Source organism: Lemur catta, chromosome 4, assembly GCF_020740605.2.
Source record: "Lemur catta isolate mLemCat1 chromosome 4, mLemCat1.pri, whole genome shotgun sequence".
NCBI classification, from domain to species: Eukaryota; Metazoa; Chordata; class Mammalia; order Primates; family Lemuridae; genus Lemur; species Lemur catta.
Genome location: NC_059131.1, coordinates 71,760,969 through 72,049,326, shown reverse-complemented (window position 1 = coordinate 72,049,326; position 288,358 = coordinate 71,760,969). Strand labels below are relative to the sequence as shown.

At 39.4% G+C, this 288,358-nt stretch overlaps 2 protein-coding genes and 1 non-coding gene across 6 annotated transcripts in view; 2 read left to right on the top strand and 1 right to left on the bottom strand.

The window, feature by feature from the left end:
- Positions 1 to 52,871: 52,871 nt before the first annotated feature.
- On the top strand, positions 52,872 to 259,761 carry TMEM131 (transmembrane protein 131). Of its 4 annotated transcripts, none has more exons than XM_045550172.1 (41): positions 52,872 to 53,336; positions 110,258 to 110,319; positions 129,067 to 129,107; positions 137,790 to 137,858; positions 165,295 to 165,418; positions 179,083 to 179,199; positions 181,130 to 181,252; positions 185,299 to 185,379; positions 187,905 to 188,055; positions 188,160 to 188,216; positions 189,161 to 189,222; positions 194,707 to 194,815; positions 200,729 to 200,837; positions 201,662 to 201,815; positions 201,918 to 202,088; positions 203,113 to 203,223; positions 203,317 to 203,451; positions 204,592 to 204,696; positions 205,987 to 206,073; positions 210,091 to 210,243; positions 210,350 to 210,425; positions 210,608 to 210,725; positions 212,726 to 212,864; positions 212,982 to 213,091; positions 213,555 to 213,621; positions 218,227 to 218,378; positions 218,723 to 218,865; positions 219,293 to 219,479; positions 220,487 to 220,672; positions 221,475 to 221,633; positions 222,034 to 222,632; positions 241,069 to 241,244; positions 244,203 to 244,330; positions 249,955 to 250,079; positions 250,280 to 250,429; positions 254,086 to 254,248; positions 255,472 to 255,593; positions 255,698 to 255,794; positions 256,626 to 256,723; positions 257,270 to 257,430; positions 258,702 to 259,761. In XM_045550172.1, the coding sequence occupies exons 1-41, from the start codon at positions 53,150 to 53,152 to the stop codon at positions 258,984 to 258,986; spliced, it is 5,649 nt and encodes a 1,882-aa protein (XP_045406128.1). In that variant the 5' UTR covers positions 52,872 to 53,149; the 3' UTR covers positions 258,987 to 259,761. The 4 variants fall into 4 exon arrangements, with proteins under 4 accessions (XP_045406128.1, XP_045406130.1, XP_045406129.1 ...); XM_045550174.1 differs by having other exon boundaries at positions 52,892 to 53,336; positions 205,987 to 206,019; XM_045550173.1 differs by having other exon boundaries at positions 52,892 to 53,336; positions 257,273 to 257,430.
- On the top strand, positions 121,755 to 121,816 carry LOC123637613. Its single transcript, XR_006734967.1, has one exon. It is a non-coding gene; the product is annotated as a U7 small nuclear RNA (small nuclear RNA).
- A 14,559-nt stretch (positions 259,762 to 274,320) lies between the features above and the next one.
- Positions 274,321 to 288,358, bottom strand: part of LOC123637224 (tyrosine-protein kinase ZAP-70) — a 24,952-nt gene continuing 10,914 nt past the window's right edge. The window contains exons 2-13 of the mRNA XM_045550171.1: positions 288,022 to 288,358; positions 287,248 to 287,408; positions 280,604 to 280,742; positions 280,418 to 280,499; positions 280,292 to 280,338; positions 280,071 to 280,122; positions 278,970 to 279,162; positions 278,259 to 278,465; positions 276,400 to 276,592; positions 276,170 to 276,310; positions 275,967 to 276,079; positions 274,321 to 274,810 (exon numbers count right to left, since the gene is read on the bottom strand). The exon at positions 288,022 to 288,358 is cut by the window's right edge and continues 114 nt beyond it. Of these exons, the coding sequence (XP_045406127.1) occupies positions 274,687 to 274,810; positions 275,967 to 276,079; positions 276,170 to 276,310; positions 276,400 to 276,592; positions 278,259 to 278,465; positions 278,970 to 279,162; positions 280,071 to 280,122; positions 280,292 to 280,338; positions 280,418 to 280,499; positions 280,604 to 280,742; positions 287,248 to 287,408; positions 288,022 to 288,358 (1,789 nt within the window). The 3' untranslated portion in view covers positions 274,321 to 274,686. The remainder of the gene's footprint in view (positions 274,811 to 275,966; positions 276,080 to 276,169; positions 276,311 to 276,399; positions 276,593 to 278,258; positions 278,466 to 278,969; positions 279,163 to 280,070; positions 280,123 to 280,291; positions 280,339 to 280,417; positions 280,500 to 280,603; positions 280,743 to 287,247; positions 287,409 to 288,021) is intronic.

Here is a 288,358-nt window from a genome sequence, read left to right as displayed (position 1 = left end):
TGGCTCATGCCTGTACTCCTAGCACTCTGGGAGGCCAAGGTGGGTGGATCGCTCGAGGTCAGGAGTTCGAGACCAGCCTGAGCGAGACCCCGTCTCTACTAAAAATAGAAAGAAATTATCTGGCCAACTAAAAATATACATAGAAAAAATTAGCTGGGCATGATAGCACATGCCTGTAGTCCCAGCTACTCGGGAGGCTGAGGCAGGAGGATCGCTTAAGCCCAGGAGTTTGAGGTTGCTGTGAGCTAGGCTGACACCACGGCACTCACTCTAGCCAGGGCAACAAAGCGAGACTCTGTTTCAAAAAAAAAAAAAAAAAAGAATGACAATCTACTAAAGCCATGGAAGATTAACTCAGATTACATTATCACATAATCTCTCTGAAGACCTTGCAGAGTCTCAAGCAAAAGGTACCCTAAACAGGTGTGTTCTGATTTAAGCAGGGGAATCAGGAGAACTTGAACCATGGCCACTGCCTGGGGATGCAGTTCAGGTAGAACAACACTGAACAAAGGCGCCAGGCAGCAGGGGAAAGGCGCGTGCCATGAGGGGGAGGAAAGCTTATGAAGAAAAGGAAGAAGGAGACCTGGAAGAGAAACCTCATTGAGTCAAAATATTGCAGATGCCTGTTGCTGCCCACAGAAATGGCTTAGGGAGCATGGGTATGAAGGCTTTTTCTCTTAGTTTTAGGCACTTGGCTTGTTGCCAGATACCCGAAAATAATAAAACTATAAATTTATTTTTTTTAATTTTTAATAATTATGGGTACATGATAATTGTATATATTTATAGGGTACATGTGATCTTTTGATACAGGCATACAATGTAAATTAACCAAATCAGGGTAATTGAGGTATCCATCACCTCAGGCATTTATTATTTCTTATATTAAGAACATTCTAATTCCACTCTTTTAGTTATTTCAAAGTATACCCTAACTTATTGTTTATTACAATCACTTTGTTGTGCTATCAAATATTGTTCATTCTATCTAACTAACTATATATTTTTCACCCATTAACCAACTCACTTTATCCCCCCCTCCACGCTACACTTCTTAGCCTCTGGTAACAATCATTCTACTTTCTGTCTCCATAAGATCAATTGTTTTCCATATTTAGCTCCCATTTATTAGTGAGAACATGTGAAATTTGTCTTTCTGTGCTTAGCTTATTTCACTTAAAGTAATATTCTCCAGTTCCATCCATGTTGTTGCAAGTGGCAGGATTTCATTCATTTTTATGGCTATATAATATTACATTGTAATATTTCTTTATCCACAATGTCTTTATCCATTCATCAGTTGATGGACAACTAGGTTGATTCCAACAGGTTGGCTATTGTGAATAGTGCTGCAATAAATATGGGAGTGCAGATATCATTTTGATACACTGAATTCCCTTCTTTTGAATATATACCTAGCAGTAGGATTACTGGGTAGTTCTATTTTTAGTTTTTTGAGAACTCTCCATACTGTTCTCTATAGGGGTTGCACTAATTTACATTCCCACTGACAGTGTACAAGGGTTCCCCTTTCTCCACATCCTCTTCAGCATTCGTTATTGTCTGTCTTTTTGATAAAAAACCATTTTAACTAGGGTGAGATAGTAACTCATGTAGTTTTGATTTGTATTTCTCTGATAACTAATGATATTGAGCATTTTTTTCATATACCTGTTGGCCATTTGTATGTCTTCCTTTGAAAAATGTCTATTCAGATCCTCTGCTCATTATTAATTAGATTATTTGATTTTTTCCTATCGAGTTGTTGGAGTTACTTACATATTCTAGTTATTAATATTAATCCCTTGTCAGATGGGTAGTTTGCAAATTTTTCTCCCATTCTGCGGGTTGTCCCTTCCCTTTGTTGATTGTTTCCTTTGCTGTGAAGAAGCTTTTTAGCTTGATGGGATCCCATTTGTCCAATTTTGCTTTGGTTGCCTGTGCTTTGGGGGTATTACTCAAGAAGTCCTTGCAAAGCCCAATGTCCTGAAGCATTTACCCAATGTTTTCTTTTAGTAGTTTCATAGTTTCAGGTCTTAGAGTTAAATCTTTAATGCATTTTTATTTGATTTTTGTATATGGTGAGATAGGGGTCTAGCTTCATTCTTCTGCATATGGATATCCAGTTTTTCCAGCACCATTTATTGTAGAGACTGTCCTTTCTCCATTGTATGTTCTTGGCACCTTTGTCCAAGACAAATTCACTGTAGATGTGTGGATTTATTTCTGGGTTCTCTATTCTGTTCCACTGAGACCAATGTGTCTGCTTTTATGGCAGTACCATGATGTTTTGGTTACCACAGCTCTGTAGTATAATTTGTGATTCCTCCAGTTCTTTTTGCTCAGGAAGGCTTTGGCTATTTTAGGTCTTTTGTGGTTCCATTTAAATTTTAGGATTATTTTTCTATTTCTGTGAAGAATGTCATTTGTATGTTGATGAGGATTGCATTGAATCTGTAGATTGCTTTGGGTAGTATGGACATTTTAATAATATTGCCTCTTCCAACCCAAGAGCATGGAATATCTTTCCTTTTTTTTTTTTTTTTTGTTCTCTTCATTTTCTTTCATCAGTGATTTACAGTTTTCATTATATAGCTCTTTCATTTCTTTGGGTAAATTTATTCCTATGTATTTTGTTTTATTTATAGCTATTGTAAATGGGATTACTTTCTTGGTTTCCTTTTCACATTGTTTGCTCTTGGCATATAGAAGTGCTACTGATTTTTGTATGTTGATTTTGTATCCTGCAACTTTATTGAATTTGTTTTTCAGTCCTAATAGTTTTTTTGTGGAGTTTTTAGGTTTCTGTAGATTTAAGAGTATATCATCTGCAAACAAGGATAATTTGACTTCCTGTCCAATTTGGATGATTTTATTTCTTTCTCTTATCTGATTGCTCTAGCTAAAACTTCCAGTACTATGTTGAATAACAGTGGTGAAAGTGGGCATCCTCCTCCTGTTCCAGATCTTAGAGGAAAGGCCTTCAGTTTTTCCCCATTCAGTATGGCACTGGCTGTGGGTTTGTCATATATGGGTTTTATCATGCTGAGTTAAGTTCCTTCCACACCCAATTTTTTGCGAGTTTTTATCATGAAAGCATGTTGAATTTTGTTGAATGTTTTCTCAGCATCAATTGAAATAATCATATGGTTTTTGTCCTTTATTCTGTTGATATGATGTACCACATTGATTGAGTTACATATATTGAACCAACCTTGCATTGTGGGATAAATCCCACTTGATCATGATGAATAATCTTTGTAATGTATTGTTGAATTCAGCTTGCTAGTGTTTTGTTGAGGAGTTTTGCATCCATGTTCATCAAAAAGGCCTGTAGTTTTCTCTTTTTGCTGTGACTTTGTCTGGTTTTGATATCAGGGTGATATAGGTGAAACTCATAGAATGAGTTTAGGAGTATTCTTTCCCCCTTGATTTTTTGGAATAGTTTAAGTAGGATTGGTATTTGTTTTTCTTTTAATACTTGGTATACTTCAGCAGTGAAGCCATCAGGTCCCTGGGCTTCTCTTTCATGGGAGACTGTTTATTATTGATTCTAACTCGTTACTTTTTATTGGTTTATTCAGGTTTTGGATTTCTTCTGGTTCAATCTTGGTAGGTTGTATGCGACTAGAAATTTATCCACTTCTAGATTTTCCACTTTGGAAGCATATAGTGGCTCATAGTAGCCTCTATTTCAATTTCTGCAGTATCAGTTGTAATGTCTCCTTTTTCATCTCGGGTTTTATTTACTTGGGTCTTCTCTCTTTTTTTTTCTTAGTCTGGCTAAAGGTTTGTCTATTTTGTTTATCTTTTAAAAAAAACAACTTTTAATTTCATTGTTCTTTTGTATGTTTTTGTTTTGGTTTCATTTATTTCTGTTCTAATATTTATATCTTTTCTTCTACTAATTTAGGGTTATATTTGCACTTGTTTTTCTAGTTCTTTGAGATGAATTGTTAGGTTGTTTGAAGCTTTTCTACTTTTTTGATGTAGGCACTTATTGCTATAAACCTTCCTCTTATTACTGCTTTTGTTATATCCCATAGGTTTGGATATGTTGCGCTTTCATTTTCATTTGTTTTGAGAAATTTTTTAATTTCCTTCTTAATCTCTTCATTGACCTACTTGTCATTACGGAGCATATGGTTTAATTTCCATGTGTTTGTATAGTTTCCAGTTTCCCTCTTGTTATTGATTTCTAGTTTTATTCCATTGTGGTCAGAGAAGATATCTGATATGATTTCAATTTTTGTGAATTTTTAAAGACTTGTTTTGTGGCCTAATATATGGTCTATCCTTGAGAATGATCCATGAGCTGAAGAGAAAAACATGTATTCTGCAGCTATTGGATGAAATGTTCTGTAAACATCTATTAAGTCCATTTTCTTTATAGCACAGATTAAGTCCAGTGTTTCTTTGATGATTTTCTGTCTGGATGATCTGTCCAGTGCTGAAAGTGAAGTGTTGAGGTCTCCAGTGATTATTGTATTGGGTTTATCTCTCTCTTTACCTCTGATATTTACTTTATATGTCTGGGTGCTCCAGTGTTGGATGCATATACATTTAGAACTGTTATATCCTCTTGCTGAATTGACTCCTTCCTCATTTTATTTCCTTTCATTTCACCTTCTTTGTCTCTTTTTACAGTTTTTATCTTGAAATCTATTTATGTGATAGAAGTATAGCTGCTCCTACTTTTTTTTTGATTTACGTTTCCATGGCGTATCATTTTTAATCCCTTTATTTTCAGCCTATATGTATCTTTATAGATGAAATGAGTTTCTTGTAGATAACATATAGTTGAGTCTTTTTTTTTTAATGCACTCAGCCACTATGTCTTTTGATTGGAAAGTCCATTCACATTCAATGTTATTATTGATAGCTAAGAACTTATTACTGCCATGTTGTTATTTGATTTCTTGCTTTTTTGTGGTCCTCTCTTTCTTTCTCCCTTTCTTCCTATCTTCCTCTGTTAAAAGTGATTTTCTCTGGTAGTGTGTTTTAATTTCTTGCTTTATATTTTTTGTGTATCTGTTTTTTCATTTGAGGTTAACTGTGAGGCTTACAAAAAATATCTTATAACCAATTATTTTAAATATATGACAACTCTGGTTACAAAGAAGCAAATAAGCAAGCAAAAAGAAGTCTACCTTTTAAGTTCTTCCTCCTCACACACTTTTTAACTTTTTATTGTGTCCATCTATATCTTTTTATATTATCTATCTCTCAAAAAGTTGTAGCTATTTTTGATAGGTTTGTCTTGTAGTCTTCCTACTCAAGATATAAATGGTTTATACACCACAATTACAGCAATAGAGTATTCTGTATTTGTGTCCTTACTGTTACCAGTAGGTTCTATACCTTCAGATGATTTCTTATTGTTCACTAACATCTTTTTCTTTCAGATTGAAGAACTCCTTTTAGTATTTCACGTAGGACAGTCTGGCGTTGATAAAAATCCCTTAGTTTTTGTCTGGGAAGGTCTTTATTTCTCCTTCATGTTTGAAGGATATGTTTGCAAGATATGATATTGTAGGTTTAAAGTTCTGTCCCCCCACACCCCTCACTTTAGCACTTTGAATATATCATGCCACTCTCTCCTGGCCTGTAATGTTTCCACTGAGAAGTCTGCTGACAGATGTATTGGAGCTCCTTTACATGTCATTTTTTTTCTTTATCCTTGCTTCCCTTAGGACCTTTTCTTTATCCATGACCTTTGGGAGCTTGATGATTAAATGCCTTGAGGTAATCTTGTTTGGGTTAAATCTGCTTGGTGTTCTGTAACCTTCTTCTTCCTGAATATTGATATTTTTCCCCAGGTTTGGAAAGTTCTCCATCATTATTTTTTTAATAAAATTTCTACCCCAAACTCTCTCTCTACCTTCTCTCTAAGCCCCATAACTCTTAGATTTGCCTTTTAGAGGCTATTTTTTGGATCTTGTACACATGCTTCATTTTTTTTCTTTTTTCTTTGCTGGCTGTATATTTTTGAATAGCCTGTCTTCAAGCTCACAAATTCTTTCTTCTGCTTGATCTATTCTGCTGTTGAGAGATTCTGATGCATTTGTCAATTGAATTTTCAGCTCCAGAATTTCTGCTTTTTTATTATTATTATTTTAATCACTCTGTTACATTTCTCTGATAAGTTTCTGAACTCCTCTGTGTTGTCTTGAAGTTCATTGAGCTTCTTCAGGACAGTTATTTTGAATTCTTGGCTGAAAGGTCACATATCTCCATCATTCTAGGATTTGTCACCAGTACCTTATTTAGTTCGTTTGGTGAGGTCATGTTTTCCTGGATGTTCTTGATGCTTGTGGATGTTTGTCAATGTCTGGACATTGAAGAGTTAGGTATTTATTTTAATCTTCGCAGTCTGGGCTTGTTTGAACCCATCCTTTCTAAGAAGGCTTTCCAGATATTCAAAGGGAATTGAGTGTTGTGATCTAAGTCTTTGGTCATTACAGCCATATCAGCACTGGGGGTGCCCTAGCCCAGTAATACTGTGATTCTTGCAGACCCCTGGTGGCACCACCTTGATGGACTAGGGTAAGATGTGGGAGAACTCCTTGGATTACCAGGCAAAGTCTCTTCACTCTCTTCCCTCACTCTCTGTGAGAGAATGTTTGCATTGGGGGAGGAGTGATGTCAGCATTCCTTCATGGCTACCAGCACCGGGTCATACCTGAAGTCAGCCCAGTCTGACACAAAGCTGTGGTGACTGTTGCCTGGCTACCTCTGATATTTATTCAAAGCCCAAGGGCTCTTCAGTCAGCAGGTGGTGAATCCTGCCAGGACAGAGTTCTTCAGGGCAGCAAGTTTCCTTCTGGCCCAGGGTGGGTCCAGAAATGCCATCCAGGTACTAAGGCCTGGAGTCAGTAGTCAAAAGAGTCTGCTTCATACTTTATTTTACTGTGGCTGAGCTTGTTCCCAAATTGCAAGACAAAGTCCTCTGGACTCTTCTCTTTCCTTTCCCCAAGTGGAAGAAGACACTCCCTGAGCTGTACCGCCTGGAGTTGGGGGAGTAGGTGACATAGGCACTGGCTTGGTTGCCACAATTGGTGTCTCACTGGGTCATATGCACCCCAGGTCCACTGGCTCCCAGCCAGCACAGCCACAGGAATTGCCCAAGGACTGCAACGTTTGTGGCCTGACTGCCTTACAAATTTATTCCAGGCTCCAGGCCACTTTTTGTCAGCCAGAGGTGGAGGTAGCCAGAACTCAGGTTTCAGGGTGGAGGATTTCCGGGCTGGTCTAAATGCTCCCTCTGTGGGCACCAGCAGAATTCTGTCCTGTGCTGTATTCCCCTGTGACAGGACAGCTCTGAGTTCCAGTGCAAAGTCCTGCAATCACTTCACTGTCCTTCCCTAAGGCACATAAATTCTCTCTCTGCTCATTGTGCTGATGCAGCACTACAGGGACGGCGGGGTGGGGAGCATAGGCGATGCAAGATTGTCTTTTCATCCCTCTTCAGTGCCTCTTTCCTTGATATAATGTTTAAACCGGGTATTGTGTTCACTCACCTGATCTTTGGTTCTTCTGAAAGTGTTTCCTTGCATGGATAGTTGTTGAATTTAGTGTTTATGCAGAAGAATGATTGCTGAAAGTTTCTATTAGGCATCTTGCTCCAGACCCACCCCCCATAAATTTAAATATATGTTTTCTTCTTATTTTATTTGACCCTCACAACATCTCTGAAAAGCAGCTGTTTACACATCTATTCTATAGAGGAGGAGAATTCGATTCACAAAGATTAAGTGAGCTTTCCAAAGAGCAAGTAGGAGAGGTAGCATCAAGCCCCCTTCTTTCCAGAGGATTATGCTGCTGTTCACCCCAGGGGCTCCTGGCCCATTTGGGTGCAAATCTTACCAGCAGGAGGTTGGACAGAAATAATAAAATATAAATAGCCCTCAGGGCCAGCTACATAGGTCTGCAACCAGCCAGCCCCCCAGGGCCACACGCTCAGCAGGGGGCTGGTGCTAGGGGTTAGTGTTCTGCAGTTACCATGTTGAAATTCTTAATAATTTGTCCTTTGAATCTGTGCTTGGTGAGTAAAGACCAGTGGAACGTGCTCCAGGGTCTTGGAATCTCAGCTCACGTGTGGTCCCGCCCTCTCCTGCCTCTCCGCCTACCGGAGCTCAGTTGCCCACTCCCCACCCCCACAGCCACCCAGCAGCCACTGCTGCAGCTTCCACCCCTGCTGCGGCCCCTGCGTGTCCCATACCTGCAGGAGCACAACATTAAATGGCACATTTTAAAAACAGTTTATCAGGTCAAGAAAGAGAAAGAGAGAGAGAGACTGCCAAAGAAGAGAAAAAAGCCTTTTCACTGCTTAATAAACAAAAGAATCCACATTTTCATCTTGCAGTGGGCCCTGGAAATTACACAACCAGCTTTGATAGCAATGACCCAATATATAGTGTCTGGAAAAGCAACAGGCAGGGGCCAAGGAGCCTGTGAGCAACTTGTTGACTGACTTAACACAACCTTGACATTCCCAAAATTGAAAGATCTGTCTTTAATACCGAAAGTGGCAATCCAAGAACACCTGTCCTGTCCCACTGCAGTCCTGTGGGCTAATCCACAGCTCAGAACCTAGCAAACCAACTATCAACTCCCTCAAAAGAGCAAAAGCTAACCTCTCCTGCAAAGGAGCTTATCTTGCTTACACATACTCTTAGACTGTGATATTTTATATATAAATAAATTATACTTCTTTTTTTCATTCCTAAATTTCATCAGTAGACTACTGGGGAGGTATATACAAAGTAAGTCATGAGCTCTTGCCTTAATTTTGGGCTCCAACGGAAGCATGGAGAGGGAGATTCAGGGTGTCCTCCACCTCCCTGCCAGACTGTTACCCTTGATTACTGCTTGTTTCTGGGTATGTGTCAGCCTTTTAGATAAAATACAACTGCTGCCCAAAGTGGGGCTAAGTTTTGTTCCAAGCCTACCATGAGCATGTGTGTGTTCTCTCCACTTATTTGTGTTGCCCTGGGGAGATTCAGCCCTTTTCTTGTCACTGCTCCCAGCAACAGCTGACAGGCAGGACAAGGCTCCCGGGCAGCTGGCAGGAACAGAGGCTAGGTACTTGAGTTCTGTCTAGCAGCACCCTGGGCACAGAAGAGAAGCAGGTGGGCCAGGGCAGGGGCGGCTGGGGTGAGGGACTCTGCTGCCCTGTGACTGGGGAGCTCAGGGCACCACTGAAGGACAACCTCAGGTTTCCTGATGTCCTGTCCACTTGGGGTCCACAGAGGAGCATAGACTGCATTTGCAAAAAGAAATACAGTGCAGAGGAAGAGCCTGCCTGTGTGGGAGTCCCTGAGAGGCGGGGTGAGGTCACACCCAAAGAAAGTGAAGCCTATGGAGTCCGAAGTCTTGCACTGGGTCCCTGGCAAATGAGCTCTGCCTGCTTAAACTACTGGCTTAGCCCAACTGGGACTGACAGCAAATGGGCATGAGGGATTTTGCTGGGGTGATGGAAATATTCTAAAATTGGATTGTGATGGTGGATGCACAGCTCTGTACATTTACTATGTTAAGAAATCATACACTTAAAACAGGTGAATCTTATGGTACATAAATTATACCTCAATAAAGCTCTTTAAAGAAAAACCAGAAAAAAAGAGAGAAAATATAAATGTATGTGCACTTTTTCTTTGAGAGTTTCTGTCTATTCAGATCCTAGCTCCAGACTGCAATTACATTCTTGCTTCTAAATCAATTTTACTGAATTATAATCCACATATAATTAAATGTGTAGTTTGATGAGTTTTTAAAAGTGTAGACATCTGTATAACCACTGTCACAATCATGATATAAAACATTTTCATTCCCCCAAAAAGTTTCTTCTAGCCCCTCTGTAGTCAGTCCTCTCCCAGCCACAGCCCCAGGCCACCATGGATCTGTTTTTTCTCACTATAGATTAGTTTAGACTCTTCTAGAATTTCATATAAATATACTCTTTTGTGTCTGGCTCAGCATAATGTTTTTGAGATTCAGTCTGTATCCCTCTTTAAAAAGAAAACAACTTGTGTTGATGGTTTCTCCAAAGTGAAAAAGCCATCTCTATTCTAAAAACAAGTTTTCCAAATTAGAAAACAGCTTTCCTTCATTGACTAAGGCTCCTGGCTGAAAATATTTTTTCTTAATGATGAATTTGGAAAAGGATCCAAACTCATTATTAAGAATGAGTTATCATTATTAATATTAATAAGTTATCATTAATAATTTTGCTTATAATTTAGGATGAATTTTTATATTACTCACGTTAAATTTTAAAAAAGCGCACACAGAGGAAGGGCTTAGGTAGGAGGGAAAGAAACAAGCTGAGACCAAAGTGTTTTGAACAACACCTACCCAAAGATGTCACATAGGTAAAGTTTATAAACCAGGTAGGTAATTCCTTAGGAAAGGCAGGATATTTAATCCTTTGGCATGTAGTAGACACTGAAGTAATTGTTGAAAGATTGAATGAATTTGAAAATGTTTATAAAACTTACAGGAACAGACAACTTCTCTCCAAATTGCCTAAATTACTACATGAAGCAGTCGGTGTGACATCTACCCTTAGTCATGGGCAAGTTTTGTTCACAAGATAGCAAGCAGTTGCTTTGAAAATGCAGAGTGACTTTTTTAAATAAGTAAACTAACCAGAACAAAATGGGGGTGTTAGCAGACATAGGAGGAGTATGCTAAGTCGAAAGTGAGGCCTGGGAGCCATTATTGAAGGTAAACAGTGGATCTCAAATGGTTTAATCCACCTGGGGAAGGGGCCGAGACAGGGAGAATTAGCAGAAGAGGGCTACACGCTGGGGCGCACAGGCCTTCATCTTTGCCTTCCACCAGATGAAAAAATTGTTCCACTGATACTTTCCAAAGAGGTGAGTGTTTCTCCACACTGTTCCTTTTACAGCACACCCCACCTCCAGAAGTTCCCAAGAATGTGCTTCTCGAAGTCTATTCCCATAACTGTCACATGAACAGACATCTGAAGCTTCTGCTTGGACTTTCCTGTCCCTACCATTCTAACTGTGTCATTTCTCAAGTCTTTCAACATTTCAGCTTAAAAGAGTACCTGGGAATCTAAATATGCTCATTTCTTTGTATTCCTTGTTCCCTGTTTGACACAACTTTCATCAGGGACCATCTTCCTTTTCACAGTCTGGCCACTGTCTTCGATTGACTTCAGGTCACCCAGACCCCCCTGCCTCCTTCTTCCTCTTCCTGCAACAGCTTGGGGACACCCACCCCGCTGGCTCAATCCTGTTGGCAGCAGGGGTGGAAAAGTTCTGCACCTACCTGAGTTTGCACAGGCATTTTCTACCCACAGAGCCTTCACTCAGCCCCGGGCCTGCCCCTGCCCCTCTTCAAGTGTATGGACTGAATTTTGTCCCCCCCAAAAAACTTTGTTGAAGTTCTAGTACTGCATAATGTGGCTTTATTTGAAAATAGTGTCATGGCAGATCTGATTAGTGAAAGTGAGGTCATACTGGAATAGGGTGGGCTCCTAATCCAGGATGACTGGAGCCCTTACAAGAAGATGGCCACGTGAAGACAGACGCAGGGAGAACACCATGCGTGACTAAGGCAGGGAAAGGAGCAATGCAGCTGCAAGCCAAGGAACAGCAAGGATGCCAGCAACCACTAGAAGCTAAGAAGAGGCAACGAGGGATCCCCTACAGCCTTCAGAGGGGGCACGGCCCTGCCAACACCTGGATCTCAGACCTCCTGCCTCCAGGACTGTGAAACGATTAATTTCTACTTGAAGCCAACAGTTTGTGGTGCTTTGTCACAGAAGCATGAGGAAACAAATACACTGGGTGTGGTGGTTAACTTTAGTTGTCAACTTGACTCAATTAAGGAATACCTAGAGAACTGGTAAAGCATTATTTTGGGATGTGTCTGTGAGGATGTTTCCAGAGAAGAGTGGCAGAAAGTCAATGGACCAAGTGGGAAAGATCTGGCCTCATTATGAGTAGGCAACATCCTATTGGCCGGGGCCCCAGATAGAACAAAAAGGCAGAGGAAAGATGATATCCATTGTCTCTCCTGGAGCTGGGACACCCTTCTTCTCTTGCCCTGGGATATCAGAACTCCAGACCCTGCAGCCTTTGGACTCCAGGACTTACACCTGTGGCTCCCCAGCTTCTGAGGCTCTTAGCTTTGAACTGAGAGTTACACTATTAGCTTCCCTGGTTCTGACGTGTGGACTTGGACTGAGCCATGGTACTGGCATCCCAGGGTCTCCAGCTTGCAGTCTGACATGAAACTTCTCAGCCTCTAGGATTGCATAAGCCAATTCCCCTAATAAATCCCCACCTCTTCCCCTCTCTAATCCTCTCTCTCCCTGTCTCTCTTTCTCTCTCTCCCCCCCCCCCCTCAGTGGTTCTGTCTCCCTACAGAACCCTCACTAATACACTGGGTGACTCTCATTTGCACTTGACTCTCATCTCCTCCAAGAATCCAGTCAAGATTAGGAGCCATTCCTCCAAAGTCCTATTCTATCCTGTGTTTAACTCCCTGGTGAAATTTGATTTCTTAAATAACCTTTTTTTTCCCCCTGGTGTTCCTCCCAAGCAAATTATCAGCCCTGATATGGTCAGGGATATGATGGGATAAAAGAAAAAATTACTGGCAAGGTTCTTCCCAAAGTGACTTAAAACAACAAGTATTTCTTATTTCACACCTTCAGTGAGGCAAGAATTTGAGAGTCACTCAGCGAGGTGATTCCAGTTCAGAATTTCTCACTTAGATATAGTCACAATGTCATCCAGGGATGCAGGCGTCTGAAGTCTTGAATTCCAAAGCCTGGGTCCCCAGGGGAACATGGAGCACTGAAGCATAGATGTTATGTTTGGGAGACGTGAGGTTTGAGGAACAAAGCTCACCCCCTAACCCAGCTAGATTAGAAAATTTTTCTCCCAGGTGTGGAGGGGAAGAATTAAGAGGGGAGGAGACGAGAGCAGAGGATTGGAGGGTTTCCCAGAGAGAGGCTACAACTGGCTTCCCTGGAAGAGTCCTGGCAATAAGTAGAGACCCCAGAGCTGTTCTAAGTACTTTATAAGCATTTAATCCTCACAAATTCCTATAAGTGTCGTTATTTGCAAATGAGGGAATTGAGGTTTAGAGAGGTTAAACAACTTGCACAAAGACACTCCCCAGGTAAGCAGGTGTGGTACCAGGCTCCAAGATGACCTCCAGTGAGCCCTGCCCCTGGCATCCATGCCCTTTGGTAACCCAGCCCCCCACATGGAATCAGAGTAGGCCCGTGAGACCAGGAGAATATGGCAAAAGCGGTGGTATACTGTTTCTGAGGCTAGGCCTTAAACAACATGTGGCTACTGCTTTCTGTGTCTTGGATTGCTTGTTTGGGTAGAAGTTGGCTGCCATGTCACGAGGATGCTCGAGCATTCTATAAAGTCACATGATGAGGAACCGAAGTCCCTGCCAATAGCCAAGAAGGTAAACGTGTTGGATGTGACTCCTCCAACCTCAGTCAAGACTTGAGGTGACTACAGCTTCAGCTGACACCTTGACTGCAATCACATGAGAATTCTGAACTGGAAGCACCCAGCTAAGCCAATCCTAAATTCCTGCCTCAGTGAAAGTAAAATAATAAATACTTTTTAAGTCACTTGTGGTAACAGGTTATATAGCAATAGATGACTAGCACAGCAGGGTTCAGACAGAAGCTCGTCCGACCCCTAGGTCATGTCATCAATCTCTTCACAGACTCTTCTGTCTTCTAGACTTTCTCTAATCAATAATAAATGGAGAATACATTAATATTAAAAATAAAAACACAAATGCTATTAGATGCTCAGGCAGATGTTTAAAGGAAAGAAGAAATTCTAGCAACCACAGAAGGCAAGCATGGCAGGAATGGAGGGCACAGTTGGAGCAGAAAAGCACTCAACCCACATACTTCAGTGAGTACAAACTCTGGGCCTGGCGTGGGGCAGGAATGAGCTCGGCACTGGTGACACATAGACATACAAAAATGGCCTGGAAAAGGGCAAAATGTTTTACAAGTTGTCTCTTTAATTCCCCTACCACGCACACACTCTTTTTGGGAATTAAAAACCTGCATTCCTGTCCAAAGCCAGTGATTAGAGGGGCGGGGAAGTGTCCTTTGTTCTTTGTACCATAGGAGATGGCGCAACAGAATTGCCCGGGCAGATGTCACAAGATTGTCTTCGCTGGAGATGAGGTTGATCAGGGCCATCAACCTAAAGTTTAACAGCAATAGCTCCAAGCTGAAAACTCCTTTTAAGAGCTCTGTATTTCTGCTTATAGGGAGGACTATAGTACTTTAAGATGAGAGTCTCCTATCCTCCTCATTTGCCAGCACATTAATAAACTTCTCTTTTGTTTCCTCAAACTACTTGTCCACGTTCTTCAATGCAGCCTTGGGGACAAGCGTCAAACTTTTGATAACAAAAAGGCCCAGTGCCTGGCCTCAGGGAGCCTGCAGATGAGCAGGAGAGAGTCTCCCTTTCCCGATGTGACTGGTGGTTGAGTATAAGTTGGGGAGAATCAGGAGAGGAGGCTGGGGAGTCCTAGAGGCACAGCAGGGGGTATACTTTTAAAAATGTCCATAAGCAGTTCTAATGGGAGACATTTAGGTCCTTTTCATTCTGAAAGCATCAAGCTAGCAATCTTGAGAGACAGCAGTGACCAGCCTAGCTACAGGTGAGCAGCACCCTGAGGTGTGGCCACTGCTAGGGCATACTGGGAGGTGTCCAAGTCACCTTAAGGTGCCTGAATTCAAACAGCATTGAGTAAGTACCTTCTGAGCTCTTCTGTGTGCAAGGCACCATGCTGGGCATTGTAGACTCCACCCTCAAGGAGACAAGAGTGAGACAAGCACACAAAGAATTAAAATCCAAGAAAAATATTCAGTGTCCATGAGGTTGATGATATAACCCAATGGCTAAAGCCTTGCTGGCAGTGCTCAGTGGGCAGTGGGGGATTGTGGCCTGGAGTGAAGGGCTCTAGAAATTGAGAACTTGTTGACTGATTTGTCACTACAGTAGTGTCAAGGGAATATATTATATATACATTTATAGCCAGAAGCTGGAACAACCAAGACGTAGTTAGGGACAACAGCGGGCCAGAATCTGAAAGTTCCAGGTCAAAGCAAGAAATGGACAGGAGCAATATCGGAAGTCCAACTGAGCATGAAAATTCAGATTGGACAGAGGGAACCAGGAAAGCAGGAGTTTGAATGCAGGTTTGGGAGACCATTTCTTGCGAGCAGAGTGGTGAGCTCAGGGATCAGAGTAACAGTCCTTGCCTCCCTTGGGAGTAGCACCTGGTCTGAAAACATTGTGAAAAATGAGGTGCCAGAGGGAGAAAACAAGTTCCCCTGTGGTTGGGGAATGAGTAAAGGCCTGTGGGACTGTGAAGGATACCCAGGATTTTGATCAGCAAAGTCGGCCATCTAGAAAGAGAAGGATTCCAGGTGGAGAAGCAGAACGAGCAATGCACAGGTACAGGAACGTGCTTGTGAACAGCTCACCCCAGTCACACATCATAGGGGATGAGAGGAGAGGATGCTACCAAATCATAGAAGGAAGGGGATTTGACTGAGCATTTAACCCAAATCCTTCAGTTTAGTTTTGGCTTCACAGGGTGGAGGGCTTTGAAGGCCAGGCTGTAGCATTTAAGCATTGTTCTGTACACAACGAGAACATAATGGGTGTGTCAAAAAGTTGAGGGCAGACCTCATTTCTAAGTTAAAGAATTCAACAGAAAATGAAGTGTTACATGCTATTGAATGCTATTTTTCTCCCAAATTGGACTATTTGCTATTCAACTCCTAAACCCGTTGTAAAATTTAAGCGTTTGAAAAAGGTGATTCTGCTCCACGGATGGAAGGTGAGCGCCACGCTGCTCCGTGCTCTGTCTGCGTGTGTCTGTCCGCTTCACGATCACCTTCCTCGCCAGACTACCGGACTCTATCCATTCTGCAGTTCCAGCTCAAATAGCATATGCCATTTTTTCACATTTTTACATTTCCACTTCTGGGAAACATCTTCAATTTATGTCAAATGATGCTCATCAGAAGTCAGGCAGAGAAGTGCACTGTGATGGGAATGGCATTGCCTGCACATATGCAAGTTCAGCCATGTGACAGAATCTGATGATTTGATTGTCCCTTCCATTGAGTTATTTGCATCAGTAGCACCATGCAAGATTGAATATAAACTTGAAATCAGTTCCCTAATCATGGCTTAAAATGATTCTTAAAAGATATGTGATGCAGAACAAAAACTAAAAATAATGCTGTATGCAAAAGACTCTGAGGGTAAATCTTCTGGTTTTAAAATGTAGCATAAAGAGGGAAATTTCCCTGTTCTCTGAGAAATCACTCAAAAGCAAGGAGGAGAATAAGAAACAGGAACAAAACTCTATCTTAAAAGACGTTAAGAGACCTCTGTAACCCTGAACCAAAATAAATGAGGAAGGGCTTCCAAATGCAGTGAAGGTCAACTAGGCCTGTGGGAAGATAACGAGAGAGGATATCCACAGTTGGAAACATCAGTCAAAGCCAGGAAACCTAGTTCCTCAAAGTAAATGACACACCCTGAGTAACAACACCAAAATCCCTTTTTGGAACAATAGGAATGGTGTACAGGTTTATGGCCGGAGAGCCCCTAGACTGGTTAAATCCAAAGTCTTGACAAGTAAGAACAGCAGGACTGAATGAAAAAGGACACCGACAAGCTATGTTTGCATTCTGATGGTGAGGAAATATGGTGTGAACAGTCCCGCCATGCTTAATGCATCTTCGAATATAATGAGTACATTATATTCAAAGATACAGTAACATTTCTCATTGGCTTTGAACAGAAATTATGGAAGCCCAAAGAAATGCATTGTCATATTTCATGTACTGAAAGAATGCAACTGTCAACCTGAAATTCTCTGCCCAGGGAAAATATCATTCAAAAATACAGAGATTAGCCTGGCACAGTGGCTCACACCTGTTACCCCAGGACATTGGGAGGCCAAGGCCAGAGGATTGCTTGAGGCCAGAAGTTCAAGACCATTCTAGACAACATGCAGAGACTCTGTCTCTACAAAATAAAAATAAAAATATTATCTGGGTGTGGTGGCATGAGCCTATAGTCCTAGCTACTGGGAGGCTGAGACAGGAGGATCACTTTAGCCCTGGAGTTCCTCATTATACCACTATACTCCAGCCTGGGCGACAGAGCAAGACCCTGTTTTTAAAAAAAAAATGCACACCCAAAATAAAGTGGTCAAGAAGGTCACAAATTTTTAAAAATGGGCAAAGGCCAACCAGGCAAAGGTAGACAGACAGAAAGCAAGTGCATATTGTTATCATAAACAAGTCAAAAATTCAGAGCAAAAATCATTTAGAAACTAAAGAAATGTACTTTGTTAGAGTAAAATTGTGCAATTCACAAACTTGTGAAAATCTGTGACTCAAATAATGTAATGAATGCCTCAAACTGACTCATTCAGCACAACTTCCAACAACTTCTGGCACAAAAAAAAGGTGGAAACCATGTGACGTAAGTTCCTTAAATCAGACCTACCAACGGGCGAATTGGAAAACAAAGGTGAGCCACATGAGACCAACAACTAGCTTGAGGATGGGACCACTGGAAAGCAGTGGGGAAGGCATTTGGCTCTTCCGGGACAGCTATGGTGGAGATGTTACTGTCAGGTCCCCAGCATTTTACATACCAAGTGGCAGATGACAGCAGCTGAGTGGTTTGGGGCAGGGGTGTAGCTGGGCGAGCTCCTACCTGTCTTCCACTAATCCACCAGTGTGTTTCAGAAGCAGGTAACTTGTCTTCCAGTTTTCACAGGTCCACAGAGGGAGAGGAGTTTTGTCTCAGGATGGATCATACCCACAGCCTCACCCGTACTTGATTTAGATAATTTAGATGAAATTTGGGACTTTTCGATGAGATTTTGGACTTAGAGTTGATACTGGAATGGGTTAAGACTTTGGAGATGTTAAGATGGGGTGAATGTAATTTGCACATGAGATAAACACAAATTTGGGGGCACCAGAGGACAAACTATACCAGGTTGAATAGTGTCCTCCCAAAATTTGTGTTCACCTGGGACCTCAGAATGTGTCCTCATTTGGAAATAGCATCTTTGTAGATGTAATTAGTTAAATTAAGATGAGAACTGTCAAAGAAAAACCTAGGGCACAATAGAAGTTTAAAGAGTTTATTTGAGTAAGAAGCAGTACACAAATTGGGGCAGCTGCAGACTAGAAGTGGTTCAGCTGAAGGAACGCAAGAGGGAGGCTTTTGTAGGACCGGCACAGAAGTGGGGCAAAGAAAGCATTTGGTTCATTACAATTATACAGTTCCTTTATTTGGTCTATCCTGTTGGAAAGTCCCTAGTTGCAGAATTACAAGTTTGTTGGATGCTTCTGATTGGTTGAGTTTAATTTCTGTTTTTCTTTAATAATGGCATTTATGAGAAATAGCTCAAGTTAAACTTTGCTTATGTTTACAATTCAAGCAAGACAGAGGTCACTTATGAGGCCTAACTGGTTTTGACGGCTCAGAGATTCTTCAGGCCTGGTCTCCATTTTAGTTTACTTTCATAGGTCGTACTGGATTAGGGTGGGTCCTAATCCAATGACTGGTGGCCTTATGGGAAGAGAAAACAGAGTCATAGAGACAGAAACACAAGGGGAAAGGCCACATGAAGATGGTGGCAGAAACTGGAGATGCAGCTGCAAGCCAAGGAACACCAAGAACTGCTGGAGTCCCAGAAGCTAGGATAGAGGCAAGGAGGGACTCGCCCTAGAGCCCTCAGAAGGAGCATGGCCCTACTGACACCTTGACATAGACTTGAAGCCCCCAGAACTGTTAGAGATAAATTTCTGTGGTTATAAGCCACCTAGTTTGTGTTAATTTTTTACAGGACCCCCCCTAGGAAGCTAAAACAGTGGCCCACTAATTTTTTTCTATACATACATATCCTTTAACATATGCATATGTAAAATTAGTGAGTGTTCTCACTGTTTTTAGATCGTCAGCATCTTCCTATGTGATTAAGCCAGTCCTGCAGCAGCATACTGAAAGGCCACACAGTGTGCCTTTCTATGAACCCAGCAGAATTCATTTAACCTTTTATCCACAGCTGGACATTAGTATGCCTCTTATTTTCCCCATCGAGCATTTCTTTTAAAGTTCGCCTGACCGTGTATAAGAGTAGCAGAGGATAGTGTTTGGATCTAAGAATTTAGAGCCAGACTGGGTTCAAATCTTGACTAGCTGTCTAAGCATGAGCGAGTCATATATGTAAGCTCTCTGTGCTTATGCTTCTCTCTGTGTAAGATGACAACAATATCTGTGCCCTCCTCACGGGGCTGTTGTGAGGATTGCCTGATTACATAAAAAACCCTTAGCACAGCTGGTGCCGGCAACACAGCACACACTATATCGGTTATGATTGTTCTTCGCTTCACACGGACTCTCTCTTGTGAGGATGAGAAAGTTCCTAGGGGCAGAAAATGTGTTGTACACCTTTAATATCCTTAAATTCTGAGGAGACTATATAACCTACTTCTCCTGAGATGAAACCACTGTCCCAAGGAGTAAGAATGATACTGTTCAGTGGAAATGCCACCTGGGAAGGGCAGCAGGCAGGTGGCCAAACTCTTCTCCAGATTCTCAAAGAGTTATATTCACACAGCTCCTACAGGCTGGGAGTGCAATGAACAAACACCAAGAGCACCCTGGGGGCACTGGTTATGGGACCCTCTCAGCACAGTACTGTCCAGTAGAAATGATAGAAATGTGGTGATAGAAATGTTCTATATCTACATTTTCCAATATGGTGGTCGCCAACCACATGTAACTATTTAGCACTTGAAATGTGGCTAGTGGGACTGAGGAACTGAATTGCTAATTTAATGTAAATTTAACTTTAAATAGGCACAGGTGGCTACACATTATGGCAGCTCTCAGAGATCCTAATTATGGGTCTTCCATTCTGCTGTAGTGATACCCCACAGGTGCTTCCTTTCTACCAGGTAGTAACATTTCTTGAGCAATTACTATGGGTAAAGTTCTGAGCTAGATGCTGGTGGTAGTAAACGATGAAGCGGCCACGGTCCCTGCCTTCTAGCTCGTGGCCTCGAGAGATAGCACGAAACAGACAACTGGAATGCCACAGGTGAGTGCAATGACCAGGGGAGCCCAGGATTCGGGACAGCACACGGAGAGCTACAGTCCTGTCTGTTGCTCCGAGATGGCCTCTTGGAAGGGCAGAGGTGTGAGGCTGAGTGGGCAACAGTAATGAAGGCTGGGAAGGCCAAGTGGCGGGGGCAGCATCCTGTGGTTGTCAGGCAACACTGGGGTGCACAGGCTGCCCTTGTGCTGCTATTTAATTAAGCCACCAAACTGTGGCAGAGAATTGCCATTCATTTAATTTATTTTTATTCCTGATTTTATCCCAAAAGAAGTTGAGGAGGATTGTGAGAACAAACACACAATGCAACAGATAAAAATAGAGAGCCCTTAGAGTGAAAGGAAGGCGAGAATAACAAGTAAGAGGAACCCAGAGGGCTCCTGGGTGGTCTCCAACCCTGGTGAACTGTCAGATGCATTTATTCACATGAAAGAGCCCCCTGCCTGCTGTGCCATCTGGGACCCCGAGGCACTTGACACCACAGCAGCAGTCCCGGGAGGGCGCCCAAAGATGGAGGCCATTTGAGAAAGGCAGTACCATGGAGCCCTTCCTGTTCCATAAGTGCAGGAGAACATTTAACTGAACCTGTGACCTAGCACTCAGTTATGGTGTTCCCCCAAAAAGCTATGTTGAAGTCCTAGCCCCCAGTAACTCAGACTGTAACCTTCTTTGGAAACGGGCTGTGCAGATGTAATCAAGTTAAAATGAGGTCATTAGGGTGGGCCCTAATACAACATGACTGATGTCCCTATAAAAAGAGAAAATTTGGACACAGACAGACACACACAGAAGGAGGAGGGCCACATGAAGACAGAAGATTGGAGTGATGCATTTATAAGTCACAGAATGCCAAAGTCTGCCAGTAAACTAGCAGAAGCTAGGAAGAGACAAAGCATCTTTCCCCTACAGGTTCTAGGGGAAGGATGGCCCTGCCAACACCTTGATTTTATACTTTTAGACTCACGAAGCATGAGGCAATACATTTGTGTTGTTCTAAGCCACCTGGTTTGTGGTATTTTGTTACAGCAGCCTGAGGAGACTCACCCTCACACAGAACGTACTGCTTGGCAGGCTGTTGGAATGAGAAGCAGCTTTGGCAAGGGGGAGCCCATGAGGTCGGGGGCTGAGATTCTCAGGGGAGTTGGAAATCAGACAGCACACGGTGTGGGTGGGAGGAGGAGCACTTCGGTGACAGTGATTATTTCTGACTCTAAAAACACTTCTTCACCATTAATTTCATTATTATTGCAGTACAAGGAATGAGAGCAGAACATACACACACAAAAATTTCAGTTCACACACAGTCTTAGAAAGACTTCCCATTTCCTAATCAGTGCTCTGTTTTTGTTTTTTGCCTTTTTTTTTCAGTTTCTAAAGTCTTTGACTAACCATTTTCCTACAGTCTGTAATAGTTTACAATACAAATAGCCAATTATAACTAATATGCTCCTTTCATTTCATGTCAGAGTTATAGCCAATGTTACTTGTCACACCTGACAGAGTTTAAATGTGCCCCTAGATGACTAAAGTCACTGAAAATGAAAAACAATACAAAAGAATCATTTAAAAAATATAAAGCAGGGCCAGTAAGGCCAACTAGTCAGTTCGCCTTAGTGTACAGCAAAGCTCCAATATCCACTGTGGATTTTTTTATTTCTAAAATTTGGTTTAATAACAGTATCCCCATGTAAGTTAGTCTTTTATTTTTAAATAATTTCCTGTGCTTCAGTTTCCTTATTTGCAAAGGAGTAATAACAATAACACTACCCCACAGGGTTGTTGAGGGCTTGTTAACTTGGAACCACGCCTGGTACATGGTTAGTGCTCCAGGGTGTTAGGTTTGAAAGTTCTTCCAGGCTCAGGCTCTGCCCTCAAAAACTCACACTCAAATTTGGGATACCAGCCCGTGAGTACAATATTAGTGGTAGGTTTCTTGTAGATACTCCTTAACCAGTTTAGAAATTTCCCCTCTCTTTCTAGTTTGCTGTGAGATTTTAGCAAGAATGGGTATTGGATTTTTTTCAAAAGCTTTTCTTTCATCACTCGACATGATCATATGATTTTCCTGTTTGAGCCTGTTATATGGTGTATTTCATTTATTGACTTTTGAAATCTGAATGAGATTTATATACTTGAAATAAATCCCACTTGGTCCTATTACGTAATTATTTTTATATATTGCTGGATTTGATTTGCTAATATTTTACAAAAGATTTTTCTAAGTTCTTGAGAGATATTGTCTGTGGTTTTCTTTCTTATATTGCCTTTGTCTGATTTTGATATTATGATACAGCTGATTTTATAAAATAAGTTGAAAATATTCCCTCCTCTTCTATTTTCATTGTATGAAAAATGCAATATATTGTATAAAATTGATGCTAACTCTTATGTAAATGTTTAGTAGAATTCTCCAGTAAAACCATCTGTACCTGGAGTTCTTCGGAGAGCATTTAAAATTATGAATTCAACTAATAAGAATAGGGTGCACCCTATATACTGTGTATATATGTTCACCATAAGCCATGTATAAGAATAGCAGTGCTATTTGGAATGACCCCAAATTGGAAACAACCTTAATGCTTATCAATATTAGAATGAATTGTGATATTATGTATTCATTTAATGGAATATTACATGGCAGTGAAAGTGAATAAACTACTGAATAACAATATGAAAAATAAATAAATTATGAATTCAGTTTCTTTAATTATTATAAGACCATGAAGGTTATCTGTTGCGTGTATTGAGTTTTAGAAGTTCATGCTTTACACGGAAACAGTCCATTACTTCCAAGTTGTTGAATGTATGAGCATTAAGTTGTTTCTAATATGCTTTTATTATGCTTTTAATGACTTCAGAATCTGTAGTGATATCCCGTGTCATTCCTGATAATTGTGATTTGCATATCCTTCTTATCTTTGTCAATCTTGCTAGAGGATTATCAATTTTATTTATTTATTTTTAACAATCAGATTTTTGTATTATTGATTTTATGTTTTCTTGTTTTCAATCTCATTGATTTTTTATTGAGATACAATTTACATACCATAAAGGTCATCCTTGTAAAGTGTACAATTCAGTAGTTTTTGCTATATTCACAAAGTGTATGCATTTCACCACTATCTAATTCCAGAACATTTCATCACCTGAACAAGAAACCCCCTACACATTAGCCATCACTCTCCATCCACTTCTTCTCCAGTCCTTGACAACTACTAATCTACTTTTGTTTCTGTAGATTTGCCCATTGTGGACATTTCATGCAAATAGAATTGTACAATGTGTGGCCATTGTGTTTGGGTTATTTTACTTAATATGATGTTTTCATTGTCACAGCATATTCCAGTATTATAGTATGATTTCTTCATTCCTTTTTGTAGCTGAATAATGCATTCCATTGTATGAATATACCACATTTTATTTATCCATTCATCGGTTGATTGAAATTTGGGGTGTTCTCACTTATTTGCCATTATGAATAAATGCTTCTATGAACATTTATGTGCACATTTTTGTGTGGACATATTAAAAGATTTGTTTTCAATTCTCTTGGGTGTATACCTCTGAGTAGACTCACTGGGTCATATGATAACTATGTTCAAGTATTTAAGGAACTACCAAATTGTTTTTCATAGTGGCTGATCATTCTAAATTCTCATCAGCAATATAAAGGTTCTAATTTCTCCACATCCTCTCCAATATTTGTTGTTGTTTGTCTTTTTTATGATTATTATTATTTATTTATTTTTTTTTTTGAGACAGAGTCTCACTTTGTTGCCCAGGCTAGAGTGAGTGCCATGGCATCAGCCTAGCTCACAGCAACCTCAGACTCCTGGGCTTAAGCGATCCTACTGCCTCAGCCTCCCGAGTAGCTGGGACTACAGGCATGCGCCACCATGCCCGGCTAATTTTTTTTCTATATATATTTTTAGTTGTCCAGATAATTTTTATTTCTAATTTTAGTAGAGACGGGGTCTCGCTCAGGCTGGTCTCGAACTCTTGACCTTGAGCGATCCACCCGCCTCGGCCTCCCAGAAGGCTAGGATTACAGGCGTGAGCCACCGCACCTGGCCTATTATTATTATTATAGCCATTCCAATGGGAGTGAGACCAATATTTCATTGTACTCTTGATTTTCACTTCCCTGATAACTAATGATGTTGAGCATATTTTCACATATTTGTTGGCCATTTTTACATCTTCTTTTGGAAAATGTCTTTTCAAACCATTTGACTATATTTAAATTGAGTTATTTGTCTTTTATTGTTGAATTGTAATAATTCTTTATACCTTCTGGACACTAGAACCTTATCAGATATATGATTTACAAAAATCTTCTCCCATTCTATGGGTTGTCTCTTCACTTTCTTGATAATATCTTTTAAAAAGAATAGTTTTTAATTTTGATTAAAATTAAAATTTATTTGTTTATTTTTTGGTTGCTTGTGCTATTAGAGTCATGGCTAAGAAAACATTGTCTAATCCAAGGTCATAAAGATTCACCTCTATTTTTTAGAGTTTTACCTGTTATAGTTATGTCTTTGATTTATTTTGAATTATTTTTTATATAGAGTGTGAGGTAGATGTCCAGCTTCAATATATCTGCATGTGGATACATAGTTCCCTAGAGTCATTTGTTGAAAGGACTCTTTTTCTCCCCAATATTAATTCTTATAATAAGCTTGTCAGTCAGTTCAGAGAAACCAGCTAGGATTTCAATAGGGATTGCATTTATTCTATAAATCAAGTTGGAGAGTATTGCCATCTTAACAATATTTAATTTTCTAATCCATAAACACATATTTCCTTTCATTTATTTCGATCTTCATTAATTTCTTCAACTCCAGTAACAATTTTTGTCTAAATCTATTTGTTACTATTATAGCTACTCCAGCTCACTTCTGGTTACTGTTTTCATGGTATATATTTATTGTATTACTTTCAACCTATTTGTATCTCTGAATTTAATGTGTGCCTTATAGAGAGCATATAGTTGGATCATTTTAAAATCCATTTTGCAAATCTCTGTCTTTTAGCTGAATTTTTAATCCATTTACATTTAATGTAATTACTCTTATAGTAGGATATACACATACCATTTTGCCATTTGTTTGTTTTTTTGTTTTTTGTTTTTGTTTGTTTGTTTGTTTGTTTGTTTGTTTGTTTGAGACAGAGTCTCACTTTGTTGCCTGGGCTAGAGTGAGTGCCGTGGCGTCAGCCTAGCTCACAGCAACCTCAAACTCCTGGGCTCGAGCGATCCTCCTGCCTCAGCCTCCCGAGTAGCTGGGACTACAGGCATGCGCCACCAAGCCCGGCTAATTTTTTCTATATACATTTTTAGTAGTCCAGATAATTTTTATTTCTATTTTTAGTAGAGACGGGGTCTCACTCTTGCTCAGGCTGGTCTCGAACTCCTGAGCTCAAGCAATCCACCCACCTCGGCCTCCCAGAGTGCTGGGATTACAGGCGTGAGCCACCGCACCCAGCCTGCCATTTGTTTTTGATATGCCTTCTACTTTGTTGTTCCTCTATTTCTCTATTACTACATTCTTCTGTGTTAAATTTATTGTGCACTGCTTCAATTTCCTTAACTATATTTTGGGGAGTTATTTTCTTAGTGGTTGATCTTGGGATTACAATTGGCATCTTAATTTATAACAGTCAAATTGTATTGATATCAACTTAACTTCAATAGAATTCAAAACCTTTGTATATAGGTCTGTTCCCTCCCCTTCCTTTGTGCTGTGTCATGTGAATTATATCTTTATATATTGTGTACCTATTAATGCAGTTTTGTGATTATTCTTAATGCAATTGTCTTTTAAATAAGATAGGAGTAAAAAGTGTTACAAACAGAAATATATAAATATTATCTTCGATATGTACCTTTGTAGTTGCCTTTACTGGAAATCTTTATTTCTTCAAGTTACTGCCTATTGTTTTTTTATTTCAGTCTGAAGGACCTCCTTTAGTATTTCTTATGGGGTGGGTTTGCTAGCTATGACTTTTCCCAGTTTTATTTATCTGAGAATGTCTTAATTTTGCCTTCTCTTTTGAAAGATAGTTTGCCAGAAGTAGAACTCCTTGTTGACAGTGATTTTCTTTCAGCAATTTGAATATTTTATTCTACTGCCTTCTTTTTATTTATTTATTTATTATCATTATTATTTTTGGGGGGGGGAGACAGAGTCTCGCTCTGTTGCCTGGGCTAGAGTACTGTGGCATAAGCCTAGCTCACAGCAACCTCAAACTCCTGGGCTCAGGTGATCCTCCCACCTTGGCCTCCCAGAGTGGTAGGATTATAGATGTGAACCACCGCACCCAGCCTCTACAACCTTCTGGCTTCAAGGTTTCAGATGAGGAATCAGCTGTTAATCTTAGTATGTATTATGAATTTCTTCTGTCTTGCTTTTTTTAAGATTCACTTTTTGTCTTTGGCTATCCACAGTTTGATTGTGTTTCTAGGTGTGCATCTTGTTTAGTTTATCTCACTTGAAGTATGTTGAGTTTCCTGGATGTATAATTAATGTTTTTCATCAAATTTGTGAAGTTTTGAGCTATGATTTTGTAAAATATTATTTCTTCCCCTTTCTCTCTTCGTCTTCTGGGACTCTAGAAGACTGTAAATTTTTGTTTTCATTCCTTTTTCTTATTCCTCAGACTGGATAATCTCAATTGATCTGTCTTCAGGATCACTGACTCTGATTCTGCTTGCTGAAATCATGGTGAATTTTCATTTCAATTATTGTACTTTTCTGTTTGGTTCTTTTATAGTTCTTTGAACATATTTAGAATAACTGACTTAAAGTCTTTAGCAATTCCAACATCAGGGCTTTCTGAAGAATAATTTCTATTAAATACTTTTTTCCCTTATGTGTGGGCCATACATTTTAGTTTCTTTGAATGACTTGTAATTTTTTGTTGAAAACTGGAAATTTTAAATCATATTATGTGGAAACTCTGGAAATCAGAATCTCCTCCCTCCCCAGGGTTTATTATTGTTGCTATTTTTTGCTGTCATTGTTTATTTAGCAGCTTCTCTGAATTAATTCTGTCAAGTCTATATTCTTTGTTATGTATACCCACTGAAATTCTACCTGTTTAGCTTAATGGTTAGGTAATAATTGGACAGATTTCTTTAAACATCTGGACCAATACTTCTTCAAGTCTTTGAGGATGGGCTCAATGTGCATATATTGGGACAAGTATACCACTCAGCCAGGCAGTTTACAACTCTGTCTTAGCCTTCACTTCTTATTTGTGCAGTCTCAAGATTACCCTGAGGTGAGACTTAGGGCTTTCTCAGTTCTTTCCTGAGCATGTGCATAGCCTTATGCATGTATTTTGAGATTCCTAGGCATATGTCATGGCTTTTCAAAGCTAACTATGGACATTTCATTTCCTGTATTTTCGTTTTAAACTTTTTGGTTAGCCTATTATCTGCTCCTATTAGTGTCTACCACATCAGGCAGAAGTGAAGTTAAGCAATTCCATCTATTATATCTTTGACAAATGACCGCACAGGCAAGGCTTTTCACACTGCACAAGCTCCAAGTCAGTTTCCATAAAGACAGCCTTGCAGAGAACTACAAGATAGGTCAAATAATGACAGTTCTCTAGGAATGAGACTTGGAAGGAGCTCTAACCCTGTTCTGAAGCCACTGGGAACTGCCAGGCTGTTAGTTTTCACCTTAACTGTGGGCAGTTGGCCTTCAAGGCTACCACAGAACTGGGGAAGGAGGAGGAATAGGCCAAGTCAAAATGCCAGAAAACTCACTGTTCTTACCTGAATTCAGCCTTTTTTATCGAATCAGTACTCCTGGATTGCTGAAAGTCTTCAGTTAATTTCCAGAATTCTGAAAAATGTTGATGCTGAAAAGTTTGCCACTTTTCTCATTGCTTTTATGTAAGAGCAAGAGTTTTGCAGACTCCTATTCTGCTATTTTTGCTGATATTACTTAATTTCATTGATTTCTGGTCTCATTATTATTTCTTTTCTTGGTACTGGTTTAGATGCATTCCACAAATATTGATATGTTGTATCTTATTTTCATTCAGTTACATGTATTTTCCCCTTTGGGACTCCCTCTTTAACCCAAAGATAATTTAGAATTCTGTTGTTTTACATCCAAGTGTTCAGAGATTTTCCTATTGACTTTCTATTATTGATTCCTATCTTGACTCCATTATCTCTAAGGAACTTTGCATGATTTTAAGGCTTTTAAATGTCTCGAGGTTTGATTAATGGCCCAAGATATGAATGATTTTTCTTTGTGAATATTTCATGGATACTTAAAAAGAATGCATATTATTCTGTTGTTGATTCATATATTATCAAATGTCAATTAGATTTTGTTGGATGGTGGTAGTATTCAAATATTCTATGTATTTTCTGATTTTTTGTCAAATAGTTCTATCGGTTGCTGAGAGTGAGATGTTGACATTCACAAGTATATTTGTGGATTTGTCCATAATATTTGTCTACTACATATACATATATATACACATACACATGTAACTTATCATAGTCTACTATTAATGCTGTTTTGCCACGTTAAGTGGTAAATTGTTAAATGGAAGCATTTAAGATATATTACAAGTTTTGCAATCCTGTTTTGAAATTTAATCCTTTTTTAATACATCAGAAACCTCAAAAATGGAAGTGCCTTCATGCTTTAAAAAAAAAGGCTTAAAGAATGGAAATGCCTGAGGGCCTTTCTTGAACTTTAATAAGCTGTGGGAATTAGAACCAATATTCCTCAAGATGCTGATCCCAATGGCTTGGAATATGTCCACCATCACCACAGTTTGTCCTTCTAGAATACTGAGCAAATGGAACAGTCCTGGGTGAGAATTAGTACCAGAAAAGATATAATTAAACAGCACTTGCTTCTTTGGCCCCAGATTTCCTTCAAAGGGTGCCCTTTGGCTTTATGAGAGCTCCAGTACATAGAGGGATTGGTTTCTTTGCAGGTTTTCGTTGGACAATATCTTCCTGCAAGGGTCTATAGTTTTTTGCTCGTTTTATGTGAACACAAACACAAGAGGCTTTCTTCTCTACACACATTTTCCATATTCCAGAGAAAACCTGTACATCACAAACCTTTCAGGTAATGGAGGCTATTTTTGACTCTGAATGCTATGTTTTCTGTTTAAGAACAAGAATAATATGTTTTTCTGAAGGCACAGGCTGTGTAATAGCATTGTCTCAGGGTGTTACATTTCCTTGTTTTATTTTTATATATTCTTCTGTCTGGACTTTTATTGAAATTAATCTGTTGGGGAAAGATGATTGAGCCCAGGAAACTTCACCTAGCTGAACAGGATAATTTCCCCACTGTTACATAAAGAAACCTACATGTGCTTTTGCATTGATGGTTTTCGTTCATAAGAGTCGATAAAACCATTCAGTTTTTTTCAATATATTTGCAGTTTTGAATGCCTTTTTTCAATCTTTATCATTCTGAATCATCTCACAAAAATTAAATTTAGATAAATTTTTTATAATTCATATGAGTTATTCAACTTAATTTATCAAGCACCTACAAAGTACCAGGTACTCTTATAGGTGACTGGGATACAGCAGTGAACAAAATGGACAAAGATTCTTGTTCTTCCAGTGGGAGAGAAAAATAAGTGAAGAGATATATATCGGGCAGTGGTAAATGCTATGAAGAAATGAGGCAGTGAAAGGCAAGAGAGAGACAAGGGGTAGGACCCTACACAGGTGAGGGAGGGAGGGAGCCATGTAGATATGGGAGGGAGAGCATCCTGGGAAGAGGAGCTAGCAGACACAAGTCCCTTTCATGGGAGTGTGCCTGTCATGTTCATGAGATATCATCAAGAAGGCTAGAACAGTTGAATGGCCATGACAGAGGGAGAGGGATAGAAGGAGGGGAACAGGGGAGATATCCAGGGTTCAAATCAATAAACGGTTTCTAGGCCATGGAAAGGACTTTGAATTTTACTCTAAGTGTGAGGAGAAACCAGTTTGAGCCAAGGGCATGACATGAGCTTACATTTTAGAGGGTCATTTTGGTTTCCCTCTGAAAAATAGACTGAAGGTGACAAGAAGGAAGCAGAGACCAATTTGGAAGCTACTGCATTAGTGCAGGTGAAAGATGATGGTCATTTGATTTAACTGGTATGTTGAGGTGGTGAGAAGTGGCCAGATCCTGAATATATTTCGAGGGTAGAGCAACATGGTTTTCCAATGTATCGAATGTGAGATGTGAGGGAAAGAAAATAGTCAAGGGTAACACTAACATCAGGAGTTTAGCCTGAGAAGCTATGAATAGAATGGTGAGGTTGCCATTTTCTGAAATCAGAAAGATCAGGGAAAGAGCAGGTTTGGAAATAAGTCTTTGAAAATTAAGATTTTTGTTTTAGGCAGGTTAAGTTATGAGACCTATTGTAGATCAAAATAGAATTATAAAGCAAGCTACTGGAATACATGATTTCTTATTACTGAAAATTGGGCTAAAATTAAACTTATGTTGATATTTCTCAAAGTATGTTTTGGATGGTGCTGGTTTCATGTGCTGTTTAATAGTATTATATTGGATTTCCATTTTTGACCATGACTGGTATCAGAGCAACTCTCTCTCCATAAACAACTATAAAACTGAACGAAATACAGTGGAGCTGTTTTGTGTGCAGTGAACAGCGGGCAGCACAAGACTGTAATACCTGAAAGGAGAGAAATTTACAAGGTGAGCCCCACGATTGTCCAGATCTCTTCCTGACCACAGCAGAAAGCTGGAGTCCAAGCAGAGCACTGTGGTCTATGTAAGCTGGAGAGGCAGAAATAATAGTTTGGGGCAGCCAAACCAGCTGGAGTCTGTGGTGGGACATAGCAGAGGAGGGAGCAATGCAAAAAGGGTCCCCAGAAGTCCATGTAGGGAATCCCTGCGAAGCCATTGAGGGATGGGCTTTCCAGGCATGGGGAAAGACCTCTCATGACTTACCAAACAGCAATTGCTATGGTGTTGAGAGTGGAACAGAGACATTAGAGGCTGAACAGTACTTGACAACACTGAAGTCCAGCCCTGCCAGAGTGGAGAGATCTTGTTTATGCTTCGTTAATATCCCTGGCATCCAGCTGAGGCCCTGGAAAGCCTGCACCTTAGGAGTAAGGACCAACCCTGGAGTAATCTCTACTCTAAACTCACCCTGACAAAGTCTACAGCCAAAGGCCATCAAGGTCCACATGAGATAAAGAGTTTGGAGAATGAGTCCTGCCAAGTTGGAAGGGCTTGGGAAGCATCTTGAACTTTCCACATATCTATACCAACCAAGTATGAAACTAAGCCTACATAAATTCACATTGATCAGTCATTAATGATAATCCTGCTGAAACAGGAATAAACACTCTTCATAGAAAGAACAGAAAACAATGTTCTCTAAAACGTACTTTCACAACGTCCAATAAACAATCAAAAACTGCTATACATATAAAGGAATAGGATAACATAATTAATAGTAATTAATTTTTAAAATGCCATCAGTTGAAACCAAGCCTAAGATGAACTAGAATTTAGAATTAGCAAAAAGGACTTTAAAGCAGTTGTCAAATCTATGCTTAAAGAATTAGAGCAAAATGCAGTCTTAGTGAGTGCACAGGGAGGGAATCTCATTAGAGAAATGAAAACTATAAATTCTTGAAATGAAAAGTCAAAGGGTCATTTGGGAGTAAAGAAAAAAATTATTCTGTGAACAATTAAATGGGAAACATGTTTCAAATTTTTAAATAGGTTGGTTTACTACAGTACTTCTTAAAGCCTTTAATATGCTTCCATGCATGATGAATCTCTAAAAGTGATTATAGGATACAATGGTTTCCACACACATTTGACAACAGAACTCAACTCACCCAGGAACAGTAGTCCACAGAACATATTTGAGAATTACCCTTGGACTTTATGCTTGGATCTCTTCTAGCTGTGCTCATTCTCTGACCAGCCATGAACTCCTATATCTTCACTCTCTTGGACACTATTTCCTCTGCTTTGAACCCTTCATACTCCCACATCTATCTGAGTAACTATTCATCCTTCAAAATGTATCTTAACTATCCCCTTCTTTCTGAAGCCTTCCCCAGCTCCCTCTCGTAGAACCGGCCACTCCATCTCCTGAGATTCTCTAGCACTCTGTAGAAGCACTTCGTAGTGAATCATCATTTGTCATGCTGCATTATAATTATATGTTTACACTGTTCTCCTTGTGACCTCCTTGTGGGGACTGTCACCTCCTCAAGGGCAGTGGCCAATCTGATTCATCTAGATTACCTCAACACCCAATATAAGGCCAGGGATTAGCAGCATTGTAACTATTTGTTGAGTGAGCAATGTCTTACTTCAGAAGATGACAACCAGTGGAAAGCAATGACCAAGATGACATGTGCTCCAATTTTTAGTAGCATAAAGGCAAGTCATTATAATCCTCTGAGGCATAGTATTTCAAGATGATTAGGAATGCAAGCTCTGGGGCCAGCCTGCCAGGGTTCATATCTATACTGTATCACTTGCTATCTGTTTTGTCTGGGGCAACTTATTTAACCTCATTTAACCTCAGAGTCTGCATCTGGGAGGTGAGGATAGTAGTGTCCTTTACATCAGAGGGTGAGTGAGGACCAAATGAGATCCTTCATGTAATGTAGTGCTTTCTACGAAAGCACTCAGTGAGTGAGCAGTGGCTGTTTATCTTACATTTTCATGCTTGTCATCTGTCTGCCGCCACCTCCCCTCCTAAGCACCAGTTAGTTATCAGTAAGCTTCCCTCTGGCTTCCTTACCCCACAGGCTGACCGTTACTACCATCCCTTGCCAGCGGCCGTCCACCTATGTGCGCCTCAAGCGCAGCCTGGTCTGCAGCACGTTCCCGCAGGAGCTCATCCTCCCATGCACTCCAGCGCTCCATGCACAGGCCCGGCTCATCCCTCAGATTAGAGCTGAGTCTTCTCTCCAAGCTTTAGCAACTCTTAATCTCTCCCTCCCTTCTGCAGTATTTGTCTGGTCTGCATGATTTAGCACTTGGCTGTGAACTCCCTTTGTTTCACACATGCAGGTGCTCTTTCCTCAGAAAGACGATGGTCCTTCCGGGCAGAAACCTGAGCTCAGTCTATTTCCTTCTGTGACTGTCTCCTAGACTGAGACCCAGGAAACAGCCATTGCAGAATACTTAGAGTGCGGTAGAGCATCAGATCAGCTCTTCCCCTGGGTTGCTGTGACTATACAGCAGGAGTCACGTGCTCAGCTGCCTACAGAGCCCAGGCAGCAGGTTTTTGTGTGAGGCATTCAAGGTTTTAGATAATTGAACATTCTAACTCAGCGGAGTAACATGTTATCTAAAAAGGTTTGATGGTCTTGGGCTCCATGAGTAGAAGCACAGAGTCTAGGACGAGGGAAAGAGTTTTGTGCCTTCCCAGCTGGTATGACACATTGTACTCTGACCTTGCACCCTGATGGATTGTAGTGGCGATCTCAAGAACACGCAAATCAGGGAAGCAAGAATGTTTAGTTGTCTAGAAATGACATCAGAGGGTGAAAAGCTGGAAAACTTGAAGATTTTCAGTTGAGAAAACATATGATTTAATGTGATATTCTCAGGGGGTCTTTTGTTTTGTTTTTTGGTTTTTAGAGACAGGGTATCTGCTCTGTTGCTCAGGCTAAAGTGCAGTGGCTCATCATAGCTCACTGCAGCCTCAAACTCCTGGGCTCAAGGGATCCTCCCACCTCAGCTTTCCAAGTAGCTAGGACTACAGGTGCACACCACCATGCCCGGCTAATTTTTAAATTTGTTATTGAGACAGGTTCTTGTTATGGTACCCAGGCTGGTATTGAACTCCTGGCCTCATGTGATCCTCCCACCACCTTTGCCTCCCAAAGTGCTAGAATTACAGATGTGAGCCACCACACCTGGCCCATTTGATTTTTTTTAATCTAAAATCTAGCCTTGATAGTGAGATAGCTATAACATCTTAGCAAGAATTTCTTTTTTTTTTTAATCAAATTGTCTTCTGTTAAACATTTTTGATCAAGTGGTTTACAAAGGTGCTTTCTCCTTCGTTTTGCCCACCCCAGTCTTAGTTACAGGAAAACTGGCTCACAGTATTCTCCTTTGATCAGGGCTTTAAATCAATATGAACTATCTCATATAAAATGTGAGTTCTGAACATCAGAGGGAAAAATACTCTTTAAACTGAGCATTCAGTGTGGGAAGACAGTGATTATTATCTTGCAATCTTGGAATTATGTTACTGCAGGAGTGTAAGGTTACTCCCATTTCCACATGAGACTGTGAGGAAGAGAGACTCAGTGGATCCAGCAAACAGTGGAATATATACTGCAAGAACCGATGGCAATAAAACAGTCTGAGAGATTTAAAATGTTCAGAGAGATAAAGGAATGAATAGAATCCATAAGGCAGGAAGAGAACGTTGAAGAAAACAAGGAAGCAAATAGAAATTTTGGAAATATATAGTCATAAAAATTTAAAAATTTAAAAATTCAATGAACAAAGTTAGACTTTGACTAGATGGAGAACTAGTGGTTTGGAAGATGGTTCTGAGGAAATCACACCAAAGCTCAGAGAAAGAACAGAAATTATGAATATGAAATCAATGTAATGTGAACAGTAGAATGACTAAATCCAATATAAATCTAAAAGGAGTTTGAAGGAGAGAATAGGGAGAATGAGGGAGAGAAAACATATTGAGAGACAATAGCAGAGAATTTACCGGAATTGAAGGAGGATGGGTGCTCAGACCAAAAAAACACACTGAATTATCAGCAGAAGTAAAAAATAAACCCACCTAAAGTCACATCAGAGTGAGACTGAGGAGTGTCAAACACAAAGACAAAATATTAAGATTTTCTTAAGAAAGGGAACTAAAAAGTAGGTTACTGATTAGTTACTTCCTGTCTTTTCCAGTGGGCTGGTAGGCTGGTGATTCTCTGCGGCTTCCAGCCAGAGAACAGAGCAAGAACTGAAAAGTAGCCAGTTATTCTCCAAGTAAAAGGTAGGATAGCTGAGGGAGACATTTGGGCCAAGAAGAAGGTGATAATTTCATTCAAACCACTTTGCAAGGCCTCATTGTTAAGACTTGTTGATAATATGGGCTTGGTCTTTCACCCATTAATCTGTGTGTGTGTGTGTGTGTGTGTGTGTGTGTGTGTGTGTGTGTGTGTGTAGGGGGGTAGTGTGAGGCATCTTAAGTTATCTGCAATCCATCTCCTCCTTTTTAGCAGATGTGCATAAAAGAATGGTGAGACTATCGTCCCAGAGCTGAGGTTCTCAATCCTGGCTGCACGTGAGAATCACCTGGGGAGCATTTTAAATATACCAATGCCCAGGTGGGTGCACATTTAAGCCCTCTGGAGAGGGACACCAATGATATAGATGAGTCCTATGTCATGAGCCCCCTCCTTCCTCCGTGTCCGGAAGGAACTCAGCCAGTGTACCGCAGTATGTGTCATGTGCCTCTCTGAGCCTCAAGTCCTGTTGGGGTCACCTATCTATGACAGGGTTGCCGGTTCCCTTCTTGCTCACCCCTCTTCTAACCATGGTAGTGTCCACTGCCCATCCCCAGCCTTGTTGCCAACTCCAGCTTCACCATGGGCAGGGATGAAAGACATTTTCTTTTTAGACAACTTGCACTGGTAAAATGTAAATATGACCTTTGAGAACTGCTAACCTGAACACTGGAGGGTTGATTCCATTAGGAACTAAGAATTTCTTCACCATTTTCACTATCAGAATTACAAAGAGATGACGAAAGTTGAGTTCTGTCGAGTGTTAAGCATCATCACCCAGAAAAAGCTTTACCCCTGGCTTTGGAGTCACAGTCCGTTGGAATGTACTTGATGAAACCACTTCTCTCATGTGTAGGAGGTTGGGAAAATCACTTTGTTCTTTCAGAGCTTCAGGTTCTTCATCAATAAAACAAATGAGGGGGCTAGATTGGACTTTTGGCTTGTGGTTCAGACCTCACAGGGGACTCTCCAAATCACAGACTTTGGGGATGGAACCTAGGCCTGTGTATTTTAAGAAGTTTCTACAGATGATACTGACATACACTGCAGGTTACTGGCTTAGAGTCTTTTTTTTTTTTTTTATTTCAGCTCATCATGGGGGTACAAAAGCTCAGGTTATATACATTGCCCATGTCCCGCCCATCCCCCTGAGTCAGAGCCTCAAGCGTGTCCATTCCCCAGACAGTGCACCTGGTACTCACCATGTAGTCATACCTCCATCCCCTCCCCCCTCCCCCCACCTCCCCGAGTCAGCACCTTCAAACACGGCCATTCCCCAGACGGTGCGCAACGCACTCATCATGTAGGCATACACCCATCCCCTCCCCCCACCCCCTGCCTCAGTCTGATATCCAGTTGGTATCAATCCCCAATGTGCATTTAGGTGATGATCAGGAAAACCAATTTTCTGGTGAGTACATGTGATGCTTGTTTTTCCATTCTTGGGATACTTCACTTAATATAATGGGTTCCAACTCTCTCCAGGAGAATCAAAGAGATGTCATATCACCGTTATTTCTTATTACTGAGTAATACTCCATGGTATACATATACGACAATTTACTAATCCATTCGTGAATTGATGGGCATTTGGGTTGTTTCCACATCTTTGCAATTGTGAATTGTGCTGCTATAAACATTCGGGTACAGATATCTTTGTCATAGAATGGCTTTTGTTTCTTCGGGTAGATGTCCAATAATGGGATTGCTGGATTGAATGGTAGGTCTACTTGAATCTGTTTAAGGTATCTCCATATTGCTTTCCACAGGGGTTGCACTAGTTTGCAGTCCCACCAGCAGTGTATGAGTGTTCCTGTCTCTCTGCATCCACACCAACATGTATTGTTTGGGGACTTTTTGATAAAGGCCATTCTCACTGGAGTTAAGTGATATTTTATTGTGGTTTTGATTTGCATTTCTCTAATGATTAGGGATGTTGAGCATTTTTTCATATGTTTGTTAGCCATTCTTATATCTTCTTTTGAAAAATTTCTATTCATGTCGTTTGCCCACTTTTTGATAGGGTTGTTTGATTTTTTTTCTTGCTGATTTTCCTGAGTTCTAAATAGATTCTTGTTATCAGTCCTTTATCTGATGTGTAGTATGCGAAAATTTTTTCCCATTCTGGAGGTTGTCTGTTTACTCTGGTGACTGTTTTAATTCGTAGTATTTTTATATTAATAAAAGTTTGTTTAAAGTAAAACATTGTCTAATAATAGTGCTTAAATTTCCCTCACAAAATTTTGGTACTATGATTGCATTTAAATTGGGATTTTTTTTTTCAAAGAAACTTTAGATGAATAATTATTTTACAATAAAAGAAATCCAAGTACTAATGCAATATTAACCTATACGGCTCTAATATATACTCATCGTTTAAGTAAACGAAGTACTTTGTTCACAGGAATAATGCTACTGTGTATAATGAGATGCAGTAACTGGGAAATGTTCTATAACATGCACGATGAAAAAGGGCAGCGTAGGAGTCTCCAAGCAAAACTACCTTGTTTCATTACCAAACTATTAGACCTGAGAATTAGAGCAAAGTTCTTACCCCAGGGTTGAGAATAAAGAACTGAAACTTACCCTGGAATTGAGAACAGAAATTGAAGGCGTGGCTAAAAAGCAGAACATGGCTGTAGAAGAATCACCTTCTGGTAACAGAACCCAAGGGGTGAGTAAGAAATTGCTGACAGCGGCGAAATCCTGGAGGGACAGGCTCAGGACACTGCTGCGTCCCAGCCTCCCCAGTCTGTGCAGAGAGGCAAGAGCATTGTCTCAGCCACCGGTGGATGAGCTGAGTACTGTCCCCCCACCACGGGGAATGGTCCATAAATTCCTACCCGCTCAGCTCAGGGCACAGGATTGCAACACTAAAGCCACTAAGTGCCACCATCCTGTCAAAATCAAGCCTTGAAATAGGAATTAAGCTGAGTTATAGAAAAATGAAGTTGTTTTTCTTGCACACCCAAGTTTGTGGACTGGGACACATCCCCACCACAGCGTTGCTGGTACCATTACCTTTGTCATTGTTACGGCTGCCTTCATGCCGGGAGCCTTCTCATCTCTGCCTCCCTCCATCAACAGTGGAAGAATTCATTCATTGTCTCTTTTGTTTTGTTCATTTGTTCTAGAAACACTTTTTTAGGCTGCAGAAATACAGCAGGGAACAGACAAGTCCCTTCTTTCCTGAAGACTGCATTCTGAAAGTGACAGACACAGTAAACAAATAAGTATATAACATGTCAAGTGGTGACAAGTGCTCTGAAGATAAATATAGCAGGGTAAAGAAATGAAGAGAGACAGGAGGCAGATTCTATTTTAGAGGTGGTCAAGGAGGCCTCTATGTTGAGCTGACATTCAAGTGGAGAGCTCTGTGAACTTATAAAATACTTTATACACATGATAACCACAGATAATCAGCCAACTGGCAAGGCAGGGAGACAGTTCCTTGGCAATATACCCAGAGCCTTGTCACAGTGTAAGGCTAAATCAAATGACCTCTAAAAGACAGGTAAAGGCCACCTGGGTACACATTTCCACTGATGAAAGAGAAACTGACCAAAAATAAAAACTGGTAGCAGTATAAACGGGCTTCCATTCAAAACAATGTTTCTGTAAACATATATCAAGTTACTTAGCAATAAAATAGATTATGACAACATCTAAATACCTAAAACTAACCAAATGGTGTTTGTTTCCAAATAGTGTTTTTCCTTACACTGTATTGTTTGGGAAATGTTGAGAGAAGGTGCAGAAGTTCACAGTCCCAGCCATGTTCTGAGATGCCACAGGGAAACAGACGATATGGCCTATGGAAGGCCTCCTCTTGATTGCAAGTGAGAAGCAGAAGGATGTTTGTGGAGACACTGAGGCTTCGGAATCACTGTCTAGGTTTGAGTGGAATTGAGACAGAGACGTTAACCACCTTACCCAAGATCACACGGCCAGTAAGGCAGGAAGCCAGGATTAAAACTCAGGCATATCTCAAGGGAATTAAACTGAGGAAGGAAAAAAGCCAAACTTAGAAGGTTATATGCTGTCTGATTCCATTTACATAACATTCTTGAAATAACAAAATTGTAGAGATGAGAATGGATTCCAGGTTGGAGGGGTACAGAGGGGGCGCCCGTAGCTGAAGTAGGGAAGGACGAGAAGTCCTGGTGGTGACGGATAGGTCTGCATCTTGATTGTGGTGGTGGTTACACAAATCCACGTGTGATAAAACTGCACAGAACTAAATACACACACACATGCACAAATGAATGCACTAAAACTGGTGAAATCTGAGAAGGCTCTGTGGATTGTTCCAATGTCAGTTTCCTGGTTTTGACAGTGTTCTACAGTTATGAAAGATGTTACCATGGGGGAAACTGGCTGAAGGGTACACAGGATTGCTCTGTTTTTATTTCTCACAACTGCATGTGACTCTGGAATTCTTTCAAAATAAAAAGTTAAAAACCAAGCAAACATAAAAACCAACTCAAGCAGTTGGAGCCTTGAGCCTTAACCATGACAAAGGACCAGTGGCTGTGACAGTTTTATGAATCAAGGAATTCTTTAATTAAACAATATATTTTAAATTGTTCTATGATGTTCTGTTTTAACTCTTTAATTGACAAGGAAAAATAAATCTAATTTAAAGTTTTAGGATACATTTATTAAGGACTTTATTTAAATCCTTACTTTCTCATTATGTACTCTACATAAAACATCCTAATTCAACGTACAAGGGGAGAAACAGCTTCTAAAATATCTGCAATTTCTTCCACAAGTCCCCCTTAAAATGCAGACTTCTATAGATAGGAAAGTAATCAGGAAGCAAAAAAGCTTTAAAGTGGTCTAAATGTCCAGCAACATAGACTGAACTGCCGTGTATCTCTCACATTTCTTCTGTGTTCATGGAAAGCTGCAGGAAGAAAGGAACACCTTTGCTCAGCGTTCATTCTACGGGCTTCCTCCAAATCTGTAGCAAAAGTGACTTCTCTTTTGTTCACCTTTAACTGTTTTGATTTATCTGAAATTTTACATTATAGGCTCTAGAGGATATTATATCATATTTTTTCACATTTATTTCCTTTCAACAATCTGTGCAAACTGTTATGCTTAATTGTAGAAAAATGGATTTTTTAAAACTAGCATTTAAAAAGTAGATTTGGGATACCGCAGGATGGTGGCTGGCTCTGCAGGGACCATGGGCTTGGAGGCAAAGCAGTCTGGCAAGACTATGTCCCAAAAATGCAAAGCTGGGCCTGAGAAGGAGGAGAGAAAATTCCCAGGGGTGCGTCAGAGTCCTGGGGAACCCAGAGGCAAGGAAATGGACAGCCAACCTGTGAACTCCTGGGATGAGCTGGGCTGGAGCGAGGGTCCTTTCTGCCCCTAGCATGGTGGCCCAGGGGCAGTCACAGGCACAAGACCCCAGGCCAGGGCGCAGGCCTGGTGGGCTGCACCTGCAGCTCCGGAAAACTTGCTTCTCCTTCACTCCTCTGCCTGCCTCTTTCCCTTTCCCATCCAGATTACTTGAGAAAAAAATATAAATGAGGTTTTCATTGTAACTTAAGAAATTATGAATTTCCAAGATACACACATATATGTCTTGTGTAGATATACACACACAAACACACACGTGTGTGTATACATATATATATATATCTTGTGTGTGTGTGTACATATATGTATATAATCAATGAGAAACATTTTTCCAAGGATTCTTACGTGCCCTTGGGCCTCAGGCAGCTGCACAGTCTGCATCCTACAAGTCAGGTGCCAGGTGATAATGACAACAGCTTTGACAGGTATGGTGGTATATCAGAGTACGGGAAAGGACAACTTGAGCAAAGATTTGAAATCAGTTCATTTAACTTTGCTGCTTTTTAGCATTCATGTGTGATCTAGATTTTCCCATTAAGTGCTAATAAACCCAAATACAGGTGAATGTCGGTTATTTTACAGCCTCCATCAATATGTGCAAAGACTTTCAGAGTCCCACTTGTGAGACTTCGGGCAACTAGGTATAATATCTGGGAATATCAGCCTAGCTCAGAGTGATAGCCTTATCTCCCCTCTCACCTACGGGAATGGAAGAGCCCCCAGTAGCTGTGACTCTACTGAAATACTCCACTTCACCTCCTACCCCCACCCAGACACATTTGACGGGCCCTTCCTCTACTTCCTGAAATTCTGGTTCTGTCTGTTCTGTGTTTTGAACAGACACTGCAGCCCATATGTTTTATGCCCGGGGGATGGAATAATAGGAACATATATCTTAAGGGATAGAAATGAAGCAGATAAGGGACACACAGAGGAAAAGTGTCCTCAGAGACATTCCTCTTCCAATTCTCATCCCACTCTGAGACTCAGCCAGAGCCCCCTTTTCTGGGGTCTATGAGACACTCCTCTTTTCTTATGATAATGTCTACCTTTCTGACCAATCTGGTCTGACTTAGTTTATCTCACCTTTAATGGCAGTGTCCTAATAAATACTGGTAGTAGACTGTGCTGTTTTGCTCAGCACTGTATCTCGGGAGACTGTCACTGTGCCTGCATGTAGTAGGGGCCCAACTAATAAGCATTGGATTATCGCATGAACAATACACTGAGTACCATATGCCATATGTGGAGGAAACTTCAGGAAAGATGCATACCACAAGGTATATGAGGAAAGATACTTAGAGGGGAAGCCTAATTTGTTGGCAAGAAAGAGCTAAGGTGTTCATCTGTTGTTAGCACCCATCAAAAATTTATCAAACACCTTCTCCATATTTTGATGACTCACCAGGCTGTAAACTCATCTTCAACTGTAGAATCCACAACCTACCTTGCCCAGCCTCCCTTCCCACTGGGGTACAGACCCTTGACTTGGGTTCCACCAATCAGATGAAATCAGTGTGAGCTACCAATTGGAAGCCAAATGCAAGAAGAAATGGGCAGGCCTACGTCACCCATGTGGTGGAGGCAGAGGCAGCGTGGTTCCCGGGCTAGACGCTCCTTACCAGGTTGATTCTGTGAAGAGCTTGTAGGACATTGTCCCTAAAAGCTCAGCCCAATGTGTGCCTTTCAGCTTTTCTAATGACACTGTGATCTTTCTAAGTCCTCTTAGTAAGTTCCTTCCAGTTTAAACTAGCTAGAGAGGATACAGGATATAGAAACTGAAATCTTAGTCGTGAGGACAGAGCTGAGCATCATGTCTCACAGTCAAGATGACATCCAAAATGAAAGCATGGGTTGTGAGTGAAGCAGGAAGCCAGAAAATGATCTTTTCAAACAACCAACTTTTCAATTAAGTGGCATTTCTCTATTATTTCTCTTTTATATTTCATTAATTTTTCACTCCTGTCTTTATTTCCTTCTTTCTATTTATATGAGCTTAATTTTCTGGGTTTTTTTTAGCTTCTTAAGGTGAACACTAACATCATTGACGTTAAACTTTTCTTCTTTTCTAGTGTAAGCATTTAAAACTATCCTTTTTGCTCTAAGCAATTTCTGAGGGAACATCCCACAAATTTTGATATCTCAGGTTTTTATCATTCAGTTAGAAATACTTTCTAATGTCTCTAGTGATTTCTTCTCTAGTGATGCACGCATTATGTAAAAATGAACTATTTAATTTCCAAACATATAAGGATTTTCATTTTCCTGATATCTTTTTAATATTGATTTTCATTTTAATTCTATTATGGTCAAAGAACATATTCTGTGTGATTTTCATCCCTGTAAACTTATTGAGGACTGTTTGATGATCCAGCACATAGTGTATCTCGATGAACTCATATGCACTTGAAAAGACTGTACATTCTATTCTACTTGTCTTGGGTGAATGTTCTATAAACATCAATTAGGTCAAGTTGGTGGAAAGTGTTGTATAAGTCTTCTCTGTTCTTAGTGATCTCTGTCTATTTTTTCCATTAATTACTGAAAGAGAAGTGTTAAAATCACCACTATAACTCTGGATTAGTCTAGTTCTCCTCTCATTTTCCTCAGTTCTTAGGATTTTCATTTTATTTTGAATATTCACAGCCCCTTGTATGAGTCGCCTATTGCTGCGTAACAAATTACCCCCAAATTTAGCAGCTTAAAACAAACATGTATTATTAGGAATCTGGGTGTGGCTTAACTGGGTGCTTCTGACTCAGGATTTCTCACAAGTCTGTAATCAAAGTGTCAGCCCAGCCTGCAATCCTCACGAGACTCCCATGTAGCTTCTAAAATCACTTACGGGCCTATTGGCAGGCCTCAGGGCCTCACTGGCCAAGGGCTGGAGATGTTTCTTAACTAGTGGGCCTGGCCACAGGGATACTCATAACATGGAATCATTCTTTCCCTAGAGAGGGGAGAGAGAGACAGAAACACAGAGGTTCTTTAACATAATCTTGAAGTAAATCACAGCACTTTGGCCATGTTCCATTCAGTAGAAGTGTTATTACGTTCAGCCCACATTCAAGGGGACATGGGGTGGTTTACAGAATGATGTGGAGATAATTGGTAGCCATCTTAGAGGCTTTCTACCACCCCTTTCAAGGCACTCAGCAAAGAAAGGAACCTCAATCATTTTACTTACACACACAAACACACACACACACACACACACACACACACACACACACACACTCATATAATTACCCTGGACTTTTTCATGGCATCCACAGAAATGTTGAGCAATCAGTCCTCAGGAGGGTGGGGCTCAGGGCACCTCTGGGGACTTCTGTGGCAGGAATTTGTAGATGGTCATATGTAAGCTCTACCATTTACATAATTCAAACTCTTCTTCAACGTCCATATCTCTTAGTGAAAATTTTCAAGAGAATCTGATTGGGCCAGCCTGGGCTAGGAGTCCATAGCCAATCAGATATGGCAGGAAACGCAAGATCATGGGGAACAAACCCACGTACCAGAGGTCCACCTCTGTGGGCAGGAGAGCGGGGCTCTCCAAGGGAGGTCAGGTCATGTGCCAGACGTCACCCTGGTGATGCTTGCAACCAGCATCTCTGTTAGGAATAGGTTGGCAGTGGCGAGAGCTGAGAGTGAGCTGGCTCTGGAGAGAAGGTCTTTGATGAAGACCAGGAGCCTTAGGAGGCAGAGAGGAGCATTTGCAGCAGCTCTCAAGTCATATCCCAGGTCTGTGTCTGATCCAGGCTCATGCCCCACACATTTCTGCACACCTCAAAGACACCAAAAGTCGCTGTGTACCATGTTAACAACCAAAGGAACTATGGTGTCCAGCCAGGTCACAGAGTAACTAGAGCAGAGGAATTTGGCTCAGAGCTGTACTTAAGCCTTACTTGCTGAACTGTGCAAGCAACCGTGGCCACAGGAGGATCCTGAGCACTCAGGCTCCTTAAAGGGCAAGAGTAGGTGGTTCTGAGGTCCGGCCAGATGCTGCAAGGCATGGGCATCATCGGCTGCCACCTTGGGCTAAGGTTAGTTGTTTCAAGTGTTTGGCAAGTATGAAAATTCTTTGGAGGAAACATTTCCCAGGGCTTGGTGCATTCTCAGGCAGGCCCCACCAGCACCAGCAATGGGCTAAGACCCCTTGTAGCCATCTCTAGAAGAGCTCAATCTGGGGGCTTAAGAAGCTGCAGGCCTTCTATTGCTTCTTTTAAAAAAAAACAAAAAACTTTTTATTGTGGAAAATTCCAAGCATATCTAAAAGTAGAGGGACTAGTGAGACTAGCATGATGAACTCCCATGCACTGATCACCAAGCTTCAACAATTGTCAATTTATGGCTAATCTTCTATCATTATAACCGTACCCATTGCCCCCACTCACCCTACAAATTATTTTGAAATAAATCCCATCATATCATTTCATTCATAAATATTTCAGTGTGTATTTCTAAAAGATAAAGATATCTTAAAAATAAAGTATCTTTTAAAAAAATCCATAATCATCATTATCACACCTAAGATAATTAACAATTCCCCAAGAAAAATCCAGTTAGTATTCAAATATTCCCTGTTGCTGCTTTTTTAAATATACAATCTCTAAATACTAAAATTTGAATTTCTGCCAACTGCTTTTAAAAGCATTCATATTTCATTTTTGACTATGTTCATAATAAAAATGTATCAAGCCAACAAACAAAAAAGTATAAATGATAGAAACTTAAAGCTGCTCTTTACAACTTGATAAGTCATAAGAAAATGAAAACAGTTTCCCATCATCGACTATTTCTTATTTCCCTAAGAAGAAAAGAAAAGAAGTTAAAGCCTGTGGTAGTCACTAGGACTGTTAACTGATGGACCCACCCTCTGTCCTAGCTGCATGGAGGATTGAACTTCCTCAGTCCCTTGAAGTTAGGTACGGCCGTGTGACTTGCATTGGCCAGTGAGTGCGAGTGGAACTGATCAAATGTCAATTCTTGTCAGAAAATTTAAATAGACTTTAGAAGACCCTTAGAACCCTCTTTTCTCTCTGCCATAGTGACCCAGGTTACTCCATCAGCCAGGGCCCTGGATGAACATGTATTGGGACAGAGAAGAAAATCTGTCGTTTTGTAGTCATTGAGATCTGAGGGTTGTTTGTTATCACGGCATAGCCTGGTCCACTCTGATTTGAATAAAGTGCTTCAGTTTGAGTTGGGGATTTCAGGGAAGTCCAAGCTGTGGCTACTAACCTTTTAGTGACGGCTCTCTTGAGGAATCATTTCATTCACCTTTTATGATATTACTGTAATGATTTGTGCTATCATTTCTGTAGAGCAGTAGAATTTTAATTCTTTAGCCCTTGACATTATTACGAGATTAAAACAATAATGATAGGAGTACCTTGCCAAATAAAACATTGTGGACATAAAAAGCTTTAATTAAATGGACCTGAAGATGAAAAAAAAGATGAAACCCTGGCCTGGGAGTCATGTCTCTGCCCTGCCATGATCTTGGACAGGCCCCTTAATTTCTGAGCCTCAGTTTCCTTTTCTGTAATAATAAACATGATTACAACAATGGCATCATTGAGCATCTGCCCATATACTAGATGGTTCCATGAAACTTGGTTTATTGAATCCTTACAACTAATCTTCAGTAGTTATTTTTACCATTTTTTTAAAACACAAAACTGTGGAAACCGAAATTTAGAGAGGCGGAGTAATTTGCTAAACCATAGTTGGACGTGGTAGGGATACTTCCAAAGCCAGCCTTAAATAAATATCTAAAGTCCATTTCTTCTTCTAAAATCTTATGGGGTTTTTGGTGTAAGGTTATTCACAAAAAGTAAAATCATATTGTGAAAGAAAACATAATATTTTCTCCAACAAAAAGAACAGTTCTGCTATTTGCAATAATATTTTCCAGTGTGACAGAACACATATTTTATGGAGATCAAAGACTGTTATTAATATTTCCTTGCCTGTGTACTATCAAAGGGACTGAAAGCATCAGACCTTTATGACAGGGCATGGTGACTATAGTTAATAACAATGTACTGTATTCTTGAAAATCTCTAAGAAAGTAGACTTTGAATATTCTCACCACAAAAAAAATGATATCAGAGGTAATACATATGTTAATTAGCTAAATTTAGTTATTCCCCCATTGTGTACATATTTCAAACATTGTGTTGCACACAATAAATATGTACAATTTTATTTGTTAATTTTTACAACTTAATTAAGTTTACAAACTTTATGACTCAATACCAATGCTAACCATATTGTACACTACATATGAAACAAAATTATTCCTTTTGACAATTTGCAGACTATTTCTTCGCTAACATTTTTCTTTTAAGAATAATTCAAACACTTGTTAATTCATGGTCATAAAGATATCTTACCAGCCATGTTATGTGGTTTTAAAATACCAGATTTTAAATACCAAATTTAACTTGGGTTAAAATACCAGAAATTAATGACATTTAGAGGAAGTAAAATTTACTTTTTGGAAAACACTGCGCAGGTATGTGTGTGTGCTAGCTAGGATACCTGTTCTTGGACAACCACTATAGGGTTCACCCGAAATGACCAATTCTTGATTCCTCATTTAGGAAACTCACGCTAAATGACTTGGCAAAGAGAACTGTCTCTCTCCTACTTCATCTTGTCTCAGCAGTAATTATTTTACTGTTTTACATCATTAATGTTTTAATTTTGTTTTCCATTGTTTCTGGTCTTTATCTGCATCTTGAATATGTCGATCCTTGCCTTTACCCAATATTCTGGGATGTTTACAGTTACAAACAGTTATAATAGAGAGAGGTAGGAACACCAAAGTCCCTCAACATTGTTCAATGTCCTTTTTTCCCCTGAATGGCTTTCCAAGACTGCTAATTACCAATAAACCATGCAGTTTTAAGTACAATTGAATGATGGGTGAGGCAGATTTCTTTAATAATGGTATTTAGGAAAGTTCAGAAACTCAGGGCAGCCTAAAAATCAATGTCAAAGTACTTATTGAATACTAGAGAGGACAATGGTAGGGGAGGTGAAGGGAACAACAAAAACACCAGGGTGTCCCCTGTCCTCAAGAGTATTATTTTCCTCCTTTTAATGGAAAGACCACCAAACCACATGAAACTTTTCAAAATGTCACAAGATTAATAATGTTGTAGGAGAGAAAAAGGTACTGGAGCTTATTGTGGAGAATTTCAAACTAGGATGTATGCCACTATAATATTTCTTGAGAATGTTAAAAAGATTAATACAGACTTATAAAATGTATCAGTCAGCTTGGAAGAAAAATGTTGAATGAAACCACAGTTAATTCTATCATCTAAATGCAATATGTTTATTAGGAAAGGTGTATATACATGGCAGTGGTTGTGGTCATTGATGAAACCTTAGTTCATGTGGATCTAGAAACTTTACAAAGGACTATAGTTTTCTGGAGGAATATCTGAATAAAGATCTTCAAGGAGGATGGGATCCACACTGGTACAGAGCACAGCCCACCACCTTAGAAGCTCCTACCCTCATCTACAGTATGAACCTGCCTGAGGTTTATTTGCCCCACCTGAGGCTACAGTAATTTGCCTAGTAAGTTGAACAGACTTAAACCTTGGGCTTTATGAATTGATTTTTTTTTTTCTTTTTAAGAATAACACCAAGGGAAACCTACCAAGGAATAAGACACACAGGAGACAAAATGAGCAGATTACTCTGTACATTGAAGAACTGTACACTGTACACTGAAGAAGACAGATAATATGCCACATTTTTTCTAATTCAGTTAGTTGGTATGCAGTTTGTTCATACTCTTGATTAGATGAATGAGAGAAGTGAAAACAGAAAAATCAGTTAAAGAAGTTGAAAAGGCTGGGTAAACAAATGGGTAGAACACAGAGTTTCCTTCATTTAGTACTCCCTCTTCTCTTGTCTCCTGCAGTTGATTGCTTCCTGTTACACAGTGTTTTGTATATGTCTATCTGATCTACCAGATTTGAAGCTCCCTTGAGGGGAAGAACTATATCTTACTGATCTTTATCTTTAGGTTGTATTCATCCATCCATCCATCCATTAATTCATGCAATAAGTATTATCAAGTGTCTAATATATGCCAGTTACTATTGCAGAAGCTTGGAATACATCAGTGAGCAAAATGAATGAGGGTGAAAGACAGATAATAACAACACATTTAATGAATAATTATATAACATTATAGAAAGTGATAAGTGCTATGGAAAAAAGAAAAAATGAGCACAGGGTAAGGAGGATTGGGATTTGGGGGTAGGTATATTAAGGTGCATGATAGTGATGAGGGTATGCTTCACCAAGGAGGTAAGAAAATGAGCCACGCAGAGAACCAGGGGTGGGGTGGGGAGAAAGCACTTCAGGTAGAGGGCAGAGCTAGAGGATAGGTACCTGAGCAGACTCATGCCTGAAATGTTCCAGGAACAAAATGGCAGTCAGTTCAACTGAAAAACACTGAGCCCAGAGGAATACAGGAGTAACGGAAGTCAAAGACCATGGTGAGCCAGATCATATAGAGCCATGGAAGCTTTTACCCTAAGATGGGAGCCACTGCAAGGAGGGATGTGAGTTGTCTTATGTTTTAAATGGATCATTCTGGCTGCTAGGTTGACAATAGACAATAAAGGTACAAATTTAAGCCAAAATATAAAGGAAAGACCACCAAAACTCAAAAAACAAAAACAAAAAACAAAGCTGAGTTTATCTGCTGATATAGTAGTAGGCATGAAACACACCACTGAAAACGTTCACCGAGTAATTCATGAATTGGGAAAAGCCAGGATTTTTTAGGTACCAGAAAGAGGGAAGGGGGTTCATGGTGGTTAGGCTAATTAAGAATGAAAACTAGTGCTCTGGATAGGATGGAACAGTGTTGATAAAACAAGTCCCTTTGTTCACTGGACAGGAACGAGTCTTCAGTTAAGTCTAATAAAGGTCTAGGATAGGGGTCACTCAAAGTTCACAGTCCTTTATCTACTTCAGTTGGTTAGAACCAGTTGTGGTATAACACAGCATTCCATTTTGATATCTACTGGGCAAGTGCTCTAAGTGGAAAATTTTTCTTTTACAGGTGGAAACAGGGAAAGCTGTTAGGAAGTTATTGCAGAAATCCAGGCAGCAATGACAGGGCTCATACCAGAGTGTAGCACTGGAGGTGGTGAGAAGCAGTTAGATTCTGTATGTATCTGGAAATAGGTAAGAATGACTCCTAGGTTTTTGGCCTGTACAAGTGGATGGTTGTAGTTACCCTGGAGATAGGAAAAAGGCTGTGGGTGGAGAAGGTTTGGGGGTGGGGGGAAGATTAGGAGTTCATGTGAGTTTAAGATGTCTATTAGACACCTGAGTGGGAACAGCAGTAGAGATAGTAAGGTCTGCCTTGTGACATACAGTTGGGACTTGAAAGTGTACAGATGGTGTTGAATAGCAGGCTACCACATGCATTCACCTATGGAGCAAGCGAGATAGGACCCTGGAAATACCAACAGCTTTTTTCCCCTCTTGGTCCCAAATTTTAATTAATGTATACACTTAGTATAATGAAAGTATTCTTATAAGCCTCCTCAAATATTTTGTGCAATGAAGTAAGGGTATCAATGGGTCAGAGATCTTTGTGTCTAATGTGGTGTTTTGAAAAAAAGTTAATAGCTACTTTTCACAATCTTCTACGTGACAGACATAGTCTATAAGCTTTACATATTTTGCTTTATCTCTCCAAATTTATTAGTTATTAGAAACCCCCATTTTATAAATGAGGAAACTGAGGACAGAAAAGTTGAGTAATTTGCCCAGCATTACAAAACCTATAAAGGCAGGACTGAGATTTAAGCCCAAATTTGTCTGAGTCCCGTATAACTCTGCCTTCATTGGTAATTTACCAATATGGGTAGAGGGCAAAGTGAATAGCAAATGAAGAGTCCCAACAATGTGTAGTTCCCAGCGTATATCAATTTAGTGCAACAGTCTTCAGTCTTGAGCCTGTATCAAAATCACCTGGATGGCTTGTCAGAACACAGATCGCTGGACCTCAACCCAGAGTTCCTGATTCCACAGGTCTGGGATGTGGTCTGCTAATTTTGCACTTCTACCACGTTTTCAGGTGATGCTGCTGGTCTGGGCATGACACTTTGAGAACCACTGATTTAGTGGGTTTTCCCTTATTCTGCCAGCTAATAGCCTCCACCTGCTAAATGCCCAGGTCTCTCTATTTTCTAAAAGGGAAGAAAGGAAGTCCACAAATAATCAGAGCTGCATGAGGGTCCTTGGTGTGATAGTTCTTTCAGTTTTAATGAGGCACATGAGTGTGGGGGATGGGGGTTGGTGGCTCAACTCCAGATTCTCTCCATCTCCAACACACAATTTACCAAGTTGCGTAGCAAGACTTCTTTTACTATTATTATATTCCCAGTGGTCTCATTGTCCTTTCCTAGGAAGAAAGTTCCATCACCTCCTCTCCTGCTCCCAGTGTCCATCAGACATAAGGAAGGGTTCAAGTATGGTAGGCCTTAAAAGCTTACCCAACTTTTGGGAGGGCCCCTTTAAGAACAACAGTAGCAGCCAATAAATATACAATCTGGTGCAGGGCCCTAGAAGGAACTTGTGCAAGAGAGGGGCCCTGCAGCTTAAGCCTCATTAGCTTTATGGGAGATCTACTTTTGATCAAACATGTCTGTGTATGTCTAAGCTCCAATTATAGACATAAGCAAGTTATTTCCCATGGGGTTCTTGAGCCTCAGGCTAACCAGGGGATATGGTCGATTCCCGCTTAACAGAACCTGAGCATTTCATGGTTGAAAGGTTTATTTGCCCTAAACCGGGCAATGGGGGAAGGGCTACTGACGCCCAGTGCTGGCGCGTTGGAGGCTAAGCTTTGACTCTGCAAAGGTACTCAGTCACATATCCTTGGGCTTGATTTCTTCAGTGAATTAAAAGCCTTCCAGAAATCTCTTGCTTTAGGCATTTGCCTAAACCCAACTTAAAGATTCCTATTTCATTACATCACGAACAAAATTTGGTTACTCAATTTTAACACTAATGTTCAAAAAAATAAAACTGGTTTTAAGAATTAGGGTAAGGTTATGTTTAAAATATTAATTTATAAATAAATTTAAGTGCTTGCTTGACAAAGACTAGTGCATAGGGTAGCACTGTGAGTTCCTCTTGTCTTTCTGAAACCTTACTTTCTATCTAGTTTGTTCTAAGATGTATTATGGTTAGGCACGGCCTTATAAATATACTGACTCACTCAACAAATACAGCTGAGCAAAGTAAAATGGCTCTGGGCTAGGCGTTGGGGAGAAGTTACTAAGTAAAGAACTTAAGTCTCGGAGAGAATAGCCACGCAAACCAGAAACCTCAACCTAAGACGAAAAGGGCATCTGAGAGGCCAGAGATGGTTCCTGGAACAGACGCCGTTTGATTTGGGCCTTGCAGAAAATATGTGAATAGAAACGTCTTAAGAATCATTCCAAGACAGAGAAAACCAGCACCACCACTGGATATTTTTCTAAAGAGCAGTCTCCCCTCTCCGTCCAGGGTCACTGCTGCTTTCCGTGCACACACGAGGTTTACCGCGGCAAAGTAAGCGGGCACAAGCCAAAGGCATGAGGATTTCATGAAGTGCCTCTCGGGTACTGTGTTTTGGAGGATACAAAGATGAATACTGCGGCTCAAGGAAGCCCCACCAGGAACTGAATCAGGCCGGGGATATTTTCGACGTCAAAGCGGCTGTGAAGAGGAGGTGCTACGAGGAGGAGTCACGGCATTAACCTTCCGCGCTTGGCCTCGCAGTCCGGATACACACTCAGGCCCTGTAAGGCTCTCGCATTGCAGTACAGAGGACCCGGCTCTGCCCTGCCCTCGAACGAGTTGCCGAAACTCCCCAGCGCCCAGCAACCCCTCCTCCGCCCCGCCCACGCACCACGGCGCCTGCGCGGGGAGGACGCTCCGTCTCCACGTGATCACCGTCACTGCCTCTGCGAAGCGTGTGCGCCCATCATAAGTCCTGGCGGCCGGGCCCGGCCATGCCTCCCTCCTCCCCCGCCGGGCAGCGGTGACAGCTTGGGATTGTGCTGCCCTGGTGCCGTCTGGCCAGTGAGGTCGTGGGCCTCCGACAGCAGGACGAAGAGTTGGGGCCCACGGACTCCGGGGCTGGCAGACCGACCAGCGGGCCGCCCAGGTGTCGCCACGGCGGGGGCGGTGTCCAGCGCTGCGCCCCGCCCCTCGCAGGCCAGAGCTCCCCGCCCGCAGCCCCTGCCCGTTTCCAGTATGGCCGCCCGCCGCGCTTGACCCGTGGCCTCTCTGCTCCGACTCCTCGTAGGCGATGCCGAGGCCGTGACTGACACTCGCTCACACGCAAGCACGGACCCAGACCCACGCCAAGATCCCGAGCCCTGGGCTCGGAACCACTCTCATCCCCGGCACCGCGGCCAGAGCCCGGACCACGGCTCCCGCGCCGGCGCCGCCTCACCGAGAAGGGCCGCGCCGGACCTCGAGCGCGGCGGCCCCCGGCCGGCAGGGATGGGGAAGCGGGCAGGAGGAGGAGCAGCAGGAGCCGCCGCCGCCGCCGCCTCCACGTCCGCCGGGACTGGGCTGGAGCCCGCGGCCAGCCGCGGCGGGGGCCCGCGGAGCGCGGCCGCCGGCCTCTTGGGAGCGCTGCATCTGGTAATGACCCTCGTAGTGGCCGCGGCGCGGGCCGAGAAAGAAGGTGGGTGTCAGCCGGCTAGCATCCCCCGGGCCGGGCCCCGTGGCCGGGCTGTCACCGCGCTCTCGCGGAGGCCGCTGCCCGGCTGCGACTGGGAGGAAGGGCCGCGGTCGGGGCTCTGGCGCGAAGTTGGTGGAGTCGGTCCGAGCCGTGAACTTGCAGCTCGGCTGCTAACTCGCGGCGTCGGCCGCACGGAGTTGCTCCTCTTCTCTGTGATTCCTTCCTCTTGTCTCCTGTCACTGCCATTTCAAAACTTCCTGAGTTCTCGTATGTTCTTGCCACTTGGCCCGCTGTGTAGGAGGGGCATATTTTTAGGCTTTATTGCTGCTAATAGGTAAATTTTAGAACACTTTTTGTTTGCGGTTTTAATAACGGTGTGTAGAGTTTACTTTAAAATGCCTTAGTGAAAATACACTGGTGGAAAGGCTTCAAAACACAGCTTCCCAAATTTTACTTTGAATTTGTTCAAACATTTCTTCTAGGGGGATCTTGTTTCTTTAGCTTCCTTCTTCAATATCGCTCTGCAGTATTGATGTTTATTACTAGCCCTAAATAGAATTCCATTTGGCTCTTTTTAGTAAGCTATTGAAAGCCTGTTTACGTTTCTTAAGATACTCGCGCATTTCGGTGACTTTATTTTTGATATGGGAGACTTTAAAAACAAATGTCAAATTGCTAGCTTGCAAATCTTTATAATTTTTACAGTTAAGGCTAGTCCCTGTTTTAAAAGCTATCGTTAGTATTGTATGGCTGCAACAACAGTACTTTGACAGGGTCAAATACTGTTTTGTAATCTTGAAGACCAAATCTGTGTAATTTTGTCGGCACAACTGTTTTGGGAAATGTGAGTGGTCACAGACTTCATGAAGAATTCACTAAAAGTGAATAGGTTAACAACAAAAGGGAAACCTGTTCCACACTAAACTTCCAGTACAAGAAAATAATTTCTTGCCAAGGTAACCTTAGAGTTGATGTTCTACTTTTCTGAGTAAAGTCGCTTGGTTTTTATTGTTACTGAAGGTAACAGCAAATGCAAACCAAATTAGTGTTAAAGTGCAATTGTGCTTCAGTTTACTGTTTATTTTTGTTCAAAACATTACATTCCCTCATTTAACTCTTTAAGCAGCCTTAGTCTGAGTTATCATAGTGGAAATTATTCAAAGAATTGCCATTTATAGGAAGAATTCATTGACAGAAGCAAGATTATTTCCAGAATAAAATACTGCCACTTTAGGACTAGTCAGGCCCGGTGTTGTCATAGTTCATCACTGGTTACAGATCTGCAGTTAGTTGAGTGTTCTTTTGTGTGGCCATGGTGCCTACCATTTTGGCATGTAACGGGTATTCAGTAAACCCCAAAATAGTATAGTAATTTAATGGGTATATCTCCTTGGGCTTCAAGTAGACCTTGGTGGGTATTATATCGTTGCTTTTCTATTCCTTTGCTTACTTTGTACAATACCAGAAACGCAATAGGCACTTAGCCTTTGTTTCAGGGAATGATTATCTTCATGCGCCATTCACACAGGGAAATGAAATGATTGAGTCTAGTAAAGCATTAGTTTGTATTATCCTTCTACTGCTACTTATTTTTCCAACAGCCATTTTATATGCTAATAAAACTTATTAAAGTTAAGTAAACAAACCTCATGTTTGAGAGCTGTCGGCCTAAGATGTATTTGCTAATTTTCCATTTGTATAGTTTATATATTTTAGCACACCTCTCTAATATCCATAAATGTGCATAAGGGCTGGGCAAGGAGAATACATGCCAGGGTGTTGAGTATGTATAAAAATTGTGGTTGAATCAGCCAGTGGTCGTAGCTGAATCAGACATCCTTTGTGACCCATGCTGTGTCTGTATGAACGATTTGTATGTTCAAAGTTATTCAAGGTATTAATGGTAATTATACTAATATAGAACACAGGTCTTTGCCCATCATAAACAGATCTGGTTCTAATCAAATATTCCGTGAAGATATCTCCAGAAATGGCCTATGTTTTAAACCTTGCTGATCAAATTCCAGTATTGTTTTTGAGTAAGTAGGGGAAATGCAGTTGTTTTTCTTGGGTGATTGTAATACTATGAGTTTGGCATCTCATGGGGCACAAGTAATAGCATTTGCCCCAAAAGGGTGCTGATGAGTTTTTTCAGCAAGTCTGGGCAGATTTCTGAAGATAGCTGAGATCAGTTTATTCATCAACATTGTGAAGATTTTTTGTGTTTAAGTAGTATAAACTTGTTTAAATTTTCAAAGTTAAGATTTACCTAAAGTTTTAATGATGGTTCTATAGGTATTTTGTATGTTTGTGTATTTCTTCTGCTTTATAGTAGAATTTCACTAGAAAATCTTCAAAACAAAACTCACTGTCTCCTGAAGAAAATCTGCAGAAATAATTAGATTACCTAATGCAGTTTTTCATGTTTGGAGTAGACGTTGTTAGTTTTGAGTTAGAAGCTTGAGCCTTTCCTTGTCTTAACATCCTATATGCCTTAACATTTCTGTGTCTTAACATTTATCTTAACTGATCTGTGAAGGTGTGTTATCATTAGACCAGAGGAAAGGGACCTTTGAGACTGTTTTGGCTGTAAAATAAAGTTGTAAGGTCTTTGAAAGAATTGCCAGAGATAGAAGTTACTATAATTACTACAAATAACTAGCTTGTTCTGGAATGGTAGCAAGATTTTTCTTGAGGCTAAGATGTAGATATTGAGAATAGTGAAAATGTGTGCGTTTAATGAAAATATATTTTTTAAATATATAAAAACATATTGTGTGTATATTAAATGTATAATTTTTAGTATTTTGAATTATAAATCAGCCCATTATGACTAACAAATAAGAGCCTTTTAAAAAAAATCATATCACATAATATTGTTTCATTGTGAAATGGGTTTTTTGAAAGTGTGCCTTTTAGTTTACTCTGACTGAGAAGCTATAGTTTATGTATCTAGTTAATATAAATTTGGATAAATTTTCAATAATATAATTGTTTCAATCCATGATAGTGTAAATTTCAGTGTCATATGTATTATTAATTGAAAATTAAATGTCAGGGTAAAGTTTGATAGTCTTTATTGGGACTTTAAAATTTTTTTGCCAGTGTACTGTAATTTCATTCACCAATTTTTGTTTTAAGCTGTATTTGTGACATAAGTGCAGAAGAATCATACGAAAGTATTTTATCTACAAAGCATATGAAAAAGTTGCTTAAGACTAAAGGCCAGAAGAAAGGGAATAAAACACCTAATAGTGGTTTGTCTAAGGGTGGTAGTATTGGTTAGGAGTGATATTTACTTTTCTTAATCAAATTATTACTTTATAATGTAAAAATATTTTTAAAAAGTGATTTTTTTTTTAAATTTTTTTTTAGGTTAGTATTAGGTTGATGAGGGTCTTCCTTATTAATTTTTTTTTTTTTGAGAGTCTCACGAGTCTCACTCTGTTGCCCGGGCTAGAGTGAGTGCCGTGGTGTCAGCCTAGCTCACAGCAACCTCAAACTCCTGGGCTTAAGTGAGCCTCCTGCCTCAGCCTCCCGAGTAGCTGGGACTACAGGCATGTGCCACCATGCCCGGCTAATTTTTTTCTATATATATTTTTAGTTGGCCAGATGATTTCTTTCTATTTTTAGTAGAGATGGGGTCTCACTCTTGCTCAGGCTGGTCTCGAACTCCTGACCTTGAGTGATCCACCCACCTCAGCCTCCCAGAGTGCTAGGATTACAGGTGTGAGCCACCTCACCCGGCCTAAAAAGTGATTTTCTTAAGAGTGAGATGTTTTAATCCTTTGTATGAGAGTAGAGTGGGTACCCTTTTTAGGGCCTAGAGTATTACCTAAGTACTTCACTAATGAACTTTTGTTGCTTGTTTTTACTAAAAGCTGTTTAGTACTTTGAGGAGCATTGGAGTTCTGTAATGGAAAAAGTATGTCCTCTCTTCTCTTGCTAATGCCCATTTCCCTCCTCTTTCTAATTCTTACAGTGGATCTTCATAGGCACCTGCCAAAAGGTTTAGCTTTGGAAGCAGATGTAAAGTCATCCTATTTGTTATCTGCCAGAGTATTGATAAACTAAACTACCTCTGGAAGAAAGTGAAATCTTTGCTGGGTGCTTGGTATTTTAGGTGTTCTCTCTTGTCTGCTGTAATTTGAGCTCTGTGATTGGCCTTGCTACCCCAAGAGTCCTTTTTCTACCAATGAATTTTTCCTTACTATCTGTTGGAAGGAGCATTGGGCACTGCTTTAGTTTATGTGACTTTGTACTTCCTGGTTATCATTGTGCCCTAGCTGTCATTCACTGCTTTCCAGTGGCCCATTGGATGTCTTCCTTTTCTATGTGTGCCTAGTTACTGGCGCACACTATATATGTCGAGGGCAGAATTATCTTAGGCTACTTCCAGTTTCCCGGTTTTTATTAATGCCATGATTATTCTCCTTGCCACGTTGGACTCAGTTTTGACACTTTATCAGGTAGCATCAGTGGCTGTTACACCCCCCTGCCCACCTTGTCAGCTCTCTCACAGCCTCCAGCCTGGGGTACTGCAGTAGACTCTCAACTCCCACCTTTCCCCATTTCTGTTCAGTCCTGCATGCCCCCTCTGAATCTGCAGTGTCTTTGTTACTCATTTATCATTCATTTTGATGCTTAATTGTGTACCGCCTGTTTAGCTACTTTAATGACTTCATGGGTGTCATTCTTCACCCAGACTGGAATTTCTTCTATAGGGCAGACCGTCTATCAACATCTGTGGTATGTACATAGCAGTCATTTGGTTTTGAATGAAAGCTTATATACGGTATCTTCTCCTTTTGATACCTCAGACCTGGGTTGAGAGTCAAGAGTGTAGGTAAAACTCTACTCCAGTGCAGGTGTCATTAGGAAGTCTACTATAATAGGACATTGAGTGACACCACTTTCTTCTTCCCTGTGTGTTGCTTTGTAACTAAAATGAGTTATATACACTTGTCTAAACCATTACTCTTGTACCTTTTGGATTTTTAAGATTTTCAGATTCTCATAAACCCCAATTTATAGATCATGAAACTGAGGCATAGAGAGGTTAAATAATGCACCCAAGGTAAAAGAGTTGGTAAGTGGTAGAGCCAGGATTCCATCCCAAGCCATCTGTCCCCATATAATCCTGAATAAATACTTTAGGAAGTAGATTTTGTTACATTGTGTACCGCCTGAAAAGAACAGATTTGCCAGTTCCTGGAAAACCAATGTATTAAGTATTCAAGTGAAGTGCATTTGTTTGGTTTGTTGTTGTGTGTGTGTGTGTGTGTTTTTTTTAACAGCCATAAACTTCCATATCACTTTGTATGGACATGTTAACCATTAAAATGATCATAGGCCATTCTGGGTCATAAAAGCTCTTAAAAGGAAACCAAGGAAACTGATGAGTGGAAAAATCCAGGGAAAGAAGTATTTGGTTTTAGAAGGCAGTGACTCTTTGTTCTTGAAGATATTACTTAGGTTAAGTAATAATTGCCTTCTGTGGATACCCTTTAGCTCTAGATTAGCGTGACAAGTTAATCTAGACGTGGAATATTCTCAGAAGCTGGCCCTGGATTAAAAGGAACTGGAGGTAATTCAAGGGCCAGTAGTGGCCTTTGCTTTTAATGGGGGAAATAACTTTCAGACTTCCCTTAGAGATCCATGGGCTCCAGAAGTAGTTAATTTCCGGTGCTTTTTTTTCTTTCAGAATTAGGTGGTCATTAGTTTCATCTATAGTACTAAATCTATTTTTCTTTCATTCCCATGTGATTACTTTAAAACCACAGATGGAAGGTTTCTAGAAAGCTTTTGCTCTTTGCTTGATGCATTTTGTTGCATACAACAGTTAGGGCAGAGGTCTAAGGTTTAAGAGAATCCTTGACATGGCCTGTCATGATAGAGTGTGAAACCTGCATTATTTATTTATTTTTATTTATTATTTTTAACAAATTTTAATTGTAAAAACCAACAAAATTCACCATCTAAACCTTTTTTTTTTTTTTTTTTTCCTTGAGACAGGTTCTTGCTCTCTTGCCTGGGCTAGAGTGCAGTGGTGTCATCGTAGCTCACTGAAACCTCAAACTCCTGAGCTCAAGCAATCTTCCTGCCTCAGCCTTCCAAGTAGCTGGGACTACAGGCACATGCCAAACCACCCGCCTAATTTTTCTATTTTTTGTAGAGGTGGGGTTCTCACTGTGTTGCTCAGGCTGTTCTCAAACTCCTGGCCTCAAGAGGTCCTCCTGCCTCGGCCTCCCAGTGTGCTAGGATTACAGGTGTGAACCACTGTGCCTGGCCCTTAACCATTTTTAAGTGTACAGTTTAGTACTATCAAGTATATTGACATTGTGTGCAACAGATCTCCAGAACTTTTTCATTTTCTAAAACTGGAACTCTATACCCATTAAACAACAACTTCCCATTTCTTTGTCTCCCCAACCCCCAGGCCCTGGTAACCACCATTCTACTTTCTGTCTATGAATTTGACCACTTTAGATACGTCATATAAGTGGAATCATGCAGGATTTGTCTTTTTGTGCCTGCTTATTTTACTTAGCATAATATCTCCAAGGTTCATCCATGTTGTAGTGTGACAGGATTTCCTTCCTTTTTAAGGTTGAATAGTATTCCATTGTATGTATATACCACATTTTGTTTATTCATTTATCCATGGACACTTGACTTGTTTCCACATCTTGACTATTGTGAATAATAATGTGAAGTTGGGTGTGCAATTATCTCTTCAAGATCTTGCTGTCAGTTCTTTTGAGTATATACCCAGAAGAGGGATTTCTGGATCATATGGTAGTTCTATTTTTAATTTCTTGAGCAGCTGCTACACTGTTTTCCATAGTGGTCACACCATTTTACAGTCCCACCAGCAGTGCACAAGGGTTCCACTTTCTCTACACCTGCGCTCACTCTTGTTTTCTGTTTTCTTTGTTTTTTTTAATCATGGCCATCCTAATGCGTGTGAAGTGACATCTCATTGTGGTTTTGATATGCATTTCTCTAATGATTAGTTATCTTTTCATATGCTTTTTGGGCATTTGTATATCTTCTTGGGGAAAATGTTTAAGTCCTTTGCCGAAGTTTTAGTCAGGTTAATTGTTTTTTGCTGTTGTTGAATTGTAGGAGTTATATATTTGGCTATTAACTCTTTATTAGATGATTTGGAGATATGCTTTCCCATTTTGCCTTTTTACTCTGTTGATTATATTCTTTGAACAAAAATTTGATTTAGTTTTATTTGTCCATTTTTGTTTTTGTTGCCTTTGCTTTAGGTGTTGTGCCTTAAAAGCTCTATGCATAAAGATTATATATTTGCCATTATTTATCTCCATTCTTCTATTTTTAAATGCAGATCTCTAATTCTTCAGTCTATTGGCATGGGGTAGGAAATCTCTTTGTTCTTAAATGGTTAGTCAGTTGCCTTCACACCAGTCATTGAATTGTATACAATATTTCCTTTTCTTTTAAATTCTGTTATATACTTGGATCTGTTTCTTAATTTTTCTGTTTTTTTCCTCATATACATAGATATGTATATATTTCTGTCTTCAGTTTATTTTAAGTAATATAGCTTATTTGTACATTTTATTATCTGGCTTGGCAAGACATCCCTCTTCCTAAATTATTATTCTTCTAAAAGCATTTTCTTGTCTTTCTTGTTTTTATTCCCTGCAGATCCTAAAATGATTTTTTGAAGAAAATTCTAAAGTCCTATTTGCTTTTTGATTAGAATTGCATTAAAATACAATGTTAAGTAAATTTGGAATGCGTTGACATTTTTATAATGTTTTCTATTTCATTTTTCTTTCTTCCATGTGTATACATATGTATTAAGTTGAACTGTTTGAAATTGCTATCCAAGATGATTGAATAACAACCTAGTTGTTCAATCTAATATTAATATGTATGTTTGTATGTATTATTGCATTGCTAGAGCTTCAGAACAATGTTAAATAAGAGTGGTAATGAAGTAGCCATCCTTGTGTTTTTCTGGTCTTTGAGGGGAAAATATCTTATGTGTTTCATTGTAAAGTATGATCGTGGTAGTTGGTTGCAGTTAGATGTTCTTGGTAATAGGAAATTTCTTGTATTTTTAACAGTTTTAAAGAGTTATTAGGGATGGACGTTACATTTTATTCAATCCAATTATCTATGGCTTTTTTTCTTTAAGCTATTGATTTTGGCTGTCTGGATTTCAGCAGCAGTTCTCTTAGCTCCACTGAACTCTCTTGGTGAATTAACCCATGTCTGTTTTCCCTCTAGAAAATCTATCCATTGAGGCCCTCTGGGCTTGGGTTGTTTGCAGCTACCAGACCACACTCCCTCACACCTGTTTGTACCCTCTAGTAGATGTGTGTGTTTTTATGTTGTGGTTTTTTTTTTTTAACCAAAACTCTTTTAAAAGTTTCTTGAAATATTTCAGACATTGTAAAACGCTATCAGTAGTAATAACAGCAATAACAAAAAATAGTTTTAAGAGTAAACTTAAGAAGTGTGCAGAATCTGAGGAAAACTTTGAAACGTTCTTAAAGGAAGGAGTAATACATTTTAACAGTAGAAAGATGCTCTTTGTGCTGGGGTAGGAAAACTCAACATCATAAAGATGTCACTTGCTATAGTTTGGATATTTGACCCTCCAAACCTTTGTATGTTGAAATTTTATCCCCATGTTGGAGATGGGGCCTAATGGGAGGTGTTTGAGTCATGGGGATGGATCCCTCATGAATAGATGAATGCCTTTCCTGTGTCAGGGAGTGGGGGACTGAGTAAGTTCTCAATCTGTTAGTTCCCCTTAGAGCTAGTTGCTTAAAAAGAGCCTGGTACCTTTCTCCTCTCTCTTGGTCTCTTGGTTCCTCTCTCACCATGTGATCTGCACACGCTGGTTCCCCTACATCTTCCTCCAGGAGTGGAGGAGCCCAAATCCCTCACTAGAAGCGGATGCTGATGCCATTCTTATACAACTTGTAGAACTGTGAACCAAATAAACCTTTTTTCTTTATAAATTACTCAGCTTCAGGTATTCCTTCGTAGCAACACAGACTAAGACATCAGCTATCTCTAACTTAACTTGTTATTTTTAAAAAATATCAACAAAACTTTTTCTGGAGTTAGAAAAGTTGATGTCAAAGTTTATATGGAAAAATAAACACATAGGAATGCTGGGAAAATGCTGGAAAAGAAAAGTTATGAGGGATGACTAGCATAAGTAGTTATTAATACATGCTTTTAAACTATTATATAATTGGTATAATTGGAATAAGTATGGTACTGGTATATAAATAGATTAATGGAATAGAATAGAAATTCTAGTAATAGACCTAAGTATATGTGGTTTATATTAAAAACTTGACTTTCTTTTGGGAATCTGGAATTTTTGAATAGGCATAGGGTACCTATGTGACCAACCCTAAACAAAAACCTTGGACCCTATATTAGTTTCCTATTGTGCTTGTAGCAAATCACCACAAGTTTAGTGGGTTGAAACAGCACAAATTTATTCTCTTACAGTTCTGGGGAGCAGAAGTCTAAAATCAAAGTGTTGGCAGGGCTGTGCTCTTTCTAGAGGCTTCAAGGGAGAATTTGTTAATTTTTTGGCTTCTAGAGGCTTCCTGAATTCGTTGGTTCATGGCCTCTTCCTTACATCACCCTGTTGCTTAATTCCAGCATCTTGCTCCCATCTTCATATTGCCTTCTGTTCCTTTGAATATGATTATATTTGGCCCATCTGGATAATCTAGGATAATTCCCCCATCCCCAAACCCTTAATTTAATCATATCTGCAAAATTTCTTTTGCCATGTAAGGTTCCATTTACAGCTTCCTGGGATTAGGACATGGACATCTTGTGGAGCCATTATTTAGCCTACCGCAGACATTGAGTTTCTAAACAACTTTCCTGATAGATGTGACACCAGAAGCACAAACAAAAGGAAAATTAGACATCAAAGTTTAACACATTAACTGCCATGTGAGTTGTATTTAACTCATGCCAGTTTTGAGCCTGGGCCCTCATAAAGCATATGTAACTCACACGTCTCTACCTTGGGAGCCATGTGAACTGTTTTTCAAGTTGCATATAACTCATACACAGAAAACAATAAAAAAATAACAATTTTTTTATTAAATTAGAAAGGAGCATTTTGTTTTCAAAGTTTTTATTCTATTTTCATAATAAAGCACCGTGGCCCCAAGGAAAAAAAAATTTTTCCCAGTGTGACAGTAAATGTGTTAAAAAGTTTGTGTTTCAAAGGGCCCTATAAAGAAAGTGAAAAACCAACCCACAGAATGGGAGAAAATTTTTACAAATCATGTATCTGATAAAGGGACATGTTAAAGAACTCTTATAACTCAAAAGCAGACAGCTCAGTTAAAAAATGGATAAAGGATCGGAATAGGCATTTCTCCAAAGAAGATATCCAATAAGCATATGAAAAGATGCTCAACATCATTAGTCATCAGGGAAATACAAATGAAAACCAAAATGAGATACCACTGCACACCCAGTCTTATGGCTGTAACCAAAATGACAGATAACAAGTGTTGTGAAGAACGTGGAGATCTTGGAATGTCATATGTTACTGTTGGGAATATTAGATGGTGAGACCTGCTTTGGAAAACAATCAGTAGTTGGTAGTTCCCCAAAATGTTAAATATGGAGTTATTTATTAGGTCATTAAATATGAAATGTCCAAATTCAAATCAAAAGTTTAGTTTATTATATCTCAAACAAGAAGCAGTACAGTTAATCAAAGTATGTGCCTCAACTGTCAACACAGTTTTACCATCTTAACGATAGCTTGCTTATGCCAGCAGCAAAGAAGCCTGGAGGGCAATGAAATTGCAAAAGGCCTTTACAACAGCTTGTTGAGAATTGAATATTTTTCCTTGCAAGAAGTGGTCCAAAGCCTGGAAGAAATGGTAGTCAGTGCAAGGTCTGATGAATACAGTGGATGGCAGAGAATTTCCAAGTCCAGCTTCTATAGTTTGGCAGCATTTTTTTTTTTTTTTGCAACGTGTGGTCTTGCAAGAGGATTGGCCTATTTCTGCTGACCAATCTCAGCTGCTTAATTGCAAGCATGCTCATCAATTCTTCCAGTTTGTTGCAGTAGACATCCACTGTAATCAACTGACCAGGTTTCATGAAGATGTAGTGGATAATACCAGCACTGAACCACCAGACAGATACCATTAGCTTTATTTGATGAATATTCGGTTTTGGACTGTGTCTCCACACTTCATCTTTGTCCAACCATTGTGCTGAACGCCTGTGATCATCAAAAAGAATCCATTTGCATCACATATAACAATACAGTGTAGAAATGGTTCGCCTTTATGTCATGATGGCAAAGAAAGCCAAGCTTCAAGACTATTTCTCTTCTGATGCTCATTTAATTCACGCAGAACTCCATCTATCCAGCTTCTTCACCTTGCCCATTTGTTTCAAATGGTCCAATATTGTTGGAATAGTAATGTCAAACATTGCTGCTAATTCTTGTGTGGGTTGAGATGGATTTGCTTCCACTACAGCTTTCAGCCCATCATTATCCATTTTGGTCTCAGGTCACCCACAGGGCTTATTTTCAAGATTAAAATCACCAGAATATAACTTCTCAAACCATCGACATACTGTGTGTTCATTAGCCACATCCTTCCCAAACACTTCGTTGATATTTCAAGCTGTCTGTGCTGCATTAGTTCTACCACAGAACTCATTCAAAAATAACACAAATTTTTGACTTATCTATGATTTCATAAAAATTGCTCTAAAAAAAGATTAGAAAGATAATCACAAGCCAAACCATGCATTTGAAAGAATGAGGATGTACCTTCACAATAAAAAAAGCAAACAAACAAAAAACCAAGAATGTCAAAGTGAAATGTCAGAGATATCAATTGACATTCCATACTTAATAACCTAATATCGTAAGACCCAGCAATTGTAGTCTTTGGTATATACCCCAAAGAAATGAAAACATAAAAATTTGCACATTAAAACTTGTGCAAGAACATTCATAGCAGAATTATTAGCCAAAAAGTGGAAAAAACTGGAATGTTTGGCTGATGAATGTAAATAAATGGAATATCATTCAGCCATAAAAAGGAGTGATGTCCTGATGAATGCTACAACATAGGTGAACCTTGAAAACATTATGATAAGTCAACAAACTCACAAGAGACCATATAGGACCATAGAAGACATTATATAAAACATCCAGATTAGGAAAATCCACAGAGACAGAAAGTATTAATAGATTAGTGGTTCCCTAGGACTGTGGGAGGGTGGTGTGGGGAGTGACTGATAATGGGTACAAGGGTTTCTCTTTGGGGTAATGGTTGCACAACTCTGTGAATATACTACAAACTTTGCATTGTGTACTTTAAATAGGAGCTGCATTTTATTAAAAATTGGTATCTTTTTGATCTAAGGAGGAAAAACCTAAATGAGATACCATTTCTCACTTACTTGAATGACAAAAGCTTAAAAGCTTGACAGCACTTTTGGTGAGGCTGTGGGTAAGCATGTGTTTTCACACCTTGTTAGTGGGAATGCAAAAATTATACAACCTTAATGGAAAGAAATTTGGCACAATATCTAACAAAAGTACGTAGATATTTACAATTTTGACCTAGCAATCCCGTTTCTAGGAATTGACTCCGAAGATGTACTTCTAACAATGTAAATACAGACATACACAAGGTTATTTATAGCATGATAATTTGTAAATGAAAAATATTGGAAACTGCCCATATATAGTTGAATAAATTATTTTATGGATTATGAATGGATTATTGTGCACCTGTAAAGATATATGATTATTATGCATATCCAATTATGAATGGATTATTATACACCTGTAGAGATGAATGAGAAAGATCTCTAGAATTTTCCATTTAGTGATTTCCTAAATACATTGACAAATGAAAGCAGCAGGGTACAAAGTGTGTGTGTGTGTGTAGTAGTAGTAGTATGCTACCTTAACAGATTTTTTTTTTTACTGACTTTTTTTCTGGTATATAGTTCTATGAATTTTAACACATGTATAGATAGATTTGTGTAACCACTACCACAGTCAGGATACAAAACAGTTCCATCACTCCTCAAAACCCAGTTATGCTGTTCCCATATAGAAATGGCAGAGGTTAGAAATGTCCATTTTTAACCTTTGACAACCACTGAGCTGTTCTGTCACTATGGCTTTTTCTTTTTGAGACTGTCATATAAATGAAATCATACGGTGTGTAATTTTGAGACCATATGGTTTGGAGAGTGGTTTCTTTTATTCAGTACAAGGCCTTTGAGATTCTTCCAACTTACATGTAGCAAGTTTTTTTTTAGTGTTGAGTAATATTCCATTATGTGACTATACCATGATCTGTTTATCCATTCATGTGTTGTTGAAATTTCAGGTCGTTTCAAGTTTTTGCCTTTTATTATACAAATAAAGCTGCTGTGAACACATTCATATACAAGTCTTTGTATGCACATGTATTTTATTTTGTCTTGGATAAATACCTAGGAGCGGGATGCCTGGATCATGTGGTAGTTGTATATTTAACTTAAGAAACTGCTAACCTGTTTTCCAAAGTGGCTGTGCCATTTTATATTCCCATCAGAAGTGTTCCTCCATATCCTTGTCAGCACTAGGTATGGTCAGTCTGTTAAATTTTAGCCATTTAATGGGTGTGTAGTGGTATAGGCATACCTCATTTTATTGCACTTCACCTGCTTCGCAGTTACCGTGTTTTTTACAAATTGAAGGTTAGTGGCAACCTTGCATCGAGCAAATCTCTTGGCAATGTTTTTTTCCAACAGCATATGCTTACTTCATGTCTCTGTGTCACACTTTGGTAATTCTTGCAATACTTCAAATTTTTTCATTATTATTGTATCTGTTATAGTGATCTGTGATTTTTTCCAGTTACTATTGTAATTGTTTTGGGGTGCCAAGAACCACACCTATATGACATTGCAAACTTAATAAATGTTGTTTGTCTGCTGACTACTCTGCTGACACCATTCCCAACTCTCTCCCACTCCTCAGGCCTCCCCGTTACCTGACAAACAACAGTATTGAAATTAGGCCAGTTAATAAGCCTACAATGGCCTATAAGTGTTCAAGTGAAAGGGAGAGTTGCGTATCTCTCACTTTAAGTCAAAAGTTAGAAACGATTAAGCTTATTGAGGAAGGCATGTCAGAAGCTGAGATAGCCTGAAAGCTAGGCTTCTTGCACCAAACAGCCAAGTTGTGAATGCAAAGGAAAAGTTCTTACAGGAAATTACAAGTGCCATTCCAGTGAACACACGTGTGATAAGAAAGCAAAACAGCTTTATTAGTGATATGGAGAAAGTATTAGTGGTCTGAATAGAAGACCAAAGCAGCCACAGTATTCTCTTAAGCTAAAGCCTAATCCACAGCAAGGCCCTAATTCTCTTTAATTCTGTGAAGGCTGAGAGAGATGAGGAAGTTGCAGAAGAAAAATTGGAAGTTACCAGAGGTTTGTTCATAAAGTTTAAGGAAAGAAGCTGTCTCCATATCGTAAATTAAGGGCAGGATGAAACAATAAGTGCTGATACAGAATTTGCAGCAATCCGGCTAAGATCATTGATGAAATTGGCTACACAATAGCAGATTTTCAATGTATTAAATATATGAAACAGCCTTCTATTGAAAGAAAATGCCATCTGGGACTTTCATAACTAGAAAGGAGAAGTCAATGCCTGGCTTTCAAAGCTTCAAAGGACAGGCTGACTCTCTTGTTAGAGGCTAATTTACCACATCTGTTTACAGCATGGGTTACTGAATATTTTAAGCCCACTGTTGAGAGTTGCTCAGAAAACAAGATTCCTCTCAGAATATTACTCCACATTGACAATGCACTTGGGTAACCCAAGAGCTCTATGGAGATATACAGGGAGATAAATTTTGTTTTCATGCCTGCTAACCCAGCATCCTTTCTGCAGCCCATGGATCAAAGAGTAATTTTGACCTTCAAGTCTTGCTGTTTAAGAAACACATTTTGTAAAGCTATAGCAGTCATAGATAGTGATTCCTCTGGTGGATATGGGCAGAGTTGTTGAAAACCTGGAGAGAATTCACCATTCTAGATGCCATTAAGGACATTCATGATTCATGGGAGGAGGTCAAAATATCCATGTAAACTGGAGTTTGGAAGATGTTGATTCTAACCCTCATGGATGACTTTGTGGGGTCCAAAACTTCAGTGGAGGAAGTCACAGCAGCTGTGGTAGAAATAGCAAGAAAAGTAGAATTAGAGGTGGAGCCTGAAGATGTGACTGAATTGCTGCAATATTATGATAAAACTTGAACAGCTAAGGAATTACTTCTTATGAATGAGAAAAGAAAGTGATTCCTTGAGATGATATGTACTCCTGGTGAATATGCTGTGAACATTGTTGACATGACAACGTAGAATTTAAAATAGTACATAAACTTCCCTCCATCAGTGAAACGATTACGAGTTGCTGAAGGTTCAGATGATTGTTAGCATCTTTCAGCAATAATGTGTTTTTAAGTAAGGTATGTACATTTCTTAGACATATTACACTCTTAATAGATTACAGTGTAAGCATAAGTTTTACATGCAACCAAAAAACTTGTGTGACTTGCTTTATTGTGATGTATTATTTATTGTGGTGATCTGGGACCAAACCCACAATATCTCTGAGGTATGCTTGTATTTCGTTATAATTTTAGTTTGTATTTCCCCATTAAATAATCAATTTGAGCATCTTTTCATGTGCTTATTTGCCATCCATATATCTTCTTTGGTGAAGTGTCTTTTTATCTTTTACCTACGTTTATATTGGGCTATATGTTTTCTTAGTTTTGAGATTTGAGAGTTCTTTATATATTCTGGATACAAGTTTTCTGGAGGTATATATTTGCAAGGATTCCCTCCAAGTCTGAGGCTTGTCTTTTCATTCCTTAACGGTGTCTTTTGAAGATCATAAGTTTTTAACTAATTAAGTCCAGTTTATCAGTTTGTTCTTTTATAGATAATGTCATTTGTATGGTATCTAAGAAATCTTTTCTTAATTGAGGCCACAAAGATTTTTTCCTTTATTCTCTACTAGAAGTTTTATAGTTGTAGGTCTTCCCATTAGATCTATGATTCGTTTTGAGTTAATTTTACATATGACATGAGGTTTGCATTCAGGTTTTCTTGCATATGGATATCTAGTTGTTCTTGTACCATTTGTTAAAAAGACTGTACCATCCTTTTCCCCCTGCATTGTCTTTGTACTTTTTGAAAATCAATTGCATTTACCTGTGTGGGTTTATTTCTAGTTGTCTCTCTTTTCTGTTAATCTAGCTGTCTGTCTTGATGCCAGTATCACACTGTCCAGGTTTATTATAATTACTGAAACAGTGTTAGTCCTCCAACTTTGTTCTGTTTCAGGATTTTGCCTGTTCTAGGTCCTTCACATTTCATTATGAAATTTAGAATCAGTTTATCAATTTGTGCAACAAAGCCTGCTTGGATATCGATTGGGATTATGTTGAATCTGTGTATCAATTGGGGGAGAACTGACATCTCAACAATATTTATTTTTCTGGTGCATGAACCAGGGATATTTTCTCTATTTATTAATATTTAGGTCTTTAAGTTTTCTCAGCAATATTTTGTAATTTTCAGCGTAAAAGCTTTTATATCTTTTGTGAGATTTATCTCTAAGTATTTCATATTTTTGATACTATTCTAAAGATTAAAATCTCAATTTCTGATTGTTCATTGCTAATATATAGAAATAGGCCGGGCGCGGTGGCTCACGCCTGTAATCCTAGCACTCTGGGAGGCTGAGGCGGGTGGATCGCTCGAGGTCAGGAGTTCAAGACCAGCCTGAGCAAGAGTGAGACCCCGTCTCTACTAAATATAGAAAGAAATTATCTGGCCAACTAAAATATATATAGAAAATATTAGCCGGGCATGGTGGCACATGCCTGTAGTCCCAGCTACTCGGGAGGCTGAGGCAGTAGGATCGCTTAAGCCCAGGAGTTTGAGGTTGCTGTGAGCTAGGCTGATGCCACAGCACTCACTCTAGCCCGGGCAACAAAGCGAGACTCTGTCTCAAAAAAAAAGAAAAAGAAAAAGAAATTTTCTTATGTTGATTTTGTATTCTCTAATCTTGCTGATCTGACTTATTAGTTGTAATAGCTTTTCTGAGGATTCCATTGAATTTTTTCATAGATAATCATCTCTACAAATAAATATAATTTTTTCTATTCTGGATACCTTCTATTTTTATTGCCCGATTGCACTGCCTAGGACTTCCAGTACAAACTTGAATAAAGTAGTAGGCATCTCTGTCTTATTTGTAATCTTAGGGGGAAGCATTTAGTCATTCACTGTTAAATATTATGTTAGTTACAGCTTTTTCACCCTTTCTTAGGGTGGAAGTTCTCTTTTGTGTCTCATTTAAAGAGGGTTTTTAACAGAAATGGACGTTGAATTTATTAAATGCTTTTTCTGCATCATTGAGATGTTTTTCTTTTAGGTTAACATGATGAATTATCAACCTTGCATTTCTTACCTGGTCATGATTTATATTGTATTATGTAATGTATTTTAATATATTAGGTTTTTTTCTTGCTAAAATTTGTTTAGAAGTTTTGTATCTTTGGTCATGAGGAATATTGGTCTGTTTTCTTATAATATCTTTGCTTTTGGTATTAGAGTCATGTTGGCCTCATAAAATTAGTTGAGAGGTGTTTTTGTATTTTCATTTTTTGTAAGAGTGTACAGAATTCATGTTAACTTCTTCCATAAATGTGTGGTAGGAATTAACCATTGAATCCCTATAGGCCTGGAGTTTTCTTTGTGGGGAGCTTTTTAACCACAATTTCAATTTTTAAGATATAGGGGTTATCTATTTCTATTTATTCCTGAATAAACTTCAGTAATTAATGTCTTTCAAAGAATTTGTCATTTTCATTTAAGTTGTCAGATTTATTGACAAAACTGTTCATGATGTTCGCTTACTATCTTTTGAATATCTGTAGCATCTGTGGTGGTGACATCCCTCTCATTCCTGATATTTACAGTTTGTGTCTTCTCTCTTTTCTTCATCAGTCTGGCTAGAAGTTTATCAATTTCAGTAATCTTTTCAAAAACAATTTTTAGCTTTATTCTGTGTGTGTATGTGTGTGTATCTGTTTCACCCTTTTTCATTGCTTTTTCACTTGAGTTTTTATTTCCTTTTAGGATGTAATTTGCTCTTTTATTGTCTAGTTTCTTAAGATGGAAGTTGAGTCTTTGAGGTCTTTATCAAAGAATTTTTGTTATTGATTTATAATTTAAATCCTTTCTGGCTAGAGACTGTACTTGGTATGACATTAATCGTTTTGAATTTGGGACTTGTTTTATGACTTTGAATACAGGCTATCTTGGTGAGTGTGTACATTTGAGAAGAATGTGTCTTCCATTGTTGTTGGAGTGCTCTGTAAATGTCAGTCAGTCCACCATTTCCTTGCTGATTTTCTGTTTACTTGTTCTATCAATTACTGAGAAATGTATATACATATTTCCACCTGGTATCATTTCCTTCTGCCTGAGGGATTTCCTTTAACAGTTCTTATAGTGTGGATCTGCTGGTAATGAATTTTTTTAAGTTTTCATATATCTGAAAATGTCTTTATCTTGCCTTTGTTCTTAAAAGATAGGCTGGGCGCGGTGGCTCACGCCTGTAGTCCTAGCCCTCTGGAAGGCCGAGGTGGGTGGATCGCTCGAGGTTAGGAGTTCGAGACCAGCCTGAGCAAGAGTGAGACCCCCATCTCCAGTAAAAAAAAAAAATAGAAAGAAATTATCTGGCCAATTAAAAATACATGTAGAAAAAATTAGCCGGGCATGGTGGCACATGCCTGTAGTCCCAGCTACTCGGGAGGCTGAGGCAGTAGGATCGCTTAAGCCCAGGAGTTTGAGGTTGCTGTGAGCTAGGCTGACGCCACGGCACTCACTCTAGCCCGGGTAACAGAGCGAGACTCTGTCTCAAAAAAAAAAACAAGATAAATTTATTTGGTATAGAATTACAGGTTGCTATGTTCTTTTTTTCTTTTAGTACTTAAGAGAAGTTGTCTTCTTGCTTGCATTGTCTCTCAAGTGAGATTTGATGTCATCCTTATCTTTGTTCTTCTGTACATTTTGTAATTCTTGTTTTAAGTAATTTGATTTAATATTTCTTGATATCTTTTTCCCCCCATGTTTATTATGCTTAGGGTTTGTTGAACTTCTTGGATCTCTGAATTTATAGTTTTCATTAAGTTTGGGACACACTTGCTTATTATTTCTTTAAATATTTTCCCTGTCCTCTTCCCAACCTCATTCTGGGAACTCTAATTGTCCATGTATTACCCAGCTTAAAGTTGATGCCACAGCTCACTGGTTTTTGGATTTTCTTTTTCTTTGTTCCATTTGGTTAGGTTCTACTACTATGCCTTCATGTTCCTTAATCTTTTCTTTTGCAATGTCTAATCTGTCATTAATCCCTTCTGGTATATTTTTCAACTCACTCATTTTAGTTTTCATCTGTATGAGTATAATTCAGTCTTTTTGTGTGTCTTCCATTTCTCTACTTTTTGAATATATGGAACACATTTATAATACCTGTTTTAGTGTCTTGTCTGCTAACATTTAGGTTGGTTTTTGACTGATTATTATTCTTGTTGGGTCATGGTTTCTTACCTCTGTGTGCCTGGTAATCTTTCATTGGATGACATACATTTTGAATTTTACCTTGTTGGGTGCTCTTATTTTTGTATTCCTATAAATATTCTTGAGTTTTGTTCTAAGGTACTTTTAAGTTACTTGGAAACAGTTTGGTCTTTTTGGGTCTTGCTTTCAAGATGTATTAGGTAGATCTGGAGTAGTGTTCATTTTCAAACTAATTATTCCTTATAGCTGAGGTAAGACCCTCCTTAGTACTCTATCCAATATCTCATGAATTATGGGTGTTTCCAATTTGGTGGGAATAAGCACTATTCCTGTCCCTGTGTGAATGCCAGGCACTGTTTGCTGTAATCTTTTTGAATGGTTCCTTCTCTAGCCTTAGGTATTTTCCTCACACACATGCACAGATTAGTACTTTGCCGAGTAGGGACCCTCTATAGTTCTCCAGGGTTCTCTGTGCTACTCTCTTCTTTCTGGTATTCTGTCTTATGAACTCTCACTGCCTTGGTTTCCTTGGACTCTCAGCTTTGTTTCATCAACTTGGAGAGCCCACTGGTCTCTACCACAGTTTCCCCTCCGTGCATTGTGTCCTAGTAACTCTCTCAAGGCAGTAAGCTGGGGCAATCATAGGGCTCACCTGGTTTGTTTCCCATTTCTCAGGAGTTGCTGTCCTTTGTTGACTGATGTTTAGGGTCAGGAAACTATCATTTAATGTATTTTGTCTGAGTTTTCGATTGTTTCAGGGTGGGAGGATACATTGGTCCCTGTTACTTCATCATGCCCAGAAGCAGAAATCTAGATATCTGTATCAGTTATTACTCTGTAATATAACCATCATTGTTATTTTCAGGTATTATCCATTAGCCTCTTGATACAGAAAAAAATTTTGGTAATTAACATCAGATAGGATGTTATGTTAGTTTCCTATTGCTGCTGCTGTAGCAGATAACCACAAACTTAGTGGCTTGAAACAACACAAATTTGTTATCTTATGGTTCTGGAGATGAGAAGTCTGAAATGAGTTCCACCAGGCTAAAATCAAGGTATGTTAGTAGGGTTCTGTTTCTTTCTGGAGGCTCTAGCAGAGAATCTCTTTGCTTGACTTTTCCAACTTCTAGGGAGAGAGAGGTCCCACACATTCCTTGGCTTATAGCACCTTCTTCTGTCTTCAAAGTCAACAGTGTTGGGCAAAGTCCATCTCAGGTTGCCTTCTCTCTGGTTCTCCCTCTTCTGCCCCTCTATTCTACTTCTAAGGACATTGGGCTCATCCAGATAATCCAGAATAATCTTCCTATTTTAAAGCCAGCTGATTAGAACCTTAATTTCATCTGCAACCTTAATTCCCTTTTGCCATGTGACCTGACATATACCCAGGATCCTGAGATCAGGATGTGGACATCTTGGATGGGGCTGGTGAACATTTTTTTGCCTACCACAGATAGACAGATTTCAGCATGTTTTCCTCTGCTTCTGACATTTTTTTGTCTCTTTTTGCGATGAAGAAGAATGATCTAGGATTTTCTTCTTAACCTACATACATTAAAATATAGTGCTAGAAACAATGAGACTACAAACCTATGCTTTTAAAAAATGTGTTGATTAAGTATAGCTTGTCTGTCATACATAGGATTTAGAGGTAGTTTTAATTTCAGATATTCAGAAATTTTTATGGATTATTTGACAAAATTTTGATTGGAGAATTTCTTAGCCCATTGCATTTGGCAATCTGTAGAAACTTTTCAAGTTTGTGGAGTTGATTGATTGCCACAAAGGTACTTTTAGACCAATTGTCAACTACCTTCTATTTCAGTGTTTTTTTCCCCTCTTAAACCAATAATGGAACCCTCCCCCCCCTCCCGACACACACTTATCACAGCTGATGTCTTGTGTTTTTTATTGCTCTTATCACACAGAACAGTTCCTGTGAGTGTGCTTTTCCTATCAGGCCTTCAGTGTGTCATCCCATATATCAGCAGTTTCAGTGCAGTGTTGTAGGCCCAGGATTTACTCCCTGACCTTTACCCAAGGTCAACAAAAGAATCAACAAAATGAAGAGACAACCCATAGAATGGGAAAAAATATTTGCAAACTACTCATCTGACAAGAGATTCCTTAAGTAGAATATATAAAGAGCTCCAACAACTCAATAGGAAAAAATTAAATAATCTGGTTAAAAAATAGGCAAAGAGTCTAAATAAACATTTCTCAAAAGAAGACATACAAATGGCCAAAAAGCATATGAAAAAATGTTCAACATCATTGTCAGAGAAATGCAAATGAGATCTACAATGAGATCATCTCACCCCAGTTAAAAAAAGACAGGAAATAACAAATGCCAGCCAGGATGTGGAGAAAGGGGAGCACTCGTACACCATTGGTGGAAATGTAAATTAGTACAACCACTATGGAAAACAGTATGGAGGTTCGTCAGAAAACTAAAAATAGAACTACCCTATGATCCAGTAAGCCCCCTGCTGTATATATATTCAAAGGATGGGAATTCAGTATATTGAAAATATATCTACACTCTCATGTTTATTACAGCACAATTCACAATAGCCAAGATATGGAATCAGCTTAAATGTCCATCATCGGATGAATGGATAAAGAAATTGTGGTACATATACACAATGGAATATTATATAGCCACAAAAGAATGAAATCCTGCCATTTGAAACAACATTGATTGAATTGGAGAACATTACGTTAAGTGAAGTTAAGACAAGCACAGAAAGACAAATCTTGCATGTTCTCTCTCATATGTGGGAGCTAAATATTAAAAGCAACTGATCTCATGGAGACAGTAGAATGATGGTTACCAGGGGCTAGGAAAGGTAGCAGGGAGAAGGGGATAAAACGGGGATGGTTAATGGGTACAAAAATATAGTTAGATAGAGTGAACAATGTTTGATGGCACAACCAAGTGACTATAATCAATAATAAATTAGGGTATACTTTAAAATAACTAAAAGAGTGGAATTGGAATGTGCCTAACACAAATATTAAATGCCTGAAGTGAATACCCCAATTACCCTGATTAGTTAATTCACATTATGTGCCTGTATCAAAACATCACATGTACCCTGTAAAGATGTACAACTATTATATACCCATAATAATTTAAAAAATTTAAAGTTAAGAAAGAAGGCAGTATGCAAGATGAATAGTAATTTTAATCATTCTTTATACTACCTCCCACCATGAGCTACATTAAAAACAAACCAGACAGACCTGGCTTTTATTTGTCTAAGAATGATGGAATGTCAGTAGGTCAGTAGGGTTCATTTCAGAGCACACAGTCAAGCCAGAAGTTGTTTGTGATACCTACTGCTGCTTTCTTATGCTTTGCTGCTACTGGCACACCCCCCGGGTGGGAATGAGTTAAATATGCCCAGCATGGCAGACCATCAGAAGTTGGCCAAAGCACTCAGCACTTTGTCCTTGCTGCAGGAATAGGCCCAGATCCTCACCCTCCTCTGGCCACAGTCCTGGGACCAGGAGCCCAATTGGCTGAGCCACCTACCTGTTCTTTCACCTAGCTGGTTTTTGCCTGGGGTTGAGTGCCTGGTAGAATAGACAAGGTCAAAGCCTTGTAAATGGTTGGCTTTTCTTCACATATTGGTTTATCATTTACTAGTTTATCATTTACTTGGGGCAAATTATTTAATTGTGGACTTTTCTCAGCTATAAAATGGGCATACACATGCTTAATAGAGTTGTTAGGAACTTTGCATAGGTACTCAAATGTTAGCTTTATGATATATTTACAGAGAAGGCATCCTACTTTTTTTCTGTCCTCTCTCTATACTGTTTCCTTTGGCCTATGTCTCTATTTACATCTTCCCAGGCCTTTCATACAGTGAAAGAAACTGCAGGAGGCTTTTGTCTCTTGGATTAGCCTTAATACTTAACACCCTTATACTTCCTACTGAGCTGTTCCTTGGGGGTAAGGGGAGCCTAACGCCATACCCCAAAAAGATAACCATTTCTTTAAGGTGTTTGTTTTTATTTTAATAATGTATTCAAATTTTGCATTCTTTTTCAGTATGTATCCATGCTGGTTCTAAAAAAAAAAAAAAAACAAATTTCCCCAAGTGGGGACCTCTGGAAGATGTCTCTCATGCTTTGTACTTCTAGCTCACAACAGCACATTTCTGGAAACTTTTCTATACTGGCCACAGCAGCACCATTACAGTAATTTCAGTCAACAAGGAGAATGGAGTGGAATGTTGCCAGGGTCTTGGTTCGCAGAGGTAGACTAACCTGGACCTCCCGGGTCCCCGCACAACTCAGCATCAACTAGATTGTAGTGAAAGGCAGTAAGTGAAGTGTAGAGAAGTGGATGATTTTGTGTTATTCATGGTCAATACCAGGTAGTAAGTCCAGTGTTGTATGAAAGACTGCTTTTAAGTGAGGGCATATGATGGATCCCAGCTACTTGTGGGAGAATGTGCTTGGCTTTCAGTTTTATGGTTTTGTTCCTGCAGATTCTTACTGCATCAAATTGTTTTATTTGAGCAGGTTGTATGGAATAATCTTCACCAGATGGGTGTGTAGATATGTGTCTGACTCATTGTAGAATGCATGCTCTAAGACCTTGGAATGGCAGCCTGGAAAGAGGAATTACAGCACAGAAAGATACATTCAGAGCTGTTAGAGAAGGCCTGAAAGTGTCATTAAATAAGATCTGAAAAGGAAATGTTTTTGAAAACATGGGCATTTAGATGTCTGCACACAGAAGAGGAAAGAGGTAACAGACTGGTGGAGAAAAGTCTCTAGGGAAGGAGGTGGTGGGCAAAAGGACCCAAACAAGGGGAGCTTGGCCAGGGCCTGGAAGAAACTGGTGATAAAGCAACAACTGTCTATCTAAGCACCCTTCCCCAACTTTAGGAGGCCAGCCCTTAAGATATGTATTGTACTAGGTACAGGATGATTTCTCTTTTGTACAGTTGAACATGAAAGGCTTAAATTATACATGCCCAGTAGTCACAATACATCAACAAATTGTTCGGTAGTGAGTTTGTCAGCTTATTAGTTAACATAAATGTTGGCATATCCTTATTCTAATGGAAAGGATGTGCCTTAGAAAACAGGCTCAAATGGTGAGTTGGGGAAGGAGTATAATCCTCCTGATAATAGTAGCTAGGAAGCTCCTCAGGTCTCCTGTCTTCACCACACAAAGAGAGTGGAAGCTACTGGGAGTCACTTTTGCTTTGTGCGGGCTTCCCTACAAGCACACGCCAACACTGCTTGGCATGCTTTCTGAACATTTATGTTTTTGTCTGAATTTATCTCCTTTGAGGGTGGAACTTGTTATCAGAGACCTTGTTGCAGAGAAAGAGGAGTACCCACTGTGTTGTCTCGTGTGAGGTACCCGGCAAGTGCTCAGTAAATCTTGACTCAGTTGAAATAGTGGAAGTACACACTGATGGAATGGTTTGCAAGCATTCCCATGTTTACCTCTGGAGTTCATGTTAATGTCTTAAGATAGATGTAAACATTGAAACACCACATTTTTTGGGGGGAGACAGGAAACATAGACCCTCTGAGCCCTTATCTGGTCACCAGGCTAGACTGAACACTGGCAAATTAATTCATTAATTTTTATTCAGTGGATACCATGTCCTAGTCTGGATCTAGAAAGATGAAGACACAGTTTTGGTCTGCAGGAATCTGCTATGGTGGGATGAACAGACCTGCAGACAGTCACTTGAGTTACAAGTGGTTGGCAGGATAGGCCAGGTGCTGGGGACAGGGCTATCTCAGTGTACTGGAAAGGTTATTTAGAAATAAGTAACCAATTTTTAGGTATTATGCCATAAGATATAGCTTTTTAGAATGTGTGTCAAAGTTTTGGATTTTTTTTTCCTTTCACTGCCTCCTACCTTTAAAAAGAAAAACAAAACAAAAAAACTACCATAAGAAGAAGAAAAAAAAACCTAAAAAATGATGTAAGGCATTCCAACAGGATGTTTTATGTGGGAAGACAGGATGATATGATAAAAAGAAGATCATAGAGACTCTAGTACTTACTAGCTCTGTGACCTTGGATGAGTTACCACTTGAGAGTCTGTTTCCTTAGACTAAGTGGGAATAAAAGTATTTTGTGGAGTATCGGGGAGGTTAAACTTTTGGTTTGAGGATGTTTATCTGCCTTCACCTTCTCTCCCCCATTATCAACCCTCTTGAAAAATTACCCGTGCAAGGTTTGGACTAGTGTGTATATAAATTTTTCATTATAAGTACTGTGTTAATTCCTTACTTCCATGTGATCTTTATGCTTCGATTTTTGATTCTCTTTCCTTTCTGCCAGTTGGTCTGTACCCAGGGAATTTAAATAAATGTAATTCTCTCAAACATTCCATTCTGTGGTCACATACAAATAAATTTACCCACTGTATTGTTTTGTATTATACTTCCCAGTCTCTGTCACTGTGCACCTTTCACGCAACCTGTGTTTTTTTAGCACACTGCAGGGCTCTGAGAATATGTTTATAAGTAAGATAGTCATTAGCATCTAAGAATTTCTTGTTAGAGAGACAGGCATAAACAAATAATTACAGTGTGGGATTAAAGGTACATACCAAGGTGAATGTGCCACAGGAGGGAGTTAGGTTGACAGTATACATAAGCCCTTGTACTGATCAGCTTGTATAATGGAGAGAATTCTAGTGACAGTATTAGGTCTGGATCTGTGTTTTACAGTCAGTCAAAACAGTACTCTCTAAGTTCCATCTGACTTACCACCCCTTCCACCCATCTAATAAGTGTGCCATTTGTTTGTTTGTTTGTTTAAGTGGTGGGCAGGTGTGGCTGAATTCAGATCTGTGAACACTCCTGTAAAAAGTTTGCCAGAGCAAGCACTCGTCATCCTCAGTGATCAGTCTTATCTTACCTGAGCAGCCTGGCTGCTATCTCGCTGCTGTAGAGACTAAACATATTGCTGGCATGGAATATGGACTTGGCTGTGACCTTGAGCAAGTTGTTTAGTCCTCATGCCTCAGCTTCCTAATCTGTTTTCATGGATGGTAGGAGTACCTACCTTCTAGGGTTGGTGTGAGTACTGAATTAGGTCATCGGTAGGGCATGGCATGTAGTAAATGCTAGATTAGTGGGAGCTCTTGTTATTAATACATATTCTAATTATGTTTCAGTCTGGACTACTTGTGTAATACAAGAGCTAGATTGCAGTTATTTTCAGTGGGACTAGACCTACTCCTTGGTCTGAAGGTATTCCATGTATTCAGCTCAGCAAACATTTATTGAAGGCCAGTGTGTCAAAAACTGGGTTGGTCATTGAAGCCTCTGAGATGAAGAATAGGTGATCCTGTCCTCAAATAGTTTATGCCTTTTATTTGTTTTGTTCTCTTTGGTTTCCCAAAGTACTTTTAGCATCTAACACTCAAAGAATTAGGTTTGAAAAGTAGAAGAAATTTAAAAAATTAGAAAAATGTTCTTTCTTTTAAAGTAATGTATTAGGTGGTTTAAGGGAAATTGCTTTTTCCAGACCTATTAACCACCCCAGAAAGATTTTGTCTGAGTTGGATGCCAGACACCTTGCTGTTTTAACTACTGCTGAATTATGCTGCGATGAGCAGAAAACAGCCAGCTTACTCTGTTGAGGCTTGCATATTCAGTGTATGTATGCATTCTGTCAGCTCTAATAACCATTCTAACATACTAGATATTTATGATAGAAATTTATTTTATGGCAGGGAAAATATATAGATACCTCTGTCAAATTAATAATGGCAAAGAAATTAAATTTGATAATTTCATATTTGTATTAAATTTTCCTTTTGATTAATTTTTTTCTTTTTAGGTTTTGCTCACTTTCTTTTTTTCACTGGATTATTCTTTCATTACTGTTCTTTCTCTACTTATTTAAATTTTTAGATCTAGTTGAAAGAGCCATACTAGGAAACTTGGCTAATGCCATCTATTTCTACCTTTATGTGAATTTCAGAATTACATTTATATCACTTCTCCATGGGCAGCAAAAGAAAGGTAGAAAATAGCTTTTGAAGTTAACCTGTCAAGGGGTAGGCAAGTTTTACACAATCTAAATTCACTAGAGAATTTCTTCAGATTTTTAGAAGTGGTAATTTTCATTATACTAGGGAATTTTTAAACAATCTGTGTTGTTCACAAGATCAGATGAATTGGTGCCCAGTCATAGGGCTTGTCACAGCCATCCAGATCCATCATTCCTGGTGTCTACTAGGTCCTTAGCAGACTGGCTCCATAAATGGCCCTCATAATAGGTGTTTAGTAAGTGGTGGCTATTACGTGCCAGATATTCTATGCAGTAATGCCTGTTTTAGTAAGAAACGTATCCATAGTTCATAGATGAGGGGACTGGGGTTTAAAGACTGAGAGTCATTATTTTCCCAAATTTTCCTGATAGTAGTTAATACTAAATATTTAACAATTTTACTACTTGGTAATTTACCCTTATTTTAGAGATCAGTATCTTCCTTCTCAGGACTTGTTGGGATTAAATAAGAGTAGTGCATGCAGATTGACTAGCACAGTGCTCAATGTGTAGAAGGCTTTCAGTAGATGTTGCTAGACATTTTACTCTGGTTATTTTTATTTTGATGTGTTTTTCTGTCTGGGAGTGAAGGTGTGGTTTAAGGAAGAACAATCTGCACTAGGATTGACTTAGTCAAGGGCATACATCTCAAGTGTGTATTTAACAATCTTGATATGATAAAAATAGATCCATTCTTACTTGCATATGATTTTTGCTTTCCTCAGTAACATTTATTTGACTATTTTAAGGCAATTGTGGAAGACATTGACTTCTTTCCCAGCTATATTTCCTTGTGATTTATTTGAAGTAAGACTGAATTTACTCTAAAGGGGAGGTGTGCGGCGTGCATATCAATTTCATTAATAGGAAGTGACATGAACAAAATTGCAAGGAAGTAGAGGTCAAACAACAGTCTTGAATAAATCCAATATAAAAGTAGAATGTCATAACAATTCTCCTAATTTACTAAATTTAACAGCAGTATTATTGAACTTGTAGAAGGTGGTGGTCTTTATTTTCTTTTTTCTGGGTACATACAGCTCTCCTGATTGAGAAAGAAAGAAAGATCTTTGACTGTAGCTGTATGTGGTAATGGGTGTGTAGGGATTGCTACCATCCTATTGGTAGAACATTCAGGCATGTGAATGCTTGGTTTGCCAGTTTTCTTGAAAGTAGGTTGGAGTATTAATTAAAACATTACCTATGCCACTTTTATGTAAGCTTGTGGTTACAGAACTGAATTTGGGAAAGCATTTACTGTGAGAAGATGACTTATTCTTTCAAATATTAATTAATTCCATATCCAGATATTTTGAACTTGTAACAGAATTTTACCACTATGCATCTGAATCAAAAACTTTTTAAAATATGTAATATAGTACAAACTTTATCTGGTTTTTTAAGGTGAAAATCAAATTGTTCTAGCAGTATCAAAATTTTTTAAAACTAACTAGTCCCTGGGACCTTCAGGGAAAAGAAGAAGCCATTGAAAAGCAGTACAACTCCTTTTTATTTTACCTTAACAGATGAAATTAATACAAGACAAAAATGCGGTGACATATGTATGCCTTAGGAGAATTTAGAGCCTGTAGTGATACATATTTTAAAATAGCCCTGTACGGTGACTGAGCTTTTTTGTACTAATGCCAGCTTTGTTTTTTTTCCATCATGTTTTAACTAGTTTTATTGAGGTATAATTTGTATAGAATAAAATTCACCAGTTTTAAGTGTACACTTTGATTAGTTTCACAAACACACAGTTGTAAAAATAGCTTCATAATAAAAGACATTTCCATCATCTCAAAAAGTTCCCTTGTGCCTCTTTGCAGTTAATGCCTTCTCATCCCTGGTTTCAGGTAACTACTGATCTTTCTGTCACTGTAGTTGCTGCTTTTTCCAGAATTTCAAATAAATGGAGACAAACTACAGGATGTCTTTTGTGTTTGACTTGTTTCACTTTGCATAATGCTTTTGAGATTCACCTATGTTGCATTTATCAGTTTGTTTTTATTGCTTAATAGTGAACTATTATATAGATACACTGTACTATAATTTAGTTGTTCACCTGTTGATTTTTCAAATTTTGGGCTATTATAATTAAAGCTTTTATGAACATTAGAGTAAAAGTCTTTTTGTGAACAAATGTTTTCATTTCTTGTAAGTAAATACCTTGGAGTTGATTGATGGGTTGTTACGGGTAAGATTATGTTTAACTTTATAAGAAACTGTCAGACCATCACCAGCAGTGTACGAGAGTTCTAGTTGCTTTTGCAGTATATTTTTGTCCACACTTGATGTTGTCAGTAATTTTAGTAGGTGTGTAGTGGTATTTCATTAGTTTTAATTTGTATTTATGTAATGGCTAATGATACTGGGCATCTTTTTATGTGCTTCTCAACTATTTATAGATCTTCTGTTTTTAGTCAGATCTTTTACCCAGTTTTTATTGAGTTGTTTATCTTACTAACTTTTGAGATTTCTTTATATATTTTAGATGTGAATCTTTTATTAGATATATGTAGCTAGTATTTTTTCCCAATGTATGGTTTGTCTTTTCATTTTTTTAAAGTTTTTTGAGAGTAAATGTTTTAAATTTTAATGAAGTACAATTTTTCAACCTTTTTATTTATGGTTCTATGCTTTTTGTGTCCTATAAAAATTTTTGCCTATCACAAGATCACAAAGGCTACTTCCTATGTGTTTATTTAGAATATTACAGTTTTGGCTGTTATATTTAGGTCTGTAGTGCATTCTGAGCTAATTTTTGCATATGGTAGGAAGTGGGAGTCAATATTCATTATTGGCGTGTGTATATTCACCTGTTCCAGCACAACTTATGAGAAGACTTTTGTTTCTCCCATTAAGTTGCTTTGGCACCTTTATTGAAACTCAGTTAACTATATATGTGCATGTCTGTTTTTGGATTCTCAGTTCTATTCTGTTGATTTACATATCTGTCATTTTGTTGGTACTTTATGTCTTGATTACTACAGCCTTTTTGTTTGTCTTTAAAGGAGGCAGTGTAGGTTCTCCAACTTTGTTCTTAAAAATTGCTTTTGACTATTTTAGTTATTTCCATTTCTATATAAATTTTAGACTTGTCAATTTCCAAAAAAAAAAAAAAAAGCCTGCTAAAATTTTGATTGAGAGTACATTAATTCTACAGGTCAATTTGGAGTCTTTAATCCTGAACATGCTGCAACTCTTTATTTAGGTTTTTTTTCATTTCTTTAAATGGTATTTATTACTTTCTTTTTTTTTTTTTTTTTTGAGACAGAGTCTCGCTGTGTTGCCCAGGCTAGAGTGAGTGCCGTGGCGTCAGCCTAGCTCACAGCAACCTCAAACTCCTGGGCTCAAGTGATCCTACTGCCTCAGCCTCCCGAGTAGCTGGGACTACAGGCATGCGCCACCATGCCTGGCTAATTTTTTTCTATATATATTTTTTAGTTGGCCAGATAATTTCTTTCTATTTTTAGTAGAGACGGGGTCTCGCTGTTGCTGAGGCTGGTCTCAAACTCCTGACCTCGAGCAATCCACCTGCCTCGGCCTCCCAGAGTGCTAGGATTACAGGCATGAGCCACCACGCCCGGCCTTGTATTTATTACTCTTTTATGTTTTTTGGATGCTGTTGTTAATGGAATTGTATTTTTATTTCATTTTTCAATTGTTCATTGCTTGTGTACAGAAGTGTAATTGATTTTTGTTAATTGACTTTGTATCTTGTAACTTTTCATAATTTACTTATTCTAATAGCACCTTTATTTTGTTGATTCATTAGGATTTTTCTACAAACATGATCCTGTCTATAAATGAAGACATCTTTACAGTTTCTTTTCCAATCTGTATGCCTTTGCTTCTTTGTATTGCCTCAGTACAGTGGCTAGGAGTTCCAGAATGAAGTTGAATAAAAGTGGCAAGAATGTACATCTTTGCCTTGTTGCCAGTTTTAGGGAGGAAGCATTCAGTCTTTCACCACTAAGTATCATGTTAGTTGTAGGGCTTTTTAAATAGATGCTCATAATCAGGTTGAGGAAGTTCTTTCTGTTCTTTGCTCACTGATAATTTCTGTCACAAATTGGTGAATTTTGTCAAATGCTTTTCCTGTATGGTTATAATAACTAGTTTTTCTTTTTTTAGAATCTTAATCTGGTAAAATGCATTTTTTTAATGTTAAAACATCCTTGCATTCCTGGTATTAGCTCTATTTGGATGTTACATATTCATTTTTATGTATTGCTAGACTCAGTTTGGTAAAACATTGTTAAGCACTTTTGTGTCTTTGTTAATGAGGGATATTGGTTTTAGTTTTTGTAAAATATTTTGTCTGTTTCTGGTGTTGGGAAAATATTGGCCTCATAAACTGAGTTGGGACGTATTTTTTTCTATGATGCTGAATTATATAGGATTAGCCTTAATTCTTTTGAGGTGTTTCAGCATTATTTGTTAATTAGAATTCACCTGTGAAACCATCTAGAGCTCAGACAGGGAAACTACAAGATGTTCCTGGAATATTTTATTGTGTCAGAAAGCAAAGAAGTGTTCAAGGATTAATGGGAACTTGTTAGAATGACACAAGAGCTGGCTTAAAGGGATTCCCATTGGCCAAATTTGGCACATTTTAAACATCAAAGAATAATAATAGTAATCAATTATATTGGGGGAAAAATCTATGAATCCATAATGAAAATGAAAAGGGTGGAAGGAAATAAAAATGGCATTATCAAAGAACACCATCTAGTAAATGTACAGGAATGATTGAATTAGAAAATCAGCATTTTACAACCACCACAATAATCATTGATTCAAGCAGGAATTGTCAATTGGTGCTAAAATAATTGGCTGGAATGTTGTTGGATATATGCACACTATCTCAAAATTCTCCTTATGGGTTATTTATTATTATACAAAGGGAAAAAGACATCATTCTGATGGAAAGATCTGGTGGATACTACGTTAATTAAGTGATCCAATTTAGTATCACCAGTAAGAACAGACAGTTCATATCTGCCTTGTGATGGGATATACATCATTTATATATTGTTCTTGCCAAAAATGTTTAAAATGAATCTAATCATGAGGGAACAGTAAAGGAAATCAAGATTTTGGGATATTCTGTAAAACATTAGGTCTTGATCTTTAAAAATATGTCATGAAAGAAAATTTGACAGGACTGTTCTAATTTAAAGGAGACTGAAGAGACATTATAGCCAAATGCAAAACATCATCCTTGATTGGATTCTGGACTGAAAAAAAATTTATAAACATTTTTGAGTAGAAAGTTGAGAAAATGTAAACACAGAATATATATTTTTTACTGTTATATATCAATATTGAAATACTTGTGTGTGATAATAGAATTGTGATTATGTAGGAGAATGTCCTTGTTCCTAGGAGATCCATGCTGGAAGTATTTACTGGGAAGTGTTTTGATGTCTGTAGCCTACTTTCAAATGGTTTGGCCAAAAAAAAAAGTTAAAAAAAAATACACAGAAAGGATGTGCTAAAACAAATCTGTCAAAATATTATTCTTCTAATTATTCTTTAGGTTAAAGTTTTCTACAGTAAAGGGTTTGGCAGAAAATGTTTCCATGTTGGAGAGTCAGGGCTACAGTGGCTCTTCCAGGTCTTTATCTTATGGCTGATACCTGCCAGCATCGGCTCCCTCTGTTACCTCTCCCTTCTCAACCTGTCTGTGTCCCCAGCCACATGTTTCTTCAGTCGTCAGAAGGAACATTTCTTCTCATTTCCAAGGCTAACCCTTCTGTTTTCTTGACCTTCAAGGCACCTGCTTTAGAGTCTGGCTTCTCTCTGCCACTCAGAAACCTGTCTCAAGACTTAGCAGTGGCTTCCAGTTGGCCAGCTCTGGTGGTTTATTTAAAAGTCTCTGCCCCTCTTTCCCCCTCTTCTTTGTAAAGTAGGCTTTGACACCGTTGAACCCTCCTCTCTCTCGGCTTCCATGATACATGCTCTTTTTTGTTACTCTTTCTCATAAACTACTGTCAATGGCTCCACTGCTGCCCAAGGGAGGTTCTGCCCTATATAAAACTATAGACTTCAACGCTTTAGTATTTTATCCTTGGCGATTTTTAAACTTAGAGCTTAGTTTTCATCTCTCTGTTGGTGTCTCCAGCTGTGATCTTTTTCCCAGAGTTTAAATGCTGTCTTGGAACTGCTTGCATCAACATTTTCACTTGCATATTTCATTGTTATCTCAAATCCTGTTTGTCTGAAGTTGAATTAAGCCTTTCCTTCTACTCCCTTTCAAATCTGCTACCTTCTTTCAGTGTAACAGGTATTTTAACGCACTACCACACTAGAAAAAAAAATTTCCCAGAGGCCACAGTGTTTTATTAAAACAAAACAATCCTTTCAATTTGTTATTTTTTATTGTTTTCTGTGCGTGAGTTATATGCAACGCAATCCATGTTTTTAGAAGTAAATTGTCAATATTAACTGTAACAGGCCGGGCGCGGTGGCTCATGCCTGTAATCCTAGCACTCTGGGAGGCCGAGGCGGGCGGATTGTTTGAGCTCGGGAGTTCGAGACCAGCCTGGCAACAGCGAGACCCCATCTCTACTAAAAATAGAAAGAAATTATCTGGCCAACTAAAATATATATGGAAAAAAAAAAATTAGCCGGGCATGGTGGCACATGCCTGTAGTCCCAGCTACTCGGGAGGCTGAGGCAGTAGGATCGCTTAAGCCCAGGAGTTTGAGGTTGCTGTGAGCTAGGCGGATGCCACGGCACTCACTCTAGCCCAGGCAACAAAAGCAAGACTGTCTCAAAAAAAAAAAAAAAGAAAAGAAAAAAAAATATTAACTGTAACAATAAGAACATCAACAAGTAAGGTTTGCATGAACCAGCTGCAGGGTTTTGCTTCACAAGGTCCCAGGCTCAAAACCAGCTTGACTTAAATACAACTCACGTGGCAGTCAACGTGTTAAACCACCAGCCTTCAAAACTTTTGTGTATCACTACAAAACGCAAAATCCCAGGCTCGGTCTCAGACAGTGTGATTCAGTACATCTGGATGTAGGCTCAGAATTCACATTTTGCTGAGTACCAAGGTGACTTGATGCAGAGGTCCAAGGACTCCACTTTGAGACCTGCTGCTTTAATTGTTAGTTTCAGGATTAGATATTGTGCTATTTCACCATGGGCTTTCTCTATCTTCAAGAAGCTTATCTTGTTGGGAGACTCCCTGTAAGTACTAGAGATAGTTAAGAGGCACCCTGAGCTTGAACGTTGCAGAGGGGCAGATCTGAGCTTTCTTCTGGTAACTTTGCCACTTCTCAGGAGTGTGACCTTAGACAAGTTACTGGAAAACAGGACAAATAGCACATATTTTCCAGGGCTTAGTGTGGGCTATGGCTCAGCTTCTGCTTCCCTTTCCAGCCTCTTCTCGAATTCTTCCCAATGCTCCCTAAATTTCAGACCAATGAAATTACTTTTATTTTCTTAGAGAATCATAATTTCTCATACCTCTAATTCCTTTGCACCATTGTGCTTTCTAGTAGGAATGGTGTACTTTAACCTCCTTGTTCATCTGACTCCGCCTTGTCTTTCAGATGTAACCACACCGCACACCCTTGTGGCTGTTGGTGGTGTCAGTGCACCTGGTGCACCCAGTGCTTGGTTTACTCGTTCTGCGTCCCATCTTAGTAAATGAGCTCCTTGAGGATGGTCAGTGTCTAGCCTTAGCCCCTAGCACAGTGTGTATGTGCAAAAGCCTTTAGTTAAAAGTTTTCTTGTTTGTTTAAATAAATTATCAGAGTGCCTGCTATGGCATTAGCTAATTGTATTTTGGAGAACTAGTTTTGAAACTTTCTTCGTCACTTGTTTGTCCACATGCTTGGCAGCCATGCCAAAAGATATAAGCTTTCTAGCACATTTGCAAAAACAGGAAACATATGTCCTTTTGGAATAGAAGTTTTAATACTTCAACATATTTTTTTCCAAATGTCTGAGATGTGTAAGGTGTTTCTTTTTTTAAGTTTAGGTCTGTAATTGACTCACTCCACAGTGAGCTCATAAAATAACCTTGCCCCTCCCTACCCTGTGAGTTAGCTGATGCCTTCTGTTTATAGCCAGTGGTCAGCACCAAAAATGATATTCCTAGAGCTTTAAAGCAAACCAAGGCAGACTAGAGGTAAATTAAGTTTTGTGCCTAGTTAGTAGAGGGAAAATATGTGTATATAAAATGATGTTTTTATATTCATATAGTCAAAAGTAAAATACATGACTAAATAATTTTGAAAACAAATAATAAATTAAAATTCATAGCAATGCTAAAATTTATATTTAAGTAAAACATGTACTTGGGCACAATAGAATTTTTGTTTGCTTTTTTTTATTTAAACATTACTGGGTTTGGAACCTGCCAAATTTGGTATCTTTTAATTGTTTTTCTTTTTATAAAGTCTCACATTTATTCAGACATTTAATTTCATTTTAAAATTAATGCTGATGGACAGTTTTTTAATTTGAAATTTATGTCAGAGATGAGGAATAAACTATTAACGACTGGTAGTGAATTAAAATTTTTGGACCAGGCATTTACAAAAGTCATGTTTAGTAGTTTCTACCACTTAATGAAGAAAGAGAAGTATTTTTAAAATCTTTACTTCTAATTATAACACATTTTCAATTTGACATAATTTATCTGTTTTTACCCCAGTTACTAGTGTGCCTAAGAAAATTTTCCAAACTTTTTAAGTCTTTCTTATGAGTGTGTCTTAACTGCTACTTGTAAGAATTCCTTGGGAAAAAAAAACTTGGAGTTTTAATTTGTACCCTGAAACTGTTGATCAAAGTATAAGAGATCAGTACCAAATGAGTTAAAACAAAGAATAGAGTAAAAAAAAAATAATAAGTGTTATTTATATAATCAAGAAATTAGCTGATGGGACATTGTAACTATTTCACATTTCTATTTAGCACAAGCAGGAATAAGTCGGTTCCCAGACAGGAAAATATGTGGCAGTTTTTTGCTTCTGGGTGTTTAGTTGCTCTATCAGCATTTATTGAAAATGCTATCCTTCCTCCAGTGAATTATTTTTGTACCTTTATCAAATCAACTGGGCACCTTTGTGTGGCTCTCTTTCTGACTTGTCTGTTCTATTAATCTGTGTATATCCTTCTGCCAGTGCTACGCTGTCCTGCGTACTCTAGCTATTTCTAGAGTAATGCTACCCATACTCACACTCTGCCTTAATATTGGGTAGAGTAATTCCTCTCACTTTATTCTTATTTCTCAAAATTGTTTTAGCTATTTTAGGGGGTGTACCTTTCCATGTAAATTTTAGAATAAGCTGTTTGTGTCTGTAAAATGTGTTGCTGAGATATTAATAAACCTATATATTAATAAACATTTGGGGAGAATTGACATTTTACTGTGTTGAATACTGTAATCCATAAACACAGTATGTATGTTCATTTATTTAGGGTTTTTTTAGCATTTTGTAATTTTTAGCATATATCTAGATCTGTATATAAGATTGACTGTAAATGGTGTTTTGTTTTTAATTTTTGATTTCTATCTGTTCATTGATAGGTATGTAGAAATGTTACTGGCTTTTATGTGTTGATTTTATATCCTACCACCTTGATGAACTCACGTTGGGTTTTTTCATAGATTCTTTTGGGTTTTCCTGTGTAAACCATCATATTGTCTGCAAATAGGGAAAGTTTTGTTCTTCATTCCTGATTTATATGCATCTTGTTTGTTTTCCTCACCTTATCACAGTGGCTTGGAATTTCTGGTACCATGCTGATTAAGAACTGTGAGATTACCTTTTGCCCATTCTTGGGAGGAACCCATTCATTCACCATTAAGGTGTAGATTTTTGCATGTGCTCTTTATCAGATAGAGGAAGTTCCAGTATGTTCCTATTTTGGTGAGAATTTGTGTTATGAATGGATGTTGGATTTTGTCAAATGCTTTTTCCTCATCAATTGACATAATTGTATGATTTTGTTATTTAACTCTTATGTATGTTGGGTTACATTGATTAATTTTCAAATATTGAATCAGTCTTGTATATGTGGAATAAATCCCACTTAGTTATAGTGTGTAATCCTTTTTTGCATGTTGCTGGATTCAGTTTGCTAGTATTTGTTGAGGGTTTTTGCATCTAAGTTAGTAAGAGATGGTGATCTATAGTCTAAAAAATTTTTTTGCAGTGGTTTTGTCTAACTTTGTTATCAGGGTAATATTTATACTAACCTTGTAAAATGAGCTGAGAAATGTCCCCTTTTCTGTTTTCTAGAATAGATCATGTAAAATTGGTGCTAATTCTTCTTTAAATGTTTGGTAAAATTTTCCAGTAAAGCCATTTTGGCCTTGGGGATTTCTGTTTTAGGAATCTTTCTATTTACAAATTCATTGTCTTTAATGGCTATTAAGTGTGTGTGCAGCCCATCTATTTCATCTTGGTTGAGCTTTGGTAGTTTGTGGTTTTTGAGGAATTGGTCCATTTTTTGTATGCTGTTGAATTTATGAGCATCAAGTTATTCATACTATTCCTTCAGTAAACTCTTAATGGCTATGGCAGTCGTATTGCTGTCCCCTGGTTCATTCCTGATATTTGTGCATTGTGCGTTCTCTCTTTTTATTTGTGCTAGTCTTGCTAGGGGCTTGTCAATTTTGTTGATTCTTTTTCAAAGAATCTGATTTTTTTGCTTCATTGATTTTTCTCTTATTTTTTTGTTTTCAATATCATTGATTTCTGCTGTTATTTATAATTTATAAATATATTTTTAATTTCCTTTATTTTACTTGTTTTGGGTTTTTTTGTTCTTTTTCTAGTTTTTTGAAGTAGGAACACAGATTATTAATTTGAGACCTTTTCCTCTTTTTTATTGTGTTACCGTCTCATAAGTTTTTCTCTTAGAACTGTTTTTTGATATATTACATTTTTATTTTTATTTGCTTCTGTGTGTTTTTTAATATTCTATTGCTTTTGGGCTTATGTATTTAGAAGTGTGTTATTTCATATAGAAGTGTTTGAAGATTTTTGTGTTTCTGTTACTGATTTCTAGTCTGATTGCATTATGGTTGGAGAACTTATCAACATAAGGTTCACCAACATTATGGTTGTAAAACTCTGAATGATTTCAATTTTCAAAAAATGGTTGTGGCCGGACGCGGTGGCTCACGCCTGTAATCCTAGCACTCTGGGAGGCCGAGGCGGGTGGATTGCTCGAGGTCAGGAGTTCGAGACCAGCCTGAGCAAGAGCGAGACCCCCGTCTCTACTTAAAATAGAAAGAAATGATCTGGCCAACTAAAATATATATAGAAAAAATTAGCCGGGCATGGTGCCGCATGCCTGTAGTCCCAGCTACTCGGGAGGCTGAGGCAGTAGGATTGTTTACGCCCGGGAGTTTGAGGTTGCTGTGAGCTAGGTTGACGCCACAGCACTCACTCTAGCCCGGGCAACAAAGCGAGACTCTGTCTCAAAAAAAAAAAAAAAAAAATGGTTGAGGTTTGTTTTATGGCCCAGGATACAGTCTATCTTGATGCATAGTCCACAGTAGTAGCTTAAAAGGAATGTATATTATGTTGTAGGATGTAGTGTTCTATAAATGACTTTTAGATCCTGTTGGTTGGTGGTGCTGTTCAGTTATTTTATATCTTTGCTAATTTTCTCTTTTTGTTATACCAATTGCTGACAGTGGAGTGTTGAAGTCCCCACATACAATTATGGATTTTTCTATTTTTCATTTTAGCTCAATCAGTTTTTATTTCATTACTGGGCAAATCTGTTTTTTGGTGCATTTACATTTAGGAGCAGTATTTCTTCTGGGGGATTGATTCTGTTATTATATCATGTTATTCTTTGTCCCTAGTAATTTTCTTTTTCTTTGAAGTCTATTTTATCTGATACTGATACAGCCATACTTGCTTTTTAAAATAATGTTAGCGTGATACATCCTTTTTCAATCTTTTTTATGTAAAATTGATATGTTCAAAATAAGTTGGTTTTAAACACTATAGTAAGATCTTGTTTACTCCACTCTGCCAATTTAATCTACCTTTTAGTTGATGTGTTTAGGCCATTTACATTTAAAATGCTTATTATGTTAGAGCCTGTCTGCCATTTTATTTTTTATTTTGTCTTTGTTTCCTGTGTTTCTCATTTCTTCGTTTTTCTTATCAACCATTTTGTGGGTTACTTGAACATTTTTTTAGGATTCCATCTTGTTTTATTTGTTTTTGAGTATATTACTTTGTATGTTTTTCTTAGTGGTGGCTCTAGGCATTACAGTATACATACCTAATCTGTCACAGCCTACAGATATTAGTGGTTTACTGCTTTGAGTGTAGTATCAAAATCTTGCTTTCATTAAGATCCCTTTGCCCTCTCTTACTTTTTAAAATATGATTTCCTGAAGTATTTCCTCTCTATACATTGAGCACAACAGGGAGACAGATAGTCTATTTACCCTTTTTCTTCTTGTTTCCTTTATGAAATTCTAAGCCTTCTTTTGTAATTTCCTTTCTTTTTGGAGAGGTTCCTTTAGCCATTCTTTAGGAGTAGGCTTGGTAGTGACAAAGTTTTTAGTTTAATAATGTCTTCATGTCCCCTTCTTTCTTGAAAGATAGTTTTGCTGGACATAGCATTCACAATCTACAGTTCTTATATTTGAGCATTGAAGAAATGTGTCATTCCTTCTGGACCTCCATGGTTTCAGATGAGAAATTCACTGCCATTTGAATTGGTGTTCTGGTATAGGTAATGTGTCATTTTTCTTGGTTGCTTTTAAGAGTTTTTTGTCTTTAGTTTTTAGAAGTTTAATTGTGATGTGTCTTGGCATGGATTTCTTTTGCGTTTGTTCTATCTGAAATTTGCTTTGTAACTTTATGTCTTTCTTTCAACAAATTTCAGGAGTTTTCATTTGTTATTTTTTCAAATCCTTTTTCAACCTTCAACCTCACAATTTTCAGCTCTCTTTATAAGTTTCTGATGGTATAAATATTAGATCTTTCATTATTGTCCTGCAGGTCCCTGAGGCTCTCTTCATTTTTTGTTTCAGCCTACTTTATCCTCTTTTGTTTGGATTATTTCTGTATTTCTCTCTCTCTCTCTCTCTCTCTCTTTCTTTCTTTCTTTTTTTTTTTTTTTTTTTGGAGACAGGATCTTACTTTGTCACCCAGGCTGGAGTGCAGTGGCACAATCACAGCTCACTGCAGCCTTGAACCCCTGACCTCAAGCAATCCTCCTACCTGGGCCTCCCAGCATGAGCCACCACGCCCTGCTGGGAAGTGCTGTTGATCTGTCTTCAAGTTCACTGATTCTGTAGGGTATTAAATGACTCTGAAAGGTAGAAAGAAGGTGGACTGGATAGGGACTTTCAGGAGTTGAATGACACTAGAGTAAGTTCCATGTGTTTTTTTTTTTTTTTTCCTGTTTCCTATATGTCCCAGAATGGAGTGCCCTACAACTTGGAAGTGCCAACAGACATAAACAACAACAAAAACAAAAAACAGAAAGCTCTAACCTCTCTGGCCAAAGGATTAAGAAAAGGAAACACTAGCAGGGACTTAACATTGACACATTTTACCCAGGGAGTGGCAGCGGGCCTACTCTGCCCGCAGCAGTGGCCCCAGCAGAGATAGAGTAAGAAGCTCACCAATGGGGTGATCATAGAATAGGCCAGGTGAAATGTCCACCTCACAGGTCTGGCAGTCCGCCACCCACTTATGTACTTATAACATGCAGCCTAAAGATGTGCCTTCCACCCCTTTGTGTGGCACTGGAATTATACAGTGGGATCTCAGGCAGCCAGAAGAACAAAGCAGACACGTATAGCATCACATGGGCTTACAAAACTAAATTTCTTTGGAACTATAGACCACAAAAGTAGACCAGAACCTATATGCTAATCTAAATGAGGACATGTTTTTCTAACCACTTTAGATCATTAATTTCACTTAGAGGGATTTATGCCTTTTAAAATATGTCTGGTTATGTTTACTGTGAGTCTCTACCATCAGTTGAATTATTGATTTATTCTGCTTTCTGCTTCTGTTCTCTAGGTCTGTCATTTTTTCTTTAAAATGTGTAGCTCTAATAAATCCTAAAACTGTGGTGCATGTATTCCATAGGAAATGAGTTCATCTTGGTTTGTTGGCTATTTCCAACTTCATTGTACTTCCTCTATTGGAAAGTTAGGCTATTAAGAGGATATTTGTACTTCAAAACTAAGCTTGGTTTCCATCTTTGAATCTTTGTTGGCTAAAATATTAGTTATCATTGATTACAAGTTGATGGCTGAACAGTTTTTAATTCCATTGTGTTAGGAAACCAGACTGGAATCCAAAGCTGATAAATCAAGATGCAGATGTAACACACATTGGACTCTAGGAATCAGCAGACCCATGTCCTAGTTCTGGCTGTGAACTCATTCAACTTCTGCATGATTTCTGAGGTGCTCTTAATGTTGGAAAAAGAAAAGTCAAAACAGTATTTTTCCTAAGTTGCTGAGGTTAACTGTTTTCCCAATCTCTTGCTGGCGGAAGGAGAACATCCTAAAGAAATTCTACCCTGATACTCTTTGCTAGAGTGTGGAGCAGGTAGCAGGGGGAGAAAGAAGTTTAGGGACATGAGGATCATGTCGTACTGGAGAGGGAACTGGGACTACAAAAGCCACAAAGACAGTATGGGAGAAGTCAAGGAGAGGAAAGACAGGGATGTCCATGAAATATAGTACTGCTACCCTCAAACTTTGACTAATTATTTTTTAATAAAGTGCACGAATCTTAAGTGCATGGCTTTTTTGATTTTTATATGTGTATGTATTTGTGTAACTACCATCCAGACAAAAATGTAAACTATAAAGCTTTGCCAACGTTTTTCACTGGGAAATACTTTTTTCCATTCACTGTTTTAATATAGTCATGAGGTATTGGCTTGATAAATATGTATGCATTACATATTTATTTTTTGTCGTACTGGTGCTGAAATTTTGGATATTCTATAAGAAAGATGCCATTTAGCTTAATGAGATTTGTAGCAGTTATCATCACATGACATAGCTATGTATTTCTGAGAGGGAATATTTCAACATAATAGGCCAGTTGGGTATGTAGGTACAAGGAATAAGGCAAGGAGAATGGTTGCAGTTTTGGAGAAAAGCCTTCATGTAGTTAATATGAGATAGTGATCTGGAATCCTTCAAAATCACTGGAATTCTTCTATGTCCTATGTAGGATGTTGACTTTTTAAAAATGGGTTTATAAAGGTATAATGTACAATAAACTACACATTTTAAGTGTACAATTCAAGTTTGGGCTCATATGTGCCTGTGAAACTAGTACCACAGTGAAGATAATGAACATATGTACTCTCAAAGTTTGTGACCTTTTGTAATCTTCTTCCTACTTCTGCAACCCCAAGTGATAACTCTTCTGCTTTCTCACTATAGATTAATTTGCATATTATAAATTCTATATTAACAGAGTCGTGTAGTATGTGCCCTTTTGTTGTCTGCATTCTTTCACTCAGCATTATTATTTTGAGATTCATCTGTGATATTGCATATTTTGATAGTGTGTTCTTGCTGCATAATATCCCATTGTGTAGATACACCACAGTATCCATTCACCCACTGATGGGAATGTGTATTGTTTCACCTTTTTAGCTGTTACAAGTAAATCTTCTCTAAATATTCATGTAGAAGCCTTTGTATACACATATATTTCATTTCCTTTTGGGCAAATACCTAGTAATAGAATGTCTGGTAGGTGTATATTTTAACTTTTTCAGAAACTAACATGTTTTCTAAAGTAGATGTATGCTTTTACACTCCCATCAGCAGTGTAATAGAGTTCCAGTTCCTCCACATCCTTGCCAACACTTGATATGGCAAGAATTTTTAATTTTAGTCATTTCAGTGGGTGTGTAGTGGTGTCTCATTGTGGTTTCACTTATTTATTTATTTTTTCATTGTGGTTTTAATTTTAATTTTCCTAGTGACTAAGGATCTTGAGCAACTTTTCATGTGCTTGTTTTTGTATGCCTTATTTCAGATGCTACTCATGTTGTCTTTGCTTAAATATTTATTCAAATCTTTTCTGCATTTTTAAAATTAGTTGTTTGCCCATTTAGGTGTAAGTGTTATTTGCATATTCTGAATACAAATCATTTGTCAGAGATACATTTTGCAAATATTATTTTCAGTTTGTGGCTTGTGTTTTTATAATACTTTCATAACAGTGTCTTTTGAGGAGTAAAAGCCTTTTTAAAAAATTTTTAATCAAATTCTTATCTTTTTCTTTTATAATTCATGATTTTTTTTGTATCCTACTTAAGAAATCTTTGCCAAAACTAAGGTCACTAAAATTTTCCCTTTTGTTGATTTCTAGGAGTTTAGAAATTTAACTCTAACATTAAGTTCTATCATTTGTTTCAGGTTGGTTTTTGTAAATGTTGAGATGTCCAGGTTCCTTTTTTTTTCTTTTCCATATGGCTATTCATTTGTACCAGCATGGTTTCTTGAAAAGATTATTTTTCCCATATTGAATTGCCTCGATACCTTTCTTGAAATTAGTTGACCATATATGTAGGGGTCTATTTCTGGAGTCTATTCTGTTGCACACAACTATTGTCTTTATGTCAGTATTACCCTTTTCTTGATTATCATGGCTTTAAGTCTTAAAATCAGGTAATGTTAAATTATCTAATCTTTTTTGTCTTTTTCAAAATTGTTTTCACCATTTTGGAATCATCTTATAAATTTCAGAAAAAAACCTGTTGAGATTTTGGTTAGAATTACATTGATATCTAGATCAATTTGGGAAAAATTGAGTCTTTTTTCTAGAGGACAAAAAAATTAAAAAAATTAAAAAAATATATTTAGCCTTTTGATTCATGAACATGGTATCTCTCCATTTATTTAAATGTTTTTTAATTTTTCCCAGCTGTATTTTGTCATATGTACCCCTTAGTATTTTGATGCTATTGTAAATTATTTTTATTAATAATTTTCCAGCTGTTTTTTGTTAGTATTAGAAATATGATTGATTTTTTATATGTTGCCCTTGTATCCTGCCACTTTGCTAATGTTGCTTATTATATTTTTTAATATCCACATATTTTCTGAGTTTCCCAAATTTCCCTCTGTTATTTCTAATTTAATTCCATGGTGGTTGCAGAACATACTTTTGTATGACTTCAGTCCTTTTAAATTTATTGGAATTGTTTTATAGCTTAACGTGCCCCATCCTGGAGAATGTTTCATGTGCATGTGAAAGAATGTGTATTCTGTTTGGGGGTTGAGTGTTCTATAGATATGGTACGTGTAGTTGGTTTCTAGTGTTGTTCAAGTTTCTTTGTTTTCTTATTTATCTTCTGTCTAGTTCTACTCATTTTCAAAAGTGGAGTATTAAGTTCTCCAAGTATTTTTGTTGAATTTCTTTTTTCTCCATTCATTCTGTCAGTTTTTGCTTCATGTATTTTGGATCACTTTTGTTAGATTCACCTATGTTTACAATTGTTAGGTCTTCTTGATGGATTGATCTCTTTATAAAGCATTATGAAATATCTTTTTTTCTCTAGTAGCAATTTTCATCTTAAAGTCTAAATTCTTAAAATTTGTTTTTAATGGTTGCTATGAGGATTGCCATTAACAATTTATAACAGTCTAGTTTGAACTAATAGCACCTATTGTTCCAATATTCTTCATGCCCCTTTTCTCTCCTCGTATTCTGGGTCCCCTGTTATGCATGTGTTGGTACTCTTGATGGTGTTCCATAATCATTCAGGCTCTGTTCATTTTTCTTCACTTTTATTTCTTTCTGTTTCTCAGACTGGATAATTTCAATCAACCTATTTCAAGTTTGATGATTCTTTCTTCCACCTGCTAAAATATGACAACTGAGCCCCTCTGATGAATTTTTTAGTTTAGTTACTATGCTTTTTATGTCCAGAATTTCTATTTGTTTCTTTTTTCTAATTTCTTTCTCATTATTGAAGTTTTCTATTTGGTGAGAAATCATTCTTATATTTTCCTTCAATACTTGGGACATGATTTCCTTTATTTCTTAGAACTTATTTAAAATAGCCTAAAGTCTTCATCCAAGTAAGTTCTATCCTCAAGGACAGTTTCTATTAATTGCACTTTTTCTTGTGCATGAGCCATACTTTTTTGTTCTTTGCATTTCTTATTCTGTTTCATTGAAAACTGGGGATTTTCGTTTCAGGTATTATACTTTTCTATTTGGTTCTTTTAATAACTTTTGTCTCTTTATTAATATTCTCCATTTGGGGAGACTTTTAGGTCTTTAGACATGGATTCCTTTAGTTCTTTGAATATATTCTATATAGCTGATTTAAATTGTTTTTTCAGTAATTCCAACTAAATCTAGGCTTTCTTGGGGGCAGTTGCTATTGAATACATCTTTCCTTCTGTACTATTTTGTTTCTTTGTATGTCTCTCAATTTTTTGTTGAAAACTGGGCAATTAAGTATATAATATGTCAACTCTGAAAGTCAGACCCCCATTTGTTGATACTGTTTATTGTTGTTTGTTTAGTGACTTTTTTGAACTAGCCTTTTGAAATCTGTATTATTTATAGTGCATGGCCAGTGAAGTCTTTGCATGGTTACTTTCATGGTCATCTAGTGATTGAACAGAGATTTCTGTAAAAACTTGGAACCAGTAATTCTCCTCGTCTTTGTTGAAAGGCATATGTGTGTGCGCGCATGCAACACCATCGACACGCATGCAGGTGGCTGTTTTTTAGCCTTCATCTCCTGTTCACCCAGGGTCTCAAGGTCAGCCAGGTGTGAGAGTTTAGGGATTTCTCAGGTCTTTAGTGAACATACATACAACCCTACATATACCCATTACCTTCTGGATTGCCAGGAAAATGGCAGAGCTTTTTAAAGCCCCTGTGTACAAATCATTCTCAGCTTTTCCTTTTAAACTTTTGGGTTGATTTGTTGTTTGGCTTAACTGTTACCCACCACCTCAGGTTGCATCCAGATTTTTAAAAATCCCCACAAAATGTTTCTGACAAACGTTCCCAGGGTCAAAGCTTTTCATAGTGGGAAAGCTCTGCATCATGTCAAATAAAAACAGCCTTCCAGGTGGGGTTTCACAGGGAATCATCAGACAGGTTAAATAAAGACAATTTTCTGGAAGGGGCTTTGAAGGAGCTCCATCATTGTCTGTCTCCTGTGTGTTTTGACTGAGAGGCTGCTGGTTTTCACTCTTGAGTGCGGCTGTTGGTTATAGTGCTGCCACAGAGCTGGGGAGAAGAGAATGGGGATAGGGTAAGTTAAATGCCATGAAGCTCACTATTCTTGTCAAGATTCAGCTTTTTAAAAATACATTAACATTCCATGGATTGCTGCAAGCCTTTGGTTAATTTCCAGAGTTCTTAGAAAGTTTATTTGGATGCTGCCAATTTTCTTGTTCCTGTTACGAGGAGAGGATTTCAAAAGTTCTTAACTTTGCCATTTTCAGTGACAGTACTCTGTTGCTTTTATTTCCTTTTCCTGTACTATTTTGTTTTCTTTCAAGCCATTGCCAGTTCTTGATATCAAAATCAGTCTTTAATGATCAAATGACCATGGATAATGGCATGTAGATCCTGAAATTAAATTTCATAATCTTAACAAATATTATAAATATTAACCTATTTAAGAATCACCCTTATAAAAATATTTTTAAGGTAAACTATTGAGCAGATAGAAATAATTGCCAGGATTTATCATTAGTTATTTGGGTGGTAATTAGTTTTTTTAATGCAAATTCTTTTTTTTTTTTTTTTTCTTGAGACAGAGTCTCGCTTTGTTGCCCAGGCTAGAATGAGTGCCATGGCATCAGCCTGGCTCACAGCAACCTCAGACTCCTTGGCTTAAGCGATCCTACTGCCTCAGCCTCCCGAGTAGCTGGGACTACAGGCATGTGCCACTATGCCCGGCTGTTTTTTTTTTATATAGATTTTTAGTTGGCCATATAATTTCTTTCTATTTTTAGTAGAGACGGGGGTCTCGATTTTGCTCAGGCTGGTCTCGAACTCCTGACCTCGAGCAATCCACCTGCCTCGGCCTCCCAGAGTGCTAGGATTACAGGTGTGAGGCACCGCGCCCGGCCTAATGCAAATTCTTATTGAGATAATTTTAGAATCACATACAGTTGTAAGAAATTATACAAAGATCTTGTGTATCCTGCACCTGGTGTCTCCCAGCAGCAACCTCATGATAAAGAATACTACAAAATCACAACTAGAATAGTGATATTTTGATAGGTGTGTGTGATTTCTTTTTCACCATCCTTATATTGTGGTTTTAATTAGCATTTCCCTGATGGTTAATGATGTTGAACATTTTTTCATATGCTCACTTGCCATCTGTATATCCTTTTTAGTGAAATGTCTATTTCTCTTTTGCCTGTTTTCTAACTGGATGGTTCTTTTCTGTTTAAGTTCTTCATGTAGTCTAGATCTTAGTCCTTTGTTGAATATGTGACTTGTAGATATTTTATACCTTTTTGAAATTTGTCTTGTCATCCTCTTAACAGGGTCATTTGAAGAGCAAAAGGTTTTGGCTGGACACGGTGGCTCACACCTGTAATCCTAGCCCTCTGGGAGGCCGAGGCAGGTGGATCACTCGAGGTCAGGAGTTTGAGACCAGCCTGAGCGAGACCCCGTCTCTACTAAAAATAGAAATAAAAATTATCTGGACAACTAAAAATATATATAGAAAAAATTAGCCGGGCATGGTGGCGCATGCCTGTATTCCCAGCTACTCGGGAGGCTGAGGCAGTAGGATCGCTTAAGCCCAGGAGTTTGAGGTTGCTGTGAGCTAGGCTGACGCCACGGCACTCACTCTAGCCCGGGCAACAAAGTGAGACTCTGTCTCAAAAAAAAAAAAAAAAAAAAAGAGCAAAAGGTTTTAATTTTGATGAAGTACAATTCATCAGTTTTATCTTTTCTGGATTGTGCTTCTGGTGTCAATTCTATAATTGTTTCATAGTTTTACATTTTACATTTAGAGTGGTAATCTATTTTTAGTTAATTTTTGTATAAGTTATGAGAATTAAGTCATGGTTCTTTTATTTTTATTGTATTGTCTATGGATGTCCAGTTGCTTATGTTCCATTTGTTGGAAAGGCTATTCTTCACCAAATTGCTTTTCCAGTTTTGTCAAAATCAGTGGGACATATTTGGGTCTATTTCTAGGTTCTCTGTTCTCTCCAACTGATTGATGTGATCCCTCTGCCGGTATTAGACTATCTTGATTACTCTAGCTATACAGTAAGTCATAATATCTGATAGAGTGATTCCTCCCACTTTATTCTTATTTTTAAGATTATTGTAGCAATTCTAGGGGATGTGCCTTTCTATCTAATGTTTTGAGTAAGCTTATCTATGCCAGCAAAAAAACCATCCTGGAATTTTGATGGAAGTTACGTTAAACAACAGATCAATTTGGGAAGAATTGGCATCTTTACATTTTGTGTCTTTTAATCCATGAACATGGTGTGTCTTCCCATTCATTCAGGGCTGCTTTGAGTTTTTTCCAGCATTGTGTGTATTTCAGTACATTATATCCTATACATGCTTTCTTAGATTTATACCTAAGTATTTCATTTTATTTGGAATAGTTGTAAATGGTATTGTTTTTATTGTTGGTTTCCACATATTTGTTGTTAATGTATAGAAGGGCAATTGATTTTTGGATTTTGATCTTGTATTCACCTTTGCTAAATCTACTTATTAGTTCTAAGAAGGGTTTCTTTTCCTTTTGAGTCCTTGGGATTTTCATACATACAAGTGTGTAGTCTGCAAACAGAGACAGTTTTATTTCTTTTCTAATGTGTATATCTTTTTTTCCTGGCCTTGCTATAGTGGCTAGAACTTCTAGTACCATTTTGAATAAGAGTGATGAGAGCCACATCCTTGACACGTTCCCAGTCTCAAGGCCTGTACATTCAATCTTTCACTAGTAAGTGAGACATTACCTGGAGGTTGAGGCTGAGATAGTTTTACTTTTCTCCTATCTTGTTGGGTTTTGTCAAATACTTTTTCTGTGTCAGTTGATATGATTGTGTATTTTTCCTCTTTAGCCTATTGATAGAGATGAAGTACAATGATCAGTTTTTGAATTTGGAACCAGTCTTGCATATCTTGAATAAAAATCACTTGGTCATGATGTGTAATTTTCTTCATTGTTAGATTCGATTTGTTAATATTTTATTGTGCATTTTTTTGTCTAAGTTAATGAGATATTCTGTAGTTTTTTAAGTAACATAAATAAGGTAAAATTCACCATTTATAACTATTTTTAAGCATACAATTCAGTAGTATTAGTTACATTCACAGTGTTGTGCAATCATCACCATTATCTATTTCCAACACCTTTTTGTTACCCCAGAGACTCAGTAACCATTAAACCACAACTCCCCACTGTCCCCTAACCCAGCCCCTGGTAACTAACTTCTAATCTACTTTCTTTCTGAATTTGCTTTTAATCTATTTTCTTTCTGAATTTGCTTATTCTAGATATTTTATATGAGTAGAATTATAATATGTGTCCTTTTGTCTAGCTTATTCCACTTAGCATAATATATTCAAGGTCCATCCATATTATAGCATTTATCAGAATTTCGTTCTTTTTTATGGCAGAATAATATCCTACTATGTATATGCCATGTTTTGTTGATTCATTTATCTGTGGTCGACACTTGGGTTGTTTCTGTTTTGTTTGGAGACTTTGGGCATTACACTCACATGTTGCTTAGCGATGGAGATAGGTTCTAAGAAATGCTTCGTTAGGCCATTTCCTCACTGAGTGAACACTGTAGAATGTGTTCACACAAATGTAGATGGTATAGCCTATTGCTTCTGGACTACAAACCTATACAGCATGTTGCTGTACTGAATACCGTAGGCAATTATAACACAATGGTAAGTATTTATGCATCTAAACATAGAAAAGGTACAGTAAAAATTTGGTATTACAATGTTATGGAACCTCCATCATATATGTGGTCCATCATAGACCAAATCATTGTCATGTGGCACATGACTGTATTTAAATTTTTTATTTTAGCCAGAAGTCAGCCTGTTGGGGTTTATCACACAGATTCTGACCTACTGTTGTGGACTGTGGTTCCAGTAACAGCTTAATTTTCAGAGCCTTCACGGTCTTATTTTGGTCTGCTTGTCTTATGTGGTGCTGCTGGTGCCCCTGCTAGTCCCAGCTTGTGCAGGATCAGGGGAGGGGGTCATAACAGGGTTAGCTTCAGTGTTTTAGTGATTTTTCTGATGCTTAAGTTGTTAAGAATAGTTGGTGGTTCTCAGGCATTTGTTTTATATTTTATAACTTAAGTTTACATATCTTTTAATATGAATTAAATATTTTAGGATAAAATGAAGGTTCATTATATTATTTTGTCATTAGCTATAAAATTAATTTTGAGAAACCTTTCTGGCTCTCATTTTTAGATGTGTGGTTTCTATCCTGCACATCTGAATTATGTAGAATTATATTTTGACTCTTAGTAAACAACATGGACACAGTCTTTAGGAAGCTGATAATATTGAGTGGTCATGATAAAATTAGAATTTGACTTATATCAATTTATTTTTTTCATGTAGCAAGATGACATATGTTACATTTTTCAGATAACAAAATTAGAAAAGAAATAAAGGTTTGATCATAAAGTATCTCTCCAGCTAGAAGGGACCCATATAGACCTAGTCCAGAATGGTTAAAATTTTGGTTATTGAGTCCTTTGTTGAAACAAAATCTTGAGCAAGTGTAACTGTAAAAGAAATATTAATATCATTAACAATGATTAACTCTAGGATACCAATGTCATTATTTTAACCAGTATTTCTTATCTTCCATTTCTCAGACTTTGTGCTAGGCACAGATGATTGACAAGCAAACCAGAAACTATTACAGATTGTGATAAGAATTAAAATAGGGCATATGATAGAGGATAACAAGGCTGCTTGTAGAGTCAGGAAGGACTTCACTGTGAGCAGTATGAAGACTGGGACTTGAAGGGGAGAGGAAGACACCAGCCACAGAAGAGCATTCCAAGCAAAGTGGCTCTTTGACACAGGATTTGGGGGCCCTCTTGAGACCTGCCTGTGTGGTCCTTTCTTCTCTTACTGGTTTTTGTAGAGAAAGGTTTAAAAGTCATTGATTTGGCTACTGCAGCCTCCACCCCTTATGGGTGAGGCAACTATGAAGGCTAGAAGGTAAAGATAACCAAATATAATAGAAATAAAAATAACAACTAATAATTATTGACCACCATGTTATTAAACTTCAAACTAACCCTATGACACAGACATATTGATCCCATTTTTAAGATAAAGCAGTAGTCACAGTGAGGTTATGTGGACCAAGAAAGTGACAACCTAGGTTCCTAATGCCTGATAACCGCCCCCAAGTATACCCTGTTTCTACTAATCATTTATAGCATGTGTTGTTTTCATGAATTATTTAAAAAGATATATTAAAATAGGCAGATTATATCTAGTCATCAGTTGCAATATTTAGAAAAAAATCTCCACCTAAAAGAAAAAACAAAAACTAATTGCAGTAGAGAAGATATGCCTTTGAAGTGAAGATATTTGTATCTTAAAAATGTCATTCTTTATTAAGTGAAATAGGGAAGCAAACAAACTCAATTTCTGAGGTTCTATTTTGAAAGTGAATATTTCTATTTTGAAACAGCTGACACATTGCAATTTTTTTACTAATTATAAATTGCTTTGTTACTGTCAGACATCATAGCAATGTGGGTCAGTATGAGAAGCTTAAAGTAGATCTTACTGAGCCCAACTTCACAAAGTAAATACCAATAGAATCATAAAAGCCAGAAATATATGACTCCATTTTGTTCATTATCTTCCTTTCCTCCCTTGTTGTCAGAAATATATGCCTAATTTTTAAAACTAGGTTCCTTGAAGGTGCTGTTAGTCATGAAGGTTATGTGAAATTTATTTTGAAAGTAATAATGATGGTTTTAGAAGCATAGATTCTGGAGTCTCATTGCTGAGATTCATAGTCCATCTTTAACTACTTTCTTGATGAGCATAAATTCACTGTGACTATTTATCTTAAAATGGGATCAATAATGTCTATGTCATAGGGTTAATAACATAGTTTAAGTTTATTAACATAGTGATCGATAATTAGTTATTTTTATTTCTATTATATTTGATTGATGCTTGAACTAGAGAACATCGGGAAAGTTTGGGCTTCATTAAGAGTATAAAATTAGGCAAAATACTTTTGGGAGAGGAAGCAGCTATCAGTTGTGGTTTTGAATCTAGGGATGTGGAGATGTGGGAACTTGACTTTCTTTGGTTACTTTTTATATTTTATGGCTTAATAACTTAACACATGAAGTCATTTAGTGCATATGTGGTGTTCTGTTTTTCTAGGCATACAATTTAAAGTTATTATAATTGGTCATTTAAAGCAAAATATCCTAATTTGTTTTATTCCAGAGTTAAATCCTATTTATTTCTACATCTTTTAAGGAAAGCTAATGATATGTAACACAATATTTGTCTTTTATGGCTTTATAAAATCAGCTGCTGCCATTAATTTTTTTCAGCCAATTCATGTTTTTTAAAAAGCTCCTAATTAAAAATGCAATACACCCAAATTATATTACTGACTTTATTTAGTTAAGTTCTTATCAGTTAGATAAAGGTTTTATCTAGCTTGATGGTGGGAATTCACGCAATGGTTGTTATATTGGAACTCTAATAGCAGCCATCAAATATAGCAAGTTTCCAGTTCTTTCTTGTTGGTTTCCTCTGCTAACTAGATTGAAAGCTTCTAACTAAGAGGCTCTCACTTTTCATCTCTTACATTGTGAGCATCTGCCTATTCAGTTAATTCTTGTTCATTTATTGTGTTCTTATATCAAATTTGCCTTCAGGTAGGGTATAACAAAAAGATTTTCTGAATCTTCTGAAATTTTAGTTTGTGCTAAAAGGTTGGGAGAGAAAATGAAGACTGAGATGGATGAGCTGAGCAGAGCGTTTTACATTCATAGTCCTGTCTTCTGAGGGATTTATCACTTTATTTGGAGATGTTCTTGTGCACTACAAATGTACTGTGTCAGTAATTCTGTTAGAGCCATTAACTCTGATCTCAGTTTTAAAATTCCACTACAAGCTAGAATTAGGGATAACATAACAAGTAAAAGGTCATTTGCATCAAAGAGTACAAATGGCAGTGCTTATTATACCTGAGCAAAAAGGTGGGATTTCATTCATGCTTTCAATACTTCATTGAATGTTTTCTATGTGCAAAGACCTGGTAGGGGATGGCAGAAGTGGAGCAGGCTGGCACTGTGGTTAAAGCGAAACACGAGACATAGAGGGCAGGGGTTTCCCAAAATAAAATCAGATGTGATTACTAAACTAAGGGGAAAGGGATGCTTGGCAGGCAGGAAAACACCATCCAACTAAACAATGTAATTGAATTAGCTAGTATCCCACTCTGCTGCTTGACTTTTAGCTTTAGTCATGTTAACACAGCCAAATACACGTGGTGGGACAGTCAGTGTCTTCCCTGAATCTCAAAAGACCAACAAATAGGAGTCAATGAATTCCATATTAAGCCAAATGAAACATCATTGTTTCATGTTTTTTTTTAAAAAAAAACTTTATATTTTAGAACTATACAAAAATTGCAAAGATAGTACAGAATTCTTGTATGTCCTACCTCCCTAGTTTCCCCTATTATTAATATCTTACATTAGTATGGTACTTTTTTAAAAAATAATTAATGAATCAGTATTGATACATTATTATTAAATAAAGTCCATATTTTACTTAGTTTTTACCCAATTTCCTTTTCTTATTCTAGAATCCCATCTAAGGTACCATATTATGTTTAGTAGTCATGTCTCCTTAGGCTCCTCTTATCTCTGATGGTTTCTCAGACTTTGTTTTTGATGACCCTGACAGTTTTGAGGAATAGTTAGTCAGGTATTTTGTATAATGTCCCCATCCCTCAATTGGAATTTGTCTGATGTTCTTTTCATGATTAGACTGGAGTTATGGGGTTTGGGGGTTCAATCACAGAGATAAAAGGCCATTTTTATTATTAAATACATTATGTCAGGAGTACATACTGTCAGTATAACTTTTCACAGCTAACATTGATCTTGATCATCTGCCTGAGGTAACTTTTGTCAGGTTTCTCCACTGTAAAGTAACTTTTTTTCTTCCTTTCTATACTGTATTCTTGGAAGGAAGTCACAATACGTAGCCTAGCTTAAGGAGTGAGAAGTTATGTTCCAGCTTAGAGATAGCAGAGTTTCTACATAAATTATTTGGAATCCATCTACATGAGAGATTTGTCTCTTCTTCCCCATTTATTTGTTCAGTAATTTATAGCAGTGTGAGCTTATGGATATTTATTTTATGCTTTGGATTATAATTCAATACTATATTTTGTGCCTGAAATTGTTCTAGTTTTGGTCATTTGGGAGCTCTTTCTGTTGATTCTTCCATCCCTTTCCATATCCCCCTCAGTGTAGGTTGGGGGGGGTTGGTTTGTTACTAGTACTTTCTTACTGTCTGGCACTATAAGATGCTCCAGGTTCATCTTGTATATTTCGTGCCCCTGTGTAAGAATCAGCCATTGCTCCAGGAAGCCCTGATTCCTCTTATTGGAAAATAGTATTGAACTAAAGATCTGGGTGCTAGGTGTGTTCTTTGTTACTGGTGTGTTATTGCTTCTAGGCCCTCTCAGGTGACAGAGCAAGGAAATCTATGTGTATACTAACCCATGTATATACGCATCTGTAAATATTCCCATATGTATGTAATAATCTGTGTTTTGCTAAACCTGAGTTCATACTGATATCACCAACTCTAATCCATTACCACATGGATCATTCTTGCCTCCTACCCTTGTTTCTATGTAAACTCCTATTCCAACACTGAGAAACCCAGCTCCCACCATCTATGTATTTATTTGTTCATTTCCAATGTACTTGTATAGTGGCATCAGAATTGTTAACCCATATCTCCATGGGAACTAGAGTACAGTGTGTATAGTTTCTTTTACCTTTAGTCTTACATATTACATTCATTTCTAGAGTTACTTAGGTCAGCACTCTCCCCTCACACTTCAGTAAGGTTGTTTTATACATTTGTAATACAGTTAATATGTTTTGTCACATTCTGCATTCCATCTTGGGATTCCCCCATCTCCCAAACATTTTTTTTAATATGCATTACATTTATGTTCACTCTTGGTGTTTGTTGTAAAGTCCTGTTTTGACAAATACATCATGTCAGGTATCCACCATTACAGCTTCATACAGAATGGTTTCACCACCGTAAAATATTTCCCATGCTTCACTTATTCATCCTTTCCCTTCTTCCCTGAGATCCTAGCCACCACTTGTCTTTTTACCATCTCCATAATTTTGCCTTTTCTTCTACTAATATTCCAATGAATGGATGTACCACAGTGTACGATTCAATTCACCCACTGAAGGACATTTTGATTATGTCCAGATTTTGGTGATTATGAATAAAGCTGCTATAAGGAGTTGTGTGCAGATTTTCATGAGGACATAAGGCTGCAAATCAGTTCACTAAACACTAGGAGCATGATTGCCAGATTGTATGGTACAATTATGTTAGCTTTTAAATGTCATGTCTTTGCATTGTTCTGTTTCTTGGATCAGAATAATCTTGCTCTTTTCCGTGCCCACTTCCTACCCAGTCCCTTTTGACTATTGATCCCAGGTCATATTATCACTTCAAAAGGACAGATGATACAGAATTGCAGCTGCTCGTTTTTGGGGGGGAAATGTAATACTCTAGTGATCTTTTCTATATGCTTATGATATTTTCAATTAATCTATCAGGAAAGTAATTAGTTGCACCTAGTTGAATTTGACTCTTTTGTGCTTTCTCATAGTATAGCAAGAGTAGATATTTTGAAGGTGATTTACATAGCCTCTGGGTTGTTGAAACTACTTTGTTATTGTATTAAATTGTTTCGTTTTAAAGCATTTCACAGTTGCTAAAATCCTGAAATCTTTGTCATATTTTCCTTTTTAACTGTCACCATTAAGTAATGTATTTTTAAACTGAAAATTGTATTAATTAACTTTAAGGTAAAAGATTTTATGAAAGTCAAATTTACGTTCCTGTAAATGATAGTGTATTTTGTTTTCTTCACAGCATTCATTCAGTCGGAGAGCATAATAGAAGTATTGCGTTTTGATGATGGAGGGCTACTACAGGTAACTTTTTTAAGTTGAAAAATTATTTCAGTGTTAAGCATTAAATAATATGTGACTATTAGTTTTCTTTTAAAAATGTAAGTGGTTTCTCTGAAATAATTTTATGAGCTTTATTTGTAGATGGGTCAGTAGAGTCATTAGTAATATAAAAACCTTAGCTATGTGATTTATCTTTTAGATTAAATATTTCTTTAAAATGCATAGTCATCATGGTATTAAAGCTTGTAAGTTAGAAAATCATGACTGTGTAGCATTGTGTGTACCTGTGGTCCTGAGGGTATGGGGGCTGATCGGGAGCATGGAGTCTGTGGTAAGCTGTCTGAGTGTGAATTTAGATGTAGGGACCTCAAAATGTTTATCTGGAAGAGAATTTCTCCGGACAGTGTAAGTACTATAGATTTCATCTATCTCATACTTCTTACCATCCTAAGTCACATCTCTAAATATATTATACATAAAATTAGAAAGTATAATCTGATAAATGTTTTGTTCTTCCTTTCAGATCTAGTTCAGATATCACCATGAAACCTATTTCAGTCTTTACAGCTAAAAATCAGTTCTAGAATTTCAGAGCAACATAGTAACAGCCATCTTAACTAACACACTGATTTCTATGGCTAGGTGTTTTCTCCTTTCTTCCAAGCTTTTATCATTTCTGTGTCTGTTATTACTTAACGCCTTTGTAATGATAACATTTATTTTTCAAGTACCATGGTGTTTGGTGGCATGACTGATAATTTTTTATTCATTTTATATTCAAAGGAAGCCAAGGTTTTGGTTAAGAAAGTTGCCTGAAATCCCATGACTTTGTGGTAATGGAACTGGCACTAGAATCTAGTCCACTCCAAGTATAAAATTGTTACTCTCTTTATTACATGCAATAATAAAGGCAGGAAAGTAAAAATTAAAATTAGATCAAGACAATAGAGAAAATAATTCTACTAGGGACATGGAATAAGATTTTTATTTACATTAGTATAAATTTAGATTTAAATTTTATGCACTAAGCCAAACAAAAAGAACATGAAAAAAGTGATGAATTTTAAGAAATTATCATTCTTACCTTTACATAAGAGATATTGAGAAACATAGTATACAATGATTGCATAGTACTTGTGGAAAGTCTTTGTATAGCTTTTTATATTTTAAAACTGAAAAAAAACTGAATATAATGAGCTCTAATTTTGTAAAGCCTTTCTACTAGAAAAAGATCCTAGTCTCTTTTTTCTAGTTCTTTAATCTGTTTCAGGGTGAGACTTGGAGAACCTATGGGAATGAATGTTTTAAATATCTCCCTTTAGGTAGTTGTTCACAGGATCTGGATGACAAGCACATCAGGACTGAATTTCTGGAAAATTCCTTAAGTATAGTTGTTCGTTATTGATTGAGGAAGGATCTGTGTCCATTAGGAGCTAGACAGCTAGGCTGTAAGTTGATAATCTGTCTTGAAAATTCTGGAGCATGTATTTTGGCTGAGGGTGGCTGCCAGGCCATATTTAGAAGGGCTTGGCTATGGTAGAGCTTATAGACTGGAACGTGATTTGCTCATACTCTTTGGATCTATTCAGATGCTTGGACAAAAGCTTGGTTGAGACCTCAGAATTCTATGGCAAAGGTAATTTTGGTCTGGAAAAATGTTGAGGGCAGGTTTTATAAGTTGGTTACCTCAGCCACAACAAAATCTAAGACTCCTGCAGAATGTCTAATATTGAGATACTATATGTAGTATATTATATATATATATCCCCAAAGTAGCTGAATGTAAGACCCTTTTGAATAGATGTATATAAATTGTTCATTTTAATGTTGAAGAATGTTTCTCAGAAACAGCAATTTTGATTTTGACAAAATGTTGCTTTTTCTGACTGTAATTTGCCAGTAGGTTTGAATATTTCTTAAATAACTCCTGGTTTCTTATGGTATGATTAGAACAGAAAAATGTACATGTAGCATTTCTGTGGCAGAATATATATTGTTTCTCTAAATTAAATTTAAGCTAAAGGAGGGAGAGTGTCAAGGCAACAACCTGTTTTACATTATTTAAAATGTGAGTTTTGCTCAAGAACATTTCTCTCCAGATCTGTAATTCATGTTATATCCATGTGGCTTGACTCAGTAATTTTTTTAATTCTCAAAATCAATTGATAATAAGTTAATAAAAATTGCTAAACATAAAAATGTTGCTAGAAAGATTAGACTTGTTCTTTAAAGATAAGGAAAAGGAGATTTATAGAATTTAAATAATTTGTTCAATATTCAATTGCTAGAGCAAGAATCCAACATCCAGTAAATACTCATCATATCTAGTTCCAGAACTCCTTCCACAGCATGATGCGTTATGCAGTTCTCTCGGATGCATTCCTTAGGTTCCCAGTTGTAATGTTATGTTATGATTTGAAATCATAATCCCCTTAGCCCATGTTTCCTGTAGTTAGGTGCTTTGGCCATTGTCGTTCCTGTTTGCCTACGCTACTAAAATTTAGTATATAGAATGTATAAAGATCAAAGGATTCCTAAGATGGATACAGATACTAACGAATCTGCATCTCAACAGAAGGAATTTGCATTAGGACTTGTCACAGTAGGATGTCCTGGTCAAGTATCTCAAACCATCATTCCCATTCTAACTGATCAGAATAGTTGGCTTTTCCTAACCTCCTTTGAAAGATTGTAAATTGTAATAACAAAAGATACTCTTTCATTTACAAGCATTAATCTGTTTACAAGGGTTAATTCCACTTCCTCATTTAACTTTCTTGTAAACAAATGAAGATAAATTCCAGGAAAAAGCCTAGCTCTCTATTTTTTTTCACTATCTTACCCAAATAATAAACAGAATTTTAAAATGTTGGAGGACTGTTCACAGATTGAGAGCACATGCCGAATTTAAGACAAAATGGAACTCTAACCACTTAATTAAGTACCCTATAATGAGTTTTCTTTTGCTATAAAGGAGGTCAAAAATTTTGATTAATTTATTTCTTTATTTACTGTGAGATATAAATGATATGTAGATGTGTAAAATGTGGGGTTTTTTTTTTTACAAACACTTATGTAACCACCACCCAGGTTAAGAACTAAAAACTAAAGACCAGCCTGCACCCTCAGAAGTTCCCCCTCAAGCTTTCTCCTGGTTATTACCCCCAAAAGTTAGCCATTTTCTGAATTTTATGGTAATTTCCTTTCCCTACAGCTTTACCATCTGAGCACCTGTCTCTAAGTACTATAGTTTCACCTGTTTTTTGAAGTTCCTACAGTTTGTATTCCTTTTTTTTCTCCTCTGGCTTTTTCTCAGCATTATGCTTCTAAGATTCTCTGTGTTGGGTGTTATTGTGGTTGTTTATTTTCATTACTGAATAGTATTACATTATATGGATATGTCCCAATTTATCATTTCTGCTGTTTATGGACATTTAGGTTGCATCCAGTTTTTGACTATTAGAGATAGTGCTGTCTCTTGGTGAACATATGTATGTGCTTCTGGTAGAGTACAGTACAATTGCTGGGTCATAGGGTATATGTATCTTCAATTTTAATAGATAATGTCATATAATTTTCCAAAGTGGTTCTTCCAATTTACAATCCCATCATCAGGAATTCCGCTGCAATACGTTAAAGTATTTCTCTTCCACCCACCCTTCCATCTTATTGTTTTATTTACATTTCCCTGATTCCTCATAAAGCTGAGCACCTTTTCCTGCTTATTTGACCATTTGGATACCATCTTGTGTGATATCTCTTAAGTCTTTTGCCCACTTTACTGTAGGGGTGCATGTCTTTTTTCCTGTTGTTTTGTAGGGGTTCTTCAAATATCCTGGATACAAGCTCTTTATTGGAACTCTGACCTCATACCAATAACAAAAAATCAATTCTGCTACATAAGCTTTTTATTGGTTATTATATATTGGAAATATCTTCTCTCACTTGGTGGATTGCCCTTTCGGTTGATGTAATGGTGAGTTCTGATGAACAGAAGTTCTTAATTTTAGTGAAGTTCAGTATGTCAGTATTTTGTATTATGATTGATACTTTTTGTGTCTTATATCCCAAGGTTGTGAAAATACTCTCCTGTATTATCTTCTGTAATCTAAAATTTTATTGTTTTGCCTTTCACAATTATAGCTACAGTTCCAACTGGAATTAATTTTTGTTATTGACATGCGGTCAGGATTTTATTTCTCCTTTGTATTTAGTTGTCCCAGGCCCCTCTATATAATATTCTCTAATATTTTCTTTCCGTAGTATTCTTCAGTGACACTTTATTCATAAACCAAGTATCCATGTATTTGTGAGTCTCTTTCTGGGTACTGTATTGTATTTCTTTTGTTTACTTGTCTATCCTAATCTCAGTATCACAGTTTTAATTACTATAGTTTTTAAAGATTTGATATTTGATAGAGCAAGTCCTGTCACTTTGTTGTTCTTCTTCAGTAGTGTCTTGGTTATTCTTAATGCTTTGCTTTCCATATTTACTTTTAAAGTTATCTTTACACATATATACACTATTGGGGGTTTTATTAGGATTACACTGAATCCGAAGGTCAGATTGGAGAGAATTAAAAATCTTTTCAAAATTTTCAATATCGAGTCTGCCAATCTGAGAACACGGTGTATTCTTTCACTTATGTAGGTCTTTAATTTATCTCATAATATTTCATTGTTTTCTGCATAAAGCTCTTGAACATCTTTTAATAGATTTATTCCTGGGTCTTTGGTATTTTTTTTATGGTGTTACCAGTGACATCTTTTAAAAATACTCGCTTTGGCCGGGTGTGGTGGCTCACGCCTGTAATCCTAGCACTCTGGGAGGCCGAGGCAGGTGGATTGCTTGAGCTCAGGAGTTCGAGACCAGCCTGAGCAAGAGCGAGACCCCGTCTCTACTAAAAATAGAAAGAAATTATCTGACCAACTAAAATATATATATAGAAAAAATTAGCCGGGCATGGTGGCGCATGCCTGTAGTCCCAGCTACTCGGGAGGCTGAGGCAGTAGGATCACTTGAGCCCAGGAGTTTGAGGTTGCTGTGAGGTAGGCTGACGCCACAGCACTCACTCTAGCCCGGGCAACAAAGCGAGACTCTGTCTCAAAAAAAAAAAAAAATGCTCGCTTTTTGTGGTTAGTAGGTTGAACCATATTGCTGGTGCCTGGCCCTTATTGATCTGTAAAAGTGATAATTTCATATGGTTCAACATAAAATGTAGAGATGTGATTGCTTTTAATATATCAACTGTGTATCCTGAAAACTTGCTGAATTTTTTATTGATTTGAATAACATTTCTAGATGCTTCAAACTACGTCCATTAACTGTCATAATCTGAAGTTCATTATATTTTATTTCTACAAGTTTACACCCAAAAGCAACCATCACACTTTCTTTTCTTTTTCTTGCCTTACTTTACTAGCTTCAACCAGTGTGATGTTGAATATCAGTGGTATTTAGTGGGCATCTTTGACCCATTTCTCATCCAGAGATAAAGCTTTCAACATTTCACTGTTAAATATGCTGTTTACTATAGTTTTTCTCTACTGCCCCCCAAAAGATACCCTTTATTGTATATGTCAATTTGAATTCTCAACAAGATTCTGAGACAGAGTTAGGAGTGCAAGAGATTTATTGGAGGGCTACTGCCTGTGAAAAATAAAGGGAATGAAGTGGGATTGGGCAAGGAGAGCCTCAGACTATGATGTAGAATCTTCGCCAACCCAGTGGAGAGCTCTGGAACAAAGATTGTCTACTGGGAGTATCCCACATGGAATGGAGGTGGCCAGACCCTAGTGCTCCTGCTGGGCATATTCATTGGCTGGGAGGAGCCCAGAAAGAACTTGGCCCTACTTCAAATGCTGCAGTTGACCCCAAAGGTACTACAGGTGGAGGCTGATAGCCAGCAGCATTTTCATAGCTCAGTGGCAAGTTCTTCCTTATAGGGAGATCTGAGCAGAGCACAATGAAACTACTGAAAATCAAAGCCAAAGAAATACATTCTGAAAGCAACCAGAGAAAAAAGAGAGAAGACCTTCAAAGAAGATAGGATTAACCTGACAGCTAACTTCTAAACTGAAACAATGGGACCAAAAATAATGATATAATAATAAAATTTACTGGAAAAAATTTACCAAACTGGAATTTTCTACCCAATAAACATATCCTTCAAGCATAATGGTGAAATAAAGATGTTTTCAAACAGATAAGAATTTGTCCCCAGAAGAGTTGCACTAAATGAAATAATAGAGGGTATTCTTCAGGCCAAGGTCTATTTTTTTAATACTATTAAAAGAAGCTTGACAGGGTCTCTTGGGCTTCTCTGTTTGGGGACATATCTTTTGGAAACACGGTTACCATGATGTGAGAAACTTAAGCCACATGGAGGGGCTACATGTAGGCTTTTGGTCAGCAGCCCCAGCTGAGCTCCCAGCTAATAGCCAGCATGACTTTCCTGTCATGTGAATGAGTCATCTTGGACAACCAGCACATTTGAACCTTTAGATAAACTGAAGTCTGAACTTACATCTGACTGCATCCACAGGAGAGGCATCAAGTGAGAGCTAACCAATTGAGCCCGATCAACCTAAAAGAGTAGGAGAGAGTAATAAAAAATTGTTTATTTAAGCCACTGAACTTTAGAGTGGTATATTATGCAACAATAGATAACCAGAACACTTAATGTCATATAAAAGCTGGTTGGTCTGTATTTAGTTTTTTACCCACTGTTTCGGAAATTCCCTTTTGCATTTGGTTTGTTCAAAGCAAGTTCCAAACAAGGTCTACATGTTGCACTAAGTTAATATATCTCTTAAGTCTCTTTTAACCTGTCTCCACCTGCCATTGTTTTGTTGATTAAATTGGGGCATTTGTCTATAGGATTTCCTGCATCCTAGGCTTGACTCATTTTGTCCTTTTGGTGTCATTTAACGTTTTCTCTATCCTGTGAATTTTCTAAAAACAGTTAGCTAAATCTAGTTCAGATTCAATTTTTTGTCTTGGCAAGAATATTTCATCAATAGTTGTACAATAAAGAATCTGACTGGTCTTTGTCCCTAGTCTTGGAGACACTCTAAATCTTGGAATTTCCTTAGTAATAAGAGTACCTTTGTTATTCATGAACCCCTTGGATCACACCTGAGTTTATGCCTAATAAGAAGACTCAAGGTGGGGGCTGGTCACCAGAAAAACCAACCATGTAATTAGAGGGTTGAGGCTTTGAGTCAACTTAGCCTCCTCCAGGGAGGAGAAGGAAGCAGGAAGTTGAGTTCAGTCATATGGTGGCCAGTGATTCAGTCAGTCATACCTATGTAATGAAAGCCCAGTAAAACCACTGGATACTGATGCTTGGTAGAGCTTCCTGGTTGGTAAACACATCGATGTGCCAGACGGTGATGTGCCCTGATCCATGGAGAGAGGGAACAGAAGTTCTTTATTCAGGACTCTCCCAAACCTTGTCCTCTGTCCTCTTTAAAAACTGTGATCGTTACGTATAGTGCTTTCCTGAGTTCTATGTGGTGTTCTAGCAAATTATTGAGCCTGGGGGGTTCATGGGAAGCCCCTAGATTTGTAGCTCGTTCATCAGAAGTGCAGGTGGCCTGGGAACCCCCCCAAATTTGCAACTAGTGTGTGAAGTAAGGGCTGTGTCGTTGGGGACTGCGTCCTTTAACCTGTAGATTCTGATGCTGGATCTTGATGGTTAGTATCAGATTTGTACTGCAGTACACCAGTAGTGCTGTATGTTTTCTGTTATTTTTCGTGTGAAGACACGTCATGATTTTTAGGTCACAAATTTTCTTCTAGAGGGATTTAATGGTTCTGGAAATAGGTACTGTGACATTACTTCTGTTGATCTTCTAAGCCAGAGGTTGGCAAACTTTTTTTGTAAAGGGCCAGATACTACTGTTTTAAAGTTTGTGTTTCTGTCACAACTACTCAACTTTTGTCATTGTCATATGAAAGCAGCCATAGATAGAATAATACAGAACAAATGGGCATAAAACTTTATTTGCAAAAACTGATGGCAGACTGGATTTGGCTTATGGGCTGCAGATTACCAACTTCTTTTTTAAATTGTCTTAGGAGTGAGCTTACTGTTCCCTTAAGAGAAAGTGAAAAGGAAAAGGAGCTATGATTTTGACTTATACAGAGGCCTAGAAGGATTCATCTTTTGTTTTAAATAAAGTACCTCTATTACAAAAGAAATATATGTTTATAGACAATTTGGAAAATATGGAAAAATAATAAATATAAGTAATACTTATCAGATACTGCCAAGTGCCAGACACTCTTCTAAATTCTTAGATATATGAGATAAGTACTAATTTTATGATCATTTTACAAGTGAGCATGTTAAAGTACAGCGAGTTTAAGTAATGTAACCAAATAAGTGACAAGTAAGTGATAAAGCTAGAATTCAAAACCAAACACTTGACTCAGAAGCCTAAGTTCTTAACTACTGTGCTGTAGAGTTAAGGACAGGAGGGGTGATGCTTGTATCCCAGTACCCAAATGTAAAACAAGTTAGTATTTTATTTCTTTTCACTCATTTTTCTCTGTGAATCTAGCTTTGTTTTCTCATTCTATATAGTCAGTTTTACAATATAAAAACTAATTTTATAACCAAAGCAGCCATTTCTCATCATGTCAAGTGGATTACCTATGGCTGGAGTAGAGAAGTGTGTGGGATGAGAGAAGGCCCTCACCAGAGGCTAGTTTCTGCAGCTCTTTGCGGTTGACAGAATGCCGCTTCCTACATAATTTTTTCCAAGGTTATTTGGCTAGTGAGGGTGAAGCTGTTATTTGAACACAAGTTTTTGTTTTTTTACTTCAAATTTTGAGCATTTTCAGAACTGTTTGCTCCCTACTTCACCCCCATTTCGACTGTACTCCCTCCACACTACTATTTCTTGCCTTGTATTGTAAAAGTAAGTGGTACAAAATAAGATTAAATAGTTGGTTCAAAAACAACCTTAAAAACCAGGAAAAAAGAACACTAAAAAATATTAAAATGGTATTAAGCATACAGACAAACCTCACACTTTATACAAAAAACAACTCAAAATGGATCATGGCCTTAAATGTAAACTGTAAAACTATATATAATAAAACCTTTGGGGGAAAAAACAGAGGAGAAATGCTTCAGGATACAGGGCTAGGCAAAGAGTCCTTGACACCAAAGACTTGACACCAAAAGTAGAATCCATAAAGGAAGATTGCTGAATTTAAAACGTGCCTTGTGAAAGACCGTATGAAAAAGATATCCAAGTAAAATAAAGACTGGGAGAAAATATTTGCAAGCCACATATCTGACGGAGGACCTAGTTTCTGGTATATACAAAGAACTCTGGAAACTCAATAATAAAAAAAAACCCAAAATTAATTTAGGAAACAAGCAAAAGACATGAACACACATTTCACTGAAGGGGATATACAGATGGTTAAAAGAGACATGAAAAGCTATTTGACATCATTAGCAATCAGAAAAATGCAAATTAACATCCCCCTACCCCCCACCCCAAATAGTGACAAAACCAAATGCTGGCAAGAATGCAGAGAAACTGGATCACTCATACCTTGCTAGTGGTTTTGTAAAGTGGAAAAACAGTTTGGCAGTTTCTTAAAAAACTAAATGTGGTTACTGTATGACCCAGCAGTTGCACTCTTGGGTATTCTCCAAAAGAAATGAAAATTTACATTTGTACTAAAATCTTTATATAAATGTTTATAGTAGCTCTGTTTGTAATAGCGAAAAACTGGAAACAACCCAGATGTATTTTAATAGGAGAATGGTGAAACAAACTGTGATACATGGAATATTACTCAGCAAAAAAAGGAATGAACTGTTGATACACACAACAGCCTGGATGAATCTATAGAGAATTAGGCTGAGTGAAAAAAGCCAATCCCAAAAGGTTACATATGTATGATTCCATTTATATGACACTTTTGAAATGACAAAATTTTACACATGAATGACAAAATAGTGATTGCCTGGACTTGGGGGAGGAGAATGAAGAAGGTGGGTGTAACTGTAAAAGAGCAATATACTGCATCCTTGAGTATCTCAACTGTGGTGGGAGCCTACACAGCTATGAACCTACACAGCTGAGAAAATTGTGTAGGACTAAATACATGCACAAGCACACAAATTAGTACAAATAAAACTGGGGAAATCTGAACAAGATAGGTAGATTTTATCCATGTCACTATCCTGGTTGTGATACTATGCCATAGTTTTTGCAGAATGTTACATTGGGGGAAATTGAGTAAATATACTTCTTTGTATTATTTCTTATAACTGCATGTGAATCTATAATTATCTCAATAAATATTTATGTTAAAAATACACATGTATGTGCAAGCACAGGAAGCAAAACAATTGAAAAGTCAGGAAAGACCCCTTTTGTGAGTTAAAAATTTTTAAAACTGCCTTGCAGATATCATATACATTTTCAATATGAGATTGTTTGCAGAGGACATTGTCGGGGAGGTTGGGTTCATGAGAACTGGAATTATGTGTTGATGTTTTCATCATCAAAAGTTGTCCTCATCCTCTACCTCCCCCTACCCCAATCCTGAAGAAGGTATGTAATTTCATATCTGAAGGTGACAAAGAAGCATATTCTGATCACCTACAAGGAAACTTGGCTTCTCAAGCATATCCCTGGGGAAAGTTGCACAGTATGTGGCACTCACGTGCCACCCAGCGTGACTTCCTGGTACCACTGATATGTGTGTATGTGCCATCAAGAAGCTTAAATTCTAGGGTGATGCAGACCTTGTCTTAGCACCCAGTGCCACATTCACAACTGACACATATTTGATTCTGTAGTAAATTTCATTTATTTATTCATTTATTTTTTTCCCTAACAAAATTAAAATCTTTTAAATAATAATGCAGTATAAAAGGGTGACCACATTAAAAGTTGTTAGTAATAATGTGGCCAACTTCAGCTCGTGTAAGCTAAAAGAAGTCAGTATTAGGCATATATAAAATCTTATTAAGGATATGCTATAATATGCATGCAATAATAGACCAGATTACAGGATTTGAATTCTGACTCTTACCATTTCATCCTGGACTGCCAATTTAAACCGTTCAGAGGCTTAGTTTCCTTATCTGTGAAATAGAATCCTTTATCTATCTCCGGTGTGTTAAGAACTGCAAGAGCCACCGGAGATAGAGACATAATTGTTACGGCAACCATGTACTTTGAATTATAATGGAAGGAGATGCTATTATAAGTGAAAATCTAAATTATTGCTGTCTCTTTATAAAATTGAAGTTATAGTAAAGTTTTTAATCTTGGCAATATTTACAGTTTGGACCAGATAATTTGTTGTTTGGGGGGTAAAGATTGTCCTGTGCATTGTAGGGTGTTTATCAGCATCCCTGACCTCTACCCACTTGATGCTGGTAGCCCCCATTTTTATATAGAAGTATCAAAAATACCTCTGTTACGGCTCCTTTAGAATTTGTCTAGCAAGTTTTCTGGTTTTTATTGGAAAACTTGCCCCCTCCCCCCAAAAAGGTGCCTTTGGACACTGCCAAATGCCTCCTGGGAAACAAAATTGCCCTCAGTTGAGAACCACTGAGTTATAGCGATAAAATTATTTTATGTGTTTTTTCATAAGAGAATTTAATAATATTTGAGATCATATCACATATACATTTTTACAGAGGCTGATCATATTCAATTGGAAGAATAGTCCATTTTCCTCTCATATATCCCTCTTCTGAGAGAGATGGCTCAGAGTGGTCTGGAATCTGCAGCCTAGTGATGAGTGAGGCTGAGGCTGGAGTCCTTAAGTGTGCAAGAAGTATATGAAGTCTGATTGGTGTGTGTCAAGGAGTCTGTGTCTATTCCAGAGACATGGTGAAAAGAGAATTTGCAGCAAGTTCCTGTGATTCAGTGATGTTTTCTTTGAAACGTTGTAGCTATATCTTATATTTGATAGAAGGTCCAAAAATACATGGCATGGGCGTTTTCTGGGGCCCTGAGTACTCTCTATAGACCTGTAATCTCCTCTGGATGGGAGTCCATAAAGCTTAAAGGTCCCTGCCAGTCAGATGGTGAACTATGAAATTTCATTGTCTTCTAGGGATTGTTTTACTATCTGATGAAGCTGATCATCTTTTCATGTGATTATTCCCCATTTATTTTTCTTTAGTAAATTGTCTGTTCATGCCGTTAGCTTACATTTCAATCACAATATTGTTTTTCTCATTTCTTTTTTTTCTTGTTGAGTTATAAAAATTTTCATTGTAAAGTTATTCATGTTGTAACCCTTATTTGCTTACTTTCATCCTTTTTTTGGCTTTATTTTTGCTCATTCTTTGACTTTTGACATTTCCACATTATTTTATATTAAATGTTTATAGTTGGGTTTTAATCCTTTTTGTCTTTTTTAAAGAGATGGGTTTATCTTATTTAGTCTTATTTAGATGTGTTTAATCTTTTCCATCTAATTTTTATACTTTCATATTTGTTTTTTGTTTATTTTTAATCTCGATATAGGAGCTCAGTTTTCAGATATATTTTTAAGATATGTTTAAGCCTTTATTTCTCAAATTATTTCAGAAACTAAAATAATGTGTTGTGATATTCCTTCTTTCTCTCAACATTTAGGGTTCTTTTGGCATGTTCTGATATTTTTATTCTTGTTTATTATAGATAAATGATTATTTTTCTGTTTTGTGTCTTACAATTCAAAAACAACATTTGTTTTCTGCTTTTCCAACCTTATGTCCACAGTTCGTTTGCACTGAGTATCTGCTTGTCTTTCATAACACAGCTTCCTTACTTGTGATGCTTCATCATGAGTAATTTCATTGGCCAGATCTGTTTTCATGATAATTTTTCTCCCTCAAGAAAGTGCACATGGGTGATATACTGCCTGAGTTTCTTTTCTGTCCATTTTACATGGGAACTATAGCTTCTCATTTTCTAGAATTCTTAGATCGTCACACCCTTTGTTGATGTATAAATGACATTCAGTAAACTGCATGTGTTTAAATTGTACAATTGGAAAAGTTTGACATATTTATATATCTGTGAAATCATCACTACAATCAAGATAATGAACATATTTATCACCCCCAAAAGTCTATTTGTGCCCCTTGGTAATCCTTTCACCCTCTCACTCTTTGTCTTTAGGCAACCACTCCTCTGCTTTCTGTCACTATTGGTTAGTTTACATTTTAAAACATTTTACATAAATGGAATCATACAGAATGTCTTTTTTGAGGGTCTGGGTTCTTTCACTCAGCATGATTATTTTGAGATTCATCCATGTTGTTGTGTTTATGAATAGCTTATTCTTTTTATTGCTGACTAGTATTCCAATGTATGGAGGTACCACAATTCACATATCCATTCACCTGTTGATGGAATAAGTTGTTTTCATGTTGAGCTATTACAAACAAAGCTACTGTGAACATTCATGTACAAGTCTTTGTATGAACATATGCTTCTGTTTCTCTTGGGTAGGTATCTAGGATTACTCCACTTTGACTCAGTCATGATAAGTATGTTTAACTTGTAAGAAATTGCTAGACTTTTTCTGAAGTAATAGTTATATTCTACATTCCCACCAGCAATATATGGGAGTTCTGGTTGCTCCACATCCTTGCCAACACTTGCCATGGTCATTCATTTTAATTTTGGACATTAAAATAGGTGTATAGTATCTCATTGTAGTTTTAATTTGCTTTTCTTTAAAAGTGTTACCAAGCATCTTTTCATATGCTTGGTTAACATTTGTATAATTGCTCATTTTAAATACTTTCTTACTCAGTTTCACAAGTTCTTTATATATTCAGGATATAAGTCCTTCATCAGATACGTGATTTGCAAATATTTTCTCTCAGTATGTGATTTGCCTTTTCATTTTTATTATGGAGTCTTTTGGTGAGGATATGTTTAAAATTTTGTTGAAGTCTAGTCTATTAATTTTTTCTTTCTGGTTAGTGTATTTTTGTTCATGAAATTTTGTCTATTCCAACGTTGCAAAGTTAGTCTCCTATATTTTCCTATTGAAGCTTTAGAATTTTTAGTTTTTATGCTTAAAACTATGATTTGTCTGAAATTAATTTGAGTACATGGTTAGCAGTAAGGATAAAGGCTCATTTTCTCCTGACATAGGTTTGTTCAGTGTCTTAATCAATTTTCTGTTGCTATAACAGATTACCACAGACTGGGTGATTTATAAAGAAGTTTATTTAGCTGATGGTTTTGAAGTCTAGGAAACCTAAGAGTATGGATTTGGCATCTGGTGAGGGCCTTCTTGCTGTGTCACAGCATGATGGAGGGCATCAGATGGTGAAAGGGCAAGAGCAAGAGTGCCAGAGAGAGCTTACTTTTATAACAAAGCCACTCCCACAATAACAGCATTAATCCCTTCATGAAGGCAGAGCTGACATTAAGCCACCCACAAGGGCAGAGGGATTAAGCTTCCAAAACGTGAACTTCGCGGAGGGACATATCCAAACCATAGCATCTGGTGGTTCCAGCACCATTTGTTGAAAAGACATATTTCTCTACCGAATTGCATTGATGCCTCTGTTGAAAATCAAGTGACTGTATACATGTGGGACTTTCTCCAGTTTCATTGATTTATTATATGTCTTTGAGCCAGTATCACACTGTCTTGATCACTGTAGCTTTTAAAAATTGTGGTAAAATATACATAACATAGAAATCACCATTTTAACCATTTTTAAGCATACGGTTCAATGACATTAAGTACATTCACATTGTGCAACTATCAACAACATCCAGCTCTAGAACTTTTTTCATGTTCCCACAGTGAAACTCTAAACAATAACTGCCCATTCCTTCCCAGAACCCCTGGCAACCACTATGCTTATTAGGTTCAAAATGTACCATTTTGAATCAGAAGTTTAGTTTATTATCTCTCAAACAAGAAGTAGTACAACTAATCGAAGTATGCACCTAAACTATTGACAAAGTTTTGCCATCTTAACAATAGCTTGCTTATGCCAGCAGCAAAGAAGCCTGGAGAGGAATTGGCAATGAAATCACAAAGGTGCTTTCCACAGCTTGTTGAGAATTAAACATTTTTTTCTTGCGAGAAGTGTCGAAAGCCTGGAAGAAGTGGTAATCAGTTGGTGCAAGGTCTGGTGAATATAGTGGATGACAGAGAGTTTCCAAGTCCAGCTGCTATAGTTTGAACAGTGGCAGCATTGCTTGTGCGACATGTGGTCGAGTGTTGTCTTGCAAGAGGATTGGCCTGTCTCTGTTGACTGATCTCTGCAGCTTAATCACAAGCATCCTCATCATTGCATCCAGTTGGTTGCAGTAGACATCCGCTGTAATCGATTGACCAAGTTTTGTGAAGTTTGGATAATGCCAGCATTGGACCACCCAGCAGACACCATTAGCTTTTTTTGATGAATATTTGGTTTTGGACTATGTTCCAGCACTTCATCTTTATCTGCCCATTGTGCCAAACACTTGTGATTGTCAAAAAAATCCATTTTTCATCATGCGTAACCACACGATGTAGAAATGGTTTGCTTTTATGTCGTGACCATGGAGTATTACTCAGCTATAAGAAGTAACAGTGATACGACATCTCTTTGGTTCTCCTGGAGAGAGTTGGAACCCATTATATTAAGTGAAGTATCCCAAGAATGGAAAAACAAGCATCACATGTACTCACCAGAAAATTGGTTTCCCTGATCATCACCTAAATGCACATTGGGGATTGATACCAACTGGATATCAGACTGAGGCAGGGGGTGGGAGGAGGGGATGGGTGTATGCCTACATGATGAGTGCGTTGCGCACCGTCTGGGGAACGGCCATGTTTGAAGGTGCTGACTCGGGGAGGTGGGGGGAGGGGGGAGGGGATGGAGGTATGACTACATGGTGAGTGCCAGGCGCACTGTCTGGAGAATGGACACGCTTGAGGCTCTGACTCAGGGGGATGGGCGGGACATGGGCAATATATATAACCTGAGCTTTTGTACCCCCATAATAAGCTGAAATTAAAAAAAAAAAAAAGAAAAAAAAGAAAGGCAAGCTTCCAGACGAGTTCTCTTCTGACACTCATTTAATTCATCCAGTACCCAGGTGTCCAGCTTCTTTACCTTGCCCGTTTGTTTCAAATGGCCCAATATTATTGGAATAGTAACATCAAAACTTGCTGTTAATTCAGGTGTAGGTTGAGATGGATTTGCTTCCACTACAGCTTTCAACTCATTGTTATCCACCTTGCTCTCAGGTCAACCACATGACTGATTTTCAAGATTAAAATCACCAGAGTGGATCTTCTCAAACTATCAACATACTGTGTATTCATTAGCCATATTCTTCCCAAACACTTGATGTTTTGAGCTGTCTGTGCTGCCTTGGTTCCACAATGGAACTCATATTTGAAAATAACACGAATTTTTGAGTTATCTATGGTTTCACAGACATTGCTTTAAAAAAAAATTTGAAGCGTGCGTTTGAAAGACTGAGGCTGTGCCTTCACCATGAACACAAAACAAGAAGTGTCAAAGTGAAATGTCATAGATACCAACTGTCAAACTTAGTACTTAAGGAAATCGGACATTTCATACTTAATAACCTAATTCTATCTCATATGAATTTGACAATTCTAGATACCTCATATAAGTAGAATTATTGTATACAATATTTGTGTTTTTGTGACTGTCTTATTTCACTTAATGTAAGTGTAGAGTTAGTCTTGAGGGTTCATCCATTGTTGTGGCATGTGTCAGAATTTCCTTCCTTTGTAAGGCTGAATACTATTCTATTATGTATGTATAAGTCACATTTTGTTCGTCCATTCATCTGTCAATGAATACTTGGGTTGCTTCCACTCTTTAGCTGTTGTGAATAATACTGCTGTGAACTTGGATTCATGCAGTATCTGTTTGAGTCCCTCTTTTCAATTCTTTTGAGTACATACCCAGAAGTGGGATTGCTGGCTCATGTGGTAATTCTATGTTTAAGTTTTTGAGGAACTGCCATACTGTTGTCCATAGTGGCTACAACGTTGTACATTCCCACCAGCCATGCACAATGATTCCTATTTCTCTACATCCTTGGCAATACTTAATCTTTTTTTTTTTTTTTTTTTTTACTAATAGCCATCCTAATGGATATGAAGCAGTATCATTGTGGTGTTAATTTTGCATTTCCCTAATGATTTAGTGATGTCAAGCATCTTTTCATGTGCATACTGGCCATTTGTATATCTTCTTTGGAGAAATACCCCATTTTGATTTCCTTGCCCATTTTTTAATCAAGTTGTTTTTATTGTTGAGTTATAGGAGTTCTTTATGTATTCTGGGTATTAATCTCTTATTAGATATGTGATTTGCAAATATTGTCTTTAATTCTGTGGGGAATAGTTATAATTTTTGTAATAAAAAGCTAAAAATAATTTTCTTTAAGTACAAAAAATAAGAGTTCAATGAATACCCTCAACCACTCAGACCCAGCAGTTAACATTTTGCCATATTTGCTTTATCTGTACACACATGCAAAAGTTATATTGTTGAAACATTTTAAGGAAAGTTACAGATACCTTTACACTTCACCTGGTATATACCTTAACAAAATAAGGACATTTTTCCATGTCTGCCATATTTTCCCCATATACATTCTGCAAAATACCATTTCAAAATAATATATCTTATTGGGAAAACATAATGCTACGCTTTGCTTTCTCTAATTATAACATAGCAGCTAACCTGTTGGAATAAGTTCACTGATGGTATTCCTTAGAATGTTGACATTTTCTCACACATCATTAAGAACTTCATTTCCTTCATCACCTGAACTACACCTGTTGCCTCCCAACTTTCTCCTTTCTCTGTGATCCTCCTCTGATCTATCTTCTATACTATAGCCAAAATAATGTCTTTAAAACTTAAAGCAGACTTTGTCTATCTGTCTCTTACTCGTTCAGACCCATTGCATTACATATGAGTACAACACAATCCAAACCTCTTACCATGGCTTCTTACAGGGCACAGTATTATCTGGCCCCTCCCAAGCCCACCAACCTTCTCTCTAAGGTTTAGCCAGATAGACCTGCCATCTATTTCTTGAACATACCAAGCTCTTTCCTCTATGAGGGCCTTTGCATGTGCTGTTTTCTCTCACCACCACCCATCCCACTTCTACAACACTGTTTTTTTCCTTCTAGTGTTTGTGTAAAGGTTATCTCTTCAGACATGCATTTCCTCATGATGTAAGTACATCTGTTTATTCCCTTTCATAGTGCCTTTCCAATATCTTTATAATCCTTTTTCAATGTATAAATACATATCTTTAAGTTACTGTCTCTCCCCCCTCACCTCCCCCCAACACGAAACACACACACACACACACACACACACACACACACACACACACACCCCATGGTACCTTGAGCTTCATGATGGCAGGAGCTGTTGTATACCAGTTGAAGAGGTGAACAGTAAGAAGCACAGTAGCCCCTTTACAAAGTGACTGTAAAGGGGAGTATTCTTACAGGATGTATTGGCTTGGCCAACTTAATCATATTCCTTTGCATTGCTTCCATGTGTGTTTAAAATTTGATCCAAATTCTCTCATTTGAATTACGTAGTGTGACAAGTCATGTCATATGATTTTGGAATTAGGTTTAACCTGAAAATCCAAGATCAAAATTGAAACTATAGTAAAATATTTTGTGTATTTCATGTGCCTGTAGTATAAAAATGTGATTTCATTATTTTCATCCTTATTTTCTTCCTCTTACAGACTGAGACAACACTTGGACTTAGTTCATATCAACAGAAAAGGTAAGCTGTATATATTTAGTAATGTACTAACATATTTTCACTTTCTTCTGGGGGATTCCTATCATTCTCTTGTTCTCTCTTCCCCTACTCTTTTTGGTGAAGAGGGAATAGCACATTATAAATCACGTTGTATTGTGTATGTCTAAATATTGTGTGTGGAAAACCAGGTTTTAATCTGAATTTGTTTGTCATGCAATAATGTAGCATGCCTCCCTGTCATATACGAAGGGCTTTATACTCAGAACTGAAACTCCCCTTGCTTTGTAAGAGGCTCAACTTTGTACTCTTCAGTGACTTCTCTTGTGGCTATTCCTGCCTTTTATGGACTGACTGTTGCTGCCCTCAGTTATGAGAGGTCTGTCTACAGGACCCTGGAGGAGGAACTCAAGAGCCATGAAACCCAGTCTTGTGACTCAAAGAGACCCCTTTTAAACACAGCTTCCCTGTTATAAAAGAGGAGTTGTTTTACCTCAGGTATTAGGAAAATACATACATACATGTCAATTTGAAGACACCTTCCCTGCCTCCCCACCCCCAAATTCTTTGGTTTTTTGGTACCTTCTCACATCTTTAAAGAGACGGTATAAAAGGAAGATACTGGCCTGATTGTCTTTCCATATCTGGTGAAAGCCTGCTCCTGGTATCAAAAGGGGAGTGAAAGCTTTCTTTGAATTAGATAACCAGTCCCTCCAGCAACTATTTCATGTTCACCCCCAGCTTTTACTGATCACTCGCCTAGGGAACCATAGATTTAAACATGTTTTTTTCTGTAGAAGGTTTGGCATAATGATATAATTGCATTTCCTGTTTGCCAGAAACAACTGGTCTACCTCCCAGTACCTGTTACAGTGAGTGCCCTTTAGTAATTGGAAGGGTGACAGTGGTATCAGTGGTATTCTCATATAAGAAGCCCATTTCACAAATTTAAGAACCCATTTATCTCATGTTTTTAGAAGTACATTTTATTCTGTCAGTGTATTCTTGAAATGAGAACAAAGCAAATTTTTCTTTAAAAATTGTCAATAAATTATCCAATGAAATCAGACAGTGAACTACCAAAGTGGTTGTAGCAACAGAAGATGCCCCTGCCTTTGCTGTCATCACTGCAGTTTCCATTTGGATTTAGCAGAAGCAGGAAAGCATTTCTTCTTTACAGGCTTGATGCTTAAAGTACATCTGTGAATATCCTAGACTAGCAAAAATGTAGACTGCATCAACAAAGAATTTTATTTTCAAGTGTCAAATATTCAGATTAAGAGTAGAACAATTAAAACTTTACTTCTTACTTCATAAATATAATAATGGAAATCCTTCAGTATTCACTAATTTTGCTTTTATTACTCTTTCATATCTGCAGTAATATGGCCCTTCTTCCCCATTGCTCTTTCTTCCTAATGTTACATGCTCTATTGGGACCTGCCTGTGAACCCTGCCCAAATATTTTTGGTACTAGGGTGGGTTGTCTCCAGGCCACTGTGAGTCTAGCCTGATCCTTTCCTTGGCTGGACCATCTAAGAACCCTAGAACTCTGTGAAATGTCTGGAGCCAAAATAGTGGAGAGAAAAAGCACACTTCTTATCATCTGCTTCTTCCTTGATCCTTTATTCTAGCAGTTAGGAGATTAGCTATGGAATCATGCTGTACTACATTTAAGAAAATGATTTTTTTTCCATGATCAAAATTTTAATTTTAAGTATTTTCCTAGTATAATGAAGAATTTACATTAATACATAATTATATTCTCGTCTCATGTCTGCTTATCTATTATCTACATCTGTCTAAAAAACTACCCAAAACTTAGTGGCATAAAACGGCCATTTTATTGCCCTCTCAGTCTGTGTGTCAAGATTTCAGGCAGGGCACAGAGAAGACAGCTGGTCTCTGCTCTGTGATGATCCGGGGCCTCTGCTGGAGAGACTCCAGAGCTGGGAATGACTTGGCCTGGAGCCGGAGGCATGTTCACTCACATGTTGATGATTATTAGCTGGGACTTCAGCTGTCACCTAGAATGCCTATATTTGGGCCTCTTTCTGCAGTCTTTTCACATGGGATTGTTTGTTTGAGATTGTTTGGGCTCCCTCACAGTATGCCAACTGTACTCTTTTTTTTTCTTTATTTCAGGATATTATGGGGGTACAAATTATGGTTACATGTTATGACTTTGCCACAACTAAACCGTGATTTTCCCCCCCTACAACGCTCACCGTGTCTATTAGTTGTGAGTTTACCCACCCCAATCCCCAAAGAATATTAGTACTGTGTGAGCACCTTCGTGTGGATCAGTTAGTGCACACAGGACAACTATACTCTTAAGAGTGAATGTCCCAAAGAAAACCAGTGGAAGTTGTATCACCTTTTATGACCTGCTCTTGGAAGTCATAATGTTATTTCTATCATACACTGTCAGTCAACCAGCTACTTAGGTTGGCCATATTCAAGGTGGGAGTGAGGGGAAATAGACCCTCAGCTGTTGATGGCAGGAGTATCAAAAGATTTGATTTGTAAATACAATTTACAACCATCACATTTCACTTTGTGTGTGTGTGTGTGTGTGTGTGTGTGTGTGTGTGTGACCAAGACCATGAATTTGATAAACATTTGGTTCAAATTGGTATGCAGTTTGGGTATGTGACTGGGTTGAGCACTAAAACGTGTTAGTTAGTTAGCCCAGGCTACTATAACGAAATGCCATGTAGCTGGTAGCTTAAACAACAGACATGTATTTCTCAAGAGTTCTGGAGGCTCAAATGTCTAAGATCAAGGTCTTATGGTCATGAGCCTTGCAGACTATTTTGATGATAAAAGAGTAAGACACCATGTGGAGCACACACATGTACCTTAGGTACCTTGACACCCCCTACAGTTAAGCCCTGAGGCTTACAGTGTCTGATTATAATGTCCTTCTTCAAATGTGCTGTTTTCTTCTACAAAGCGGAATACATCTTGTCACTTTCATCAACACCTATGCTGTATGACCTCATTAGAAGTGGGTGTCTCCACTGTCCTCTAGAACTACTCTGATGGGTTTAACAGCCAGAGAACATTGGCAGATCTCATTTTTGGCAGGCTCTGTGCTACAGAGGTTTATCTTGAGTGGGGCTGGTACCAGCCAGCTGGTGCCTGTTCCCCCACAGGGAATTTAATAAATCTATTCTATGTGTTCAGTGATTTAAAGGAAAATATGAACATAAGAGAAAATGGACAGTATAAAAAAAGAACAAAATGAAACCTAGAGTTGAAAAATACATTTTTTGAAATGGGTAGGATTAACAACAATTTAGACACTGCAGAAGAAAAGCTCAGTGAGTTGGAAGACATAGTGACAGAAGTAATTCAAAGTGAAGCATGGGAAGAAAGTTGGCTAGAAAAAGAATAAACCCTTGGTGACTTCTGGTTTAATAGCAATCAATCTAACACATGTATAATTGAGTTCCTAGGAATTGGAGGGAAGGAGCTGTCAAAGAACTATGATAAATCTGAAGCAAGAATAACCTAAAGAAAACCACACCAAGCCACATAACATTCAAATTGCTTAAAACCAGTGATAAATAGAAAAACAGCCAGGGAAGGAAGCTACATATCTAAAAAAGTTGAGAATGATTGCTGGTCCTTCATCAAAGACAGATGCAAACCAAAAACCAATGAAATGACATCTTTAAAGTACCGAAAGGAAAAATTGCTTAACACACTACATCCAGCAGAAAAATCCTTCAAAAATAAAGACATTTCCAGAGAAAGCTGAGAAAATGTATGGCTAGCAGGCTGGCACTTTAATGTTAAAGGCTAAAAGGTAGTTAAACTGTTTTAGGTGAAAACATAGATCTAACAAGAGAACGAAGACCACCAAAAAAGTAAAAATACGTGGGTAAATGTAAAAAAACTTTAAAGATAATTGACTTTAAAAAATAAAAATGATTATAGTGTTTTATGTAATTTATAACATGTACATTATATGTCTGATAACAGTGACACAAAGGACAGGAGGGGTGGATGGGAAAATTGAATTGTAAGGTTCTTACATTATATGTAAAGTGGAATATTATTATTTGGAGTTAGACTGTGACAAGATGAAATAAACCCTAGAGGAAACATTAAAGTCATTAAAAAAAAAAAAAACAGAACAAAGAGATATACTAATAAATTAGTCATAGAGATAAAATGAAACACTGAATGAATATTCAGTTGATCTATAAGAAGGCACAAAGAGAGGACAAAAGGAATAAAAAGCAGATGGGAAAAACAGAAAACGTGGCAAGATGGTAGATTTAACTGCAATCATGTTAAAAACTACAATAAATGATTCAACACTGGTTGTCAGACTATATTTTAAAGAGCAAGATGCAAGCATATTCTGTCTACAAGAAATGTACTTTATTTTTAAATTTATATTTAATATTTTTACCTTCTGTTTTGAAATAATTTTAGTTTCGAGAAAAGATACAAAAATAGTACAAAGAATTCCCATATTCCCTTGATTCAGATTCCCCATTTGTTAACATTTTTCCACATTCATTGTCATATTCATAATCTCCTTTTTCAACTTTTCCTTTCCCCTTCCTCCCCTTATTTACCTCATATATATTTATATGTAATTTTTCTGAATTGTTTGCAAATCCTTTGTAGACATGATGCTCTTTTATCCTTAAATACTTCAATGTATATTTCTTATAAACGTGAACATTGTTTTACAGATCACCATGTAATTATCAAAATCAAGAAATTAACACTATTTAATACTGTTATTTAATCTGTAGACCTCATTTGAATTTTGTCAGTTGTCTCATTAATGTCTTTTGTTTACAAAAGAAAAGAAATTTTTGGTCCAGAGCTCAAGCACTTATATCTAATTTTCATTTTTCTTTAGTCTCTAATGTGGAATAATTGATTTGTCTTTCTTTTATAACTTTGACATTTTTTAAGAGTAGAGGCCATTTATTTTGTAGACTACCACAGTTTTGATTTTCTGATATTTCCTCATTATTCAATTCAGATTGTGCATTTTGGGCAGGATTACTGCTGAAGTTTGTGCCCTTCTCAGTGCATCTTATCAGAAAGCACATTATGTCTGTTCCATTTTTCTCTTATAATTCTGAAGAGAAGTGCTTTGTATCCTGGAGAGAGGTACTTTGAGACTATGTAGATATCCAAAGAACACGAAATCAGTATGAGCAGTATGTCAAAGAGGTATCTGTACTCCCGTATTTACTGCAGCACTATTCACAATAGCCAAGGTATGAAATCAATCTAAGTACCTATCAGAGGCCAAATGGATAAAGAAAATGTGGTATTTGTACACAATGGAATACTGTTAAGCCTTAAAAAAAAGATGGAAATCCTGTCATTTGCGACAGTATGGATGAACTTGGAGGACATGTTAAATGAAATAAGCCAAGCACAGAAAGATGAATAACACATGCAGTTCTCTCACTTGTATGGAGAATCTATAAAGTTGAACTCATAAAAGCAGAGAGAAGAATGAAGTAAGTACCAGGGGGTGGGGGGCTGGGAGATTGGGAGGATGTTAGTCAAAGAATACAAAATTTCAGTTAGAATAAGTTCAAAAGATCTATTATATAACATTGTGACCATGGTTAATAACAATGTACAGAAAGTCCCATACTTAAGATAGTTCGACTTAAACGATTTTTTGACTTTACAATGGTGCAAAAGCAATAACATGTTCAGTAGAGTCAGATTTTGAATTTTGATCTTTTTCCAGTCTAGCAGTACCATACTCTCTCCAGTGGCTCTCAGTCAGCCACACAGTCATGAGTGTAAATGACCAGTACTCTTTACTGTGTTGCCCAGATGAGTTTGCCCAGTGTAGGCTAATGTAAGTGTTCTGAGTACATTTAAAGTAGGCTAGGCTAAATTGTGATGTTTGTAGACAAAATCCTTTTTCTTCTTCCATTCCAATGTGATATCTCCTTCTTGTTTTTTTGCCTTAATGTAATGATTAGTGCATCCAGTACAGTATTTAATGGAAGTGATGAAAGTGGGCATCCTTGCCACTTTCCCAGTCTTAGAAAGAAAGCATTCAACCTTTCACCATCAATACCATGTTAGCTGTCATTTTTTCCATAAATACTCTTTATCAGGTTGGAGAAATTCTTTTCTATTCCCAGTTTGAACATTTTAAATCATGAACAGATTCTGTCACATGCTTTTTCTACATCTATTCAAATAATTACCTCTGACCTTAGCTCCTGCCTCCTCCTACAACTTGGCTGCACTCTGGTCACTTCAGCTTCCTTGCCAAGTGTATTCCTACACTTTATTCTCCCAGACCACCATTCATGTCTTGGCTCCAGTGTCCCTCCTCAGAGAGCATTCTCTGTTCTAACCACAGCTCCCACTGTGTTTTATTTGTGTTTATATCACATATCATCACAATTCTATTGTTTCCCTACTAGGGTGTTAGTGCCATGAGAGTAGGCACTGTAGCCCCAGCCACTAGACAGTACCTGGCACCCAGTACCCATTCATACATTTGTAATGAATGAGTGGAATATACACCTTTTGACCTCCCTGTCACTTTGGACATTTCCATTTGCAACATGCAGAATAGACTCATGGCTCTATGAAACAAACTGTGTCTTAATCTCCTTTTTCTCCAGCATTTAACACATTCCATGTTTATATATATGTTTTTTTGTTTTTTTTTTGAGACAGAGTCTCGCTTTGTCGCCCAGGCTAGAGTGAGTGCCGTGGCGTCAGCCTAGCTCACAGCAACCTCAAACTCCTGGGCTTAAGCGATCCTACTGCCTCAGCCTCCCGAGTAGCTGGGACTACAGGCATGTGCCACCATGCCCGGCTAATTTTTTTCTATATAGATTTTTAGCTGTCCAAATCATTTCTTTCTATTTTTGGTAGAGACGGGGTCTCACTCTTGCTCAGGCTGGTCTCGAACTCCTGACCTTGAGCGATCCACCCGCCTCGGCCTCCCACAGTGCTAGGATTACAGGCGTGAGCCACCGCGCCCGGCCTATATATATGAATTAATGACTTACACAATTATATGTCACACTTTATTTTTCCTTGATTTGATTAAGATTTTATGTAAGGTTGAATTTCACACTATTAAAACTGATGAGCTGAGCGGCATCTCTTGTCTTAAAGGAGCAAAAAGAATGGCATCATTACGTCTGTGAAGGGCAGAAAACAGGAAGGAATAGATTCTGTACCTCTTGCTACATGTGGCAACCACGTTGCAAGGAATTGTGCCTTCTTGTCTCAGTGTCTTTAGTTTTTTGCTTTAGGAAAGTATAATCTTACATTTGGTGTTTTCTTTCTGTTTCGTATTTGTCACTTTTCTGTTCAACATATGCAGAGGGATTATCATGAGCAGTATAGAGGAATACTCTAAATTGATAGGGCTGAGAAACATGTTTGGACTTCATTACTTTCACCTGAGTTATTCCACTACTCAGACTATTTAATCTTTATAGAATTGAATTAAAGCTTAATTTCCTACATATTGTGAATGTTATTGTCTATTTCTAATGTATTTCCTATGTCTCTTGAACAAAATTACTGTGTCATTTGGAAGCTTGTGTTCTTGTGAATTGTAGTGGTGATGGGAATAAAGTAGTCTCACAAAATGGGTTTTGCTGTTACATCATTTCTTTAAAAGATCCAAATCTACTATTTTGAAATTTTAGTAGCTGACTGAATTTGTGAGCTTCTCAGTGTATAAAGAGATGACTTTAGGTATGTAAGCTACCACCCATCCCCTGCTAAGGTCACTTATCCTTTACATCATTGTTAGGTCACAGTGAAATTTGAGGCTTGCTATTCAGAAATCTTTTTTATTGAGAAGTTCTAGTATCAAGTGGAATAGTTAGAAACGATACTCAAATATTTCAGCCAAGACATCATAGATCAGTGTGTTCTAAACTCTCAGATGAAATAGATACTTCAGTTTTTAGAAATTTCTGTCCCAAATTCATTTTTGTTTAGTCCTTCACCACTTTAGTTATAACGTGATTGTGATTTTTGTCTCCATGTATTTTCTGCCAAGTATGTGTGGTTGTATTGACTCTATTATTCACTATACATGTATCAAAAAATCCAGGTGGCCAGGCGTGGTGGCTCACACCTGTAATCCTAGCACTCTGGGAGGCTGAGGTGGGAAGATAGCTTGAGCTCAGGAATTGGAGACCAGCCTGAGCAAGAGTGAGACCCTGTCTCTACTAAAAATAGAAAAAATTAGCCGGGCATGGTGGTGCGTGCCTGTAGTCCCAGCTACTCAGGAGGGTGAAGGAGGATTGCTTGAGCCCAGGAGTTTGAGGTTGCCGCGAGCTAGGTGGACGCCACAGGACTCGCCCAGGCAACAGAGTGAGACTCTTGTCTCAAAAAAAAAAAAAAAAAAAATCCAGGTGAACATATTAAAGTATATTGCTACTGATATGTCAACCAAATATATTTCAACAGCCTACCTGAGCATTTTTTGTTTTCACATACCTTTGAATAGGAAAAATACTCCCACCTTTACTTTTCATTTTTTAAAACACACCTTTATTGATTTTCTCTAATTGAAAAAATAAATATTTCTAATAGAACATTAGACTCTGTTTTTCTTAAAAATACTTTTTCATGACAAAAGTCAGGTATCTTACTACAGTTTAGGGGTATAGATATTTTGAAGAATTGCTTCTTATGTCATTTTCTTTCTGTTTACAGTATATCTCTATATCGGGGTAATTGCAGGCCCATACGATTTGAGCCACCAATGCTGGATTTCCATGAACAGTAAGTTTAAAATTTTTGGACTATATTTTCCCATTAAACTATTATATGTATTTTACATGCATTTGTATTGCCTTTTGCCTGCATTATATCTATATGAAAAAGTTATATGTTCAAGTCATCAGGAAAACAAATGATAATGAGTGCAGTTTGAAAATAGCAAGTATCTATTAGGAGTCTAACATATAGTAGTCACTTGTAAAGTTTGAAAAATACCCACATGTTGCAGTCATTTGTTCAGAGGATCTTATCTTTGGAAGCAGCATAAAACTTACGGGTTACCTTTTCTGATTAGCACTTCATTTCCATTTTTATTATTGAAACATTTTCTTGTGGATAAAGGATATATTATTTGTTTATATGCTTTTAAAGTGAAATCTTTTATGTATCATCATATTGTATTATCACCAGTCCAGAATGGCAAACAAAAGCAAATGCTACAGACATGGTTCAGCCACAGAATTGTTACCCCAAACCACACTTCTGGCTTACTTTATACCTCAGGATCTCAGATTTTGCACATCTCAGGTACTCAAGAGGAAACAAGTTTTCACCTTATTTGGCTCCAACCCAATTTAGCAGGTGGATGCGGAGAGCATCTTAAATGATGCATTATAGCTACTAGAGCAATGACATTCTGATAAGTTAGCAGAAGAAAATAATTTTAAAAGGGATAAGAGGAAGCTATATATACTGACTGGAATTCCTAATAGGAAAACACCAAGGTTTTGGGTTTTTGTTTTTAATATATATGTGTATTTGGTAGGATGTTTTACTCAGATGTGATCAGACTATTTGGGCAACTTTATATCTTACTTTTTTCCTCATTTAACATAGCATAAATAATTCTCTGTTATAAACTTGTCCTAAATGAAATTTTACATGCTGCATAGCATTCCTGTGAGTTTATTTAATTACTCCCCTATTTGGGGGCATACAGATTGTTTCTTTTTTACTTTCCTTTTTTATGCACTTGGTAATAGTGGATGTCTGTGCATAAAGGTTAAAGTTTGTATTTTTAATTTTGAAATAAATAGGTGGGTAGATATTTAACTATTTTCTTAGACTAAATTTCCAGGAGTAAAATTACTCAAAGGGTCTGAACATTTTTTAAGGTGTTGATACACATTATCAAATTACTTACCCTGCCAGAAATATGGTGATTCTTGTTTCACTGCCATCTCATCAGAGTTTAATTGTGTTGGTATTTTTATATCTATTCTGATTCAACAGATGAAAATTATAATTTTCTTTAATGCTGTCAAAGTTGTATTTAACCATGTTTTACTATAATAAACACATTAAGTTTAAATAATTTATTTACAATCTGAAACCTGGAATAATCAGATATATCAGTTATACTTGTACAGAACCATGGTAGGGTAACTAGCACAAGAATTAAAAGATATCTGATGGCAAATCTTTTCTGGAGATTGCATGCTTATTACAAAGATCATGAATTGGGGGGTGTGGATAGCAGTACAGAGAAAAGTTTGCTTCTTTTTGTACTTCTAGATGTAATCAATATCTGGAAATAAGTAAAATTGACTTGTGTGGTGTTAGCTTTTAAAGACCATAATGTTCAGGTAAGAAATAAATCAATATTTTGTCCTATATAAAAGGTTCTGGTACCACCACGGTTTGAATATATCCCCAAAGTTCATGTGTTGGAAACATAATCACTAATGTAACAGTCTTGAGAGGTGAGACCTTTAAGAGATGATTAGGTCATGAGGGCTCTGCCCTCATGAATGGATTAATTCCATTATCATGAGAGTGGGTTCCTTATGAAAAGATGAGTTTGGCTCCCTCCCTCCCCGTCTCTGTCTTACTTGTATGATGCCTTTTGCCATGTTCTGATACAACAAGAAGGCCCTCACCGGATGCCAGTGCCTTGGTCTTAGATTTCTTAGCTTCCAGAACTGGTGAGGAAATAAATTTCTGTTCTTCATAAATTTACCCAGTCTGTGATATTCTGTTATAGCAGCACAAAACAGACTAAGACAGGTATAATGTTAAGATTGCAAGAAACAAAGTTGAGTTCTTAATGCAGTCACAGTAATGTTTCACCCAGTCTCCTTTCAAATGCAGAATATTTAATAATGACATATGGTCCTTATTTGACCTTTATCAAGAGAGTTCATTATTTTTTTTAAAAATAATGACTTTTCTCTTTCCAGTAAAATTATCTTTGAGTATGTTCTCTCATTCTAGAATGGATCAGAATAGAAACTAATGAACTCCATTCTAAGACTATGGTTCTGAGCAATTTATGACATTTTCTCAAAATGCATGAGGGTGGAGGTAGAGGTGATCAGTGTACAACATGAAAACTTTTAGTCTAAAATAGTGAGTACTCTAAGTTTGAAAGACTTAGCATTAAGTATTCTCAAGAGATTCAGTCAGAAGTTATATCCAACTGTTTTTCAGTTCATTATTTGATTCTTGAGGGAGTTGTGCAAATTTCATTTTGAGATGAAATTTTCAGGTATACAAAATACCTAAATCAAGCCTGGAAATTTCTGTTGCAGATTATCCCTCAGTCCATTGAATAATGCCCTACCCCTACAATAGGAGAAATTGGGATTAGGTCAAGCAAAATTCTGGATGGGTGATCTTAACGTTTTTTGGATCATAGATCTTTTTAGGAATGGATAAAAGCTGTGGACCCTCTTCCTTTCTCTCCACAAATACACACCCACCCACACCTAGAGCTATACATACAAATAACATTTTACAAATAGGTTCAGGTGTTTCATAGACCTTCCCCTCAAAGGTCCATATCTTGATCCTTAAGAGCTAGTGAAGAATTCCTGTTCTAGGTTGTTAAATCATCACCACAAAACTTATTGGGGTTTTGCTTATTTATACGAGCAGTACATGTTCACTGTAGTAAATTTGGAATATATTTACGATAGCTGACTAGAGATGCCTAGTGCTTATCCCCTTATCCCCCACAAGAAAGGACCACAGCAACAAATAAACAACAAAGATTTGATGGCGTGTTGAAGAGAGAGTGCTAGAGTGCATTGGGGGAGTGGAGAAGCACCTGTGGTGATTGGAATCTCAGGAGGGTACCCTCTGCAGCCTTATCTGATTGGATCTGTCTTACGAACCCCCATTGCCACTGCAGAAACCTACAGTGCCTACTACAGGAAAATCTATAGTCCTTGCAAACCGTGAGTCCAATTTGAAGAGCTGTCAGGAATTCACACAGTTGCATTGCCCCAGATTAGCAGCACAAGGAGTACATGCCCTACACCCTACCCACCCACTGTGAGCCAAACTGCTACAGCACAGTGACATCATGAGACCAGAGCAACCTCTGGAGTTTGCCCTGCTCTGGGGACCAGTAGCCACTGCATCTCTCCAACACTGGGTCTCCATCTTTATTCCACCAAGCTCATAGAAGTGGCTGAACCCCAGCTGTGAGGAGCCCGGGCCCAAGATTGGCCATGACTCTGATCCTACATAGAAGGGAAACCAACCCCCCACTACCACCACACTTGTAGCTGGAGGAATAGTCTGGCAGTCCTACCCAGAGTGAACCTGCCCTTGAGCTGGCCAAATTGCTGCATGCCCTCCTCTAAGCAGAAGAGGCTCTCAGGTCTCCATGCAGTTGATATACCCCCGGCCAGCAGAATGGCTATGTGCCCACACTCAGGACCTGAGAAACAGCCCTGTAGCATCCTCTACCCAGAAACAGGCCCCTGGCCTTCCCGACAGCCCTGCACCCAAAATCAGGGCCTGAGAAGCAGTCCTGCAGGCCACCACTGGTGAGCCTATATCCCAACCTAAGAAACAGCCCTATATTCCACCCCAGACCAGCCAAGAAGCCATATGATTGCATCCTGGGCCTGAGAACCCCAAGGGCTGCCCCTGGCAGACATGCCCCCAGGCTGGCTGAGCATCCACATGTCTGCGCTCCTAGCCAGAGTGACAGTCCTGTGATCCCCAACTCCAATAAGACAGACCCCAAGTTAAACAACCCACTATGGGCATGCACATGCCTCCAACTTGAGATGCAATCTGTTGAGCCCATCCCCGGGAAAACTGCACAGCCACCACCACAAACACACTCAGCCTAGGCGTCTGAGCCACTTAAAAACATCACTAGTGTGGATTACAACTGAAGAAGCCACATAGAGACTGTACTACTGCATCCACATAGAACCAAAGCCAATGCACCCTACCAAACTGCTACACCAAGACCCATTTATATGAAAGTCTTTCCCTAAGAAACCTACTCCATAAAATTTGAAGAGGCGATGCATAGAAATCAACATAGAGACACATCAAACATGAAAAAGCGAGAAAAAATGATACCTCCAAAGGAAAACAATAATTCTTCAATAACAGACCATAATCATAAGAAAATACACAAAATGCCAGAAAAAGAATTCAAAATAATTACCTTAAGGAAACTGAGATACAAGAAAATACAGATAAGACAATTCAGTGAAATCGTGAAAACAATTCATGATTTCAGTTGGCATCTTGAAGTGAAAGACATTAACCACCATCACGAAAACGCGAAACTGTAAAACACACTGGTAGAGCTGATACACAAAGTAGAAAGAGAAAGGAATCAAACCTTATCACTATAAAAAACCACCCAACCACAAAAATAAACAATAAGAGAGCAAGAAAGGAACAAAAGATACACAAAATAACCAGAAAACAATTATTAAAAATAAGAGTAAGTCCTTAATTATCAATAATCTTGAGGCCGAATGCAGTGGCTCACGCCTGTAATCCTAGCGCTCTGGGAGGCCAAGGCGGGAGGATTGCTTGAGGTCAGGAGTTCGAGACCCCATCTCTACTAAAAAAATAGAAAGAAATTATCTGGCCAACTAAAAATACATAGAAAAAATTAGCCGGGCATGGTGGCGCATGCCTGTAGTCCCAGCTACTCGGGAGGCTGAAGCAGAAGGATGGCTTAAGCCCAGGAGTTTGAGGTTGCTGTGAGCTAGGCTGATGCCATGGCACTCTAGCCCAGGCAACAGAGCAAGACTCTGTCACAAAAAATAAATAAATAAATAATAATCATCTTGATGTAAATGGATTAAAGTTCCTATTTAAAAGGTATAGATTGGTTGAATGGATAAAAAACCAAAACCAAACCATATGCTGCTTACAAGAAACAGGACATAAAATATAAATAAAGGATCAATTCAGCAAGAGAATATAACAATTGTAACTATGTATGCACCTAACACCAGAGTGCTCATATAGAAAGCAAATATTATTAGACCTAAAGGGAGCAATAGGCCCTAAAACAGCAATATTTGAGGACTTTAATAGCACACTCCCAGCATTGGACTGATCATTTAGACTGGAAGTCAACAAAGAAGCATTGGATTTAAACAATACAATAGACCAAATGAACCTAACAGACATTTACAGAACATTGCACCCAACAGCTGCAGAATACATGTTCTTTTCATCAGCACATGGAACATTCTCCAGGATTAACCATATGTTAGGACGCAAAACAAGTCTCAAAAAAAATTTTAAACTCAAAATTACATCGAGTATCTTATTTGACCACAATGTAATAAAACTAGAAATCAATAACGAGGAAAATTTGTAACTGTACAGATACATTAGACAACATGCTCCCAAACACCCAATGGGTGAAAAAAGAAGTTAAGAATGAAATTTTAAAATTCCTTGAAACAAGTGAAAATAAAAACACAATATACCAAAACCTATGGGACACAGCAAAAGCAATATTAAGAGACAAGTTTATAGCAATAAACACATCGAAAAATTGGAACGATTTCAAATAAGCAACCTAAGGCTGCAAGTCAAGGAACTAGAAAAGCAAGAACAAACCAAACGCAAAATTAGAAGGAAAGAAATAATAAAGATCAGAGCACAAGTAAACTAAATTGAGACTAAAAAAAATACAAAGATCATTGAAACAAAAATTTGGTTTTCTGGAAAGATAAACAAAATCGACAAACCATTAGCTAGACAAAGGAAAAAAAAAGACCAAAATAAATAAAATCAGAAACAAAAAAGGAGACATCACAAGAGATACCCACAGAAGTACAAAGGATTATTAGAGACTACTATAAACAGCTGTATGCCAATAAATTCAAAAGCTTGGAGGAAATGGGTAAATTCCTGGGCACATACAACCTACCAAGAGTGAACCAAGAAGAAATAGAAAACCTGAACAGAAAGCCTCTCAACAAAGAAAAGTCCAAGGCTGGTTGGCTTTATTGCTGAATTCTACTGAACCTTTGAAGAATAATTGATACTGATTCTTCTTAAACTATTACAAAAATTTGAAGCAGAAGGAGTTCTCATTCCATGGGGCCAGCATGATCTGGATACCAAAAGCAGACAAGAACACAACAACAGAAAAAGAAAACTACAGGCCAGTATCCCTGATGAACATGGATACAGAAATCCTCAACAAAATACCATTAATAGCAAACCTGATCCAGCATCACATCAGAAAGATAATATACCATGATGAAGTGTTGTGTATCCCAGGAATGCAAGGTGGTTCAACATATATAAATCAATAAACATCAGATGAATAGAATGAAGAAAAATAACATATGATCATCTCAATAGATGCAGAAAGAGCATTTGAAAAATTCCAACATCCTTCATGATTTAAAAAAACAAAAACAAAAAAGCTCTCAATCCTAGCACTCAGGGAAGCTGACGTGGGAGGATTGCTTGAGGCCAGGTGTTCAAGACCAGCCTGAGCAAGAGTGAGACCCCATCTCTACAAAAAATAGAAAAATTAGCTGACGTGGTGGTACATACCTGTAGTTCCAACTACTAGGGAGGCTCAGGCCAGGAGGATTGCTTGAGCCCAGGAGTTTGAGGTTGCAGTGAGCTATGATAATGCCACTGAACTCTAGCCTGGGCAACAGAGGGAGATCCTGTCTCAATCAGTCAATAAGCTATAATATCTAAATTAGGTATAGAAGGAAAGTACCTCAACATAATAAAGGCCATATACGACAAAACCCACAACTAACATCATACCAAAGAAAAGCTGCAAGCTTTTTCTCTAAGAGCTGGAACAAGACAAGGATGCCCACTCTCATCACTCTTATTCAACATAGTACTGGAAGTCCTAGCCAAAGCAATTAGGCAAGAGAAAGTAATAAAAGACATTCAAATTGGAAAGGAGGAAGTCAAATTGTCCCTGTTTGCAGATGACATGATCTTATATATAGAAAAACCTAAAGACTACCAGAAAAACTCTGAGAACTAATAAACAAATTCAGTAAAGGTATAGGATACAAAATGAACATGCAAAAATCAGTAGTGTATCTATACACAAACAACTAACTAGATTTAAAAGAAATCAAGAAGGTAATTCCATTTATAATACCTGTAAAAAAGTTACCTAGGAATAAGTTTATACGAGGAGGTAAAAAATTGCTAGAAAAACTATAAGACTCTGATGAAAGAAATTAAGGTAGATACAATGGAAAGACATCCCACACTCATGGGACTGGAAGACTTAATATTGTTAAAATGACCATGCTACCACAAGCAATCTACAGATTTAGTGCAATACCTATCAAAATACCAATGACATTCTTCACAGAAATTAGGGAGAAAAATCCTAAAATTTGTATGGAAACACAAAAGACCCCAAATAGCCAAAGCAATCCTGAGCAAAAAGAAAAAAGCTGGAGGCATCACACTACCAGACTTCAAAATTTATGACAAAGCTCTCATAACCCAAATGCCATAGTGGTGGCATAAAAACAGACACATAAGCCAATGGAACAGAATAGAGCACCCAGAAATTAATCCTTATATCTACAGCCAACTGATTTTTTGATAAAGATGCCATTCACACTCACTGGAAAAAGAACAGTTTATTCAATAACTGGTGCAGGGAAAATTGGATTTCTACATGCAGAAGAATGAAACTAGATCCCCACCTCTCACCCTATACAAAAGTCAACTCAAAATGGGTGAAAACCGTAAACGTAAGACGTAAAACAATAAAGCAACTAAAAGACAGGGAAGGGACAAAGGTGGTGGACTGCAAATGTTTATTTGGTATGATGTTAGCTGCAAATCACTGCTGCCTATCCATATGGATAGGGCCTAGCTGACAAACTAAGAGGATCTGCCTGAGGATCTGAATGAGGCAGTCCTCAAGCCAACATGGGCCGACAGTCAGTGCCACCTACAGGCAAGGGCAGAGTTGCACTCAGGCCAGCACCCAGCCAACAAACGCCACCACCCAAGGATCTGAGTCAGGTAGCTCTCAAGCCGGTGTGGGCTGACAATTGCCACTGCTTGCGGGCATGGGTGGGGCTATGCTTAAGCCACAAGGGCTGACACATACTACTCAGTTATAAAAAGGAATGAAATAATGTCTTTTGCGGCAACTTGGGTGAAATTGGAGACCATTATCCTAAGTATCTCAAGAATGGAAAAACAAACACCACTTGTACTCTCTAATAATTGAGAGCTAAACAGTAGGCACACGTGGGCACAAGAAGATGTAAAGGACATTCGAAACCAAGAAAAGAGGAGGATGGCAGGGGGTGAAGGATAAACTTACCTATCAGGTTCAATGAACACTATTCTGGTGATGGCACACTAAAAGCCCCAACTTAAGCATTATGCAAGGTATCCATGTAACAAAAACATTTGTACCCACTTAATATTTTGAAATAAAAATTTAAAAACTACTAGATGAAAATGTAGGACAAATGCTTTAGGACATTGGTCTGGGAAAAGATTTTGGATTTTGTGAATAAGAAGTGAAAAGCACAGGCAAGAAAATCAAAAAATTTTAAATGTGGTTATATCAAACTAAAAAGCTTCGGCACAGCAAAGGAAACAATCAACAGAGTGAAAGGACAACCTACAGAATAGGAGAAAATATTAGTAAACTATACATGTGATAACATATTAATATCCAAAATATGTAAGGAACTCAATAGCAAAAAAACCAAATAACCTGCCTTAAAGTTGGGTGAAAATTCTGACTTGACATTTCCCAAAGGAAGACATATAAATAGCCAACAGGTGTATGAAAAAATGTACAGTGTCACTAATCAGAATGCGAAATGCAAATCAAAACCACAATGTGGTATCATCTCACCCTCGTTAGGATGGCTATTACCAAAAAGCCAAAAAGTAACAAATATTAGTGAGGATACAGAGAAAAGGGAACTCTTATACACTGTTGGTAGGAGTGTAAACTCGTACAAGCACTATGGAGAACATTATGGAATTTCCTCAAAAAACTGCGGATAGAACTATCATATGATCTAGCAGTCCCACTATTGGACATTTACCCAAAGGACAGGAAGTCAGTATATTGAAGAGACATCTACACCCTCATGTTTATTGTAGCACTATTCACAATAGCCAAGATAAGGTGTCCAACAACAAATGAATGGATGAAGAAAATGTGGTATGTATACATGATGGACTACTATTCAGCCATAAAAAAGAATGAAATTCTGTCATTCATGGCTACATGGGTAGAACTGGAGGACATTATGTTAAGTAAAATAAACTTGGAACAGAAAGTTAAACACAGCATGTCCTCATTCATATGGAAGCTAAAAAAATTGATCTCATAGAAGTAAAAGGTAGAATAGAGGACACTAAAGGTTGAGAAGTGTAGAGAGAAAGGGGGCAGTTAGGGAGGTATTTGTTAAAGGATATAAAATTTCAGCTAGATAGAAGGAATAAGATATAATGTTCTATACCACTATAAGATGACTATTGTTAACAATAACATATAGTTAGTTTTAAATAGCTGGAAGGAGAATATTGAGTGTTCTCAACACAAAGAAATGATAAAGGTTTGAGATGATGATGTGCTAATTGCCCTGATCTGATCATTATACATACATATATATGTCTCAAAACATCACTATGTACCCCATAAATATTTACAATTATTGTGTCAGTTTTTTAAAATTTTCGTTTAAACTACCCATCCGGAGAAAGAAGTAAAAAATTACCAATAATCTAGCCAGCTAGAAACAGTAAGTTTGAGCTTTTATCTTTCAAGTCCTTTTTCTATGCATCTGTATTTATTTGTTGAGTCACAAAAACAGCCATATTTTCTGAATATACTATTTTATAACCTACTTTTTAAACTTAAAATAGTGTGCATACTTTTAACAATTCCATTGCATTTTCCCTTAACATTATTTTATGATGTTAAAGATCATCAACTCATGGGTATATCTCTTGAATTCATATATTGTTTTGAATTCTTTTAACTTTTTGGTCTTTTGATCAGTGCTGAAACGAATGGTTTAAACACAACCATGACTGTATCCTCGGAAGATGGTCCTATTGGATATTCAGAGTATTAAAGTTTTTAGTTAACTTTTAGCCTAGAGAATAATTTGGTGTCATGAATAAGGGATAACTGATAAGAATAAAAGAATCAATCTGTGACTCGACAGGAAATAAATGGAGTTTCTTATAGAGACTGGTGCTGGTCATAGAGAAACTGAAATCCCATGAGCTGAGAGAAACTGTGGAAGATTTGTTAAAGAAGTGTGAATGGATAGATGAACTCCAGTACAAACAAGGGTCAGAAAACACAGTGAAGAACATTATTGGAAGCATGGGAAAGGAATATAGTACGATTCCCTAAAATAGCAAATTTATGTGCTGCATATAATAATAGTGAAACAAAACCGAAAAGTGAAAATAAACCAAAAAGAAAATGATTTGCTGTGATCTGAATGTTTGTATCCTCCCAAAATTCATATGTTAGAACCTAGTCTCAATGTTACGGTACTAGGAGGCAGGGCCTTGGGAGGTTATTAGGTCATGAATGGGATGAGGGGTAAGTACCCTTATAAAAGAGGCCCCAGAGAGCTGCCTTTCCCCTTCTCCCATGTGAGGACACAGCTAGAAGGCACCACCTGTGAAGCAGAAAGAGGGTCCTCACCAGCACCCAATCATGCTAGCACCATGATCTCAGACTTCTCAGCTTCCAGAACTGTGAGAAGTAAAATTCTATTGTTTATAGGCAACCCAGTCTATGGTATTTTTGTTATGGCAAGCTGAACAGACTAAGACACTGTTCTACCATTATTTAAAGCTGCGTCCAGTCTGAAAACACTGGAGTTTGTTTTATCTCATAAGGGTATAAGAGCCCTGTGTGGCCCCCCAATCACTCACCTTTTGTTTCCTTCCAACACCACCTTAAACTCAATGTATTCTGCTTGTGGGGGTTGGGGGTAGATGTGAACACATATGTGTAAGGACACAATCAGAAGCAGAACCAGTTGGAGATTTTAAATGTGTGTGTGTGCATGTGTATTTATATGTGGAATTGGCGTATATGACTGTGGGAGCTAGTTAAGCAAGTTTAAATTCTACAGGGGGGCAGGCAGTCAGGAAGGGAAAATAACAAGTGGGCTAGAACCCCAAGGGTACACACTGAAGCTTCCTGTCCTCAGGTAGGCATTCAGGGAGGATCCTGAGGAAGGGAGAACAATTGCAAGTCCATCTGTTGTTTGGAGCCCCTTAGCTCAGAGCCAAAGCTTTCTTTGAAAGGGCTTCCAAGTAATTAAGGCAAGCCCCCCTAGAACCATCTCCTTTTTTTATGAACTTAAATCAACTGATTAGGGACTTTATTTCTGCAAAATCCTTCCTAGCAGCACTTAGATTGATGTTTGAACAACTGGGAGAAGGTATATGTATATTACCAAATAGCTGCTGCCTCCCTTCATCTTTCAGCTCTCAGGACAGAATATCACTTATAACTCACCCTTTTCAAGAAATATACTAGAAAAGGAATTCTGGGGACTGTAATTCAGTCCACAAAGCTACCATATAGATATCAACAAATAGGTTCCTAAATTTAGAACTTCTGAGTCTAGAAAATAGGAGGGGATACTATTGAATGAATTTGCTTAGCAATTTTAAAATTAAGGTTCTTTTTGAAACTTAAAAATGGTTTTAGGGTCAAAAAATGAAATTGTACATTTTCAGGGCAAAAAGTAAATTATTGTATTCAGGAGGTAACTGATTGCTAAATGAAATCAGATATTTAGGACATATCCTCTTTTAAAGTTATTGTATGTTTAGTTTTTTATTCTGAGAAACGTAAAACTTGTCAGTTGAATTTTTCCCTCCATTAACTGCATTTCTTTCTGCTTCCACAAATCTCTGCTCTTTCTTAAATGAATATTACTAAGTGAAGAAAAATCACATTAGAATACCACAGTACAGAATGGTCCCTCTTGCCTGTTACCTATTCAACATCTATCCCTCCTTTGTTTTTTTTTGTTGCTACAGCCCCAGTTTTTTCAGTTATGCAGCCTTTAGGAAAAGGGACATGTCTCTAGCTCAGGGGTAAGTCCTGATTGATCTAAGTCAGTTATAAAAATCTCATTCTTCTTGCCTGTGATCAATTCAGGGTGGATGTGGCCAAGTTCTACCCAGTAAGATGAGGGAAGGTCTACTGAGGTGTTTCTGTGGAAGAATTATTTTTTTCACTCTAGAAAGAGCCACAAGAAAAAAAAAACCACCCCTTTTCCATGCTGGATGTTGTTTGCATGTGATGCCTGGGATACGATGGCAACCATCCTGCAATCAGTGAGGGGTGCTAGTCTGAGGGCCAGTACCACACAGTCACCAAAGCCAGGGCAGTTTGAATAATGGAATGGAAAAATAGAAAGAACCTGTGACCTTGATAATATTGTTGAATGGATGAATTAACAAACCTGGAACTGCCCTACTTTAGGTCTTTTTGTTAGATGACACCTTTATCTCTTGGAGAGCACGTGGCGCTGCTGACCTCTTCCTCCCTTTCAGATTTGCCCCCTGCTCTATCCTTCTGAACCACTCTCTATGTTTTCCTCCTGTGTCTGAGGTTGTTTTTCTTAGTTTCTTTCTTTCTATTCCTCTGCCTCTCCTCTAATTGTGGCTGCTTTTCTTTCCTCACCCCATTTCAACCTGCTAGTCTACACTTTCTTACTGGGTGATCTCCTCCATGCCCTTGGCATATGGCTATGATTTCCCAATCTGTGTGGCCCCCCCCAATCGCTCACCTTGCATCTCCAGCACGACCTTAAACTCGGTGTGTCCTGCTCATACTTCCATATCTCCAGTCTCTGTGAATAGTACTATGCAGTCACCAAAGCCGGAATCCTGAGGCTTCCTGGATTCTTTTCTTTCCCTCAAAGCACTCCATCCCTTCCGCCAGCAAATCCATTGCTGGAAGAAATCCTATCAGTTTTTCATGTTTGCTCTTCTCTAATCCTCATTGCTTACCCTTCTGCTCTTAATTCAGACTCTCATCATATCTTATCTAGACTATTAACACATGTCTGTCATTTTCCAACATGTGATTCATACTGTCAACAGAGATCTTTTTAATATCAAAATCTGATCATGTCATTTTCCCCACTCCTCCCAAAAAATCCTTTAATGGTTTCTTACTGCCTTCAGGATAAATATGCTAAATTTCTACCTTTTACCTTCCTTATATGCTCACCATACCTGTGGAAAACTGTGTACCATTTCCTGAAATCACCAATCTTTCTAAGTTCTGAGCACGTTGTTCATCCTTTGAGAGTCTCCCCTCTAACAAGAATTTTTTGTGGAACATTTCATACATATTGAAATGTAGGAAGAATAGCTAATATACTCTTAACATAAACTCAGTAATTGTTAACATTTTTGCCCTATTTCTTTATATTTTTGTTTTTTGAATCATTTAAAAGTAGCAGACCTCATGTTATTTCATTCCTAATTCTTTAGCACGCATTTCTATATACAGTTGACCCTTGAACAACGCAGAAGTTAGGGGTGTGCAGCTGAAAATCTGCATATAACTTTTGACCTCCCAAAAACTAATAGCTACTAATAGCCCACTGTTGACCAGAAGCCTTACTAATAGCAAACAGTTGATGAACAGGTATTTTTTATGTAATACATATTACATACTGTATTCTTACAATAAAGTAAGCCAAAGAAGAAAAAATATTAAGAAAATCATAAGGAAGTGGAAGTGGATTGTTATAAGGGTCTTCATCCTCATCATCTTCGTGTTGAGTAGGCTGAGGAGAAAAAGGAGAGGTTGGTCTTGCTGTCTCAGAGGTGGCAGAGGTAGAAGAAAATCTGCACATAAGTGGACCCACACAGTAGTCAGATGTATAAAGACGTTCTACATAACTATAGTACCATTAGTGATACTGTAAGAAAATCAGCAGTAATTACAGAGTTCCTTTAATCCATCTGGTTTGGTCAGGGTGTAGTTATTTGGTTAGATAGAACCAAATTTCTGGATGATAGAAATCTAACTAAAACTAGTTGAGGCATAAAGAATATTTTGGAAGGGATACTAAGGACTGTAATGTATCTGTGGAAAGTGTAGCTGGCACCTGAGGACAACAGGATCCACTTTGTCTAACACCTCCAAGACTCTTCTGTCTCTTATTTTTGCTTCACTGTATATTGGTTATTCTCTCTCACTGCCAGTATCTTTTTCCTACAGTGATGGGCAGAAATCCACTGACTGCTCTTCAGACTTGCATTCTGTATCCTTCCTCCATCGGGAAGCATAGCTTCTTTTTCTTTAGTTTGAAAAATCTCAGCATAGATCGATGATCACCCTGGCCTTGGGTCAGGTGTCTGCTCCACCAGGCAGACAAGGAGGGCATCTGGCAGTGAACGTTTTCCTGCTACCATCCCTATGTTTATCTGGTTTTCATCCAGACAAAGAGAAATTGTACTCTCTCAACTGGCAGCTGCTCCAGTTGAAGTCCATAACAACCTCCTTGGCGTAGAGTATAGCTCTCCTATGTAAAGCGAGCCTTCCCCAGTCTGTCTAGTGGAGGTAGAAACTACCTTCTCTTTGCTTCTATGGTGTTATGTTAACCCCACAGAGGTGAGATGGATCCCCACCCAAAATTTGGTTCAGATACCAAGACTGATGGTGTCACATATGTACATATACCAAGAGAGTATGAAAAGTTTATTATACTCACATAATGAAGCTTCCAGGGAAACCATGGCAGGATCTCAAGCAAGTCTTTAAAAATGGCTTGAGAGAGCAGAGAATGGAGACTAGCTTGGTTTTATTGTTGTTAGACAGTAAGGCTGGGCTGAACTTGCATGGTTTGAACTTCTCGGTAGCTTCAAGAGAGTGTGCAGGTTTTCTTACCAGCTTGACAAGTTGTGGGGCTTATAGTAAAGGGGTGTCAATGAGGCTTGAAAACTGTCAGCAATCACATATCAAAAATGGCATTAGATTCTGTATTACTCATGGCATCTTGTAAAGAGTTTCATGTCCTTTAGCAAGGATGCAACTAGAATTTTCCTTGCATTTTTCTAGACCCCTGTACTGACTCCTCTTGCTACCTGATCATCCCTACTGCCCTCTAGAATTTATTTCACAGTAAACTGATCAAATTAACTTTCTTCAAAAATAGATCTGTCTTTGTTTTCATCCTTTTTGTTTAAATTTATTGTTTAATACTAGTTTAACTCCCTCTCCTCCCTCCCCTCCCATCTCTTCCCCCTTTTGCTCCCCCTCTTCTCTGTAACAATCCATTGAAACAATCTAGGCACCACCCTCTCCCCTCCCCTCAGTTTTTATGCCAGTGCTTTGAAATGTTTTTCTGTTTCCATAACAACTCCTTTTCCTTTTTTTTCTTTTCTTTTTTTTTTTTTTTTTTTTTTTTGAGACAGAGTCTCACTCTGTTCCCCGGGCTAGAGTGTCGTGGTGTCAGCTTAGCTCATAGCAACCTCAAACTCCTGGGCTCAAGCGATCCTTCTGCCTCAGCCTCCTGAGTAGCTGGGACTACAGGCATGTGCCACCATGCCCAGCTAAGCTTTTCTACATATTTTTAGTTGTCTGGTTAATTTCTTTCTATTTTTTAGTAGAGACAGGGTCTCACTCTTGCTCAGGCTGGTCTCAAACTCCTGACGTCAAGCGATCCTCCCACCTCGGCCTCCCAGAGTGCTAGGATTACAGGCATGAGCCACCGCGCCCAGCCAACAACTCCTTTTTCAATCATTTATTGCAGACTGTAAAAGTCTGGGTAGAAATTTGGTTTACTGAATTCTTTGGTTTATGTGATTATTAAGTGCAGAAAGTCTTGGTTTCAAATCTGAAGTTTAAAATGGCTTTTAAAATGGTACTTAATGGCTTTTAAAAAATGGACAGTGAATAGAATGTCACTAAAAATGGAAGTCTTTATGTCAAAATAAATTCAGTCTATGAAAGGCACTTTTCCCTAGTGACTTTCCAGTATCCAAGAAAATCAAATAGGCCCTTTTTTCTAAAGAGATGCTTGGTGCCTCTTAACTTTTCAGTTTCTACCTGTTGAATCTTTCCATAAAAGATTTTTCACCAAGACCCCAGCTCAGCCTTTAATCTAAAATGTGTTTGAGGGGATAGAATTTTGTGGTAATTGAGTGGTACAAAGTACAGCATATTGATTTGGCCCAACTTCCTGCCAAAAGCTGTGCTTAACAGAGTGCTGTGTCATTGTCATTCATAAGGTTTGTCTAAGGGCAGTTGGCTAAGCCATTTCTTCAGCTGTTTCCTGGCAGTGTAGTGTCATCTTTCTGTGGTATAGGAAACTTGCCATTGACCACAGAATTGCAGCTTGCTTTCCAAGCTAGCCTCTAATTCATAGCTGCTACTGCTTAATTCTTTTGAGCCTCAGACTATTCTAAAATATGGACAGTCAGTAGTTCTGCTGCAGCAGCACAGAGAACAGCTGTATGCTTGCTTCAGCTTGGTTTATCTATAAATACTTCACACTGTCCCCTTTGGCCCTGCTTGTCTCTTTGGACAGCTGATAATGGAAACAAACAGGACCAGCACTGGCAGGCATTTGGAAATCTTTGTTTTATTTTTAAATTTTACCTGTCCAGCCAAGTAGTCATGCTGCTTGTGATAGGCAGAATTCTAAGATAGTCCACAAAATTTTTGGCCTCTAATGTACCTACATACCAGTTATTCAGTCAAACACTAATCTAGGTGTTGCTGTAAAGGATTTTGAAACTGTAATTGAGACCCCAAATCAATTGACGTTTAAGATAGAGAAATCATCTGGGGGGCCTCACCTACTCCATGAGCCTTTTAAATCTGGCTTTAGCAATCAGAAACAGAAATGTCAGAGATTTGAAGCAAGGGGGATATTTGATGGAAGGGGGTTTCTTTGTGTTGGTTTTGGAAATGGAGGGGCCATATGGCAAGAGACTAAGAGTAACCTGAAATTTGCCAACAACCTGAATGAATTTAGAAGAAGACTTTGAGTTCCAGATCAGAACACAGCCTGCTGATGCCTTGATTTCTGCCTTGTGAGATCCTGAGCAAATAAGCCAGCCACTCTTACAGAATTGTGGGATAATGAATGGGTGTCACTTTAAGCCTGTAAATTTGTGATACCTTGTTATATATAGCACAGAAAATTAATGCACTGTGTATTTACAAACAGGCGTGTACTTGGCACAGTTCACAGTCTGTCTGCTCACAGTACCAAGGGAACAGGGGAGGGGGGAGGGGCAGGGCAAGTATTCATAGGTCTGTGAGGTGTTCTGTCCAAGGAGTGCTCCCTCTGCTTCCTGTGGTATGGACTGCCCACAGCTAGAGCAGCCTGCTCTGTGTGAGCACGCATGACGCACAATGAGAACAGCCTGCTGACACCCTTCCTGACACATTCTCTCCCTATTACTCCAAACTCCTTTGAACAACTTAAGTAGATGATCCTTCTTCTCTGAGCAAGGGTTCATTTCTAAGTGATGTGGCCCATGCCTTTCCTCTTTGATCCCTAGAAGAAAGGGCAAGGCCAGCCTCAGCAGCATTGCAGGTCAAGCATTCTGATCCACTCCCTGCTTCCATACTCCTAGAACCTCTACATTTGTCTCCTTACCCTACAGTCCTCTCCTGCAGCAGGCCATCTTCAGCCCTGTCTTCTTGAAGGATACCCCAAATTACCTGTCCCTCTTATACCATTGTATTATTACATAATAGGTATAATATTACATTATTATACCTTATACCATTCTCTGTCTTAGCTGACATTGATTGCACTAAAGTCACATAATGAAAGACATTAAGAACAAATGCATAGGGAAGTGAAAGACTGGTTGTCAGTTAGTGTGCAGTCTGTTTGAATTGTAAAAGTGTGTGTGTTTGTGGTTTTTTTTTTTAAGAACACACATAATCAGGAACTTTCAAGATGTAAGAAAGATGTCTTATTTCTGTGTACTCCTGTTCCATTAATAGCTATATGTCTATAATAGACATAAAAGATGAAGCTTGAGGAAGAAGTCTTTTATCTTGTATACTGTATTTATACAGCTTCTCCCTAGAGTATCATGGCTATAGTTTGAGGCCCCAACTGGGTCTGTACCGAGTTCCCTAATTGTTTCATCATCCTGTGATCCCACCTGGAATTGATGAGCCTGTTGGTTAAAGGGTCTAGCTCCAGAGAACGAGGAATTCAGCAGTTTGAGCAGTTTTAAGGGCACTCAGCTTCCTGCTCTCTACCCCCAAATGTGTTCTTACAGAGGGATACACCTCTGTCACTGCCTCAGGGCCCAAGCCCTGATTCCACCTTTTTTGTTTTTGTTTTTCTGATGGCTAGACTGTTAGGCCAGGGAATGACTGTGGACCTCGTGATGACTGGGCTATAAGCCATGGAATGATTTTAGACCAGGTTTTTGCATCCCTGGGTAAAGCAGAGAAACTCTTCTATGGGATCCTACCTCTCCAGGGCAGTCTGTGGACACAGCTTCCCTAGTGAGTGCTAAAGCAGCCCGGTGGTCTGTTCTCCGCTGAGAAACTTGAGGGAAGTTTCTTTTCTCTGCATCTTCCCTGCTTCTGGCAAGAGGTGGTAGCACTGCAGTGGTAAGCTCTTAAAAAGAAAATATGACTTGGTTTAGGCCTTAGAGATATGAGAATACATCTAACCTCAACAGTAACAAAACTTCACGTCAGTATTATGAAAAAATTCTCAAGTAGTATGTACAATAAAGCAGTACAAATTGTTACCAAAACCTAAAAAAAAGTGCTAAATGTTTACAAAAGACACTGAAGAGTTCTTGTTTACATAATTTGTGGCCCTTGTTACATGTGTTTTGGGTAATATGGAAAGAAGATATTGTTATTCTGTTCCAGAAAAGACAGAAAATGTTGAAAGTAGTCCAAGATTCAACTACAGATGAAGCTACAAAAGAAATGAAGAAAGTAGTAGCAAATTGGATTTTGGCTTTGGTGATACACAATGTAAACATCAAGTGAAATACTATGTCTATATTAGGAGTCAGGTTGAATACATGAAATTCTGACCAACTTTTGACTTTGAGGGTTTTTCTTCAAAAAAGACTATAAAGTCCTATGAGGAAGTTAGACAAGCCTGTAAGGAAATAGACTAAGATTTCTACTTGGACAATTAACTGTACTTTGAGTTTATTTATCATAATGGTTATCTAATTATAACATTTCCATCCTGAGTTCTCTAGTATTCTATTTTTAGATAGCACTTGTTAGCATACTTTTCAAGTTGAATTATTGAGGGATCATGTCACAATGCATGGGGCTCAATATCTGACTAAATAGGATTAAGCATTAATGGTTATATAAGAATCAACTGTAAAAATAAAGTAGCATTATTCTAGTGCTGGCCTCAAATATACGTCCTCAGCAAACTCCTTTCAATGCAATGATCTCAAGTAACTCACATGGCAAAGCCATCTTTACTGGTTACTCTAAAGCAAAAAAACAAAACAAAGGCTGTGAATGCTTTATGCCATTTTTCTATGATGTACAGTAGTGTTATTTTTCCAGAGTGTTTTCATTTCTTTACTATAAAATTATTTTTACCTCTTATCTTTTTTTATGAAATATAATATACACATAGCAAAGTGCATTAAAATGTATATGTAGTTTTACATCTACCAGTCAGCTCAGGAAATAGAATGCTTGCCAGCACCCAGACACCCCTGGGTACCCCTCCTTGAACCCAGTCTCATTGTTCTCCCCAGGATTAACCACTGTCTGATTTTTTTGTAATCATTTCTAGATCTTCTTTGCAATCATACTACCTATGTATGTACCTCTAAATAGTATGTTAGCTTTGCCAGTTTTCGAACTTACTTTCCCAGTTTATTTTTAAATACTACAAACCTATGAAAAGTTGCAGGAATATTACAGTATTCTTATATACCTTGTTAATCTTATAACCTTGTATACCAATGTATATTTTGTGTACCTCTATAACTTTATTATATGTTAACAGTCTGCTACATTTGCTATATATATATGCTAGATATTCTTCTGTATTTTTAATTTATATAGTATTTTAACAAATGTAAATGATATTGTGATATAGCTCATTCTGTTTCATAACTTTTGAAAGGTCTGTGTGTGTTAGATTCTTATTCTAACCACAGCAGAATATCCACTATTTTGCCCATTAACTCTTCCTTTGGTGACTGCACATATTGCCTAAAACACTGTATTCCCACAGCCAGCCCTGCAGTGAAATCCTGGTACAGGTTCACATATGGACTGTTGTGAAAATTTCTTTGGAATATAAGGCCAGGAGTGGAGTCCTCAGGTCATAGAGTGTGAGTACATGTAACATGTCTAGGTAGTGCCTGATTGCTCTTGGGAATGGCTGTACCACTCTATCCTCCCAAGAGCAGTACATGAGCATTCTTATATTTCCATATTCCCTATATTTGCACCAACACTTGACATTTGCCAGCTTTCTAATTTTACTGGCTAAATAGGGATACTGTAATACCTCGTGGTTATTCTGTATTTCTCTGATTCCTAATAAGTTCAAGTTGTCTAACTCTTTATGTGCTTCTTGGCCTTTTGGGTTTCCTTTCCTGTAAGCTACCTGTTCATATCCTTTGACCATTTTTCTTTTGGGGTTCTTATTAATATTAGTTTGTTAGAGGTTTTTTTTATGGTCTTAGAAGTAACCTTATAGTCTAAAAAGATATTTACACGTCGCAAAGTTCTTTTCCCAGATTGTCTCCTGTCAACTTTTCTCACTCTATACTTCGTTGAACAGAAATTCTTAATGTTCCCCCAACTTTTGAAAACTTTAATAATACAAAAAAGTTGGAAGAGTAATATGGTGAACACCTACATCATATTCACCAAAAATGAATTCACCAAGAGTTAACCCTTTACTACATTTGCCTTCTTGCTCTTTCTATGCATGTACACGCACGCATACATGTGCATGCACAATGTGGATACTTATTAGCTCATTAATTTTCAGGCTTGCTTCTTTTCAAATATATCCATTTAAATTTATGAATTTTCCTTTAAGCACAACTAGAACTGCACTGCACAAATTCTAATAAGTTTATTTTTTTCATTTTAATTTGGTCCCAGGTATTTCTTAATTTTTATTCAGATTTTATCTTTGATCCTTGGGTTGTTTAGACAGGCGTTGATTTACGTACGTGTTTATGGGGAATCTAGTTCTCTGTTATTGATTTCTAGTTTAATTGAACAAGGACTAAAATTCTACATATGAAAGAGTTATGAATAAAGAAGAGATAGAGCAAATAGAAAATAACTACCAAGATGATAGACTTTAACCATATCAACAATTGCATTAAATATAAATAATCTAAACACACCAATTAAGAGACCAAGATTGTCAGATTGATTAAAAAAGCAAGACACAACTAACAAGAAACCCACTTTTATGTATAAAGACATAGGTTAAAAGTGAACAGGTAGATGGAAAAGATACACCTTGTAAACACTAATCAAAAGAAAGTTGAAAGGGCTATATTAATTTGGACAAAGTAAACTTCAAAACAAATAATATTACTATGAATAAAGGAGGATATTACATAATTTTATACAGGGGCAAATTCACCAAAAAGACCTAACTCTAAATATGCTTGCATCTAACAACAGAGCTTCAAAATACTTGAACCAAATATGCCCTCAGGGGGAGGGACTTTAAGAATGGACTAAGGAGCTCAATGGACCCTCTCCACAAACAGCAGTTTACATGTGAGAATTATAAAAGCAATTATTTAAAGTCCCAGGAAATTGTTCATTTAAGAAAATGTTTTAAATCTTGGCAAGAACAGCAAGAGTCTCTGGCATTTGGACTAACAACCTATTTTATTACTCTCTCCCTCAACGCCCTAACTCCCGGCTCTATGTTATAGAAGCTCTATCCTGGATACCCAAGAAGACAGAAGCTCTCTCTAACCCCAGTTCTCAGTCTAAGGCCACAATTTCACTCTGGGAAGGGCAGGCTGTTAGCATTCCTCATCATTCACTGTCTCATGTTATAGAAGTTCTATTTCAGGCACATGTCAGAAAGAACTGGGTCTCTCTTTACCCAGCTATTCCACACCCTAGGACAGATGCAGTACCCTAGATCCAGCGTGTCAAGACTACTGGAGACCCTATCTCCCCTGCCCCACTCACTCATAGGGTATAGGTTCCACACCAGGAAGAGCAAGGTGAGAAGACCGGGACTACCACACCTTCCCTAGTGCCCACTTGTATAGCAGGGCATCACTATGGGAAAAGCAGATCGGCAAAAATAGACTTTGAAACAAAAATGTTACTAGAGATTAAGATGGACATTTTATAATGACAAAAGGGTCAATCCAGCAGGGAGATATAACAGTTATATACAATAACAACAGAGACCCAAAATATATGAAGCAAACTGACAAAACTGAAGAGAAAAATAGTGCAATAGTAATAATTGCAGTCTTCAGTACCCTCATTTTCAATAACGGATAGACCGTCTAGGCAGAAAATTAAAAAAGGAAACAAGACTTGGAAACAGTGTAAACCAACTAGACTTGTAGACATCTTTAGAACACTCTGCTCAACAGAATACTTACTCTGTTCAAGCACACATAGAATGTCTCCAGGGTAGACCATATGCTAGACCGTAATTCAAGCCCCAATAAATTTAAATGGATTTAAACAATACAGGTTGAGCATTCTTCATCTGCAAATCCAAAATCCGAAATGCTCCAAAATCCAAAACTTTTGAGTGCCAACATGATGCCCAAAGATTTTCAGATGAGAGATGCTAATTTGGTAAGTATAATACAGATATTCCAAAATCCCAATAAAAATCTGAAATTGAAAACACTTCTGGGTCCCAAGCATTTTAGATAAGAGATGTTCAACCTGTACAAAGCATATTCTCTGATGACTTCATTCTGTAATGAAACAAATGGGGAATAAAAAAAAATCTTGGAATATTAAACATACTCCTTAATAATCAATGAATCAAAAAAGAAATCAAAAGGGAAATTAGAAAATGCTTTGAGATGAATGGAAATGAAAACATATTAATATCCAAACTTACAAGATACAGCAAAAGCATTGCTGAGAAGGAAACTTAAAGCTGTAAATGTCTTAATTTGCATACACACCAAAAAAAGATCTCAAATCAGAAACCTAATCTCCCTTAAAAAACTGGAAGAATAATGAACTAAACTGCAGCAAGCAAGAAAAAGAAAAAAAATAATAAAGACTAGGGAGAAAATAAATACAGAATAGAAAAAAAAACAATAGAGAAAGTCAGCAAAACCATAAGTTGGCTTTTTGAAAAGATCAAATTGACAAACCTTCAGCTAAACTGACCAGAAATAAGATAAGACTCAAATTCCTAAAATCAGGAATCTTGGAGGTACCATTACTATCAACCTTATACAAGTAAAAAGAATTTTAAGGGAATACTATGAACAGCCATCTGCCAACAAATTCATTAACTTAGTTAAAGTGGACAAATTCCTGGAAAGGCACAAAATATCAAAACTGAGTTAAGGGCCGGGCGCGGTGGCTCACGCCTGTAATCCTAGCTCTGGGAGGCCGAGGCGGGTGGATCGCTCGAGGTCAGGAGTTCGAGACCAGCCTGAGCAAGAGTGAGACCCCGTCTCTACCAAAAAAAATAGAAAGAAATTATCTGGCCAACTAAAAATATATATACAAAAAAAATTAGCCGGGCATGGTGGCTCATGCCTGTAGTCCCAGCTACTCGGGAGGCTGAGGCAGGAGGATCGCTTAAGCCCAGGAGTCTGAGGTTGCTGTGAGCTAGGCTGATGCCACGGCACTCACTCTAGCCCGGGCAACAAAGTGAGACTCTGTCTCAAAAAAAAAAAAAAAAAACTGAGTTAAGGAGAAATAGAAAATCTGAATAGACTGATTAAAAAGTAAATAATTTGAATTAATCATTTAAAAACCTTCCCAGAAAGCAAGACCTGGCTCACATAGCTTTACTGGTAGATTTTACGAAATACTAAAAGAAGAATTAATACCAATTATTCATAAACTCTTCCAAACAGTAGAACACTTCCTAACTCAGTCTTTGGGCCTGTGTTACCCTTCTGACAAAACCAGACAAAGACACTACAAAAGAAAACTACAGGCAAATATCCCTTCTGAATACAGGTGCAAAAATCCTTCACAAAATACTAAGAGTCTAGCAACATATTAAAAGGATTATACATCATGACCAGGTGACATTTATCTTAAGAATGCAAGGCTGGTTTAACATCAAAAAATCAATTAATATAATATACCATGTTAATAGAATATACCATGTTAATAGAATACAGGGAAAACCATATGACCATGTCAGTAAATGCAGAAAAAGTATTTGAAAAAATACAATATCTTTCCTGGTTATAATGCTCAACAAACTAGGAATAGAAGGGAATTTCTTCAGCCTAAAAAAAGAGCATCTTTGAAAACCCCAAGGCTGATATCATACTTAATGGCAAAAGAATGAAAAATTTCCCCCTATAGCAAGAGCAAGACAGAGGTTTATTAACATTAAACATTACACTGCAAGTCTGCCCAGGGCAACTAGGCAAGAAAAAATAAAGAAAGAAAGGGCACCCAGATTGGAAAGGAAGAAGTAAATTCATATCCAGTATGTATTTAATGCTAAGGAATCTACTAAAAACAACTAATATAATAATAGATAAATTGAAAAGAATTTAGATTCCAGAAATAGTCCCTTACATTTGTTGCCAGTTGATTTTAACAGTGGTGCCAAGACAATTTAATGGAGAAAGAATAGTTTTGCAACAAATAAATGGTGCTGAGGCAACTAGATATCCGTATTCAAAAGAATTAAGTTGGATCCCTGTCTTTCACACCATATACCAAAATTAGTTCAAAATAAATCATAGACCTAAATTTAAAGGTAATGGAGCTAAACAATAAGGCCATTAGAAAACAGTGGAGCATATCTCCATAACCTTGTATTATGCAGTGGTTCTTAGATATGAATCCAGAAGTACAAATGACAAAAGACAAAATATACAAATTAGACAACATACAAATTTAAAACTATTGTGCTCCAAATGATACCATCAGGAAAGTGAAAAGACAAACCACAGGGTGGGAGAAAATAATTACAAACCATGTACCTCATGCAAGTTATGTGGCCATGGCCAAGTTTCAATGAAATGGGGAAGTACATCATATTGGGAACAGCGTTACAATCTATCACAACATCGTATGTGTTATCTGATTGATTGTACTCCCCAGGTGTCATGTTACTTTGGTGTGTGAACTCATGAGCTACTGTCTTATAATGCATATTGAAGAACGGCAGAAGGCCAAGCCCTGTCCTTGGTCTTTTCTTGTGAATTTAAGAAGGGAGATGATCTCCAAAGTGAAGAGCCCCAGTTATACATGTATCATAAAAACTGTTGACTGCCCCGAGTTTGTCACCATCTGATAGTGCTTCAGCAGAGGCATTGTTGGACAGAGGTGTCTTCCTAAATTGTAGTCCACTAGGCCTAGGGCTTTGGAGGACCAGAGAGAGGAGGTAGAGGAGAGCATGCTCAGCTCCTTAGCCCTGCAAGCTCTTCTGCTATTCTAGGTTGAAGCAGCAAGCTGTTTCGAGGCAAACAGGAAAGCAAGTAGAGAATAATAGTTTGGAAGTCTTTCCCTACCCTAACCTTTCATTATCGGCTTGGGCTGCTCTTTGCCCCTCACTTGCCCCCACCTGCAAATTCAGGGAAGTCTTCAGTTCTCTGAAGGGTTTCTTACTGTTTTTCGGTTATTTCTTGGAATTAGTACCTCTTTCTAACTTCTAAATTTTCCAGCATTTTTGTTGAGGGGGGTGGGTTGCAGGGAGAGCCAGCATGTGTAATTCACTGAATTTATAGGGACCTAAAGCCCCGGATTCATTTTCTTAAACTAGTGTAAATTATCAGCTGTTCACTGTTTTTTTCAACTTTGCTAAGTCATAAATTAGAGACGATCAACTGTATTGAAGAATAGGTAGGGGCAAAACTTCTGGAAGGACAAAAGCATGGTGGACAGTTAAACCAAATACAAAACACAATTCTGGCTATGTTTTTCAGCTGCTTAGGATTTGAGGTTTATACATAAACCTTGAATGTCAATTACAAAACATGCACAGTTTCAAAAAATGGGGACCAGAATGGTTGCATGAGGAGAGGACCTTGTGAAAGAAAGTTGTATATTTGAATTAGAAAGTGAAGGTTTAGATTGAAGATAGGAAGAAGAACACAGAGCAAACATTGGCAAAAGCATGGGGGTCATGCACATGCGGCCAGTCTGCCTCAAGTGGAAGGTTTGGGTGGTGAAAACAGAGGGATTTATTAGTTTGGATGATGTCAGATTAGGGAGGACTCTAATAACTAGTGAGTGGGTATGAGTCTGTAGAGGGAGAAAGCAAGCAAGCTGTCAAAGTTAGAAAGCCTGTGCAAGTAAGATAAGCTATAGAAGTGCTAAGTGGACTACATATTAATAATGTTTCACTTTTAAGGCAAACTATAATATAACATGGATGCCAAGGGGAACATTAAAATGGATTTGTGGATTTCAGACCATTGAGTGTATGTTTTACGTTATTCCTTTGAGAGGAGGCAGTTTAGTACTGGAGGTTAGAGCATGCCATGAAGCCCAGATGGCTTCAGTTCCAATCTAGGTTCCAAGTATGACTTCGGGCAAGTTAATTAACTATTCTGTGCCTCAGTATTCTCATTTATAAAATGAAGGTAGTAAAAGCTCCTAACTCACAAGATCTCTTCACACAACTTTGCCACTCGGTTTCTGCTCTGAAGTTGAAGAGCATGTGTGAGTGGAATTTGAGAAAAGGACATGATTCACAATTAGTAGGGAGACAGGGCGGTATACAGAAAGAAAAGGAACTGATCAGTTTATTCCCTGCCTGCTTCCCCCCTAGATCATAAGCTTCCCTGGTCTGAGACTTGCTTCATTATATTCCATCACCTAGTGCAGTGTATAACATAAGTGACTCAGTAAATATGTTTTCAGTGACTAAACTTACTGTGTTTAAATATTAATTAATACATATCTTGATACATTAGGATATGTATTACTCTAATAATTTTGATTAATTTTTAATAACTAAATTATCTTAATAATTAGAGTTTTGAAGTATTTGTGACAATTTTCTTTCTCTTTTTACAGGCCAGTTGGAATGCCAAAAATGGAAAAAGTCTACTTACATAATCCTAGTTCTGAAGAAACTATTACTTTAGTGTCAATATCTGCTACAACATCACATTTTCATGCATCCTTTTTTCAAAATAGGGTAAGTTTCTGTGCTACAAATGATTTCTCCTGAGATTGAAATTGAAATGTCTAGATTTTTATTGATAAATAATGTTATTTTGCTATAATTAGAATCTAGTTTCATATCTGTTCCTGGATTTCAGTTTGTTTCATTCCTAGGAATTATTACGTCTACTCCTAGACACAGATTGTTTTTGTCAACACGAAACAGTTTAGCAAATCAACTACGAACCTTAAGCACACTGAAAAATGTAGTGTTCTTGTATTCAGTTGGTTTTCTGTTCCTTCCTAATTGCAGTTAATTCCTCAGCGTTGTGTTGGTTTTCTCTTGCTGCATAATAAATTACCACAAATTTCATGGCTTAAGACAACACCCACTTACTTATTACCACACAGTTCTGTAAGTCATAAATCCAGTGTATTGTTTGCTCAGCATATTGTAGGCTGAAATTAAGATGTCATCTGGTCTGAGTCCTTGTCTGGAGACTCTGAGGGGAATCCACTTCAAAACTCATTTAAGTTGTTGGCAGAATTAGATTACTTGTGGTTGTAGAAGTGAAGCCCCCATTTCATTGTTGCCTGTCAGCCAGGGACCTCGGTCAACTCGTTAAGGCACCCACATTTCTTCTCACTGGGTCCATCCATCTTCAAGCCAGCAACAGTGCATAATTTCCCCTTGGGCTTCATAGCTCTCTGGCTTCCTCCTCTGCCTCCAGCATGGGAAAACTCTGCTTTTAAAGGGCTCATCTCCTTGGATCAGGACCATCTGCATAGTCTCCCTTTTGATTTAACTCAAAGGTGACTGACTGATAACCTTAATTACAACTGCAGAATCCTTTGACCATGTGATCTAAATAATCACAGGTGTGGTGTCTCATCGTAGTCATAATCTCAGAGATCAAGGCAGGAAATCTTAGGGGTCATTTTAAGGTTCTCCCTATCACAAGTATCCTCTAAACTTTTATTTGTAATTTTTGTAGGTAGTGTGTGAACTTGTTATTAAAAAGGAAAAACTTTTTCCTGACCAAAGAAAACAATTGAATTTGAGAGAATACATAATACTTTAATATATATTTCCAAAATAATTAACACAATAGCAAATATCAGAGGAAAGTAAATTAATGGGACTGAATTTCATCTTCCCAGAGTTTTCACTGACTCCTTTAAAAAGTTCTGACTGAATGACAAAAGAAACTTTTTGAAAGTATATAAGATATCGGTTGCTATATTAATTTTATATCAATTATTTAGATTTTTACATTTCTCCTTTCTAAAATCCTATTTCATTATATGTTGTTGTTTACTTCTAGAGTTAAAACAACATAATTTTGGCTTTTTAAATTTAAAAGCATTTTATAAACAAGGGACTGACATAACATTACTTTTGATAATAAAAATTTTAATGTTTTTGTGGTACTCATGGAGAATATCCCTTTTCTAAAATAGTTCTTAAAATAACTTTCCTTCGAGTTATTTTTGTTACCTAAAAGATATTTTCACACTTTTTATAAATGTGCTAATGGTCTCAAATACAGAATTCTATTGCTAGGAGAGACTTGTGTATACAAATGAAGAGTTGAGCTCCAGAGAGGTTTGCCCCAGTCATATATAGATAGTGATAAGACCCAAGATGAGGGCATAGGTGTTCTCTGAGCCCACCTAGTGATCTGTATCATATTACACTACAGTGAGTGGCATATATGTCACAACCTATGTAGAGAGATGTGTTACATGTAAGTAGAACCACCCAGCTTTCTTCAGGCATTGCCAAACTGCAGAGACTGTCGGGTTAAAGGGCAAAATAATGAACTGAAAATGTAAACAGTTCAAAAATAGTTGGTAACTGCATTGTACATTTTATTTTTAACTGTTAACTTTGTTAGTTCAAGCAATGTTTTGTGGTTTCGGAACACTCCAAGCTTCACCTGTTTAAAGGCTAGAGTTTTCACTTTTTCCAGTGCTGTCTCAATACAGAGGCTAAAGGAGATATAGTTGCAAACAGACACTCACTGGGCTAGGTAAACAATGTAAGTGAGGTAGGCAAGCCAAGTGCAATGAGGGATGCTCTGGAGAGCATGTGGCCCATTCAGAAGGATCAACCCCCACTGGGCTACTGCCAGTGGTTGCTATGTGGGATTGTAAGCCAATGTATAGTTCTGATTTTCCAAGAAGAGTCAGAAATAAGAATTTTTAAATATCTCCCAGTCTTTACACATTGAAAATGAACTCAATTTTAAAAAGAAAGTATAGACCAAACAACATAAGCTGAAGGCCACCAATTTGACATTTCTGAAGTAGGGACCTATTTCTTTCTATACACGAACCTTACACAAAGAGAATGGGTTTTTTTTTGAAAATTCTTCAAAAGATAAACTATATGTGTATGTAATGAAAGAACAAGTTAAAAATCAATCCGTGTTTTCTGCTTTGAGGATATGGAATTAAACAATAAATATAATTACACTTACCAAAATCTACATTTAAATAGACTAGAGTTAGCTTCAAAGGAGATAGCCAAAATCTGTGCTATCTTCTCTTACCTTTTCTTCTTCTAGCTTTCCATCTTTTCCCCAACAGTAAGACACTTCCTCTAGAAGCTCAAGAAGTAGAGGGGAGAGATGGAATGAACTCTTGGGGGAGGAAATAACTTCATTTCCCCTCCACTTCAGTTTTATGCCTACAATAAGAGCTTTTGGGGGAAAATGAATAGAGTTTGTCTTGTCCAGGAGAGCAAAACCTTCTGTATGTTTATTTTAACTCTTGTGGTCTTTGTCATTATTCATAATTCCTGGTCACATGCTATTTCTTTGACAATAAAACATTTTCTGTAACTCACAAACTTTTTGGTTATTAACTGATATCATCTCTATATTAACCAAGCAGTAGGAAATACAGAAAAGAATAATTTTTTAATTGTTTAAAAGACCGCATTTTACATAATTGTATTTTAACACATACAAATAATCCTCTTATTAAGGTTTTGATTTTTAAGACCACCTGAAAATCAAGAATAGGAATAATAAGAGAAGTAAGGAATGTGATTATGTGACAATTTATTTCTCTGTATATAAGTTCTTCTAATTATCTCTTAATTAAATATAATTATCTAAATAATTATAATTAAAAGGTACACAATAGTAAGACTAAGATCTATTCAGCTTTCATGGCTTTATTATATATTGGCCATAAAATATGCAATATATGTTTTGTGTCAAAGAATAGTCAAATTTTGATTGCTTGAATTGTGGAAATGGGTGTCTGACACATGGTAAGAAAACAAAAATTACTTTTTTATTAATTAACTACAGCCTTTTAATTAATTAAACTTTCAGATAAACTGGAGATGAACTAGGTACACTTTGTGACTAAAATGAAAATGTGTAGTTCATTTCTTTCACTATGCTTAATAAACAGTCATCTCTTATTCATTGAAGGTCATTAATGAATATTAATGATTATTTCTAATTAGGTGTAGAAGTCTGGACATTATTTATTCTATTTTAGGTTAAACTCTGATGTCCAACATATTATTGGGAATTGAATAAAATTTGATACAGCATTAGTGTGGAATATTATGCAGATAGTAAAAAGAATGAAATAAATCTGTATCTGTTGGTCTGGAATCATATACATGCTATGTTAGTATACAAGAAAAGCACATTGTCAAGTAGAATGTAATGATTTTATAAAAAGCAAAAACTCTGTATATACTTTGGTATATTAATAAGAGCCAGAATAAGGTGCAGGTAGATTCACCAGGTTAACTGGATAACCTGAGAAAAGTGAGAATCGAGGAGGTTTGAGGTGTTAAGTTTTTCTTCAATCATCTTTGCACTGTATCACTGAGTAAAATAAGCACTTGTTATGTTAGCAATTTAAAATTTTTCTTAAATATAAATTTTAAAATAATTTTGCCATGTGTGTGGAAATAATTAATTCATTTAAAAAATATTTATTTAGTGCTTCCCAGCCAGCACTTAAGTCTCACCTACTTAAGTGCCAGACACTTTGGATTATCAGTGAACAACAGAGATAGATCCTTTACTCCAGATACTTACCTCTGGAGAGTTTAGGTGACATCAGCAGCAGAGGGAAGACAAACATAATAAATTTTATAAATTCTTAGACGATAATAGAGGCTGAGAAAAAGGAAGAATATAGGATGAGGGAATTAGGAATGTGCCAGGAGGAGTGGTCCACTTTTAAGTAGGATGGTCAGGGTGGGCTTTGCTCAGAAGGTGACATTTGAACAAAGACTGAAGGGATTAGGGTAGGGAGGACTATATGAAGGAAAGTGGAATATACAGGAGAAGAATATTCCAGATGGAAGAAACAGGCAGTACAAAGGATCTGCTGTGAACGCAGACTTGGTGTGCAAAGAGGACAACAGTGTGCTAAACCAGAGTGAACAAGGGTGAGAGGAAGTGTGAGGAGCACAGACATGACAGGCCTTCCAAGCTGTGGTAAGGACTTGGCTTTTTCTGATGAAATGGGAAGCCATCAAAGGGTTTTGAGCCAATGAATGAAATGATAGCTTATGTTTTAAAAGAATCACTGTTTATCAAGAATAGAGGGACAAAGGGGAGAATCAGGGTCACCAGTCACATTGGCTGTAGCAGTACTCCAACGTAAGAAGATGATTACTCTGACCAGAGTGTGGTGTATAGAAGAGGTGAAAAAAGGGGTTGGATATAGATATACCTCAGAGATATTGGGGGTTCAGTTCCAGACCACCACAATAAAGCAAGTCACAAGAATTTTTTGGTTCCCCAGTGAATATAAAAGTTTAATACTATACTGTCGTCTATTAAGTATGCTGTAGCATTTTGTCTAAAAAATATATATATGTACACATATATATATATATATGCACACACACCCCTTAATTAAAAACCACCTTATTTCTAAAAAAAAAAAATGCTAACAGTCACATGACCCTTCAGCAAGTCATAATCTTTTTGCTTGGGGAGGGTCTTGCCTCAGAGTTGATGGCTGCTGACTGACCAGGGTGTTGGTCACCAAAGATTAGGTGGCTGTGGCAATTTCTTAAAATAAGACAGCAGTGAAGTTTGCCACATCAATTGACTCTTCCTTTCACAAAAGATTTCTCTGTAGCATTCAGTGCTCTTTGATAGCATTTTACCCACAGTAGAACTTCTTTCAAAATTGGAGTCAATATTCTCAAACCGTGCCACTGCTTTATTAACTAAATTTGTGTAATATTCTTAATCTTTTGTTGTCATTTCAATAGTGTTCATATCCTCTTCACCAGGAGTACATTCCATCTCAAGAAACCACTTTCTTTGTTCATCCATAAGAAGCAACTCCTCCTCATCCTTTAAAGTTTTATCATGAGATTTTAGGAATTTAGTCCCATCTTCAGGTTCTACTTCTTATTCTAGTTCTCTTGCTGTTTCCACATCTTTAATGACTTCCTCCACTGAAGTCTTAGGCCCCTCAAATCCATGAGGATTGGAATCAACTTCTTCCAGATTCCTGTTAATGTTGATATTTTGACCTTCTCCCGTGAATCATGAATGTTCTTAATGGCATCTAAAATGGTAAATTCTTCCTGTGTTTTCAGCTGACTTGCTCACATCCATCAGAGGAATCATTTCTATAGCAGCTATAACCGTAGGAAATGTATTTCTTAAGTAATAAGACTTGAAAGTTGAAATTAGTCTTTGATCCATGGGCTGCAGAATGGATGTTGTGTTAGCAGGCGTGAAAGCAACATTCATCTCCTTGTGCATCTCCATCAGAGCTCTTGGGTGACCAGGTGTATTGTCAATGAACAGTAACGTTTTGAAAGGAATCTTTTTTTTCTGAGCATTAGGTCTTACTAGTGGCTTAAAATATTTAGTAACCCATGCTTTAAACAAATGTGCTATCATCGAGGCTTTGTTATTCCATTTATTGAGCACAAGTGGAGTAGATTTCATTCTTAAGGGCCCTAGGATTTTCAGAATGGTAGGTGAACATTGACTTCAACTTAAAAGTTACCAGCTTCATTAGCCCCTAACAAGAGAGTCAGCCTGTCCTTTGAAGCTTTGAAGCCAGGCATTGACTTCTCTTCTCTAGCTATGAAAGTCCTAGATGGCATTTTCTTTCAATAGAAAGCTGTTCATCTCATGAGAAATCTGTTGTTGACTATAGCCACCTTCATCAATGCTAGATCTTCTGGATAACTTGCTGCAACTTTTACATCAGCTTCACCTTGTGCTTTTATGTTACTGAACTAACTTCTTTCCCTAAACCTCAAGAACCAATGTCTGCTAGCTTCCAGCTTTTCTTCTGCAGCTTCCTAACCTCTGTCAGCCTTCATAGAATTAAAGAAAATTGGGGCCTTGTTCTGGATAGTTCTTAACTATCATTCATGTGTTCACTAGGGTAGCACTTTTAACTTCCTTGAAGAACTTTTCCTTTGCATTCACAGCTTGGCTAACTGATGCAACAGGCCTAGCCCTCAGCCTATCTTGGCTTTTGACATGCTTTCTTTACTAAGCTTCATTTCTAACTTCGATTTAAAGTGAGAGATGTGCAACTCTTCCTTTCACTTGAACACTTACAGGCCATTGTAGGGTTATAAATTGATCTGATTTCAATATTGTTGTGTCTCGGGGAATAGGGAGGCCTGAGGAGAGGAAGAGGGGTGGGGGAACAGCCTGTAGGTGGAAGGGTCAGAACACACACGACATTGATTGATTAAGTTGGCTGTCTTAAGTGGGCGACGGTTCGTGGCACCTCAGAACAGTTACAATAGTAACATCAGAGATCACTGATCACTGTAACAGATGTAATGAAACGAACTTTTCATAAAAATGAGAAAAGTTTGAAATATTGTAAGAATTACCAAAAATGTGACATAGAGACATGAAGTGAGCACATGCGGTTGGAAAACTGGCGCCAATAGACTTGATTGATGCAGGGTTGCCACAAACCTTCAATTTGTAAAAAAAAAAAAATACAATATCTGTGAAGTACAGTAAAATGAAGCACAATAAAAGGCAATATGCCTGTATATTTTGAAGATACAGGCAATAGGATGTCCTGATGTGAGATTGGGAGAAAGAGGAGAATTAAGATTGGCTCTAGAGTTTTGTCCCAAGCAACTAGAAGGACAAAGTTGCTATCTAGGTTGAGGGTGAAGCAGGTTTCAGAGGTACAATCAGTAGTTCAATTGGGACATGTTCGATCTGTACTGTCTCCTAGATATTCAAGTGGAGGTGTCAAGGAGGCAGTTGGTATTTGAGTTTGGTGTGTGAGAAAGAGAGGACTGGACTAGAAATAGAAGCTTAGGAGTCACTGGTGAACATACAAAGCCATGCATCTGGTTAAGATCACCAGGGGAGTAAAAAACCCAGGGAATGAGCTTTGCTTACAAATATGACTTGCCAAAATTACAGTTTCTTAGTGAGAGACTTAGGAACTCAGGTCTTGTATCCATCAGCTACAAGGGTTCTATGGAAATGTCTCTTACTTTGTGAAATTTAGATAGGTTTTAAAAGGGTATTTTTTTAAATAAAGGGTAATATTTTTTTAAATAAAATTAAGTTCCATAAAAATTTCAAAGGAAACCAGGTTGCCTCTGGATAAATTTTCATGTAGTAAGCATAGACCTTATGAATCTCTTCTAGAACTGTTCTCAGATAGCAATACTGTACTCATCAATTCTAAAACTATTTTTTGCACATTTTTATATCTCTGAAATTGGGACACATCTTACAGTCACACACCTTACAATCACTGTCAGCCTGGATTAAAGTTGGGTTTTTCCAGAGAGAGTGACTGGCACTAGTGGTCTCAGCACTGTCATGTAAACATTAAATTTTCTGCTTGAGGGTTTTTGGACCACTGATATGTATTCAGACTACAAACCTGCATGAGTACTGATACATAGTCCAAATTCTAAGAGTAAGTTAGTTTTTCTCCCTCTATCCAGTGCCCAAAATGAGTCATAGTATTCTTCACTGGCCCTTTGTATGAATGAGGTTTTTGTTATTCTCACTCCTTGCTTTATATGCAGGTCTCCTATTAGCTGTATTTAAGCATTATTTTTCTCTTGCTCTGGTACAAAACATCTATATTAAAAGCAGTGGCATCTTAGATGGGAAAATGATACTCTTTTTTCAAATTGCCTTGATTCTTCTCTATGTCATAGGTGTCAGGACTATGAATCCTTAAATTGTCAGAGGGAATTATAAAGGTGATAAAAGGGTGGCCAACAATACAACTCTGTGGAATTAAATTCATGACAGTGCAAAGTGTGGGTGGATGGCCTGAACTTAGTAATATTATCCACTTTATTTTTAGAGGTTTTATTGTTTTAAAGTAGATTAGGGTTTATTCTTGCCAGCCAAGAGTTAAACAGTGAATTAATTGTTCTTGTTCCAAGGGAACATGCAAACTGAGACCTTTGTAAAAATGGTCCCAGCTAAAATAAGATTGAGTCAGTCTATAAGGGACCCTTGGCAGACTTACATCACTTGGTGAAGTGTCCACTCAATTCTTTTGCCTGTTTTTTTAATTGGGTTGTTTGTTTTCTTATTGACTTTTTATTTACTCCAAATGGTAAAAAAAAATAAATACTTTTATATTTATTGTATTATATATCTTACATATATTTGTATATTTTTAAATTACAACATACTTGCAGTAAAATTTCACACCTTTAGTTCTGAGTTTCAGCAAACCCCTAATCAAAAACTGAGTCAACTCAAACCAGTGAGTATAGCCTATTCCAGGGTATATTAATGGAACCATGTAGTATATAGCTCTTTTAGTCTGGCTTCTTTCGTTTAATAAAATACTTTTCATGTTGGTCCGTGTAGTTAGGTGTATCAGTTCTTTGAACCACTTTATTGCAGAATAGTATTTCATTGGCTGGCAGTATCACAGTTTGTTTATTCATTCATGAGTTGAAGACTTTTGGGTTATTTCCCACTTGGAGTTATAAATAAAGCCACTATAAATATTTACATATGGATTTTTGTGTAAATATAAATGTTCATTTCTCTTAGGTAAATACTTAGGAGTGGGATTGCTGGGTCTTATCCTAAGAATATGTTGAACAGTTTTTCATAATGATTGTACGACCTCATGTTCCCACTAGATGTATGAGAGTTTCAGTTGTTCCACATCCTTATTAGCATTCAGTGTTGTCAGGTTTGGGGTTTTCTTTGTTTGCCATTAAAATAGGTGTATAGTGTTAGTCCATTTTTAATTTGCATTCCCCAGTGAAAAGTAATATTCCTTTTATTTTGCCATTCATATATTTTCTTTGATGAAGTATCTGCTCAGATTTTTTGCCTGTTTTTTTTAATTGGCTTGTTTTCTTACTGAGTTCTTTATATATTCTGGATATAAGTCCTTTATCAGATAGGTGATTTACAAATCTTTTCTTTCCATTTGTGGCATGACTGTTCATTCTCTTTATAGAATCTTTAAAGAGCAGAAGTTTTTAATGTTCATGAAGTCTATTTTATCAAATTTTTCTTTTACAGGTCATACTTTTGAAGTTCTAGCTAAGAACTCTTTGCCTAACCCAAGATCACAAAGATTTTCTCCAGTTTTGCCTCTAGAAGTATAATTGGTCCTCCATGTTCATGGGTTCCACATCCATGGATTTAACCAATACCAGGTCGAAAATATTTGGAAAAAAATAATTATGTCTGTACTGAACATGTACATATTTTTTTCTTGTCATTATTCCCTAAACAATACAGTGTAACAACTATTTACATATTAATAGCATTTACATTCTTTAGGTAGTATAAACAATCTAGAGATGATAGTGAAGTACACAGAAGGATGTGCATAGGTTATATGCAAATATTATGCCATTTTATATCAGGGATTTTTGTATCCACAGGAAGTCCTGGAATAAATCCTTCACAGATTCCGAGGGACAACTGTAGTAGTTTTAGATTTTACATTTAGGTCTACAATCCTTTGTTAGTTAATGTTTGCTTATGGTATGAAATACAGATCAAGGGTTATTTTGTTTTGCATATGGATATCCAGTTGTTCCTGAGCCATTGGCTTAAAAAACACTATCCTTTCTCATTGAAATCCCACTGTATTTTTGTTGAAAATTGATCTTGTATGTATAGGTCTGTTTTTGTTTTTGTTATACGTTCTAATATGTATCTAATAGAGAGACTCTAAAATACCTATCCTTTCTACAGTCCATACTGTTTGATTACTGTGGCTCTACAGTAATTCTTAGAATCAGGTATTAGGAGTCCGCCAATTTTGTTTTTCTTTTTCAAAATTGTTTTGACTTATTCTTTTTCCTTGCCTTCTAAATTTTAGAATCAGCTTGTTATTTTCTTTTTTAAAAAAATCCTGCTGAGATTTTTTTTTTTTTTACTTCAGCTCTTCATGGGGGTACAAAACCTCAGGTTACATACATTGTCCGTGTCCCGCCCATCCGTGTCATTTTAATTAATTTTAAATGTACAGAAAAGTAATAGTCTCCACATAGCCCTCACTCAGTTGCCATATATTCATAGATGGTAGTCTCCTCTACATATTTCTACCTCAGTTTCTTCCTGGTGTTAACATCTTGGCCAGGCGCAGTGGCTCATGTCTGTAATCCTAGCAGTCTGGGGAGCCGAGGCTGGAGGATCGCTTGAGGTCAGGAGTTCGAGACCAACCTGAACAAGAATGAGGTCCTGTCTCCACAAAAATATAGAAAAATTAGCCAGGTATAATGGTGCATGCCTGTAGTCCCAGCTACTGGGGAGGCTGAGGCAGAAGGATTGCTCAAGCCCAGGAGTTTGAGGTTGCAGTGAGCTATGATGACATGACGCCAGTGCACTCTAGCTGGGGGTGACAGAGCAAGACCCTGTCTCAAAAAAAAAAAAAAAACCACATAATCATAGTGCAAATATCAAACCAGGAATCTAGCATTGGTACAATACTATTAACTAAAGAGCTTATATGAATTTCATCAGTTTTTCTGTTTTAAGATCCTATTTCACATTGCATTTAGTTGTTACATCTCCTTAGACTGAAATTTTGATTGCAATTGCATTGGCTATATAAATCAATTTGGGGAGAATTAACATCTTAACAATATTGAGTCTTCCAATCCATGAACCACAGTATCTCTCTTCATTTGTCATCTTTGATTACTTTCAGCAGTGTTTTATAGTTCTCAGAACTTGCACGTGTTATTAGATTTCTTAATATTTCTTTGTGTGTTATTGTAAATGGTACTTTTTAAAAAATTAGAATTCCAGCTGTTCATTTTTAGTATGTGGAAATACAATTGATCATTATATATTGACCTTGCTTCCCATGACTTTGTTAAATTCTTTTCTGAGTCCTACCTACGAGCATTTTTGTAAATATTTTTTGAGATTCTCTATATAGAAAGCCATGTTGTCTATGAATAAAAACAGATTTTTTTCTGTACTAGTGTGTGTGCCTTTTATTTCTTGCCTTATTGCACTTTCTAGTACTTCAATACAATGTTAGATAGCTGTCATAAGAGAAGATATCTTTGCCTTGTTCTAAGTTTTAGAGGGAAAGCATTCATTCATTCACCATCAAATATGATAGCTCTAGGGTTTTCATAGATGCTCTTTATCAGGCTGAGGGAGTTCTATTCACCTAGTTTACTGAGATTTTTAATCATGAATGGATATTAAGTGTTGTCAAATTATTACTTGCATTTATTGAGATGACCTTATGGTTTTTCTTTAGTCTGTTGGTAAATGAATTATATTGAGTTGATTTTTGAATCTTGGACTAAAATTGCATTCCTAAGGTAAAAACCACTTGGTTGTAATGCATTATCCTTTTTATGTATTGCCTGAATTCAATTTGCCAGTACTTTGTAGAAGGTTGTATATCTGTGTTTATGAAGGATATTGGCTTGTAGTTTTCTTGTCAACTCTTTATCTGGTCTTGGTATCAGGGTAATGCTAGGCTCAAAATGAATTAGGAAGGTTCTCTCTTCTTCTATATGCTGGAAGGTTTATGTAGGATTGGTATTATTTCGTTCTTAAATGGTTGGTAGAGAATTCTACCATTCTATCAGTGAAATCATCTGAGCTCAGGCTTTTCTTTGTGGGCATGTTTTTTACCATAAATTAAATTTCTTTTATGTGGTGTAGGACTATTCGTGTTACCGATTTCATTTTGAATTAGCTTTAGCAGAATGTGTCAGATTTGGCAGATTGTCAAAAAATCTGTCCATTTTGTCTAGTTATTAAATTTATGGGCATTGAATTGTTTGCAATATCCCTTTGTCATTCTTTTTATTGGTAAAGGGTATATAATGATGTCCATATTTTAGTTCCTTATATTTTTGTCTTCTCTCTTTTTATTCATGGTCATTCTATGTAGGGTTTTATCAGTTTTATGAACCTTTTGTAATACTATAAATTTTCTTCCTAGTATTGCTTTAAGTGCAGGCTACAAATTTTGATATGTTGTATTTCATTTCCAATCAACTCAAAATATTTTCTAATTTCTCGTCTGACTACATATGTGACCATTGGGTTATTTTAGAAGTCTATTGTTTAATTTCAAACTATTTTAGAATTTACCAGATATTATTGATTTCTTACTCAAGTATGAATTCCACCTAATGTCTACATCTGCCAGGGGCTCTATACTCTCATGCTGGCCTACACTTGACCTTTTAGCAGTGTGTAAACATTTTAGCTGAATTTCTTGCTTGCTTTGTTGTGTGGTGGCCTCATCGTCTTCCCATTCTCTGCCAATACTCACATTGTATCTTTCTTGGAAGTGTTTGTCTTTCCTTTGATTTTGGCAATCAGATTCTGTGATGGGTTCAAGAAAAGGTGATTTTGTAAATCATTCTTTTTGTTGGTGATATTGCAGGAGAAATGCTCTTTCCAGCTTTCTTCATTCTAAGGTGAAGTCATAGTCTCAATGCCATGTATTTGGAGCTATATAATTTAGGTAGCATTTTAGAGTTCTGGCCATAGAGACAGAATGAGAAGTGTTGATAGCTTTACATATTAAAACACATTTTAAGGCTTTATTGCAGGCAGAATTGCAATCCCAGTCTTTAAAACTTCATGGAACAGCCCTGTTTTGTTGTAATAAAATTTTAGTTCACTGACTATGGTGACATTCTCAATCTGCACAAGATAATAGGAGTTGAGTTCCTACACATATTTTCACCCCTGCCTTCTTTCCTAATTCACGTTTCAGGGACATTTTGTGCCTTGTGTGGATGGGTGGCAGAGATCAGGGGGTTGAGGCCTATGCTTATTCTTTGAAATAATATAAGTTGTTGCTTAGTAATACAGTAGTACATCTGTATAAAAAGCTCAGCTTCAGCTCAACTCCTTGATTGTCTGATCATGGAATAGCCTACAGTTAGGCACTCATTCCAGCGTAGTGATTGTTGAATGAACCCAATCCAAGGAAACCATCTGTTGTTCAGGCCTTTAGGCTGATAAATGACAAAGATATGTGACTATAGACATTTGATATAAAGATATCTTTTTTATTATCCATTGCATAATAGGCTAATATAAAGCATAAACCTTTAAAGGAAAAAAGCTAGTTTATGGAAATGATTCTAAGATATTTGTTTAAAGAATGTTAGCTGTCTAATTTTGATCAGCATGATCTGTTGGGGTTTTGTTTTTTGTTGTTTGTTACCAATTTAACTTTATTTATTGCTTTGCTTTTCAGAAAATTCTTCCAGGAGGAAATACATCATTTGATGTAGTTTTTCTTGCAAGAGTAGTGGGAAATGTAGAAAATACTTTATTTATTAACACATCTAATCATGGGGTATTTACTTACCAGGTAAGAACTAGATTTAAAACTTTTGTTTATTTTATAAAATATCATCATCTCTACCTTATCATGTGGCAGCCTTTTAAGAACTTAATTCAGAAACTCAGGGGATAATAGAAAATGTAAGAGTTTAGACTTAGGGTGTTTTTATACTTATTGTAAATATCCCTATTCAATCAGACTGAACAAATTATTTTAAAGCTACAGCTAGAGCATTAAGATTGGTTGACGAAAGAATAGTAAAAAATATTTTCACACTGACTTTTAAAATTTGTTTTAATTTTTACTTTTCAGACACTTACAAAGCATTGTTGATAACAGTTTCAAAATTAAAACATACATGCCTACTTTTCTTTAGTAAAGAATCATTACTAAAAGATTAGTAATATCATATTTACTTCTTTGAACATTTTTTATGTAGAATCTTTGTTTAGGTTATTAAAGAAAGATAATGTTTATAGGAATAATGTAAATCTTTTTGTATAATGTATCAGCCATTGTTCTGTTTGTGAATCAAGTTTTTATATAGCAAGGTTATCAAGATTATTAAGAAGAAGAATTATTTCTATTTGGCTAGCACTATACTATACATATACTTCTGCCTGTGTTACAGATACTATTATTCTCAATTTTTTTTTTTAGATAAGGTAGTTGAAGTTTAGAAAGGTTAACTAATTTGCCTAGATTATGCTACTAGTAAGTTGTTGAGCAGCTACAAAGACCATAATAATCGTTTCCACTATGCTGAGCTGCCCATGCAACTCAATTATTTAAATCCTTACTTAGCTAATACCTTACTTTACATTTTTATGCTTTTATTTAAGACATTTCCTCTCCAATGCCCAAAACACTCCATATATTTTGAAAATCTGTCAGAGTAAATATTCCATTGTAATAAGGAACCATGTCTTCTGCTTACTTATGGTGAATAAGTCTGTAAAGGTAGTAGGCATTCAGTAAACTGTTGATGCTTGGTTCAGTAATTTTTAAGTGTGATGTAGATGATACTCATTCAACATATACTTGTCAAGTAAATGAAAAGATTATCATAAGATTGAAGGTCCTTGCTCTATAAAGGTGTCCCCCAATAGACCTGTATGGTCACAGCCAATCTGGACTATCTGGGGGTCATGATCAGATTGTTCTCAAGGTGAGTCCCAGCAGCCAGCTGTTTCTTTCTTTACCTCTCCACATCCAGTCTTTCACCAAGTCTTCCTCCTAAGTATATCTTGAGTCTGTGTACTTCCCTCCTCTTCACTACCACTGCTCTCTTCCAAGCCACTGTCACCTCTCACTGGATTATACAGTAGCTGTCTAAACTCTCCCCCAACCCCTACATGGTCTGTTATTTACCCTGTAGACAGTGGGATTTTTTTTTAAATCTTTTTATTTGTATCTAGTCTCTCCCCAGTACTGTAATGTAAGTTTCATGAGTGTAGGCACATTATCCATTTGTTCACTATTGAATTGGTCACTACTGTGTGTATGCCTAGCACCTTATGAACACTTAATAAATATCTGTCATTTGAATGACTGGCTCACCCACAAGGGCCTTCCCATGTGGGAATGACTTGGAGCTGGGCTTGATAGTTGGGAAGTTGTTTGGACCATAGCTTCAACTTCTGATGGTTGGAGTAGGAAAATCTTTTCACTCCCTATTTTCTTCTTTTGTCTATTCCATAACTTTATGAAGGACTGTTGTCATTTTAGTTTCCAATATGTTGTAGAATTCATTCCAAATGCACATATATAGTAAATCAAATATGTAGCCAAATCAAGTATAGAAACTACATTTGTGGAGTTTTTGTTTAAACAGGAACCGTTAATATTTTTCCATCTAAATTAGATTCGTCAGTCTCCCTATAGCAATCAGTTATAACTATAAAAATGTTTGCTATAAAAGCAACTCAAATTTCATTTTTGTTCTCCTTTGAAACAGGTATTTGGTGTTGGAGTTCCAAATCCATATCGATTGAGGCCATTCCTTGGGGCCAGAGTCCCTGTGAATAGCAGTTTCTCACCTATAATAAACATACACAATCCTCATAGTGAGCCTTTACAGGTGAGTTTATTGTGGTGATTTTGGATAGCTTCATTTGGGTGATATTAATGCTTAGCATGAAATCTCAGTTTGTTACAATTTCCTGTAACTATTTAAAATAATGAGGTTTTATAGATGTATTAAAGAGGAGTATTACTTTTAATATAGCTTACTATAGTCTGAATTTTGGAAGAATGCAGTCTGGATTTTGAATTTTTTGAGCCACTTTTAAATGACTGTAGCTTCTCTGGTGTTATAGTTTAGACAGTGCTGCATTTAATTAAGGAAGAGTTTTCAACTACACAACGTGGCTTTTTCTCTTACCTGTAAGCTCTTCCTGGCCCTATATAAATTATTTTTTAAGAAAACAGTTTGAATTTATTTCTGGTAATAAGTTTTGATGATGGCAGCCTGGAAGTTGAAATTCAGGGAAGGGATAATATAAAATCATGATTAAAAGCAACTCCTTCTCCTACCCAGTCATCTAGTAGTAATTGTTTTCAGATTTGAAATCTCTCCTCACTTGCTCCTGTCGCTTCCACAATGGGAGTGGCTAGTGTCGCTCCTTCAGAGATTTCCTAAAATCTCTACCTTATGTCCCAGTGACTTACAGCTCTACAACGTGTGCAGCCACGATAGCTTCTAGTTGTGTTGCCTGTGTTAGAAGATGTGGATGTTTTCCAGAATAGTCCATGATATCTACACCCAGGGCCATAGAGTTCTTTAGGACCAATGCTGCAGGACTGAACAGCAGCTTGAAAATGACAGGTGGAGGCTGAGCATGGTGGTTCATGCCTATAATCCCAGCACTTTGGGAGGCTGAGACGGGAGGATTGCTTGAGGCCAGGAGTTCGAGACCAGCCTGAACAAGAACAAGACTCTGTCTCTACAAGAAATAGAAAAATTAGCTGGGCATGTCTGTAGTCTCAACTATTCAGGAGACTGAGGCAGGAGGATCACTTGAGAGCCCAGGAGTTTGAGGTTGCAGTGAGCTATGATGACACTACTGCACTCTAGCCCAGGTGACAGAGCAAGACCCTGTCTTAAAAAAAAAAAAGAAGAAGAAGAAGAAATGATAGGGGGAGGAAGAAGAAGAATGTATTTTGTGGTAAGTACAGGGCTTTGGCAACTAAAATGGTTTTTGTCATCCTAGAACCTCCTCATATAAATGTTTATAAACAACGAAAGGAGAAATGAAAAAGAACAAGGGGAGATTTTTCAGAGCCTGAATAGTGAAACGCTTAGGAATTATAAGCAAAAGCAGCACGAAAGAAGTCTCTCCTAACACTTGGTTGACATTAGGTGAGGACAGCTACTGATAAAAATACTCTGCCCCAGTTTTAATTTTTGTAGCTAGATATCTTCATCACAAAAGAGGACCCTGCTCTTGCGTCCTGCTTTTACAAGTGCAACTGTTTTTCTCTTAAACCCTCTGCCATTTGTGTCCTTTTGCTACTTTAGTGTATGCTATATTGTCCCTGTTCTGGGCTAATTGTTATCACAAATCTGTACAGAAACCTCAGAAATTCTTGATGCTTTCTTTCCTTGACTGTTTTCAGCTTACAGAACTTGGCAAAATGCTGGTTTAAGTAGCCTTACAGCCTTTGGACTTACCAAACACTGATCTCTTTGAATTCAATTCATTTAGTCTTTTACCAATTATAACATTTTAATTCAAGATTTACCACAATGCAGTTTTCCCCACAAAATGAAGAAGAGCAAACGGAAAACCAAAGTTGCCATCCTAGAAGCAATATAGATTGTTTATCTGGGAAGGCACTCTTAACCTGATAATCCTATAATAAATTATGCTATGTCATTAGTCTTATCCTTAAACTGAAGAAGATATTATAAAGCAAGAAAATGTATCTGATTTGTTCATTATACAACACAAACACATGAGTATGCTCTCCCTGAAAAAAATATTAACAGTTCAGATATGAGTGAAGCAAAAGTCCCCTTGAACTCCCTACTTTCCAGTCCAGCGTTGTCCAACAAAACTTTCTGGGATGGTGGAAAAGTTCAGTATCTGCTCTGTCCAGCATAACAGCCACTAGCCACATGTGACTGGTAAGTGCGTGAATTGGTGGCTAGGGTGGCTAAAGAACTGAACATTTAATGTTACTTTATTTCAACTAATTTAGGTGTAAATAACCACATGTAGCTGGTCGCTATTGCATGGATAGCACAGCTCCAGTCCCAATCCCTTCCTCATGGACACCGTTCCTATCACCTTGGTGTATGTCACTTCAGACCTTTCTCTGTGCATTTATATGCATATATGTGGGCACACAACATTTTTGTGGGTTCTTTTCTATACAAATTATATATTGCATATAATGTTTGGCTTCCTTTTTTTCCTAAACTGTATTAAATTAGGACAAATAGTACTGGACTAAAAATCAGGAATGTGTCATGCTTCTAGTTTAATGTAATCTTTTATTTTGTAATTTAAATTTTTTCTATCTCCATTTCCTTATTCATTGTCCCTGTTATCAGTAGCCTACGTTTAATCTTCTGTTTTCAAACATTTGTTATGCTTGTTTCCTTGATACCTTGAAAGATTAAATGAAATAATATGTGGTGTTTTCTGGTTTTCAGAAAAAGTTATACAGACACCGCATCAGTTAAGGTGCTATTATTATTAATACAATAAATACTATAGAAAAGCACTGTCTTAAGAGGCAAGTAATAATACTCAAAGAAAAATCTTCATCAGTCTTTGCTAAATTCATTATTTTTATAGCAATACAACCCCCTCCCAAGGGGAAAAAAAAACTTTAAGCTTATACCAAATGATTGCCATTTTTCTTGCTTTGGCCTTTTTTATTCACTCTTGGAGAACTTTTTATGATAAAACAAGTGAAAGTTCTCTGCTCATTCTCATACTTCACCCCAAATTTGGGTTAAATATATTCTTTATTTCTAGGAGCTGGGGTTAGCTTACCTGACTTTAAAGGAAGGTCTCCTGCCATATACCCAGTTCCTAGGAAACAGAAAGGAAAGTAGATGTCCACACCAAGACCTGTACTCAGTGTCTACAGCAGCTTTTTTCTAATGGCCAAACACTGGAAACAACCCAAATGTCCATCAGTATATGAATGGATAAAAACAACTGTGGTATAGTCATGAAATAGAAATAAACTGTGAATATATACAACAGGATGGATCTCAGAATAATTACACTGAGTAAAAGAAGCCACACACATGAATACATGCTGTATTATTCCACGTATATAAAACTGTAGAAAATATAAGCTAATCTATAGTGATAGCAGATCAGTGGTTGCCTAGGAAGAAGAATGGTCAGAGAGGGATGGATGGATTATAAAAGGCATAAGGAAACTTTTAGGGGTAATGGGTAAATTTAATATCTTAATTGCAGTGATGGTTTCATGCCTGTATACATATGTCAGGATTTATCAAGTTGTATACTTTAAATATGTATTGTTTATTATACATAAATGATAACCCAATAAAACTGTTTTTAAAAAAAATCACAGGTATAGGCATAAGCCACAGAGGCATTAATTAGTACCTGTGATTTTGCTACCAGTAAAAACCAAATGTTTTCACACTGCATTAGAATTATTATATATATCTCAGAATAATATTTATGTTCTTCACTATTTCACAGTTATGGTAGTTACTTGATCTGCTGTTATAAATGTATAATAAAGAAGCACTTGTGTTACTATAAGAAATACAAAATTTATATTTGTAAAACCTGATAATTTTCATAAATTATATCCTTTGGACAAAAGAAAAATAAGTATCCTGTTATTTTCTAAAATCTAGTCTCTGAAACAACTACATACATTGTTTCTAAGTTAAATTTTCAAACTTACCTTGTTTTAATTAAAAATACTACCATTGCTTGCACATATGGGGCACTGACTTTAGTGATACAATGTGATATATAATATCTCTTAGATTTATATTTGTAAATGTTTTTAAATTTTTTCTGATAAACAGTTAGGATGGCAAACTTATTTCTCTGTAATAGCAAATCACCTGAAGGGAGAATATGATTTTGAACTTAACCATCATGTATCCTTTTGTCCCAGGTTGTAGAAATGTACTCTAGTGGAGGAGACCTTCACCTAGAACTCCCAACAGGTCAACAAGGAGGTACCAGAAAACTGTGGGTGAGTGATAACATGGTTTTCTCTTGTGCGTGTTCACATGAAACTGATTGTTTTCTTAAATACACCAGAAAATACTTAACTCCTTATCAACTGAAGAAATATGGGTGACTTTTCTTTGATTATTGTCTTAATGTTAAATTTGTATCAAATGTATTTGAAAATTGGGTGAGATAGTGAGGGGAAAATATAAGCAGTAATTCTTGGAAAGAGGAATGAACTAAATTGGTGGAAATTTCAGCCTACGGTGGAAAGGAAGTGATTTCAACTATTCTTTCTCAGAATTATGTTGGTAAAATTGTCTCCAAATCTGATCATTTATGATGTGCTTTACATTAAGATTAAGAAAATGAAGATTGATTATATTTTTGAAGGTAGAGAATTGAATGTTCAGACTCACTGTTAGAGAAGATGGCATTTGCAAAGGGAACCTGATTAAGCACCTATGATGACTTAGAAAATTTGAAATTCTTAGGTGATCTACATCCACTTTTCATATTGTTGAATACTTAACCATTTGTATCAATGCTTAGAGAATCACTTTCTCTTGGAGAGAATACTAGCAAAATATTAACCAAATTAAAGAATATGCAGGAACTGCCCTTTTGTAAAAGTTCCTTCCATATGATTTTTTTAAATGTCGTCTACTATGCTTTAATACCAGAGGGAAAAGGCAGTTGTGGTAAATGCAGTTCTTGTACCAAAGTCACTCAAATCACTGCTTATCTATAATTGGAGACACACTGACTTTACCACTATGAATAAGTTCTGAGGATCAAAGTTTTTTTGTTAATTGTTCTGTTACACACACAGCACCTCTTGATTCTGCCTTCTGACCAGTCTTGACCAGGGAAGAGATGTGGAGGTGACATTTTTAGGATGTCAGTTTGAACATTTAGAAACAAATTTGTCAGTCGGTGATTTGGTTAATTTCCAAAATACAGAAACACACTAACAGAAGAAATATGTAATGGACAATCCATTGCTATGCTTTCACAAAAATGTTTCAACTTGAAATTATGTTGTTGTTTGAAAAACCTTGGGGAGAAATCATGTATAAAACAATACATCAGAAGATTAAATATAAGCTATTAAATTTGTATGTATTACAGTTCTAGATAGAAGAACTAAGAATTTCCTGTGAAATATAATTGACATCTAATAAACATAAGATAACTGAGATTTTTAAATTGTTAAAAACTATAATGCACAGCAGCAGAGAGTAGCATGATGTTGTAAACTCCTGGTGGCTACAAAAGATACAGTAATTCTTATTCCTACAAGCTTAGAGTGAGAGAAAGGTCAATGGGCCTTGACCCCTTTCAGTGTACATGAGAAAACCCCAGTGCCCAAGTCAGCTCCCTAGAGTTGAGAAGTGGATAGTCCATCTCTGGGGTTCCAGGAGGGTTCCAATCACCTATTTTCTACTTTGAGACTAAAACATTAAGAGAACAAAGGTAAGTGAAGAGCAGTAAGTTCTAGAACACAGGATTTCCTAAAATATGCTAAAAAATGTGTGTAGAGAAACTCTATCAGTCCCCAGGAAGCTAGATTGTTCTAAAACCAGGAAAAAAATTACACTTCAAAAAAAGTTTTTTCCCAGTGAGTCTTCCTTTTAGTGTATGTGTGAATGTTTTCTCAATACAAGACTGAAAATTTATGCTATCTTACGTGCCAAGAGCTTTACTGAATGCAACTAGTAAATTGTGCGTTTGCTTGAGAAGTTTTGTTAGGTTTTAAATGAAAGCAGAGTCCAAGCCCTATTGGTTATCATTTACAGAGATTCCTGTGGACTTCTAGAAAAATATTTCCCTTTGATAGTGACATTTCTCTTGGTTAGGGAATTTCAGGACTGAGTTATGTACACAAGCACCGCTAGCTAACACCTTAAAAAATAACTGATAATGGGCTGGGCACAGTGGCTCATGCCTATAATGGATGCACTCTGAGAGGCCAAGGCAGGAGGATCACTTGAGGTCAGGAGTTTGGGACCAACTTGAACAAGAGCAAGACCCTGTCTCTACAAAAATAGAAAAATGAGCTGGGTGTGATGGCTTATACCTGTAGTCCTAGCTACTCAGGAGACTGAGGCAGGAGGATAACTTGAGTCCAGGATTTGGAGGTTGCAGTGAGCTATATGATGACACCACTGCAGTCTAGCCAGGGCAACAGAGTGAGGCTCTGTCTCATGAGTGAGTGAATGAATGAATGAATGAATGATATTGTAGATTAGTTTTATCTTTTAATGGTGATTTTGCAACTGACAAGTTGTTTTCAGATCATTTGACTTATTTACTTCGTTACTTTACATACCATATTTTATCAGTTTAAAAAAGCAAATTTTTCCACATTTTAACATCTTCCACAATTGGAGCATATGCTACATATTTATTTAATTAGCAGTGTTTTTTTTCTTAGTACGTATATAAAATAATCATCTTTCACTTGATATCAGCTAATTCAATAAAATATGGTGGTATTGCAACATTACAAAAGCTGTGCTACATTATGGTCTGTTAACTTGTCAGGAAATTCCTCCTTATGAAACCAAGGGAGTGATGAGAGCCAGTTTTTCATCTAGAGAAGCAGATAATCACACAGCCTTCATAAGAATAAAGACTAATGCTTCAGACAGCACCGAGTTTATCATTCTTCCTGTTGAGGTTGAAGTTACAACAGGTTAGTGGAAAACTAAAGAAATTGCAAGTTTGTTTTGTTTTGTTTTCAGTACATCTTACTCTGGCAGAGTGAAAAATAATTATATACTTTTCTTTTTTTCCAAGCTCCTGGAATTTATTCCTCAACCGAAATGTTAGATTTTGGTACACTACGAACACAAGGTAAAAAAAAAAGAGAGAGAGAGACTTTTTATAGATCTTTTTAAAAAATCCCTGTATTCAGTGCTGAGTAGCTCTGCTATACTTTGTAGTTCAGCTTTGAAAGTCATTTCTCAGTGGATTACATGATCTTGTGGAAATCTCCTTTTGGGGACTCAGAGCCTTTACAAGTTTATAACCCACTCCTCTGAGGGGGTAGCATTGCTTACCAGGTGGAAGGACAAGGTCATGGGATAATTTGAGTCATTTAAATGGAAGATTGAGGCAGAAAGTAGTTTTCTAGTTTCTTAATTCAATTCTTCATCCATTCAGTTATGCTAAATCTTTTTTTATAGTAAAGGAAATCAGAAGATTTATTTCTGGATTTTGTTTAGGTATGAATTATTAAATTGCATTATGGTGACATAATACAAAAAAATTTAGCCCAGATCAGAGAAAGAATTCAGATTCTAAAATTGAAAACAACAAAGCAGAGATTTTTATTAAGGAAAAAGTAAGAGTGCTTGTAATTTGGGGTTTATATGGGCCATATGTAATTAAAATTTTGTTGTTTAGGATTATAGACCATATTTTTTTACATTAGATTTGCTTTTAATATAATTTCACATTGTACATTATTAATTTGGTTCATTATGCTTTGCTGGAAAACTGAAAGATTAGTAATGTCTGAGTTCACTAAAAAATTATGTTTTGGGGTTTATTTTGTGTTTTTTTTTTTTTTTTTGGTGTAGTTGTTTAAGAGGGGATGGTACATTCTTATAATACACAATGTCCCTTATGAGTAAAGCGATTCCTATGTAACATTTCTTTTTATTAATGTGATTGTCATTGTATTTCATATTCTAGAATAGCTTCAATTTGACATCTAATAAGGTAAAGATTCTAACTTGCTATAAAGTATAAAGTGCACCTTTTGAAGAAATATTTCTTTTCCTCAATTTTAACAGATCTACCAAAAGTTTTAAATCTCCATTTATTAAATTCAGGAACAAAAGATGTACCAATAACAGTAAGTTTTTGGTTATTTTTTTTCCCAATTTATATATTCTTTGTTTCTAAGCTTATGACAAAGTTAAAAATAATTAAGCTCTTGCTGTAAAAGAATTCTGTTTTGTAGTGACCTAGTGACACTGTGGTTCTAAGGGTGGTGTGAGAAACCTGTTCTACCCCTAACCACCCAGATTTTAAGGATGAGAGGAAAAGTAGATAATCTTCTCCAAGCTAAGTTTGAACCAAAGTTTATGAGGTTCTTATTCAGGTAGGGTCATATAAAAAGACTAGTGGATTCTGATAAGATTTATCAGAACCTGATTTATAGGATCTGTGTACCATGTGAAAAGAAAAATCATCTATAAGGATTCCATCAGGTTTGGTTGTTAGACTTAAGGTATTAAGTAGGTAAAAAGAGAAGAAAAAAAGAATCAGATGAGTTGGGAAGAGAAATAATGAAGCAAAAAAATGTGGTAGGTAATGGGAGAGTGCTCTTAACATTTGTCGTAGGCACCCTTTCTAACTGGCAGCTATGTAGTTACATTAGATAGCACATTATAAACTAGGGTTCTCTCTTCCCCTCACACATACACATAGAGCAAATTACTTTTATGCTGTGTAGTGGAATTGGGGTGCCATTAGATAGTTATAGGCAAAAAATAAAAAGACAAGGATATCCAAGTTTTGCCTTGGCCCACCACATCTCTCCCTGATGAGGTCCCCAAGGTACATATATAGGGAATCATGGAAAAGGAAAGCAGAATATTTTTATTATAATTTGTACTTATGCTGGAAACCTAAATTCAAGAAACTCAGATAAAATGAAGTAGGTCGTGTAGGCTTGAGACTTAACGGACCTTTGACCATCTATGGCCAAACCCAGATTTTACCACCAGATGGTGAAGTACAGACCAAAGAGAGGAGAGTATACAAACCTCATATGAGGAAGTAAGAGATTGTCATCCCAGGTAATCACATCTTAATGCACAGTGACCTTGCTCACTGATAGGATTGGGGTCCAGGCAGGGTGGGGTTTCTGATATCTGATCTAGCATTTCTTCCCACTAGTCATTTCTCTTCATTAGTTTAGGAGTTTGATGGGAAAGTGCCTTTGCTTATTAGCCCAAGAAAACTGGCCTAACTTTTTACATACAATAAATGGACTGAAACAAATGCCTTTTTCAATAAACATTTTATAAGAAAATGAAATTAGCAATTAATCCTAAGAATGTGAATGGAAAAAAATAGAGTATTCAGTTCATTTACAACATGGAATTAAATAGCCCCATGTTCCTCCTTTTCTCTGTTTTTAAGGAGTTGTAGGATACATTTTAAGTTAATATTTTTGCTCTTACTATGGATCAGGCACTATGCTAGCGTCACTTGCATGAATTACCTTATTTAATACAACTCTATAGGGTGCACAGGTTCTAGTTTCCCAAATAGGGAAACTGAGAGCTGTTTTTTTTTTTAAGTGACTTATCCAACTATAAAAAATTCAAAAGTTACATGAAAGTATGTTAGATATATAATGCCACTTAATCAAGTCTTTATGAATATATATTTCAATTTCATAGTCAATATTTCTATTAAAAACTATATGTCTATGTATCTATTATACATCTGTACCTAGCTGTATATGTAATTTTTATAATATCCAAAACCCAAACTCTGCCAGTGTTTTGATAGTTTTGTCTTTCCTCCTTCACTCATCCCTTCATTCACTCAATAAATATTTAATGAGCATTAGCGATATGCCAGGTTCTGTGCTAAGTACTGAGAATACAGCATTGGTCCCCTCCCCTGTCAAGCTCACTTTCAAACAGGCCTTCCAGGGGCTCTGGGAGGTGTTTACATTTCATTCTAAGTGCAATGGGAAATTATTATAGGATTTTAAATGAGAGAGTGACATCATCTGATTTATGTTATAAATCTACTTTGTGCAGAGTGAACTTCTGAGCTGCAAGGGCAGAAAGCAAAGAAGAATAGTTATGGTCTGTTACAGTGGTCCACTCGAGAAATGATGGCAGCTTAGACTTCTCCCCATATGAACCGTGGCAAGCCCACCTACAGCGAAACTGAGTTTTAAGAGAGCTTCTCAAAGTTTTCCTATTTGTTTCAGCATTTTCTGCATAATGTAAATGGCTTAGAGGCTGATACATTTTTAGAAGGGTTCCTACCTCTTTCCATTTCACAAATATATAGAAGTTTTAGGGTGTGCTAAGTAGTGCTAAGAGCTGGAGATTTTTTAAAAATTCTCCATCAGGGAATTCAGTCTTTTTCTAAATAGTCTTTCTAAATGTAGGGTTACTAAAGTAAGCAGCTCCAAATGTAAGTTCCTCACCTGTTAATGGACAGGATGCCCAGGTTTAGGCCCTCCTGATATTGTCTATAATGCAATCTTGAGAAAATGGTTTTCCTCAACATTCAAAACATTAATGCTCTTTAAATGATGGAATACGTTTGCCTCAGGTATCTTAAGAGGAACATTGATTTGAGGTTTCCTTGGTAATTGATAAATAGGAATGACAGATTTACTAATTTTTCAGTATCAGCTTGATATATTCTTCAATGAATATGTGCATGAATTATTAAAAATAAAATTGTTACATACTGAAAAATTATTTTCTTTGTTTGCTCAAGTGCTTTTGTAAGTAGTTGCAGAATGTCCTGGACTCTTGAGTCTCACATTAGTTGGGCCTGAATGTCGTGAGAAAAGGCTAGAACTATATTTAGAACATATTCAAGCTGCCTTCCCCGGGAATCTTGCCATGTTTTTTCCACTTCTTGATTATCTTTGAATAAGCAATAGTTAGTGACTAACACTGAAACAGATTGTTAATATAAATATGCTTATTATAAAGTAATTATTGTATATTAGTTTTCATTTAAAGCCACCAGAATGAACCAGCTAGTTAAGTATTTTGTTTTGGCTTTTTTGTTTTGCTTTATTTTTGTTTCTTTGGAAAATGGTTTTTAACTGATTTAGGTTTGTTGGTTTGTTTGTTTTTAATGATAACGAGTAAATAATTCAGACCATTTGCATAAAAGAATGGCAATTGAGTTGTCGAATAATTGTTGTTTACAACTATCCCAGCATGTTAGTGCAACATATTTTAAGGTAATAATACTGAATGTAAAATTTTCCTCTGGTAAGGAGAATCTTAAAGTGATGTGTTTCATATGAGAAAAACATTTTTTTTCATCAGCTATCCTAACCTCTTACTACTTATATATATTTTAACAAATACCATTGCTTAACTATTTCTGGCACTGTGTTGTACAGGCTGATAACACTCAAAAAGTATTAAGGTTGTTACTGATGAACTGCCACTTCTGATCTTTAAGCATGTTGGAAAGTGGTCAAGATTCCATTGTTGCTATATCACATTCAGTAGAACAAGTAAAGGAATTAGGAGCCATATCTGTGAAAGTCCTCTGCAAACTACAAAACTTACAAGATCATCTCTCTAACAAAATCCTTACCTCACAATGAAGGTGGCTAATTTGAAAAATCTAGCAAAATTAATTGGATCACAAAATTTTGTATATAGATGAGGTCTCAGAAAATAATCTAATTCCCTAGGATTTTTTTTTCCCCCCACAGGTGAGGAAAGTGAGCCCCAGAGTATGTGAACAGCTGACTCAAGCTCGCACTTCTAGTTATATAGTTAATATGCTTTTCTTGCATGAAGTGATTGCTACTAGATTATCACCTAAACTTCTATACTGCTTTCCTTTTCTTTGGAAAAAGTATTAATATGGTAGTATAGGAAAATGAAACTTTCTCCAGTTCGTAGTTTATCTTATAGTTCAAACTACTTTCTTTTATTGTTACATCTAGGAGCCTTTCAAGGAATGAAGAAGTTTGTATTTTAAATGTATTATTAATAACAGCAAAGCTTATTGATAAGTAATGGTATTGTTATGAACATATCATTTAACTCCCAGCCCCAGTTAGAGATTCAAAAGCAAATAAGAAGGAATTCTTAAAGTAGAAGGCAGGAAGATAAAAGGGTTAATATGCTGAAAGAGCCAGAGTCCAAGAGCTAGTAAGGCTGTTAAGATTTAAGATTTTCAGTGCATAATAAAATCACATAACCATCCTTAGAGCCATCCTTTTAGGCTCTGTAAAGACTTGCTAACTGTGGGGGACTAACCCAACATGGAAAGGGTGGAGCTCTAGCTGTATCTGTGATCATTATTATATAATCAGTTTTATTCCCTGTGGCAAGGAAAGTAGACAGTTGTCTTTCTTTAGGCTTTTCTAGATGTTCAGTTTAGGCAGATTTCACCTTTGTAAATGAGGTGAAAAGAGTGGGCAGGTAGCCAGAGGGAAGAACTTGGTGCCTTGTGGATCTGACTTGTGCCGGATGGGCATGCCTGATAAATTTCACAGAAAAGATCTGTGTTCTTTTCTATAGGAAATGACAGGCTTTGACAACAAGTTTATAAAGCCCTTGAAAACTCAACAAATACCCAAGGAGGGTATTCAGACAAGGTTAAGATTCAAAATGAATTATAAAGCAAGATTTTTAATCAAGATTTGTGTAAAATACCATGATTTTGTGAATACATGTTTGTGGAATAGGATGTCCAGTGAAGGGCCCTGGACCAAGTCAGGAAACCTAGTTTCCAGTTCTGCCTCTGATGCCTCACTATTGAAACATCACTCAATATGACAAGGTTCTCTTCATGAGTAAAAGAGAGGTTGGGATCTTTAAAGTCCCTTCCAATTGAAAATGCTTTGTGTCAGTGAGAAAATAAAAAATAACTGTAACCTTAAAAGGTATTTTTTAAGCATGCTCTCAAAGTGCAAGCTTTTCCTGGTTTTGGTATTTTAAGTTTTATTGTTTGAATAGAAAGATCTGATTTTTTAAGTCTAAAGCTTTCTGACCTCTTCCAAATTGAACATCCCTGCAATCTGCCTCACTGCTCAATCCCATAGCCAGGAGTGCTGCCCTGCCCCTGGAATGCTGTGCACCTCATTGACATGGTTGTGGCCTAGAGAGGAAGAGAAAATGCCATTAGAAATGAAGTCTGCACAACTACTGTGGCACTGGGGCACCAGCTCCCAAATTCATGTTCATTCTTCACCTGCATGTAGTCTGGGTGGTATATTTAGTAGTGTGAATTTCTTTAAGAAGGACCCACAAGTCTTCCTTAGGTCATATTCTCTGATATATAAATTAGGCATTCATTTGGAAAATAACCTTTTGTAATGTTTTATGTACTTATACCCAATGTACTAGTTGGTTTTTAGATTCTGACTAATATGTTTTTTTTTTTTTTTTTTTGCCTGTGGTCATTTTATTTCATAAAGATATTCTAATGAAATTAATTTGAAGTTTTACCAGTTTGGCCTCCTCCGTTTAGAGGGACCACATAAATTAAACTTTTAAAATTTTTATTCTGCTTTACTTTTCCAGTATACTTTCCAGTACAAGGCAACTGAACCATTAGACTAAAATAATGCCATATGTGTATTTTTTTCTCTTTGCAGAGTGTTCGACCTACACCACAAAATGATGCTGTAACGGTACACTTTAAACCAATTACATTAAAAGCTTCAGAAAGTAAATACACCAAGGTTGCAAGTATTAGTTTTGATGGCAAGTATTGACCTTTTTCTCTCTAATGGAGTGGTGTTACTTTGATAAACTAGAGAACATCTATGTTGACATTCTGCTACAGAGATCCAGATGAGTTTACAGTCAGAATTTATATTACTGCTTAGGCTGATTTTTCCTATAGACATCACAAACTCTTATTTCATTGATTCACGAAAGAAAATACCATAACTTTATAAAGCCAAATTACTATGAGCAATAGAAAAATATCAGCAAATACATTAGAATTGAAATCCTGTACTCTGGGCTAACCCTTTTACACATCTATCTATATTGTAATTTACCTTAATTATGAAGTCATAATGTACTTGAATTTCAGAAACATGTTTGAATTTGAGAGCAAAAATATTCTTCGTAGCATTTTCATATGTTAGCTTTTATAAGCAAGACAGATGGTTCTACATAAGCTAAAATAACCTTTATGATAAAATTGTCAAATTAGCTATTATTTCAAGCATGTATAATATATATTTTGTCATTTGAAATGTTAAGTCAACCAGATTTTACCAGTTTTATAGCAGGTTTTTATTTAGTTTTGCCCACTTTAATAGAACATTTATTGAATTTGCTGTCATAAAATTTTTTAAATAATAACTTAATGCCTGCTTAACTAAATGAGAACTGAAACTCTGAACAGGGCTTTTCTCATAGGGACCCATGCAAGTGAGTAGCCATAAAGGTTAAACTTTGGCTTTATGATAACGCCACCTCTGCTCAGAGTCCACATTTTACAGCTCAGCTCCTCATCGGATGAGAGTATTTGATCAACGAGTGTAGGACACTGACACGCTCTCTGCAGCATTTGTGAGAGCATCTGTGCCTGCTGCTCACCAGTGGTGAGTTCTCAGGAGGATCTATAGCAAGAACACAGGCTGGGTGCTGGCCTTAGGATTCATCCCATGCGCTCAGTGAAAACTCCCAAAGAATCAAAATTAAGTAGGCGGCATATTTCACAATACAGTTGTCAAGAAGTATTATAGAAGGTATTGATGCCACAGTTATTTCCAAATCTGTGGTAAATTGTCTTCTACGCTACTGAGAAACCACATTCATGACACTAGTGTCAGCATCAGCAGGTACATTCTCTTCTCATGCAGAGAAGAGAAGGCCAGTGCTGCTAAATTCCTGACCCCGAAGAACCTTTAGGACCCATCCTTCCCACTTGTGCGAGTTAGTTCTCCCGTGCTTTGTGAGGATGGAGAGCCCCTCTTCTCCAGCTCCTGTATTGACAATCCATTGAATGTTTTCATTCTCTAGATAAATGCAGTGTGTCATTAGTGTTGGGTCTTCTGAGATCATAGACTCTAAAATAAGTGTTTCTTAAAGAAATTGTGTAAAATTAAATACAAAGGCAAAGGGAAAGCACCTATAAGAGCAAATGCTGTGGTTTTTAAACATGAGTTTTTAATATCCTGGGGAAACCCTTTTACCTTCCACCTCACCTGCCACCACCTAGATCCCAGCACAAAATACCTCTCTGAGATTGCTATGAAAATCAGTCAGGCAACCTAATGAGTAGACTCAAAGAGCTGGAGAAAGAAGAACAGACTGACCCCAAACCCAGCAGGAGAGAAATCAATAAGATCAAATCAGAACTAAATGAAATGGACAACAGAAAAACCATACGGGAGATTAATAAAATGAAAAGTTGGTTTTTTGAAAAGATAAATAAAATTGACACACCTTTGGCTAGACTAAGATCAGAAAAGAAAAATCTCTAATAACCTCCATCAGAAACATGAAAGGAGAAATTACAACTGATGCCACAGAGATACACAAGATATTACTCTATGAATTCTAAAAAAACCTTTATGCACACAAACTGGAAAATGTGGAAGAGATGGACAAATTTTTAGAAACACATAGCCTCCCTAGGCTCAACCAGGAAGAAACAGAATTCCTGAACAGACCAATATCAAGAACTGAAATCAAAACAGCAATAAAAAACCTTCCCAAAAAGAAAAGCCCCAGACCAGATGGTTTCACACCCAAATTTTACCACACCTACAAAGAACTGCCTTTCCTACAAAAGTTATTCCATAACATCGAGAAGTATGGAATCCTCCCCAACACATTTTATGAAGCCAACATAACTGTGATACCAAAACCAGGAAAGGCCGCAACAAAAAAAGAAAACCACAGACCGATTTCCCTTATGAATATAGATGCAAAACTTCTCAATAAAATCCTAGCAAATCGAATCCAGGTGCTCTTCAAGAAAATAATCCATCACAACCAAGTGGGCTTCATCCCAGAGATGCAGGGATGGTTCAACATACACAAATCTATAAATGTATTTTATCACATAAGTAAAAGCAAAAACAAAGACCACATGATCCTCTCAATAGACACAGAAAAAACATTTGACAAAATTCAACACCCTTTTATGATAAGAACACGTAACAAAATAGGCATAGACGGGGCCTACCTAAAAATGATACAAGCCATATATGACAAGCCCACAGCCAACATCATACTGAATGGGGAAAAATTGAAAGCATTCCCACTTAGAACTGGAACCAGACAAGGCTGCCCACTGTCCCCACTGCTATTCAACATAGTGCTGGAAGTCCTTGCGAGAGCAATCAGGCAAGAGAGCAGAATCAAGGGTGTCCAAATAGGGACAGAAGAGATCAAACTCTCACTCTTTGCTGATGATATGATATTATATCTAAAAACCCCCAAGGATTCAACCAAGAGACTCCTGGAATTGATAAATGAATTCAGTAAAGTCTTAGGATACAAAATCAATACACACAAATCAGAGGCATTTCTATATGCCAGTAACAGTCAAACTGAGAACCAAATCAAAGACTCTACCCTTCACAATAGCAACAAAGAAAATAAAGTACCTAGGAATATATTTAACTAAGGAGGTAAAAGACCTCTACAGGGAGAACTGTGAAACACTGAGGAAGGAAATCGCAGAGCAAGTAAACAGGTGGAAAACCATACCATGGTCATGGATTAGAAGAATCAACATTGTGAAAATGTCTATACTACCCAAAGTGATCTACGGATTCAATGCAATCCCTATTAAATTACCAACATCATTTTTCACAGATATAGAAAAAATAATTTTACGCTTTGTATGGAACTAGAGAAGACCCTGTTTAGCAAAAACAATTTTAGGCAATAAGAACAAAATGGAAGGTATTAATTTACCAGCCTTCAAATTATACTACAAGGCTGTGGTTATTAAAACAGCTTGGTATTGGCACAAGAACAGGGACACAGACCAGTGGAACAGAAATGAGAATCCAGATATAAAGCCATCCTCATATAGCCATCTAGTCTTTGACAAAGCAGACAAAAACATACTCTGGGGAAAAGAATCCTTATTTAATAAATGGTGCTGGGAAAACTGGATAGCCACATGTAGAAGATTGAAATAGGACCCTCACCTTTCCCCTTTCACAAAAATCAAATCACGGTGGATAACAGACTTAAACCTAAGGTGTGAAACTATTAGAATTCTAGAGAAAATGTGGGGAAAACTCTTGTAGACATTGGCCTAGGCAAAGAATTTATGAAGAAGACCCCAAAGGCAATCACAGCAACAAAAATAAATAAATGGGACCTGATTAAATTAAAAAGCTTCTGCATAGCCAAAGAAACAGTCACAAGAGCAAACAGACAACCTACAGAATGGGAAAAATTTTCTACATGGTACACATCTGATAAAGGACTGATAACTAGAATCTATTTAGAACTCAGGAAAAACAGTAAGAAAAAAATCAAACAACCCTATCAAAAAGTGGGCAAAGGACATGAATAGAAATTTTTCAAAAGCAGACAAAAGAATGACCAACAAACATGTGAAAAAATGCTCAACATCTCTAATCATCAGGGAAATGCAAATCAGACCCACAATGAGATACCAACTTAACTCCAGTGAGAATGGCCTTTATCAAAAAGTCCCATAACAATAAATGTTGGTGAGGATGCGGAGAGACAGGAACACTCATGCACTGCTGATGGGACTGCAAACTAGTGCAACCTCTGTGGAAAGCAATACGGAGATACTTTAAACAGATACAAGTAGACCTACCATTTGATCCAGCAATCCCATTATTGGGCATCTACCCAAAAGAACAAAAGACATTCTGTAACAAAGACATCTACACTCAAATGTTTATAACAGCGCAATTCACAATTGCAGAGATGTGGAAACAACCCAAGTGCCCATCATACATGAATAGATTAATAAAATGTGGTATATGTATACCATGGAGTACTACTCAGCTATAAGAAATAATGGTGATATAGCACCTCTTGTATTTTCCTGGATAGAGCTGGAACCCATTCTACTAAGTGAAGTATCCCAAGAATGGAAAAGTAAGCACCATATGTACTCACCATCAGATTGGTTTCACTAATCATCACCTAAGAGCACATTTAGGAATAACATTAATCAGGTGTCGGCCAGATGGCGGGGGAGGGGATGGGTGTATACATACATAATGAGTGTGATACACACCGTCTAGGGAATGGATACTCTAGAAGCTCTGACTCGGGGGCAGGGGGGAGGAAGGGCAGTATACGTAACCTAAACTTTTGTACCCCCATAATATGCTGAAATAAAAAAAAGAAAATGGGAAAGTGTGTTTTACGTAACTTATAATCTTTTCAGAATGCACCTTGTACATATCTCTGTAGTATTGACTTACCAAGCAAGCATCTTTCTCATCAAACATCATTGTTCTTTATGATTTTTAACTAAATTTTCTTGAGAATTTAGCGCTTTATTTACTAAAATATAATATACCATGAAATGCCTAAATTATGGCCCTTGTAATCAGCCTTATGTCAGAACAAATAGTGAAAAATTAAAAACAGCCTGAAAATGGCTAACTAGCAAGCAGAAAGAAACAAGAGCCTTGATGGAAATTTTAAAAATCTAAAGTTTTCATCTGTACATAGTTAAATACTAGATGTCATACCATTTCTTTGTTCTTTTTTTGTCCTGAAATTAAATGACACAGATTTGCAGAACTCACATGTAAGTTCTTCTCATAAGTGGAAGTATTCCAAAAGTACTTTAAAGAGGATAAACAGCTTCTTTACTTTCTTTGAAAAGATCATCTAATGAGTACCCAGATTGGACCCATCTGAATCCATTTATGTAATCCCAGTTGGAATTATTCAAAAGTGCTACAAAATCTAAAGGTTTTATTGATGCTTCATCTATGAGGACAATATAATATGATGGTAGGAAGGGATTTTGTCTCCTCTTATTCCATGAGTTAGAATTGGCTCATATGAGAAGGCAGAGCTCATGACTCTTAACTTTTCTTGTACCATGCTACTTTATTGGTGTTTGTAGCAAGACTCTAGCCATACAAGGAATATTATTTCTTTCTCAGTATATCTATAAACCAACAGTTCTCAGTAGAGGGTAATTTTACCTCCCAAGGGGATATTTGGCAATGTCTAGAGACATTTTTGGTAGTCACAGCTGCAGGGATTCTACTGACAATCTAACAAGTGGAGAGGTCCAGGATGCTGCTAAATATCCTACAGTGCACAAGACAGCCCCACAACAAAGAATGAATCTATCCTAAAATATTAATCGTACCAAGGTCTAGACTCTGCTGTAAGTAAACCAAAACCTGTAGCTATAAAAAAGTGGCTTAGATACAGTGTTTTTCTCCTGAATTGTATTCACTTACTAATTCCTTATCTGTTTATCTTATTACAGGAAAAACAAAACATTTTCCTTTTTTGTATGAAAAATGTGATATCTGATTTTAAGTGTTATAAAAGTGTTCTGTTTGCCAATTTGAAAGCTCAACTTTTTTTTTTTTTTTTTAAGATTTTGTCAGTCCATGTAAAGTCACTCATACTCTTTGGTAATAAAAGGTGACAGAGATTATTTTTTATATTTCCTTTTAGCATCAAAAGCAAGGAAACCATCTCAGTTTTCTGGGAAAATAACCGTTAAAGCAAAGGAAAAGAGTTATTCTAAACTTGAAATACCATATCAAGCAGAAGTTTTAGATGGGTGAGTTTCTTTTTAAAATAAGCCTTGTAACTTTTTGCTAATCAAGAAATTGTTCTCCTACTAATGACTTTAAGTCATTAAAAATAGTACCTTAAGTTTATATAAACTCAATGGAATTATTGTTGAAAAACGTCAATTACAAAGGAGAAAACTCTATATTTTGTTTATATTTTACTCTGTTAGAAGAAAAAGGTAAGTGGGATGATACGATTTTTGGCTTGAATGAAGACTTGATGATTCAAAAATGAATCTGATTTTTTAAAATAATATTTAAAGCATTTGAACCATTTTTTTCTTGTTATTCTGTTTGTACCATGTAAGTGATTGTGGCTTGTTATTAGTATTTTGCCACTTGAAACAAAATTATTTATATTCCTTTATAAACTCATAAATACTTCTAGAATTATAACTTTTTATAAATGGGCAGTAACATATGTAGTTCATTTTCTAATTATACTTTAACCAATAATAGTTTAATGTCCAACTTGGTAGGTAGGGATTCATTTTAACAAAGCTGGTTGCCATTCAATGGTAAACATGATTTTTTTCAAAATACATTAAAGCTTTTTCTGTTGATACATTCTCAATTCTAATTGTTTGATTACATATAATTCATTAGAGAATGGTCCTTTATATTAAATTTTAATATTTTGCAAGCTAAATTTTATTTTAAATCATATGGTAAATCACTAAAATATTATAGTTCTAATTCTCTAATACATTTCTTAATGCTGAACATGAATTATTACTCACAAGAAAAGAACTTGGATTTTAAATTAACACATGGAAATAAAAATGATTTGTTTTGTTTTGTTTTTGAATAGTTATTTGGGATTTGATCACGCTGCAACATTATTTCACATCCGAGACAGTCCTGCTGATCCTGTGGAAAGGCCAATTTACCTTACTAACACTTTCAGTTTTGCGATCCTCATTCACGATGTATTGCTACCAGAAGAAGCCAAAACAATGTTTAAAGTATGTCCAGGAACCCTCATACTTTTAATTTTACTGGTCTATCAACTAGATGATGCTGACATACTGGTTTTTTTTTTTTTTCTCTCTCCCATCATTTCCTAGGTTCACAACTTCAGCAAACCAGTCTTAATTCTTCCTAATGAATCAGGATACATTTTTACCCTGTTTTTTATGCCTTCCACATCATCCATGCACATAGATAACAACATTTTACTTATTACCAATGCTTCTAAATTTCATTTACCTGTGCGGGTATACACAGGCTTTTTAGATGTAAGTATGTTATCTACCTTTAAAATTTAAACTCTCTACTCACTTTCCGTGTTTTCAGATATTATTAGGCAGTCGTGTTGCACACTCTCATTATCTGTGCTCTACAAGTTGATCTGATTCTAGCCTTGAAAGTCAGTACTTTCAAGATAACTGGTTTTCACCCTTCCCAGCAGCCGTCTTTCCTCATGATATGGTTGACTCCTCTGGTTACAGTCTCCACTAAGATCTTCTCCACATTCTGCTTTCTCTTGGTTTTGCTTTTAAACTGTTATAATAATGGGAAATCTTAAAAAGAAAAATAATAGGCAGGAAAAAATAGTACAAGGAGGGTGAAGAGATGACTAAAACCAGGAAATACCAGGATGAAGAAAAGAACCAGATAGTAAAGAAGATAATAAAATGGTGAAGACACAGTTGGAAGAGTAATCTAATAAATACAACACAGAAGGAAAGAATCAAGGTCTTCCTGGTACAGAAAATAAGCCAGGAAAAAAATCCAAACCAAGCTGTCCAGAGAGTGCTCAATGAAAGAAGCTTAGATAAGAGATAAAAATGTTAGGAAAGATAAAAAGAAAGGTAGAACATGTAGAAATGTAGCTCTCTTAAAAAGTCAGCATCAGTTAGAATTTTAGAGTGGGAGGGACCTTCGGTATTATCTCACTCCTTCAGTTACTCTGTTTAAATTATTACTATTTGTAATCATGCATGATGCTTACTGAGACCACAGACTTTGCCCAGTCCCCTAGGGCTCCACTTAACCTCTCCTAGTACTGTAGCTTCCTGCTTCTTTCATGTGCCTTCAGAGGAGAAATAGCTGCTCCGTAGAGGCCATGCTGTTTTCATTTCAATTACTCAAAATTTATCATACAAAGTTCTCAACTGTATTGTATATATGTGTGTGTATGTATATATACATAAAACATAGAAACTTTAATATATCTTAATTATAGCTATTTTCTCTTGATAACACTGTGTCGCACAAATGTGATTTTATGTTCAATCCAGTTCTTTTATATCTTTCTAGTACTTCGTGTTGCCCCCCAAAATAGAAGAACGTTTCATAGATTTTGGAGTACTGAGTGCTACAGAAGCAAGTAATATTTTATTTGCAATTATAAACAGCAATCCAATTGAGGTAAAAAAAAAAACCTGTTTTTATTCTAAATCACATTTAAGGATTTTATGCTTGTGTTGTGATAGTCACTTTTATATCTTTCTCTTTTTTAAGTTGGCTATAAAAAGTTGGCATATCATAGGAGATGGTTTATCAATAGAACTGGTAGCTATGGAAAAAGGCAATAGAACTACAATAATTTCAAGCCTTCCAGAGTTCGAAAAATCCTCTTTATCAGACCAGTCATCAGTAAGTAAACTTTCTTATCATTTCCTTAAATTGAGGTGGATGTCTAAACTGCAGCTAAAAGACCACTGCTATGTTGTATACCTCAACTGATATTTTTGTGTGATTCATAATAACATTGGTTATTTGCTATTAAAAGGACCTTACAGGTAATCTACTTCAGCCCCCTCCTTTTTGTAACACAAGTGTCACTACAGGGGAAATTCACGTGGGTACAAACCTTGTGTTCACTGAGTTTCCTGGGAAAAAGAGATAGCCTTTAACATTGGTAGAAAGTGTTTTCAGTCATACAGTAATATTCCCAGCCACTTTTCTATGCTGATTAGAAGAGAGTATCAGTGAAATAAACATTATTCAATCCCTGTGTGAATCTGCCCACATACTTTTACTCTGTCTTATAAACATGTACAGTTGGTCATAAAAAAGTACTAAACAAGGGAAAAATATATCAGTCTCAGCCCTCACCAATACTGAAAAGGGAACTTGTAGTTTATACCTACTGAGAAAAAAATCAGTAAAATCACCTGCAAGAAGGAGCTTCACATATCTCATCTGCAGGTTAGGATGGAATTTCTTAGGGCAGTTTTACAAAAGGAAAAGCAAGTGTCCTTATACACAGAGATTGTTGACAAATATGCTTTCATGGAATGCCATAGGTTTGGTGTTTTGTTATGCCCAATCTAGGCTGTTCTGAAGACATGAATATTAACATTACAGAGTTACATTCAGAACTGGAAGCAGAACCAGATATGTATGTACTTGTGCCTCCAGTGTGGCTGTAGAGTTGGTAGAAGGCTGTGTCCCTCCATTCCAGCTCTCATCCCCTTTGGCCATGTAGATCCATGGGTGGTGAGTGAGGAGCTTTACTGGCTAGAGGACCACACTCCTACCCAGCTTGTAGCTGGGAATCTGACTGCTCCTGGAGCCAGCTTTCTTGGTGGCCCATGGAATAAATGTAGAAGGTAAACATCAAGGGATGGACATTATTTTGAGATATTTGTACATGATGATATGGCAATTTAGTATCATACTAGTATATGTTAGGATTTGGAAGTCATTTTATCACTATAGCCTTCATTTCCATTTTAATAGGAAACTTCAACTCATAAGGCTAATGCATGATATCATTTTTACTCTATACAGGTAATATTAGCTTCAGGCTATTTTGCAGTGTTCAGAGTCAAACTTACTGCAAAAAAACTAGAAGGGATTCATGACGGAGCCATACAGATCACAACAGACTATGAGGTAAGGGCTTTAGGGGGATTCATGTCAATAGGGTTTTTCTGAATAAATTGGTCCTTTCTTATTTTTATGAGAACAGAGAAATAAGTTTACTCATAAAGTTACAGTTTACCAGTTTCATACCTTAAAAACTGAGCTTTTGAGAATAATTTATAGAAGATTGATGTTCATTAGCCCATAGTTTTCTGATAACACCCAAACCTCCTAACTAAAAAAGCAACTTCAGAAAAATGCCATTAGCATATTTAGAATTGCTTTGTTAGAAACCTGCTTACAGATGGTGATAGCATTGCGCAGAGCTTGACTGAATTTCCTGAGTTAGATACCTCTGATTCTTCCTGCAATCATAAAGAGCCTCCTGTGTAGCATTTCCAAAAAGGAGGAGAAAATCAGGAGTCATTCCAAGTAAAAGGACAAAAAGATCATTAAGTATTCTAAAGACTCTTTGTGGTGTTTATGTTGCCTTCAGTAAGATTTTGAATGGATATATTTCTGCCAAATAAGTATTTTTAATTTTATATTTTAAAGTTCTTTGGGAAGTCAAGCACTGCTAAATTCAATAAGTTTCTACCCTTATCCTCCTACGTGTTTTCAGCACACAAAACCCGCACATGAAAGAACTCTAATGGCAAGATAAACAGAATTGGCCATTTAACAATAAATTATTTATTGGGAGTATGTCAGATTACCTCCAAAAGTGAGGAATTCATGCTTATCACTCAAGATAGAAATAAGTACATTTCCAAATTAAGACAAATTTTTGTTAATACAAATAAAAATGATAAGCGAAAATATTCTAGAGAAGTATCTTTGTGAGTTACTAACTGAGTGTGAGTTGGGATTCTGACTCTGGAATGTTCAATGCAGTTTTTCAAATTAGATTGATCTCTATTTCTAGATAATAAAAAACAGCTATGCAACTGTAGAAAATGCTGGACTTTTCATACATTGTTTTAGGAGTACAATTTGACTTTCCTTTTTATATTAACAATCTATAAAATACTTGTATGTTGAACAGTCTGTCTTCATTCCTTCTCCATTGTTTAGTCTCATTTACCATGTTTTCAGTGAATCACTGAGAAATATATGGAAATTTATTGTATTTCATTACATTTTATGGAGTACATTGAGCAGATTAAACAATACACATGTGTGATTTTGATGTTGGTTTTGAGTTTATTGTCAGTATAAGTCCCAAAATGAGATTAACTCCAAAATATAATGCAGTAATTGTCAAGATCAATCTAAGACTTAAACAGTTACTTTATTATGGTCTACTTCTTCACTCCACAGATCCTAACAATTCCTGTGAAAGCTGTGATTGCGGTGGGTTCACTGACATGCTTCCCTAAGCATATGGTTCTTCCACCTTCCTTTCCAGTAAGATAATTAATTTACAGGTTTTTGCTTACTAATTTTTTCCTTTGCCTTTGCTTCTGTGTTCCTCGAATTTAACAGTAAAGTCAGGTATTCTGTATTAATCATTTATTATAAAATAAGACTTTATACCAGTTTCTTTTGAAGATAGTGTCCCTTTAGAGTCCACTTTAGATAGAATTCCTTCCCTCAAAAAGCTTTCTGTCTAGAAAGGGAAATGGACCCATGCATGATTCATAGATGTAAAGCAGAATGTAGAAATTGACCTAAGAGGGGTAAATATAAAGTGCTGTGATCTTATTGATGGAGGTGCCATGTGAGCCAGCTTAAGATTTCTTTTTGCAGTGAAAGATAAGTGGTGGTAAAAATATATATTCAGAGCCGGGGAACAACCTCAACAAAGATGCAGAGGCAGTAAAGTCTGAGGTGGGTTTAGGCAGTAGTGAGTTTTCCAGTTTAGCAAGAATGGAGGGAAATTTGAAGAGAGAAGATGGAATGATATGTGATGGCATGAAAAAAAAAATTAAAGGTGTTTAAGTACACGGGAATCTGAAGTTTTATAGCAGAAACTTGGTATCATCAAAGCTGAACTTTAAAGACTGGCTCTCTGGCAGAAGGCAATGTAGGATGCATGTGGAAGTAACAATATAACACCTCGGCCAGGCGCGGTGGCTCACGCCTGTAATCCTAGCACTCTGGGAGGCCAAGGTGGGTGGATCGCTCAAGGTCAGGAGTTCGAGACCAGCCTGAGCAAGAGCAAGACTCCATCTCTACTAAAACTAGAAAGAAATTATCTGGCCAACTAAAATATATATAGAAAAAAATTAGCCGGGCAAGCTACTTGGGAGGCTGAGGCAATAGGATCACTTAAGCCCAGGAGTTTGAGGTTGCTGTGAGCTAGGCTGATGCCACGACACTCACTCTAGCCAGGGCAACAAAGCGACACTCTGTCTCAAAAAAAAAAAAAAAAAAAGAACACCTGAAGGCCAACCCAGAGACTCTGGCCAGAGTCCACATGAAAAGTCAAGGGGGAAGGTTTGAGCTCAGGACTGTGGCAGAGGCAATAAAGTCCTTTCATACCTTCAAGGCTTTGTTGTTTCTCTGCTTTGAATACCCTACCTCCTCTCCTCCCTTCAAAGAACTCATACACATCTTTCAAGATTCAATTCCATTGTCAAAGTCACCTCTCTGAAGATTTCTTGACTCTTATAAACAATATCAGTTGTTTTACGTGTGATCTTTGAACACTTTGAAATTACCTCTTATAGCAAGCCTCATAGTGTGCTATAAATATTTCCTTACAAGTTGGTGTCCCCAATGAGACTCTGCCACCCTGTAGGAAAGGGATAAGGGATCTTTTATTCCCAACAGCACACACTTAGTAGATAATGGATGGATGAAGGAACAAATGATGAAGAGGGAACAAAGGCAAGAGAGATTTCAGATGAATTATTTAAACTATGCTTAAATGTCCTAAAGAGATCATACAAACTGAAGCAACTATGGGGAGGAGGAGGGTAGATAGAGGAGTCAGAAATATGGCTTAGAGTTTGACCCTGGAAAATAAGGAGAAAAGAAATCAAAAAACCAGGATAAGGTGCTGCTTTTTGCAGGAAGATGGTGCAGTGAGTTCAGGAGATACTGTCCAAATGTAGAATTGTCTCTTATCCTGTGATGGGTGATACAGTGAATTAGGAGAAACAACACATTGCAAAATCTTAATACCATATGTAGGTTGAGCATCCCTAACCCAAAAATCTGAAATCCAAAAATGCTCCAGAATTGGAATTCTGAGCACCAGCATGACACCACTAGTGGAAAATTCCACACCTGACCTCATGTGACAGGTTGCAGTCAGACCTTTGTTTCATGCACAAAATTATTTTAAATATTATATAAAATTACCTTCAGGCTATGTATATAAGGTATACATGAAACATTAAGTGAATTTTGTGTTTAGACTTGAGTTCTATCTGCAAGATAACCTCATTATGTATATGCAAATATTCCAAAATCAAAAAAAAAAATCCAAAATCTAAAACACTTCTGGTCCTAAGCATTTTGGATAAGGAATACTCAGCCTGTACAATAATACCAAATTCAAAATTTAGCTCCTTAAAAATATAAATTTTTAATTACTAGGTTCACCACATTTAAGTTTGAGTCTTAATTAAATCTTCATCTTCCTGTCATTCCACTTTGTACTGAACTCTTGACTTCATTATTTATCCAAAAGAGCCTTGTTCTTCCTTCAGTTACCTTCTCAATCAATGATCTCCTTAATCTCTGCATAAATCCTGGAAGGGAATAGCTCAGTTCAGAAGGCAGCAGATGACACAGGGAAAAGACCCCACCCATGGATAAAATAAATGAGGAAGCATCCGTATAAAAACAAAGTGTTTGTCTTAGTCCCTTTGTGTTGCGATAAAGGAATACTTGAGGCTGTATAATTTATAAAGAAAAAAGGTGTATTTGGCTTATGGTTCTGCTGTACGAGAAGCCCAGCACAGGCATCTGCATCTGGTGAGGTCCTCAAACTGCTTCACTCATGGTGGGACATACTGCAGGAGACGAAGCAAGGGGTGGGGGAGGTGCTGGGCTATTTTTAACGACCTGCTGTCATGGGAACAGAGAAAGAATTCACTCACTACCAGGAGTCATCATAAGGGATCTGCCCCCCATGACCCAGACACCTCCCTTAAGGCCCCACCTCTAACATTGGGGATCAAATTTCAACATGAGGCTGGGAGGGGACAAACCAAACTATAGGAGTGTTGGTTTTGAACAGCTTCAGATTAAGCTTTCAAATATCTTTAGATGTCTCACAGGACCAGATGTTTGCTTGGAATTACAAATTAACCCTGTATTACAAATTCTTTGCAGTCTCTTTACCAGATGGGAAATACTAGCCCTGACTGATAGAAACAATACTTCAGAATAAACGTTTCACATAGCTTGTAGTTTAACACTTAACATTTGAATAGAATTGTTGAAGGAAATTTTGTATCTGATAGCTCTTTTGATCCCCACCACACCCCTGCAAAGACAAGACACAAGGGAAGTAGTTATCACAGGCCTGTCAAGTCCAGGTGACTGCCAGAAGATCCTGCTGTTCTGACATTCTGTCCTCCCCACAGTACAGTCACCCTCTTATCTGTCTAGTGTTTTATTCTCACTAGGCTGTAAGTGAGGCGTATGGGTCTCAGCATCACCATCATTCAGCTCTTTTTCCTGTGTATTATCTTAACTTCTATTATCTTTTAATACCAAATATTAGAAAAGTGAGTTTAATCATTTTAGAGACCTCTTCAAATGTGTAGGAGTCATGTATACAAAAAGGTAAAATTTTGTGTATTAATTAAAGTAAAAGATTGTAATGTGAGGATTATTTAAATTATTTAATTTTTTATTTAAAATTTGGTACCGTATCATAGGGAGAAGGTTGTAGCTGGTAAGAGCAGTCATTGGTTATTTAACAATTTAATCTGTGCTGTTTTAATAAGATCCTTGATAACCCATATTTTTAAAAGATACCAAATTTCTCTTGGGCACAAATGATACTTTTCTAACGAAAAAGACTTTAAGGAAAAAAATGTGATTTTTGTCTTGTTTGCCATTAGATTTTAGAACTCATTTATTTCAGGGCATCTTTTCTTTGGTATAAACAAACCTTGACCATTCCCTTTATTGAAGCTGTCTCTGCTGTATCTTTGTTGACATCATCAGTGTTTTAGCACGAAACTGAACATTTTTACTTCAATTCATTTTCAAAATATTGCAAAGATTTGTCCTCCTGATTTTTCTGTAACATGCCATAACAACAAAATAAAGTTTCAGTGTTTTGTGGGGGGGGGGTTCCTGCTCTTAAGTACAAATGTAGAGATTACCAATGGATGAAAATTCTAAAATGGCTTTGGACTTTGGTTTCCTAGAAATATGCTTATGAGCTCTAAAGTGTGTGATCTGAAGAAAATTTGACCATAAGTTTTTTTTTGTTTGTTTTTTGTTTTCTTCCTTCAGGGGAAAATAGTTCATCAAAGTTTAAATATTATGAATTCCTTCTCACAGAAGGTAAAGATACAGCAAATACGATCTTTGTCAGAAGATGTGCGATTTTACTATAAACGATTACGGGGCAATAAGGAAGACTTGGAGCCAGGGAAAAAATCAAAGGTTTGAAAATGTTATTAATATATTTGAGAATTCCCATCGGTTAATATTTTGTTATTGTGACCTTCTGTGGATTTGGAATTCATGGTTCTCTTGTGCCTCTTTATAGATTGCAAACATTTATTTTGATCCTGGACTACAGTGTGGGGATCATTGCTATGTTGGCTTGCCTTTCCTATCCAAATGTAAGTTATCTTGCTGTTCTTGCTCATGCTTTCACTCCCCCCAAAATATTCTTTTAACAAAAAGCTGCCACTTTTAAAGTCCATCCCTGTCTCTTGGTGCTATAGAAATCGTTTGAAGGAAGATTGATAAGTGGGTATATATAGATGTTGGGCTGAATATGTTATACTTTTCCTTGTTTTAGCTGAACCCAAAATGCAGCCTGGTGTAGCTATGCAGGAAGATATGTGGGATGCTGACTGGGATTTGCATCAAAGCCTGTTCAAAGGATGGATGGGAATAAAGGAAAATTCAGGTCATAGGTGAGTAATTTGGCTTTATTTAAGTATTTCAGCCATCTTTACGAGTTTGAAACATCTCAGTTGATATTACTTCCTAAATGTTATTTTTATGTTAGGTTATTTTACTTTATAGCTAAGAAAATATGCCTAGTCTTCAGACAGTTATTATTGAGCTATCTTAAATTGACATTTTTATTGTATATTGCTCAGAAATATACACACTGTCATTTTTCTCTTTTCTCCAGTGCTTTAGATACTTCCTAAAAACCCAAGAAACTCTTTGAAGTTGTCTTTATATAGGATGACTACAGTGTTCACCTTAGACACAGCCATTTACAAATGAAAGAGAGTTTTTACCTACCACTGACCTCTGTTAAAGGCAAGGAAAACATTTTCTAGGTTTACTCCCACCTAGACACTAGGTAGAAGCCCCAGTGTCTATTTGCTCATTGTAAAAAGGACTACCTCCTCCCTTTCCAAGTGCTAAACTTTTAGGGGGCGTGTAGGGCCCAGTTCAGACAGGCTCCACAGCGTGTCTTTGGCAGGTAGGAGATGTGCTGCTAATGACAAATCAGCACTGCACCTAGATTCAAAAGCAAATCTATTCCTTTGGTATTACAGAAATCTTGTATTTTTGTGTACTTAAGAGAATTTGACTAGAATAATGATAAGTATGACAACTGTTGAAACTGCTCTTCTCAATTGGCTCATTTGGAATATATTTGTCAGCATCAAGATATTCCTGCTTAATAGTCTGAGAATTTTATAGTGCTCTTAACAATTGAATCCAAGGGTTTGTTTATCCGAACTGTTTTGTTAAGGCAAAAGAAAGTTAAATTTTTACTTTAAAATAGTTAAAATGAATACCAAAGAGACTTCTCCTAATGGCTTGCTAAGAAAACACTAATGTAAACTCTTCTTCATATCCTGTATTTCCACAGTGGACATTATACAAAATAAGCCAGCTCCAAATTTTAATGTCCAATTATAAATAAATAACGTGTAGTGCTGCCCTAGACTTAGCTGCCAGGGAATCTCTTCACCTCCCACCCACAAAATGCCTGCCTTTCTCTCTGTGTACCCAGCACCCCACTGCTGAGACCAGGGCTCCCTGTCTGCCCTGCGCCACCATGTCCTGGGTACACAGTGAATATGTCTCCCTGCTCCTGCGTTTGTGTTACCTTATCAATGTGTGTGTTACAGAGAATTTCTGCTACTAGTCTATAAAACCCGTATTCTTACCAATATTAGAGTATCATAACACTACAACGGCAGTGTTAGGGGTTAAAATAGGCTTTAGTCTTTAGTCCGAGAAATCTTAGCCCCATTTATAATATTATTTCCTTGGGCAGTGTATTCTGAGTTCTAAACAGCTGGCCTATAAACACAAGTAGGAAACTATTAAAATAAGGTCCTGAATATTGCTGAAATTTTACATCTATCTGCACAAAAACCTGATGTCTTCATTATATGTGAAAATTTTGTTTTGTTTTTATGTTGAGGGGTAAAAGCCATATGCCAGGCAATGCACTGCCTTCTCATTAGTTCTACTGAAAATATTTTTGGAACCTTGCTATTGGTGTCTAGATCTTCCTCTAGCATGTCAGATCCTTTAGGATCCCCATAGTATCATGTTATCTGTATATGCCGGCCTTTTCTAAGTATGTTATCTAATGTAGTCCAGCTTTTCTTATTTAATTTATACTTTAAAAGGTTCTTCAAAATTTACATAGGATTGCATTAATGCTATTGGTATTATTCCTAAAATATTCCATCCTTGCCATGTTCAGTATAAAAACAATGCAGGGATCAGTGATAGATATTTTGGCAGCTCTTTGTCCCAAAATAACTATATCTTCATGTAGTATTAAAAGCATATAAAATATTAGAATGAATAAACATATGTTTTTTCAGGGCCAGAATAAAATTCCTTAAGTACATAAGCATAATAAAATTTCTTATATTCAGAAAAACTCAAATATTTCCTTTTGATACAGTGACTTACAAAATTGTTTTTCTAGATTGAACGCTATATTTGAAGTAAATACAGACCTTCAAAAAAATATAATATCAAAAATCACTGCTGAACTCTCCTGGCCTTCCATACTTAGCTCACCGCGGCATGTGAAATTTCCACTTACTAATACAAACTGCTCTTCAGTAAGTATTGAAAGCGACATCAGGTTTTTTTGGAAATACACAAGAGGGTTATAAAGTATTTGCTCTTAGTTGTAACTACAGAAATCTTTCATTTAATGTTTTATTACTTTGTTTAAGGAAGAAGAGGTCATGTTAGAAAATCCTGCAGATGTTCCTGTCTATATTCAGTTTATTCCTCTGGCTTTATATTCCAACCCTTCAGTCTTTGTAGATAAGTTAGTATCAAGGTAAGCATTGCTTTAGATAATGAAAATGTTTCTATGTAGTACTGAATTATTATTTTACACATTTAAAACTTTATTGCAGCTCATACAGTAGCAAATTTGACTTAGAAAAATTCTGGATGTATAATTAAAGTTGAAAGATTTTGGGGAAAGAGGTTGATATTATGTTAAGCATCTAGAAAAGTTTTCAACTTAAAGCAAGAAAGGAGATGTGGAACTCCTTTCTGAAATATTTGTAAAGAGAAAGCAGATGAAACCTTTCAAATATTTTATTTTAAAAAAGTATGCAAAATATTAATTACAAGTTGTAACCTTTAATTTTTTGAAGGCTGTTAATCTGGTAACAGTGTTCTCAAAATCTGCCAAAAGATAATTTCAAAATAAAGCATGAACTTGATATTTACTTCATAACTCCTTTAATGATGGTGCTGTTTATGAATAAATATGTGTACATTTTTTATTTTAGGTTTAACTTGAGTAAGGTGGCAAAAATAGATTTGAGAACACTAGAATTTCAAGTCTTCAGAAACAGTGTAAGTATTCAAACTTTATGCTATTTCGAAAAAATAATTCTGTAATATTATCAATGCAAGTGTGAAAGAAAACTGTTGGCTGCTCTTAAATTTGACTGAAGAGTAAGTTGCAGAAGAAGCCGGAGCAGTCCAGTAATTATTTTAGAGGGAAAGAAACCAGGAAGAATAGGTGGGATTTAGATCAAGGTGAGGCACATTTAGTAGAAGATTCCTGTTTGTGGGTATTAAAACATTAAGCCATAAAGGTTTATAATAATAGCTACCAGAAATTCTGAGAAATATATAGATGAAGTATATACTAATACATAATTTATTTTCATTAAGCATCTAAATATTGAGCTCAGTCATTTAAATTTTTTTCTGGATACTTTCTAATTAAATTGTAAGCTGTCCATGAATGCTAGACCTGTGACTGGCTGTATTCATACTTAGCACAGTAGTATGCATGGTTTTCACTCAGTAGATAATCTTGAATTATTATACCTGTATATAAACAGGTTTGTTCTAGGAACCAAACTATTCTCTATTATATAAGGCCTTAATGTGAGGGCATGTGTTAGTGAGGAAGTCAGCACTTGGAACTAACGCCCCCTGGAAACTGGCCCAAATCCCTTGGCCACCACATCGTTTTCTGCCCAAGGCCAAATTCAGATCTGGTTCTCTCAGATACCAAGACCACCCTTAACCATCGTACCACATGGTCATTGCTCATTAGGAATTGCTGTTAGCCTTATCAAACTTTGTCTTGAAATACTGTGTTATTTCCCATAGGTTCGTGTTTTAATCTATAAGACATACATTAGCCAAACCTTTATTAGAATAGTTTTTATAAATCTATCTTTAAGTCAAACTTGTATAAGAAAGTAATTTTCAGGCCGGGCGCGGTGCCTCATGCCTGTAATCCTAGCACTCTGGGAGGCCGAGGCGGGCGGATCCTTTGAGCTCAGGAGTTCAAGACCAGCCTGAGCAAGAGCGAGACCCGTCTCTACTAAAAATAAAAAGAAATTATATGGACAGCTAAAAATATATGCAGAAAAAATTAGCTGGGCATGGTGGCACATGCCTGTAGTCCCAGCTACTTGGGAGGCTGAGGCAGGAGGATTGCTTGAGCCCAGGAGTCTGAGGTTGCTGTGAGCTAGGCTGACGCCACGGCACTCTAGCCTGGGCAACAGAGTGAAACTCTGTCTCAAAAAAAAAAGAAAGAAAGAAAGAAAATAATTGTTCAGTGTTGTATCTTTTCCTGTCAAATAATGGCTAGAACACAAGACTAAAATTTAGACATGTATTCTAGTCTCATGCCTTTCTGTTGGAATCTTTTTGTGTTTTGTTTCTCCCATTCATAAAATGCCAATGTAACAAAAATTGGAAATTATCTAGAAAGCTCAGTAACCAGAACTTCCTTTTACTCTCATTTTATAAGGGAGAAAATACACTTAAGAAGTAAATGAAATAATATTTACCTTTTTTATTTTATTGACAAGTACTAATGGTATTTGTAAGATGTAAAACACTGAACTGAGCACTGTGAGAGATAGGAAAATAAATGAGTATTCTAGACCTCATAAATTTATTCTAAGTAAGAAATTCTGGAGCAGGTCCTAGAATAAGCATAGGATAAATTCTATCCCAGTTCTCCACAATGCTGTAGAACTAGGGTTTTCAAAATACTTGGTCTCAGAACTCTCTTACAATCTTACAATTATTAAAGACCCCAGAGAGGTTTCTTGTTTGTATAGGTTATGTGTATTAATATTTTACCATGTTAGAAATTAAAACTGAGAGATCTTTAAAATATTGATTTAATTAATCTAAAATAATAATAAATCTATTTCATTTGACATAGATAATATGAAGTAATAAAAATTAGCTATACTGTTAAAAAAACATTTATTTTCAAGAAGAGTGGATTATTATACGTTTTTGCAAATCTCTTTAATGGTTCTCTGACTTAATAGGCAAGTAGATTCTCATAACTGTTTCTGCATTCAGTCTTTCATGATATATTGTTTTGGTTAAAGTATATGATGAAAATATAAACTGATGCAGACACGTAATTGGAAAAAAGGAGTATCTTAGTTGCCTTTTTATTTATAAAACTATAAATCAGTCATTTGGCAATAGTGGTTCACTGAGATATTCAGACCTTACAAATGTTGATACAATATCTAAAAAATCATATTCATCAATGTAACCACCAATCTCATCAGGAAATTCTTTTAAGTTTTAGGAAGCTGTGAAGGACGGATATAAGTTATCCAAAATTACAGATTTTGCTCAAAAGCTTCAATTTTATCATTGGAAACAAATAATTCAGTTGTTTTCCTAAGGGGACAGACTCATTATTTTTGTGAAAATGTCTGCCACATGCCCAGGTCTGAGTAACCGTAGATTGACCGTCAGTCATTCCTTCAGACATAAATGGCATTCCATGAGAAATGAAGCTAGTTCAGCTTGCATCTTGGGAATGGCTTTTCAAAACAACATAGTGCTTCAGTATGCTGTAGGAGTGCTTTATTCATACTTCTTGTTGGATCACACAGAATATTAAAAAGATGTGTGCTTGTGTTTCCAGGGTTAAAATTTTATAAAATTAATATTTATTACTGCTTCATCAGGACAGTTTTTTTTTCAACTACAAATGCATGGCGGTAAAGAATACAATGGCTACTAGGGAAATTTGATACCACTGCCTTGATTGATGGTAAGGGGTCAGCAGTTTTATCCTCCTTAGATTTGCTGACCATTAGTGCAGATACTAACACAGTGAGAAAGGCCAAGAATGTCTGTCAGTATTACTATGAAGGTAGTTTTGATATTGTGGATACCCTGAATGGATTTCTCGATTTCCAGGGGTCCACAGGTCACTCTTTGAGAACCACCACTATATTAAGGCCCTTAATGATGTCCTGGAAGCATCACAACATCCCAAAGTGTTTCCCAAGTGATCAGAGTTTAAATTATCTAGGCCGGGCGCGGTGGCTCACACCTGTAATCCTAGCACTCTGGGAGGCCGAGGCGGGTGGATCGCTCGAGGTCAGGAGTTCGAGACCAGCCTGAGCAAGAGCAAGACCCCATCTCTGCTAAAAATAGAAACAAATTATCTGGCCAACTAAAACATATAGAGAGAGAGAAAAAAATAGCTGGGCATGGTGGCGCATGCCTGTAGTCCCAGCTACTCGGGAGGCTGAGGCAGTAGGATTGCTTAAGCCCAGGAGTTTGAAGTTGCTGTGAGCTAGGCTGACTCCATGACACTCACTCTAGCCAGGGCAACAAAGTGACACTCTGTCTCAAAAAAAAAAAAAAAATTATCTAGCGTTTGTTGGGAATATATAGATAGTACATTGTTGTGTCTGTCAATTATTCAGAATAGTTTATTTAAAAGGGAACTTATTCACCAACCATTTTAGAACCATTGGAATATTCTATTGTCCTACTAGACTTTGACAGAAAGAAATGTTAGTTGCAGAAAAAATATACAGCTGACCTTTGAACAATGCAGGTTTGGACTTAGTGGATCCACTTATGTGTGGATTTTTTTCAGCCAAACGCAAATGGAAAATACAGTTTGCAGGATGCAACACAGCATATAGGCTTACTTTTTATGTAAGTGGGTTCCACAGGGCCAGCTGTGGGACTTGAGTGTGCTCAGATTTGGGTATACTCAGGGGTCCGGGAACGAATCCCTGGCATATGCCTAGGGATGACTATATGTATCTCAGAGACAAGAATGAAGAAGTAGTGTGCTTCATAAAGTCTATTAACTATAAGTTAATGTATGTCAAATCATGTTAGCAGAGCCATAAATTGCCGTGGACATTTATAGCCAAGTATTGTCAACTCTTCCCTCAAAAAAGTTTATAGTTAATGTTGCTTAAAAGTCAGAACAGTATATCGTTATATGTCAACTGTGGTTTGTTGTTTGTTTGTTTGTTTGTTTAAAGCAAATGTTATTTATTTAACCTTACGTGTAACTGGGGAGCCAAAAAGTCATATTTTGAATATTAAACTAAGCTATGCTTTAAACTTTAAATCAAGTGTTTATGAAACAGTAATTATGTGCGTAACTTTCAAAATAAAATTCAAGGAGAGACTGATATGAATTGGAAATATTTTTACAAACAAAAGTATGCTGCAACCTGAAGACCCTTCAGCTGGCTGCCTTCCGAGCAGGAGTGGGACAGCAGTGAGAGGGCGAGTCAGGAGGGCCTGGGGTGCTGGTGTGTTTACTCAAGTGTTTGCTTTGTGCTGAAACATTGAGCTGTTCATCTGAGGTTTGTGTCCTTTTCTCTATGTGTGTTATATTTCAGAATAAAAAAAGATTAAAAACAAAAGATCTATATACAAAAACAAATGCCTAGTACAAGCATGAGGACTTTGGTGACCTAGGAATAAAGCTACTTTTTGGGCTTAATGCAGCACATGAAGTCTCATCACTGGTTACCCACCTCTGCTTGCCAGCTAACTGGTATCTAAATCATGAAGGATAAAATCATTTACATATCTAGTCAATTTGAGAAACCATACTGGGCTCTAGATGGGGTAAAGGAAAAAACATGTTTCCAGAGAATATGTTAATGATTCCTATTTGTTTACCAATGATTCCAGGCTCATCCAATGCAGAGTTCAACAGGATTTACAGAGGGCCTCTCTCGACATTTAATTTTAAACTTAATTTTAAAACCTGGAGAAAAGAAATCTGTCAAAATAAAGTTTACTCCAGTTCACAACAGAACTGTTTCTTCACTAATCATAGTCAGGTAGGTTCTGTGATACAGATGTAGGTTGATTATTTGATTTGTTTCAAGATGAATTTACATATCTAACTTATGAAATAGAGTATTCCAAAACATGCACCCATACCCACCCCTGATAAAACTTACCTTTGTTATTAAATTTATAGCTCAAAAGCATGAACAATATGACTCTTAAAAAATTCTTGTTCTTCTTTGTGTATTTTTAAATTCCTAAAGTATAAATTTCACTTTTAAATTCACTGTATCAGTTTCTATGTGGTGCTTTGCAAAATGACAGTAGAAATTTTAGATCAAAAGATTGTGCAAATTTAATGGGGGGAAAATCTATAATTCTTGTTCTTGCATAGAAATAACCTGACTGTGATGGATGCTGTGATGGTCCAAGGACAAGGAACAACCGAGAACTTGAGGGTGGCAGGCAAGCTTCCAGGTCCAGGAAGTTCCTTACGCTTTAAAATCACGGAAGCGTTGTTAAAAGATTGTACAGATAGTGAGTATTCCTAACAGTTCCAAGGACACAAACTTCAGCATTTACTTTCAATAGTAAATAATTCCAAAAACAGGAGCAGTATTTCTGTGTATGCACACATGTATATCAGTGATAAATGCTTAGGATTTTAAGAAAATACCATGCTTTGCTTTCAAGATTGTTTGATTTAGATCCTAAAAGATTTAAAGTACCAATACTCATTGCATACCTTAGCTAATAAAGTATGTAAAGTAAAGCATAATAAAACTTTAGCTATCTAAAGTGACATATCAGAGTCAATTACTTCCTGATGAAATCTGAGGAGTGGCTGATCTATTTGATGTGTGAGGGTGGTTTATACTCTCTGGCCTAAGTAATGTATTTATCATTTGGACTGGGAGCACATGATGACAAGAATTATCCTTACTCCTGATTTTTTTTCCTTTAGGTTTGAAACTAAGAGAACCAAATTTCACATTGAAAAGAACGTTTAAAGTAGAGAACACAGGACAACTTCAAATCCACATAGACACCATTGAAATCAGTGGATACTCATGTGAGGGATATGGCTTTAAAGTTGTTAATTGTCAAGAGTTTGCACTAAGTGCCAATGCCTCTAGAGACATAATTATATTGTAAGTATTTTCCTTTAAGGTATAATGAATCACTGAACTATGTGAAGATATATTTTCATACTTACGCAAAAAAAGGTCTTCATCCACAAATGCATTCATTTGATTTTTTTTCCACTTAATCTTTGCCTTAATCTTCATATCTAAGTTTTCAAAGTTGTAAAACTTCCTCTATCTCCAAAGTAGATCAGATAATCTTAGAAACCAATTTCAAAATTATTTTCAAGGTTGTGTTAAAATATAGCATGTTGTTATAAAATTCACAGTGCCTCAGCAACAGAGTTATATTAATGTATCATACATGTTCAGTTTGTCCATGTTTTCAGGATAAGATTGTTTAATATTTTAGTCAGAAGATAATATTTTAATGCCTGTGTCAATAACACTTAACAGCATATTCTAACAATTAATTGATAATTTATGTTATAAAGTTTATGTAGTAAAATTTAACTTCTGTCCCTTAATCAAGTAGTAATTTGGTGATCCTTAATGGATATTTACTTAATAAGTAGCTACATTACTGCATACAAGGCATAATGCTTGACTCTGAAAGCTGCAATCAGGAAGAGGACACCTTTCCTCAAGTTTAACAAAAAATAAAATAATTGTGGCAGTAAGTAATACTGAAGGAGATGATGACAGGATCCCTAGGACTAGGATGTTGGGTTTGCTTAAGGCATTATTGGGAATGCAGCCTGGAAGGAGAATATGGATTTAGATAAAGGAAAAAGGGGAAGGGAAGGGAAGAAGGCTCAGAGACTGCTTTCTGAATTAATTATGGGAAGCTGATAGTGTCTTTTTTAATGTAATTTCTCTAATTATTCACAGAATACAGTTGTTCCTGTTATTAACCATGGGACAATACTTTCATCTTAAAATGAAGAAGTTGAATAAAAGTATCAAACTCAAATTCTGTGTTATATTTCAAAAGCTTATAGGGCTGGTATTATGTTTAAACTGCTTGTGGTATATTTTTAAAACTTAGTCTTACTACCGTCATTCTGTTTTAGGTTTACTCCTGATTTTACAGCTTCTAGAGTTATTCGTGAACTGAAGTTTATCACAACCAGTGGCTCTGAATTTGTATTTATATTGAATGCATCCCTTCCATACCACATGTTAGCAACCTGTGCAGAAGCCCTCCCCAGACCAAACTGGGAACTGGCTCTGTACATCATCATCTCAGGAATAATGAGGTACTTGTGTCTTGTTTTGAGGTTGTTATTCATTCATCATTTGGCACTGTTACTGAGCACCCACCGTGTGCCAATCTCTGTTCTAAGTGCAGGGATATGCCAACGAACAAAACAGAACTCTCTGCCTTCATCAAGCTTACATACTTGTGGAAACAGAACTGAACCTTTCTTGGGTGGCATATACAATGAACAAAGTCTTTTTTACCTTTGAAATGTGTTATGCAAATTAAGAACATGTTAATTTCTTAAATAAAAATACACTCATAATTTATCAGCTAAACTTACTTGATTTGGGCATATATGATTTACTTAACATAACAGTATACTCTTCTGAATAGTACCTAGGCAGCATGAAACTGATGAAGAAATACTTTTTAAATCCTCAGCATCTTTATCTTTTTTCAATTTATTTCTTTATGTGTTTTGAGACTCAGATAATCTGACCTCTAAATTAATTCATATTTACCTTACACATCCTTTAAGGGAAAAGACTTGGAGAGTTGAAATTAAAATTCTTCTTAGTAAAAGAAAAATTATCCTTCACGTGTCTTTTCTGGTACAAATAATTATTTCCTGCATATAAAGTCTCCATATAAGATAACATTCTATAAAAATTGGTATACAAAGTTCTATCTATAATGCTTTGATTTCTGTTTTGTCCATTAAAAATTGTCATAGACATCTTTGTTTTTTTATAATACATCATATTGTACTTCACCAAGACATTTCTGCCTTTAATGTCAAATTTTGTTACTCTTGCACTAACAAATGACTCCTGATTCTCCAACTCCTACCCCTGCAGTGCACTGTTTCTTTTGGTAATTGGAACAGCCTATCTGGAAGCCCAAGGAATTTGGGAGCCATTCCGAAGGCGACTATCGTTTGAGGCCTCAAACCCGCCCTTTGATGTGGGAAGGCCGTTTGATCTCAGGAGAATCGTTGGTATTTCATCTGAAGGAAAGTATGTCCCCGTGCTGGCAACAGATTCTCTAGTATGCATAGCTTTGGCTGATACAATTACAAGTAAAAATGAGCTGCTGCTGCTTTTCATCTATGCTCAGAAGAAAAAAATCTTAATTAAGATTACTTAATACCCTGTATCTCGGTTTCTTAGAGCTTATACCAGATACTGTGTTTTTATTATATTGGTGAGGGTTAAAATATTCTTAGTTAGAACACTGACTTGATTCATAAATTTTTAGATAGAACAGACCTTAGAGAGTTGTGGAAATTATCCCTATTTCTTGCTGTTTTTTTCCCTAGAGTAGTTTATATTTATGATGGCTATACTGAAGAAATAAATTTTTTTAATATTAGATTTTAGGTTGCTATTTACTGATTCAGGTTCATCCTTTTTTCAGCTTGAATACACTCAGCTGCGACCCCAGTCACAGTAGGGGGTTCTGTGGAGCAGGCGGCTCATCATCCCGCCCTGGTGCAGGGAGTCATAAGCAGTGTGGCCCAGCAGTCCACCCACACAGCAGTCACAGCAGCAGAAACTCAGCTGACGTGGAAAACGTCAGAACCAAAAACAGTTCAAGTACCTCTAGCAGGACTTCTGCACAAGCAGCTTCTTCACAGTCTGCTAATAAAACCAACCCCCTTGTCTTAGATTCAAATACAGTGACCCAAGGTCATGCTGCAAGCAGGAAGTCCAAAGGAGCAAAACAGAACCAGCACAGCAGCCAGCACCATATCCACAGCCCGTTGGAGCAGCACTCACAGCCCCCACCACCACCATCAGTGCCTCAGCACCAGGAGTCACAGCCCGAAAGGCTGTCTCCTGCCCCCCTTGCACACCCTACCCACCCGGAACGTGCCAGCAGCACAAGGCACAGCTCAGAGGACTCAGACATCACCAGTCTCATAGAAGCCATGGACAAAGACTTCGACCACCATGACTCCCCTCCCCTAGAAGTGTTTACAGAGCAGCCTCCATCGCCATTGTCAAAAAGCAAAGGTAATCATCTGTTTCCACTGTGGGGAAAACATGACACATAAGGGAAAAAGCCAGTGCAGGCGTAAGGGGCTATTGTGATTATAGTTGTGATAAACTGCACAGCTTACTTAATAGGATCTTCCGGCTCAAATTTATTTCCACTATGGGACTTCAACTTTTCCATCAGAAAGCAAATAGAGGTATCTATTTGTCATAAAAGCTACATTTGTATTTCTTAGATTGCTTACCAAAATTAGAAATTTTTTGGACATCTATTTTCGTTTTCAACTGCCTGTGGTTATTGTGATAGGTTGAGCTTTTTTTTTTTTTTTTTTTTTTTTGTTAACACAGTGGTAAAATGGAGATCATCTGCCTTTTAACTTAAAATCAGGATTTTTGCACAACCTTTACTTTAGAGCAGGGGTTGGCAAACTACAGCCAGCAGGCCAGATCACCACCTGTTTTAAATAAAGTTTTATTTGAACACAGCCGTGCTCACATGTTTACATATTGTCAATGGCTGCTTTCATGCAGTAATGACAGAGTTCAGTAGTTTCGACCAAGGCAATATGGCCCACAAAGCTAAAAGTGTTTTCTATCCAACCCTTTACCAAAAAAAGTTTGCCAACCCTGGTTTAAAGTTCTGCTTACTGCATTAGTTATCTATTTCTGAGTGACAGATTACCCCAAACCTAGTGGCTTAAAACAACATTTGCTTTCTTACAATTTTTGTGGGTGAGGGATATGGGTACAGCTTATCTGGGTCCTCTGGCTCTCACAAGATTGCAGTCAAGGTGTTGGTCGGGCTGAAGTCATCGTAAGGTAAAAATGAGGGTGGACCTGCCTCCAAGTTCACACAGGTGGTTGATGACAGGATTCACTTCTTCATGGGCTGTTGGACTCAGGGCCCCAGTTCCTTGCTGGCTGTGGCCAGAGGTCTGTCATGGTTCCTCTCCATGGGGCAGTTCACAACAGAGCAGTTGTTTCCACCAGAACAAGCAAACAAGAGGGCAAGAAGGAGGCAAGCTAGCAGGATGGAATTCACTGTTTTTTTATGATATAATCTGTGATCCCATCAACTTTGTAGTATTTTGCTCATTACAAGTGTGGTGCAGCCCACACTTCAGGAGAGGGAATTCAATGAAGGCATAAATACCAGAGGGATGGGCATTACTGAGAGCCTTCCTTGAAGTCTGCATACCACACATAAATAGGTAGGCTAATTCCTAACTTCCAAAGTCAAAATGTGAAAAACAATAAATGGCCTCTAGTTGTATTTCAGTTGTATCCGTTTATAGCCTGAACTTCTTTGCATCTTCCTTTCTTCCTTGTGTCAGCCATGCATTAACAATATACATTATTCCAAGGCTATTTAAGTCTCCTATCCCTATGGTAACCCATTGTTAGTGACTTGAGCCCACAAGGAGACATGATATACCGTCCACTCTACTTGTTATCCTTTTCACCATTGCTGTTTGGACAGAAGGAAGGAGCCAGAATCTGGTTTTTTCTTCAGTCAATGTTTTTATTGAAGTATAATATACATATAGGAAGTCTGTCTTTAAAATGAACTTTAAAAGATGTGCACTGATCTCAGGTTTCAAAATAGTAGTATGTCGTAAAACTATAGGCTTTCAGCTGGGCAGAATCTTTATGATCTCTCAGAAGCTTACCCCTTTAACTCCTGCAGAAAGTCACCGGGTTTACATTAAATATGAACATTCTCTTTTTTTAGAAGCAACTCGTTCTTTTTTTTCCCCCTGATACCTCAAACAAAAATTCTTGCTTATAATAAGGTTATGTAATTTCTGGCTTTTGGAGGCTGTTTAGAATAACCTCTATTCAAATAATATGATGATCTCCCTGGATCTTGCCTTCTCTGGTTGGATGATTTGCATGCCGTCCAGCCATTCTCTAGTTATCCCTCCAGTTACTGTTCTTGGTGAAAGGTGATGCCCAGAAATGCCCACTATTCATGGTTGCCTTGAGCAGAGACTCATGTAGCTGGATAATCGTTAGATTCTGTACTTCTGTGCTTTTTCTTGCCTGTAATATTTAAACCCGCTGGACTGGACAGAGGCCATTGCTGGGTTGAGGGTTAAAACCCAAGAAAGCTCTGAGCCTAGTACAGTTTTTTCTCAGTATCTGCATTAACCAGAGAAATGGTGGCATCTGTAGCCTTTCTCATTTCTGGCTTTAGCAGTCTGTTGAGTGGCTTTATCAAGGGTAGGGAGAGGCAGAGGTGTGGTGTCATGAGACCAGGCTTTGCCATCAGGCAGGTGCAGATCAAATCCTGGCTCTGCCACTTGCTGTGTGACTTTGGAGAAAATTATTCCTCTGATCCTCCACTTGTTATCTTTAAAGTGAAGCAAATAGTTATTGCCTACATCATAAGGTGGAGCTGCTGCTGTGATTATTATTAGGGCAGGAAATGGTACATACCATCTTTAGCCTGCTGAGTTGAAGGTGGCTGTGGAACATCCCAGCAGGAGTATCTGCTTGGAACTTGGTCTTGAAGGTGAGAAATGGAACAAGCAGAGGACTAAAGACAAAATCCTGAGGGCAAGGCCAGCAAGAAGGCGACCAGCAGACAGCATGACAGAAGGCAAGTAGAAGGTGTAGTTAACATATCCCAGCAAGGCTAGATGAAGCACAGGCAGAACAGTGATCTGTGGAGGCTAGCAGGTAGAACATTACTTGTGACCTTGGCAAGGACAGTTGCTGTGAAGCAGTAGGACTAGAGACCAGGTCACTGTGGCTTGGAGAGTAAGTTACACGTTGGACTGTTAACAGTGGCCACTAATTAGTTGGGGGCATTTACTTTTTAACCTGTATTTTCCATGTTATTTAATTTTTAGCAAGTAAAAATTATGCATATATTATATGATAATATTTTTAATGAAAAAAGGAATAACAAATGGGAACATGGTATTTGAAAATGTCAATGGGCCAAGGTCAAAAAGCCAGTAGAGCTGAGAGCAGTGGTGTAGGTCCACACTTACTAACGTTCCAGACACAGCTGCGATGTCTCGTGCTCCCTGGTGATTGATCGGCATTGCTGTTACCGTTTTTCCAGTGAGGAAACTGAGTCTAAGAAAGCTTATGTTGGGCAGATATGGGAGTCAGGCCCAGGTCTTTGTGATTCTGACTCCTATACTATGCTTCTTCCTACAAAAAAAAAAGGGAGAGAAGAAAATGAAAATGAAGATAATTGGTAAAACCAAGTACCCAAGGAGATGGAGTGGGATGAGACCCAGTTTAGTAGATTATAAAAGAAGGGACACTTATTCCATAGGTATGTGGATTCGGGTGAGTTGGTAGAGATGAAAAGGCAGCATGTGGGTTTAGGCAAGTTTTTACTCGAACTGAAATTAACAGTCATCTGCTAAGACCAAAAGGGGAAGTGGTAGGGTAGAAATAGAAAATAGACCAAGTTTGGAATAGTCAAATTTTCAGCTACTTAGGAATAGCTGAAAATGTTGTAGACTGGGAGTCGGTGAAACATGAGACAAGACAACCATGAGGACCCAGCTGAGGGTCACTATGGCACTGCCTCACCTTTGTATCGCTTTTCTCCATTGTATTCTGTAGCCCAGGGGCGAAGGCTGGGTAGCTGGATTAAGACAGTGTCAGAGCTCTGCAGGACAGGGACAACAAAAAGACACAGGGGTGAGAATGTCATGGGGGTGCTGGCAAGAGAGTGTTGGTTGTGCTAGACTGTGTGGAATTAGCAGGCTGGGGGAGGACCTTTTGCCAGAAGGAACCTCACAAACAGGGAGAATGTGGGTAAGTTAAGGGATGGGAAATCAACAAGTCGAATTGCAGGGGTGGTGGGAACAAAGAATGAGAGGAGACCGACATCTGAAAAGGAAGCGTGACAGTAACAGGAGTAAAGCTTGTTGGCAATAGCTAGGCCGCAGAGCAAGAAGTGAGGTCTGGGTGCCACGTGTGTTTGGGAATTCAGAATTCTAGAAAGATATGCAGTGTACCTACCGTCCGATTCATAAAACAACTAAACTAGCCTCACGTCAGTTGAGCTTAGGTTGTGCCACAAAAAAACTTTAGTCATGTTAAGTTTTGTTTCTAAATGAGTTAGGGGAAAAACGAGTTGAGTTTCTCGGATTTCGGAGTTACAGATAAGAGACTGTCGACCTGTATAAGGCCTGGGGTCCAGATGATAGGAAGTCGAGAGTGAGAGGAAGTCCATGCGTGTGACACCAGGCTCCTTGTGAAGGCTGGGGAGATCTGCAGGCCACGGTGGTGAGGCCAGGCAGAGTGTATAGGAATATAGTATGGATGCAGCTGTCCCAAATGTAGGGGGTTCCGGGTGAACAGACCTGATCAGTCACCCCTGCACCTTCCCAGCGCCCTGCCATGGGAACAGACAGACAAGATCCACCCTAACTCCCCTCCCTCCAAAAGCAGGACATCTGCTCAGCTAAGCACTGACGAGGCCTGAGCCTTGCTTGTTCGTCTTCCCACTCTGTCCTCCACCTCTGTATATAGTCCCACAGGCAAAGATAACCAGTGCTTGCAGTAAATCTAGCCTGATTTGCCCCACACAGACAAGAAACTGGGCAAGAGTGAGCAGAGAGAAGGGCTAGTGTAGTCTCTAGGGAAGCAGGCCCTCAGCTTGCTCACTGGGAGCAGGAAGTACAGTGGCTAACCTACCTAGAGGAGGCTACTCCTGGAAGAGAGGGACTTGCAACCCAAAGTTGTGGTCTAGGGGCTGGCAATAGTGATGTCACCTGGGAGCTTATTAGAAATGTAAGTGTAGAATCTTGGGCCTCAATCCAGACCACTGCATCAGAACCTGCATTTAACCAGATCCCCATAAGATTTGGATACCCCATGTTAAGGCATTCTAACCCCACCCATTAGTGGAATGTAACCACTAGATGTTCTTGGGAGGCAGGGGCACTGGTCTCATGCAGTGGTTACTTGGGCAGGCAGGGAATTGCCCCGAAGCAGAGTTTGCTGCTTGTGTTTCTAGAGTAAACAAATCCAAAATCTAATTGAGTATAATAATCTATAATTGAACTCTAGGTGTTATAAAGTTTTGGTTGTGCAGCCCTGTGTACCTTATCAGTTCCTCTTAGTGCCAAGAATGGTATATACAATCTTCTAATAATACGAGAAAAACTAGAACAAAATAAGAGTATAGGTCTCCTTTTGCAAACTCATGATTAATTTTTTTCTCTAGGACCAGGTGTGGTGGCTCACGCCCTTAATCCTAGCACTTTGGGAGGCCAAGGAGGGAGGATCACTTGAGGTTAGGAGTTCGAAACCAGCCTCAGCAAGAGTGAGACCCCATCTCTAGTAAAAAAAAAAAAAAAAAAAATAGAAATTAGCCGGGCGTGGTGGCATATGCCTGTAGTCCCAGCTACTTGGGAGGGAGGTTGAGGCGGGAGGACCGCTTGAGCCCAGGAGTTAGAGGTTGCAGTGAGCTATGATGACACCACAGCACTCTAGCTCTGCGGACAGAGCAAGACTCTGTCTCAAAAAATAAAAAAATCCCTGGGCTAAAAGTAAAATATTTTCACTTCATAGGAATTCTTTTCTAACTTCTCTTGGGCTATATGAGTATTTTTACTGTCTAGGCACAGAGTTTAATGAAACAAAATAATATAATGGCTACAAAATTTTGAAAATAATATTTATTTTAACTTAAAGAGCTTCTGAAGAGTTTCCTTTATATATATTTTGAGGTATATTTCAGTTTATCATATTCATATAAAGGTATCCTTTCAGAACAAAATAGGAGGAAATAGATTTATATGACTAGTACTGACCCAAGTAAATCATATGCTGGTCTATATTATTTATTGGCCCTGTTTAAACCTCTTAAACAGCCAAAAGTGAGGAGAAGGAACAAATTCTTACCACAGTTCGTGATTCTGTAGAGATTCTCCAGAGATGTCCCTTTCAGGTGTTGTGGCTGACATTGTGTGGCCTAACTTAGGCCCACGGCTGCCAGGGACTACACATGTTCAGAGAACTTTTGCTAGTAATTGAAACTTCCCTGAAGTAACTCTTTTGAGTGGAGATTGAAGGAAATGATTTCAAGTAAGAGAGACAACCAAAGCAACTAGCTCAGGCTAGCAATTACAAATTCATTTGTATGGTACTTATTAAAGACAAAAAGTAAATTAGTAGACATACTTTTTATATTTATATTTCAAACCTTGCCTACTTTTAAAACAGATTAGAGGTAGTTTAAATTATTGAAGCACACATAAAACAATGATTAAAAGTCAATAAATTGGTTTTGGCATTTTATCTGTTTTTTAATTATGGCACTATTTCAGCAGCAACCTGGAATAAAGTTAGTTGTTACCATTAAATGTTAAAATGAGCTGCAAATTTCCTGGCAGCTATGGCCAAAGGAAGATGTTATGTAGTTCTCATGTAGGAAAAAGAGGCATAGGAGTTCATGTGAAGAAACAGACTTTGCTGGCATTAATTCATGCATGAATCTAAGGACATTGGACAATATAATGGGCATTTTGCCTCTGAAGAAAATACGGGAATGTTCTTCACATAGAGGCATTATATTGGCCCTCTGTAAAACCTGACACCATAACATTAAATCATAGCTCCTCATCTACATCATGCCTCTTAGATACACAATCAGCCTTACGCCCTGCACACAGCATTTATGGTAACTATGGGTAAGTGTAGTCAGTTTCTGGTTTTTTTTTGTGTTTTATCTTGGAGACAGGATCTCACTCTGTTTCCCAGGCTAGAGTGCAGTGGCTTCATCATAGCTCACTTGAACTCCTGGGCTCAAGCAATCCTCCTGCCTCTACCCAGTCTCTGTTCAAGACGCTAGATCTATAAGCAGTAAATGGTCCTCTATCGAAAATATTTTAGCAGCCTAAGTGTTCTTGTGCACATTAAGGGTTAACCCCAAGGTGCCCTGCAGGTAGGGACAAATGTTTTTGTCAACAGAGAGTTTTGAACTAGGCACAGTGGCTTACAACTGTAATCCCAGCACTTTGGGAGGCCAAGGCAGGAGGATTGCTTGAGGTTAGGAATTCAAGACCAACCTAGTCAATTTAGTGAGACCCCCATCTCTACAAAAAATAAGAAAATAGCCAGGTATAGTGACATGTGCCTGTATTCCCCGATACTCAGGAGGCCAAGGCAGGAGGATAACTTGAGCCCAGGAGTTTGAGTTTGCAGCGAGCTATGATTGCACCACTTGGTCTCTAGCCTTGGTGACAGAGTGAGATCTTGTCTCTAAAAAAAAGTGTGAATCCACTTAGGAAAAGTACACTTAATTAGGCTTTAAAACAAGGAATAAACAGTTTCATTCTGACCATTTTTCAGAACAGGCATAAAACTACCAACTGGACATCTGATTTTGAGGAGGGCTGTGACCTATTATCTCACCAAGATAAGTAGCTGCAAAAAGTATCCCCTCTCCAAGTTAGATGTGGGATTGTTTAGTACCGGTCATTTGAATCTTGAGGTCATTTGAATCTTGACGAATGCTTATCAGATGTTAGTGTGAAGTGGGTTGTGGTGCCTGCCTTCCACGCACCCCTTTGCCCTCTCAGGTCTCCTGCCACAGAAGCTCAGTGGGCAAGAAAGTGCCACTTTTCTTGATCCTCACCCAGGCACTCCCATTACCTCTTCACACCTTCCTGCCTGTGATAGACCTTAAGTAGAGGAAGAAGTTTATGCTAAGAGCCCAAGTGAGGCCTCTTATTTCCCTTCTAGATCTGAAGCTTCCTATCAGAACTTACATATTTGGGGATGCCAGATGGCAGGAGAGAGCATGAGATAGATGGGTGAGGCTTCGGACAGCACCCCAGGTTTGCTTTGCCAGCTAGCTGTTGAGAATGACCAACTTCTCATGGCAGGTGGGGGAGGTAGGGGTACATCCTGGAGTCAGGACATAAAGACTAGGGGAAGAGTTTCACAGCTGAGGTGTGAACTGAGAAAATAAAAAAAACAAAAGACTAGGGGAAGAAAGCCTGTCACACAAGAGCACTGGCCAACCACCTATCAAAGTTTACTTTGGTGCATTATTCTAGTCATGTCTATATCAGGCTTATCTTTTCATTTGCTATGGTAAATGGGCTTGCACCCAATTCATTGTTTGTGATTAGAATCTGTCTATCTTTAATTCAGGTGTGCAAATTATATATTTCTAAGAGTATCAATAGCCTAGGATCTATAGATTACATATAGTAAATAATTTTCAGTGATAGTTGTCTTAAAAAGAAGTTTGTATATTCATAAATTGTTGCCAGAAGCAGCAATTTTTAAAGCATGTCAAATGCCCTAAAAGTATAGTAATAACGCACACATTCTTTGAACCAGTAATCCTATATCTGGACATTTAACATCAAGAAATAATCTTACATGTGCTATGATTTATAATAGTGAAAAATGGAAACCACTTAAACATCTAAGGGACTTGTAATTACAGTATGTTGACTCAATGCAACATGTCATTTAAAATAATTATGCCTGGAGTGTAATATCTGTGATATAACGATTTGACAGATGATCGTTATCTAGTCCCATAAACTGTATCCTTTTAGTTTTATCAATGAGTGGAATAGGGTATAGCAGTGGTCAGTTGTGGGGTAGGGTAGTTGTGGTAAACCTCCCGTTTTTCTTGGACAAGGTTTTAGATTGAGAGATCCCAGTCCCTTTGCACGTTGAGAAGAAAGTTGGAATTGAGTTTGAAAGGGTAGCTTTCAGGCCATATGGACATTCTATTTGCATGAGAAAGAGTGTGTGTTTAGCTTTTTAAAAGTAGAATGAACAACACTTAAGGCATTCTAAAGAATTAACATACTTGGCAAAGATTAGTACCCACCCCGTGAATGAATATTGCCACAGCTTAGTCACATGCGAGTTCTTAGGAATGTTTATTTTTAAATTTAAGTGAGACACATACACTATTTGTTTTTTAACTTTTTATTTTGAGATAATTGTAGATTCACATACAGTTGTAAATAATAATACAAAGATCTCATGTACTTTTTACCTACTTTCCCCTAGTGGTTAATACATTGTAAAACTGTAGTACAATATTATTAATTCAACCAGGATAGTGATTTTGACAAAATCATTGAGACACAGAATCTTCCACCACCACAAGGACCTTCGTGGGACCTTTTCTAGCCACACCCACTTCCCTCCCTCCCCAGCTTCCTTGGTCCCTTGGCAACTATTAATCTCTTCTCCATTTCTATAATTTTGTCATTTCAAGATTGTTACATAAGTGGGATCATACAGTAATGTAACCCTGTGGAACTGGCTTTTTTCACTCAATATAACTCTCTGGAAATTCACCGGTTTGTTCCTTTTTATTGCTGAGTAATAATCCGTGGTATGGATGTCACCATAGTTTTTTTAATCATTTGCCCATTGAAGAACATTTAGATTGTTTCCATTTTGGGGCTACTATGTATAAAGATGCTATAAATATTTGAGTAAAGGTTTTTGTATGAATATAGGACTTCATTTCTCTGAGATATGTGCCCAGGAGTGAATCTGTTGAATCACATGATAGTTGCATGTTTAGTTTTTTAAGAAACTGCTGAAATGTTTTCCAGAGTAGCTGTACTATATTCCATTCTCACCAGCAATGTAGGAGTAATCCAGCTTCTCCACATTCTCACTAGCATTTGGTAGCATCATTATTTGTTCTATTACAGCCATTCTGGTAGGTATGTAGTGATAACTCATTGTGGTGTTTATTTGTAGTTCCCTAATTGCTAGTGATGTTGAACATATTTTGATGTGTTTATTTGCCATCTTAATATCTTTGGTGAAATATCTTCTTCATGTCTTTTGCCCATGCTCTAATTGCATTGTTTGGGGGTTTGTTTACTGTTTTTTAGTGAACTTTGAGAGTTGTTTATATATTCTAGATACTATTAATAATACTTTGTCAGATACGTGGTTTGCAAATATTTTTTGTGTACTGTCTTTTCTTCCTCTTGAAGTCCATGATCCATTTTGAGTTAATTTTTGTGTGAAGTGTGAAACTTAGGGCAGAGTTTACTTTGATCTAAGTTGGAGGCATGGGTGTTAATTATAACTCAATTTCCTTCATAGTTATAGGGCTCCTCAAATTATCTGTTTCATATTGGGTGAGTTGTGGTAGTATTATAGTTAGTGTTTTTCAAGCAAGTGGTCCATTTAAACTAAGTTATCATATTTATGTGTATAAAGTTGTTTGTAATATTCTCTTACTATCATTTTAATATATCCTCTATTTAATTTCTGATATTGATAATTTACATTTTCTTTTTTTTTCCCTTTTTCTTTCTTTCTTTTTTTGAGATAGGTTCTTGCTCTGTCACTCAGGCTAGAGTGAGTGGCACGATCACAACTCACTGCAACCTCAAACTCTTGGGCTCAGGTGATCCTTCTGCCTCAGCCTCCTAGGTAGCTAGGACCGCAAGTACACACCACCATGCCCAGCTAATTTTAGGTTGTTTTTTGATTTTTGATTTGTTTTTTTTTTTTTTTTGTAGAGACAAGGCCTCGCTGTGTTGCTCAGCCTGGTCTCAAACTACTGGCCTCAAGCAATCATCCCTCCTCGGCCTTCCAAAGTGCTAGGATTACAGGCAGCCACCGTGCCCAGCCTCTTTTTTTGACCTATTCAAAGAACAGTTCTATGTTTCATTAATTTTTCTTTACTGCTTATCTGTTTCAATTACATTGCCTTCTGCTCTTTGTTATTACCTTCCTCCTGCTTACTTTAGGTTTGTATTTCTGCAGTTTTTTAGGTTCTTGAGGTGGGAGCTTAGATTGTTGATAAAAGACTTTTCCCCATTTTAACTTATGTTGTTAGTGCTATGCATTTTCTTCTCAGCCCTGCTTGAGCTGTGTCCCACAAGTTTTAATATATGGAACTTTCAGTTCCATGTTTTTATTTCTTTTGAGAATTTTTGTGATCAATGGATTACTTAGAAGTATGTTGCTTAGTTTCCAAGTATTTAGAGATTTTCCTATCTTTCTGTTGTTGCTTTCTAGTTTGAATCCGTTATGGTTGGAGAACACATTCTGAATGATTTCAGTTTTTTTTAACATGTTGAAGTTTGTTTTATGGCCCAGGATATCACCTATCTTGGCATATGACCTATGGGAACTTGAAAAGAGTGTATATGCTCCTATTTTTTAGATTCTGTTGGTTGATGGTGTTGTTGAGTTCTTCCATATCCTTTCTGATTTTCTGTCTAGTTGTTTTATTGTTGAGAGAAGATTGTTGACATCACCAATTATAATTGTGGGTTTCCCTTTCAGATCTATGCATTTCTGCTTTATGTAGTTTGCAGCTCTTTTGTTTAAAGCATATACATTTAAGATTGTTATATCTTATTGGTGGATTGACCTTTTTATCACTATGTAATCCCCTTCTTTGTCCCTAGTACTTTCCTTTCCTCTGAAGCTTACTTTAATATTAATATAGCAATTCCTGCTTTCCTTTAATTAATGTTTCCACAATTTATTTTTTCTATCGTTTTACTTCCAACCTGCCTGTGTCATTATATTTGAAGTGAGTTTCATATAGACAGCATATAATTAGGTCATCATTTTTAATCTAGTCTGCCAGTCTCTGTCTTTTTAATTATGTAATTAGATCATGTACTTTTAATGTACTTACTGATATGTTAGGACTTGAATCTGCAATTTTATTTTTTGTTTTCTGTTCTGTCTGTTTTCCTTATTTTCTTTTTCTTGCCTTCTTGTGGGTTACTTTTATGCTTCTTAGAATTCTGTTTTGATTTTTTCTATAGCATTTTTGAGTGTGTATCTTTGTATAGCTTTTTTCAGTGGTTGTTCCAAGTATTACATTATACATACATAACTTATCACAGCCCTCTGGGGTCATAATTTTACCGGTTCAAGTGAAATATAGAAACCCTTGTCTCTCTTTATGTTCATTTACCTTCCCTCATTTGTAACATAATTGTCTTAAATATTTCTGCTACATACATTTAGAACCAAATCAGATAGTGTTAGAATTTTTGCATCAGTCATCAAACATAATTTTAAAAACTCAAGACATAAAGGAAATTCTGTTGTATTTGTCCATATTTTTGCTTACTGTGCTTTTTCTATTTTCCTAATGCTCCAAGTTTCCTTCTTTTAATATTTCTGTCCTATTTTGATAACTTTCTTTAGCCATTCTTTTAAAATAGGTCTGTTGGATACAAATTCTTTTAGCTTTCCTTCATCTGAGAATATCAGAATATTCCTGAAGGATATTTTATTTGGGGTATAGAATTCTGGGATAACAGTTGTTTTCTTTGAGTACTTGAAAAATGGTTCCTTCTGTCATTCTAATTGTTTTTCCCCTATATAGGTAAAGTATTGTTTTTCTCTGGCTGGTTTCAAGGTTTTTTTTTTTTCTTTGTCTTTAGTTTTCATAAGTTTGATTATGATATGTCTTGGTGTGGATTCCTTTGTGTTTATCCTCTTTGAGGTTTGCTTTTTTTTTTTTTTTTTTTAAATCTGTAGGTTTATATCTCTTATCAATTTGGAAGTTTTCAGCCATTGTTTGTTTGAGTGCTTCTTCAGGCCCTCTCTTTTTCTCCTTTCGTTCTGAGACTTTGATAACAAAAATGTTAGATCTTTTGTTTTAATCACACAAGTCCCTGAGGCTCTGTTCTTTTCTTTTTTTTCCAATCTGTTTTCTCTCATAATTTCAATTTTTGTATATTCAGGTTTACTGATTATTTCCTCTGTTTCCTCTGTTCTGTTGTTGAGCCCATGCACTGAGCTTTTTATTTCAGTTACTAGTTTTCAATTTAAAAATTTTCATTTTGTTCTTCTTCATAGCTTCTATTTCTTTGCTGAGGCTTTCTGGTTTTTCATTTGTTTCAGGTGTATTCATAGTTGCTCACTGAAATGTTTTTATGATGGCTGCTTTAATATCTTTGTCATATAATGCTAACATCTCTATCATCTTGGTATTGGCGTCTATTGATTGTTTTGGTTTTTTATTTAATTTGAGAGATTCCTGATTCTTGGTATGAAGAGTGACTCTAGACTGAAACCTGGACCTTTTGGGTATTATTGTCCTGAGGCTTTCGATCTTACTTAAACCTTCTGTTTTAGCTGGCTTTCTCTGACACCGCTCTGGCAGGGGAAGGGGTATAGGAGTGTGCTGCCTTGTTATTGCCACGTGGACTTAGAAGTCCTGGTTTCCTACTTGTTCTCTGTTGACACCCAGGGGAACGGAAGCTCTTCATTACTGCTGGGAGTTCTGACTCCCGCATTGTCTCTGCTGACACCCTGGCAGTGGTCAAAGTCCTGACTCTCCATGAGGCCTTCTCTGACAATACCTCAGCAGGGAAGGGAGGAGAAGGTTAGCTCCTTGGTGCCTGGTGGGGGTAGTATTCATTACCGACTAGCTGAGATGAAAGACCCAGCTTCCTACTTAGCCCTCTATGACACCACCATGGCCACCATATTGAGGTGTCTGGAGCACTTGCCGCAAGTTGGGTACTGTGCAAGGCACTGACTGAGTGGGGAGAGATCAGTAAGGCCTGATCTCTGCGCTAAGGTGCTTGGACTCTGAGGAATAGAGCCTGGAAAAGGAAGATCTCAGGAAAGTGATAGAGAAGAGCTTCGTTTCCAGAGACAGAGCTGAGCTCACCACAGTAGGTGAGCCAGCATCCCCCAGACAGGAGTCTGCTTGGTGATCATGGGAGTAGGCAGACAGGGTGACTGGCCTCAGGGACAGTTCCTCCAGACAGTGGTGTGAGCCTGACAAACCTGGCTGCCCTACCAAGAGCCCTTCTCTGTCACCACGTTCACATTGGGTATATGTCTCCCTTGGTCACTTCAAAGAAAACACACTCTGAGTTATTCTAAGCTGTTTCTCCTTTTAGCTTGTGCCATCTTTATTTGGATGGGCTAATTTACATTATTGATAATGTGCCAGTTAAGTCATGGTTCCCATAAGACTAGGAGACATCTTATCTCCTCCACTTTGAGTGCAATTGAGTTCATTAATTCGTCTTTGATAGGGCAGTCTCCCTCTCAATTCTTTTTTTAATTGACATATAATAATTATATGTATTTATGGGGGTACAGTGTGATATTTTGATATATGTTTATATCATTGAATGATTAAATCAAGCTAATTGCCTTATCTATCATCTCACATACTTTTAATTTTGGAGGGATGAAAACATTTAAAATTTACTCTTCTAGCAGTTTTGAAATATACAACACATTATTAACTATAGTCAACATGCTGCGCAGTAGATCTCAGACTTATTCCTCCCAACTGAAACTTTTCACCCTTGAACAGAGTCTCCCCTGCTCTGGCCCAGCCCTCCAGTCTCTGGTAACCACCATCCTCTATGTACTTCTGTGTCATCTCATACCTGTTATCAGAAACACAGATGACCACAGTGTAAACATGTATCAAAATATCACATTGTACCCCATAAATATATAATATATATAATTATTGTCAATTAAAAATAAAAACGTTTTTAAAAGATAAGTGTGGGCAAAGATGTGGAGAAAAGACATCCCCCTGAATTTTTGATTCCCACTTCCCAATCCCCGACTCTCTTGTGTCCTGGCAACAGCCTGGTAGCCTGAACCAGTGGTTTAGGCTCAGGAAACAGTGTTCTGTGATTCTGTGACGGGCCACGGGTATGCAAGAGCCAAGGACAGGCTGGAGCAGGCAGTGGAAAGATAGATGGGTCCAGACTGTGAAGGAATTTGAACTTTATCCTATAGAAAATGAGGGATAGGGTAAAGTTTTTAAACTTTAAAAATGTTTCAGAAGGAAATCAATGCTATTGACAGTGTAGAAGGCAAAGTGGAACAGGAGGAAATGCTTAGAAGACTGGGCCATTGCAGGAGGCCAGGCAACAGATGAGGAAGTCCTGAGCTCAGGAAGTGGCAGCAGGGGTGAGAAGTGAGAGGTGAGAAATGATTTAAGAGATTTTAGAGATCTAATCTATTCAACTGATTAATGGTTAAATTGCATTGTTTAGATAATTTCTTCCACGTGATCCAGAATTCCCCAAATTCTACTCTGAAGGACAGGTACCTATCTTCCTGAAATTCCTGCATGTGTATACATGCAGCAGTCGTGAGAAATGGGAAATGAGACACTGCATTATCACCAGCAGGTTGTGTGCCTGTAGTGCCCCCAACACAGGTCTCTGATAAACCTGGATAGAATTTCCGCCTAAGCCAGGGATTGTTAAATTGATGGTATATTACAGTCACCTGGAAAATGTTGTTAAAACAGGTTGCCTTGCCCACCCCTAGAGTTTCTTTTTCTGTAGGTCTGGAATGAATGAGGCCATAGAATTTGCATTTCTAACAAGTTCCCACATGATACTGATTCTGTAGGCCAGAGAAAAACACTGAGAACCACTGACCTAACAAGAGGTTTCAGAGTCTCTTCCCTAAAGCCCCATCTTCCTACTGGAAACCAGCTCCGAAGGAAGAGAAGACCTTTGGGAGCAAGCTTGCCCTGAGAATCAGCTTATCGGCTCACCCCAGCAATAGGCAAGAGGGAGACACTCCCTGTCACAGCCTCATGGGGACAGTGACTGCCCACAGGTAGGCGTGGGCCAGTCAGTCTAATCAGGTTATCAGTCCCTTCTCTTGGGAAAGTGCACTCTGTCTTCTCCCACCACCATTTGAACTTGGGAATCTCAGCAGCAGAAGAAATCATACCTGGCACTCAAGTAGCTCCTCACTGGGTAATTAGATTGATGTTGATACTGTGTACAAGCAATTCTCAGCCTAGATGTACAGTACAATCACTAGGTCCCATTGAGAACTATTGAGTCAGAATCTCCTGAGTGGGCCCAGACAGCAATTTTTTCTTAATGCTCCCTGGATTATTCTAAATTATGTCTGGTTAAGAACCGTTATTATAGACTGAGAACCCGAAAGATGTTAGAGTGTTTAGTTTTGGACATTTAAGATTTGAATTGCTTATGGTCAATTAAAATGAGCCCCCAGGGAAAATATAAAGGGAAAAGAGAAGATGTTCCCAGGGCTGATCCCTAGGTAACACCAGCAAAGATGGAGCTAGAAAAAAAGGTTGTCAGAAGTTGTCGATCATGTTGGGGCCCGGCAAGGGTGGGAGGGGCACATTCTGCAGAGTCCAGTAGAACAGAGAAGGTCGTGTAGAATGAGGAATGATACAGGTCACTGGCTTTGACAGTTACCTTTTCAAAATCACATTTGTTCAGGTGCTGGGAACAGAAGCCCAAGTGCAGCATACTCAGTTAATAAAAGATGAGGATTTGGAGGTAAAAAGTGTAAAAACTGTTCTTTTATGAAATAATCTTTCATTACCCAAGTTTTCAACTGAACTATTGGTTTGTTGAGTGTTTTTCTCCTTTATTTGAGTTTACTTTAAAAATTTCATTTCCAGCCCTTTTCTATTTATTATGGAAGTTTCAGGTTATCATAAATATAGATTATTTATACAGATTTACCGCCTCTCACCCATTGTACCTAAGCATGATAAAAATGTATAATTGCTGGCAAGAAATTCATTGCATGGGGTCCTGATCTTGATCATGTGGGAGAAAAATCTGAGAAATCTGCAAGTGGGGCAGAGACCACTCCCCTCCCCTCTTGCCATGGTGGGAGGAGCTCAGCCCTCTGGGTGGGTCAAGGTCCTGTTGTAATTAAACCAGCTAGTCAGTCTTCTGAAACAAAGGCCTCTCAGTTTTTGAGACTTAATACCCAGTTATGGGCCAGGCGCGGTGGCTCACGCCTGTAATCCTAGCACTCTGGGAGGCCGAGGTGGGCGGATTGTTTGAGCTCAGGAGTTTGAGACCAGCCTAAGCAAGAGCGAGACCCCGTCTCTACTAAAAATAGAAAGAAATTATATGGACAGCTAAAAATATATATAGAAAAATTAGCCAGGCATGGTGGCACATGCCTGTAGTGCCAGCTACTCAGTAGGCTGAGGCAGGAGGATTGCTTGAGCCCAGGAGTTTGAGGTTGCTGTGAGCTAGGCTGACGCCATGGCACTCTAGCCCAGGCAACAGAGTGAGACTCTGTCTCAAAAAAAAAAAAAAAAATCCAGTTATGGTTTTGAATCTAACACCTGGAATCACTGTAAAGTAAATGTTGAAATGACATTCCCAGAAATCAGTCAGAACTTTACTTATACTTTTTCTAGATCAGGCTCAGCAAACTTTTTCTGTAAAGAGCCAGGTAGTAAATGTTTGAGGCTTTGTTGGGCCACAAAGTCTTTCTGTTGCATTTTTTTCTTTGTTTCTTTTTTTCAGCCACTTGAAATTGTAAAAAATCATTCTCAGCTCACAAGCCATAATGAAACAGGCTGCAGGCCACATTTGGACTGTGGGCCATAGTGTGTTGACTCCCCATATAGATGCCAAGATTTGGGTCTCTAACACCCATCAACAGTGGAATTCTTCAGGATAAAGCATAAAACATCAGGGTTTAAATTAAGTTATATTAAGTCACTATTATCAAGAAGATGTACTAGAAATGATGACATGCAGAATGGGTTAAAATGTGACTTGTCCAGCTTTCACCTGCCTACCCAGGTGATCTTGCAGGTACATTCTGAGGTGCTGGGATCTGGGGCTTTCTCTGCCTCTGTGTAGTCCTGCTAGAACATAAGCTCTGTGAGGGTGGGGATTATGTTGTGCACTGCTGTATTCCCAGCATGTAGAACACTACCTGGGAAATATGTTGTGGGATGGTTCTCATTTGTTTTGGTAGCATCCAGATTTTTTAAAATAAAGGGCTTTCTGTAGCTCCATTTTTACTCTCTGTTCATAATAAATATTAACATTACATAGTACTTATGTGCCAGTCACTGTTTTAGGGCCTTATGTAGTTCCCCACTACACCCTGTTAGGTCTTGTCTTCCCATCATACAGATGAGAGGCCAAGATCATGCAGCTAGCTGGGGAGAGCCAGGATTTGGACCCAGCCATCGTGGCTCCCAGTGCTGGGGCTCTTAGCACCCCTCAAGTGACGCACACAGGCAGCTCATCATTTGTGTCACCATCAGCCTTCCATCTCCCAACAGATTTTAAAGAATCTCTGGGTTTCACTTAAGTGACTTTTCAAAGCTCCATTACCCTTTGGGATGAATAAAAACATTCTGAGATGGACATACAGGTTTATCCAAACTGCTGAGTTTGTCCAAACTCATTGAACCATACACTTGAAATGAGTGCATTCTGTTATCCATAAGTTATGGCTTAATAAAGGTATTTTTTTTAAATATTCTCATCACAAAGTCAATGTGATTTGGAAAGCTTTAATTAGAGAAGAAATAAATAAACCTTTATTAATCCTTTATTAATGAGAAAAGAATCCAGCCTCTTCCATAAAAAATATAATGGCATTTTCTTTTCTTTTAACACTTTACTCAATGACAATGGCTTTGTTTTCTAAGCTATTTAAAAATCAAGAGTTATTTTGCTTTAATTTTCATCCTCAGGGAAAGGAAAACCTCTTCAACGAAAGGTGAAACCACCTAAGAAGCAAGAGGAAAAGGAGAAGAAGGGAAAGGGAAAGCCACAGGAAGATGAGCTGAAAGACTCTTTGGCTGATGATGACAGCTCCTCCACCACCACAGAGACCTCCAACCCTGACACAGAACCACTCCTCAAAGAGGTAGGAAATGATCTTTCAAAAGAAAACCAAAGGGGAAAAGAGAGGTCTCCGACACAGCACAAGACCTTCTATCTCATAGATTCTGATTTTAATACAAAATTAATGTTTTATAGTTAATGTACCTTCTAAGGGTTTGTTAATGTGCCTGGGCATGACTAAAGAGTCATTTCCCTGCAGAAACCAGTCATGACTCTTCATTTCCTCCAGAGAAGAACATTTGGAAGCATGTTAATAAAATGAAATATTTAGAAATTAGAAACACTGCTTAAAAGTTAGGAAACTGTCTAGAATAGTAACTATTCTACCTCGTGAAATTTGTTTCAAATTTTAAGTATCACGAGAGAGTAAGAAGAAACTCCATTTTAATTATGTTGGGTGTTTTCCCGTCAGATCACTGCTGGCACCTGCTGGAAGCAGAACTTTGATAGCAACTCACTCCCCAAACAGGTAGAGTGGTGACTGTTCTGGAGGGAGTGTGGCCCAGGGAAAGACCCCCAGGCTTCAGTAGTGACCCAGGACTGGAAACTCAGCCCAGCCCAGGACACATCAGCACATCGAGAAAACTGCCTCACCCATCTGAGTCCCCAGCGCACAGGGTGGTTATTCGCATTAGGAATAGTATTGCAAAATGGCCTGGTCCATAGTGAGCCTTAGAAGATAGAGGGCAGAGCTGCTGTTGTGAATGTGTCTAAGAGTGAGTTGTAAGTGGTGTGCAGGAAAGGAAGGGTATAATTCTACTTTGGTATTTTTATTTTTAGGTAAATATATTTCATATTTAAAATGATCCTAAATACAACCCTTTAATGTTGTAGACCAGAATTTCTTTTTCACATTTAGTCTAGTGACCTAAAGAATCACTTCTTAAAGATATCCAGCAGTGTCATCTGCATGCATTAATTTTTAAAATAAAATTACTTTCCACATCAACTGCCTTCCCCCTCACAAGTCCCTCCCAGTTGGTGTGGTGCTCTGTCTGCCCTTAGTCCAGCTCATAGCTGGTACTGGAGTTCTATACTTTGTATCTGTTGTAACAAGTTATTTCAGAGAGGCAGAAAGCACTCTCCTGATCTTTGAGTGGGATTCCAGCAGTTTGAATTCTACAAATAAACATTTGGAAGGCATTTTCTGCACAGGCTTTCTTCACTTTCCCCTCGCTTCCTTTCCTGCCTGTCTGGCTGCCTCCTGCTCGCTCCCCAGTGTTCCCCTCCCCTCTCCTGCTGCCAGTGTTCTGTGTGGCCTCGTTCGTAGCTCTCTGCTGTGCATCCCTCCTGTTTCTCCCATCTCCTTCCAAGCCATTTGCTGCCTTACAGACCCAGCTCAGAACTCACATCCTCTGTGAGGCCTTCATGCCTGTTTACCTCTTGCCCCTCTGCGGAGTTTATACTCCTCCTGCTCTGCACTCCTGCACAGAGGTCATATGCTGTTATTTCTTAGTGACTGATCTCAGTTTGTCATGTATTTGTGTGATCTGTTATGTGTGTTTTCTTCCCAACTAGATTACAGATTTGAGAGGTCATTTTCTCTTATGTCTTCTCCAGCTCTCTTCTACGCATTCAGTCAACACATATGTATTGAACACCCAGTAGTGCCAGGCCTTGTTGCTGGGTACTTGGGCAACAACAGTGGACAAAAAGGCCATGTCCTTGTCCTCAAAGAGCTCATGGTCTACAAAGTACCTGGTGGGTTAAGTGTTCAGGAAATATTTCATGAATAACTCAAAATAGTTTCAAAAGATAAGCGAGCCAGGAGGATGTTTTAGCACTAGTTCTGGTTAGTTAGTCTTGACATTGAAATAGATTGACCTGCTGTGACCTATTAAAATTCAGGCCACCTTAATAACCATAAACTGTAGAGCTGTGGAGTAGACAGTAATTCACCACATGCTTGTAGCTCCCCCCTACACCCACAGATGTCCCCTATTGAGTATGTCCTTCCCTATCTGTCCCCCATTAGCCCTGGTGCATCTGGAACAGACTATCTGTGGTGCAAAACTAGATTGCTCTTAGTACATAGCCCATGCTACATGCAGCTCCCCAGGCAAGTTCAACAATACTTGAGTGGATATGTACTCTATTGGGGAGACAGGTCTGCTGATCTCATACTTGGATGCTGCAACGGTATCATATTACTATAAAAATGCATGGAGCCAGGTTCTGGTTGTGGATCAGAAATAGCAGTTGGTGGGCCAGGTGCATAGCAAAGCTTTAAGATGCAGCTTGGTTGTGGCCTTCTTGGTCCAGGCTCCACATTTGAGGCAGGCAAGACAGCTCTTCTGTGCTCCAGTCATGGCCAGCAACATTTCTACACCAAAGGTCCACACCAGTCTCTGACTGTCCTGTGTGTCTCCCTCCTGCTTGATTTCACAGTTTTGGGGGAAGAGATTGGACCTTGTTGGTAACCCCATTGCCTGGCACCAAGTAGGCAACTAATAAATGTCTGTTGAATAAGTGAATGAATAACGAAGGCCCTCCTGTTGGTGGTGAACAGTATTTACATTAAACCAGTCGTAACACTACTGCCAGCCACAGTGAAGGGACAGATGTGATCACACTGAGTGCTGCTTGCACCACCTGCTTGCCCGGGGATTTTTTGCTCAGGATTAGACACATGGCTGGAAGTGTTAAACTTTATGTTGTAGTCTTGGCTAAACTTTTGTTATAAATAAATACAAAGTTTTACTTCCTAATACTTAGAAATGAGAAGCCACCAATTTGCTACTGCCACCACCCACCCCGGTCATTCTTCAGAACTCTAACTCACTAAGATATAATTGTAATAAATTAAAGAAGGCTGAAAAATGGACAGAACTGCAATAAAGATAGATTTCAAGAAAGGAGTTTGACGTTTTTACACATATGCATATTGGTATCTTTGGTTTTGTGTCTTTATCTTCAAATGGGACTAATTGCAGTCATTTTTATTAATCATTCTCAGCAGTTAAGTGTATATTTTTTACAGGATACAGAGAAGCAAAAGGGAAAACAAGCCATGCCTGAAAAACATGAGAATGACATGTCTCAAGTGAAACAAAAAAGCAAAAAACTCTTAAATGTTAAGAAAGAAATCCCAACAGATGTGAAAACCAGGTGAGAAAAATAAATGAATGCCGAGAATAAGGTATATAGAAGAAATTGTTGGTGAAAGCCAGGTAATGTTTTTATTTGTTTGGTGGGTTGATTTTTTAGGGGGGTTTTGTAGCAAAAATCAAGTACCAATCACGTTCCTGTTGGGTTTTTTCTAATGGCTAATGTTCACTGTCACTGATTGGGGACAGCCACATGCTTCTGACATTAGACATGTAAAGGGCAAAGTTAGCAATCTGTTGTGAAAATTTAGGAGGAAACTTTAGGTTGGTGATTGGCTCCCAGGCCAAGAACCATTTTCACTTCTGCACGAAGGTGACCTTGTTGGTTGAGCCACAGGTATAAGCATAACTTCTCAAAAAGAGCTCTGAGTCTGTTGAGTCACTAACCCAGAACTGCAGTTGCAATCTAGAATTTTGTGCCATAAAACTTGGAAGAGTTTATGCTTACCTAAAAAATGTTCAGGGCAGATGTTACCAATCAGACAATGCTACGATTACATAACCCCAGTTCAGTCCCCATGGGATGGGATTCAGGTGGCTCCAAAGGGAGGGCTTGCTGCAGAAGGTTTCCCCAAGTAAATGAATGAGCTGAACTGTTGGGTTACTAACTGAAGTTACTTCATATTTTCCTAAACCTTGGATCAGCTTCTACCTGATAAACTAATTTTAGTGTTGGCATCGTTAATGATGCCTTTCTTAGTTCATCATATAAAATGGCCACCAGCATGGAAGGCTTCTTATGAATAGTGGGAAGTGATCCAGGAAGTGGAAGGAATTTTAGGTATAAATTGAAAAGGAAGACAAAGCTCATTTGTCATCGTTGGCTTTGGCCTTAGGTTTGTGGAAGGCCTATTCTTACTCTGATTCTGGGAATAATACTTGAGCTTTGCAAAAACACCATTATCCTGGGCTCTGTCCCTGAACTAAACAGCCTGCCTAGGGCAGGGCCAGTCCCGCTCTGTAGAACCAAAAGCTAATAAGAAATTAGTGATTAGGCCGGGCACGGTGGCTCACGCCTGAAATCCTAGCCCTCTGGGAGGCCGAGGTGGGCAGATCTTTTGAGCTCAGGAGTTTGAGACCAGCCTAAGCAAGAGTGAGACCCTGTCTCTACCAAAAAAATAGAAAGAAATTAGCTGGACAACTAAAAATATATAGAAAAAATTAGCCAGGCCTGGTGACACATGCCTGTAGTCCCAGCTACTCGGGAGGCTGAGGCAGGAGGATTGCTTGAGCCCAGGAGTTTGAGGTTGCTGGGGGCTAGGCTGATGCCACTGCACTCTAGCCTGGGCAACAGAGTGAGACTCTGTCTCAAAAAAAAAAAAAAAAGAAAAAAATTAGTGATTACCACAGTAAAATTTAAGTTTGTCCCTGCACTTATGAAATAACACAGCATATGGCAGTGATTAGTTATGGAGTATTTGTACCTAAAATTTACTCTTTTGTGGAAATTGTTAGTTCAGATGACCCAATCCCACATTTTGTTGAAAATAATCTGGCCCAGTTAGAAGGAATGTCAAGTGGAGTAGTGTCAAGTGGTTGGTCATCTGATGGGGAGGGAAGACCACCTCTTCTGAAGAGGAGGTTGGATCTGTCCCAAGAGGAACTGACCTGGGGCACTAATCGGTACCCCACTATTCTGGCACCCAGGCCAGGAATAATACTAGTCTAGTGGTTAGGGATTATGCTTCCAGGCCTTTTTTAGGCTTAGGTGATTGATCAGCTATTTTAAAGTAAATGAGGCTAATTATTAATAGTCCAAATAGTGAAAAATCTTAGTTTTTACATATACAGAAAGCTTGTGAGAATAGACAGTCATGCAGTAGTTCTTACCGTCTTACATTTAAAAACCAGTGCTTCTAAGAGTTACGTTAGAGATACCATTCCATAGGTGTCTATCACCAGACCAGCCCTGATGCCTAATCTTGGCACCTAAGACATAATATTTTGAAACAGATAAGACATGTTAATCTTAACCTCCATCCATCTTCTACTGACATCTGTTGTATTCTGATGTTTTTTATGAAATAAGTTGACCATGAACTAGCAGATTTGAATTCGAAAAGTGTGTTAAAGACTTCAGTTGGGTGCCACTACCTTTACAAGGATTTTGAGCTCTCTGCTAAACCAAAAGCTAGAGTGGTCGGTTCTCCACTACCCAGTCAAGAGCCTGTGTTCTCTTGTTATGCAGTTAGAAGAGAAATCATTACGAGAACACAGTTCAGCCAGTGTGCTATGAATTGTCTCTTATGATTGGAGAAATCCATATACAACTTCTGTCTTCTAATTTCCTTTATCTAATCTCTTTAAACTCACTAGTCTGGGGTTTTTCTGAACTTGGAGATAAAAGTATTGAGAGTCAGAATTCATTAGTCACTCAATCAGATATAGAGTTAATCAAATAAAGACTGGTGTTTTTAATAACCAGAGAATGTTGCCTCTCTGAATAGAGCCATCCCCTGTCTCCACTGAGTTATGGTAGTAAATGCCATGCCCTGTCACTCAGGGAGAATCACGGCCAGTCCTAGCTATAGTGATGCCTGAAATTCTTGTCAGCATTCAGCATGTCAATATATAATTCCACTGAGGAGGCTGAAGCTAGAGAATCACTTGCTCAGAAGTTTGAGGCTGCAGTTAGCTATGAAGGTGCCACTGCACTACAGCCTGGGCAACAGAGCAAGACTCCATCTCTAAAAATAAAATAAATAAAATAATAAAATAAAATATTCCACATATCTGAAGGAAACATAAGCACATTTTTTAAAAAGATACCATTAATAATGCATATCATCACTCTTTTGGAAGCTTTACTAGAGGTGATAAAGCCAGAGGAATGGCTTAGACGTGGTCTCCCCCTGTGTAGCCCCACCCTACCACACTCCCAAGAGTTGACTTCAGAAAAATCCTTTCCTAGGTAGGAGTGAGAGTATGGGGCTGCAATGACAAAAATATGGTCTAACTGTTTTTTTCAGCTTTAGCAACACAGAAATGGGCCTGTAGACCTCCAGAAGACCACATTCTATGTCCAAGATGCCAGGGAATAGAGAATTAGATCTCAGACACTAAAAGGGTTTCCGTAGAACCAGGAAGGGCCCAGGGCATCCTTGGTTTAGGATACCAACTATCCATTAATCCTTTTGTTTTCCTATTTATTTATTAACACTTTACATATTTACATAACTTAAATGTAATAATCTAAAATAAGCAAAAGAAGTTTAATAGAATAATTGTACTCCCGATAATCTGCTTGAATAGCATGCTCAGCTCAGGGCCAAGGGCCGTGGACACCACATTGCACACACTGGCCCCAGACCCACCAGCACAAGGAAAACCCTGCTCCGTTGCTGGTCCTATCCCTAACCCTACCTTCAATTCTCTGCCTCCCCTCTTTCCCCAGGTGGGGCATGTACTGTATATTCCATGATAAAAATAAAGGCTGGCATCTGAACCACTTTTCTGTTTTTCCCTTTTAGAAAGAATCATTTCAGTTAAGTTGGCTCTTACCCATCAGAAGCCTTAAAAAAAGGTTTTTTGATAGAGATCATCTGGCTTAATTTGAGAAAGTATGAATCAGCAAAAATAAAATAGTTGTCTAGCACCTTTTTTCTTAAAAACCAATTAGTTTTACAGTAGCACAGAGTTAAGCTTTGTATAAATAGATAACCTCAACACTTAGAAACTACTTAAAAATAGCTCACACGCACACCACCTCCACTGCCACCACCAGAGAGCTAGCTGGGTGTTTGTGTCATGGGAACCTTTGGGTTTTTTTTTTTTAGAAGACAGGTGTTTTTAAATAACCCTGTCACAAGTGGAAGAGGGACAAAAGATTTTATAAAACTGTAGTATTCATAGTCTGGCCCATAAACAGTGGATTTTTTTACTTCAGTTCATTATCCTACCTAAAGTTCTACTTATTTGGGCTAGTAGAGACCATTTGGGTTTTTGGTTAGCTTTTTTTACTAATTCTAGATATGATACCTACTTATTGTAAAAAAGTTGTGAAATACAGAGAACGAAAAAATGAAAATGTCCTTTGATCCCAACCACCTTATAAAATGTTTGTAAATAGCCTTCTTAAAGGTACTTATTTACTTAGGAGATCACACATTGTTCAGAACCTTTTGGGGAAGGGACGGGGGTGTTGTGCCTTTGGATCTGCAAAGTTGAAACCATTCTGAGAGCTTTAAAATCTGCTGTGGATTAGCATGGTAGACTGTCTCTGACCCAGAACCTAGCAGAAATGGGCTGCACCCTAGGAATGAGAACACGGGGCGGTGAGGATGGAAGATGACGTGGTGTGTAAACAACTTGAAAGATGGGGCCGGGGAGGCCTAACTGGTGTGCTGCAGCCACACATCTAGGGCTGAGGGCAGGAGGTGCACAGAGCCGTGGAAAATGCCAGAGGAACATTCATTTTAGACAAAAAGTTTACATAGGTAAACTTTGTAGATTTGTAATGAAAACCAAACTGTCAGCTCAGCCTTAAACTGACAGCTGTCCAGCCATCACCAGGAGCTCAGTGGAGATCACTGATGATTTTTGGAAGAATTCTCCAAAGGAGCCACTGGGTTCTCAGCTGTGTCTAAGCTTGCACTAGAAAATGTCCTTCTTGTACCGTGTTAGCTAAGCTCCTTCCTGAGGCCTCCCCAAGTCCAAATCACTGTCTTGGTATTACAGAAGCAGCTTTATAAAGAATGCCGCTGTAGCCCACATAGTTACACCGCGCACAGTACCACCTTACATGGGCCGACTACCCAGTTTCATTTCTTGTAGAGATCACTTCTCTCCAGCTGCTTGTCTCCCAGCAGACTTTAATGTCTTCCTTATCGGGTTACACAGACTTAAAATAGCCCATCATGCCTCCCATTTTGCCTTGGCTGGCAGGAAGTTCAGAATCAATTAATTGTCCTCTTTACTTATGTTTATTATCTTAAGCTTGCCTTAAAATCCTTCAGAAAGCATGTAAACCCTAAATAAATCAATAAAAAGGACATTTAAATTGTTTGCCTAGGAATAGAGGGAAAATTCACCGCTCACCTAGACCTTGGGTACATACGCAGCCCTGCTGCCCTGCAGTGGGCTCGGTGGACTTCTGTAGGTGACCCAGGATCTTAGCCCTCGCTCACTTCATAGTTTCTGTGAGAAAAACATGTTCAAAGTTTTGAACAGCAGAACCTCTGTTGTTTTAAGTCTGGGATCTTTCAAAATCTCCGCATTCAAGAATCCCACTGGTGGTCTAGACACAGGGAGACTCACTCACAAGCAAAATGACTGCACTTACCAGCCCCCACCCAGCAAGTTTGTGCTGAGGGCTTTATACATGTTATCTGAGGTAGGTGCTCTAACCCATTACATGTTATTAAATAATGGACCTCGATTCCTTATCAGCACTCAGAACAGCGAAGGTTAAACCTGCAAATGCTGAGTGTCTGCTGAGCAGTCTTAGAGTGTTGGGAATGCAGCCAGTTCTAAGTTAGGGCTGTGGGTAGATAACACCCCAGGAAGCCATCTTAGTTAGTAAAGCGTGCAGTTGAATTGTAGAATAATTACAGTATTAATGACTTCTACCCTCTGCTTTAAAACAAAGCAATAAATTTGTATTTTCTATCCATGATTGTCTTTCAGTTCTTTAGAACTACCATATACTGCCCCATTGGAAACTAAACAGCGTAGAAATCTCCCAACCAAGATTCCTCTTCCAACTTCATTGACAAGTGGATCCAAATCACGAAATTCCCAGAAAACAAAAGGTATTGTCATTTTGGTCATACAGATCTTTTCATGATGCACTGTATTAATCATTGTTGTGAGTTACCAGTAAGCAGCCAGTAGTTATTAGTCATACAAGGCAAAGGCTGTATTCTTGTCCTTACCAGAAGGTTCATTGAAATAGACCTGAAAGAAAGGAATTACCTTCCATTAACAACATTCTTTTTTGATTTTTATGCAGGTACAAATAAGATAGTGGATAACAGGCCATCTGCCCTAGCAAAATTCCTCCCAAATAGTCAAGAACTAGGCAACACCAGTAGCTCAGAGGGTGAAAAAGACTCTCCTCCGCCAGAGTGGGATTCCGTGCCCGTTCACAAACCCGGCAGCTGTAAGTATGGTGGTCTAGAAACCACAGGGCTCCACCTACACTTACCCACAGCCCCTCACCCTGGGCATGGAACTCTGCAGGGGCATGTTGTGTTAGGAGGAGACCCATAGTCATGGTCTGCTGGGGCCAGCTGGTAGCAGCCAGCAAGAGCCCATTGTCAGATAGTCTGGCCAGTTGTTGAACTGCTGTAGGTTGAAGTTGGCCCTGGTAGGAGTATTTACACCAGAGAAACCGTGAAACAGTTCACAGCAGGGCTTTTCTCCAGCAAGCTGGTATCCCAGCACAGCACTGCCTGGTGTACGGAGGGGAGTGATCCATTTGGAGTGGTTGGCCATCCAAAGAATTGCTTGCTTTGTGAGCGCATTTACTTGGCAATCGTTCACCTGACTTGCTCCTCATACATTTATAGTGTAATCATCTTTGTAAAAGTTCAGTTTACTCTCCTGTCTTTTCCAATCTATAGGAAAGTTTTATTATTTTTCTCACTACCTTCTTGACCGTGTTTCTCCAGTGTGGCCTGCAGTAAATCAAGACAGTTAGCACAGTCAGCTAAAATCAGATAGAGTCCTCACCCTACCACTGATGCTCGTGACCTGAAGTAGAAGACAACAGAGACCAGAAAAGGGATGGGCCTAACAGGCAGGGATTTGGGAACAAGAGAGCCTGGCCTTAGAGCTGATGTGTCTGCACTCACCGCTGTGTTAGAGTGAACTTAGATTTGGCCTGTTTATACTAAAGGGAAAATTAGGAAGACCAGATATAATCAGGCTTGAGCAACAGTCTGATCATTCAGGGGGAAGGGGAGTTGAAGAGTGGGTTACTGAAGCACCCGTTGCATTGAATGAGGGCAGAGAACCTGGAAACTCAGGAGTGGTGTCCGTTCCACATGCCTTCCCACCTGTGTAACTCCTAGAAAGAGACACTGTCTGTGTTAAAGCCTGTAGCCCCTTTGCCAGGAGACTTTCTGACACCCTTCAGTACTATCTTTTGCCTGGGGTGAGATGCAACCCCAAATCCTTGGTCATTCAAGAAATCTTGAACAAGTCTGTGAGTGGCCTGTGTCCAGGTGGAATGCTTTGGGTTCCTCAGAGCCTCTGTGGATCTGGACATTGGTCCTTGGCTGGATGCTGTGATTTGGGCAGTTCCCTGTGAAACAGCTGCCGCCTTCAGCACCGGGAGCCAGTTTCGTAGGGTTGTTGTAAGGCTCAGTGGAGTAACACGAGCTCAACTGGTGAAGAAATGACACAAGCTCAGGGAGTTATATGGCAGGGGAGGAGGTGTGTCAGCTGGACACAGCCACAAGACACATAGCTGGCTGGTAGTGTCACCTCCTAGTGGCACCTGAGACATGTGTTGGTGTCTCTCCTTTGACATGGAGGGAAAAGGGTGACAGGACCCAACCCCCTGGGATTTTGGCTCTGTACTGCAGGAGCGGAGGACTGTGGGAAACGGCAGGCAAGTTGGCTGGAGGAGAAGCTGAAGCGCCCAGTGCTGCGGGCCTCAGTTTCCTGCCTGGCTCTCCCACGGAGGCCCCCGGCCAAGCTCCACAGCATGCAGCTGGGCAGCTCTGCCATGGAAAAGGTCTCCTAGGCCCACATCTGCACAGTCCTTCTGTGTTTTCCTAGCCAGGAAATACCTTGTGCTGCTCCCGAGCCTTGTAATCTCTCTGCTCTCACCGCCAGCCTTGCTAGAAAGCTCTAGCAGGGCTCCACTCTGTACCTAGCTAGAGGAAACCAGGAGTCAGTCTCACGTGCTCTCCATCACTTGTATCTTTTTGCCCTGCCCCCATTTTTGCATCTTTTCTCCCCTCTCCTTCCTTTGATAATTCATCTTGCTTGGACCTGAGCCCTCCAAGCGCTCTGTCAGTGGTGCTGAGCTTATGCAGCCCCCTAGGGTTAGAGTGTGGGGCCACTCAAGACTGGCCAAGCCACAATGTGGCAGTAATCACCAGGGGGGAGGTTTTTGCATAGAGATCTCTCCAGCCCAAGTGGCACCCATAGCATGCGCCGTTTACCACCTGAGATGCTGAGAAAATTCTCCTTGAATAATTTCATGATTTAAAAAGAAAAAATTCAAAGGGTTATTAAAAGGCAACTCAAAAGCCACAAAGGATAAATTTAATAATATTTGAATATAAAAGTTCTCTAATCACACACATTCTGTGCTGTTCTGGGTCTCCTTCTCCCCCATTTTCTCTTTGTATTTCAATGATCATTCCATAAGATCTTTCTCCCACTTCTCTGAACTTTCCCTGTTTCATTCCATCAACAAAATGTATGAAGTGCTTCTGCTGCGCTGGGCCCTGTGAAGCACATCCTGCCGATAGACAGCTGTCCCCGGGGACGCAGAGCACCTTCCCCGGTACAGGCACCTCGGGCAGAGTGAGCAGGCAGTTCACAAGGGCACACGTCACTGTGGGGGCAGGAGGAGGCCAGAGCAGGTGTCATACAGGAAGTGGCTAGGGAAGGGTCAGGACAGTTGTGCAGTTAGTGACCCTGTAGTGTAGATGTGGTATCGTGAGAGGGGTGTGGAGATTTGAGCGGGGTTCACACAGAGACAGATCTGAGATGGGCCGTGACCACATGCATCAGGTCAACAGAACAACAGCGCTGGCCCTGAGGATGGGGAACAGAGAGCGTGGGCTTCAGAGAGAATGCCGCTTTGCTGGGCAGCGCCACGTAGGGGTCTTGACACGGCCAAAGAACAAGGAGCCTTACCCAGGCCCTGCGCCCTGGGGTTTTGGGGGGAGGCAGCTGATGCTGGAAGGAATGACAGGAGTGGAGTCACCCCCAGAGCAGGCCACAGTTCTGGACATGAGGGAACCAGGGAAGTAGAGCAGAGTGGACTCACTGTAGCCACATCTTGCAGGCCGGGTGAAAGCGTGCTGAGCTGCGCAGAGCTGCGCTGGGCTGGGGACTGTGTCCACAGGGGCGAAGCCCTCTCCTGATGCCTTTTTGTATCGCAGTGTTGGGAGCAGCGTACACACAATAGATGTGTACACACAATAGATGTGTAATGTGATAACATTTTTCTGACAAAAGTTATGATCCGTTTAGTGAGTACAAACAAGTACTATTTATGACAGTTTTTTTTTTTTAATTTTTAAAACAGCTACGTAGATGTCACCTTAAAGGGCACAGGAATATGCTAGGAGCTCACATCGTTGTAAAACAGGGATCAGAGCTGCACATACCAGACACGCAGACAGAGAGATGAGGTGTCCTTGTCATTGTAGAACTTGGAGATTCAGCCTGGGGCCCTGCCCCTGCTGTAGGTATAATCCTGGGTGCAGGCACAGAGATTCTTTCAGGTCCCTGGGCAGTGGCTTCAGCATCTTCTTCCAGGATGCGGGAAACCCTCTTTCCTGCCCTGAATCGGGAGAAGCGAAGACGTTGACAGACCCGCCCAAGGGCGCCCTGCAAGCGCAGCGGGCACAGAGCACACCAGTGATTCCCTGAAAGCCCCTCATGCAGAGAGAAGTGACTTCCCTCTTTTGCTTTAAAACCTTTGGACAGAACACTTGTCAGAGCTTTAGTTTGTTTTCTTTGTAGGAAGCCCTTGAGTTCTGCATAGTCTTAGAACATCAAAAGTAACTGATTTTGAAGAGTGCTGATCCAGATATCACATTAATGAGACCTTTTGTTTTTAATTTCCAGCTACTGATAGCCTTTATAAACTTTCTCTGCAAACCCTCAACGCAGACATTTTCTTAAAACAACGCCAGACCTCACCGACACCTGCCTCTCCGTCTCCGCCGGCCGCCCCGTGCCCGTTCGCGTCCCGGGGCAGCTACAGCAGCATCGTCAACAGCTCCAGCAGGTAGGCTCGCCGCTCCCACCTGCTCTCGCCCAGAACTCCTCTAAAACCTGACGTCTCTCCATGTAAGTGGAAACACTTACTGGCCACAGGTCACTGTCCTATGTCACATGTGACAACTGCTGTTTTGTGGCTGTTTGGCCCCTTTGCCTGGGGTCAGCTCTCCCTTCCTGCGTGGTATTCATCCCCGACCCCAGCAGTAACCCCTCCATTCCTGTTCTAATCCATTTGTCCCGTGGGTTGAGAAATACATCGTTTAACTTATTAGAATTATGTTCTAGTTGAAGAGTCAGTAAGCATTTACTAAGCATTAACTGAAGACCCAAAGGAGATGTCCTATGAGTTGGGAATATGTGTTTTTATGGCATCTATTTTGATCTTGGGGCAGTTTGGCTTAGAACTTAGCAGGACCTGGTCCGGGACGGTTGCCGCTGGGTGAGGTGCCGCACTAGGCAGTGTGTGCGCAGGAAGGCGGCCTCCTGACCACGCACACGAGGCGCGTGGACCCTGCTCTTCTCTGGGGGCACAGAGCCCCCCTGGGTCTTCCTGCCACAGTGTAAGGAGAGCCTCAGCGATTGTTGTGATCGCAGACGGTGCTCTCACCGTGTGCCAGGGCTGTCTCAGCGTCGCGTAGGCTTCATCGCACCTCATCCACCTGCAGGCACAGGATTGGGTCCTCCCACTACTGCCAAAGAGGCAGTAACCACTGACGCTGGGGAGGCCACCTGCTCAGGGCCCTCGCCACAGTGAGCACGTTCCCCCATCCTGACAGGGAAGCAGCTGTCCCAAGAACCAGAGCGTGTCCCGTGTGTAGACGTCTGCCAGCAGGTTCACATTCCCACTCCATGTCTCCCCACCGAGGGGCTCCCTCTCTAGCATTCCTCTCTAAAATGTGATCGCAGCCTTTTCTAGTCCCTAAATTGTGATCCCTGCCCTGGTTTCTTCCATAGTGACCTTTTATTTTCTCACCTTTCCCCTTGAATCCCTTTAATTTTCATCTGATTAAGCAGTCTGTGGCCCCGGAGCATTTTATACAAGACTGCTGTGCTCTGTGATCTGCCCCAGGCTGTTTCCAGGTCCTGGTCCCAAAACTCAGTCACAGCCACAGTGAAGGGCACACAGGGCTCGGTCCTGCTGGCCCACACCCCCCTGAGACAGGTGCCCCCAGCACTCCACAGTGGGCGCTGCTGATGAGGATTTTGTTCTCTCTTTGCTGCTTCTTCAAGTGACCCTAAAACAAAGCAGCCAAATGGAAGCAAACACAAGTTGACAAAAGCAGCTTCTCTCCCTGGCAAGAACGGCAACCCTACTTTTGCAGCAGTCACAGCTGGTTATGACAAGAGCCCAGGTGAGTGCCTTTGCTTCGAAGACCTGTCCCACTGGGGCGTCAGGCATGGTGGAATGGCCTTTGTCCTGTTATGCCTGTGACTGATTCAGAATCCATTGTTACAGGTGGGAATGGCTTTGCTAAAGTTTCTTCAAACAAAGCAGATTTTTCCAGCAGCCTTGGCATTTCACATGCTCCTGTTGACAGTGATGGCTCAGACAGGTACAGTATACCATTCATAATCAATAGAAAGATTTCTCAAGTCGGGTTAGCATCTTCCATCCAGAGGTGGGTTTCAAGGCATTTTTCCATAATTTGCAAGCAGGCATTCATCAGAAGTGGTCAGATGCCTCTCAGAAATCTTGTCAGTGGGGTGGAGGCAGAAAGCTGTTGCTGTGCTTCCCCTGGTGGCTTCCCGGGCAGAGGGCGGGAGGCGCCACCACACACAGCCCCCGCGCCTGCCTCAGCCCAGCAGACATGCATGTTAAATCCATTCTCATTCTTCTCCGTTATCATGGTCTGTAGTAAGAAAGGATGTGATCTGATCATTAGAAATAGAAGAGCACAAATATATTTGGGAGGAAGCAAATTGGAACAAATGCTAGCCGATTTATAGTAAATTATTGGCTGTGCCGCTCTCTCGACCCAGTGCTGTCCACGCAGTGGGCGTGGTGGCACGCAGCCGCCGCCCGCGTTGGTTTTCCCAGGTGAACAACAAAGCCTGTCGGTAAAGCGGAGCACCACCTCACCCGCCTTGCACTGATAGAAAATGAGTCCTAGAGTTGAAACTATTTTTTAATACTTCCATTACCAAAAAGTAAACATAAGGAAAAAATACCTGTTTTCTCTGCAAAACTCTTGTTTGAACCAGTGATAGGGCATTAGGAGCCCTGGTAAGCAGCCATTTTTCAGTTCTTCCTTGTGTCTTTGTTCTTAATAGCTGAGTACCCCCAGTTGAAGCAGTGTCTCCTGTTCGTGAGGCTGTGCATAATGGATTCGTTTCCTCTAACCATTATACACCTTGTGTCTTGCGTTCTTCTCTTGTACACGCAGCTCGGGTCTGTGGAGTCCCATCAGCAACCCAAGCAGCCCTGACTTCACACCCCTCAATTCGTTCTCGGCCTTTGGAAATTCTTTTAATCTAACTGGTGGTGAGTGTTTAACACTAGTCCTGTAACTAATAAGCCTGTGGGCAAAGAAGGAAGAGGCGGCGTGGTTTTGTGTGTTGGAGAAACACTACACGGGAAGGAGGCCCGGCAAGAAGCTCCCTGGGAAGGGCCCCTGCTACCTTCTTCCCCTGCCCCCTCTCCGCACACCAGCCAAAGGCAGCCACACTGTGTGGCAGTGCCAGTTGGTTTGGGATCCACAGCATGTATTTAAGGGCTTCAGGAAAGGATTCTGGTCTGAAATACAACTCCTGGGTATGCAGGGCTCCTCCTTTTTTTTCTTACTATCTGGAAATAGAGGCAGTGATGTGAGTTTTGCATTAGCTATGCACTAGCTGTAATGTTAGAGTTGGGGAATGTGTGCATTTGACGTGATCGTGTGTGTGCTGTGTGCCTGAGTTCTGGGCAGCATCCCTGCCCCCTCCTCTCCCCCGGAGTGTGGTGGCTCCCAGGGAGCAGTGGTGGGATGTGTCCACTGAGTGATCATGGCAAAATAAAATACGGACTTGATGACTGTTTCCTTACTTTCAGAAGTTTTCAGCAAACTCGGGCTATCTCGATCATGTAATCAGGCCTCCCAGAGGAGCTGGAATGAGTTTAATAGTAGCCCTTCGTACCTTTGGGACTCCCCAGCGACAGATTCCAGCCCTTCCTGGCCAGCCAGTTCCAGCTCCCCAACCCACACGGCCACAGTGAGTACTTGGGGCCATCACTGTCACTTGGGTGCCACTGACAGAGTTATGAACAAAAAACAGCAGTGTGAAAGGGGCGGGTTAGTACTTTCATTGTCTCCACTGCTCTGTCTTTATATCCTCTGCCAAAATGAGCCGTGGCAGTCAGGGACCTGTAGGAGGAACAACTGGGCAGCTGTGGGGTTGACCCCTGGATTCCTCCTAGTAGATCATGGTCATTTTCTGCCTCTTCCCGAGAGGCCACGGGCCCATCGTGGGTTCAGACAATGGCTGAGAGCAGCCTTTGCTGTCTGTGATGCAGGTGCTGGGCTTCCAGAAGCAAGTTGGGAAGTTGCATTTACTTTGTTTCTGAGAAGCATCTCTTAGCTTAAGCTTTCTACTGTGTATTTGTTTCCTTCTTGGTTAAAGTTTTCTGCAAAGATTATGCTCCAAAAAAGTATTCTTTTTTTTTTTTTTAAAGACAGAGTCTTGCTCTGTCACCCCGGGTAGAGTGCAGCCTCAAACGAAGTCCTAGGTTCAAGCGATCCTCCTGCCTCATCCTCCTGAGTAGCTGGGACTACAGGTGCATGTGCCACCACGCCTGGCTAATTTTTTCTATTTTTAGTTGAGATGGGGTCTTGCTCAGGCTGCTCTCAAACTCCTGAGCTCAAGCCATCCTCCTGCCTCAGGCTCCCAGACCAAAAAAATATTCTTACCAAGGAAAATAATTAGTGGTTTCAACTTTCACAAAATTATGACAGAAAAATATGACCCCACTGTGATTACTTCTCTGTTCTCCAGAAAAGAACAGAGTAACAAATTAGACATGCAAGATTTAATGGTAGATATTTGAACTTCATAGATTGCAAAGATTGTCTTCACTTGTAATCATTCTGGCTTCATTTTTGAAAGCACCTTAACTATTCTTTATAACAGGTCAGCAAACATTCATAGAGTCAGTAAATATTTTGGGCTTTGCAGGCCCTACTGACAGCTATTCAGCTCTGCCATTGCAGTGCAGAAGTCACCATAGACAGGACATAAACAAATGAGTAAAGCTTTTATTTTCAAAAGTAGGCAGGGCTGGATCTGGCCCACTGTCATCTGACAACCCTTGTTTAGAGTATCAGAACCATCTGCCCAGACTCTGGGGTAGCTATATATAGAGAACATTTGTTTTAAAGTAAATAAGGTGAAAGAAATCTCTGGCTTTGCCCCGTCTTTTGCATAGCCTCACTCACCACCTGCCGTGCCCCCAGGTGCTCAGTGCTGGGTATTTCTGTTTGTCACAGTCAATCCTGGGCAACACCAGCGGCCTGTGGTCCACCACTCCGTTCAGCAGCTCGATTTGGTCCAGCAACCTTAACAGCGCGCTTCCCTTCGCCACTCCAGCGGACACGCTGGCGAGCATCAGCCTCTCGGGCGCGGAACATGCCGCCGCGCCCCACGCTCCTTCCGCCTCGGGGCCAGCCAGCGACTTGGGACAGACCTACAACCCGTGGCGGATATGGAGCCCCACCATCGGGAGAAGAAGCTCCGACCCTTGGTCTAATTCGCACTTCCCTCATGAGAATTAAAATTAGGCAAAAAAAAAAAAAAGTGGGGGGGGCCCTCGTCTAGATCATGATGTGCCAGTTTTGAGACACCCTTTCCAGGCTCTCACTGCTGCAGCTCCCCACCCCCACTCCCCCTCCTCCTCTTTGCAACACAGACTCAAGCAGGGCAGGCTCGGACCACTCGCTTCTTTCAGATCTTTCTTGCAATTATAGTAACATGAGATTTCCTGTTGTGCTTTTAGAGAAAAGTCTGGATTCAGCCACAAACTCTAATAAGACCTGTACATCTGGGAACCTTACCTGTTGCCACGTTTTCACCACCTGTCTTCCTCCATGCTTTATTTATATGTATGAACACAGATTTGACATTACAGCTAAGGAAATAATTTGAGTTGATTCAAAAGTCCTGGCATGTGACAATTTTATTAAATTACCAAGTTTGGTTTTTAATAATTTCTCAATATTATGCGCCAAGATCTAATTTTAAAACTGTATGAGGACTTTGTGCTGAAAATACAGAGTATTTTTTTAAAGTAAGGCTGTCTTGGTTTAAAAGCAGATTACAGAAATGTAAGTCAACTTCAGAACAGTGAATGAATGTAAAATCATTCAGTTGAGACCATATGCATTTTCTGTGCTGTTTGTACTTGAGGTATGTAACATTTGTATACCTGAATTTATTTTAAAGATGAACCGAAATGCACATCGCCAAGTCTTGAGATACAAGATTGAATGTGTATTTCTTAAAAATACAACTTTGTGTTGTACTTTGAAATAAATGATGCTTTTTTCAAAAGCCTTGAATTGTTTTGTTTTGTTGATTCACAGGCACGGTGCATTTATTTGGGTTTTCTCACATCAGAGTAAACCATCCTATCCTTGCCTGACTCTGGGAAGTTGACAGGTAAGGATGGTGTTTGGTGTCCCGTGGCTGGAACCCCCTGCGGTCTAATGGCATTCCCTGCATTTCCGTGGTCATCACGCAGGGTCCTTGATAGTTGGATTGACTCAGTGAAAGCTTTCCACTCTCCTAAAGGCCTCAAAGCAATCATTGCTGACATTACTGAATAGTTATTCTGCCTCAGGCACCTGGCCAAAACCTTGGCATGTGTTGAGTTATATCCATTTTATGCTTGAACTCAGCCTCTGAGAGGTTGGTGGCAGTGTCCCTGGCTGGTAAGTGGTGACTGGGAGGCCCCGATGCAGGCTCTGCAGATCTGTGGTCACTGCTGTGCCAGCATCCTCGAGGGGGCTGTGCCAGCATCCTCGAGGGGGCTGTGCCAGGCTCACCACTCTGCGTGGTCTGAGATTGGCCAACCCTAAGCAAACGTGAGTCTGAGGAAGTTGTATGGTGAGAGGAAGACACAGGCAGAGCAAGCAGGGCCTGGAGGGAGGAGCAGCGGGAACCAGAGAGGTGGCCTGAATAGGGCCTTGACAGCTCCACAGCACACGGCCACCTTGCCCTTTCACTTCTGGATGGGGGAGTCGATGGAAGACACCTTGGGCTGTGGCATGGGTGCCTGGGAGGGATTGGAAACAGCCATTTGCCCACTCGTATTGAAATGCTTCAGCAGTTTACCAGCCAGGACAGCTGTGCGCCGAAGGCAGGCTGGACGGGAAGCGACCTGTGCGCCTCGCAGGGTGGAGCTGCAGGTAGGCAGTAACACCGCGTGCCACGTAGACACGCCAGCTGGAGCGACTGGGAGCCTCAGTATAGATCAGAATTGACTTAGCCAAGTCTACAGAAGTAAAGTTCACCCATCTGAAATTTAGTTTTCCTTTTAAATGGAAATGCATTCACCCTTTTCCAACTTTAAGATTCCTACAACTCCTCCAAATGGGGTCCCTCTGGAGTCTACACAGATGCCAGGCAAGTGTCAGTGTTGCCAGAACGCACTGATTTGGTTTAATCTTTCAGAAAGTGTCGTCTGCTCCAGCTTGCCTTTCTCATTCTCTGGTTTCCAGTCTCTCAAAGCCGGCCTTTTCCAGGTGACTAGGAGATGTTAACGTTCTGATTGAGATCAATTACATCACGAAGAAATCAAACTGTCCCCACAGAAGTCAGAGTGGCTTAGTTGAAATGTTATAGGATGTGATTTTTAATGTGACCTTTTCTCTGCTTTATACCAAAGTTCAGTAGAACAAGCCACACAGATTTTTACGAGCTACGATTTTTCACTCGGGCCTCCAGATTGCCTGTGCAACCAGAGCCTCAGTGCACAGGGCTGGCGTCAGGCCTCATACAAACTTGTGAGCACTCCTATGAGGCTCTCCTATGTGCACTTGCAAAATCAGGGCAAATTTAAGGCTTGCGATTCCCTTTCTACACAAAAGCAAATAAGGTGGAAAGCTCTGCAAATAGGTGAGCTTCATGTAAACCCTCATTTACAAAAGAAAAAAATTGCATTGGCAAACTTCACCTCAATAAGGGTATCTCAGGGATCCCAAACTTGCTTCATCGTAAGAACCACCTGACACTCGCAAACTCCTTCCTTTTTTACATTCTGTTTTCATCCATGAGACTCGGCAGCAGGCTTGAGACATACATCGAAAAGGGGAAAAAAATACAAGGGTTTCTCCTGTTACCTGGCTTTTCCACATAACTCTGAGGGTAGATATTTGTGTGGCAGCATACTCACCAACGAAATCTAAAGCTTTGCTGGAATTCAAAGTCTAATAGTTTATGGTGAAAACTCATTAGCTCCGAATTTAAAATTAAAAATTATACATATAAAATTGTATTTAAATAATAGTGGATGTCTTTTTTAAATATTAATTTTTTTTTCTTGAGACAAGGTCTTGCTCTGTCACCCAGGCTGGAGTGCACTGGTGTGATCATAGCTCACTGCAGCCTCAAACTCCTGGGATCCTCCTGCCCCAGCCTCCTGAGTAGCAGGGGACTATAGGCATGAGCCACCACGCCCTGAATATTAGTTTAATTGTATAAAATTCTTACAGTACTACAATTCATGAAGACTTAATATGTTAACAAAATCATAATGTCCAGATTAACTCTGAAAACTGAGACCTAACTTAATTTATAAATAATTTTTAAATACTTGTACAGTTTCTGAAAAGAACAAAAACTGATACAAAAAGAATTCAATGTATCCTTAGTTCTTAAAATGACAGGTTAACAAAATATACAAATACTTCTGGATAATGTTTTTTCCATTCCAAAATTTTTAAATAATATGAGACAAATCCTCATAAAATATTAACAGTTTTTATATTTCTGTTGTCTGGAAATCTCATGTTTGGAGGGAAAAAGTACAGTTCGATTACTATTATAGATAATAATGTAGATAGTCATACTGGGGATAACAGTTGCATAAACATACATGTATATATACAAAATAACAACGATTTTCTATTTGCTTATTTTTAAAAGTTGTTTGTTAATCCTAAAAATATATGTAGTTTAATATAATGAAAAGTTGATTATATTTTAAAGCTATGGTTAAAAACTTCAAATCATTACCTGTTTAATATATTTGTATATCTAAATGCATACAAATAAAGGTATAATAGATTCTTTTTACATTTTTCTTACATAAATTATGTACCAAAGGAGTAAAATTAGAATTTCGGTTTTTCATGCAAAATTATTTTGATAAATTATCCCAAATGAAGAGATTCCTTTTTGTCACCAAATTCGCAATGTAAAAAATATATACCCTTTAGTAAAATGCTATCACAGACTTAAATTTACCCTTAAAGTGCAGACCAATCCCAGAAATTAAATCATCTCAGATGACTAAAATATTTGCTCCCACATGGGCAAGCTGGAAAAAAAGAGCAAATGTTTGTACTAAAAGTATGAATGTCTTTGGTGGTAGTCCACATATGAATGCTTTAGAAACAAAGAGGCTTCTAACATTGAAAAAAGCCCCTGAAAGTTCAGTGACAAAGACATTTTAGATGCTTTGCTATTGTCTAAGAAAATAGCTATAGTAACAATAAAAGGTCATTCAAACACAAAGACCCAGACCCTAATGGCAATGTTTGGGCTGACCACCATGCTAAAGAAACAAGATTAGCCTGGAGAAATACTCCTGTAGTCTCACTGATCTGGAAGAAATTCAGAGAGGCTATAATTAACTGTCAGAACAAGCCTCTGATTTGGAAAAGGAAAACAGGGACAAGTTACAACGTTCATTGCTTCTTAGGATGGCCAACTGATACCACCAAGAAAGTTTATAGTGGAGTCTAACAAAAATCCATGATATTACCCATAATTTGATACCTGTACAGAAGTAAACTGGCAACAATATTAAATCAGATCTCACCAAGTAATTTTAGAGGTATTGCCAAGGAAATTTACAAAATGTCCTCCCTGTGAATGAAGCAATCCTGATAAAACGTTTAAATGCAGAGATGGGCAGGAACTGGCTCCTTGAAGGCCCTTCAGACACCTCCAAATGCCTCCTGCCGTGGATTATAAATGCGGTTCTGGTTATTGTTTATTTTCACTGTGGATTGAAAAATCAAACAAAAAGTGCTTGATTTCGTTTTCCAACCTGGAAAATCCCCACTTATTTAATGACAGAGATACTCATTTTTCTAGTACATTTCTTAAGAAACACTGAAGTTTTGACTTTAATCCAGAAATCTCACTTGTTTTTCTAGAGGATTGTGGAAAACAACTAATGGAATTGTAAAAGTAAAATTAGCAAACCTCTCAGAAACCTCTGAAACTCTGCATCTTAAGATATAACCATTAGCATTGTGTTTATAAGATCAACCACCTCTGGATGCCACTTACCTCCTCGTGAGGAGTTAATAATAACATGCCACCAAACAGTTTGAGGTTTCACCCCATCTTAGCTTCTACATGATTACAAACATCTTATTTCCAGCTTTGTCTCAACTGCTGTGAAGTATACAGTATGTCCAAAACACCCACCTCTACGTGATCTGTAGGTTCTGTACAAAAGACACGAAATATACTCACTCGTATTATAGTAAATAATTCTTACACTCCCCCTACAATCTGTGCTCCAGTGGGGCATTATAGCTTATTGGATATCAGGCTTACATAGGTCGACCACATGCTCACTTATCCTGTGTATTCAGTCGTTAGATATTTCCAGATTTTGCAATCACCACCTCTCCAATAATCCATTCTTAAAAAATAGCCAGTATTCCAAAATTAAATTATCACAGGTTATTCAAAAACCTTCCAGTAGAGACCACTGATACACTCATGCATATTCTGCAAACCACTATTCCAAACAAGGGAAGAAAACAACTAGAGATGACAGTTCAATACCAATCAGTAATTTTAGCTGAAGTAAATCAGACCACCCGCTCTGAAAGTCCAACAAACTGAGTCCATTCTTTAGAGTTGTCAAGGACAAACAGACAGCCCTCTCTTCTGGCCAGCAAAGGGGAAGGTTATGCTATAGCAAATATTCTTTTTTTTTTTTTTAAGACAGAGTCTCACTCTGTTGCCCAGGGTAGAGTACAGTGGCATCAGCCTAGCTCACAGCAACCTCAAACTCCTGGGCTCAAGCAATCCTCCTGCCTCAGCCTCCCGAGTAGCTGGGACTACAGGCATGCACCACCATGCCCGGCTAATTTTTTCTATATACATATATATATATATATATTTTTTTTTTTTTTTTTAGTTGTCCAGCTAATTTCTTTTTTTTTTTTTTTTTTTTTTTTTTTTAGTACAGATGAGGTCTCGCTCTTGCTCAGGCTGGTCTCAAACTCCTGAGCTCAAACGATCCTCCTGCCTCGACCTCCCAGAGTGCTAGGATTACAGGCATGAGCTACCACACCCAGTCTCCTTTTTTATACCTATAAAAATACTCCAGGGGAAATAGAACAGCCTGTGACTATTAAAAGGAAAAGGCCCCTTGACTCTCTAAAGTCAACCCAACTGGATTCTGGGACACATTTCCTTTACCCGGCAGTCATAGTCCAGGCCCTTGTCTTAGAGACCTGTTACAAGGACCAGTAGTCATTGTGGTTCTAATAATTGCCTATAAAACAGTTGGCCGATATATTCTGTCTAGAGTTTTACATGCTGATACATAGCATTTCTTATGTCATGTAGTTTAATAACTCTCCTAACAACAGAGGAAGGAAGAAAGATTAGCCCTGGTATAACTATAGGCTGTGTTCAATACACACTCTCCAGCCAGCCTCCAATCAGAGCAAACTCCCGACTCCATAGACCCACACCCCAAACAACTAACCAAAGCCCAAATCCTACAATTGCTCCTTTCTAACACGCTGAGAGACCCCCATGGTTCACTGTTGTATGTATTTCCCCGGCTGCAAGGAGAAGCCCAAACTGTTTAACTACTGGTATGTTGCTGCTGGTCTTTGGAGAAGGGCACTGACAGTTCGAATGTACACATGGGCAAAGGGGCAGGCCTGGGTCCCAGTCCTGGCTCTGCCACTCACTGATCATGGGCTTTGGGCACACTCATTGCTGCTTTCAGAGCCTCAATTTCCCCATACGCAAAACAGGAACATCCTATCTCAGGAAGATGGTCTGAAAAAATACATGAGAAGAGGACAAATAAATAAGTGGTAGCACTTCCTATTCATATCTGTTACTGTGGTAAATTATTCCAAGGGCATTTCAGGTGTTAAGCCTCTAGAAATGCAAACTTCCCAACAGGATGGAACTGATTCTGGGAGGGGGCACAGAGCCACAGACCTGGAGCCCCTGAGCTGCTTGCCACTGCAGGGGCCCCACCACCCACCCACCCATCTCAGACTGCACCACAGGGTCCACTGCCAGCCCTGCCCTTTGCCTCAGCACTAGTCTGGCAGCAAGCACGGGGACATGTTTCTTAGAGGGACTAGGTTTGGATAAGGTATCTACTCATGGCCAGACCATTCCTCCCGGCCAGTTTGCCTTTTGTGGGGAGAGAGGAGACCATATCAGATCTCTGTGCCCACAAAGCACCACCCCCTTTTCCAGGTAGCCAGCGTGTGGGTGCAAGTCTTAACGCATTCAGTGTCCTTCTGCAACTCAATTCTCTTGCCCTCAGTCCCAGTCCCACTGCTCCAGAGCACACCTGCAGGCGTGCCATTGCAGCCAGTACTAGCATCGTGTAGACCTGGCCCCCGACAGTGCGTCACCCATCCAGAACCCCAGGGTGGGCAGGGCTTGCTGCCGCCTAGAAAGACCCATTGCCAGCATACCCTGTTCCCCGCCTTCTAACTGTCCCTTTGAGAAAAGCACCCTCCCCCCACACTCCACAGGGGCAGCCTGCTATGCACGATCTTCTTAGCCCCATTGCTTTAAAAAATGGTGTCATATCCGCTATAAGCAATACTTCCTCTACAAATGTACTCCCAGACTAAACCGTCACCGACACATCAGTCTACCCTATTACAACCAGCAAATGAGATCGATGATCGGTGTATTCTCGTGGTCCCCCACGGGAGGCGGAAGGCTGCGGCTCTGTTTCCAGGAGAAATGTTAGGGGAAGCTACAGAAACTGAAACTTGGACTTACGGTGCTATGACGCTGTACTTGTTTCATAAAATTTGAATCAAAAGTGTCGTTTAGAGGTAGCATGAAACTTGGTGAGTGCACGCTGGAGAAGCTCCCCACCGACGGCCTCCGTGGGAGAAAACCCTCCCTGTTCAGCGGGCTCTGGCAACAGCCACAGGGCAGGCAGCGCCGTCAGAACCACAGGGTGTCTCATGTGCCCTACACAGCACAGAGGCCACCAGGGGCAGGCTAGGAAAATCATAAGTGAGAAAAGACCCTGGTATTTCTGCTTCATAGACAAAAATAACCCTGCAGGTCACTGGAACAGCCAGGGTAGGAAAACATACCTGACTACTCATGGCCTGTTTTCTTTCCTCCTCACCTGAGGAAAATCAGACGAACAAGAAATTAGAGAAAGAGGCCAGGTAGAGTGGCTCACGCCTGTAGTCCCAGCACTCTGAGAGGCTGAGGTAGAAGGATCGCTTGAGCCCAGGAGTTTGAGGCTGCAGTGAGCTATGATCACACCACTGCACTCCAGCCTAGGTGGCAGAGTAAGACCCTACCTCAAAAAGGAAAGAAAGAAAGGGAGGGACGGAGGGAGAGAGGGAAGAAAAAAGAAAGGAAGAGTGAACCATGACTTCTTAAAAAAAAAAAATTGAGCCTCTTCTTGATCAAATAAAACCTGCTTTATACTTGCCAACTGGACTAGCAGTTTTCAATCATTCATTACAAATACTATACCAATACGTCATTTCTAAGGAACTGGTCTTCCCTTACCAAGACCAAGTTGGTAAGACCTAGCCCCATCATCAACATTGTTAATAAATATTCCTAATGCAGCCATTGCCCTAATAAACCATCAAAAGGTAAGAAACATGGGCCCAGATTAGACTGTTGTATACCACACAGAAGTGGGCAGTCGAGCAGAGAACCACAGACCTGTTGTTCTATCACCCTCTCCTATGGAGTAGTGACAGGCCACTCTGTTAATTGGAAAATTTCATCCTCAATGTTTCCCATACCTGGGTTTTAAAGTCTAGGCACTTGGCTTCAAGATACAGCAGTCTTGTTTTTATGGAGATAAAATTCACATAAAGTAAAATTCACCACTTTAACCGTTCTAAATTATACAACTCAACTAAAACAGCATGGTACTGGCACAATAACAGAGACACAGACCAATGGAACAGAACTGAGAACCCAGGTATAAAACCATCCTCATATAGCCATCTAATGTTTGACAGAGCAGACAGAAACATACTCTGGGGAAAAGAATCTTTATTCAATAAATGGTGCTGGGAAAATTGGATAGCCATATGTGGAAGACTGAAACAGGATCCACACCTCTCACCTCTCACAAAAATCAACTCATGGTGGATAACAGACTTAAACCCAAGGCACAAAAGTATAAGAATTCTAGAAGAAAATGTTGGAAAAACTCTTATAGACATTGGCCTAGGCAAAGAATTTATGACGAAGACCCCAAAGGCAATCACAGCAACAACAAAAATAAATAAATGGAACCTGATCAAATTAAAAAGCTTATGCACAGCCAAAGAAACCGTTACGAGAGCAAACAGACAACCTACAGAATGAGAGAAAATATTTGCATGCTACACATCCGATAAAGGGCTGATAACTATATAAAACTCAGGAAAATTAGCAAGAAAAAAATCAAACAACCCTATAAAAAAGTGGGCAAAGGACATGAACAGAAACTTTTCAAAAGAAGACAGACTAGTGGCCAAGAAACATGTGAAAAAATGCTCAACATCTCTAATCATCAGGGAAATGCAAATCAAAACCACAATGAGATATCACTTTAACTCCACTGAGAATGGCCTTTATCAAAAAGTCCCATAACAACAAATGTTGGCGTGGATGCAGAGAGACAGGAACACTCATACACTGCTGGTGGGACTGCAAACTAGTGCAACCTCTGTGGAAAGCAATATGGAGACACCTTAAACAGATACAAGTAGACCTACCATTTGATCCAGAAATCCCATTACTGGGCATCTATCCAAAGAAAAAAAAGACATTCTATAATAAAGACATCAGCACTGGAATGTTTATAGCAGCACAATTCACAATTGCAAAGATGTGGAAACAACCCAAGTGCCCATCAATACATGAGTGGATTAATAAAATGTGGTATATGTATACCATGGTGTTCTATTCAGTCACAAAAAACAATGGTGATATAGCACCTCTTTTATTATCCTGGATAGAGCTGGAGCCCATTCTACTAAGTGAAGTATCACAAGAATGGAAAAACAAGCTCCACATGTACTCACCATCAAATTGGTATTAACTGATCAACATTTAAGTGCACATATAACATTCATCGAGTGTCGGGGCAGGTGGAGGGGAGGAGGAGATGGGTATATTAACACCTAATGGGTGTGGTGCACACCATCTGGGGGATGGACACGCTTGAATCTCTGACTTAGGTGGAGCAAAGGCAATATACATAACCTAAACATTTGTACCCCTGTAATACACTGAAATTAAAAAAAAATTAAAAATAGAAAAACTAGCCAGGCATGGCGGTGGGTGCCTGTAGTCCCCGCTATTCAGGAGGCTGAACCCAGGACTTTGAGGCTGCAGTCAGCTCTGATGACGCCACTGTACTCCAGCCCAGACAACAGAGCAAGACACCATCTCAAAAATAAAAACATAAAAAATAAAAATTCAATAGCAGGTTGAATGGAGAAGGGATTTAACAAGATCACATGGAACTTCAGTGGCAGCCTGGAATGAGAACCAAGGTCTAACTCAGGAGTTTGGTTCTCTGAGGAGAATGGATGTGTATTTTTTCCTCTCCCTCCTCCTGGTTTCTCTTATCTCTTCCTGAAGTGTAAAGTTGTTCCTGGGTAAGAAACAGGGCTTCCATTCCCTGACGGGCAGCGGGGGACAAACAGCTTCTCTTTGAGACGGAGAGCGAGCAGCCCCTCTCCTCCGGCCGGGAACTACGCGGAATCCTCATGCCCGGAGAGGGTTTGCTGAGTGAAGCCCAGGAAAGCAGCCAGTGGAGGTGCCTCTCACATACCAGCCACGCGACACTGCGCGTGTGTCTTAAGCCCTCAGAGCCTCGGGCTCCCCATCTGTAAAACGTGTTCGAGTCCCCACCACAGGCAGATGTTTTGAGAATTAAATGGGAAGTGGTGCATATATGGCACCCAAGCGCGTCAGAGTTGTCGCATGTGGAACACCTTCCTGGGGCTGCATGGCCCCCTCTAATTTGAGCTCAAAGATACCCCAGACAAGGACAAAGCTGTAGGCACGTGGGATCCCAGCCTCCAGCAGAGAAGAGAGGAATGTGAAACCGTGAAGGGACAAAGGAGAAGAGGAGGCTGAGTCACCGCTTCCCCAGGCACCAGGCAGCGGTGCCCTTGGCTCTAGCTCAGGGCAGAGGCCCGGCCCGAGAGGCAGGAGCTCTCTGCCAGGTGCAAGGCCCTGTGATGCTCACAGGCAGGAGGTGGCGTTTGTGGGGCCGAAGCACGTCTGAAAACACAGTTCAACCACACCACTCGCAAGAGAAATGCTAATTTTTCTTAATTTACACAATGAGATATCCTTTTTCCCACCTGAAATCCAAAAAGGTTTTTTAAATGATAAAACCCAATGCTAGGAAGGACACAGCCATGCACCTGGAAGGTGGGGGTGCCAGCTGCTTCCTGACCAAGCAATCGGGAAACAGGAAACAGAGGATATCATTTGTCAGCCACCTCTGACACAGCGCCAGGCCCCCCATTCTCCCTCTGCTGGCCTCAGCAGCCCACCTCAAACATAATTCTTTTAGCCACTCAAAACCTCTCCATCTGCATGCCGTGCCTGCTCCCTGGGACAGGCCTCACCTCTTCTCCAGCCAAATCTCACTCATCCTTCAGAACTCAGCTTAGGTGTCCCCTCCTGCAGGAAGCCCACCAGATTGGCCTCTCTTGGCTAAGTCAGGGGCCTCTCTGGACCCCCAGGGCCTGGTGGGCTGGCACCATGCCAGTGGCGATCACCGTGGGTCTGCATCCCCCTGACACACACCTCCAGAACAGGCACATGATTGATATAGGAGTGAGATATTGGAGAAAGAGGTATGTTCTGTGGTCTTGGAACCAGAAAAGGGAATGGAGTCCAGGTTGGTGTCAGCATTTGAAAAACCTTTCTAAGAATTATAGCTTACTAACTAGCCCAGGCCACCTTGAGAGGTAATGAATGAGCTGCCCGTCGCAGGAGGTGTGTAAGCAGGTATCAGGAACTGCTTCTCTCAGCCCCTCTCCTTCACACCAGTGAGCCTGGGCGCAGGCTGGTCCCCTGGCAGGCCTTTGTCTGGTGCCTTCCGCCCCCAGCTATTCTACCAGCCTCAAATTCCCCCCTCGGGCTCAGAACACTGCCCAGGGGACCCTGGGGGAGGGGCTGTCCCCACAGCTTTGGCCACAGTCTCATGGGGTCCAGGGAACCCAGTGGAGCCTCAGGGCCTGCACTCACGGTGCGACGGCTCCGGGCACATGAAAGCGTCTCTCGAGGCGTCGCCCGGGCTCAGCGGACACCAGGTCTGCCGTAGGGCAGGCGCCGCAGGGCCGCGGGCGGCCGACGTTACCCAGGACCCTGCGCACGCGCAGCCCGGGGCTCCCGCCTCGCTCGGAGCAAGAGCCTAAACTCGCCCGGCACCCGCAGACCCCGCAGTCTCCGCCCGGCAAGGGGCCGCGGCAGGACCGAGGGTCACAGGGGCGGGGGCGGGGGGGGCAGCCTTGGACTGTCCTTGCAGTCAGTGTCCCTCAGTGTGGCCTGGGGCGACGGGGACACCCCCAGAAGCAGCGGAGACGCGAGGGGGCGCAGGGCGGGCAGGAGGAAGGCGACGGGAGGGCGGGTGCCCGGGGAGGGCCCAGGACAGACTCAGCCGGGATCCTGCGCTCCCCGCGCCCCCCGGCTCGGTGGGTCCCTGGTCCCCCCGCAGCCAGCCCACTTGCCGTCTCCGGGCAGCTGGTGCCCGAGAGGAGGAGGTGGCCCTGGAGCACAGAAGCTGGCTGTCTCCCGCCAAGGACAGGGCAGCAGGGCAACCGCAGACACGGGCGGGGCGGGCGAGGGGAGAGGCAGAGAAGGGGCCGGAGGCAGGGAGAGGGTCGCAGCCGACACGGAGCCGGAGCGAGACCGGGCGGACTCGAGGAACAGACCCGCACCAGCGGGGGGAGAGAGCTGAGGATGGGAGACAGGGAGACAGAGTGGGGGGAAAAGCTGACACAGGGGACAGAATGCTGGGTGCTGGGTCCCCAAAACCACCACCCCCGCCGCCTCCTGAATGGCAGTGGGCTCAGCTACTGCAGGCCCCTACCGGCAGCAGGGCTTCCCTCCCGGTCACCGTCACCGTTTCCCAGCGAGTCCCATGTGAACCACCTCAGCCCTTGGGGCCCCCAAGCTCCTCCGTGGTGGAGGGAGCCACTGGCACTTCTGTAAAGGTGGCACCTGGCCCCTAGCCTACAGCTCAAAGCTTCCCTAACAGGGCTGATGCTCCCCCCTCCCCCACCAAGTGCCATGGGCTGGCTTGGGCTCAGGGGAGGTCACCAGGGAGCAGAATGCCCCCACCATTAGGGAGGTACAGAGAGTGGGAAGACCCTCTGTTCCGGTCACTGGGGACCCATGGAGAGGGCCTGGCTGACCCAAGTTAGAGCCACCTACTCCCACACCCCAGGGCAGAGGAAGAAGGACTTTCTCTGCTTAGATCCCAGGACACTCCCCTGTTCAAACACCCTCTATGGTTCCCCATTGCCTTTCAGATTTTCTAATTCCTTGTCCTGGATTTACCTTCTTTCCAGCCAACCGATTTGAAGAAACTGAGGCACAGAGCAATTAAGTAACTTGCCCCCAAGGGAAATCAGGGCTAATCTGTGCATACAATGTGAGTTTTCCTAGTGGACATTAGTAAAATGGGGATGGAAAGCATCGTAGGCAGTGGCAACCCACGTGCAAAGGCCCAGGGCGTGAGCCTCAACATAGGCACGTTCCGGGAACCCTGGAAGAGGGTGAAGGGACTTGGTCAGAGCTCTGGGTAGAAAAGATCCTGCAACTGACCTGAAGTGAACATATTGCAGGGGACAGGACCGGGGACCTGGAGACCAGGGAGGAGCCAAGGTCGTGCTCCAGGAGGGAAGGGGACGCCCAGAGGAAAGGCAGGAGGTGGGGGCCAGATTTGAGGCCCTGAGCTGGCCTTGGCTTGGGGAACATCGCCACCTTGTGGGACTTTTGTGGAACTGCACCCTCCTTTATTGGTTCACCCACAGACATTTCTTGTGAGCCTGTTAGTGTTCCCAGGGTGTTTGACAATCAGAGCATCACTTTTAACAGTGCCTTCCTATTAAGTAAAATTATTTTCAGCAGTAATCATTAAATGAAACAAATAATGATGACCATTTAAGAAATGAAAGTCACAATTTACTATTTTACGTAATAATGTAAGTCACTGTCCAGTAACAATGAATTTTAATAAAACTGAAATATCTGCAAATGGCACGATTTAAGAAGCCACTAAATTGTACCACTGATGTAATATTTTTCTTAATTTGTTCATTAAGAACAATTAATTAAAAACAATTTGTATTTTAGTATTATTCAAATTCAGTAATATAGTTCATGCATAAACTAATATGTGCATTTGCCAACAAAAATATTATATGGTATGTTTTCAAGGTTCTAAATTTCAAACACAAAATATCTCCACGTGCTCATGTAGCATAACAAAATCGAAGTCATTCCAGCTGCATGTCTTTAGTTTACAATCACTGCCCCCTCATTGTTTGGAATGTAAAAGACATGCTCTCGTGGCACTTGGAGACTCTCAAACAATTCCAAACCACTACAAACCTCTCAAAACGAATGCACAAAGCTGAATCCGCGAGTGTCTGGGGTTGACTGTGTAACTGGGTTCTCCGAACAAACTTCCATGTAGAATATAAAGTCCATTAACAGATAAGTAAAATAATATGCTAATTTGAAACATACATATAAATTATTAAACTCAACAGTAAATAGTGAAGTCAGAATAAAGTCTGTACCTGAGTTAACAGTATTGTCACAGCATCAATTCCTGGTTTGACAATGTGCTGACATGTCACCGAGGCTCTGGGGTTCCTCTCTGCCATCGGCCGCCAGGGCCTCCTGCTTCCGCTCAGCACAATAGTGAAAGCTCCTGTCCCTCCCCCACGGGCCCACAAAATGGCCACAGGTGTCCCAGATCTCCTGGCTTCGCTTCGCAAATCAAAAGAAAGAAAACGCCTTCCCAGAAGCCGCAGCAAATCTCCTTGCCTCTCATGGGCTCCGAGTGGGTTCTGTGCCCGCCCCTGAGCCAATCGCTCTGCCAAGAGCACTGGCTGGGGGCTGAGGACGGAGCCAGGCACGGCTGCAGAATGGGGGGACGCACACTCAGAAAAGAAATGCAGGGCCCTGGCTCCATGTCACCCCACCTGTTGGGTTCTGAGCTCCAACAGCTCATTTTTCATGTGGGGAAACTGAGGCAGCAAGACTTGAGGACTGTTCTGAGCAGGATGGCACTGGCATTTGGGGCACAGGTGATGAAGATCCCAGCTGGGTGTGGGGTTCAGTGTTTGTAACATCTCTCCAGATGATGCTAACGTGCATCCAGCGTGGGGCACACCCATCTCATGCAATCCAGCCGTGCACACGGCCCCTCGGCCCCCACACCCACCGGGCCTCAGTTTGCCCACTCTGCCCCAGCCCTTCATTCACATAGAGATACTCCAGCCCCATCTTCCCAGGGGTCACTTCCAGGCTTGGCCCAAACAATGAAAGTTGCTTTCAGGCACTTCTCATAACCCAGCCCCTCTCCTGGCTCCTCCCCTCACCCCTCACCCCCCACCCCCGGAAAAGATGAGGGCACTCAAACACCAGACAAGCTGAGTTTATTCCAAGGATGTACGTCTTGCCATCTGAGAATCCCCAGGGTCGTCCCCTTCGGGGCCCAGAGGAAGGAGGGTGCTGGCAGGCGACGCCCTCCCAGCTCCGGGCCCCAGGATGAAACCAGCCCAGGACCAGGCTGCACAGCCCCGCCCTCCCGGGCCTTCCACTGTCCCCCAGCCACAGAGGGCAGGGGACAGGCAGGGAATGAGGCCTCAGATGCCCCCCACCACAGCCCCACTGGTGGGAGGGAGAGGCACTGAGCTGACCCCTGCCAGACTCAGAGCCTGGGACAGGCCGAGGGCAGAGGATGAAAAGCTGGCGTGGGGTCCACAGGCCCTGGGTGGCCACAGCTCAGGCGCAGGCAGCCTCGGCTCCCTGTGCACACGCCGGGGGGCCCTCGGCCCTGCTCGCCAAGCTGTAGTAACAGGCCCGCATGCGCTGCTCCACGGTCTGGAAGTCTGGGCGATCCTCCCACCTGCAGGGGTAGAGCCCGCCACTGACCGCACCCCCAGGACCCAGCTACAGCAGGGCGGTGGGGCTCGGCCGCTGGGGTGGTGGGACACTGGGTAAGGTCTCTTGGTGTGTGAGAGCTGGAACTCAGGTATTGCTGCTGACATCTGGATGTCACGATAACCAGATAGTGCTGACCCGAGAGGACTTAGGGATTGAATTGATTGGGTTTTCAAAGCAACAACTATGGACTGGGACACTGAATGCTGAAGTATGAGCATGTGCAGGGCCAGGGCATTCGTGTGCTCAGCACAGGCTCACACGGGTGCGAGTATGTGGCCCATAACCGAACAGAAGGCTGGAGTACTGTGGTGGGTTTTGCCAGGGGGACCTGGGGTGTTAATGGTCCTGCATGTGGGACATCCATGTGCTGTGCTGGGTGCTAGGTGCTAGGTGCCAGCCTCTTTGGGTACTGGGTATTGGTGCACTGGGTGTTTCCTGATAGAGACCGGATCCATACATGTTGGAGAAGGATGGATTGATCAGTTGGAGTGTCTCAGCCTCAATGTCCTAAGTGCCAGCCAATAGGTAACAAGCGTTGGAGTTTCCACACACCGCATGGTCAGTGTAGGGTGCCCGTTGCCTGTCGTCTGATCAGAAGTTGGGCTATTGACGGGGTTAGGAGTTGGGATGTTCATGTGTGAGGCCTCATCCAGAGGTGGGGGCTGGACATACTGAGTACTGGGGGACCCTGGTGCTGGCCTGCCTGGTAATCAGGCGTTGAGTGCTGGCTGGTGGGGCCCTGAGGTGTTGGATACTGGAGAATTATCCCACGCCCTGAGTCCTGGTGTCATAGTCGGGTTAGCAGAGTATGGACTTGTCTGAGAATTGCAGGGTCCGTGTGCTGAGTGCTCACTGTGGGGCTGAGGCTGTAGACGCCAGAGCATGTCCACAGGCAGGATGGCAGGCTGCTGCCCACCGTAGGGCCAGTGTGTTGGGCAGCTGAGCGTGGCGTAGGGGACTACAAATATTGCATGCTGGAAAGGCCATGAGCTGGGTGAGGGCCTCTGGGTGGGATGACGTTGGGTAGAGTTACATTGACACCCACTGATTGGGCAGCAGGACCTCCTGCCCCAGGCCCAGGGGTTGTTCCACTGGGTCCCCTCCCGCCTGGCACTCACTTGTAGGTCCAGCAGTCACTCATGAGTGTGTACATTTCAGGCGGACACTCCGGGGGGCACTCCATCCGCTTGCCTTGCTCGATGAAGGCCATGACCTCCGGGCCTTTCATCTTCTGCTCAGATCAGGGCCAGGCACGTGTGAGCAACTGGGGCCCTCCCTCCCACCTTGCCCCACCCGCCACCTGCCCACCTCTGCCACCTGCCTTGTAGGGCTTCTGGCCATAGGACAAGGCCTCCCACATGGTGACCCCGTAGCTCCAGACGTCACTGCGGCTGGAGAACTTGCGGAAGTTGATGCACTCGGGCGCATACCACTTCAACGGCCACTTCCCGGCTGAGCGGGCCTGGGGAGGGGAGATGCTGCCAGGGCAGGGCTCAGGGACCCTCCACCCACCCACCCTATCCACCTGGGCACCGTTGGGGCAGGGCGTACGGTGTAGTAGCTGTCGTCGGCACCCAGCGCCTTGGAGAGGCCAAAGTCACTGATCTTGGCATAGTGCCGGTTGACCAGCAGGACATTGCGGGCCGCCAGGTCGCGGTGCACAAAGTTCTTCTCCTCCAGGTACTTCATCCCCATGGACACCTGGTGCAGCAGCTCGGCCACATTGCTGACGGGGATCTCCTCCCTGGGGCAGAGGGGACAGGGGGCAGGGAGAAGACAGTCGGGATCCCAGGGAGCAAAGCCCTCTTCTCTGACCCAGCTGAGGATGGGCCATGTCACCACGTGCTCAACACATGCCTACCGAGCACCTGCCACATGCTGGGCATGGGGCCCAGGACAGCCGTGAACAAAGCAGGCAAAATCCCTGCCCTCACCCCAACTCAAGACTGTGTCACTCATCGGCCACATTCCCAGATGTACACCCCTGCCTACACCTGTGTGGTGCCTTCGGGGTGTCATGGGCTCCATGCACACACCCAACTCCCCCACCCCATCTTCTCCAGCAGCTCTGACCTTCCAAGGTGCTGCCCTCTGTTCCTCTTTCTCTCACATCCAATCTGCCTGCACAGCCTGGCAGCTCTGCCTTCCGATTCTCTCCGGGATCCCCCACTTCGTCCCACCTCTGCTTCTGCCACCCTGACACAGGCAGCACTGTCACCCTCCACCTGGACCAGAGTGGGCAGCTCTGACCTGCCCCTCCTCTGCTCAGAGCCCCCAGGCTTCCCCTCACTCAGGGTAAAAGTCCAAGTCCCCCTTGCAGCCCACAAGGCCTTGCACAACCTGCCCCACACCAGGCAGGGGCCTCAGGGCCTTTGCACGGGCTGTGCTCTGTGCTGGGAGTGCCCTCCCCTGACCTGTGCTTGGCGGCCTCCCTCGGTTTGGTCAAACGTCCCCTGCTCCCTGCACCTCCGGCCCCAGCTCTCCTGACCCTCCCGGGTGGCTGGACTCTCATTTCTACAGCACCAGCTTCCACCTCGCTCCGGATTTCACCATGATGATCATGGCCTCTCTTCTCCACCCGGAATGCAGGGCAAGGAGCTTTCCCTCTCTCATTTGTTGACGAATCCCAAGTGTTAGCGACAGTTCCTGTCACAGAGAAACTGCCCAATAAGTACCCGTCCAACAACTGAATGCACGAGCCAGGGACACACCGGGAAGGCATGTGCACAGGCGAGACTGGGCGTTAGCAAAACTGTGCCGCAGTGAGCGCAAAAATCCGTGTCTATAAGGGGAAGAGTTTGAGGCATGAGGGAACACAAATGAAACTGCAAAAATTTTCAGTGAAGGACCAGATAGCAAATGTTTTAGCCTGTGCAGGCCACATATGGTCTCTGTCACATAGTCTTTGTTTTGGGTTCTGGCATTTTTAACCTTTTAAAACTGTAAAACCACGCGATACAAAAACAATGCGATTTGCTGCCCCTGCTTCAGTTTCCAGACAACCAACAAGGCAACATTCCGTGGGCCCTGAGTGCGGCCCTGGGTGGCCGTGACAGAGCTAACCGCTATGAAGCTGTCAATGGCAGGGCCAGACGCTCTTCCAGGCACTTTACAGGTGTTGACTCATTTAATGCTCTCAAGACGCCTGGAGGTAGCTCCTGCCATCTCCGCCGTGGCACAAATGGGGAAACCGAGGGTGAGCGGCTCTGCCTTGCGGGCACGAGCCTGGGTGTCGGAGTGTGCAGGGTGCGGGCGAGTGTGTCCCCGGAGGTGTAAAAATTACTGCAAGCACACAGGGTGGTGTGCACCGGCTTGTGCACACGGGAACCGGCGTGTACACATTCCCGGGTAGTGAGTGTCCGCCCTGCCCGGAGGCCCCGCCCACCCGTGGCCCCGCCCCAGGGTCCTGCCTCTTTCCCAGCAGGAACTTGTGCAGGGGCCCGCTGCCCGCCATCTCCATGATCAGCATGAGGGCCTCGGCCTGGCAGACGCCGATGAGCCGCACGATGTAGGGGTTGTCCAGCTGGTGCATGATCTGTGCCTCGCGCATCATCTCGTCCTTGTCCGTCTTCTCCGTGCCCTGCTTCAGCACCTTGATGGCCACGTCGATCTGCTTCCTGCCCCGGCGCAGGGCCCCGCGAGGGAGGCGTGCGGGTGAGCTCGGCGCTGCTCAGCCCCGCGCCCACCCACCCGCTGTCTCTCTCCCTCCCCGAGCTGCCTGGCGGGCGCTGTGGCTCACCCCTCATTCCTCCCCGGCTGCGGGCAGAGTCCACTGAGGACAGCTTGCTGCCAAGTCCCTCACCGGAACCCCCCCCCCGCACTGAAAGGAACCGCTTTATTCAGAGCGGCACCCTCCCCAGGGCAGCCCGTGTCGTGGCCAATCGATGCAGGCTCAGGGGCCCCTGGGATGGGCGTCTGCGCTCAGCCAGCCTCTCCTGGCCCAGGTGTCCCCAAGCTCCCTCCGGGAACCCTCCAGTGTGCAATGTCCTGTCCCAGAGTGTGTGTCCCTGACACACTGCCGTGGGACAGCAGACATCCCAGCTCCCACCCCACGGCCTGGGGGGCTGCTCTCCTCCACCCGCCACACAGCGGCGCCCTCACCACGGCAGGGGCAGCCGTACTTGCGCATGCGGTAGACGCCCTGGCGCACGGAGCCGAAGTTGCCACAGCCAAGTTCAATGTCGGCTATGAGGAGGTTCTCGCGCTTCAGGAAGAGCTTCTTGTCCTTGAGCTCCTCAGGGTCGCTGTAGGGGCTCTCATACACACTCGTGTCCATGGGCATCGGCCGCTGTTTGTCTGGGGACGCTAGGCGCGCTGTACACACACACAGCCATGCACTCCCAGCTCAGGGGCAGGGAGAGGGCAGGGGAGAGGGGCGCCAGGAGGGCAGCCTCAGCCCCCACAAGGCTTGTGCACCAGACGAGGGTGTGCTCCCCGAGAGCATGCAAAGCATGTGGGTGCACGTGTGTTCATGTGTGTTCACATGCATGCACTTGCACACACTCCTGGTCACAGCTATGGGTGCCCTGTGAAGCCATGTACGAGTGGACTCTAGAGGCAAGTGCATCAGTATCTGTGTGTCATTGTTAGTGTGCCAGCCATGGTGTGCGTGTGCACACTCACACATGCACACCTATGCTGGGCCCGCCCATGTCTGCATATGCACACACAGCCATGTTTACAAGGCCTCTGAAGGTGAGCATCTGGGTGCACGTGTAACAAAGTGTGTTCTCTGCACACGTGGGAAACACGGGCACCCACAGCAGAGTGTTCTAGGAACGTGGGCCCTGAAGCCTGTCTGCGTGGGCTCAAATCCCGCCTCCACCCCCGCCTGACTGCGGGACCTTAGACAGCACCTTCCCTTCCTTCTGGTCTGTAAAACCAAAGTACCAAAACTACTCCATGGGTGTGTTGGGAGGATGGCAACGAGCTCACACACAGTGACCTTGGAACGTGACTTGGCACATAGTAGGCACTCAACAAATGTGTGTCTGTGCACAAGGAACCCCGGGTGTGGCCAGCTGTACTCCCCTGTGCGTCAGCAGCCCTGGGACGCACTCACGCACAGGCAGGCCTGACGGGTGTGGGCGTGTGTGGGCACACGGGCAAGCCAGGTCAGCCTGCCCAGCCCATGTGGTCCTCGTGAAACGCCACAGCCCGGCCAGGGACCCTGCTCTGAGCCTGGCAGGAGCCCCACGCACACCCCACCTCGGCCAGCTTACCTGGTTCCGGGGTGTATCCATCTGAGTTGAGGGTATCAACCCGTCTCTGAGGCTAAAGGTCACAGGTCAGCAACAGTCGGCAAGGCCCAAGCTGGGGGCACCGAGCCCCTCCCAGGAGACCCTCTTCCCCTCCATAGCACCCCACCTCCCTCCCAGCCGCCCCTGGGAGCCCACCCACCCAGCTCCACCCGAGCCCCAACTCTGCGGAGCGGCTGACTCACCTGGGTGAAGGTGGAGGGGTGGGCTGGGAGCGTGGGAGCAGCGGCCTCTGGGAACAGAAGGGGCAGTGAGGGTGGGGGTGGGTCTCCTGCAGCCCCGCTGCCCACGCACCCTGCCTGCCCACGCACCTGAGGTGGCACTGGTGTTGGGACACACCTCCTTCAGGCAGTAGATGAGCCCGTCAGCCTTCAGCTTCAGATACTCCACCAGCTGCAGGGAACGGGTGGCTGGCAGGGGCTCCTCTCTCCCCAGGAGCCCAAGAGCCCCGTCTAAGCACAGCGTCTCCCCCAGAACAGGATGTGCAGGTGGCCTACCTGCCAGAGTGTGTCAAACTTGGTCCCCTCGGGAATGCAGTACTTGCCCGCCTTGTCCTGGCTGATGAGGTAGTGGTACACAGTCTTCCCATAGATGAGGGACAGCGCGTATGTGCCCTGCTCCTTCCGGGGCCTCAGCCTGGAGGGGCAGGGCAGGGATGTCACCCCAGCAGCCACCTGGGGCCCTCCTGTGCCTCAGTTTCATACACACACACACACACACACATACCCAATGGGTTCTGCACCCCGGGACCCCATGGAAAAGCAGCAAGGACTGGGGAAACTGAGGCCAGGCCCTGCTCAGCCTCCAGACCACTGGTAAGCAGCCAGTGGGTGAAGCAGGAGTGGGAGGGCCACAGCCGCGTTCATAGGGAGATGCAACGTCGTCCAAGGGCAGACAGGTAGCCATTCACAGAGGAATATTTGACCACCCACAGTGACACTCAGCCCTGCATGGCCAGACACTCAGCCACCCATGGGGGCTCAGCCATGGTGGGGGAAAACACCATGTCCCCCACGGTGGAATACTTGGCCATCCATGGCCAGACACTTGGCATCTACTGGGGGACAGAGTCATCCACAGGGGGCCCTCAGCCATTGAGGGGTACACTCGGCCACATACTTGGCCAACCATGGAGGAATACTTGGCCATCTATGGCAGACACACAGCCTTCGACAGGGGGACTTAAGACCATGCTCTTGCAGAGAGAAAGTCATTTCTTCACAAAGACCCACACAGGTAAGCACAACTCCATGACCAGCTCACAGGATACCTTTGTGCAAATCAGAACAAGTCACCTTTTCATCACAATAGACTGACCAATAATCATAATAGACTGGCCTTTGATAGAATGAGACCCTTAGTTACCTTCTGCTAAAAAGTTGTCAAAATAAATATAGAAATCTTCCATGTCTATGATGGGAATTGAACCCCTCCAAGTTGGTGCCTTTGTGTGGTAAGAACCTGTCCACCCATTCCCCCCAGCCCTGAGTACACACACACACATGCATATGTACACACACACACAGGACAATTTAGTCAGACACTGGCACCCTTGCATGAAATCCCATGGTGAAACCAGTCAACATCTCCCACAAAACTATTGTTTTGAGTCACTAGCATGAGGCTCTATTCTGGGGTTCCATGTAGCTTTCCAGTGAAGGAGAGAGGGCAGCTGGCCCTGGGGGTCTCAGAGCTGTGGAAGTTGGAGGCGCTGACCACAGATCTCAGGGACTGATGGCCTGCAAGTGGGCCCTCCAACATGCAAACTCCGCCCTGTCCATGAATGTTCATTCACTGGACAAATATCTACTGAGTGTGGACCACAGTCCAGGCACTGTTTGGAGGGCAGGGATAGGGTAGTGAGCAAGACAGATGTGGGCCCGCCTTGCAATCAGGCCCTTCCTTAGGCCAAAGGAACAGGGAAATATCCCCTGAGTGAGGACCAGAGGAGCAGCTGTGACCATCCCATTCATTGCCCGACAGCATATTCCCCAAAGAACAACACAGTGAAGGTTGGTATAGTTCCCAGGCTAGCCCACGGCAGTCTGGGGTACATAGAGATATAGGAAGTCAGGGTGGGGGTGATGAGGGAGCACCAAAGGGCAAGGAGGCAAAGCCCACAATAAACTAGGAAACACAAGTGTCCCACAGAGAGAAAATCACTTCCATCGCTAGACTGGCAGGCTAGCCTGGAGGTTATGGTCTCTAGTGACTAGTTGTCTTTTGAGACATGAAAATACCTCCTGAGGGTCACAACCTTAAGTTTTAAACTGGCAACAGAAACTCAACACCAAGCTGCTTGTCAGCAAACAGCAAACCTCCTCCCCTCCCCTCTTCTCTACTCTCTTGCTTCTCTGTCTCTTTCATTCTTTATTCTGGAACTAATAATTTCTTCCTTTTTGTTTATTTAAATTTCTGTATGGAATACTGGGGGAAGAAACAGCCACAATATCAGGCAGTTCTTCCCATCATTTGTCTATTTATCCATCTCCTGAATGAAGGATCGACCATGTGACTTGCTTTGGCTAATAAGACATTAGCAAACATGACACAGCAGAGGCTTGAAAAATGCTTGAGCATCGAGGCCTGCCTTCCCTCTCTTGCTTTTCCTGGCAACCCTGCAATCTTCAAGGAAATGAGTCCTCCTAGCCCACTAGAGACACCACATGGAAGAGAACCAAGGCACCCCAGCCTGCCAACTGCCACTTGTGCAAGTGAAGCCATCATAGACCATCCAGCTGGCTGTGGCCACATGAGCGAGCTCAAGAAACCAGCAGAATAACCACCCAGCTGAACTCAGCCCAAATTGCCAAGCAAATCAAGAGTGAATAAATGACTATTGTTTTGAGCCACTACTTTTCAGGGTGGTTTGTTATACAGCAATGAGTAACTGATACACTCTGTCTGGAGACATGTGAGTTCATAAAAGATCAGCCACTAATTCCTGGATAATAACCACACAGGCTAAGACACTGGTGTTATCACCATATATGTTTTGTTGCCACAAATTCTACTTTATTTACCAAAAAACCACTAGGTGGTGGTGGTTCTTTGTTCTTGCAGTTCAAACTTGCACTTAAGCTAGAGGTACAGGCTAAGAAATCAACTGGTATCTCCACTCTTAAGATAATATATAGAACCTTATAGTGGTGATAAAAATAAGAGCTACCATTTATTAAGATATTGGTTCTAAATTATTCACATATCTGTCCTATAATCTTCACAGCACTCTCCACTATGTAGGGACTATTATTATCCCCATTTTGCAGATGAGGAAACTGAAGCACAAGATTACATAGTTGGTAAGAGATGGAGCCAGGATCCAAACCCATTTCTGATTCTACAGGTAATTGCTACCTATGACTGACACCAGCTCTGTCACAGATTATCTCTGTAACCCTGAGCAAGTTGCTTATTCTCTCTGTGCCTCAGTTTCCTCATGTGTAAAATGAGAGAATTGGACTGAATCAGAGGTTCCTGACCTAAAAAGGGCTCCACGGGTGAGGTTCAGGACCAACCATAAACTCGTATAACTGTCTACAAAGTCTTTGGGGTAAATATGTTTTGAGGGTTGCGGAAGGGGCTTAGCTTCAGTAGGATTCCCAAAGGGGTCTGTGATCCAGAAGAGGTTAAGAAACACTTGACAATGTACTCTTGAAGACCATTTCCAGGAATTAAGTTTCTTTTCGAGTTGAATCAACCAATACCCCAAATTGCAGCCAATTACAAAGAAACAAAGCCAGCTTTTGCTGCACACAGCCTTAGGTACAATTCTCCCCATTCTTCAGCAGCTCTGAACTCAGCAGTAAGCATGGTCCTGGTCTTATTTCTAAGCCTGAGTGGTATGTGTCTTTCCATCACACCCTAGCCAGCTCTGGCTTGTCCCACCCACCATGATCTATCAGGATGTTTATCTCACCCCGCCCCATGTGGGAGTCTGTTGCTATAGCTTTGACTTTAAGCCCTAACTAACCACATGCTGAGAAAGCAGTTATTGACTACAGGAACCACAAGAAGAATCTATCACAATTTCTGTCCAAAGCATGCCCTGTCTAATTTTCCAGGAGTCCAGCTCCTGGTAACTGCTCCTAGGCTCTTGACATTTCCCTGGAATAAGTCACTGTTGATAATGCTGCTATTCCAACTGTTTCCACATCTCGCTGCTGGCCTCCGTCTCTCTGCTGTGCCCAGAGCCTGGCTGTCCCAACTGCACCTCCCCACCGCCAATGCTGGCTCTATTTGCCTTGGAGATGTCAAGCCAGTTTGATGTCCAAAGCATCCACAGCTGCTCAAAGTTTGTGGCCCTGGTTTTCCTGAGATTCCTCTTATCTCAACACAGTGGTTAACCCCAAGCCTGTCATAAACTCTGCTGTGTTATGCAAAAAGTTGGCAAACTTTTCCTTCGGGCAGCCGAATTCTTTGTAAAACATCACATCCTACTTGGAAGCTTAAGATAGGAAACAGATCAAAGCTGAGCCTCTGCTGTCGTTGAAGCCAGAATGCAGGCTCAGAATCCCACTTGCTCACCCTCCACTCACTTCTGCCACCCCAGAATGCTTCCATACTGCCAGGAGGCCTTAGGGAATCTGGGGGGAATTTTTAAAACCACTGGGGTGGTGGAATCACTATCTGCAGGTGTATGTGTGTAAGTGTAACATGGGGAAGAAAGTCAGGGGAAGGGAGGGAAGGAGAGAAGAACAGCAGAAAACCAGGACAGAAGAGGCAGACACTGAGGGGCTGAAAAGCTACACTGGGGACTTGAGGGGAAACCAAAGAAGAAACCCAGACTGTAACACCAAAGGAAGATGGGTTTACATTTTATGAAGGAGAAAGAATTGGCTCCGTCAATAGGAAGAGCTGTAGAATCTCCCTTCATTGTGTCCAGCTTGGGGGGAGCCCCTGGACTTTCAGGAGTAACATGCACATGGCCAACTGGGATATGGACATGTGTGAGACATGTGACCAAATGGGGTTAGCAGCATCTTAGCGAGAGTCACACCAGGGGGTGGGGGAATGCGGCATCTGGATGAAGGTGGGGAATATGTGGCCAGCCATCGCCACGTACGGGAAGATGCAGCCTCCAGAGGCACCAGAGGCAGGTCCTGGCTCAAGTCAACAGTCCAAAGGAAAGAAAGCCCCAAACGCCCATGCCTGAGCTGCCCATACCTTCACTGTGGCCCCCTTATTCAAACCCCATAGCAGTCTGTTTGCACAAATGGCTGCCTTCATTCCTCTCCCTTGAGGAGTCCACAATGCCACAGTGATTTTGGTTTTGGCCATGTGACTTGCTTTGACCAATAGGACCTCAGTGACAATACACAAACAGAGGCTTGAAAAGCATCTGTGTACTGGAACATGCCCTCTGACTGTTCTTGGGAACCCTGCCACCACCGCCACGTGAACGAGCCCAGGCTGGCCCGCTGCATAACGATTGCGCTACAGCCAGCTTGTCCCCATCACACTGAGCCAACAGCCAGTCACGTGAGCTCGGCCATCCCAACCTACTCAGTGCCAGCCCAGCTGATCCAAACCAGAAGAACTGCTCAGCTGCTCACAGAATGATGAGAAGGAATAAACTGTTGTTTTGAGCCAATAATTCTTGGGGCAGTTTGTTCCATAGCAAGCTGACACAAATGCAAAGTCTTCCTCTTAGAGAAAACAGCCCTGTCATGAGTCATTCAAGGCCATCCTTGCAGCTGCGCGTTATCTGTAACATGCATTCAGGAGCTCCCTCTGAAGCCTTGGCCACTTCAATTTACACAATAAATCTGTAAGGTAAGGTGAAAAAATTATTTTATCAGCCAACAACAGAATCTTGGGGAGGGAAATGCATCTTGTGGGAGACCTGTAGTAACGTGCATAGGCCTCACGTGGGTGCCGAAATCAAGGAAAGTGGCCATTTCCTCCAGTGGGTTGGGGGTTGGCCCCAGGAGAGGGAACAGCCCTAGGGGAGGTAGGTGACAACGAGGGTTCCACTGTGCAGAGTCTCAGCCCAAGAAGCTCTCATGGGAAGGGAGCCCCCAGGATTTCTTGGGGGAGAACATTGGACTTCCTGAGGTCATTGGAGAAAGCCAGGCACCAAGCTTCTCTACAACGGAAGGCCAGAGCGACCTCAGCTGACATCCAGATGACATGTGTTATACAAAAGAACCCGTGTCCAAGCCAGAAAGCAGCAGCTCCAGCAGGGCTTTCAAACACCCAAAAGAGTTTTTAAAATAGTTTTAGAGATTCTTTCACAATAATAAACTCATGAATAAACACATTCACCCACATACAATAAGAGCTAATTGAGAGTCACAGTAGTGGAGGACAAAAATAAATTAAGAAGAGCTAACACTGAATGCATTTTTCATGTATGCCAGATACTGTACTATTGCTTTACATGTATGTCATCCTTATAACAGCCCCTGGGTAAGTACTGCCGTCAGCTACAGGATAGTTAGAGGGATTGCTTCAACACCCTCCCAGGACTCCTGCCTCACTCAGGGTAAAAGCCAAAGTCACCTCCCTGCCCTCGCTTCCTCCCACTCTCACCCTCACCAACTCAGTGCCAGGCACACTGGCCTCCTCCATGTTTCTTCTCGAATACACCAAATAAATTCCTGCCTCCTGATCTTTGCATCTGTTTGCCAGGAACTCCCTTCCACCAGAAAGTTGTTCCACTCACTCCTCATCTCCTGCAGTTCTTTACTCAAAAGTCGGCTTCTCAGAAAGGCCCCCTCTGGCCTCTTAATCTAAAATCGCAATGTCCTCCCGCCCCTGTCCACACACAGCACTAACCACCATCTGACATAGTCCATATTTTACTGATTCTTTTTTTTTTTTTCTACCTGCCCCACGAGAACAGGCACTTGTGTCTGGTTCACTGTCATGTCACCAGTGGCTGGTACACAATAGGTATTCGGTAAACGTTGAAGGCAGGCAAGTTCAGCTACTCGCCCAAGGTCCACAGCCAGCTGGTGGCGGAATCGGGACTCCAACCCAGGCCAACCACTAGGGAGGCTCGCCTAGTCACTGCTCCTACTTTCCCGCGTAAAAGCTCCTCTGCACGTGTGAGCACAGGCACAGCGCTCGCAGCCCACACGCTCAGGTCTGCCCCGGCCCTCACCGCGCCCAAGCCCAGGCTCCAGGCCCCACATACAGGAACTTGCCGTCGGTCTGCGCCCCCGAGTAGAGCTTGCGCTCGGCCTCCTCGCGCGTCAGGCTGCTGTGGTACCAGGGCATCCGCTCGTGGGCCGTCGTGGCAATGAGCTTCTCCACCTGGGGGGCCTGGCTGATGATGGCCTGTTCCAGCGCCTCGCCCTAGGGAAGGAGGGACGAGGAGGCTTGTACGTTGCCACAGGGACCCCCTTCCAGCTCCAGGAGCCTCCCGATCGCCCTGTCCCATAAGACCCTCCCCCCACTCCACCCAAGGGCCCCCAGGGTGCGTTGTGCAGACTGTGGAGGACACCCCCATAATCTCCATGGTCCCCTCCCCAATCCATCCCGGGAGGAACCACGCCTCAGGCCCCACCTTCCAGCTTGAAGATCCGAGGTAGGTGCCACGCGGGCTGTAGAAGACTACAGACAGCCATCGTTCCAGACGGCCTAGGGTGCACCCTCGCCCCGCGCACCATCCTCTCGGGCCCTGATCCCAGTCCAAGCTCCGCCCTCTGCAGGCCCAGTGAGCCTCTCCGCCTTCCCGTCTGGCACAGTCACGCCCCACAGCGTGGGTCAGGCTGTGGCAAGCGACCGCCACCACAGCCACTACGGAGCTCCTGCCTCCAAGGCCTCCCAGGCGCTGCCCCCAACCAGGGCCCCACCCCTCCAGGTTCCAAATCGGACTGGCTGGCTACGACGACCTCTCCCTCTTCCCGAAGAACCCGCGCTCCCCCCACGGCCCCCTGCGGCCCCTCCCCGGGCCCCGTGCTCTCACCTCCAGCTTCCACGTCTGGCGCACGTAGTCGCGCACCATGGCGTCGCGCAGGCTGTCGAAGACCCCTGGCTGCGGCTCCAGGCCCGACGGCCGGTTGCACGGCTTGCGCAGGTTGCAGGGCAGCCCGTCGGGGTCGCGCGAGTAGAACTCGCAGAGCTCGGCGGGGCCACAGTGCGCTTTGCCGCCAGCGATGGCATAGGTGCCGTTGAGCTGGCGCTCGATGGGGAAGTGGTGGAAGCGCACGTCGTGCACGAGCGACAGCACGTAGCCGCCCAGCGAGCGCAGGCACTGGCGCAGCAGGAAGAGCCCGTCGGCCATGCCCGCCAGCTTCAGGTGC

Coding starts and splice junctions, on each gene's coding strand:
- TMEM131 (XM_045550172.1), top strand. CDS start 53,150: ATGGGGAAGCGGGCAGGAGGAGGAGCAGCAGGAGCCGCCGCCGCCGCC. Junction 194,816..200,728: donor TGCAAGTATTAGTTTTGATG/GCAAGTATTGAC, acceptor ATTTCCTTTTAG/CATCAAAAGCAAGGAAACCA. Junction 218,866..219,292: donor GTTAAAAGATTGTACAGATA/GTGAGTATTCCT, acceptor TTTTTCCTTTAG/GTTTGAAACTAAGAGAACCA.